This window comes from Monodelphis domestica, chromosome 5 (genome assembly GCF_027887165.1).
Source record: "Monodelphis domestica isolate mMonDom1 chromosome 5, mMonDom1.pri, whole genome shotgun sequence".
Lineage (NCBI taxonomy): Eukaryota > Metazoa > Chordata > Mammalia > Didelphimorphia > Didelphidae > Monodelphis > Monodelphis domestica.
In genome coordinates, this window is record NC_077231.1 from 61,980,194 (window position 1) to 62,268,551 (window position 288,358).

A 288,358-nucleotide genomic window follows, 5' to 3' on the forward strand; every position below is an offset into this window, starting at 1 on the left:
AATACGTGGGCATCCTAATACCACATTTAACCCTTTGAGGCTCAAGTGGAATCACATAACTTCATTTTTCTTATCTATAAATGGGTGTATATATATATATATACCCTGCCTAAATCACATAGTTGTTTTGATATGAGGTACTGTGAAAACTCTAATGAGTTATAAAAGGCTATTATTGAAGAAATTCTACCAATTGTCCTGATTGATAAGGTTTTCAATGTGGAATAAAAAGCATTGTTGTGGTATTGTAACTTTAGAGTACAGAATCCTATTCCCTACCTCCACAACCATATGAAGACCAGGGACAGTGTTGGTCTTTGGTCATTTTCCTTTGAACACATGATCTACTAAAAGGCAAAGCACACTATGCTTACACCTGGCAATGACTGTGTAAAGGTTAGTGGGCTTCCTCAGTCAGGACCAGAAACTAAATGTTTTGCTCACTTTGGCTATTCAGCACCAAACCAAGGGAAAAAGCCCATAGTTTAGTGTCATGGGGGTCTTCTGCTAGGGAGGCAATATGGCGCAACATAAAGGGGATGAATCCTGGAATCAGGAATCAAATTCTACCTTTGACATTTGCCTCTGTATCCTTAGGAAAGTCTCTTCACTTTCTTGTGTTTCGTTTCCCTCAGATGTAAAACAAAGGTCTGAACTAGATGGCCATCATCACATGAGCCCATGACCAGCCATTTTTGTACACATGGAAAACAGTTGGGGTTATGTAGGACCAGACTGTGGTTTTCACAAGGGAAAACAAAGTATATCTCAACATAACATTGTTCCCACCTTTTACATTTTGATCTCTGAGGCAAAGCCCTGGTTGATTTGCCTTAGTCATAGCTCTGATCTAGGTATTTGGATTTCAGTCTCCTCTGACACCTATTAGCTCTATGACTTTAGACAGAACCCATAATTTCATCGAGCCTTGGAATCTTCATCTGGAAAATGGTCATAATGATTCTTGGTATACCCAGTCTCTCAATATACACACATACTTTAAGCCCCATAGGATGACATAAATGTGTGTGTGTGGATGTGTGTCTTTGCAACCCATGTTAGACTCAACGTACATATATGGTACTTTATTTGGATGTTTTCAAGCTGCAACTTCCAAATTTTTGCCTTTCAGTTCAATCCTCTAGACTCTTCCCTTAGACTTCCTAATGACACTTGACATCATTTGTTTATAGGGACATTGGGTACATAATCTTAGGTTCTGCTGGAACTTACTTGTGCATCTACTTTTCCCAAACAATCAGCAAAGTACCTGTGATTTAAAGTGAAATTTCAGAAATGTATATTAAGCATAGCTTATCTGACACTTTCTATTTTTAAACTCCACTCCAATTGACTGCTTTCTTGCTGGTATTCTGAGATCTGCAGTCCAGAAACAGCTCTATACCAGTAGGCACTAGGCATCTCCAAGACATATCCCTCACCTTCTTTCCTCCCTGCCTCCTGCATTCAAGCATTGTTTTCACTTCATTGGTTCCTACATTGGCTCCCCTGAGGGGAAAAAAAGGACACGTTTCCAGGATGATTTGAATTTAATAAATGAACTGAGCAGTGCTGAGAGATAGCTTTGCCTTTGAAGATGGTGTATCGAACATTTGTCTCTGTCTTATCCCATCAGGCTATTTAAAGATATCTCGATTTTGTATCTCTATTTTCCCATTCTGTATACTTTCTCTGTAGCCTTTTGCACATAAAATTTTCAAATCACAGTCAATGAGACTCAATTTAAAATCTGTAACTAACAGCCAAGATAGGGTGGGTGATGGTTTACCCCTCCCTTTAGAGAGGCTTTTATGTTATTGAGAATATATAACAACAGCTTTATTAGTTCCTATGGCAACTTGAAACCCTGCTTTTAAAATATAGTTTTCTATTTTCTTGGAAAATATTTTAATTAAAAAATACCAAGTCTTTCATTGAAATGAATATTTAATTTCACCATCTTGACAAATGTGAGAATCAACAGAAAGTAACTGAAAAAAAAATACCCCTCATCAAATACTGGGTTATTGGTTGCCCTGTGTTTTATAACTCAATGCTTACTGAATTTTGTCACTGGTCCCTAGAGACCTTACTTTAACACTTTCTTGTTTAATACTGTATGGTTGAGCTAAGTATATGCCTAGCCAATAGTATTAACAGCTGATAGTATGGTATGATGGATGGAGGGCTAGTCTCAGAGCCAAGCAGATCTGACTTTTGTTCTGATATATGCTGGGTTTTTGTTATCCTGGACAAGTCACTTAACTTTTTAGTGTTGTAGGTTACTATCTATGACTAAGTTTAAGAAAAGGGATGAGTCTATATTGGGAAAATGGAGCTTCTTCATATGGAAGTTCTCTGTATTAATGAAATCATGGCCCCTATTCTTATTTATAACAGTGCTACAAGGTTTGAAAAGCACTTTATATTCATTATTACATCTATACCCTACAACAACCCCAAGCAGTAAGCACTACAGATATAATCTTTACTTTACAGATTGGAAAACTGAGTCTTGCAGAAGTAGAGGTGTACTGGAGCCAGCTCATACCTGTTGGCCATAGCTAATTGTTAGATTTTCATTGTGAGTATTCACACCTTGCTGCAGTTGCTATTTGGTTGTGTCTGACTATTCCTGACCCTTTCTGGGGCTTTCCAGGCAGAGATACTAGAGTGATTTTTCCATTTCCTTCTCCAGTTCATCTTATGAATGAACTGTAAACTGAGGCAAACTGGGTGAACTGACTTGCTGAGAGTCATACAGCTAGTAAACATCTGAGATCAATTTTGAACTCATGAAGATAAGTCTTCCTGACATCAGGTCCAGCACTCTCTCCACTGCACCAGTCAACTGCTCAGATTTCAGCAAATTCCACAAATTGTAAAAAGTTAACATTGAACTGAAATGTTCTTAAACCTCAGGCTTAGATGGCAAGCCAACTTCTAAGTTAAATTAATTTAATAATAGACTTCAGGGTACCTCAATAGACTGGACTTTGTTGGGGGCAGGATGAAGACTTGCTCCTTGTTTATCGGTAAACAAAAACTCTCTTGGTAGTTGCCTGTTCTTTTTTTTTTTTACTTTTTAAACATTATTTTTATTTGGTTATTTACAAACATTATTCATTGGAAACAATGATCATTATCTTTTCCTCCCCCCGCCCCACTCCCACCACTTCTCCCATAGCCGGCGCACAATTCCACTGGGTTTCACATATATTCTTGGTTCGAACCCATTTCCATGTTATTGGTATTTGCACTAGAGTATTCATTTAGAGTCTCTCCTCAGTCATTTCCTCTCAGCTCCTGTAGTCAAGCAGTTGCTTTTCATCTGTGTTTTTACTCCCACAGTTTATCCTCTGCTTGTGGATAGTGTTTTTTAGATCCCTGCAGATTGTTCAGAGACACTGCATTGTCGATTGTACCACAATGTATCAGTCTCTGTGTACAATGTTTTCCTGGTTCTGCTCTCTCGCTCTGCATCACTTCCTGGAGGTTGTTCCAGTCTCCATGGAATTCTTCCACTTTATTATTCCTTTGAGCACAATAGTATTCCATCACCAACAGATACCACAATTCGTTCAGCCATTCCCCAATTGAAGGGCATCCCCTCATTTTCCAATTTTTGGCCAACACAAAGAATGCAGCTATGAATATTCTTGTACAAGTCTTTTTCCTTATTATCTCTTTGGGGTACAAACCCAGCAGTGCTATGGCTGGATCAAAGGTCAGACAGTCTTTTATCACCCTTTGGGCATAGTTCCAAATTGCCCTCCAGAATGGTTGGATCAATTCTCAACTCCAACAGCAATGAATTAATGTCCCTACTTTACTGCATCCCCTCCAGCATTCATTACTTTCCATAGCTGTCATGTTAGCCAATCTGCTAGGTGTGAGTTGATACCTCAGAGTTGTTTTGATTTGCATCTCTCTGATTATAAGAGATGTAGAGCACTTTTTCATGTGCTTATTAATAGTTTTGATTTCTTTGGCTGTTCATGCCCCTTGCCCATTTATCAATTGGAGAATGGCTTGATTTTTTGAACAATTAATTTAGCTCTTTGTAAATTTGAGTAATTAAACCTTTGTCAGAGGTTTTTATGAAGATTGCTTCCCAATTTGTTGCTTTCCTTCTGATTTTAGTTACATTGGTTTTGTTTGTACAAAAGCTTTTTAATTTGATGTAGTTGAAATTATTTATTTTATATTTTGTGACTCTTTCTATGTCTTGCTTGGTTTTAAAGTCTTTCCCTTCCCAAAGGTCTGCATTTATACTATTCTGTGTTTACCTAATTTACTTATAGTTTCCTTCTGTATGTTCATGTCAGTCACCCATTTTGAATTTATCTTGGTGTAGGGTGTGAGGTGTTGATCTAATCCTAATCTCTTCCACACTGTCTTCCAGTTTTCCCATCAGCTTTTATCAAAGAATGGATTTTTGACCCAAAAGCTGGGATCTTTGGGTTTATCATATATTGTCTTGCTGAGGTCACTTGCCCCAAGTCTATTCCACTGATCCTCCTTTTTGTCTCTTAGCCAGTACCAAATTGTTTTGATGATTGCTGCTTTGTAATATAGTTTGAGATCTGGGACTGCAAGACCCCCTTCCTTTGTATTTTTTTCATTATTTCCCTGGATATCCTTGATCCTTTGTTATTCCAAATGAACTTTGTTATATTTTTTTTCTAAATCAGTAAAGAAATTTTTTGGAAGTTCTATGGGTATGGCACTAAATAGATAGATAAGTTTGGGTAGGATGGTCATTATTACTATATTGGCTCACCCTACCCATGAGCAGTTAATGTTTTTCCAATTGCTCAAGTCTAGTTTTAGTTGTGTGGAGAGTGTTTTGTAGTTGTGTTCATATAGTTCCTGTGTTTGTCTCGGGAGACAGATTCCTAGGTATTTTATTTTGTCTAAGGTGATTTTGAATGGGATTTCTCTTTCTAGTTTTTGCTGCTAAACTATGTTGGAGATGTATAGAAATGCTGATGATTTATGCGGGTTTATTTTGTATCCTGCAACTTTGCTAAAGTTGTTGATTATTTCAATTAGCTTTTTGGTGGATTCTCTAGGATTCTTTAAGTAAACCATCATATCAACCACAAAGAGCGATAGCTTGGTCTCCTCCTTGCCTATTTTGATGCCTTCTGTTTTTCTTCTCTAATTGCCACTGCTAGTGTTTCTAGTACAATGTCAAATAATAGAGGTGAAAATGGGCAGCCTTGTTTCACTCCTGATCTTATTGGAAAGGCTTCGAGTTTATCCCCATTGCAGATGATATTGGCTGATGGTTTTAGATATATACTGTTTATTATTTTTAGGAATGACCCTTCTATTCCTATGCTTTCTAGTGTTTTCAATAGGAATGGGTGCTGTATTTTATCAAAGGCTTTTTCTGCATCTATTGAAATAATCATGTGATTTTTGTTGGTTTGCTTGTTGATATGCTTGATTATGTGGATGGTTTTCCTAATGTTGAACCAGCCCTGCATCCCTGGTATAAATCTTACTTGATCATGGTGGATGACCCTTCTGATCACTTGCTGGAGTCTTTTTAAATTTTTGCATCTATATTCATTAGGGAGATTGGTCTATAATTTTCTTTCTCTGTTTTTGACCTGCCTGGTTTTGGAATCAGTACCATGTTTGTGTCATAAAAGGAGTTTGGTAGAACTCTCGCTTTGCTCATTATATCAAATAGTTTGTATAGTATTGGGATTAGCTGTTCTTTGAATGTTTGATAGAATTCAATTGTGAATCCATCGGGCCCTGGGGATTTTTTTAAGGGAGTTTTTTGATGGCCTGTTGGATTTCATTTTCTGATATGGGATTATTTAAGAATTCTATTTCTTCTTCTGTTAGTCTAGGCAGTTTGTATTGTTGTATATATTCATCCATATCACCTAGATTGCTGTATTTATTGCCATATAATTGGGCTAAGTAATTTCTAATGATTGCCTTGATTTCCTCTTCATTGGAGGTGATGTCCCCCTTTTCATCTTTGATGCTGTTAATTTGCTTTTTTCTTTCCTTTTTTTAATTAGATTGACCAGTACTTTGTAAATTTTGTTTGTTTTTGCAAAGTACCAGCATCTAGTCTTATTTATTAAATCAATAGTTCTATCACTTTTGATTTTATTAATTTCTCCCTTAATTTTTAGAATTTCTAGTTTGGTTTTCTGCTGGGGGTTTTCAATTTGATTGCTTTTGAGTATTTTTATTTGCATTTCCAATGGATTGATTTCTGCTGTCCCTAGTTTGTTAATATATGCACTTAGGGATAAGAATTTACCTCTGATTACTGCTTTGGCTGCATCCCAAAAGGTTTCAAAGAATGTCTCGCCGTTGTCATTTTCCTTGATGAAATTATTAATTGTTTCTGTGATTTCTTCTCTAAATGATTTTGGAGTATCATATTGTTTAATTTCCAATTAATTTTTGATTTGGTATTCCATGTACCATACTGATCATTATTTTTATATCCTTGTGATGTGAAAAGGCTGTATTTATTATTTCTACTTTTCTGCATCTGTATGCCATGTTTCTGTGACCTAATGCATGGTCAATCTTTGTGAATGTGCCATGTGGTGCTGAGAAGAAGGTGTATTCATTTTTGTTCCTATTTATTTTTCTCTATATTTCTATTAAATCTATTTTTTCTAAGATTCCATTCACTTCTTTTACCTCTTTCTTATTTATTTTTTATTTGATTTATCTAAGTTTGATAATGGTTGGTTCAAATTTCCCACTAATATGGTTTTACTGTCTATTTCTTCCTTCAATTCTCCTAGTTTCTCCATTAGAAATTTGGGTGCTATATTATTTGATGCATACATATTGATTAGTTATATTTCCTCATTATCTAATGTCCCTTTTTACAAAATATAATTACCTTCCCTATCCATTTTAATCAGGTCTATTTTTGCTTTGGCTTTATCAGATATCATGATTGCAACTCCTGCCTTCTTTCTATCAGTTGAGGCCCAGAAGGTCTTACTCCATCCTTTAATTCTGACCTTGTGGTTGTCTACCTGCTTCATGTGTGTTTCTTGAAGATAACATATGGTAGGGTTTTGGATTCTAACCCATTCTGTGATTTGTCTACATTTTATGGGTGAGTTCATCCCATTCACGTTCAAAGTTATGATTGTAATGTGTGAATTCTCTGGCATTTTGATATCCTTCCCTAATTCTAACCTTTCTTCTTTAGCTCTAACATTTTAATCCAGTGATTTACTTTAAATCAGTCCCCTTTGTCCCCTCCCTTGATATGTTTCCCTTTCTAGCCCCTCCCTTTTTGTTCCCTCACCCTTTGGATAAGATAGAATTCAGGATCCCACTGGATCTGGATGTTTTTTTCCTCTCAGAGTTGATTTCCCTGAGAGTAAGGTTTAAGTAAAAACTCTCTTCCTCTCCTTCTTATAGGAGTTTCCTTCCCCTCCCCTACCATGTGAATCTTTGTGTGAGAAAGATTATTCTATTTGATTTTTCTTTTCCCCCTATTTACAAATTACATTTTCCAAAAATTAATATATATAGATTGATATAAATGTAGTCCTTATAGAAGAGAGTTTGAATTAATGAAAAGATAACAATTTTCTCCTTTTCCCTTTCCATCATATTTACCTTTTCAGGTATTCCATGCTCTTTGTTTTTCGATATCGAACTTTCCACAGAGCTCTGGTCTTTTCTTTGCAAAAACTTGGAAATCTTCTATTTTGTTGAATGCCCATACTTTCCCTTGGAAGTATATAGTCAGCTTTGCTGGGTAGCTGATTCTTGGTTGAAGACCTAGCTCTCTTGCCTTTCTGAAAATCATGTTCCATGCCTTACGATCATTCAGAGTGGAACTTGCAAGGTCTTGTGTGACCCTGATTGGCATTCTTTATATCTAAATTGTCTTTTTCTGGCTTCTTGTAGGATTTTTTCTTTTGCTTGAAAGGTTTGGAATTTGGCAATTACATTCCTGGGAGTTGTCTTTTGGGGATTTAGTGTAGAGGGTGTTCTGTGAGCTCTGTCAGTGGCTGTATTGCCCCCTTGTTCTAGAATCTCTGGGCAATTTTCTTCGATTATATCTTGTATTACGATGTCGAGTTTGCTGTTTATTTCTGGATTTTCTGATAGTCCAATCATTCTTAATTTTATCTCTTCTTCCTCTATTTTCCAAGTCTGTCACCTTGTCAGTGAGATATTTTATGTTCTCTTCTAATTTCTTGATCTTTTGGCTTTGCTTTATTGATTCTTGCTCTTTTACCTGCTCGTTGTCTTCCGGTTGCCTAATTCTGACCTTTAAAGCCTGGTTTTCCTTTTCAGTTTGGTCAAACCGGTTTTGTAGTTGCATGAAATTATTTTCCATTAATTCCCACTTTTCCTGCCAGAAGGCTTCTATCTTTTTGATCATTTTCAATTCAAATTCTTCAAAAGTTTGTGGAAAGTTTCCATTTCCTTTGGAAGGTTTTGGAGCATTTGCTTTTGTTTCCTCTTCTATCTCCTCTGTATTTTGTATTTTTGCTCCATAAAATGTGTCCAAAGTTGCCCCTTCTTGTTTTTCTTGTTGTTTTGAGGCTTTTTTGCTTCTGTGCTGTTTTCCATCTCTATCTGAGTGAGGGGGGCTGGCTCTTCTGTTATCTATCTGGTGTTCAGTGGCTTTAGCCCCAGACAAATTGTCTGTCTTCCCCAGGAAGCCCGGAATTGCTGGTGTTTTGGTGTTTTGGTGTTACTACCCTCCTCAGTACCCTCCCTATGCTTCTCTGTTACCTTACTTCTATGCTCTGAGCCTGGCTTGACACTCTCAGATGTATTTCAATGTCTTTTTAGGCCAGAGGAGCCTGCACTCTGAGGGGGAGGGGCTGTAGCTTCCTGGAGCTCCAAGGGCTGGTGATAGGATTAACCTCAGACTGAGTATACCCTGAGGCAGGGACCTTCAGTGAGACTCAGATGGAATGATCTGGTCAGGGAGCTATAGGCTCCCCCGTCTCTCTCTGGTTCCCTACTGTCTGGGTGCCCCTGCATCTGGGTCAGGTTGTTTTCAGGATGTGGCCTTCAGAATAGCCGGCTCCCGAGGCCCTTTTGCCTGCTCTGAGGTTCCTGCTGCTGCCTCGGATTTAGCACTCTGGGTTGGGGGGAATGGGTCCTAGGACCTTCCTTTTGCCTACCCTTGAGATCCAAGTGATCTCGGGTTCTGACTTTTGGGGGGCCATACCTTTTGATCCAGGTCCAGGAGGAGTGTTCCCGGGGTCTATTCTGTTGTTTGTTCCCTAGGAGCATTCAGTTTGAGATCGGTAAGGAAGGGTTTCTGGAGCTCTGAACTTTAGCTTTCTCTAAGCTGCCATCTTGACCAGAAGTCCTGTTCTCTTTAAATCCTACTTATTTCTTGTCTCATTACATTCTCAATGAATGTTTACTGTAAATTAATTAATAGCACTTTGGGGAAGAATAAAGAGGAACCTCTGACCCAATAATAACTTGTAGATATAGAGTGTTTTAAGGTTGGCAAAATATTTTACAAATATCTCATTTGATTCTCACTTCCTTGGGAGGTAGGTGCTATTATAATCCTTATTTTACAGTTGAAGAAATTGAGGCAATTGGAGGTTAAGCGACTTGTTTAGGATCACACAGTATCTGAGGTTGGATTTGAGCTCAAGCCTATCTGAATCTAAGTCTATTGTGCCTGCCTTAGAATTTATGATAATTGTATAATGAAACTCTTCCTGCTTCTCTTCTGCCCCTTCCTTCTCCATTTCCATCTATTTGTTACTGTCCCTGTCCCTCTTCCTCCCTCCAAACAGGGACTTTAGGATCATGGACTATGAGACTTTAGATCTAGAGCTGGAAGAGAAATCAGAGAACGTGGAGAATCATGGACTAGGAGACTTTAGATCTAGAGCTGGAAGAGACATTAAAGAACATGGAGAATCATGGACTATGAGACCTTAGATCTAGAGCTGGAAGCGACATCAGAGAATGTGGAGGATCATGGACTAGGAGACCTTAGATCTAGAGCTGGAAGGGATACCAGAGAACATGACATCCAATATATGTATTTTACAGAGGAGAAAATGAAAGTCCAACAAGGTTAAGTGATTTGTCTCACATTATGCAAATAGCAGGAATCAGCTAGTGATAGGAACAAGAAGAAAGTTTCTGTTATTTGCTATATTTAGGACCCCTACTTGATAGATTTTGTCTATGAAACCATCTTCTCAAGGGTCAAACTTTTGGTAATTCCTACAGTGTTTCTTGTTGTCCCTCCAATAGGCTAAAAGTATAATAGGAACTCTCTTTATATGCAAACATGGATACTGTACATCCTTCTCCTTGGTGTTTTAAAGTCTAGTGCTATTCTTAGAAGACTTTACAATCTTATTCGTAGAGATAATAGGGTACTACTATTAACACAGCAGGTGCTCTATCAATGTCTGGAAAGAGAAAGGAGCAAAGAAATTGTTAAATCCAAATTCTTTGTATTTTCTGGACATTTCTTGAATTGTTGAAGGTCATCTCTAAAACCTGTTCTGCCATACTCTCACTGTCAGAGTACCTAAACAACACAGGGTTTTTTATGGTCTCTATCCACCACCTACACCTAGTCCCCAGTAAAAGGAAGAATGCCAAAGGAAGATCTTTATGCAAAACCCTATTTATTCAAAAAGCATTTATTAAGGGTGTACTATGTGGAAGACAACTGTACTAGGTACTGGGAATGCAAAGACAAATTGTTTAACTTCATTTCATTATGGACTACAATTAATACTCAAAATATAAGTAAACCACTATTCATAACAGATTAAATAATGATGAAGAAAATAAAAACTACAATTTATCTCTATCAACTAAGCAAAAAGAAAAAAAAAGAAAGCAAAATATTGTTTTAATGAGATTTAGGTTAAGTTAGTTTCACTGTATGTGGACAGAGGATCAGGATGGGAGTCAGGAAGATTCATCTCTCCAAGTTCAAATCTGGCCTCAGATTCCCTAAATTCAAAATTGGACTCAGACACTTAGTGGCTATGTGACCCTGGGCAAGTCACTTTACCCTGTTTGCCTCAGTTTTGTCATCTGTAAGATGAGCTGGAGAAGGAAATGGCCCATTGCAGCATCATTTCTAAGAAAACCCTAAATGGAGTCACAAAGAATTAGACCTGACTGAAAAATGTCTCAACAAGAAAACTTTCATATAATGGGAAAAAATATTGATTTGAGGTTAGTAGACTTGGCTTTCCATCATAGATTTGATGATCCTTTTGCCCATAATCCTTGGTAAGTCATTTCACTCTTCTGCAGCTAATTTCCTTGTATCTGAAAGCAGAAAAGAGAAACTGTACAAGTTCTAAAGTGTTTTCTAATTCTAACTTCTATGATTCTACTTATACCCATACAGCATTTATCCTCTGTCAAGACTTTATCACCTTTCTCTTATATCAGAGGTATCAAACATATGTTGGCACTCCTAGGGAGATCTCAACAGATTACAATATAATTGGGAAATGCTTAACAAAATAAAATAAACATAAATCATGTTACATCTTCAAATGGTCAAAACATGGCTGGAAGAGATCCATATGGTTCATATTGCCCCCCTCCAAATTCTCCACCCCATTCTAATAACTTCCTAATTAATTCCTCTGTCTCAAGAATCTTTTCTTCTCTAATCAGTCCCTCAATACAACTACCAAAGTGATTTCCCCACAGGGAGTTTCAACCATTCCACTTAACCGGTACATAAATCCACTGGCACCCCATTTCCTCTAGAATCAAATGTAAATTCCTCCATTTGGCATTTAAAGTTCCAACCTACTTTCCCAGGTTCATTACACATTACTTGCTTTTGTATACTCTCTTGGTAGACAGTACTAGCCTTTGTCCCATTCCTTGCACACAGCTCTCCTTTCTTACTTCTCTGACCTTGTACTGTCTCCCAGGATGGAAAGATACTTCTGACCCAACTTAAACTCTCTGAATACTGTTTTCTTCAAAACTTGGTTCATACACCACCTTCTTAACTGGAGCTTCTTCTAATTCTCCTTAGCTCCTAGCATTTTTATTCAAAAATTACCATATATATATATATATATATATAACTTGTATAATTAGATTTTGCTCCCCAGGATTCTAACTCTAAATCCTAGCTTCCCATGTTCCTTCTCATGTTACATGCTAATGCTGGGAGGATATGAATTTTTGTGTAGCTCCACCCTCTCACTCTCTTCTCCCCTGAATGAGGCCCGGAAAGCAGGCTTGATGCCAGGCAGGAGACTCTACACACATGAGTTTACTTTTTCTTAGATAGTTAGGTTTGAACTTCTATTTCTTTTAGTTTATTTTCTTTCTACTTCAAGTGATTATTAATAAACTTTATAAAATATAATACTTGGAGTTATTGGATATTGATTTAAATCTTATATATATTATATAGTATAGATTATATATATTATATTATATTATATTATATATACAATTATTTCAGCTAATACAGAAAATTCTACTACTATTGCAATGCATAAACTGCAAACTTAGACAAAAATTTTGAAAAAATACAATAAACACAATATTGCAAGCCAGCAAACTTGCTTATGTAAAATACATTTAACAATAGATGAAAATTAAACATAACCTGATTCTATGTTAAGAACTTAGCAAATATGATCTATTTACATAAGTTTTACATATATGCACATAATACACACATACAATATATACATGTATGCTATAAATATGCAGACATACACTTCATATATACACATATATGTTACATGTTTACATACACTATAATACAATTACTTTGATGTAAAGATTATAAGATTAGCTTTGCTAAAAAGCAGGAGATCCTACAGGCCAACATTCTGGAACTCTCAGGAGAGGAGACACAGTTCACATTGACAGCTTCTTCTCTGGAGGAGGAAGAAGGAGACTTTGAAGCTGCCAGGAGACTGGGACCTTCCTTCAATCAATTCATCTTAAGGAAGTGGTCGAGATAGTGGTTAGAACTCCACTCAGGTGGACTGAGTGAGTGAAACCATTTTTCTTCTTTCCTGATTCCTGCAAGGCTGCTCTTCCTACTGGGACTTCTGCCAGATGCAAAAAGGACTCCAGTTTGTGAGACTACTTTGGCCCTTGTCCTTGCTCCTACCAGCCCCTCCTTTAATCTTAAATAGTTATTAAGGAATTAATTAGATTACTATACAAAATAGTTAGTGGGTTTATTACACTGAATTTTGTGGGTTAAGATGAGATTTTCCCAATCCCCTTTCCTTGATTCCTTTAGCTTAAATAAATTGTTAGTTTGATATAATTACATGTTCTACTTAGTATTTTAATTATTGTTATTTTAATGTATATTATATATACACACATATATATATAATTATGCCTATGCTGACACACATACATAATTACTTCTCTCTCTTCACAGACATATAGTTATGTATATATATTATACAAAATAATTTAGGATACTAATCACTAATTTTGCACAATAGAGTACTATTTTAAAATTTTCTTTATAATAGATCTTTGAAGCATGAGTAGGATTCTATAGCTAACCAAATCCATTTGGTCCTTAAATTTGAAATTAAAACTGAAATATTCAAGTAAAACTTATTTAGAACTGCAGATTTCTTGGTTGGAGGCCAAAACATCTGTCAGATGGTTCCATTCTAAGCCATCCTTTAAATAAAAACGAAGGGTCGAGGTAGGACTTTGGAGGTCCATTCTTCTCTCTGAAATAATAAAAGTAATCTGGGTGTATTTCTCTATAGTTTCGCCAATGGGCTACAAGTCTAAGCTGACCACTGCATTTCTCCCCAGTCGGGTGAAGGTGAAGAAAGATGCCCAGCATGCTTACTCCAATAAAATGTTAGTGCTTTAAGCTAAGTCTTAGCATGAAGCAAATGTCCAACTTCTTTCTGTTTTGTTTTTCTAACCCTGCTCTAACCTTACCACCATGGAATGTGAAATAGATACTCTAGAATTCAGGTGATATTTCCCTGCTTTGTACTATCCATGTGGTATCTTGTGGATTTTTGGCTTTGGTCTGTCTTAGTTCTCAGTTGATTTTGGGAAATAGACATGGTGTTTTGGCTATGGCCCAACTATATAATTCTTGCTGACTATTTCATTGATCCATTAACCTGGATAATATGAGTCCTTTATTACTATAGTAGGGGCTATAGACAGGACAGTCCCTTTCTTAGTCAGGGCTTATCTGCCATATATAAATAGATAATAATCCATTCTATCAACTTGATTACTTTGACATAAGATACTAATTACTAAGAAAGGCAAAAGTAGCAATCGTTGCCTAGGATATACCTTATAATGTGAAATTAATTGAAGAAACAATTAAGATAAATTCGTTTGAGGAAGAGAAAATGGGTTATTATATATGGTTTAGGGTATGGAATCTCAGAGATGCACAGGACCTTAGGACTTGTTTTGTCTAACTCACTTGACTTCAGGGAAGTAGTAGGTGAAGCTCCCAGGTTGTAGAAGGAAATTTTAGGGAACTAATAAAAAGGACTAGAATTCTTAATGCAATGGATCACATTTTATCTTCACAAATATCACTGAAACATGGCAAGGTAAAGCCCAAACCTGAACCATGGCTCTGGATGGGTATATCTTAAAGGAAATCAAAAAAGTAAAAGGAAGTGGGATATCATAGTATTTGAGGAAAGTGTACATGTGAAAATTTTCAGGAAATAAAAATGATGATGGAAAGTATCTGGCTGAAGATAAAAATAGGTAGAATTAGAAGTGATTTGGTTGTTAGAGTGTACTACTTATCACATGGATCAGAAGAAGAAAGGGATGAAATATTTAGGAAACATGACACATCTTGCAAAGAGACATAATATATCACTTATCAGAGCATGATTACCCAGACATGTGTCTCTACCAAAAACATAAAAGCTAATAACTTCATTAAAAAACCCTTACCTTTCTATATTAAAAATTGGTACTAATTATTTATTTTAAAGCAAAAGAGTGGTAAGAGCTAGGCAATTAGGTTAAATGATTTACCCAAGTTCACACAAGTAGGATGTATTTGAGGTCAGATTTGAACCCAGGATTCCCATATTTCTCTATTGAGCCAACCAGCTGGCTCCTACTAATAATTTCTTGATTTGTTTTAGTTATAAATTCATTCTACAAATAAGGGAGGAAACAATGAGGAATAATACTATTTTGGCTCTGATTTCTTACTGACAGCTAAGAATTGGTTACTGAAGTGAAAAGGATGGAAATTTTGGGAGGTTAGGAAATGATTACCTCATCCTTGAGTTTCTGATGAAGAATAAAACTGCCAATCGTCTAACAACTAACCTACCTTTTGAGAAAATTGATTTCATATAGTACAGAGAAAAGATAAGTAAGATTCCATGAATGAAAATGCTTCAAAGGAAATTGGTCTAAGAAAGATGGAAAGTGATCAAGAATGAAACCTAGGGAAACAATTACAATCAGGAGGAAAGTGTCTGGTGTGGGAAGGAAACCTCATTTGGTCTCACAACAACCTCAGAAATTTATAGGCTGTGTGACCCTGGGGAAGTCATTTAACTTCTCCAAGCCTTGGTTTCCTTATCTTTAAAATGTACATAAAAATAGCATCTATCTCACAGGGTCATTGTGAAGATCAAATCAAGTGCTATATAAATATTAGCTATTATTATTCAGCTCTAAATCTCTGTTCTTACTCCCTGCTTCCTCTATTTAAATCACTTTTAAAAGGGTAATGGAGTTCTATCCTGGAATAGATGTAATAACAAAGAATCAAGACTTGGGTGAAAGATAGGGATTTCTCACCATTTCATGAATGAATGAGCACTGTAGGTTAGAAATTTGGTGGAGAATGGGGTTTTCCCAGTATTCCCAAAATCATGTGTCAAAGAGGCATGCATGCAAGACAGAAAGCTGAGGACAGAAGAGCTGTCAGTCAAGTGACAACTCTGTTGGAATGTTCCTGGGAAAGACAGTTGGAGCCAAGCCAGCAGCTGAACTGGGCTGGACTTCTTCTGAGCTAGGCTGAGAGGCTTTATGAGCTAGGCTGAGAAGCTGGTGAACTAAGTTTTTGGTGTGGCTGATGGTGGTGGCTGAGAAAGAAGAACCTATTTGTATCTCTATGTCTTACCTGGCTGATTAGAAGAAGAAAGAAGACAGACAGTTGTCCTCTTATCTTTCTGACTGACTTTGTGTCACAGTTGTGACAGAACTGCCATTTCCCCAATAGCCTCAAAACCAAATCTCCTTGTATAGACTAGGGAAAACCCCATCCCTCTTACCTCATCCTCTAAACTTGTCCTGTCTTCCCCAATAAACCTCCTTACTTGAGAAAGGAAGAGAAAAGAGTCATCCAGTATTGATCAATAGATACCCTCAAGTATCTCTCTATTATATGGCCATGATATCCAGGCAAAAGGATGTCAGTGAATTAATCAAAAACCATTTATTAAACATCTACTATGTCATTAGAAATACAAAGAGAAGCAAGAACATCGTCCCTTGCCCTCAAGGAACTCCTATTCTAAAGGAGTAGACAAAATGGAAATAACTAGGCACATACAAGGTATATACAGAATTTTGAATGGAACTTCATTTATGTGGTAAGACATAAGCAAATTTGGAAAGATATCAAAGAATAGTAGAGTCTTCTGTTGAATTCAATAATACTTACTAAGTGTCTACTATATACCAGGCACAGAACTGAGCACTGAAGATACAGATAAGAACAAAATAGTACCTGTCCTCTAGGAGCTTACAGTCAAATGTCTTGAAGAAACTAGGGAAATTAGAAGTTGTTCTTCCTAGTTATGTGTCTTACCTGTAAAATATAGGGAGACAAAGACTTGTTCTGAGAAATTAATTCTAAAAATGATTATAGTAGAATGCTGTCAATAAGCCTTTAACATTTTCCCATGTCTACTTTCTTTTTTTTACCCTTATTTTCTAAGTAACAACTCTAAGAAAGAAGGGCAAGGGGTTAAGCAATCAAGGTTAAGTGTCTTGTTTAGGGTTACACACCTCAGAAGTGTTTGAGGCTAGATTTGAACTCAGGTCCTCCCAATTCCAGTTCTGGTGTTCTATCCACTGTGCCATGTAGCTACCCCCATGCCTTCTTTCAAAAGTTAATGTTGGAGTTGAAAGAAAGCATAACAGTCAACATCTTTTCTTTTAACTCTTCCTAATTAATAAGAAAATAAAAGATCAAGAAAAACTATTACTGAAGAAGAAGCTTAAATGCAATTCAACAAAGTACAAGAAATGTGGGTGGCCAAAGATCACCGTTAGGTGGAAAGGCCAGGAAAATCTTGGAGGAAAAGGTAATGATCAAACAGGGTCATAAAGACCAAGTATTTTGACAGATTCTCTGCTGAATGAATTTTCAGAGGGAAGGTAGAAACTGTAGGATTCAAAAGGGCTATGACCTTCTTGTCTAGAATAAGCCAAAGAGAGCATGTGTTTGGATATAGAAATTAAAAAATCAAGGAGGAGAGAAAAATGAAAAACCAACCTGAAAAAGGAAGTAACTCTGGCCTCATCTCTCTTTTTTACATCTGCTTATCTCATCTCTAGAGCTGCTGATGGATGTCCTATCTAAAGTACTTTCATGTGTCTCATGTTCTCTTTTTTTTCAGTGCAAGTAATTATAAGTCATGTCTAACTTCCTCAAATTACTTTGCTCGACTTTAATTGGAAATGAGACTTTTTAATAAGCTTTATGGGAAGCACTAACAAGTTCATGCCAATTTCATCTTCATCTAAACTGTCTGTGAACAGTGACAGTCAGAATCATACCAAGTTTGCATTTTTTTCTTCCTTCTCTCAACATTACATAGAAAAATCTGAACTTTTTCAGTGCTTTGTCAGTATTAGAACAATATTTGAAATACTGTTATAAATAAATAGAACATTATTTATATATAAAATGTTCTTTTTAATGTTACAATAATTTTCTTATTCTTGCACCACTTGGGAGAGAGTAACCAAAATATTTGTGAACAAAAGAGAGGGAGGGAATAAATATATATTAAGCAACTACTATGTAAGCTAAGTGTTTTGCAAACATTATTTCATTTGACCCTTAATAGCCAATGAATGGCCGTAGGCTTGTCTGATTCTGAATTTGGCAATTATTGTTGAGTCATTTTAGTTGTGTTCAACCCTTTGGGACCCCATTTTGGTGTTTTCTTGACAAGAATATCCTTTTCTAGCTCATTTCACAAATGAGGAAACTGAGGCAAAAAGGTTAAAATGACTTCCCCAGGATCATAAAGTTAGTAAATGGCTGAGGTCAGATTTGGATTTGGACTCATGAAGAAGAGTCTTCCTTACTTCAAGTCCAGTAATCTATCCACTGTGCCACCTACTTGCCCCACCTTAAGCAATATGGTAGTGTTGCACAAGTCAAAGTGTTTATGTGATATGTGCCTGTCATCCATATTACTAGGGAGGCTGAGACTAGGGGATTGCTTGAGCTTGGAGTTCTACACTGAAGTGGGATAAGGGGGCAAGTAAGGAAGGGAACAAGCATGTGTTAAAGACTTCATTTGATCCTCACAACAACCCTGGGAGGTAAATGCTATAATTATCCACATCTTACAATTGAATGAACTGAGGTAGACAAAGGATTTTTAAAAAGTATTAAAATCTAACCTATTTCTGGATGTTGCTTAGAGTTAAATTTGAGCAATCCTTAATGAAAGAATTTAACTGTAATAGACTATAATTTTCTTCTGTGTTGGTAATTATTGAATATTAACAGATTTTAAAAATTAATTCTCATGAGCTGAAAGTCATCATCTTGTTTACCTGAATTCTGCAAAGAGGAAGATAAAAAGACTGGTGGCAGGAGCCACTGAATAATTGTTTTTCTTCTTTGGGGCTTGCTCAGGTATGTCATGTTTATGCTACCCGGGAGTACCCCAGAGGCATTCAAATTGAGGAAGGGTTCGGTGGGGACAGCTAACATAGATATTCCCACTGAATGACTTACAGGAACATATCTAAGTACTATGCCAAGAAAACCCCAAATGGGGTCACAAAGAATTGGGCACCCCTGAAATGACAGAGCAACAACAATAAGCTGTAAGCTATAGGTTTCAGAGGCAACATGGGGTGGTACATGAAGAAGCAGCCTCTGAGTTAAGGAAACCAGAGGTTTGATCTTCTCCTGACAAAGTGGGGGGGGGGGGACTGGAGGCATGTCTTTGACACTAATGAGCTAGGAGATCACGAGAAAGTCACATCAACTTTCTGATTCCTCCTCAGGTTCCTTCAGTGTGAAATTTAGGGGTTGGAACTCTGAATAAACCACTTAATTTCGCAAGGCCACCAGGAAACTCTACAAGATTATAAATAAGATACTCAGAAGTAGCTCCCTATCCAAATAAAATCATAGGGCCTGTCCAAACTGTAGAAGGAACCTTAAAGAACAGAGAGAAAAAGAAAGAGATAAAGGGAGGAAGGGAAGGATGGAGAGAGGGAGAGAGGAAGTAAGCAAACTTTTATAAAGCATCTATTATGTGGTAGCCACTGGCACTGAGTGGTTTACAATGATTATTTCAATTGGGACCCTGGGAGGTAGGAGCTATTATTATCTCTGGTTTACATATGAGGAAACTGAGGCAGGCAACAGTTAAGTGACTTGTTGAGAGTTACAGGATCTAAGGTGTGTGTGTGTGTGTGTGTGTGTGTGTGTGTGTGTGTGTATATATATATATATATATATATATATATATATATATATATATATATATATATAAAACCTTCCTGAGACCTAGTCAAGCATTTTACGTTTTTTCTACATATCTGCCTATCGAGGCCATATAACTCAATAGTGTCGATTTAGAGAGGAGAAAACTGAGAGCTAGAGTCTTGGAAGGGATTTATCCACAGTAATACTGGTAGGAAGTCTCAAAGCTAGCACGTGAACTCAAGTCTTCTGACTCTTAATTTGCTATCGCATGAGGAATCCTAAAAAGAAATCATCTAAATCAATTCAAAGCATATCCCTGTCATTGATCTTTTCAAACGAAAGTAGGCATCACATAATACACCCTTCTACCCTCATCCCTCCCCAACCCTTTCCTCCTTGTTTGAAGAATCTTCTAGTGGTGATGCAGAAGAAACACTGATTTGGGAAACTGACTGTGGAAATTGGCTTTATCTGACACATACATACACTCTCTTTGTTCCTGTATTTTACTCGGTATGTTTGTGCTTCTGCCTATATGTGTGTGTGTGTGTAAGTGTGTATATATATATATATATATATATATATATATATATATGTATATATGTATATATTTGTGTGTGTGATAGATAAATGAATAATTTAATGGATGAATGTATAGACACATTGAAGGATGACTAGATGGTACATTAATGGATAGATAAACAGATGGATGGATGGATGGCATGGCATGGCATGGCATGGCATAGATGGAGGAATAGATGGATAGTCAAAGGATTTTATTGAATAAAAGGTTGATATAACCAGATTTGGGTTTTAGGAAAATCCTTTTAGTGAGTGACTAGAGAACAGACTTAAGGCAGAGAGACCCACCAGCAAGATATATAAATATGGGTCGGTCCAGGTTGCTTACTTCATTAGAGGGGGAAAAACAGTAAAAGCTTACTAATTCAGAATAATGGAAAATACTCTAACCTAGTGAAAAGGCTGAATAATATATTTTAAAAGAAACTATTTTATGCATTGTGAATATTTTAAACATGTTAAAATGAGCTTGTAAATCTAATACTGTTTTATTTAATATGACATAAATTATAATCCTCACTAGGGCTACATTTAATAAAAGTACACCATAAACATAAAACTTCTCTTAAAATATAAAAATTCACAAGATATTGAAGGCTCTGTCAAAGTAATCCATAATTTCTCGAGTACTTAATTTGAAAAATATACTTGGTTAAGACAGACGTGCCTGAAAATAAGTCTCTGAAAGTGTTTAAAAGTAAAAAAATTCAGCTTTATATTCAAGAAATAGGATTTCCAGGTAAAATTTTCCTCTAGCCCAAAACTATATACTAGCTATGTGAACATAGGAAAATCCTCACTATATCCAAATTCCCTTATCTATAAAAGGGTGATAAAATAACACCTAGTTTCCAAGATGGTTGTTAGGAAAAAATGAGATAATATTTGAAAAATATTTTTTCAATCCTTAAAATTCTGTATTATTAATAATAATGGTATCAATCTCCTTTATCAGCCAGAAGAGTCAGAAGAGAAATATTTGTATAGGATCATTCACTGATGTGGGGTTTCCTAGTATAGGAACATTCATCCTCTACTAAAACTCAGCAGCTAAGTTGTAGAGTATTCCTTTAGTCAATCAGAAATGAAATGTCTTATCTAGGATCATAAAATTATTGTCAGAGACAGATTTGGAACCTTTGACTTCTTGACTTCAAGCTTGGTAGTGCATTACACCACTCCAAAACAGAGCATTTATCAGTGGAAGAATTTCTTTTAAATGGACTGATTTTAGCAGTGCCCCCCCTCATTCATCAATAACAAAATGAAATCATTTAGAGATTAAATATGCCTTAAACCTATTTTGCCACCTTGGGCAATTCATTAACCCTCTCTCAGTCTCAGATTTCTCATCTGTAAAAGGAGAAGGTTGAATTTGAACTTTAAGGACCCTTTCCCCTCCAAATCATTATCCTGATCTTTGACAAATCTCTTTACGTTTTGGAGTCTTATTTCTTGGATGTAAAATGGGGTTAATATTATTTCCATTGCAGAGATGTTGTTAGAATCAGGTGATAAAATCACATGGATTCATAATAATGCATATATATATACACATATATATATATATGCTTTGTAGGGCTTTGTCAATATCATATAATAAAATATTTTTACTTAGTTAGCTATTAAACACCTTTGTATAAGACATTGTATTAAGCATTGTAAGCACAAAAATGAATAATAACACTGTTTCTACCCTCAAGGATTTTATAGGCTGGGGGAGGGAGGTGGTTGTCAAAAGAGTCTATTTCATTTCTTTTTTTTTTAATGTATTATATCCACTTTTATTTATAGATCTTAAAAAATACCAGAAATCATCAGAATAATTTCTAAAAATTTTCAATCCTTAAAAGTTCTTATTTTATTTTTTTAAAATAATTTCTTCTTATTGGCAAGTTTAGATTTTTTAAAAATTGTATTTAATTGATTAATTTATTTTTCCAAGATTACAAAAATCATGTTCTTTCCCCCCTTCTTCTGTTCCACGCCTGATGCACAATTCCACTGGGTTTTACATATGTCATTGGTCAAGACCTAGTTCCATATCATTGATATTTGCACCAAGGTGATCATTTAGAGTCTACAGCCCCAATCATATCCCCATCGAACCATGTGATCAAGCAGTTGTTTTTTTTTCTGTGTTTCTACTTCCATAGTTCTTCCTCTGGATGGGAATAGTGTTCTTTCTCATAAGTTCCTCAGAATTGTTCTGGATCATTGCATTGCTGCTAGTAGAGAAGTCCATTGCATTTGATTTTACCACAGTGTATCAGTCTCTGTGTACATTGTTCCCCTGGTTCTCCTCCTTTCACTCTGCATCAATTCCTGGAGGCCATTACAGTTCACATGGAATTCCTACTATTCATTACTCCTTTGAGCATAATAGTATTCCATCACCAACAGATACCACAGTTTGTTCAGCCATTCTCCAATTGAAGGGCATCCCCTCATTTTCCAATTTTTGGCCACCACAAACAGTGTGGCTATGAATATTTTTTATACAATTCCTTTTTCCTTATTATCTCTTTTGGGTATAAACCCAGCAGTGCTATGGCTGGATCAAAGGACAGGCAGTCTTGTAAAGCCCTTTGGGCATAGTTCCAAATTGCCTTCCAAAATGGTTGGATCAATCCACAACTCCACCAGCAATGCATTAATGTCCCAACTTCGCCACATCCCCTCCAGCATTCCTTATTTTCCTTTGTTGTCATGTTAACCAATCTGCTAGGTGTGAGGTGATACCTCAGAGTTGTTTTGATTTGTCATCTCTCTGATTATAAGAGATGTAGAGCACTTTTTCATGTGCTTATTAATAGTTTTGATTTCTTTGGCTGAGAACTGCCTGTTCATGTCCCTTTCCCATTTATCAATTGGAGAATGGCTTGATTTTTTGTACAATTGATTTAGCTCTTTATAAATTTGAGTAATTAGACCTTTGTCAAAGGTTTTTGTTATGAAGATTTCCCCCCCAATGTTTCATTCCTGATCTTACTGGAAAGGCTTCTAGCTTATCCCCATTACAGATGATGCTTGCTAATAGTTTTAGAAAAATACTCTTTATTATTATTAGGAAAAGCTCATCTATTCCTATACTTTCTAGTGTTTTCAATAGGAATGACTATTGTATTTTGTCAAAGGCTTTTTCTGCATCTATTGAGATAATCATGTGGTTTTTGTTGGTTTGCTTGTTGATATGGTCAATTATGTGGATGGTTTTTCCTAATATTGAACCACCCTTCCATTCCTGGTATAAATACCACCTGATCATAATGAATAATCCTCATGATCACTTGCTGGAGTCTTCTTGCTAATATTCTTTTTTAAAAGTTTTGCCTCTATGTTCATTAAGGAGATTTGTCTATAGATTTTTTTAATGTTTTTGACCTGCCTGGCTTTGGAATCAGTACCATATTTGTGCCATAAAAGGAATTTGGTATCACTCCTTCTTTGCTTATTCTTTCAAATAGTTTGTATGGCATTGGGATTAGTTGTTCTTTGAATGTTTGATAGAATTCATTTATGAATCCATCAGGCCCTGGGGATTTTTCCTTAGGGAGTTCTTTGATGGCTTGTTCAATTTCTTTTTCTGATATGGGATTATTTAAGCATTCTATTTCTTCTTCTGTTAATATAAGCAATTTATATTTTTGTAAATATTTATCCATATCATCTAGATTATCATATAATTGGGCAAAATAGTTTTTAATGATTGCCTTAATTTCCTCTTCATTAGAGGTGAGGTCTCCCTTTTCATCTTTGATACTGTTAATTTGGTTTTCTTCTGTCCTTTTTTTATAAATTAATTTGACCAGTACTTTGTCTATTTTATTTGTTTTTTCAAAATACCAGCTTCTAGTCTTATTTATTAATTCAATACTTCTTTCAATTTTGATTTTATTAATTTTCCTTTAATTTTTAGGATCTTTAATTTACTTTTCATCTGGGGGGGGTTAATTTGTTCCCTTTCAAGTTTTTTGATTTTCATGCCCAATTCTTTGACCTCTGGCCTTCCTAATTTGTTAATATATGAACTCAAGGATATAAATTTTCTCTTGAGTACTGCTTTTGCTGCCCCCCCATAAATTTTGAAAGGATGTCTCATCATTGTCATTTTCTTCAGTGCAATTATTAATTGTTTCTATGATTTGTTCTTTAATCAGTTTTGGAGAATCATATTATTTAATTTCCAATTAATTGTTTACTTGACTCTCCATGTACCCTTAATAATTATTATTTTTATTGAATTATGATCTGAAAGTGTTCCATTTATAATTTCTGCTTTTATGTACTTGTTTGCCATGTTTTTATGTCCAAGTCAATCTTTGTGAACATACCATGTTCTGCTGAAACTGTGTATTCCTTTTTTCTCCCTATTTATTTTTTCCACATATCTATGAAATCTAATTTTTCTAAGATTTCATTCCCATCTCTTACCTCTTTCTTGTTTATTTTTTTGGTTTGATTTATCTAAATCTGATAGAGGAAGAGTCATATCTCCAACTACTATAGTTTTACTCTCTATTTCCTCCTTTAACTACACTAGTTTCTCCTTTAGAAATTTGAATGCTATACCATTTGGTGCATACATGTTGATTACTAATATTTCCTCATTGTCTATATTGCCTTTTATCAGGATGTAATTACCTTCCCTATTTATTTTGACTAGATCTATTTTTACTTTGGCTTTTTCAGATATCATGATTGAGACTCCTGCCTTCTTTTTCTCAGTTGAGGCCCATAGATTTTGTTCCAGCCTTTGATCCTGATTCTGTGAGTGATTACCTGTGTTATGTGTGTTTCTTGTAGACAACATATGGTAGGATTTTGGTTTCTAATCCACTCTGCTATTTGCTTTTGTTTAATGGATGAGTTCATTCCATTCACATTCAGAATTATGATAACCACCTCTGTATTCTCCAATATTTTGATATACACTGCTAGTTCTGCCCTTTCTTCTTATGCTATATCTTTTTAAACCAGTGGTTTGCTTTTAATCAGTCACCCTAATCCTCAACCTTATTATACTTCCCTTTCTTCCCTTTCCCTTTTTGTTCCCTTCATCTTATATTTTTTAGTGTCTATTAAGTTCCATCCCCCACATCTCTTCCATTCCTTTTTTGAACTCCCCACACTATTCCCCCCACCCCCCTTAGTTTTTCCCTTCTCACTTTTCGGGTAGGTAAGATAGAATTATATACACTAGATGCTCTTTCCTCTCATAATTGATTTCACTGAGAGTAAGGTTTAAGTATTTCCTATTAGCACTCTCTTCCCTTCCTTCTTATAATAGTATTCTTCCTCATACCTTTCCATGTGCCTCTTTGTGTGATATAGATTATCATATTATCTTATCCCTTCAAGTTTCTTTTGGTAGCCATCTTCTATTCCACCCTCCTTTTTTTTCTTTGCATATCATCTAATACCACTTATTACCCCAATCTCTACCTGTGAATGATTCTTATAATTACTATAATAGTGAATATAATTTTTGAGAGTTACAAATAACATTTTTACGTATATTAATATAAACAAATTGATTTTATTGAGGCCCTTAAGAAAAAAAAATTAAGAAAAAAATTCCCCCCATTTCCTCTCTCTCTTTCTTATTTACCTTTTTATGTTTTTCTTGATCTTTGTGTTTGGATATCAAACTTTCCACTTAATTCTGGTCTTTTTTACAAATACATGGAAATAATCTATTTTGTTGAATGCCCATACTTTTCCCTGGAAGTATATAGTCATTTTGGATGGGTAGAGGATTCTTGTTTGAAGACCTAATTCTCTTGCCTTTCTGAATATCATATTCCAAGCCTTGCAGTCCTTTAGTGTGGAAGCTGCCAGATCTTGTGTAATCCTGATTGGTGCTCCTGGATATCTGAATTGTCTTTTTTGGTTTCTTGTAAATTTTTTTCCTTAGCTTAAAAGCTCTTAAATTTGACAATTACATTCTTGAGGGTTGTCTTTTGAGCATTTAGTGTAGAGATTATTCTATGAACTCTTTCAATGTCTATTTTTCCCTCTTGTTGAAGAATATCAGGGCAGTTTTCTTGGATAATTTCTTGTAGTAGGATGTCAAGATTTCTTTTTATTTCTAGGTTTTCAGGTAGACCAATGATTCTCAAATTGTCTCTTTAAGACCTGTTTTCCTGATGTATCATCTTGTCAATGAGATATTTTATGTTTCCTTCTATTTTGACGGTCTTTTGACTCTGCTTTATTAATTCTTGCTATTTCGTGAGATCATTGGCTTCCAATTGGCCAATTCTGGTTTTTAAAGACTGATTTTCCATTATAATCTTTTGATTTTCTGCTATAATCTTTTGATTTTCCTTTTTTTGGTTTGATCTAGTCTGCTTTTCATGGCATACTGCTGTTTAATTTTGGTCTCCAATTGGGAGTACCTGTCTTTTAAACTGTTATTTTCTTTTTGAACTATTTCCCACTTTTCTTGCCAATATTCTTCAATCTTATTCATAAGCTCTGATTTAAATTCTTCAAGAGCTTGTGGTCAATTTCCATTTTTTGGGGAAGGTTTCAATGTATTTATTTGTTCATCTTCTTCTGCTATTTCCTTTGTAGTTTGGATTTTTCCTCCGTAAAAATTATCCAAGGTCAAAGTCACCTTCTTCTTTCTTCCTTCTTCCTTCTTCCTTCTTTCTTCTTTCTTCTTCCTTCTTTCTTTTTTCTTCTTCTGAAGTTGTTTTTCCTGGGCATTGTTTGCCATCACTATGCTGGTTTCTTCTTCACTTTCCAGTCAGAAGTCTGAGTGAGGAGGACAGTTTCTCTGTGTATGGAACTAAGGAGCATTGTTTTTGCCTGAGGCCACCTCTTTAGTCTCTGTAGCTACTACTGTTTACAGCCCTTCTATGCACTATCTCCACACCAAAGGTCTGCACTCTTCTGCCTGTTGTTATCTCAAGTCTAACTGCTCTTAGGGGTAGGTCTTTGATGGTCGTAGTCAGCTTCCAAGGACCTAGAGGTGATTCTAGTGTGCACTGGCTCTGAGTCTAGAATACTGGCTCCATAGATGGGGTGGGGGAGAGTAGATCAGCTCACATTTTGGTGGGAGATATTTCACCCCCTTATAGTGTGGAAATGCCCAAATCCCACATGCTTTCAATGCTGCACCCTACTGTAGAGTCCCTTTGTTCATTTTAATTTTTTTCTTTTTTTTGCCTTTTGAGGTAGTCTATTTTGGTAGGTGAGGAGGAGAGGAGGAGTACTACATCTAAACTACAGCCATGTTTACCCCAAAGTCTCCTATTTCATTTCTTTATCTGTAAATGAGGTGGACATTGCTAAAATCAGTCCATGTAAAAAGTCTTTCAGTGATACAGTTTTCTTTTAGAAACTGGAATAATGGATAGAGGGAATTGTCTTTGTACAAATGTAAATAAACATAAATGTAATGATGGGGGGAAAGGAGAGATCCCAGCAAAGTAATGTGGGATAATTGGAGGAATAGGTTGTGAACTTGGCAGCAGTAGTGTGATAATTAGTGTGGTTTACTAGGTTCCAGAAAATTTTCCAATCCAAAAATATCTTCCTTACATTTCCTGAAATTTTTCACTGAGCCAAAGTGAGAATTTATAAATTATAGAAATTCCCCTGGATTTTTTCATAATAATAGCTAATATTTATATAGTGCTTCAAGACTTGCAAAGAATTTTATTAATAGTATCTCCTTTAATCCTCACAATACCCTGAGAAGTAGGTGCTATTACAAATTCTAGTTTATAGATAAGGAAACTGAGGCAGGCAGAGTTTAAGTAACTTCTGCAGTCACACATATTTAGCAGTCTTTTTTTTTTAATCAAGTATTCATTGAGGGTTAAACTATTAATTTGAGCTATTAGGTTTGAGATATAAGTTATTTATACAAAATTATGAATTAATAATAAAATAATTTCAAGTTGGAAGGATTGCTATTGCCTAATACTCTTGTTTTACATATGAGGAATCCTAGAAAATCAGAGAAATTTAAAGTGATTTTTCTGAAGGTCATTCAGATAACAAGGCTGGGTATAGAACTAAGCTTTTGCCTCCCAACAAATGTGATGTTCTTTATAATATTTAGATAGATACACATATATCATTGTACACGTATGTACATAGGACATCCATAGAATTCAGAATATTGTGTGCCTAATCTTTTTTTTTATTAGTGAACCTCTCTGTTTTTTAACCAGTACTCCATTGTTATGATGACTATTATCATCTTATGTAGATATATGTGAAGGTACCCTACTATAGGAGGCAACTAGGTGGCTCATAAACATCATCATTCAAATGTGGCCTCAGGCACTTACCAGCTGTTTAAGCCTGGGCAGTCACTTAACCTCTGCTTGCCAAAATTCAATGGAAAAGGAAAAGGTAGCCATTCCAGTATCTTTGCCAAGAAAACTCTATGGACAATATGGACCACATATTGTCAGACATGACTGAAAGACTAAACAACAACAAATATATCTATAGCTAGGACTAGCTGGATTCTAAGCCTACAGGGTGTGTGTGTGTGTGTGTGTGTGTGTGTGTGTGTGTGTGTGTGATCTTCTACTGTGAATCTTAAAATTTCTCAGACTCTACCTTGAAACATTTGGTTAAGGTTATTCCCCATTTAAACAATGGAGGTACTTAGTCAGGAATGTATTGGGAACTTTAAAATTGCTCCACCCATACTTAGGCATAGTTTAGGGGAAGATAAAGTTGTAAACTCCTTACTGAACAATGAAAAAGTACTTAACTCATACTTATAGTGAGGCAAAAGCCCTTAAGCTACGTCTATTTTTAGATCTAATACAAAAGGGTGCTAAGTACCTATGAAGGTCAAATTAATCACTAAAAGGGCAAGCTTAGCAAAGAGATGTGAATTACTCAGAAGTTTTAGTCTACCCAGAAAAGGTGATAACAAGATGTGAATTAAGAATGGGCAGTCCTAGGAAAAATATCTACTGGGATTGGTAGATGTGAAAATTTAGGGGAGGTGACATAGGATAAAATTCTCTTTAAAAGGAGCTGTCTGAACCAGTTCAAGGGGGATTTTGGATCAGTTGAGCTCAGGTGCTGAACTGGAGGGTCTCTCTGAACCCTAGAGTTTTGCTTGGGACAATCTTGTGATGAGTGATTAAAGACTGACTTAGTTTTCTCTCTTAAAAGAAAGGCCTAGGCCATTGGCCTAGGCCCTAGCCTTCCTGTTATTTCCTCTTACTCTGTCTCTCTCCCTTTCTTTAATTCCTTCATTTGTATTAATTAAAAACTCCATAAAACCTAGCTGACTTGGGTATTTCATATTTGGGGATTTTTTCCCATGGAGACCACTTATTTTTGATATAAAATCAAGACACTAAAAATTATCTTTATGCTTTTGGCAATTCAAAGTCTTGAACCCATATTTTCGCAGTCACAGTTTATGGCAACCACTCTTTTGTCTGTAACACTATATAGAGGAGATGGCATTTTGATTAAGCTGAAAACAGGTCATTTTGGAAAACAGGAATTTTAAAGAAAGAATCCTACAAAATATGGTCTTGCTATCTAAACCAAAGAGAGATAAATGGAACCCCCCCCAAAATATGCTACTGTCCTTAACACATATTGATGCAAAATCAATTCAATGAAATGCAAGATATTACAAGAAAATTTCTGAAAGAATACATTATAATCACATTGAATATACATTTCTATCAAGAATGGCTGGCTTAATATTGGAGAAACTATAAACATAATAAATCATATCAACGACTAACAACAATAATCACAGGATCATACTGAGATATAGTTAAAACCATAAAAAAGCATACACAAAATTGGATCTTTCTGTTTTAGAACAAAAAATATATATCACAAACCAAGGGCTAGCATTACATAGAATGAAGATAAATTAAATATCTATCCACATCATGGATAAAGCAACAATGTTCATTTTTCACCACTATTATTAGTGGGGATTTCTAGATATCTAGAAATGCTAGCTAGAGCAAAAAGAAAAAAATGAAGAAATGATCCTATGAAAAGAGGAAACAAAATAATTGCTTTCTACATCTATGATATTCTACTTAAAGAACCCTGGAGAGTCAACTAAAAATTAATTGAAACAATTAATCACTTCAGCAAAGTAGCAGGGTATTAAATAAAACCTATGCAAACTACCAAGTTTTCTGTATATTACTAAAAGAAAGAAAATCTAGCAAAAAGAACTAGAAAGAGAAATTTGACTTAAGATAAATACAGAATGACTAAAGGTCTGGGAATTTTCCTAAAGCCTCAATTTGGGATATGAATACCACTACAAGGTACTCTACAGAAATAAAGACCAAAATAATTGAGAACAAATAGCTTGCCATTGGGCCATGTTAATATGATGAAAGCACAATACTTCCTAACAATTTACTTGTCCAGTGCCATTCCAATTAAACTACCCAAATTCACATAGAACAAGAAAACCCAATGATTTAAAAAAGAAAAGCAACTTCATATTCTAGAAGACCAAAGCAACAAGAATTACAAGAAAAATGATGAACAAAAAAAAGGGGGAAATGGCAAGAGAACTAGCACTATCAAATCTCAAAGTATACAGTAAAGCAGTGACCTTCAAAATAATGGAATATTGGTTAAAAAAAAGAGGTTCATTAATAAAACAGATTTGGGTTCATGAGATTCCAAATGATATAGATTTAGTAATTTCAAGTTTAATAAGACCAAAGGACTTCAATTACAGGGGCAAGGACTCAACATTCAATAAAAATTGCTGGAAAAAAACTAGAAAGTAGTCTAGTAGAAATTAGATTTATAAAAGTATCTTATACCATATATCAAGATTAGACCCAATTGGATACATGATTATTAAAATCTTAACCAATTATAATAACAGAGGAAAAACTATTTATTGCAATTCTGAATAGAGGAGGATTCCATGGCCAAACAAAGGATAGGGAGTGTCACTGGTAAGAAAATGGACAATTTTGATTATATAAATTTACAAAAAAAAAGGTTTTTCATAAACAATCAATGCAGCTATAATTAGAAAGAAAATAGTCATCTGAGAGGAAAAAAACTTTATGGTATTTTTCTGAAATAAGAGATATTAAAGATATGTAAGGAATAGTACCAAATGTATAAGAGCAAGTGCTATTCTTTTATGGATAAATGGTCAATATATATTTCTTGAAGGAAGATTTCTAAGCTGTCAATGAATACATGAAAAATGCTCTAGGTCACTAAAAATTAGCGAAATACAAATCTAAACAACAATGAAGTTTTATTTCAACTCCATCAGGTTGAGCCATTCTGAAGAGCAATAACCCCAAAGTCACAAAAATGTGCATATATTTGTCTGTTTGGTACCATGAACTGTTTTATGCCCCAAAGTCATCAAAGAGAAGAAAAAGTTTTCATGTATTTGAAAATATAGCTACTCTTTTTTGTTATGGCAAAATACTGGAAACCAAGTGAATGTCTATTGATTAGGGAATGGCCAAACAAATTATGGTAGATGAATGTAATGGAATATAATTATGCCATTAAGCATAATAAAAGGGATGATTTCAGGCAAACCTGAGAAGACTTATATGAATTGATCCAGAATGAAATGAGCAAAATAAGGATGACAGTGTATTCAATAACACCAACTTTGGAAAGAAAACCAAAAATAAAAGATTGTGAAACTGATCCATTCAAAGAAAAACCACAATGATAGGGTTACCAAAATGGGGGGAAAAGAATTAAAGAAAAGAGAGGCATTCAAACACTTTATATTACTCAGAAGGGACCATAAGGAAGGTCAGTAGGAACATTCACAACAGGACAGTATTGAAAGTAGCATGTGGAATTTGTAATATTTTTGGAGGAGCAACCTCTACTCCATATAAATTTGTGGCTACATATGTAATCCTATTTTACTACTCTGTTTTGTATATGGAAATGTTTATCATATTTGGAGTTTATTATATTACAAATAACAAAAACATGTTTTTGAAGAAGTCAATGAGAAAAAGAAGAGCTAGCCAAAATATGACACTAAAGTAGGAACACAATAAAATAAAAGGTAGAATTAGGACACTGGACATTTTGGGAGCAAAGAAGTATAGGAGATTAGTGAAGATAACTTTTACTCATGTAGACTGTGGCTCAGAACCCTAAGCTGTGTATTCACAAAGATAGGGTTTGAATCAGGGTGCAGAAAAGGACCAAAATTATTTTTGGTTCATTTGGTCAATTTTTTCATAGAACAACATAATATAGTTTATATATAGTTTTACATATATATAGGTAAAAAGTTTCTAGTTCTCGTGCAAATACTCTGGGTAACAATTTTTGATACAGTACAACAAAGAATTCATAGGAACATCTAAATGAGTAACATCATTCCTTTATCAATGACTCCAACATTCAAGTGAATTCTAGAATCATCTCTGGGACCTTGGGGGCTTGAACTTCTCCTAAAAGGGAAATATTTTAGAATTGAATATCACTGATACTGGAATACTAGAAAGGCCAATCCCTTACTATCCAAAGTCCCTTGCTTCCATCATTTACCAGACTGCCTCTCCAAAGCAGTCATCTCCAGGGGCTAAGGGTTCTGGTGTTTAGGGTTCTTGGGGGTCTATGCTGATGTGAAAATTTCTCCCATGGACCAGGACCAAAATTCACCCAAATCTCCCTGTTTCTATTCTGAGCTCATGTCTGGATCTCGAGACAATTCAATGGGTCCAAAGGAACCTCAATCCAGATATATCTAATGAATCACATTATTTATCTCCATTTCTGAGACTTTGATCTCTCTCATCCTCAATAATGTACATATGAATAAATATAGCAAATACCGTGCCCCAGGATACTAACCTTATCCTTAGTCACCTTAACAATGTATTAATGGATGTATTCATGCCTTTCTTGCTCTCAAAGTCCTCAATCATCTCATGAAGATATGAGACGATCACTCAATGGAAAGAAAGGTCCTATAACGAGGCAATACTTTGCACATAATCAAAATCCCTCAAAATTGGCTCATTCCTTAATCTCACCAAATTTATAAAATTCCTGATTGATGTTCTAGACATGAATTTTACCTTGCCCTCATTTTGGGTTCATTATTTCTTCTTTTCCCTCCAAACAATTTCATGGGCAGATATACATAGCATAATGGATAAAAATAAAAGATACCCAAAGATGGGGAGAAATCTAGGAACAAACCTATGAAACAGGTAAAATTATAATATAAATGATTTTATCATTTCTTTCCTTTACCCCATTTTAGAGTCTTATCCACAGATCAACCCCCTCAAAACTTTTTGTGTCAATGGTGCCCTTGTGAGGCCCAATATGACATCCCAGACAAGTTTTACTTTTCCAGGACATACTCCAGATCTGAATATTTTCTCTATAAAATCATCTATATTAGAATGAATTCCTTTACCTTCTACTAGATGATAGCTGGTTAATTTAATCAATGAGAGATGAGTCTCTTTCCCACAGAGAGAGGGGAGGGGGGAACATGTAGACAGAAAGATAAGATTATTAGGTGCAGTTCCTGGCACCAAAGAAATTTCAGTAGCCCATTTATTTGTTCATCTGGAGGAATCCTATACAGGATCAAAGCATTATAAATTTACAACTGCAGGAAAATATGGAGGTCATCTAGTTCAACTTCTCCATTTTATAGATGGAAAAACTGACATCCATAAATGGAGAGTAATTTAGCCAAGGTAATATGGGCAGCTGAGTGGTATAATGGTCAGAGCATTAGGCTTGGAATCAGGGAGGCTCATCTTCCTAAGTTAAAAATCCAAGAGCCCCAAGCAAGTCACTTAACTCTGTTTGCCTTAGTTTTCTCATCTATAAAATGAGCTGGAGAATGATAAAGAAAACCCTCCATTTTTTTTTGTCAAGATAACCCCAAATGGGGTTACAAAGAGTCAAACATGACTGAAAAACAACTAAATGACAAGACACGGTTTAAAAAATGGTGTTGTCTGGATGTGAAACCAGCTTCTCTGACACTAAATCCTGATGATGTAGCCAAAAGTCTCTGGGATCTACTGAGCTAAATATAGTGTATTTAGAAAAGAAAACCCTAGGTCATTTTTTCCTCTTGAACTCTCAAAATCCTCTATCAAATCTCACAAACCACAACTTTTCTGGTCATTCAAAAGGAGCAAGTATAATTTGGCCAAGGTGGTTGCCTGTTATGTATGTTGTTTTCATCCCTGGAACCAGAATGACCCAAAATGTTGTTCAGAAAGGAAATCTCCTGCATACTCAGAATTCTTTGTCACCAGTTCTGGTTGTAAAGCATCAAAAAATTGCTACATCAATCCACTGATTTTGCATCTTTCTGAAACTGCACCTGACTAGCTCAACTAGCATCATGGGTTAAGCACAAGAAGGTGATTTAGAGACTGAGTTTCAGAGGGCACATGAATTAGCCTATATTGCACTGATAGTAATGGAAGCTCCTAGAAGCTGCTAGCATGCGGCAGCGGCCACACCTCGGGCAACGGCTTCGACAGGCCTGTTAAACCTTGTGAGGGTAGCCATTGGGTCGACGTCGACCCCTGGTGAACTAGGGCTTTGTTCACCCAGCATGTGAAGACTGCTTCAGCCGAACAGACAGAAGAACCCAATAAGAAGGTTCAACAGCTGAGATGGCGACGCAGCAAGGCACTGTGGAGTGCTTAGGGCGTGTTGGAGCACAAAAGACAACATGGCCATCCAATGCAGCTGAGGAAGTCTCCAGGTGTAACGACTTTTCGTGCCACTGGACCCAGGCTTCCAATACTGAGAGAGTGGGACTGTCTCTGTGCATCGACTTTTCCACTTAAATCTCCTTCACGCACAAGTGTCTTTGTGCACAAAAATGCACAAAGACAATCGTCATCCTCGGTAACCGAGAGACTACTACTATGACTAGTAATGGAAGTGCTGGAATTCAAAGCCAGATCCTCTAACTCCAAATCTAAACTACAGAGCACCAGTTCTCCAATCCATAAAAGTGAATTAAGAGATTCATGTGTTCCCCTTACCCTTTCCTTCCAGGTAATAGATTTCAAATTTATTAGGAGCCTAGTGGGGAAAATCCCTCTAACCAAAGAAATTATTAATGCTGAGAATTTTGGGGGTGTCAGAACAATAGAAGAGACAATTGAATCATAGATTTAGAGCTCAATGAGGCTTTAGAGATCTAACTTCCTCACTGACAAAGAAGAAAATCTAGTCCCAGAGAGATGGAATGATTTTTTGCACAGTCCCATAGGTAGCAGAATTGGTGTATGAAGCCAAACATTCTGAAACCAAGTATCCAAGTTGTTTACTAACTGGGAAAGTCCATGAAAAGTGCTAGAGGAAGAAAAAGAGGAAGGGAGGAAGAAAGGAAGGAAGGAAGGAAGGAAGGAAGAAAGGAAGGAAGGAAGGAAGGAAGGAAGGAAGGAAGGAAGGAAGGAATCTTTGACCTCAAAGAACATATATTCTTAGAGTTGTAATGTAGACTGCTACCCTGAAATATATATTAAGACAGGATTCAATAGCCAAAGAAAATTTTTAGATTATTTAAAACCATGGATTTGCTTACTTTTTTTACTTTCCTCCTCACCCACTCCCAAGGACTCCTTTTATTAGCCAATTATTCTATCACACCTGGGGGAAAACTTGTGGATAAGTAAGTTCTGTCTACTCCAGAACTGACAATAGCATAATCCATATAAAGTTGCAGCCTAGAGGCCCAAATATGCTAATTCATCCAAAAAATGTGAACAATTTAATGTCCATTCATAGAATCTTTTCTCAGCCTCTAAACCGCTTAGAATTTCTCAATAAGTAGCAATTAATATATACTTTTTGTGTCAAAGGAAAATTTAGAATATAACTCTAATTTTCTCAAAACCCAAATACAAGTCAGATATTTTTAAAAAGCCACGAATTTTTTATGACTGCGAAGTAGCAATTTATCTTAAAAAAAAAACAATAGAATGTATAATTTCTTTTCTTACTCTTGGAAAACTGAAACTAAGGAGGTATATTAGCCTTTTTTTTCCCCCAGAGTGCTCTGGGACTGTTTTATAGAAGAGGAATATCATATGATCTCAGGAATTAGCTATAGAATTGGTCATTAAATGTTTAAAAGCATAAAAACTGTGTCTAAATGACAAAGCACTGATGTATTAACTGGAGAGAGCTGAATCAACAATGGGAAAACCAGTTAAATCATTAGCAACATATTTCTTTCATTTTACATCTCTAGGGGAGATGCCACAAAAAAATACTCCTGGCAATTGTCCATTAATTAGATGTTAAATAAGGTTCTTGTCTCACTAAGTCTTGAGATATTTCATAGAATTGAAAGACTCTTGGATTTGGAGTCAGAGAAATCTGGATTAAATCTTAATTTTGCCATTTGGGAAAATCGCCTTAGTTGCTAGACAACAATCTCCTCTATAAAATTAGAAATTTGGACAAAATGACCCAAAGTCATATTTAAATTCTAAATCCTGTGATACCACAAGGGGAAAAAATAGGATGAGTATAAGAAAAAAATTTAAAAAAAAACTTTTAAAATTGGCAAATACTTAACACATCATTTTCTAGTCCTGAAATTCTAGACTGCCTCAGTAGCTCTTTGTATGAAATGGAAAGAAGGAGGATAAGCTAAGACTTCATATTGAAGACCTGGGGTGTGGGGGTGGAAATTTTGTATCTAGAAATGCAATTTCATAGGATTTAGAACTAGAAGAGACCTTACATTCGTAAAATCCACTGCCTTTGCCATTGGGAAACTGTCCATTTCTGGTTTTGTCAACAGAAAGGTTTAGAAGTCATTCATTAATTAGAAGTCATTAATTATTGTTGTTTGTTTTAATCTCCCCTTGAATTATTTTTAATGTGATAAGACAAATTATTATTATGTAGTCTATAGTTAGGAGGTAATATGGTACAGTAGAAAAGGCAGTTGCTCTGTAAACACAGAAAGAGAGTTCCAATTTCACCACTGGTTCTTATTGCCTATATGTGGGCATATTACTTTAGCATGTCACTCAATATCCCTGGTCCTCAATTTTTTCATTTGGAAAATGAGGGGGTCAAAGTTAGACTAAATGGATTCTGAGGTCCCTTCTAGTTCTAGATTTTATTATCCCATGATTAGTATTGACCTTTGTTTTTCCTTATATCATATTCCAGCTTTTTTCTCCTTTATTTGTTGTATAGTCCTAATACGATTATGACTAGAATTCCTTGGTACATGGAAACTATCTCTTTTCATCTGCTGATGACAATCATCATATATTTTCTGGTTCTGTTGTCACATACATGTATTCCTGTCTCTCTATCCCTTCTATAGCATTAGCTGCTGGATGGGACAGGAATTTTTTTCTTAACCAGCCTCTAAAGAACAAAGTCTAGAGCCTTGCATACAATAGGTGCTCAACAACTGTTTTTTGAAGGAACAAATCAATGAACATGCCACCTTTCAGTGCTAAGCATCTGACAGTTCTTCCTGAAAGTCAAATTTGTGAAGTTTTTTTTTTTTTCTCAAACAGAGCAAGGATGATTTTTAATGTTAAGTGCAGAACATCCAAATTCAGACAAAGGAAGAAAAAAATCAATAGTAAGACTAAACAAGAGTTTTCCAAGTTAGGAGTTGTTTGAGATTGATCTTAAACAAATACCAAGTAATTTCTTAATTTCTTTTTTTCCTTTCTGGAAATTGGGACTGTGTTTCCAGATATAACCTCTTAGAGAATCCCCCAAGAGAGGACATTAATATGATTATATACAATACACAGCTCTGAATCAATTTAGATCTTCTCTTATTTTAATTGAGTTAATATCAGTGACCATTGATTATATGATATTGTCAGCACCAACACCCTACCAGATGTTTATAGCCCAAAACTCAAGTTTTACATGGAAAAATTTCATGCTTTCCCAAAGTACTAGAAAATACAAGAAGCTTCTGAATAGTATTTGGAATAGGGTTGACACATAGGTTCAAATCTCTGTATAATCTAAACATTGAATAGCTTTTCTCAATTAGTACTTTATATATATAGTTATTAGTTATTATAATATAGTTATTTGTTATTAGTAAATCATCAAATGAATGTTAAATTAAAATTGTATACTAATCACCATGAATATTTTGCTTACCTCTGTTTACATAAGGAAGGTAGAAATGGGGAACAGAATGAACTAGATGGACAGAATTTGTGTCCTATCTTTACAAAAATTTTTGACTGTGGGTAAATCACACAACTCTCCCAGAAATCAGTTTCTTCCTCTGAAAAATAGGTATTGTAGTACTTATATTAACTACATCAGTTCAGCCATTACCTTAAGTGCTATGTAAAAGTGAGCTGTTATTTTTATATAAACTGTTCTGCCTTTTCTACTTTTATTTTAACTGTACAATATTATAAATATGATAACTATATGGGCAGAAGATTCAATATTCTGTATAATTTGGGAAAGAGGAAATCTTAGTCATGTAACCTTTTTGTCTCAGTTTCCCCCTCTGTAAACTGAATTCAGGAGGATGAATCTTCTTGACTTGAAGACTGGATACATTTAATAGATCATAGCCATCACTTTAATAGCAATGTAAGGTTTACAAAGCAAAATATAGCTGCCTCTGTAACATAGGAATCCTTGATTACTTCTTTCCAGTTGTTTTCTCTCTGAATTTTTCAATTTCCAATCCACAGTCTTCTTATCTTGGAGATTCCTCTGCCTTTATGGTTCCTTCCTCTGATTGGTGATTTCCTGTCTCAGATCACTATTTTAGGAAGTTCTCAGATTTTTCACACTCACTCCTCTCCTTGCTTCCTTACTTGCAATCTGGACTTTTGCACTAGCATCTCCTTCTCTGTGACCATTCCTCTTTCACATCCAGCTCCCTTTTATATGTGCTCTTTTTCTCATGTAAGTTCCTTAAGGTAGGAAGTATCTTTTTTTTTTTTTGCTTGTATTTGTATCCTGAGGACTTAGCACAGTGCCTGGCATGTATTAGGGTCCTAATAAATTCTCTATCTAATGGCCATTGAACATTGTATATATCTCCTAACAATCCTCCAAAGATCTGTCCTGGGCTCTATTAGCTTCCCACTATACATTCCCAATATGATCATGAGTTTCCACAGATTCATTTATCATTTCTAAACAATAGATTCAAGAACTATATATTGTGCTCCAATTTCTCTCTTGAGGTGTAGTCCTGCATCCTCCAACTTATTTAAAAAAAAAAAAAAGCTCCTCTGACTTCCAACAAAAACTAACTCTGTGTGTGTGTGTGTGTGTGTGTGTTTCTCTCTCTCTCTCTCTCTCTCTCTTTTCAAACTTTCATATTTAATGTTGCTCCTATGCTAAGGGATCCATCTTCCTTTTCAGCTTCAGAGCCTTAGAATTATCATCTTCAACTCTTTGTTCTCCATCACCCTCTTTTGGTTGCCAACACATATAATTCTACCTTTTTAGCACCTTAAACTATTTTCCTTTTTCCCCTTCATTCACATGGCCACCATCCTAATTCAGGCCCAAGTCACCATTCATCTAAACTGACAAAATACATCACTCCTCACTATAGTCTCTTCACTACATGGTTTCAAAAATAACCTATCCAAAGCAGAGATCTAACTCACTCCAAAGCTCTGGAAGTCTCTCCCTCTCTCCCTCTCTCCCTCCCTCTCCCCCCCTCTCTGTGTATATGTATATATATGCATATATGCATATATATACATATATGGTCTCTAAGATAAAATATATTCTTTTCAGTCTTTTTAGACATCTTTATTAGTGTACTCTCCTTCCTCAATTTGGCTTTTGTTTATTTATACATTTACTTATTGTATTGCTAAGTAAAATGTCATCTCCATGATAAAGGGACTATTTCAAAAAAGATCTTGAAATTCTTAATACTGAACATATTGCCATGCAGATAGTATATGCTTAATAAAAATTTGTTGAATTTAAATAATGTCAAAAACTCACCCATTTTTTGAGATAAAGGGTAATAAACATTACTAGAAATGTTTAATAGGATCAACTCAAGATTCTTAAAAATGCCCTGAGCCACTGGGAATAGATCATCACAGAAGAAAAAGTAGAAGCAAAGGACTTTGCCCTTTTAAAACCTTTTTTTTGAAGGAGGATAAATTTGAAGATATACAGAAAGGTCCTAAAATTCAAAACGTATCTTATTATAATCAAATTCCAAGAAATTCAGAGTGGGATTGGGGAAGTAGTTGGACAAAATTGAATTAGGGCAGAGAAGGGGACTTAAATGGAAAACTATTCTATGAACACAGCTATATAAATCATTTATCAGCATACAAATGAATAACAGGAATTGACTACGGGTTCCACATTCCCATCAGAAAATAAAATGTCTATATAGTTGTGTATTAAGACCTTTTAAAAAGAAACTTATCTACTGTTAAACTGAGACCTGAAGAAAAGTCATGCTTCTCTTTCTTAGAACTGGAAGGTCAAGAACAAATTACATTTCAAAACTCGATATCAATTAACATGAATTGTCCAAGGCTGGAAATTGAACTCATAAAGAGTTATACTCATGTTGAGGTGGGGGAATTAATATCAACTAAGGTGAACATAAATTATTAAACTAAATTTGTACATTAATAAGAAGTCATTTTGATTCAGAATATAATCATATAAAGGAAGCTGCAATTCTGTTAAATGCCCAGAGGTCATATAGTGTAGACAAAAGACAAATTTGCATTGCTACAACAAAAAAATAAGACATGTTCTCTTTTAATGGAGTCATTGAAATGATATATAAGTACTCATTTGTTTAAAATTTGGTTAATATATTTTCCTTTTGATATTTAATAAAAGTATGATTATTTTCCTAGCATGATGCATCTCCTGCTATCTCAGTCAAACTTCTTAAGTGTTTCCTTAATATTTTGTTTTTTAATATTCTGGGAACTAAAATTCAGATTTGGCCACTGGGACAGAGCACTAACATTAATATATAGTCACTGATATAATTAGATCATCATTTTAATTAAAAATTTCAAGAGGTCTGGAACTAAGGTCATCTAGGATAAGATGATCATAATGGTAAAAAGGGAAGGACTAAAAAAAGATTTTAAGTGTGTGAAACACTTTAACCTCATGGGATACAATGACCCCACAAAATGGATAAAGTAATTTATATTTGGTATGGTAGGAAATTGTAATATATAAAAATACTCCAATTTTAGTGATTAAACAATTCTTTTAAATCTGTAGAATAAGAATATTATCTATTGTGTGGTTGGCACTGTTGCCTAGTGGATTGGTAAATGTGATTGGCCCTATGAATTTGAGTGGAGTTGAATCTCAAGTAGCTAACTACTAGAAGCTTACTGGAACAAGAGCCAAACAGAAGATGCACTCTGAATCTGGATGGAGTCTACTAGACTGGTAACTAATGAAGAACTCAGAAAGTGGCTATCAGAAAAGTAAAGACCAATTAATTTTTAAAAAATTAATGAAGAAAAGACTTTCTCAATGATTTCCACTCAAAATAAAATAAAATAAACTGGAAATTCAAATTATTTATATATTTTATATTACTATATTATTTATTATTTTTATAGTTATAATTTATGCAAAATAAAATGGAATAAAAAAGAGAAACAAAACCCTAGTAAACAAATATGCGTAGTCTAACAAAACAAATTCCCACATTGGTAATATCTAAAGAAAGTCAGCGGGTAGATAGTCTGCTTCATCTTCAGTGATCTGAAATTGTGGTTGGTTATTGTGTTGATCAGATTTCTTCAGTCTTTCAAACATGTTCTCTCATATAATATTATAGTTTAAATTGTTCTGGTTCTGTTCACTTGCCTTCCAGGTTTTTCTGAGATTACCCATTTTATCCTTTCTGAAGGCACAACAGTATTCTGTTATATCCATATAACATATTTTGTTCAGCTATTTCCCGAGTGATATGTACCTCTTTCGTTTCCAATTCCAATTTGGTTTTCACCAAAAAAAAAATTTAATAAAGTCTCTGTGTGTGTTTGTACATCTGGATCTATTTCCTATATGCTTTTATTTGGGGAAGGGGCTAGTAGATCTAATAGTATTATCAAATAAGCGAAAGAGAACACAAAGTGAGTAGCCTTGGGGACACAATTCCAAATTGTTTTACAGAACTATTCACTGTCAGAACCACCAATGTATATTAATAAGCCTTTTTTCCCTCATAGCACCCCTGCCCAATAGTTTTTATTTATGACAAATTTGTCTCTCTAATGAATGTGAGATAGAACCACAGGGTTTCTTTAATTTCCATTTCACTAATTATTAGTGTCAGAGCATTTTTTACTTATCATTGTTGGTTGCTTGTGTTTCTTCCTTTGAAAATTGCCTGTCCACAGCTTTTAAACATTCATCAATTGAATAATAATTTTTATTCCTACGAGTTTGAATCCATTCCTTAAATACCTTGGACATAAGATCATAAAGACTAATTTTTATCAACTTGGGAGTTTATGCCACTATTTACAGGTAAGAAATACTTTCTGGTCTCATCATAAGTTGTCCTTTTTTCTTGTTCATTGACCCAAAGCCATTCTCCTATGAGATGTAGTCCATGAATTTAGATGAGTTTTCCTTTAAAAGTTCTTGAAACTGGGGCCAACCAAGTGGCTCAATGGATTGAGAGCAGAGCTCAGAGATGGTAAATTCTGGGTTTCAATCTGACCTCAGACACTTCCTAGCTGTGTGATTCTGGGCAAACCAGTCAACCCCTATTGTCTAGCCTGTATTGCTCTTTTGCCTTGGAACCGATATACAGCATTGATTCTTAAAGGGAAGGGAAGGGTTTAAAAAAATAAAAGGAGAATAAGCCTTAGGGAATTGATTTGGCTTCCTGGTTGTTCAAGTTAAAAAAAAAAAACACTTGGTCAAAAAGGTTTCCAGTTCCTCCCTCTGTCTTCTGACTGTAGACCATCAGCATGACCAACACTACCATGTGAGACTGGTGCTCAGCTGATTAAAGGTATATCCTCAATGATTATTCTTTTCCTCTTTGGAAAGTCGTCAGCTTGTTTTAACTCAATAATCTTCCTTTTTTCAACAGTCTACTAGGATCTCATTTCATCCCAATGTTGGACCTGAGGCAAACCAGGATTGGCCGACTCCACTTTTCAGATAGGTTCACCATATTTTGAATTGCATCATTATTTAAGATAGACAGGATGTTTAGTGACTTGCCCAGATTAATAAATGAAATAATGAATGAAAAAATGAAATTAAATGAAAGCCCTTATAATGAAAAGATTTCTGCATTCCTAGTTATATGTGTTTGAAAACTCACATGTTCTCTTGCTTTTTAAATGTCCTATGTAATGCATAGAGTCAAAGAATATCATTTCCATCAATGATCGGGGTTGTGTGGGAACTCACACTAATGGGTCATCACAATCACAAAATAGGACGGGTGCTTTAATGTTGAAGACTCAAAAGTAGGGTCACTACAGGTACATGAGGATCAAGCAAGAGTGGCAAGAAATGGAACAGTGATCAGGAAGAAGAAAAAGAGGATAACTTATTGGAATGGAAGCCATGGGATTCTGAACTCAAATGTTCAATCTGGATTAAGATGTTCAAAGAGCCAAAGCAAAACTTCTACTACTGTCCAGTTTGTCCAGAAAAGATTCAAAGAACCTGACACAATATTGCCCAGTTAAGGGACTATACTTTGGAGTAAGAGTCCAAAGCTGTACTGTTCCTATTGATCTGCTATTAGAGGGGTTATGGAATTATCAAAGCAACACAACTTTATACATGTAAATTAAGATCGTTTATCATATATTTAGAAAGGGAAGTGAATTTCAGAGATAATTGAGTTAAATCTGATAATTTCAGAGTTGTAAGATTAAATGAGGTAAGCATAGTGGTAGTCTAGACAGAAAACACTTCCTCTCCCTAGTACCCACCGATATAGACTACCCCAAAAGAGCATTAAAACCATTTTCATAAGAACGATGGGACCATAGAGTAGGCCGCAGCATTGAAAGTACTTGGGATTTGGGCATTTCCACACTATAAGAGGGTGAGAAAGCTCCCACCCAAAACTGAGTTGATCTACCCTCCCCCACCCCACCTAAGGAGCCAGAGTCAAAGCTAGCTCATGCCAGAATCAGAGAATGAGTGAGGGGCACCTGTAGAGTGACCAAGGGGCACCTCTAGGTCCCTGGGAGCTGACTAAGACCACCAAAGACCTACCCCGGAGAACAAATACACGTGAAACTAAGGCAGGCAAGGGAGAGCAGCTCTTGGATGCTCAGAGCCAACATGCACCAGAATCAGTGATTGAGCAAGGGGCACCTCTAGAGTGAGCAAGGGGCACCTCTAGGTCCTCAGAAGCTGACTAATCTATACTGGAAACCCCAGCAGGCGGGAAGATAGCACAGAGCTGCGAATGGCTACAGTCATTTGAGAGCTTGCCTCAGGCAAAATACTTGCTCCTTAACTTCATACACAGAGACCTTGTCCAGCTCACTCAGATTTCTGATTGAAAAGGGAAGGTAAAACCCCTACAGTGATGGTTAATTGTGCACAGGATCCCCAAATTCCCTCCAAGAAAAGCAAAAAAAAAAAGGGCAGTGACCCTTGAAAATGTTGAGGGAGGAAAAACCCATGCTACAGAAGAAACACAGGGGGAAATTCAAACAAAGATAAAACATTCTTTTAAAAATGGAAATTGTCCACAATCTCTGGAAGAATTTAAATTGGAGCTTATCAAAAAGATGGAAGCCTTCCGGCAAGACAAGTGGGAAATGGTTCAAAAAGAAAATAAAAAAAATTATAGCAGAAAATCAAAAGGTTAAAGCATAAAACCAGGACTTAAGGACCAGGATTGAGCAACTGGAAACCAATGATCTTGCAAAACAGCAAGAATTAATAAAGCAAAGTCAAAAGACTGACAAAATAGAAGAAAAAATAAAATATCTCACTGACAAAGTGACAGATCAGGAAAACAGAGGAAGGAGAGACAATTTGAGAATCATTGGTTAACCTGAAGAGCCAGAAATAAATAAAAATCTTGACATCATACTATGAGAAATTATCCAAGAAAACTTTCCTGATGTTCTTGAACAAGGGGGCAAAATAGATATTGAAAGAGTTCATAGAACACTCTCTACACTAAATCCCCAAAATACAACTCCCAGGAATGTAATTGCCAAATTCCAAAGCTTTCAAGCTAAGGAGAAAATTCTACAAGGAGCCAAAAAGAGACAGTTCAAATACCAAGGAGCATCAATCAGGATCACACAAGAACTGGCAGCTTCCACACTAAAGGACCGCAAGGCCTGGAATATGATATTTAGAAAGGAAAGAGAACTGTGTCTTCAACTAAGAATCACCTATCCATCAAAACTGACTATATACACCCAGGGGAAAGTATGGGCATTCAACACAATAGAATATTTCCAAGTATTTGTAAAGAAAAGACCAGAACTAAGTGGAAAGTTTGACATCCAAACACAAAGATCAAGAGAAACTTGAAAAGGTAAATAAGAAAAAGAAGGAAAATGAGAAAAATGTTGTTGTTTTTTCTATTCAAACTCTCTTCTTTAAGGGCTACAATTAGATAAAATTATATATATGAATATATGGGGGAAATGTTATTTGTAACTCTCAAAAATTGTATTCATTATTATAGCAATTAGAAGAATCACTCATAGGAAATGATTGGGCATTAAGGGCTATAAGATGATATGCAAAAAAGAAAGAAAGAAAAAGGATGGGGGGAATTGAAGATGCTACCAAGAGATATTTGAAGAAATAAAATAGACTAATCTTTTTCACACAAAGATACACATGGGAAGGGAAGGGAAAGAATACTCTTATAAGAAGGAGAGGAACAGAGTGCTAATAGGCAGTGAAATCAACTCTGAGAGGGAAGAACATCTAGATCAATTGGGAAAAGGGAAAACTAAGGGGGAGGGAGCTCAAAAAAGGGAAGGAAAAAGAGGTGGGGGGAACTTAATGGACCCTAAAGAAAAAAACAAGAAGGGAACAAAAAGATAGGGACCAGAAAGGGAAACACATCAAGGGAGGAAATTAGGGGGATTGATTAAAAGTAAACCACTGGTTTAAAAGGATATAGCAAAAGAAGAAAGGACAGAACAAGGAGAGGATATCAAAATGCTAGGGAATTCACAAGTGAGAATCATAATTTTGAACATGAATGGGATAAACTCACCCATAAAATGTAGACAAATAGGATAGTGGATTAGAATCCAAAATCCTACCATATATTGTCTAAAAGAAACACACATGAGGCAGGTATATACTCACAAGGTCAGAATTAAAGGTTGGAGCAAGACTTATTGGGCCTCAACTTATAGAAATAAAGCAGGGGTTGCAATCATAATATCTACAAAGCCAAAGTAAAAATATACCTGATTAAAAGAGATAGAGAAGGTAAATACATCCTGATAAAAGGGAGTATAGACAATGAGGAAATATCGCTAATCAACATGTATGCACCAAATGGTATAGCACCCAAATTTCCAATGGAAAAACTAATAGAATTGGAGGAAATAGATAGTAAAACTATTCTAGTGGGAGACCTGAACCTACCACTAACAAATTTAGATAAGTCAAATTTTAAAAAAATAAATAAGAAAGAGGTAAAAGAGGTGAATGAAATCTTAGACTAAATAAAGCAAACAGATATCTGGAGAAAAATAAATAAATAGGGAACAAAAGGAATACACCTTCTTTTCAGCAGCACATGGTACATTCACAAAGATTGACCATATACTAGGTCATAAAACATGGCATACAAATGCAGAAAAACAGATATAATAAATGCAACCTGTTCAGATCATAAGACAATAAAAATAATGATCAGTAAGGGTACATGGAGAAGCAAATTAAAAATTAATGGGAAATTAAACAATATGATTCTCCAAAATCGATTAAAGAACAAATCATAGAAACAATTAATAATTTCATTTTAATGAAATTTAATTTAATTTCATTCATTCATCAATTAATAAATTCATGAAGAATATGACAATGATGAGACATCCTTTTTAAAATTTTATGGGATGCAGAGAAAGCAGTACTGAGGGAAAAACTTATAACCTTGAGTTCACATATTAACAAATTAGGGAGGGCAGAAATCAATGAATTGGACATGCAAATCAAAAAAAAAAAACTTGAAAGCAAACAAATTAAAAATCCCAAAAAGAAAACCAAATTAAAGATCCTAAAAATAAAGGTAGAAATTAATAAAATTGAAAGTGATAGAACTATTGAACTAATAAATAACACTAGAAGCTGGTATTTTGAAAAAAACAAACAAAATAGACAAAGTACTGGTCAATCTAGTAAAAAAAAGGAAAGAATAAAAGCAAATTAACAGTATCATAGATGAAAAGGGAGACCTCACCTCCAATGAAGAGGAAATTAAGGCAATCATTAAAAATGTTTTGCCCAATTATATAGCAATAAATATGCCAATCTAGGTGATATGGATGAATTTCTACAAAAATATAAATTGCCTAGCCTAACAGAAGAAGAAATAGAATGCTTAAATATTCCCATATCAGAAAAAGAAATTGAACATGCCATCAAAGAACTCCTAAGAAAAAATCCCCAGGGCCCGATGGATTCAAAAGTAAATTCTATCAAACATTCAAAGAACAACCAATCCCAATATTATACAAACTACTTGACATCATAAGCAAAGAGGGAATTCTACCAAATTTCTTTTATGACACTAATATGGTACAGATTCCAAAGCCAGACAGGTCAAAAATGGAGAAAGAAAACTACAAACCAGTCTCCTTAATGAACATAGATGCAAAAATCTTAAATAGGATACTAGCAAAAAGACTCCAGCAAGTGATCAGAAGGGTTATTCACTATGATCAGGTGGGATGTATACCAGAAATGCAAGGATGGTTCAATATCAGGAAGAGCAGACACATAATCGACCACCTCAACAAGCAAACCAACAAAAAAATCACATGATTATCTCAATAGACACAGAAAAAAGCCTTTGACAAAATACAACACTCATTCCTATTGAAAAAACTAGAAAGTATAGGAATAGAAGGATCTTTCCTAAAAATTATAAACAGTGTCTATCTAAAACCATCAGCCTACATCATCTGCAATGGGGATAAACTAGAAGCCTTCCCAATAAGATCAGGAGTGAAACAAGGATACCCATTATCACCTCTATTATTTAACATTGTACTAGAAACACTAGCTATAGCAATTAGAGAAGAAAAAGAAATTGAAGGTATTACAATTGGCAATGAAGAGACTAAGCTATCACTCTTTGCGGATGACATGATGGTCTACTTAAAGAATCCTAGAGAATCAACTAAAAAGCTAGTGGAAATAATCAACAACTTTAGCAAAGTAGTAGGATACAAAATAAACCCACATAAGTCATAAGCATTCCTATATATCTCCAACCCATTTCAGCAGCAGGAATTAGAAAGAGAAATTCCATTCAAAATCACCCTAGACAATATAAAATACTTAGGAATCTATCTGCTGAGACAAACACAGGAACTATATGAACACAACTACAAAACACTTTCCACATAACTAAAACTAGATCTGAGCAATTGGAAAAACATTAACTGCTCATGGGTAGGACTAGCTAACATAATAAAAACGACGTTCCCAAATTAATTTTTTTATTTAGTGTCATATCCATTGAACTACCAAAAACTTTTTTACAGAATTAGAAAAAAACATAACAAAGTTCATTTGGAAGAACAAAAGATCAAGGATATTCAGGGAAATAATGAAAAAAAAATGCAAAGGAAGGTGGCCTTGCAGTCCCAGATCTCAAACTATACTATAAAGCAGTGGTCATCAAAACAATTCGGTACTGGGTAAGAGACAGAAAGGAGCATCAGTGGAATAGACTTGGGGTAAGTGACCTCAGCAAGACAATCTATGACAAGCCCAAAGACCCCAGCTTTTGGGACAAAAATCCACTATTTGATAAAAACTGCTGGGAAAATTGGAAGACAGTGTGGGAGAGATGAGGTTTGGATCAACACCTCACACCCTACACCAAGATAAACTCAGAATGGGTGAATGACTTGAACATAAAGAAGGAAAGTATAAGTAAAATTAGGTGAACACAGAATAGTATACATGTCAGACCTTTGGGAAGGGAAATATTTTAAAACCAAGCAAGACTTAGAAAGAGTCACAAAATGTAAAATAAATAATTTTGACTACATCAAATTAAAAAGTTTTTGTACAAACAAAACCAATGTAACCAAAATTAGATGGGAAATAACAATTTGGGAAACAATCTTCATTACAAAAACCCCTGACAAAGGTCTAATTACTCAAATTTACAAAGAGCTAAATCAATTGTACAAAAAATCAAGCCATTCTCCAATTGATAAATGGGCAAGGGACATGAACAGGCAGTTCTCAGCCAAAGAAATCAAAACTATTAATAAGGACATGAAAAAGTGTTCTAAATCTCTGATAATTAAAGAGATGCAAATCAAAACAACTCTGAGGTATCACCTATCAGATTGGTTAACATGACAACAAAGGAAAGTAATGTATGCTGGAGGGGGTGTGGCAAAGTTGGGACATTAATGCATTGCTGGTGGAGTTGTGAATTAATCTAACCATTTTGGAACTATGCCCAAAGGGCGATAAAAAACTGTCTGCTCTTTGATCCAGTCATAGCACTACTGGGTTTGTACCCCAAAGAGATAAGGAAAAAGACATGTACAGGAATATTCATAGCTGTGTTTTTATGGTGGCAAATTGTTGGAAAATGAGGGGATGCCCTTCAATTGGGGAATGGCTGAACAAATTGTGGTATATGTTGGTGATGGAATACTATTGTGCTCAAAGGAATAATAAAGTGGAGGAATTCCATGTGGACTGGAACATCCTCCAGGAATTGATGCAGAGCGAGAGGAGCAGAACCAGGAGAACATTGTACACAGAGACTGTGTGCACTGAGGGATAGTCGAATGAATTGAACTTCTCCATTAGTGGCAATGCAGTGATCTTGAACAACTTGGAGGAACCATCTATGAGAAAAACCTCTATCCACATCCAGAGGAAACACTGTGGGAATAAAAACACCAAACAAGAACAACTGCTTGATTACATGGGTTGAAGGGATGTGGTTGGGGATGTAGACTCTAAATGAACACCTAAGTGCACATACTAAGAATATGGAAATGGATTCTGATCAAGGACACATGTAATAGCATGTTAGCTATGGGAAAGGAGGGGGGAAGGGAGGGAGAAATAGAAAATGATTTTTATAACCAAGGAATAATGTTTGATATTAACCAAATAAAAAATAAAAGATCTAATAAAAAAAGATTAAATGAAAATTTTTCACAAGGAGAGGCTAAGGCCAAAGTTTGATTAGTTATTACTTATGGGTTTTCCATAAGTAACTATGTTGAATTTAAAACTAGGAATGGTGAATTTGTATGTGTAATGATGTTAGGCTACTCATTCAATTTCTTAAAGCCAGCTAGGTAGGTTCCATCATGCTCTAAACTGATACTTATATGAATCCATGAACCGAATCCCCTTTTGTTTCTTATTCCAAAATCAATTTCTATGGGGTATAAGGAAATATAATGATGAGCATCTGGCTTTTTGGCATGCAGATAATTTAGTATTGAAGTGATAGTGAGGTGAAGAGATTAGTTTATTGGTTCAGAAGAAGGAATAGAATAGTCAAAAAGGTAAAAGAGAACAAATAACTGACTTTCCTGCTTTTTCCATATTCCTTCCTTCAATATTTATTATTTGTTTGTTTAGTAAATAATTGTTAAGTGATTACTCTATTGATTTACTGTTAGATTTATATAGAGATAAAAGTGTAAAGGTGAATTTTTGTTCATGGCTTCTTCCCTAAGGCTGCATACATACATTCTAGTTGGGTAGATAACACACATACAAATTATTACAGTAATATAATTATCACAATACACAAATATAACATAATATAAATTATAATGCAAAATGTGAAAGTAAGAGAAGTATGAAATGCTTCTGAAACTAAGGGAAAGGAGAGGACATTGTAACCTATAGAGGTCAATGAAAGTTTTATGGAAGAAGAGGAATATAAACTGAGGTTTAAAGAATGATTGGGATTCCTATAGGCGGAGATGAGGATAGACATTCTAGCTAGATGGAGCAATAAGAATGAAAACAGAGGTGAAAAGTTAGAATTGAGAATTAATGACAGTCTAACTTGGATGTTGTATAGAATTCTTAAAATAGGAGAGGAATCAGATCCAAAGAGCACTAAGGAAGTCTGATCTGGTCATAATAAAGGGAAGGGAGAGGGAGAGGGAGAGAGAGGGGGGGATAGGGAGAGAGAGGGGGAGAGAGAGAGAGAGAGAGAGAGAGAGAGAGAGAGAGAGAGAGAGAGAGAGAGATGGAGGGAAGGAAGGAGAAAGGATGGGGTAAGGGCAGTGAAGAGAGACAGACAGACAGAGTGCATAATATTGGCATATTTAGAAATAGAATTCAAAACTAAGTCAGAAAGATATGATTTTTTTTAATTCCACTTCAAACACATAATAGCTTTGTGAATCTGTGGAAATCATTTGACCTCTCAGAGCTTCAAATTCCTCTTTTATAACTTAAGAATAATAAAAGCATCTACCCTCATAAGATTTTTGTGCATATCAAATGAGACAATTTGTAGATCTTTAAGTACTATGTATCACTCATTATTACTGTTTTAACTATTGTTTCTTTTAAAGAGACTGATAAATAATCAAAGATATCCCTGCCTATTAACAATAGAAAATTGCCTTAATAATCACATGACTCATGTTTTCCCCTCACTCCGCCCCCCAAAATCTATTAGTCTTTCCAGAGTGGTATAGTCAGGGGAATTGTATTATTAGGCTCTATATCCCCAAACCTAAAATTTACTGATATACCAACTTATAATTATTAGATTAGAAGATGATAAATATCACCTCCTCATCCTATGCATTCTTTTCTGAATCTCCTCCAGTTTGCTTGTTTTCTTCCTAAAATGTGACTTGTAGAACTAAATACAAAGTTCTAAGAAAGCATTCATTGTACTTAAAAATTTCATTATTGATAGTTTCTTCCACTAATGCCATCTAACATAACAAAATGGTTTGACTGTCCCATCCATTCCAATTCTGACTCATAGTAAACTTATGGTCCATTAGAACTCACCAGGTTTTTATCACATGAAGTATGTCCTAAACAAATGTTCCTCCAAACTATAATTGCCTGATTTTTTTTAACGTTTAAGAATATAGCCCATGTTTATAGCCTGAAAGTTATTTTCTGCTTTCAAAATATGGTAGCATCATTTCTAGCATCACCCACAAAAACAGTAAATGTGCCATCTTATTAATCCTTCATTAAAGTCATTAATAAAAATGTTGAATGGGACATATCTATAGAAATATTCCTTGGGCAATTTGCTAGAAATATAATCTTGGATAACTCTTAGATTCACTTTTTGAAGTCACTTCCAAATCTACCTAACATAGTGTTTCCTAGCCTAGTACCCACTTTTTTAATTCAAAAATTTGTTTGTTTACAGGTGAGGATGTGAAGGAAGTACATTATTAGGCTACATCTTTCTAAAGCCTAGAATTTATTGATGTGAACTGGTAATTTTTTATATTAGGAGATGTTAAACATCATATCTTTTGATCTTATTCACGTAGATTTTTTGAGGCTTCATCAAATGCCATGTGTTCATTCAAGTTCATACTTACTTTATTGTCTATAGTCATAATGACAAACCTATGGCACACATGTCAAAAAGGGCATTCAGAACCTTCTCTGTGGGCATACCTGCCATTTCCCTCCAGAGTTTCTTACTAGAAAGCTAGAGGGACTCGAGATGGAGCTGTTCCCCCTCTCCTGCCCATGCACCTGAGAAAATTTATCCACCACTCTGGCCAGCAGCCCTGTGGGGGCATTTCCTCTCTCCCCTGTCTGAGGTTGAGTGGTGAAGGGTGGGGGGGGGGGGAGGGAGAGGCACCCATGCTGCATGTGGGCAGCTGGTAAATCTGTGGCAAAGGTGATTCCCATGGTGAAGTTGGAGAGGAGCTAGATTTGAGGGCATGGCACATAGCTGGAGGGGAGTGGAGCACTCAGGCCACTCTCCACACCACATGCATCTCTCATCACCCACTCCTCTGACCAGCAGCTCAATGGGAGTGCTTCCTTCCTTCCCTGTCTGACTAAGGTGGGGCCAGTGGTTGGGAAGGGGGTATGGCACTCAATCTCTGGGGGTTCACTATCACTGGCCATTTATAGTGTTGCTGTTATCTATTGGTCCACTAATCCTATTCAAAACAAAAAGGAAAATGGATTCAGTATGGCATGTTATTATAATATCACAGGACTTGGAGAAAAAAGGGGCTTTAGACAATATCTTATTTAAAATCTCTCTCTTTACATACAGAGAAAATGAAGTTCAGATGGATTAAGCCACTTGCCCACGGTCCCACAGAAAAAGAAGAGAGATTCACATCCTGAATGTCTGCCCCTAGGGCTTGTTTCCAATACCCTGCTGCCCTCTTACTCTACCAGGCTAATGAAAGAACTCTGGCTTGTGGTGCTCTCTGCTTTCCTTACCAAGTGTTAACAAACCATCTCTTTAATAATGCATGTTAGAATTTGGCCAGGATTCAAAGTCAGACTCTCCATGGCTTTGTGAGCAGGAGTGGAAAAATTAGATGTTTCTGACTCTCCTTCTCCAGAAACAAGAAAATAAGAATGGGGATGTTATAAGAATACTGTAAGTCCTAGCAGAGAGAGGGCATTTCAGTCGAAATGAAAAAGAAGTTATTTTGATGAATAAAGAGAAATAATTAAAAAAAAACTATCAGCCCTCAATTGCATACTCAAATGAAAGGAATCAGTGATTCAGCCAGTAAATAAGAGATAGCAGAAAAAGATACACATCATTATAGAGCCTTGCAAATATTAGGTGCTTAACAAATGCTTGTAGTAAATGGTACATATTAGGAGCTTAATAAATGTTAGTTGACTGACTAGATTCCCAAGATATCATTGCTAAGCAAATGGAATAGAAAAATAAAGCCACACATAAAATTTCTTCTCTAGGTCCATACATGGTTGTTTTCCAATTTTTAGCATTTAATTCAGTGTTTATATTTGAGGCTTTATAAATAATAATGAAAATATATGTTCCTAGCACACAGTGTTTAATATATGCTTGTTGGCTGAATGAATAAAAAATATATGTGTGTGAGTAAATAGATGTAAATGTTTACTTTAATATTTGGGTGGATCTATAATGTCATCATCAGCACTGGTGCCTTCTCATCCTGTTTGACTGTCTCTCATACACCTTCCAACCAAGTGCTGGTAGGGACTTCCTTTAAATCTCAGAGCATTACACATATTCATATTAGAAAATTTCTGAAATAGGATTTAATATTAATTCAAACATATATTTTCTTTGAATCTTTACTTAACTTATAAAAATATCAGCCTAGAGAAATTCCTGACTGTTCGTTGTCCTTTAAAGTCTAGATCTCTGTCATTCTAAAGAGAAATTATTATATCTGAAAGGAATTCATATGGGGAGAGGAATGACAGAAAGTTTGAATAAAAGTACAGGGTATGCGAGAGTCTTAGAGGGTGGGGATGCAGTAGTGGGAATGGCCAGGAGGACAAGAGGAAAATAAATTCATAGTTGGAAGAGAATTGAAAGGCCATCTAGCCTGACGTCCCCATTCTAGAGTTGAGGAAACTGAGACCCAAAGTCATGTTAAGTGATATTCCCAAGGACACCGAAGACAATTGTTATATGATAGTATAGGACTCGGAGTGGTACTGCCCCAGTCAGTTGGGGGGATGGATCAGGATGCAGACTCTAGAATTGGGCTGCCATGATTTTGACATCATAGTGATAGTGATAGGAGTGGTGCCCTGGGAAGTGGAGCTCCATGCAAGATGGAAGGACTGTTGAAAGATTGGAAGAGGATGATAGTCTCCGAGGACGGAAGCCCACTTTGTCCAGAAGGAAACATTTCCCTCACCTCCCAATCCCCAGTGCTGCTAAGCATGCCATTTACTCCCTACTGCTTTCAGCTGTTTGTTTTATGTGGATGAGTATTTGTTACTTACTAGTCAAGTGGTCAGCTCGCATTATATGGGTCATTAAAAGGATCACCTGGATGCAGCTGCATGTCAGAGAAACCACCTTCTCTGAAATATGACCATTTGGCATTGTAAAAACACAGGACCATCTATTATGGCCCCTAATAACAGCATCATCCAAAGGATTCTCCCATAAAGCATTCTGTCCAAACCACCTCCTCTCTCCTGGTCTACATGACTTCGTTTGAGGATTTGGGGGTGGGAAAATCAATATCTTTTTTTTTTTTAAGGTGAGAGTTTAACATGCCTAATTACTGTTCATTTTACAAAGTGCCAAATGTATCCATATGACTCTAGAAGCAGAAATGCATTGAGTCTCCATTAAGTCAATTCTCGTCTCTCTCTGTATTGCAGCACAGCTCCCACACAGCTCAATTCGCAGGGCATACAAACAGAACATAAATCACAGAGTGAAGATTCTAAAAATAACCAGTCATTACCTGAGCAGTGCCTGGATCTCAAGGCTGCCGTGACAAAGTAGCTCTCTTCTAACTACATCCATCCATGACCAGAAAATCCAATGGGGCTAAATGAAAGATGAAAAGTTTCCATGAACTCAAGCCTAATTTTGCTTCACCTTTACTGCATTGTCAGTACATGGGGGTTGGGGGGGGTGTCATTTAGGGGTAGAATTTTCACCAGCTGAACACAGAACTAAAACTCCTGTCTATGTCTGCTTTGCTAGTAAAGAGACTAGGATAGCCACTTTCTTTGGGGTATTCCCTATATGTCAGTATAGGAAAATCACGTGAACCCCAAATGGTCTCTATGACAACTGCCTCAGATCCCAGATGCACCCTAATAAGGTTGTGCTGAGAGGACAGAGTGATGGCTATTCTGGAGTCCATAGGGAGGGAGCCTTTTGGTGCCCCTGGTGCCATGGAAGTGAAACCTCAAAGAAGGCAACATTTATGGGAAGTCCTTCATCAAAACTCTAAAACAAACAGGAAATAGAGCTTCACTTTCTCCCTAATGAAGCACCTTAGCTTCTATAAATCTTTTGATCACTGGAGATATTCTTCACAAGTAATGTTTTGGTACCTGTACAAAGATGTAAAGTCAAATCAGATTTAGTTATTAAAAACAAATGTTCTTCTAGAGCACAGAAAACTAATGTGCAAAATTGCTGCTGCTGTTTTTTTTTTCTAAAAAAAGAATGAAACTTGTCACCTTTCTGGGCTCCTAATTGGTCTCCTTTCATACCCCTTCCTTGATACCATTCACCTGTTTTCAACTGAATTCAACCTTAAATGAGATTCAACATTATCAAATGAAATAATAAAGTGTTGATAAATCTTCATGAGCTATGCAAACATTTTCTATTACTATAACTGTTAATGAATATTAAATTCTATTGTGTATGAAACCATGATTGGGATGAAGAGATGGAAATGATAGGAATGTTGTTCTCAAAGAACTTAAGATCTCATATTCTAATCTACATCTACCCTTTTTATTCAATAGAATATAAGGAAGTAGCAAGCACTGGTCTGAGGTCTGAGAACATGGAATTAAATCTTCCATGTGTCACTAAGAGCACCTGAGTGATCTTAGAGAATCACCTAACTTCTCTGGGCCTCAGTTACTTCAAATGGAAAATAAGGGCACTAGAATATACAACTTCTCAGAGGCCCTTCCAGCTCTAAATATTTGATCCTTAAAAGCAAAGACATTTTTGTAGTTGTATGCCTAGAACCTCGCACAGTGCCTGATCCATAATAGGTGCTTGATACATGCTTGCTGAGTCAATGAGTGTATAAATAACTAGGTGCAATTAATAATTGTCCAATTGTTCCTTTTCAGTGAAAAATATCTGTTTGGAGGATCCCACATTCACACTGGTGGTTTATGGATGTATCTGCTGAGTGAAACTACTAAGGAGGACCTCAGCTATCTGAGGTTCTCAAAGAGTGAATGAATATCTATCTATTAGTTCTATGTTTCTCTTTAGAGTAGGGATCACTCATTGCCAGAGATTGAAGATAGGTAGATTGATCCAACTATAAGCACTCTGAATTCCTATCCAATGGTCAAACTCTACTTCATAACCTTGTGCATTTTCTATATTTCATTGAGTCATAGTTATATAAATTTATCATAATAAAGTTGACTCAGAAGCAAAATAGGCATTGATATACCATGTTGACGCAAAATAACAATAAACATTATATAAAAATAAAGTGACAGTGCCCACCACTCACCTATTCTGAAAACCAGGAATTGTCAGAAAGCATATAGTCTGAGTCCTCATTTAAGAGGGTGATGGAAAATACATAAGAGTTTCCACAACAGGTATGACTCACACAGGACTTGTCATTAGATGGAGATGAAATATGGGAGTCATGATCTGGACTCAGTCATGAAATCTTGGAATCAAGAGTGAAATAGAACATAGAAGGGTAATAATGTTTTTCCAGTCATGGCTGCTAACTTAGAAATAAATACAGAAATTCCAAATAGTCAAAAACCCCATTTTTTAATCAGGAATAGGGATAGGCTCATTAATCTGGGAACCACATCCCTTGGAGAAAACACAGCTCTATACGAACTCCAAAGAGAGACTGGACCTAAGTGTCTCTTTATACCTTTGGGAAGCCTACAAAGACTAACTACAAACAGGTGCATAAACCTCCAAACACTCAGCAGCTATGGCATTAGAAAATGGTCAGCTGGAACAAATTAAGGATAAGGGTCAAACTCAGGAGCTGGGCTTCCCCAGAGGAAACTTTCAACCAATAAAGAAGCCTTCATGACAAAAAGGTGCTTAAAATTTAAATCAAAACTAGGTGTGCTTAGCAGGGGAGTTTCTCAAAAGGAAAGGTAAACTGAGTCATCCAAAAATTCACATTGACACTGTTTACTGATTGACCTCTGTCCATTTCTAACATCAGCTAGATCAGCATGGAGCAAAATAAGTGAACTCAACAGCCCTGATTCCATATCCAGCATACCACCATTCTGCCCATAGGATTGAAGGATTAGAGACTAAAGAGGGAGTTTACAGATGATCTGATCCCAAACTTTTCATAAGTGAAGAAACTGGAGACTAGGTTTGTTAAGTGACTTGCCCAAGATTCCAGAGTTAGGAAGTATCAGAGACAAGATTTAAATTTATTTTCTTTGATTCTAAACTTCCCCCATGAAATACCTCAGGACCAAACTATGTCTACAAATCAAGGTAGTTATTCAAGATAATAAATTGTGAGGCAGTTCCCAGAGTCATTATCATTCCCTTTCCCCTGTTAATTATTTCAAGGAAACACAGGCTTTCCTGTAATAATAATAGCATTCTTAGTAGCTGCCAACAGGTCCTGTCCGCCACTTGCAATTTTTCTAGTGCCTTCTTGAGTCCTGCCAGAGCTTTAAGAAGATTTAAATAGACAGATTTGTCAGTAGCAAAAAAAAAGTAAGAGGAAAGAAAAACAATATTTATCCCCAGATTCAGAAATATATATAAACAGGTACTGTCTATATGTAGGCTGTATCATCTTTCCCCTGAGGCAAGGAAGGGATCATTGGAATTCAGGAAAGCAATATGATAGAATAGACTTGGAGTCAGAAATTATGAGTTTAAATCCTGGCTCTGCCATTTGCCACCTGCCTAATCTTGAGAGAGTCACTTAAATTCCATGGGACTCAGTGTCCTCATTTCTGAATTCAAGGTAATGTGGAAGATGTCCTTCTGCAATCTTTTCTAAGTCTAAAATCTCTGATACTATGAACTCAGAGAAGAATAAGGTCTGTGCATCTACCATTGTTAAGAGTCATTCTGGAAGCCTTGAGGAGTTTAAGCAGTCTGATTGTGTGCCCACTAGATTTTCTGACAATAAAGATGAAAATGCGTTGACCAGCCCCATAGGAGTGTAAGAAAATTTCTGAGGATGGCAGCTATAGAGGCAGAGTATAGAAGTGGGGGATTTTGAGGTCTTGATAGGAGTAGATGAATGTTGGAAAGGTAATAGCAAGATAGTTTCTAGATCAATTCAAGATACTGTAGGAAATAGAGCCAAGAAATAATGAGGTGCAATGAACTCTCTGGAGTCTATTACCACAAAGAGTACAGAAAAAATTCCATTTATGGATGAACCTAAAGGTTAAAATTTCCCTGAGTTTTCCATGTATTTGCTCAGTGTAGGCCCTAGACCCATCTTGGTGAAAGTATGGCACGTGTGCCAGACAGGACTGCTCCCCTCCCCCTCTCCACCATGTTTGAGGACATTTTTCCTATTACCCACCCCTCTACCCAGGAGCCCAATGGGAACGCTTCCTCCTCCCCTGTCTGGGGTAAGAGAGTGGCTCACATGGGGCAGTTTGGACACTCAGTCTCTAAAAGGTTCACAATCACTGCCCTAGACACTGACTCATGTGAGTTTGCAGATGATAATAATGAATATATATGTGTGTATCTCTCTCTCTCTCTCTTTCTCTCTCTCTCTCTCTCTCTCTCTCTCTCTCTCTCTATATATATATATATATATATATATATACATATACATATACATACACTCTTATTTTGTGTCAGGCATTATGTTACACTAAGCACTTTACAAGAATTATCTTATACAATCTTCACAAAAATCCTGGGGCATAGGTGCTATTAGTATCCTCATTTTACAGATGAGGAAACTGAGGCAAATAAGTTTACTGACTTGCCTAGGGTCACATAGATAATAGGTATGCAAGGCCAGATTTGTACTCAGGTCTTCTTGATTCAAAGTCTAGTGCTGTATCCATTTTGGATCTATCTGACAAAAAAGATTATATTTATTTAGTTTTGGTATATTCCAACCATGATTCTATGCTGAATGATTCTTCCCAATTAGTTAAACTTGATATTTTATGTCAATTGAATATTTTTATTGGATTTCTATTTGGTAACTGGTCTGTTATCAGAGTAGGTGCTAAATGGGGGCTCAAGATGTATATTCCCTCTATGCTTTAATTCCATTAATTATTTTAATTTGTTATAATTTATTTATTATTTTATGTAGAGTTTTATTTTGTAAATAATGTTATAAATAATAATAATTATTACTAACAATTAATTCCATTAATCTTGGAAATTCCAAAACAAATTACATATGTATATTCAATTGAAAGATTCAAAAATGTGTGTAACTACCTAAATTGTGAAGGAAAAGTCCTACTCTACAACAAATACTCAGTCTTGTAGTGGCCATTCCTTGAGGCAAGGAAAAATTAAATAGAGCATCATATATGTTGAGTGTGTTTGCTTATGAGAAAGAAACAACTAAAAGTTTCCATTCTTTGTTAGAAATAAGCTAACTGTAGGGGATAATTCTAAGGAAAATTTAAAAAATGAAGTTATTCTAAATTGATTTGTTTAAAACCAAGTTTAAGAAATATAGTCAGTAAAAGTCTCATTTGAAAAATATTGAAAACAATTTTTAGGTAATTTCATTGTTGTTTAAGATCTACATTAAAATTTTTTCCTATGATTAGGCACCTTCCACTGGCTAAATCCCAGAAAGATCCATGGAAGGTAGCTAGCCAGATAGTCTTAAATGGGCTACAACATCTTTATCTTTCTTTCCCATTGTGATGTAAAGTGGGATGATGCAATAGTGCTTTATACAGCAATATGGAAATGAACAGATCATCTTCACAGCCCTTTCTAGCACTAAGCTTTGACTACCTAAGCTTACAATCTAATGTACACATTTAACTTCATTTCTTTCTGAATGGTACTCTCTAGGCATTTATTTGGCATTTATACCCGAATTAACTTCTGCTGTGATTGCTGTCTTCTTCATGCATTGCAGACTTTCCATTGCAAAATGTCTTGCTAGTTGAGTATATTGTATTAGATTTAAGAAAACTTTAAGGCTGCTATATGAAGAATTGTTTGTGTTTAATCTCTAAAGATTGACTTTTTAAACACTACAACCATACAAACATAAGATAAATGAGGAAGATGACAGCACTAGGGCTTAGAGGGTTAAAGTGACTTCTTCAAAGTCACTTAAAAGGAAAGATAATGAATAACAATATTACATTTTCTGATAATTGTAAATAATTTTCTCACTCAATTTGTTTATTTTTGCATAAGTCTACAGGTACCTCCAATTTAAAATAACTTTTTACTATACATATAGAGAAGGGATGGACAATAAGAGCAATGCACTATCTCATTTTGCCACTGATTTATGTATGCTTCTGGATTAGTCATTGTTCAGTAAATGGAAGAAAAAAATCTTAGATAGATTAAGGAATATTGATCATGATGGAAGAGAACCAAGCAATAAATATTCAAATAGTTTCTCTACATTCCAAACCACCACCATACCAATAACAGTTTTACAGAGAAAACATCAAGGTTAAGATGCACTGTATGGTGTAGCAAGGGAAGGTAGAAGTTGCAATTGATTGGCAGGTCTTAAGACTTTAGAATCTCTCATGAACTGGCAGGATCAGAGTTCTAAGCTGTTGGAAAGTTTCCAGGGAGATTCTGGACCTGATGGTGAAGCCTGAAGGCTGTGTGTACCTGGACTCTACCTAAACAAGGTCATCTTGGAAGCTGACTGCCTCTGAAATAAACAAGGCTGAGAGAAAGATTTTCAATATATTTCTGGGGGACAGAGTGTTTGAAGGAGTCTACTCTCTATTCTCTAGGACATCTGAGGGCCCAACAGCTGGATTCCTGTTATCTACTTGTCAAGGACTCTGTGAGATTCTGGTCCTTGTTGAATTTACTCCTTAGTAATTTGTATTTTAGATTTAGGTAAGTTACAGTTATTTATATTTACTACCTGGGTGGGTTATTAGTAGTAGGGCTCTCCTAATCCCCATTCTAATTCCCTTTACCTTTATTTAATTAAATGTACCCTATTATATATTTACTTATGTTATCTTCTGTTACCCTTCCCTAAAACCTTCCCCTAAATTCTTACTTTAACAATGGTCAATGTGGTACCCATTTCAACTCTGCATGCACACCAAACAAAGGAAAAAGGAACAACCAAGGAATTTGTGTACAGTTGTTATCCATCAAGAAATATACATATTTTTTGCCTAAAAATCAAAATTCATTAACTCTACTTGAACAATTCAAGATCAAGAAAACAGGTTGTCAATCATCATGACAAGAGTGAGCACAACAAAATCAGAATAGAAATGAACATTGAAACATTCAGTGCATGTAGACCTGACACACATATGATAATTGCCTCATTTGCATGTTACTTTTCAAGTTTGCATCATAGCACTTAGCAGGGCTCTGTATTATTTAAATATAAAAAATGCCACAAGAAAAATAGAGAAGTAAACTTCATTTGGACATATGAAATTGGTTTCTGCTAACCATGGAACTCTAGGAGAACTGCTATACCTTTCTTATCAATTAATTCAGAGAGTTGAAAGGCATGTTATATAGAATCCCCAATATCCTATCAATCTACTTTTCCAGCTTTATTCCCCATTGAGAAACAAGCAGTACTGTAGAATTTGCCTTGGATTAGCAGCCTGAGGGTCTGGACTGGGATCCAAGCTCTGTTACTGTTATTATCTCTGGGACCTTGAGCAAGTCACTTAACTTCATTGTGTCTTGGTTTCAGGAGGAACCAGTTGAAATCATTGAGGAGATTGGACTCAATGTCTGATAAAACCTTCAATGTCCTTTGATGAATCCTCCACCCCAGCCAAATTGGCATCTTAAGTGAAAATCAATATGGCAAAAAATTATTAAGTATTTACTTTGTAGAACCATTATTGGAAGGCATAAAGAAGACAGGGTAGACTTTTGATTAGAAAGGGCTGGGTTACAATATGACCTCTGAAATAGACTGTGTGGCCACAAGTATAACACTTAATCTCTCAATGCCCACAAGTACTCTTTAGACTTATAAATTATTTGTTTTTACTATTGCTCTTTTAGTCATTTATCTATAATATTTGTCATCCTTCCAAATTTTATCCAGGCTTCGTGATCCAGCTCATTTGATGTAGGACCATCAGCCCTAAAAGCTGGAAGTGACCAGAGAATAACTGGCCCAGAGGCCAAGCTCTTACAGGAGGAAGAACTTGATGGCATATGGAATAAGAGGTTGTTTTCAACACTTCCTCCACCAACTTTGCTACTTAATAAATGTTTCCTATTGGACAAATCGCTTCACTTTTTTAGGGCCATATGTAAAGTGAGGAGTTGAATTAGGTTGTCTCCAAACTGTTTTCACTCTAGATCAATTCTTAAATTGGGGTCAATGACCTTTATTTTTTAATTGTTTTTCATTAAAGTACAAAAAATGTTGATCATTTTATTTCAATAGAATTAGTTTCCCTTTTGATCCTCTGTACTTTATGCTTTTAAAAGCATCATTCTGAGAAAGAGTCCATAGACATTACGAGATTTCAAAAAGGGTCCACCATACTTACACTCACACACACACACACACACACACACGTGCATGTTTAAGACACTCAGACTATATATTGCATTAGGATATTTCTTCTACTGCTAATTTGACACATCCTTAAATTCTTTGTTGTAATTTAATTTCTTGTGTATTTATGCCTGGTTTGTATGTCTTTTAAGGGTAGAGGGCACGTCTATATTTCCTGAGAACCCAGCATAATGTCTTCCATGAAGTAGAATAAATAATAAACCCTTATAAATTTATTTAGAGAATTTGCTTTCAAATAAAGGCACTGCATAATAATTTATGATCATAAACCCTATTACAGAGACCTGGAAAGAAATTGGACCAGCCAGTTACATAATCTGACTGCATCATCCCACCTAGTGTCAGCTCTCTGAATTGCAAGGAGAAGGATAGCCCTTAAAGTAACCATTCTGATTTAAGGGGTTTGAAATAATAGCATTGTGTTTCTGGTACTCCTGTCAGTGGAAGAATACACATTGATGTTTTGAAATTTGAATAATGGAAATAAGGTGCAGAATATATCAATTTAGATTATTTTATCCTATTGGGATTAAAGGAATTCCATAAGATCCTATTATCCCAGGAGGAAAAGCTATAGTCATAATAAAAATAACCAATTAACCAATAAATAATGAACGAATAAGTGAGAAAGTAAATGCATTAAGGGACTACGATTGGCCAAACATTCTGCTGCTAAAACACTGAGGATATTATGAAATTATCACTATGCTCAAAGGGTTTATATTTTCACAATTTGAAGAAACTTCAAATCTCTACATCAACATCCCAACACAAATGGTTAGCCAACATCTGCTTGGAAATGTCTAGTGGAAGGATCCAATTCCACTCCAATAGTTATTCTAGTTTTGCTCTCTTAGAGTCAAGTCTAGCAAATATAATCTTATGTCCCTGTGATATCCTTACAAATACTTTAAGCCGTCCATCATGTCCCTACTGAGTCTTCTCTTTTCCAGGTTGAAAAATGTGAAATGATTTGGCTTGCTTTGACACCTGGACATTGGCATTTATATATTTCCACTTTCAGTTTCTGGGAGAGATATAGAGAGGGTAGGGGACAGGAAGGAGATGAGAACTGGATTGATGCTTCCCTCAGGAAGGAAACTGAAGGAAACATGCCTGGGGACCTGTGTGTATACTCATGTTTAGCCGGCATGGCTTTCTGGGGACATTTAATTTTCAGGATTTAAAAAGACTGTATTTTGTTTACAGAGTACATTTACAGAACTGCCTGAAGTTAGGAGGTAGACTAGGGTGTATCTTGAGGTCTCCACTGTGATTCTGGCATCTCTCTTGGGAGATGAACTCTCCTTGGTTTAACCAGCATTCAAATACATAATCCCAATATTTCAAGGAAGGAGCCTGATGTTAGCTCTCATTTTATACGTGCCAATCAGTCATGATGAATTAGATAAGTTATAAAAGTCTACCAAATTGCTTGGATGTAACACCTCTATCCATTGTCACTCTGGTCCATATGTTTTATTGGGTATTTTGAATCTCCCTTTACAAAACAGGGAACCTGCCTGTGTTTTTCCCAGATCAGAAGTATTAAGATATACATGAGAGAAAGACAGACAAACAGACAGATGGACAGAAACTGAGAGAGAGAGAGAGAGAGAGAGAGAGAGAGAGAGAGAGAGAGAGAGAGAGAGAGAGAGAGACAAAGAGAGAGAGAAAGCATTTACTATAATCTAGGGCTTGGGCTTAAACATTGGGTTTACAAGCAAAGGAGATAGTCCTGCCACTTGAATTTACACTCTAAGGAAGGAATACAATACATGAACCAGACTTGTCAGGGTAGAGACAGGGAAGAAGAAATTCAGAGAATAAGTTAAGCAGGGAATGAAGTAATAATGTCTCATGATCCTTAAGGAAATGGTGGTCCATACTAGAATTTATCAGTCTTAAGAATGGGCTCTTCTGATTCAGAGTCAAGATGGTGGTTTAGAGGCAGCAAAAGTTCAGACCTCTGAAGGCCCTTCCATATCGATTAATAACTAAATGTCCCTAGGGTACTGAAAATCAGACCTAACAACAGGACAGAGCCAAGGAACCATCCTGCTGGGCTCAACTGAAAAGGTACACCCCCAAAAAGCCTGAATTCAAGAGTACTCTGGGTCTAAGGGGAAGGAAAAAGGTAGGTCCCAGGATCCCTCCCCCACCTAGAGTGCTAAGCTTGGAGCAGTAGCTGGAACCTCTGGGTGGGCAAGGGCGATGGTCTGGAGGGGGTACCTAGTGGGCAAAGAAGTGCCAGGCTCAGAGCTTCAAACATAGGCAGTAGAGAAGGAATTGGAGAAGAAGCACAGAATGGGCAGCCTAGCTGCAGCAGCAGAGACACTCCATATTACGCCCCCCTTTCCCGTGGTTTTGGCCTCAGAACACATCCAGCTCTGCAATGTCAAATCAGCTGGACTTAATCTCATCTAGCTCTGAGAGGGCCAGGAAGCTCAAGCTGCAACACCCCTCCCCCCCAGACTGAACTGAGAGATTTGCTGACTAAGCTCCAAGGGTGAAGCCTGACAGAAAAGTTCCAAACCAGAGATCCAACACAAAATGTGAGGAGCAAGAGGGAGTAAAGAGGGGGTAAATATAAATATGAGCAAACAACAGAAAAAGAAAAAAGAAATTACAATTGACAGCAAAGAGCAAATGGAACAGACGAGGATCACAGAACATCAAGCAAAATCACAGAAACTCCAACAAATTGGACATAGGTTTTGGAAGAAATCAAAATACAATTCAAAATACAATTAATAGAGGCTGAAGACAACTGAGAAAAGAACTTAAAAAGCAATTTAAGACATCTGGAAACAGAAGCACTTGGACTAAAACAAGAATATAGTATCTTGAAAGTCAAAATTAATCAGCTTGAAAATGAAGCAAAGGAGATGAAAGATGAGGCAAAGAAAATGAAAGATGAGACAATGAAGATGAAAGATGAAGAAAAGAAGATGAAAGATGGCCTCCAAAGATAATCAGACCAGAAGGAGAAGGATGACCAAAAATCCAAGGATGAAATCCAGGACTCTTTAAAAACCAGAATACAACAATTGGAAGCAAGTGACTTCACAAGGCAGAAGGACAATATAAAACAAAGTCAAAAGAATGAAAAAATTGAGGAAAATATTAAGGACCTCATTCACAAAAAAGAAGATTTAAAAAATCATTCCAGGAGAGACAACTTAAGAATTAGTGGTCTACCAGAAGACCATGACAAAAGAAAAAGGCTGTATATTATCCAAGAAAACTGCCCCAATACTCAAGAACAAGAGGGAAAAGTGGGGATTGAAAGAATCCTAATCTCCAACTGACAACACCCAGGAAGGTTATAGCCAAATTCAAGAACTATCAGACCAAGGGAAAAAAATATTACAAGCTGCTAAGAAGTCATTCAGATACCATGGAACCACAGCAAGGATACCACAGGATCTGGCTGCATCTACACTGAAGGACCAAAAGGTATGGAATACGATATTCTGGAAAGCAAGTAAACTAAATATACAACCAAGAATCAACTACCCAGTAAACTGACTATATTCTTACAGTAGAAAGTACAGTCATTTAACAAAATAGAATTCCAAGCATTTGTAAAGAAAAGACCAGACCTGAACAGAAAATCTGATGCCCAAACACAGAACTCAAGAGAATCATCAAAAGGTAATTTAGAAAGGGAGGAAAAAAGAAAAACAAAACAAAAACACCCTTTTTTAAGAGACCCAATAAATTAAAAGTTATATGTAACCCTATAAGAAAAGAGGCCATTGGTAACTTTAAAAAATTGTTATTATCATCTGGGTAGCTAGAAGAATTATACTTAGAGGGAACAGTGACAAACTGTATAGGATGAAATGCCAAGACATAAGTATACTGATATATATGCATAAATACATATATATTTACACAACTAGAGTTTTAGAAAAGAGGTTAATACTAAGAGAAATGGGAAAAGAAACAAAATGGGGTAAATTTATATGTCACAAATAAGCACATGGTGGGAGGAGGCGAGAACACCAATATACTGGAAGGGTAAAGAGGTTGGAGATAGGAAATACTCAGCTCTTAGTTGCATTGAAATTGACTCAAAGAAGGAAGAACAATCAAATACATTGGGGCAGAGAATTGATTTGCGCCCTATAGGGAAGTAGAAGGGTAACAAATGGACTGGTGGGGAGGGAAGCAGTACAAGGGAGGGAAAAGGTGGGGATGGATAGCTTAAAAAGACTCTAAACAAAATAAGAGGGAAATAAGAAGGGAGGGGGAAGAGAAAGGAAAGGAAAATAAGGGTGGGGACTAAGGGTTCTGTACAAACAAAATACTGGTGTAGAAGGAAATACTGAGGGGGGCGGAGTCAAGATGGCAGCTTAGCAAGCAGCAAAAGTTCAGACCTCCTGGAAGACCCTTCCTTACTGATACAGACTGAATGCTCCTAGGGCGCCGAAATTCAATCTGAACAACAGGACAAAAGCTGGGAACCCTCCTTCTGGACTCAAATTAAAAGGTACGCCCTCCCCCAAAAGCCGGAATCCGAGAATACTCAGGGCTAAGGGGAAGGCAGAGCAAAGGTCCCAGGACCCCTCCCCCACAACCCAGAGGGCTGAGCCCCCTGCAGCAGCGGGAACCTCTGAGCGGGCAAAGGTGCTGGTTTTCAGGGTCTACCTTGGGAGCAGCGGGGCGCCGGGCTCGGAGCATCCAGCTTGCACAGCGGGGAGGAAGCCAGGGAGAAATGGGCTGTGGCTGGGTCTCTCCATTGGGCTCCAGTCTCACCCTTGCCTCGGGCACATCCAGACCAATCCAGTTGAACTAATCCCATCAGAACTCCTCACAGTTTAGGGAGGTGGGCAAAGGCACTTGGGGACAGCAGAGAAGCAGCTGGAGAGAACTGGAGAGAGCCTGGGCGGCCCAGCCTTCCAGGAGTCTTCAGAGCCTCAGAGCTTCATACCACATACAGCCCAACCCAATTGAACTCAATCCAATCAAAAGCCTCCAGAGGACAGGGAAGCTAATATTCCTCCCCTAGAGACTGTACCAAGAGATCTGACAAAGCTCCAAGAGGGGAGACTGACAGCCCCAAAGCCAAAACAAAATGAGAGGAGCATGAGCACAGCCAAATACGGGGAGCAAAGAAGGGGTAAACTCCAGCAAACAACAGAAAAAGAAGAAAGAAATTACAATAGACAGCTTCTGCACAGGTAATGAGCAAAGAGTGAATGAAACAGAGGGGGAGGACCCAGCAAAGAAAAAATCAGAAATCCCAGCGAATTGGATACAGGCTTTGGAAGAACTCAAAATGCAATTCAAAACACAAGAGAGGATGAAGACAATTGGGAAAAGAACTTAAAAACTAAGATAAATCATCTGGAAACAGAAAATAGTGTCTTGAAAGCCAAAATCAACCAGCTGGAAAATGAGGCAAAGAAGATGACAGATGAGACAAAGCAGATGAAAGATGAGGTGAAGAAGATGAAAGATGACCTCCAAAGAAAATCCAACCAAAAGGAAAAGGATGACCAAAAAACTAAGGATGAAATCTAGTCTTTAAGAACCAGAATACAACAACTTGAATCGAGCGACCTCACAAGGCAGCAAGACACTATAAAACAAAACAAAAAGAATGAAAAAATTGAGGAAAATATGAAGCATCTCATTCACAAAACAGAGGATTTAGAAAATCGTTCAAGGAGAGACAATTTAAGAATTATTGGCCTACCAGAAGACCATGACAAAAGAAAAAGTCTGGACATTATATTACAGGAAATTATTAAAGAAAACTGCCCTGAAATCCTTGAACAAGAGGGAAAAGTGGAGATTGATAGAATCCACAGATCACCTCCTGTACTTACTCCCCAACTGACAACACCCAGGAATGTTATAGCCAAATTAAAGAACTATAAGACCAAAGAAAAGATATTACAAGCTGCCAAGAAGAAGTCATTCAGATACCAAGGAACCACAGTGAGGATAACTCAGGATCTGGCTGCATCCACACTGAAAAAAAGAAAGGCATGGAATACGATATTCCGGAAAGCAAAGGAACTAGGTCTACAACCAAGAATCAACTACCCAGCAAAATTGACTATATTCTTACAGGGGAAAGTATGGTCATTCAACAATTCCAAGAATTCGTAAAGACCAGACCTGAACAGAAAATTTGATGTCCAAGCACAGAACTCAAGAGTATCATAAAAAGGTAATTAAAAAAGAGGGAAAAAAGAAAAACAAAAAAAAAATTTTTAAGAGACTCAATAAGTTAAAATGATATGTATCCCTATAAGAAAAGAGGTCATTGGTAACTCTTAAAAACTGCTGTTATTAGCTGGGCAGCAAAAAGAAGTATACTTAGAGGGAACAGCAACAAACTGTATAGGATGAAAGGACAAGACATAAATAGGTATATAGATATATGCATGCAAAAATACATACACATGAGTATGCATATATATATGTATATATATATATGTATATATATATAACTAGAGCTTAAAATAGGTTAATATTTAAAAAAATGGGAAAAGAAACAAATGGGGGTAAATTTATATGCCATAAAGAAGCTCATGGTGGGAGGGGGGAGAACATCAATACACTGGAAGGGTAAAGAGGTCAGAGACAGGAAATACTCAACTTTTATGTGCTTTGAAAGTGATTCAAAGAGGGAAAAACAATCCAATCCATTGGGGGCAGAGAATAGATTTGCACCCTATAGGGGAGTAGAAGGGTAACAAACGGTCTGGTGGGGAGGGAAGCAGTACAAGAGAGGGAGGGAGTGGGGTGTTAATTTTAGAAAGACTACAGGGAAAATAAGGGGGGGATAAACAGGGAGGGGGGTAGAAAGGGAAGTAAAATAAGGGTGGGAACAAGGGGGACTGTTCAAAAGCAAACATTGGTGTAGAAGGAAATAGTGAAAGAAGAAAAGGCAGGTAAAGGAGCAGAAATCAAAATGCTGGGAAATACACAACTCTGAATGTGAATGGAATGAACTCACCCATAAAACGCAAGCGAATAGCAGAGTGGATTAGAGTTCAAAACCCTACCATATGCTGCCTATAAGAAACACATATGAGAAAGGTAGATACACATAGGGTGAAAGTAAGAGGGTGGAGCCAAATCTATTGGGCATCAACTGACAAAAAGAAGGAAAAAATGCAAAGGAAGGAGGACTTGCAGTCCCAGATCTCAAACTATACTATAAAGCAGTGGTTATCAAAACAATTTGGTACTGGCTAAGAGACAGAAAGGAGGATCAGTGGAATAGACTTGGCGTAAATGATCTCAGCAAGACAGTTTATGACAAACCCAAAGACCCCAGCTTTTGGGACAAAAATCCGTTATTTGATAAAAACTGCTGGGAAAATTGGAAGACAGTGTGGGAGAGATGAGGTTTGGATCAACACCTCACACCCTACACAAAGATAAACTCAGAATGGGTGAATGACTTGAACATAAAGAAGGAAAGTTTAAGTAAATTAGGTGAACACATTATGGTATACCTGTTAGACCTTTGGGAAGGGAAAGATTTTAAAACCAAGCAAGACTTAGAAAGAGTCACAAAATGTAAAATAAATAATTTTGACTACATCAAATTAAAAAGTTTTGTACAAACAAAACCAATGTAACTAAAATCAGAAGGGTAGCAACAAATTGGGAAGCAATCTTCATAAAAACCTCTGACAAAGGTTTAATTACTCAAATTTACAAAGAGCTAAATCAATTGTACAAAAAACCAAGCCATTCTCCATTTGATAAATGGGCAAGGGACATGAACAGGCAGTTCTCAGCCAAAGAAATCAAAACTATTAATAAGCACATGAAAAAGTGTTCTACATCTCTTATAATCAGAGAGATGCAAATCAAAACAACTCTGAGGTATCACCTCACACCTAGCAGATTGGCTAACATGACAGTCATGGAAAGTAATGAATGCTGGAGGGGATGTGGCAAAGTAGGGACACTAATTCATTGCTGGTGGAGTTGTGAATTAATCCAACCATTCTGGAGGGCAATTTGGAACTATGCCCAAAGGGCGATAAAAGACTGTCTGCCCTTTGATCCAGCCATAGCACTACTGGGCTTGTACCCCAAAGAGATAATAAGGAAAAAGACTTGTACAAGAATATTCATAGCTGCACTCTTTGTGGTAGCAAAAAATTGGAAAATGAGGGGATGCCCTTCAATTGGAGAATGGCTGAACAAATTGTGGTATATGTTGGTGATGGAATACTATTGTGCTAAAAGGAATAATGAACTGGAGGAATTCCATGGGAACAGGAATGACCTCCAGGAATTCATGCAGAGTGAAAGAAGCAGAGCCAGGGGAACCTTGTATACAGAGACTGATACACTGTGGCACAATCAAATTTAATGGACTTCTTCCTTAGTGGCAATGCAGTGATCCTGAACAACTTGGAGGGATCTATAAGAAAAAACACTATCCACGTTCAGAGTAAAAACTGTGGGAGTAGAAACACAGAAGAAAAACAACTTCTTGATTACATGGGTTGAGGGGGATATGATTGGGGATATAGACTCTAAACGATCACCCTGGTGCAAATACTAATAATATGGAAATAGGTTCTGATCAAGGACACATGTAATGCCCAGTGGAATTGCATGTCAGCTACAGGAAGGGGGGAGGGGAGGAAAGGGAGGGAAAGCTTATGATTTGTGTAACCAAGGAATAATGTTCTAAACTGACTAAAAAAAATTCAAATAAAAAAAAAACGAATGGGCTCTTCTGAAGATAGTACCTTTAGAGTGGGAAGGCTGTAGTTGAGGATTTAGCAAAAAGAATTCATTTAATTAATCATTAAATATTAAGCTGGGTTATGCTTGAAGGATTTTTAAAAGAAAAGAGTGTAGTTAAGATAGGGTTCCTGGCCTCATAAAGGAATGAAATACAGGCATAGCTAAATAAATGAATCATGCCCCATTATTCAGTAGCTAGTCAAAACCTGAGCTTTTTTTAAATGGGGAACAATGTAAAAAAGAGATAATCCTGATAAAGGAACCTTTAATTATGTCTTGAATTTCATTTTTGTATCATATACCAAGTGGTTAAAATTAACTTATATTATAAAACTTATGAAAACTTTCTCAAATGAAAGGAATATAATATATTTTGAAAACAGAGAGTCCTTTCAGATTCAATTTTCCTCAGAAAGGAAACAATCCAGTGTTGTGGCCCACACAGGTAATCCCTGTTTCCTGCAGAGTTGGAGGCTAACTTGTTTGTAGCTTGAGGTTTGACTTCTGAGCCTCAGTGTTCTAGAGCTGATCAAATGTCCATACTCAGTCCAGTAACACTTTGGGATTGAAGTTCCAAGAGTAGGAGCAACCAGATTGCCTAAAGTGAGGTAAATAAGTCCAGGTCATAAACAAAGCAGGTCCAAGCTTCTGTGCCAATCAATAGTGGGACTGGGCTAATGAGTGGTCACTGCATTACCAGTCCTGGAGAGATAGAAAGACCCAGTATCGAAAAGAATGAGAGAAGGAAAAAGAGGGAGGAAGGGAGGGAGGGAGAGACAGAGACAAAGAGAGAGAGAGACAGAGACAGATGGAGGGGGAGAAAGGGGAGGAGAGAAAGAGACTGACAGAGAGACATAGACACAGAGATAGAGACACAGAGACAGAGATCAAGATGGAGGGAGAGAGATGGAAAGAAAGAGAGAAAGAAACATTTGATAAGTTCTAATGATTAGGATCATAAATTTATAGCTTATCAGGATTCATGGAACTCATATTATGAAAACCTCTAATTTTGAAATGAGGAAATTGAAGCCTAGAAATGTTAAGTGAATTGCCAAGAATACATAGACACTAAGTGGCAGAACCAGGATTCAAATCTAGTTCCTTTCAGTCCAAATCCAGTACTTGCAGATAGATGCAAGAATAGCCTATTGAAAAATTATCATGTCAAATGCTAAAAATAGTGAAGATCTAACTGTTATTCTAGAGAATATCAACTTACTTAAATGATAAGCCTTTCCACCAGAATAACAACAAAAAGATTCTAACAGTACTTTGCTATAGCAATGCTTCTGGATGCAGTTCAGTGATAGAATGGTGACAAACTGTGCATGTAAAATTGACAAAATGACTCATCCATATTGAAGAAAGTCAATTGCAACTATTTTTTCATCTATATGGCTTTCAGCTTCAGAAAATATCTCCTTTAAAAATATAGAAATAAAAGTCATGTTTAATGTATTCAAACATTCTAAAATGATTGCCTGATGATCCCTTTTACTGACCTTTCTAGCATCCCAGCTAGTATTTGATACATACAATAGAAAAGGCTTATTATTAATCATTTCTGGGCAACTTTGTGGCTCAGTGTAGCTCAGCTACACTAGAGGTATCACTAGAGAACACTTTTAATAAGGCAGTGATAACACAGTCAACATCTAGCAAGCCATTATGTTTGGAAGAAAGTTAGCTTTTAAAAAATATGACAATAAATTAAAAATGAAAATAACCACAGGAATATATTTCTGAAACTCAAAACATTCTTGACTTTAATCTCTTTTTGGTGCAACCAAAGAGGCAGCTGTTAAAATCAAATTTGTGATTTCCTAAGAAAAGATTTTCTCACTGGATAAAACATGGACCTGGGAAATGGGAGGAGCCGAGTTTAAAACCTTCCTCTGACACATACTGACTGTGTGACCACAGGCAAACCACTTAAGCTTTTAATGCCACCAGCTAACTTCTAAATTAAAAAATCTATATATATAATAAGTTATTCATCATTAGTAGAGAGTTTTTACACTATATATTTTCTATACAAAAATACAATATAAACCTAAGTAGGAAAGAATGATAGGGAAGGAGAAAGGGAAGGAGAGAATAAGGGGAAGGAGAAGAAAAAAGGAGAAGGGAAAGATAAAACAAGAATACAGAAGATTGGAGAAAGACAGGAGAGGAGAGGAACTTTAGAATCAGAGAGAGTATTTATAATAATGCATATACACATAAAATGATATATAGATAGATTGTAAAATAAATTATTTAAGGTCCTAAGATTCTTGCTGAAGGCCGCCAAGTAAATATTTGAAGCAAAAATTAATGAACCAGAACTTCAAAATAAGGATTCTTTATTGGAGCAAGAGAAGAATGAGTTAAAAACTCTGTTTTCTATCAGAGAGCCCAACATTCAGGGAAGTCAAGAGGAGTATTTGAAGTGCAGCCACAAGGTGAAAAGTGGCTAGTTCTCAATAGATAATGGAAATTTATCTTGAGTATTCATGTGCTGTATGCCTGCATCTCATATCTTTTACTTCTGATGAATAACTTTTAGCTGTATCATTCCTATGAGAAGGCATTGATTAGATTGAAGGATTTCCTGGAGTTTACAATGTCTCTAGAAATAAATGACAAGTTAAATGAGATGGCCAGAGGTCACAAGATTCCCTTTCTCACATCATGATCTGGCATATAAGGCTCTTTTTTGGAGCAATTCACCAAAAGGATTAGACAAGAGAGATATTCCAAAGGAGAAAAGGGATCTCACTTTAAGCAAATGTGTAGGGAAAGGAAAACTGACTGCAGAGAGGGATTTAAGATTCTATCAGCAACATGAACCAACTATTTATAGATCAGTCTATGTCTTAGAAAGAAAAGCGGAAGCGATCGTAGGTCATACTTATACTCACCTGGTTAGAAGGAAAAAATGATGTATTCCTTGAAAGAACTGAAAATAATACCAAGGCACTGCTTCCCAGAGAAAGAAAAGACAAATAGTAATTATTTCCTGATGAGGGATATTCAGGTAGCTATTTACTGACTGGGTATAAACAACAGAAGGTCAGCCACCTTCCCAGGGCATAAAGCCAGCATATGATGGAAACTTCCCCAAGAGCTGTCAAATCTGATCATCACTATGTATCTCTGGTGATTCATGTCAGAAAAAATATATATAACCTCAGTAATTCTAGAAAACATTGATAAGGATTATGGAGCCTTGGGTAGAATTTTCAAATTGAGATTTGGGGCAGAGGTAGTGTTTTCATCAACTAACAGTAACAGGATTTAGAAAATCATAAGAATAGCTAATATTTATATACCTACTGTGTGCCAAGCATTATTCTGTTTTACAATAAGCATCTCATTTGATATTGATATGTTAATGAAGACTGATATTATTTTACTTATTTATATTTTATGAATTATTAATATATTGGTTTTATAGTAATTAGTTTGAATTTCATTTGAGTGTTATAATTAATATTTTATGTTTATATGAAATTAAAATATTTTGATGATTTTAATTATAATACTTATATAGTTTTTCAATTAATTAATTTAGAATATTTTTCCATGGTTACATGATTCATGTTCTTTCTTTCCCCTCTTATCTCTCCCCTCCCAGAGCTGATGAACAATTCCACTGGGTTATACATGTATCAATGTTCAAAACCTATTTCCATAGTTTTAATATTTACAATAGAGTGATCTTTTAAAGTCAACATCCTAAATTATATCTCCATCATACCACATGATCCATTGTATGTTTTTCTTCTGTGTTTCTACTCCTACAGTTCTTTCTCTGGGTGTGGATAGCATCTTTCTCATAAGTCCCTCAGAATTGTCCTAGATCATTGCATTGCTCCTAGTAGAGAAGTCTATTACATTCAATTGTGCCAGAGTATATCAGTCTCTGTACAATGTTCTCCTGGTTCTGCTCCTTTCACTCTCTACCAGTTCCTGGAGGTCTTTCTAGTTCACATGGAATTCCTCCACTTTGTTATTCCTTTTAGCGCAATAGTATTCCATCACCATCAGATACCATAATTTGTTCAGCCATTCCCCAATTGAAGGGCATCCCCTCATTTTTCAATTTTTTGCCACTAAAATGAGTGCAGCTATAAATATTTTTGTGCATGTATTTTTCCTTATTTTCTATTTGGGGTACAAACCCAGCAGTGCTATGGCTGGATCAAAGGGTAGACAGTCTTTTAGAGCCCTTTGGGCATAGTTCCAAATTGCCTTCCAGAATGGCTGGATCAATTCACAACTCCACCAGCTATGCATTAATGTCCTGCCACATCCCCTCCAGCATTTCGTATGTTCCTTTGTTGTCATGTTAACCAATCTGCTAGGTCTGAGATGATACCTCAGAGTTATTTTGATGTGCATCTCTCTAATTACAAGAGATTTAGAGCACTTTTTCATTTATTTATTGACAATTTTGATTTCTTTATCTGAAAACTGCCTATTTATGTCCCTTGGCCATTTATCAAATTCACAAGTCTCTTTGATGTTCAGCTTAATAAAAGACATTAATTTTTCTTTCTACTTCATTATCATATCTGCTGGATTACATAGTTTTGGTTGATGTATATGAAGAAAGTCCAGCCTCATACAGATATGTAATGGGGAAAAAGTAAATAGTATTCATAGGCAAATAATAACTTAATGAGATTATAAAAATAGTTTTGATCTTACTGAGTTTTATAAAAAGGTCTTGGAGACCCCCAGAAATATACACACTTTATGTTGTGAACTGTTTGTTGCTTTACATAATGCAGCCTTCCCAATGTGGGACAAAATTTCTTTTCACTTTCTTACCCTAATATTTTTATCAATCTTGTGAGACTTTTTGAAAGAACAAAGAGTCCTAGTTTGTCTGAGCTTTAAGATTCTTCTTCCCCAGAAAATGTTTTCCTTATGTGGCCTGAAAAATGCTCTCCTTAGACATTGTAGAAACTTGTTAACTGTCTACAGTGACCTATACATAGCTCAGAGTCCCCTTGAGATAAAACAGTGAGGTGACTGCATATCACTAAATTTACACAACAATAAAACAAACACTTATATGAGTCTAAAAGTGAACAGTTAGCCCTAAAGAGATGTTAGGTTGCAATTTTAATGGGACTTGTTGTGAGTTCTATGTAATCCTTGGATTTTATGCAATGCTTTTCTTTCAATGATCCTAAAGCCAAAAGTGGCAAGACTCATATTGTCTTTCCTTTGTTTTAAAACAAAAACAATCTGCTATTTTTGTGTCTGATCAGGTTATATAAAAACCAGTCCCACTTTTTATTGTTAAATGCTTAATCTATATGGCCCATGTGGACCATTCCTTTTGGTTTGAATTGAGTAGATGTGGATACAAAAGTAGAAAATTGCATTTTTTTCTCCCCACAGTTTAAGCAAATTAAAAGCAACAATCTTTGTTTTCCTTTCCCTATTCTCTTCCAAGGAAGCTAAAGACTAGTATCTCCATGTGTTGCCTTGAGCATGGTTGTGGAATAAGTCATCTAAGATAACATATGTTTGTGCTTAAAGTGTGGACGCTAAATGCGTCACTTTCCTCATTCCCCTACTTCTTTACCTAAATATGAACACTGAATAACTTTGAGGAGTGTCCACTGAAGGTCATTGAATATCATGAAGTATGTAAAGTACAGATATCTTTTTTTTCATTCAACAGGACCCTGAGCAGTAAGTGATATTATTGTCTTCATTTTACATTGAAAAAACTGAGTCCAGCAAGGTTTAGTGACATGCCATGGGTCACACAGTAAATATCTGAGAATGGAATTCATCTCAGGTCTTCCCGACTCTAGGTTCAGCACACTATCCACTGTGGCACCTAGTCTCTTTAAATCAATAAGCATTTATTAAGAATTTTCTGCATTTCTAAATTCTGGGGATACAAAAAGAAAGATTAAAAGTCTCTTCTGTCAAAGACTCTAGAGCAATGATGATGAACCTTTTATAGACTGAGTGCCCAAACTACTACCCTCATGACACATATGAGTCTCCCTGCTTTACTTACCCTGGACAGAGGAGGGATGAAACACTCCTACTGGCCTGCGGGGGCAGAGGGGAGCATCATGAGAGAAATATCCTGAGGTGCACATGGAAAGGGTAAAGGGAGCAGCCCCCTCCAACACATGTCGTAGATTCACCAACACAGCTCTAGAGCATGGACCTGCCATTTACTGGCCATGGAAACTCTTGAGTGAGAATATTCTCTCTTCCAGAATAGACTGGTACCTTATCTTGGAATCTTGGAGGTGAAGTGACTTACGAACCAAATTCATACAATCAGCCTGTGTCAAAGGACATAAACCTACATTTTCCTTGTTTGGAAGATAGCTTTCTTCTCTATCCACTACACCACATTGCTTCTTTATTAATGAAAAATGAATATGCAAAAATCATTGCACTAGTTTATTTTTTCCCTTAAAATATTCACCAGCTTCTATGAACCAGAAGAGAGTAGGAATGATTATAATTTAAATAATGTATTTTATTTCCAAATGAAAGATACATTATATTAGTAGTAACTCTTGCAAGAAAAAAATGCTGTTGGCCAATCCCATGATAACTTACTTTAATAATGTTATTTGTTCTAAAATAGGAAAAGTATAGCAAACTAATTCCATTAATTCCCATAAAGATAAAATTAAAAGTAAACATACAAAAATCACAGTGATTATAACACATTGCATACTTAGACCATAATTCTTCAAAGAATCTCAAAGAATTTCATGGTTCTATTATTCAATTTGTTATCCTTATAATAACCATGTAAGTTAGGAATCCTATTATTGTTTTCCTTGCTAAAGTATAGGAAGTTAAATGTCTGGACCTAAGTCACATGGCTATTGAGCCATTTTGTTTCTAATTCAAGAAAATGTCATTTTAATAAGGTAAACAACAAATTATTACTGTAATTCTGCATTTTAAAATGGTATGTTATGTTTTCCCAGTACTGTTAAGTTCATAGCCAGTCAGTCAAAAAACACTTATTAGGCACTCACTCTTTGCAGGGCACTGCTAAATGCAAGGCATTAAAAGAAAGGAGAAAGATAAAAAGGCAGTTTCTACTCTCAAGGAGCTCAAAATCTAAAGGGGGGGGGACAACATGCAAATAATGCATCTCCAGAAAAAAATCAGAAATAATTAACAGAGGAAAGACAATAATATTAATACCAGTTGAGAAAGGTTTCCTCTAGGAGGTAGAGTTTTAACTGGGACCTGAAGGAAATCAGGGAAGCTATAAAGTAGAGAGGGAGAGAGCAATCTAGGCATGATAGAGCTAGCAAAGTAAATTACATATAACAAATGTGAAAACATATATTTCAAGTGTTATAAGTCACAAAATCAGTCATATGATAGTGACCTTATTCTGACTGCTAACAAGTAGACTCTTGATCTGTTTGTGGCTAGCTAGTTATAATATCTGTAACTCTTCATTTCATTATTTAGACAATTTGTTTCTCTTTGGTAAACTGAGAGATTGTATTCTTTTCAGCTCTAGTGTTATGTGCACAGATATTCTGTTCCTAAAGATATTCATTAGTTTGGAAAACATGAATCTCTTGGTGAAATAGATTAATAGTGAGCAGATAGTTCCAAAGGGGAAAAAATATTACAGATGATTGGCCAAATGGTAGATAGCATAGTATCATGACCTCAATGTCTGACTCTCAGGACTTCCTTGTGACACTGAGCTCATCCTCAATTCTTGAAGGCTACCATGCTATAATAGCTTTTGGTATAGTTTTAGCAACTGGTTGAGCCTTCTTTTTCCTAGAATGTTCTACCACTCTAGAAAAGGTTTGGGTATAGCTACAACAATTGATTGAGTCTTGTTCTAAGAACCATCCTAGGTAAGAGCAGAGCAGTTCATCATGAGTAGGTCGCCATAAGGAAATAAAGTCTTTTGAACATGGAAATCAATGGAACCAAGAAACTTACAAATGACCTTAATTACTATTCAACCTCTATTTTTTCTTCAGAATTAATTATGCAATGGCACAAAAGGAGGCACAGAGTGGGAAGAACCAGTTTTTATTCTTATAAAATGCCTCATATGTGAGATTCTTATCTAATGACCAACAGGTGGTCCCCGAATCAGAGAAATTAAATTGTATCTGTCTTTATATGGTCTCTGCAAATGGAGACAGAGGAAAGAGGGACAGCATGAAATACTGATTATGAAAACTTGTGTTCAAATTCTACCTCAGATACCTACTAGGTCTATGTTTCTTGACCTATAAAAGTAAGTAGGTGGAGATCAATGGCATCTAAATTCTATCTAACTGTAAATCTATGGGCCTATGAAATAAATAAGTTGCAACTAAATAGAAGGTTGTTTCACAGAGATTTATTGTAGAAGCAAAGAAAAAGAGGTGATGGAGTTGATCTTGTCATATACCCTAAGATAACATGGAAATATATTTCATGATTATTTGATCATCAGATATCTTAATGTTCATGTAAATGTTTGAATTTTATGTAAAAATTGGCTAGTAGGTGGCACAGTGGATAGAGAGCTGGGACTAGAGTTGGAAAGACCTAAGTTCAAATCTGGATTCAAACACTTATAAGGTTTATGATCATTGTAATTCACTTAATTCTGTTTGCCTCACTTTTTCTCATTTATGAAATGTCCTAGAGAAGCAAATGACAAACCACTCAAGTATCTTTGTGGAGAAAACTCCAAATTGAGGTCAGAAAGAATCAGACATGATCAAAAGAACTGAAACACAAAAAAAATCAGCACACATGTATGCATATATACATTCTTCCACATATATAAAGACATAGGCATGTGCATATATATTTATGGTTAAGTACACACATTTCTATATAGCATGCATATCCATGTCCAGGCATATATGCATGTGTACTTGTATATAAGTACATCTATATTTTTAGAACTTCCATGGAGGGTAGGGAAAAGAAGTTGAGTCAAACAAACCAACTAATAAAGTGGAGAAAGAAAAGCATCATTAGGAGGGGTGGGGAGCTGGAGAAAGAAAATGGGCTTGAATGTCACTTAATCCAGACTTCTCAGTTTATATAGGAGGCAATTGAGGTCCAGAAAGTTTAATTAATTTATTTAAAGTCATGTTGGTAGTGTCAGATTCATGCATCCAACCTGGGACCTCAAACTCCATTTTATAAGTAGAAAGAGTATGTTATAATATGCCATTCTTGAGACCTACACAAATCACTTTGAAACAAGAAAAAAAGTAAAATAAATGTAAAGTAACATTGTAGAAAATGTACTATAATATATTGTAAGAGGAAAATAGAACCTCCATGGAGGGTAAGGAAAAGAAGTTGAGTCATAGGTAAAAATAGATTTCATAGAGAAAGTGACACCTGGGATGGGCCACATCATAATCTTTACCATCTTTCTCTAGATATATGCTAGCTGGTACTGGAGAACTCCTTTTAAAATATTCTACTCAATTTCAGAAAGAACTGGAAAGACCTACATAAACTGATGCAGAGTGAAATAAGCAGAACCAGGAGAACATTATGCATAGTAACTAAAATATGATCAAATGTGATAGACTTTGCAACTAACAGCAATACAATGATCCAGTTCAATTTTGAAGGACTTATTAAAAAGAAATGTTGTTGGAATATAAATACAGATGAAAACATAATTTTTCACTTTTTGATTTGGGTATATGATTTAGTATTTTGGTTTTACCAGATGTTTAATTACAAAAATGAATAATATGGAAATGTGTTGCATGATTATACATGTATAACTCAGAATTGTTTGTTGACTTGGAGTGGTGGAAAAAATGAGAGGGACAACATGAATTATATAATTTTGGAAAACTTACATGGAAGTTTATCAAAAGTAAATAAAGATAAAACACTTAAAAAATAAAATGTGCTACTTGAAATTGTATATAATACTTTAAAAAAACAAAAGCAAAGTTAAAGGACAGTGTGGCTGTCAGCTCTTTTAGTCTGAAAACTAATTCTATTAATGAAAAATAATATTAAATTAAGTCTTTAGTCTGGATGAGCACACTACCAAATCTTGAAACACATAACACTGCTCCCCCAACCCCCACCTGTTGTTCTTGTTGTTGTTTTAATTAACTCTTTTCTAGCAACATTTCTCAAATTTTTATTTGTGTTGATTTTTCAACCCAAATATAGAAAAAGACACCTGGTCTTTTAGACAAGTACTCCCTCCACTGCCAAAGATCAAAATCTTTCTATCCCATCTCATTTTGTCTAGATTCTTATATAAATCTTTTATATGATGCTCATGGGTAGGATGAGCTAACATAATAAAAATGACAATCCTACCCAAACTTATTTACTTATTTAGTGCCATACCCATTGAACTACCAAAAAACTTTTTTTTTATTTAATAAGAAAAAACCATAACAAAGTTCATTTGGAAGAACAAAAGATCAAGGATATCCAGGGAAATCATGAAAAAAAATGTGAAGGAAGGTGGCTTTGCAGTCCCAGTTCTCAAACTATACTGCAAAGCAGTGGTCATCTAAACAATATGGTACTGGCTGAGAGACAGAAAGGAGGATCAATGGAATAGACATGGAGTAAATAACTTCAGCAAGACAGTCTATAATAAGCCCAAATATCCAGCTTTTGGGACCAAAATTTCTATTTGATAAAAATTGCTGGGAAAATTGGAAGACAGTATGGGAGAAATTAGGTTTGGATCAACATCTCACACCTTACACCAAGATAAACTCAGAATGGGTGAATGACTTGAATATAAAGAAGGAAACTATTAGTAAATTAGGTGAACACAGAATAGTATACATTTCAGATCTTTGGGAAAGGAAAGAATTTTAAGACCAAACAAGAGTTAGAAAAAAAAATGTAAAAGAAATAATTTTGATTATATCAAATTTAAAAGTTTTTGTACAAACAACACCAATACAAACAAAATTAGAAGAGAAGCAACAAATTGGGAAACAATCTTCATAACAAAAACCTCTGACAAAGGTCTAATTACTCAAATTTACAAAGAGCTAAATCAATTGTACAAAAATCAAGCCATACTCCAATTGATAAATGGGCAAGGGACATGAATAGGTAATCTTCAGATAACAAAATCAAAACTATTAATAAGCACATGAAAAAGTGTACTAAATCTCTTATAATCAGAGATATGCAAATCAAAACAACTCTGAGGTATCACCTCACACCTAGCAGATTGGCTCACATGATGGCAAAGGAAAATAATGAATGCTAGAGGGGATGTAGCAAAGTTGGGACATTAATGTATTGCTGGTGGAGTTGTGAATTGATCCAACCATTCTGGAGGGCAATTTGGAACTATGCCCAAAGGGCACCAAAAGACTGTGTGCCCTATGATCCAGCCATATCACTGCTGGGTTTATATCCCAAAGAGATAATAAAGAAAAAGACTTGTGCAAGAATATTCATAGCTGTGCTCTTTGTGGTGGCAAAAAAAAAATTGGAAAATGAGAGGATTCCCTTCAATTGGGGAATGGCTGAACAAATTGTGGTATCTGTTGGTGATAAAATACTATTGTGCTCAAAGGAATAAAAAAGTGGAGGAATTCCATGGGGACTGGAACAACCTCCAGGAATTGATTCAGAGTGAGAGGAGCAGAACCAGGAGAACCTTGTACACAGAGACTGATTCACTGTAGTACAATCAAATGTAATGGACTTCTCCATTAGTGTCAATGCAGTGATCCTGAACAACCTGAGGGGATCTATGAGAGGGAACACTATCCACTTTCAGAGGAAAAACTGTGGGAGTAAAAACGCCCAAGAAAAACAACTGCTTGAATACATGGGTCGAGGGGATATGATTGGGGATGTAGACTATAAATGAACATCCTAGTGTAAACATCAACAACATGGAAATAGGTTCTGATCAAGGACACATGTAACACCCAGTGGAATTGCATGTCAGCTACAGGAAGGGTGGGGGGAGGGAAGGGAGGGAAAGAACATGATTCTTGTAACCAAGGAATAATGTTCTAAATGGACTAAATACACTTTTCAAAAAAATAAAAATAAAAATCTTTCATATGAGAGCTGCCCAAGCCACTGAAGATCTTCTGATTTTTTTAATGTCTTGAGCATACTAAAGTAGTACTCAAGTTAGCTGTTTTTTCCCTTATTGTGCCAAATGGTTGTGTTATCTTTGTCTCTTTGTCTCTCTCTTTCTCTCTCTATTGCTTGTTTGCTCACTCACTCTGTCTCTCTGGAAGGGTCATTAAAGACCATCTTATCTTAACTCATTGTAGTAATGAGAAAACTGAGCTTCAGAAATGTTATGACTAATACAGGGTCACAGTAGGGCAGGTCTTAGATATGTATTTTATGTCATTTTTCATATACAAACTGGTATTAGTAATATGTTTCACCATATTTACACCCACCACATATCCTTCCATTGTTGTTGGAGTCTCCTAAAACTATGATCCTTATATGATCTTAATGTTCCATGATTCACAAGCACAGTATTATCAAAATAATGGCATTATGTAATCATACTAAGACCTACCCTACCTGTTACTTCTTTAGATTTCATATTACAAAATAAAGTTTGGATAGTATTTAAGCCTATAGTTCTTATACCTATCTGAATGGGAAATCTTTTCCATATTCCTTTAATTATTAATGCTGAAACAGTCTCCCAAACTGAAATTATTTTTGCATCATTTTTATCAAAGATATAACCACTTTCAAAGAGGAAATTAGGTCAAGGTTTGAGAAGGAACTTTATGCTTTCAGAAAATGGATTAAGGTACTAACAAGATTTTCAAGAAGGAACATCTTAATCTAATTAAGGTCATTAACTATCCCACTCTTGACTGAATTGAATAATTATCCAGTATGGACCAATTTAAGTAACTTATTGTTCTACTTAATAAATCAAAACTGTTAAATGGACTTTGTCTTGAACTCTGTAACTAGGTTTTTTCTTATTGTATAATTTTGTATGTGGGAGTACAAAAATGCAGATATTATAACTCAAAAATGTTTTGAAGTAGAAAAAAATTTCAAAAATGGGGAAATTTTGCCTTTTTGGATTTTCCTTTCTTTAAGCAAAGCTGCTTAGAATTAATTTAATTAATAAATTTGTCTGCTGGCATGCTTCTATGCCAAATTCAAAATACCAAATTTGCTTTCTACAGTATTAAAATGATCCTGATAGGTAAAAAGTTTAAAACCACTAAAACATTTATCAACAAGATTATCACCTCATTCATTTTTTATGCTATATCATGATTTCCAATATAGTTATGACTAGCATTCTATGTATTCACCTTCATTTTCAAGTTAGTGAGCTTCAAGTTATTAGTTTGACTTCGTTTGGAAGATTTTTTTCAATTTTTCAATTAAAGATTCTTTTCTTCCAGCTCTGTAGCAAATATTGGAACATAGGCTGCAATTATCTTCCTGGTAGTTTGTTTTCTTATTAGTCATGATAAATATTGAAATGCTGATTGCCATATGTCCCATGAAATGACTTTTATCACTGCCTTTGGGTGAACAATGAAACTACTCCTCCTAAATCCTTTATTCATTTTCCTTAGGACAGTTTTGAGAATCTTTTAGAGATCATGTGTCCAACCTGCACCTTCAGGCCATCTATGAACCCTAGCATTACTCCAGAGAGCAGAGGGAGAAAGTTGCTCTGCTGGACACAGGGCAGGGCATGCAAAAAATGTCCTCAGGCCAGTTGAAGAGGGGGAATGAAGTCACCCCCTCCAACAGCGGGGCACTCTAGCCATGCATTCTCCAACATGACCCTAGGAGAACCTGTAAGCTATCTTCTATTTAGCTAAAAATAGCTATTAAAACTTCTGGTATGCATCTGACTTAGTTCCTCTAATGATGGCAAATCATATTTCTGTTTCCTTTATTTACCAGTCTAATATCCCCATCAATAATAACTTTACTAAAAGTTTTATTTCCTCCAGGTCATGGGCAGAACATTAGATACATATTGCAAAAAGTATTTGTTGGAAGTTAAAATCCATGTATATGCTAATAAATTTTTAAAGGATGCAGCTCCCACTTACAAATAATAACATATAAAAATGGGCATCCTGACCTACACAAGCAGAAAAGATACTAATGCATTTCTGAAGCTTTTTATATCAAAGCCCAAAGCAAAATCATACCCATGAGCTGATACTGAGGGGAATTCTTCATCATCTTTCCTTTGTTTTTCTTGTAACCAGTTAAGTACTTTCTATTTCTATTTTCTATTTAGTTTCTAGTTCTATTTTCAAAATTCTACTTTGTTTGCTAGATATTGTTGAGTATATTAAGGTAAGGAGTTAACTGATGTTTAAGAAAAAAAATGGACTTAATTCTCTTCTGTTTGTTAGAGGAATAATACATTACAGTGTTCTGTTGTTAAGCATCCTGGCTCTGACAATTCCTTGTCCTATTTCCCTGGGCGTTTGACCTAGTCCACTAAAAAGTAACATCCCATGATCACAGATCATAGATTTTTGACATTTTTATAGTTTATTCACTGAACAAGTCCTCTTTATTTTCAAATGGATTCACTCATAATGGAAAATGAAAGGATTGCATAGTAGTTGAGAAGGAAAAAGTGATGGGACCTAATATGGCCAATGAAATGCTTATATTCACTACATATAAAAATACATCTGGCCCAAAGAAAATAAAAGTTACCCCAGGATATATTAAATTTTCTACAAAAGTTTATGAAGGACTGACCTTCTCTCTCATAGGTCTATTGTCACCTTTCAATTAAAAAGCAAATACAGCAGAAGTTATTTATAGTACAGTCTAGTCAGAGTACTTTGAGGGCTTCTCTTCTGCTCTCTAAGTATTAATATGACTGGATTTAATCTTTAGTAAAGAAGTTCAGGCATTTCTTTGCACAAATAATTCAAAGAAAATCTCAGAATATCCAAGTAACATGGAATAATGGGAAAAGCCATAGATTAGGATTAAGTAACCCTAGGATAGAGCATTTTATTCATTACTTGCCATCAGCATGACCTTGAAAAAACTTGTATCACTGGTATAGTTTCTTCATCTATAAAATGGTAAAGCTGAATGAGATGAGCTCTTGGTTCCCCTTTAGTTCTTAGTTACTTAGAATAGGAGATCTTCATTATCTGTGCCCTGGACCCATCAAACATTTCAGCCTTGACTAGGGATCACTGAACCCATCATCCTGATGAAAGCTGAAGAGAACCTGTAATTATACTAAGTCCATTGAACTGGATTTTCTGTATACAATGAGAATTAACAAAATAGTCATATTTCTGGATCTTGCTGCCACCATTATGAGAAGACCATTAGGATTTATTTAGTTAAAATTTCTTGTTTGAACAAGATAAATCAAAGATATTTTAATTCTTTTGAGTATTTGCTGGGCTTGAATGCAAATCTTGGATAAAAGACTTATTACCCAGTTTAATTGTGTGCAGGCAGTAACCATAACTTCAAAGATACTACAGAAGTATGAAGCCAGTTTTCATGAGACACAGAAGGTAAATCTAGATTTGTCCAAGCAACTATTATAAATTATACTGTTGAAGCAACCAAAATCCTAAAGATAACAGAAGATAAGGACAAAATAGTAGACACATCTGGTATAAATAAAGCTGCATTTTATTGGTTCTGTAAACAACTGGAAAAGTTTGATTAGCAAGTTAGGAGAGAACCAATAAATTCAACTTCTCCACCCCCCAAAGACAGTAGGATTATAAATGAATATTTCAAGAAGGAAATAAAGGATGAAGCGGAGTCTCCAAAACAGGATTATGAAGAGTGGGAAAGAAAAAGTATAGAAAATACTGCTAAAGCACAAAATAAGTGATTTCAATTTTCAGATGTCATCTGCCTCCAACCATGACTTTTTTCCTCCCAAATGAGCCTTGATGAGTTATTAGCATTTGTTTTTGAGCATGAATTCTGAGATAACTGCCTTAATAAATGTACAGCTATTTTTTCTAGGTACTACTAAATAATTTATGTTTAGGAAAATCCATTTGACCTCTATTTTGTCTCCATATTTTGGTGAAGTTATTTGAAGAAACCAACATAGAGAAGTTACATATAAAGCAGTAGGAATCATCCTCTGACCCTTGACACAACAAAGAATGCCATTTGGCTTAGCTTCTACTTGCCTACAAGGTATTGTTCTCTACAAAGTGTTCTCTTCCGAAGAAGGCTAAAGAAACTTATTTCTCCAGTTAGAATGTATTTATTTATTTTTTATTTTTATTTTTTATTTTGAATGTATTTACTTATTATTAAACATTAATTACTTATTTTAAAGCCATACAAATGACTCTCTTCATCCTACCTTATGACTATATTAAATTGTGGGGTTTTTGGGTTTTCTTTAGAATACCATGATCTTTTTATTTAAAATTGTTGTGATTTTAAAATAACAAATTGTGTAACAAAATGAAGTCATTTTTAGCATCATTCAAATGAGGTTTGATGAGGCCAGTTCCAGTGGGTTTGAAAACCATAAAGGAAATCATGAATCACAAACAAAAAGAAAAGCAATATTCCTTCCAATTATAGATTTAAAATTGGAGGGGATCATACATATTTTATTTTTCAGTTATATAGATGGGGAAACCAAATCCCAGAAAACTGAGTTCCTTTTTCAAGAACATTGTACAAGTAAATCCTAGCCCCCTCAATCTAGATCCATCCTTCTTTCCACTGAACCATGTTTCCTCCTCCATGTTGACATAAGTTATTAGAAGGGAAGATACATTTAGTTTTGTCCTCATTTTGGGAATATACAAGGAATGCTAGAATGAGAGGACTTTGATATACTCCACCTCAGATTCTTACTACTTTTGTAATATTGAGCAAATCACTTAACTTCATGAAGCCTCAGTTTACTCATTCATAATATAGGCGGGGTGGTGGGGGTGGAGAGGGTGGACTAGATAGTCTCCAAGGGGCCTTTCAGTTCTGGATCTAAGATTTTATGAACCCTAACAAGAAATGCCTCAATATGACTATGGCCCTAAATTTTATCTTATCAAACGAAATGCCAGACTTGTAATATCCTTTCTATCAAGGCTATAAGATTCAGGCTCAGGTATAGCGGAAAGAACATTGGATTTGGGTACCAGAGGACATAGGTTCAAATTCAAACTGCTAGCAAAATGCTTTGATACCAAATCAGCTATAAACAAATATCACTCAAACAATTATTAACTGCAGGTTGGCTCTTTTCAGGCTCCCATTTCCATAGCTCTACTTTTTCTCATTCCTCTTCCTTTTTTATGTCTCTATGGCATTTTGCATTGTTGATCTCCCTCCTTTCCCTCTGATCTCTCCTCTCTTTGCCCAGTGACTCTGTGCTGTGCCCTCTTCTTTTTTCACTCTACATTCATTATCTTACTTGGCAACATGATTAGTTCCTACAGGTTCTATTACCATCTCTGTATATATGATTCTCAGATGTATATATAACCTGCCCTTGTTTCTTCCTTGAGCTACAATCATACATTTTAGATGCCATTCTAGAACTGGATGTCCAGAAAGCATCTTACAAAACAAAGTTCATTATCTTCCCACACATTCCCTTTTCCCTAATTTCCTATTATTTTCAAGTTCACTATCATCCCTCTAGTAACAACCTCAGTGTCATTAAGTGCTAATTCTCATTCATTCTATGAATCTAATCAATTGAAAAATCTTCTTGTTTCTACTTTCACATTATTTCTCACATACAGACTCTTCTCTCTACTCATATAGCCACAGCCCTAGAGCAAGCTCTCATCATTTCCCCTGGGCTATTGCAGTAGCTTTCTAACTAGATCTGCTACCTCAAATTTCTCCCCACTCCAAATCACTATCCACTCCACTGCCCAGGAGATTAATCTAAATCACTGATCTGACTATATCATACCCTTATTCCACTCTCTGCTCAATATGTTCCTGAGCCTTACTTCCTTACTTTAGAATTAAATATTAATTTCTTTATTTGTCATTTAATATTCTTCATAGCCTGATTTCTTTTACTTTTCTGACCTTCTTGTAATTCACTTGCCTTCACACACTCTATGATCTGTTTATAGTGACTTACTTAAAGTTCTTTCAAAATGAGATTCCATCTCCCACTTCCACATTTTTGTAATGACTGTACACCATATCAGGAGTGCTCTGTCTCCTCCAGTCTATCTTTTTGTTTCTATGTTTTTCTTCAAAAAGACATGCATCAAGTCCTATCTCTAATGGGAGATCTTCATGTCTTCCCCTCTTAGATTACCTTCCATCTACACTCAGCGTACTTTGTATATTTATATACATGCTGTATTCTCAATTTGAATATATCTCCCTGGGCTATATGGGTATTCAAGGACTAGCACTTCTGGTATGAGGGCTTGTCCAGGGCTTTTCATGTTGTTCACTTACCTTTTGTGTCCACCTCTTTATTCAACTCTCACTTGTAGTTCCAAGAAGTGGCAACAGCCACACTCTGGTAAAGCATCTTGACAGATAGGTTAATCCAGTTAGAGGATAACTGATGATCAACAAACCCCTCGGCAAGTTGGGGGATGTCTCCCAGGAGGATGTGAAGATGGGAGGAACCAGAGAAATGGCTGGATGATTACACTTCTTTCCAACAGCCATGAAGGTGGCTAAGGCAGGTGCTAGGAAGCATTTGAAGCTTAGTAAGAGATCCAAGATGCCAAGGTCATTGACTGTATCCCAGATGATCAGCAGTCATCCTGACATATCTTCCCACTGGACTTTGGAAGAGGGTGAGGCTAATGACTGTGAGCCACTCCAGCTCACTTAAATGTAATTCATTCACCAGTCAAGACATCCCTCCATGATGTCACTGGTCAAGCAACACTCCCTGAGGACTAGCACTATTTTTGTTGTAATCTCCTCAACACTTAACCCAGTGGAACATAGAAAGTGATTAAAAATGTTCCATGACTGATTTTCATAAAGAATAACACTTTAAGATTTAGAAAACATCTCCTTCCCCAAACACTTGTGAGTTATGCTGTGTAAATGTTAAACACATTGTAATCTTCCATTCCCATCTCCCACTGAGAGTCTAGGAAAATTAAATGAGTTTAAACTCAACTTCACCTTGCCTGAGACTGCATGGGATATGTACCCAAGGACAATTAAAGGATGATGGAGATAAAGATTTAAAAATCAAGTTCCTTTCTCCTTGCCTCACTCTCAGCATTTAAGCAACAGAAAGAAATTGAGGAATCTGACACTTACAAAATGACATTTACCAGGGAAATCTCAGATTCAAAACTATGAGTGACCTTGTGGATTTTCACTTAGCTTTGGAAATATTAGTCATAATAATCCACATTATATGTCTTTAAGGGTCCTGGGGCCACTACATACAAAGTCTCTTTAACCTTTTCTAAAATAGGGCTAGGAAAATCTTGAAAACTTCCAAGAGTATTATTATCAAGATTTATTCTAGAATCTATTATTTTCTTTCCCTTTCAATTCCTCTTCTCCAGTCCCAATCAAATGTTCTTACTTGATGTTCCCAGTATACAATATTTCATCTTCTAACATGATGCCTTTGCACATGGTCCCTATGTTTGGAATACCTTCTTTTCTTACCTCCATCTTTTGAAAACGATTTCTTTTCAATGATCACTTAAGGTGAACAATGCTAGTTAATGCCTTTCCTGATCAATGCATTTTAGTGCCTCAAACTTACTTTGGACTTATTTGGTACATAGAAATGTGTATTTTGTCGTCTCTTGTTTTACTTACCCCTAAATATTAAATAGTTCTAGAGGGGGTAGCTGGGTAGCTCAGTGGATGGAGAGCCAGGCCTAGAGACAGGAGGTCAATAAATGAATAAATAAATGAACAAACAAACAAATAATTAAATAGTTCTAGAAGAGTGAATGTTCCTTGATCATATGGATGAATATTTTTCTGTCTTTTTCTCCACAGTGTTGAGAATATTTGCTGGGACATGGTAAACATTTAAAAATTCTTATTGAATTGAACTGAAATTAAATTAATTCTAGAAGTATATGATTTTTTCCAATGTATATCATGTAAGACTTTTAGTATTTGTGTAATTTGAGCATAATTATCTTAATAAAGATACATACGTATGCTTTTGAAAAGAAGCTTAACTTTGTGTTCTTGTGGTTTCATCCTTCTTTCTTTTTTCTTTCATTTCCTTCCTCTCCTTATTCTTTCCCCTTTTCTTTCCTTTCTTCTTTCTTTCCCTACTCTTCCATTCTGTTTTTTTCTATTCTTACCTTTCCTCTTCTCTCCTGTCATTCCTTTTCTTTTCCTTTTCTTCCCCTTCCTCTCCTATTTTTCTCTTTTTTCTTTCTTTCCCCTTTTCTTTTCTTCTCCTCTATTTCTTCATTTATTCCCTCAACAAACAAGTAGGCATAATATTCAGAATGTTCTCCTAGGCAGTGGAAAAGATCTAAAATGAACATTTTTAAAATTCCTGCCCTCATGCTACTTCTAATAGAAAATATGCCTATAAAGTTATAAATGTATTGCTAGATGAGTTAAGCTTAAGTTTCAGTGAGTGATTCCAGCCTTTTACTGATATTTGGTATCATAGTATAAATATTCAAGATGTAAAAGGGGAGAAAAGTCTTCTTCCATGGAGGAAATTACTTTTCTGTGTACTCTTCTAAATGTTTAAATAGTTTTAAAAAGCTGAGGAGAAACCTGACAAGATTCCTTTAAGAGTCCTTCTCTAAATCCCAAAGTCAAATAGTAAAATGACAGTGATATTTAATAAAACTATGGTTAATAAAAAGGTAATAAATGTAGATCCTTCCAGTCAAGACAAAGAACAGTCAAGATGCATATAGCAATAATCAACAAGATAATATGGAAAATGTTAATGGTCCTGAACCATCTAGGTAAGGACAAAAAAGTCAAGCGGCTGACACTTACCTATGCTTTACCTAATTTCTAATTAGGTAAAGAATATAGTCATATATACTTTAGTGTATATATATGTATGTATACATAGATACAGTAATTAACTATATATGACAGGATTTGTCATTCCATTTATATAAAGTCCCACATAGTCCAGAAAACATCTGGGCAGTCAAAAAGAGGGTATAGTGCTATGGGGGACTTTAAAAGGCCAGTGAAATATGTTATATCTGATAAAGTTGTTTTTAGGAAACTACTTGTGTTTATTGAGTAAAGGAAGATTAACATAATCAGACATGCACTTCTAGGAACTTTGTTGAGGATGGATAGGAAAAGGAGGGACAATATCTATGGAGAAACACTGAAGATGTATGTAATGGTCCAGCTGTTAGGTGATGTGGACCAGGGTCAGGAGAGAGAAGGAGTAGTATGTTAGTGATGATCTAAATATGGAATTGATAAGACATGGTAATAGATTAGACATGGCAGTAAGAAAGAATGAGGATGTTGTGGGTCTAGGAGACTGAGAAGAGGATGTAATTAGGAAGTTAGGAAGATCCAGGTTGGGAGGAGGAATGATTAATTCAGTTTTACACATCTTGAGTTAAAATGTCTACAGGAAGGACATTCAATTTGAAATGTTCAATAAAATTTTGGAGGTATCAGACAGGAGGTCAGGACAAAGGTTAGGGCTGGATAGATAGATCTGGGAATCATCTTCATAGATGTAATAATTAAATTCATGGGATCTGGTGAGATCACCAAGCAGGATGGGAGATGAGAATAGGGCCCAGGACAGAGCCTTCTTGGAGGAACATGTAGTAAGGTTAACTAGTGCAACCTAGATTAACATCACACAAATGAAACAAGGAAGAAGTGATCATGCAAGTAGGAGGAGATCCAGAAGAAAGAATGCTTAACTTTCCTAGCCCTCAGGTCTCTCATGTGTTGCTTTTTTTTAAAGGTCATATTGCAATATTTTCAAGATTTTTACATCTGTAAAATTATCATCTTATGACATATTTCTTGAATCCAGTAAGGAACTAAAGCTTGACTAATTATCTTAACACTAGTTCTTCTTCAGTTTAACTAAGGATTTCTTTTCACAATAATGACCACACTCACTTTCTTTCAATGGCATTTTGCTCCCACCTCCACCCACACACAGACCAAACACACATGCAGACGAAAACTGGCACTAAAAATATTTGTTGATTTTAAGAAATGTTTCAAAACATAGAACAACATATATGATAAAGAGAACATGGTAAGATTAAAGGGAGAAGGAAGGAGAAATGATCAAAGAAATGAAGGTCACCTAATTGGGCTTTAATCCATTGATCACTAACTGTATATTCTCAGGTAAATCAGTTTCAAACTGGGATTCAGTTTTCTCAACTATAAAATTTGGACTAGATGAATTCTCTCTTTCAGGGTCCAAGGGCCATATGTTCAATAAGGAAGAATCATGAAATAAGGGTAAAGTCTTCCTTAACTAGACACATTATTTCAATATTATTCTCTGAAAAAGCAAAAAATCAAATTTTAATATAGATCTTTAGGGAGGTAAAACTCAGACAAGATGATTTTTCTAAAATAATATTTTATTTGATTACTTCCAAACATTATTCATTAAAGACAAAGATCATTTTCTTCCCCCCCCCCGCTCCCCATAGCTGACGCGTGATTCCACTGGGTATCACATGTGTTCTTGATTCAAACCCATTGTCATGTTGTTAGTATTTGCATTAGAATGTTCGTTTAGAGTCTCTCCTCTGTCATGTCCCCTCAACCGCCGAAGTTGGGCAGTTGCTTTTCCTCGGTGTTTCTACTCCCACAGTTTGTCCTCTGCTTATGAATAGTGTTTTTTCTCCTAGATCCCTGCAGATTGTTCAGGGACATTATACCACCATCAATGGAGAAGTCCATTACGTTCGATTATATCACAGTGTATTAGTCTCTGTGTACAATGTTTTCCTGGTTCTGCTCCTTTCACTCTGCATCACTTCCTGGAGGTCGTTCCAGTCTCCATGGAATTCCTCCACTTTATTATTCCTTTTAGCACAATAGTATTCCATCACCAACATATACCACAATTTGTTCAGCCATTCCCCAACTGATGGGCATCCCCTCATTTTCCAATTTTGGCCACCACAAAGAGCGCAGCTATGAATATTTTTGTACGTCTTTTTCCCCATTATCTCTTTGGGGTACAAACCCAGCAGTGCTATGGCTGGATCAAAGGGTAGACATTCTTTTATCTTCCTTTGGGCATAGTTCCAAATTGCCCTCCAGAATGGTTGGACCAGTTCACAACTCCACCAGCAATGCATTAATGTCCCCACTTTGCCACATCCCCTCCAGCATTCATTACTTTCCTTTGCTATCATGTGAGCCAATCTGCTAGGTGTGAGGTGATACCTTAGAGTTGTTTTGATTTTCATCTCTCTGATTATAAGAGATTTAGAGCCCTTTTTCATGTGCTTGTTAATAGTTTTGATTTCGTTATCTGAAAACTGCCTATCCATGTCCCTTGCCCATTTATCAATTGGAGAATGGCTTGGTTTTTTTGTACAATTGATTTAGCTCTTTATAAATTTGAGTAATTAAACCTTTGTCAGAGGTTTCTATAAAGATTTTCCCCCAATTTGTTGTTTCCCTTCTGATTTTAGTTACATTGGTTTTGTTTGTACAAAAGCTTTTTAGTTTGATGTAGTCAAAATTATTTATTTTACATTTTGTGACTCTTTCTATGTCTAGCTTGGTTTTAAAGTCTTTCCCCTCCCAAAGGTCTGACATGTACACTATTCTGTGTTTACCCAATTTACTTATGGTTTCCTTCTTTATGTTTAAGTGATTCACCCATTTTGAATTTATCTTGGTGTAGGGTGTGAGGTGTTGATCAATTCCTAGTCTTTCCCACACTGTCTTCCAATTTTCCCAGCAGTTTTTATCGAATAGTGGATTTTTGTCCCAAAAGCTGGGATCTTTGGGTTTATCGTATACTGTCTTGCTGAGGTCTCTTGCTCCCACTGATCCTCCTTTCTGTCTCTCATCCAGTACCAAATTGTTTTGATGACTGCTGCTTTGTAATATAGTTTAAGGTCTGGGACTGCAAGGCCCCCTCATTTGTGTTTTTTTTTTCATTATTTCCCTGGATATCCTTGATCTTTTGTTCTTCCAAATGAACTTTGTTATGTTTTTTTCTAAATCAGTGAAGAAGTATTTTGGTAGTTCAATGGGTATGGCACTAAATAGATGAATAAGTCTGGATGGGATGGTCATTTTTATTATATTGGCTCGTCCTATCCATGAGAAGTTAATGTTTTTCCAATTGCTCAAGTCTAGTTTTAGTTGTGTGGAGAGTGTTTTGTAGTTGTGTTCATATAGTTCCTGTGTTTGTCTCAGGAGATAGATTGCTAGGTATTTTATTTTGTCTAAGGTGATTTTGAATGGGATTTCTCTTTCTAGTTTTTGTTGCTGAGCTGTGTTGGAGATATATAGAAAAGCTGATGACTTGTGTGGGTTTATTTTGTATCCTGCAACTTTGCTAAAGTTGTTGATTATTTCAATTAGCTTTTTGGTTGAATCTCTAGGATTCTTTAAGTAGACCATCATGTCATCTGCAAAGAGTGATAACTTGGTCTCCTTCTTGCCTATTTTGATGCCTTCAATTTCTTTTTCTTCTCTAATTGCTACTGCTAGTGTTTCTAGTACAATGTCAAATAGTAGAGGTGATAATGGGCATCCTTGTTTCACTCCTGATCTTATTGGGAATGTGTCTAGTTTATTCCCATTGCAGATGATATTAGCTGATGGCTTTAGATATATACTGTTTATTATTTTTAGGAACGACCCTTCTATTCCTAGGAACGACCCTTCTATTCCGACAAGATGATTTTAAACAAAATTAAATATTCAAGAGTGTAGTTAAAGCACAGTTTAAGAGCTTTTTAAAAATAAGTTGTACAGAGTGATCATTAGCACCTCACAAAGAAAGTTATTAGAGAAATAAATGAATTTGATTATTCTCCTTCCTAAGATAGTTTAACCTTCTTTAATCACTTTCTTATCTCTTAGAAAAATTAATAACAAAGTTTGAAGTTCCAAGTATAACTCTTAGACTATCTGACTTTTTCAAATAAGTAACTGAGAACACCTAAAATCAGGTAATGTAATAGTTTTTCTGAGGCTTTCAAAATGTTATGCATATAATTATCTCATTTATTTACATTTTATATCTGTGATGTAAGGAAGGATATTTTGTGGAGAGAAAAATTGAAGGCAAAGGATTTAAATGATTTGTTGAAGGTTACACAGGAGACATGGTTTAAATACAAGAGAAAAAATATCTTTTCCGCTAGAATATACAACAATATAACACAGATTTATTAAGTACCTATCATGTGCAATGCACTATGCTAAGTCCTGTGTATTCTATAGGCTACATAATAGCTAGCACTTATATAAAATATTTAAGCTTTCAAAATGCTTTATATATGTTTTTTCCTTTGATTCTACCAACAACCTTGTGACAAAGGATCAGGTGACATATTATTTGTAAAGAGTTAAGAAAAGAGACTGACACATCATTGGCACTCTGCCCCCAAGGTGATATTATTACTCCAATTTTACTGATGAAGAAACTGAAGCTGTATGAATTTATGTTGCCCAAAAACTCAGTATATATCTGAGGTGGAATCCTTTCTTCTCAGAGAAGACCAGTGATATGAAGTGATGTCTTGACTTGCACATATTTCAGTGAGGCAGAATTGCAAAAAAAAATAATCAACCTCATTTTCTCCTCCAGTCATTGAAGTCCTGTGGCAAGATAAAATTCAAGATGACTCAAGATGATTCCCTGGAATGCAGTGGATGACTTTGACATCCTTGATGTCTTACCAAACTCTATGCTATTCACAATGCTTACTTCAACTGCCTTCATGGGCAATGAAATAAGTTGTTCTTGTCTGCTCATTCCAAAAGAGATTTTCATATGCTTGGGCTAGACATTCCCTTGGATCAACAATAGGTTTAAAGCCTATTGACTACCCTCAAACTAATTTATCCCACCTGCTGAGGTGGTTTTATGAGAGTGTGGCCACTGCATATGCTACAGTTTCTTGGAGACACAAGGGAGAGTTGGTCAACAGATGGACAGCAAAAGTAGGTGAGAAACCCTGAAAAGAGTTTAGCAAGCCTTTTCACCAAAGGTGCTAGTTGTTCCTCAGAACCCTATATTGCCCCATTGTTCATGTAGGCTATGAGTGTCTATGTGAATCTATTTAGATGTGGCTCACAGGGAGGCAGGAAAAATTCTGTGGCTACTCTATTTCATGAGAAATTTTGATTCCTGGCAGGAAGGGAGAAGGATATGGTGCTACCAGGCTGGGCACTCTCCTCTCTTGAAAGAGAGAATACTGTGCTAGAATTATACATGCCCATCTCCCTAAATATTGTTAATCTATAGAAAATAATTTGTGGTCAATAGCTGAGCTCTTGATCTATGTCCTTTAAGGGGCAAAGAGTGCCTTTAGGTAAATATCCAAGTCTTAACTTCCTTTTCCCCAAATGCAAGTAATATAATCAGATTTTGTTGTTGTTATTGTTTAATGAATTCAGTCATATCTTACTCTCTGTCACCCCATTTGGGGTTTTCTTGGCAAAGATACTGGAGTGGTTTGCCATTTCTTTTTCCAATTCATTTTACAAATAAGGAAACTGAAGCAAACAAGGCTATAAGATACCTGCCCAGTATCACACAGCTAGTCTGAGGGCAGATCTGAACTTGATATTTCCGATTCTGAGTAGGGCATTCTATCCACCACTATCTGCAAAGGCATTTATCTCTTAGTTGCCCCAGAGATCACATTTAGTAAGTAGCAAATAAATTCATATGATGACAAATAGAAATCAGGGAAGTTATACAGATGAGAGAATACACTGGATAATAATGTACAGACTGTACAAGTTTGTCCACTGGGAGGGAGATGCCACAATGCAAAAGAAAGAATGCCATACCTCATCCAAGGGGAAACTCTATTATAGTAAGATGAGAGTAGGGACATATCAAACCAATGTTTTCTCTTCGTTTAGTACCTCTCCCTGAAAAGAATGTAGAGCCCAGTATCTCCTTTACTGAACCTTGAAGCCAGAAATCCAAGTTCTTGATAGCTTTGCTTTTCATAAATGCAGAGAACAGTGACTAATCAATCTCCACTAATGAGGAGAATCTTATGCAAATGATTCACTAGTTACATGATGTTGATACAGAAATCATTCTTCTGGTTCTGCTCTTTTCCCTCTGCTTCAGTTTATATGTCTTCCCAGATTACCCTGATGTCATTCCCTTCTTCATTTCTTAGGGATCAATAGTATTCCATTTCATTCATATTTTATATTTGGTATAGCCATTTCCTAGTTGATGGGTACCAGCTTTTGGTTCCAGTTCTTTGTCACCAAAACAAGTCTGTTATATATTTGCATATACATTTCCTTTTTCTTCTTTGTGCTTTTAGCCTTGTAGTGATATTGCTGTATCAAACAGTATGTGCAGTTAAGCAGCTTTTAAGCATAATTTTAATGTGCTTTTCAGAATGACTGAATCAATTCAGAGTTCCACCAACATTTTATTATGTTGTCTCTTTCCCACTCTCTCTCCAACATTATTATTTTTCTTTTTCACCAACTCTTCTGGCATGATGGATATGAAGTAGAATCTTAGAGTATACTTCATTGAAACTTCTATGATGATCAGGGGTTTGAAGCATTTTGTTTCATATGGTAATTGAAAATTAGCTATTAATATCATTGGGCTGATTATTCATTTGAGAATGGATCCCATTCTAACAAATTTGAATGATGTCCTAATGCAACTTAGAAATTAGACACTTAGCTCTAAATCTCTTATAATCAGAGAGATGGAAATCAAAACAACTCTGAGGTATCACCTCACACCTAGTAGATTGGCCAACATGACAGCAGAGGAAAGTAATGAATGCTGGAGGGGATGTGGCAAAGTAGGGACATTAATTCAATGCTGGTGGAGTTGTGAATTGATCCAACCATTTTGGATAGCAATTTGAAACTATGCCCAAAGGGTGCTAAAAGACTGTCTGCCCTTTGATCCAGCCATAGCTCTTTGTACCCCCAAAGAGACAATAAGGAAAAAGATCTGTACAAGAATATTCATAGCTGCGCTCTTTGTGGTGACAAAAAATTGGAAAATGAGGGGATGCCCTTCAATTGGGGAATGGCTGAACAAATTGTGGTATTTGTTGGTAATGGAATACTATTGTGCTCAAAGGAATAATAAAGTGGAGGAATTCCATGGGAACTGGAAAAACCTCCAGGAAGTGATGCAGAGTGAAAGGAGCAGAACCAGGAGAACATTGTACACAGAGACTGATACACTGTGTGGTACAATTGAATGTGATGGACTTCTCCATTATTGTGAATTCAGTGATCCAGAACAACTCAGAGGGATCTAGGAGAAAGAGCCCTATTCATATTCAGAGGAAAAACTGTGGGAGTAAAAACACCAAAGAAAAAACAACTGCTTGATTACATGGGTCAAAGGGGATATGATTGGGAATGTAGACTCTGAATGAACATATGAGTGCTAATACCAACAATATGGAAATGGATTCTGGTCAAGGACAAATGTAATGCCCAGTGGAATTGTGCTTCGGGAGGGGAGAGGAGGGGAAGGAGGAGAGGAGGGAAGAATAGAAAATTATTTTTGTAACCAGGGAATAATCAAAATTGACCAAATTAAAAATAAATAAATAAATGAAAAGTAAATAAGAAAGAGAAATTTAAAAAAAAAAATTAGACACTTATGGAGACTCAAATTTACCAGAGATGTTAGTCTAGGGGGAAAGGTAAACTTTCAGCAATGAAATTTTTAAGGCACAAATGGATCCTTTTTTTTTTCTGATGAGAATTAAAACAATAGAAATTGCTTAAAGGGATTAATGCAGACATATAGAGAACTTACTGACCAGCTCAGATTTTTCAAAAACTTCTATAGAAGATGAAAACAAAGAAGGTCAAAGGGAAATAAATTGTGTGGCATGGACTATAAGCATATATGTATATGTGCATGTGTGTGTCTGTGTCCTTATATATAGTCAGGAGTGTAAAAGTTAAAAACCTACCTTAGGTCAATGAGAAAAGTTATCTATAATAAATTTGCCTTTTTAAAATGTGTTATTTTTTAAAAGCAATATGAGGGGAAATGATTAATAAGAAGGAATGAGACCCTTGTTTTGGGTGATAGCTATAATAATAATAGAGAACAGAAATTATAGCTGGCTTTTAGCTTACTTCTTTCTCTGCTATGTGGATAGACCGTTGAACTGAACAAGGCAGAATTAAAATGCCTAATCTGGAGCTGATAGCCACATAAGGAGATAACAGGAGAACATCTGATTTCCCTTGCTGAAGTCAAATTACATGGACCAGATGAATTACATTTTCAGCAACTGGAAAAAGTGACAAATATGATGACTAGTTTTGTCAGTGACATTCAAAAGATCATGGAGAATAGGAAAAGTACTCCAAAATTAGAAAGTGGAAAATACACTATTTTTAAAGGTAAGAAGAAAATCTCTACATATTCTAGACTAGAAAAGTTTACTTCATTTTCTGGAAAATTTTGGAAATTAATTGTTAAAGAGTCAATGATTAATTATCAGAAAAGGGATATATCAGACCACTAGATAGCAAAGAGCTGGACCTAGAGTCAGGAAAACCAGAGTTCACATCCAACTTCAGATATTTATTAGCTGTGCAACCATATAAAAGTAACTTAACCCTGATTGCTTCAGTTTCCTCAACTGAATAATGTGGATAATAATAGCATCTACTTCCCAGGGTTGTTGTGAGGACCAAATGAGGTAATGTTTATAAAGCACTTAGCAAAACACTTGACACAAGGTAGGTGCTATTTAAGTACTATTATTAATTATCTAGCTTAATTTTAGAGGTTTATTAAATAGACAATTTAGGTTAATACCTTAGTATAATTTAAATAGATTTTTAAAATATTTCATTAAATTTCCTTCTATTTTTTTTAGAAAATATAGAGAAATGTAAATTAAATGAGAGAAACTGATTGCATATGAAAGTAGTTGAATAACTGTACTCACTCATCCACTTATCAATGGTTCAATATCAATTTGGTAGGAGATGTCCAGTGGAATGTCCCAAGAATATCTACTTGGCTATTTGCTCTTTGCCTTTTTCCCCCAGCCAGTTAGATAATGGCCTACATTCATGACAAGCTTATCAAATTTTCTGATGACAAAAAGCTAAATAGCATACCTAACACACTGGAATTCAGATTTGGTATCGAAAAAAAAAATGGTGCCAGGCTTTAGCATTTAATTGAACCTAAAAAGATAGCATTTAACTGTTATAAATATAAAGTTTTACATTTGGGTTCAAGAAGTTGATTACATTTGTAAATGTTGAGGGAAGAAATTATATGAATATAGCAAGATGGAAGAGAGAGACCTGGAACTTTAGTGGATTTTAAATCCAATATGAATCAACCATGTGATATGATGCCCCCCTCCAAAAAAATCCAGTGCAATCAGAGTATATTAAAATGTGTAATCTCCAAGAAAAAGGAGCTAATAACTTCACTAGTTTATTCTGGTCAGACCACAACTGGAGGAAAGTTCCGTTCTGAGAAAACATTTTGAAAGGATATTGATGAGGTGGAGGACATCCAAAACAGGGCAACCAAAATGGCAAAGGATTTTGAGACCATTTTATTTGGTGGATGAGCCAAAGAGCTCGGAGGTCTTAACACAAAGAATAGAAGACTCAGGCAAAACATGATGAATATCATCAGGCATTTGAAGAGCTGTTACATAACAGAGATTTGACTTCTTTTGTTTAGCCTCCAAGAAAAGAACCAGGGAGCAATTGCTGGGAGTTGCAAAATGGCAAATTTATACTTGAGGTTGGGAATGGATATATCCATAACCATTAAAGCTATAAGTGGAATGGACTTACTCGGAATATAAATATCAAAGCAGAATCTGAACAATCCCATGTTGGGTGTGTTTTAGTTGGGATTCCTCTTAAGGTATAGATATCCACTGGATATCCATTGAGATTGCTTCTAACACTGATATTTTGTGCTTATATGATATAAATCATTTAAAAAGTTCATTTTCATACAGTACTCAGGTACTTGGAAATTTTTATATTTTTTTTCTTTTATCATCTATTTCTTTTAGCCAGAAATTTGCATCAGTAGATTGAAAACTTTAAATTCTTGGCTACATGGCATAAATGTTAGAAAAGAATCACTAACACATTCAGTAACAGAAGTTGACACATCAAATAACAGTAAATAAAGTGGAGCCATACAAATGATATATAATTTATCATAAATTCATTTAAAAATAAAATCAAGATATCTGATATACACAGTTGTAAGAGAAAGCAGATTCATCAAGCTGGGAGACCAACTTGAGCTGGGGAAGGGCAGGAAGGAGGGAGAATTCTGGTGAAAGAACTGAGTAGCTGAGAGAATCCAAGTAGTTAACTCATTTCTCTTTGGGGAGCCCTCCAGAAAGGTTTATCTGAGAAAACCAATGACTCTTGATCATCCTTCTGTGAAGCCAGACTCCCTGAATCCAGTGGAAAACAACAGGAGAGGATAGAATTTTGATATAAAGCTATCCATCCCAGGAAGATCTCCTCTCTCCCCCTAAAGTAGTTCTTAAACTTCATATTATAATTAGGACAGTTAGAAGTCAGGACAGCTCTCACAATTGACCCCAGAGGGTCCAGCAGGCAAAGTCTAACCCTGCAGGATTTAGAGAGAAGCGGTTTAATTGTTAGGTTTTAGGGACTTCCTATTTCCCACTTTCCCATTACCTTATCCCACAATCTCACTTACCCTACCCTTTTGTGTGTTCCTTGAGAATAAATAGCTGTGTCTATAGATCAAATGCCTGTTCATAATATTAAAGGAGAGGTGCCTTAAGCTTTGGGGAGGAAAACTATATTCCTCCCCAAGGAAGAAGAAGCAGTTCAGTTCCAGATTTTACTTCAACCCGGTCTCTCAAGAAATTATAGTCTGGGAATCTGAAGACAGTCTTTGTGGTTTTACTAGGAGAAGAGAGGGGAGAAGCAAATCTATCCCCTCTCTCCACCTTTAAGCTCTACCACATCCCTACTACACTCTAGTCCTGAATTAAGTGGTGAGGGACTCCATTTCTCCCCCTCCATTACACATTATATAATATTTCTCCTTTATAGACATCAAATAAAAGCAAAATATCTTAAAGAAGACTAGTGGTAGTGGTAGTCTCTCGGTGATCGAGAAAGACTATTGTCTTTGTGCAGTTTCATCTACGGTGTACCCTCATGTGGCTTTGGAGTCCAAAGGCTGAGGCGCAGAGTCTGTGGCACATGGGGCCTGGGATGCCAGTTGTTACGGGAGGTGCGGTTGTGGCCTGGTGTCGGGGTTCACGCGCAGCGGCAAGACGTCGACGTCGCTCATCTTCAAAGGTGGTGGCGACATGGTGAATGTGGGTTCGCCAGCTGCTTCTGTCAGAGGCAGCGAGTTCTAGTTGCTTTGGTGTCATGCCAGCCCACTGCAAGTTGGACTTTAGCTGATCCTTGAATCTTTTCTTTGGTCGGCCTTGTTTCCCGAGTCCAGCTGACAGTTCACCATTGAATACCTGTCTTGGTATTCACTGTGGGTCCATGCGGATGATGTGTCCAGACCATCGTAGCTGGGTGTTGAGGACCAGGACTTTGATGCTGGTGGAGTTGGCTCTGTCGAGGACTTCCTGGTTGGTGATTCGGTCCTGCCATCAGATCCTCATGATTGCCCGGAGGGAGCGTTGGTGGAATTGCTCCAGCTGTTTCATGTGCTTCCGTACAGTGTCCATGTCTCGCCACCATACAGGAGCGAGCTGAGGACCACTGCGTTGTACACTTTGAGCTTCATCGCAGTGCTTACACCGCTGTGTTGGAGGACTTTGCAGCGCAGCTGCCCGAGTGCCTGGCTGGCCTTTTGGATCCTGGCATTGATCTCGTGGTCTAGGGACCCGTCGTTGGCGATGGTGCTGCCCAGGTACTTGAAGGTGTTGACGTTGGAAAGCTGCGTGCGATCGATTGTAATGCACGGCTGGTTCGTTGGCCTCCCTGGTGCAGGTTGGAACAGCACCTCTGTTTTGCTGAGGCTGATAGTCAGGCCAAACAGTTTTGTTGTGGTGGAGAACCTGTCCACAATGGTTTGAAGATGATTTTCTTGGTGGGCCATGAGAGCACAGTCATCTGCGAAGAGAGCTTCCAGGATGAGTCTCTCTGTTGTCTTTGTTTTTGCAGTCAGGCGGCGAAGGTCAAAGAGTGAGCCATCCAGTCGGTATTTGATGTAGACGCCCAGGTCTAGATCCATCACAGCATGTCGTAATACTTGGGTGAAGGATAGGTTGAATAGTACCGGAGCGAGGACACAGCCCTGTTTCACGCCATTGGAGATGTTGAAGTGGTCGGAAGTCTCTCCACCAAATAGGACTTCCCCTGTCATGTCGACATGAAAGAGCTGGATCAGTTTGACAAATTTTGCTGGGCAATCGAGCTTGCTGAGGATCACCCACAATGCGTCCCTGTTCACTGTGTTGAACGCCTTTGTCAGGTCTATGAAGACAATGTAGAGACTCAGGTTCTGCTCAAGGCATTTTTCCTGCATTTGCCTCACCGTGAAGACCATGTCGATGGTGCTGTGATCTGGTCAGAAGCCACATTGTGATTCAGGCAGGTTCTGCTCTGAAACAGATGACAGGAGTGTGTTGAGTATAACACGGGTGAGGATCTTTCCGGCAGTGGAGAATAGTGAGATGCCTCTGTAGTTGTCACAGGCTGCTCGTGAGCCTTTGTTCTTGTATAGGAAATTCTTTAAAGGAAGCTTCTCAAACCCGAGGAAGACCCTGTACTCAACTTCAGCTTCTGAACCCAGAGCAATTTGCACGCCTTATTAAAGAAGTAATGAATACCTTTGGCCTGGCAGAGAATTGGTAGTTCAGTGGCATCCATTTGCTGAAGACAATGATCATCCATCTGTTGCATGGCTTAAGATGGTCTGGTTAAAGAAGACTAATATAATTAATATAGGCTTACACAGAAAAAATCAAACTGATTTTCATCTCTTCATATATGTATGTGCTTTGTGTATATAATATGGCATATATAATTGTTATATATCATATATTGTTGTATAATATACTAATATGATATAATTGTGTGATTATATCATATTATCATACATTTAAAGGTATACATATGTATAAATGTATGCCAAAGCCTTTAAAGAGAAGCCTATAGCTTTGTAAATGGGCCCGATTATCTGATACTCCTTCACAAAATCATAGAATCTCAGATTAGGAAGGGTCTTAAGAATTCAAATATGCAAATTCATAACTGCATAACTAGTTTACAATATATCTGAAAAAAATAATCATTCAGACTTTGCTTGAAGATTTCTAGTGAGTTGAAATTCACTATTCCCTTCCACTTTTTAATAGTTATGAGTATTTGGAAATTTTCTCATATATCAAACCTAAATCTATTTCTCTGCAACTTCTTTCCCACTGTTCCTAGCTTTTTCTCCTTTTTAGAAAAAGTAGGATGTACTTAATGCTTCTTCTATAGGTCAGTCTTTCAAATACTTAAAGCTAATAGATTTTCCTCTTCCAGTTCTTCTTCTAGTTAAATAGCTATGGTTTCTCAACTGATCCATGCATGGCATGATCTTACAGACCCTCGCCATTCTATTTGTGGACCTATGGATAGTTTATTAATGTCCTTTAAATGAGGTAACCACAATTGAGCACAACAGTTGAGATTTAATTTGGGCAACATGGAATAAAAAGAGAATATAAACTGCTCTTCTTCCCCCAACCCCCAGATTATCTAGTTTTGGTTTTTATTTTTTATTTAGAATATTTCTCCATGGTTTCATGATTCATGATTTCGACCCCCGCCCCCTTTATTTACCCCTCCCGGAGCTGACAAGCAGTTCCACTGGGTTATACTTGTATCATTTTTCAAAACCTATTTTTGTGTTATTCATATTTGCAATAGGGTAATCTTTGAATATCAAAACTGTAAACCTTAAAATTTCTTAGACTTATAAATGTTGGAAATTTCACCATTGGGAAATTTCATACTTAAAAAATTTCCTATTGATAGTGGGAACTCTATTGGAATGTGAACCCCATTGGCATGGGAGGTTCCTCCTCCTCCCTTCTTAAGATTACTTTAGGACAGAAACCTTTTGCTGAACAATGGAAAGGGCTTTGACCTATGCTTAAGCATAGAACAGGAAGTTCTTTGAGTCATGATTGATTTTAGAATTGATACAATAGAGATACTTGGAATGACAGAACCAGGTCTTGGAAATTACAATCTCCACCCTACTCAGTCCTAACAGGATTTAGGAAGGGCTGCAGCATAGATCAAAATTTAATTATTCCAATCTCTACCCTACTCAGGGTAACAGGATTTAGGAAGGGCTGTAGCAAAGGATCAAGATTTAATTATTTGAGAATATGACCTTCAACAGACACGTGCAAAGCCACAGACCTCTGGGCGGTCCTGGGTTAAGGTAGAGCCACCATTGGCACAGGGAAGACATGGACAGTGATTGGTAGATGTGAGAACTGAGGGGAGGGAACTTGGATGGTTTCCTTAAAGATAGCGGGGTCTGAGGACTAGGGTGGTTGGTTGGAGAGGTGGTGCTTTGAGAGTCGGCTCTGAAGGAAGTTGGAGGTGGAGGCTCCTGAGACTGTTTCTCCATTTTGGTCACGTGAGTAATAGGGACTGATCTCCTTTCTTTGCCCCAGCTATCTAAGGGCCTGGGCCTTTTGGCCCAGCCTAAACAGAAGGGGTATTTAAGCCCTATTCCCTTCTCTCCCCTTTTCTCTCTCCCTCTCTCTCTCTATCTTTAATACCTTTCTTCATCCTGTTTGTAATTAAACTCCATAAAAGGTTGACTGCTGACTTGAGTTTTCATTTAGGAATTACATAGCTGAATTCCTTGGCGACCTTAAATTAATATATATCAGCCTTTTAAAGTGATTTACTTGTCACAAAACCCTAATCGCATCCCTAGCAAACTATGTGATTGATCATATGTTTTTCTTCTGCATTTCTACTCCTACAGTTCTTTCTCTGAATGTGGATAGCATCTTTCTCATAAGTCCCTGGAATTGTCCTGGATCATTCATTGCATTGCTGCTAGTAGAGAGGTCCATTACATTCAATTGTGCCACAGTGTGTCCATCTCTGTTTACAGTGTTTTCCTGGTTCTGTTCCTTCATTCTGCATCAGTTTCTGGAGGTCTTTCTAGTTCACATGGAATTCCTCCAGTTCATTATTCCTTTGGGCACAATACTAGTCCAGCACCATCAGGTACCACAATTTATTCAGCCATTCCCTAATTGAAGGGCATCCCCTCATTTTCCAATTTTTTGCCACCACAAAGAGAGTAGCTATAAATACTTTTGTACAAATCTTTTTCCTTATTATCTCTTTGGGGTACAAACTCAAGAGTGGTATGGCTAGGTCAATAATCCAAATTACCCTCCAGAATGGTTGGACTAACTAAAAACTCTACCAACAGTGTATTACTGTCCCAATTTTGTCATATCCCCTCCAACATTTATCACTTTCCATTGCTGCCATATTGGCCAGTCTGCTAGTGAGAGGTAGTACCTCAGAGTTGTTTTAATTTGCATTTCTCTAATTATGAGATATTTAGAACACTTTTTCATGTGTTTATTGATAGTTTTTATTTCTTTATTTGAAAATTGCCTATTCATGTCCCTTGCCCATTTATCAATTGGGGAATGGATTGATTTTTTGTAAATTTGACTTAGTTCCTTATATATTTGGGAAATTAAACTTTTGTCAGAGAGTTTTGTTATAAAATGTTTTTTTTTAATTTATCATTCTTTTAATGCATCCTAATGTCATATTGGTGGCCAAATGGTTTCCTTGATTTATATTATATGTTTCACTAAAAGTCAGATTTTAAAGTTTTTAAAATTTTTATTTTTTAATATTCTATTTTTCACATGTAAAAACAATTTTTACATGTTTTCTAAAATTTTGAATTCAAAATTCTCTCCCTCTTTCTTTCATATGCCTTTTCTGAGGTAAGCTACATTTATGTAATAAATTATATGTGTGATTTCATGCAAAACTTATTTCCATATTGGTCATGTTGTAAAAGAAGAAAGTAAAGTGAAAAATAGTATGCTTCAATCTGCATTAAGCCTCCATAAATTCTTTCTCTAGTAGATAGCATTTTTCATCAGAAGTCCTCAGATTTCCCAGAAGAATTGCTTTCTTATCAGGCCTCCCTCATCTTATATTGGTAAAGTTAATTTTTTAAAAACCATATATGGGATTTTATTCTTATCCTCATTGAATGGCATTTTAATTAGTTTGGCTCAATATTCTAGCCTATCATCTTTGGATCCTGAATCTATAATCTAATGGATTAGCTATGCCTCCCCAAATGATGTAATTTTCAATATTTTGTTTAGTATAATGCTTTGTTCAAAGGCATCAAAATAACTAGATACAAAATTGAAAAAAAAAAGATGAAGGCAATTTAAGAACTCATTCCTTGAATTTGAATTAATAATGAGTATTAGAAAAATAACTATTTTCTATGAATAGATCTAAGGAATAGCAATGAAAAAGATATTAAGGGAATCTAAATAACTTTGTCGAGTTTAAAGCAGAGAATATATTCTTCCTTTTTGAACTCCTAAAAATTCAAGCTAAGCATTTTGTTTCCTGTTTTTTTCTTAACTTCAAAATTAACCTTTTACATTGCACAAGTCAAATACTAGCTATTCATCAATATATAGCCAACTCAGTTTTTGAAGTATTGGAAGAGAAATCAGAGGTCATCTAAATATTGCCTTTGTCACACAATATATTAGCTACTCCCTTTCAGGAATTTGTCCTTTGAAAAACTTACAAACATAAGGCATTTGTGTCTTTATTAAAATAATTGTTTAAAATACCTAGAATCAAACACAGATGCTATACGCAGGGCCTCATTAGTGAAGTCATGGCACCCATACATAGCTGGCACTTGGGATGATGCTGCTTTGGTCCCCCTCTTCCTAGGGACTGAGGGTATTTTTTGCATGCCCTACTCCTTGGTCCAGTCCAAAGCAAGCACTTTCTCCCTCAACTTTCTCTAGTAATCTGGGGGCTCACAGACAGCTTGGATTTGCCCTCTGAGCACTGGAAATGGGAAAAGGTTCCCCATTCCTAAACTAGGGCATTCCCTGGAAATTAGCTTTGAATAACTCAAACCCTCCCACTTTTAGTATATATTTCTCCTTCTTCTTGAATAGAAATAAAATGAGAGGTTTTGTCAAACAATTTGCTAAACCCCAGGAAAGCTATTTCTAAGCTATACACACTTTCTACACAAGAAAGGAAATGAAGTTAGTCTAGTGAGGTTTGTTCTTGTGTAATCTATGTAGGCTTCTTGTGTTCATTGGTATTTCTCTTTCAGATGTATAGTTATCAATCCCTTAATAATATTTTATAGAATTTTGGCAGAAGTTCAAGTCAAATTTAAAGGCATATAATTAGAAGAATCCACCCTTGTTGGTTATCAATATCAAGACAAAATTTGCCCTTATTCATTTCTTCTATATCTATTATCTGGGATATTTTAAAGATGACTGGCAGTGGCACAACAATGAAAAATGTCTATTTTTTAGAATTCTTCATTCTAGCCAAATGCTTTGAACTCATTAGGTGGAATAAGCCTCTCTCTCCTATTATCCCCCCCACAATTCTATCTCTTTAGTGATCTTTGCAGTAAGAATGAGACTGTCACCCATGTATCCAGTTTTCACAAGGCATTCATTGGTAATAGGTGAAATCTTTGATATTTTTACATTTGAATGAGATTAAGACACAGAAATAACAGAAATATTAGTACCACTTTTGTAAGAAAGCTAAGAGGAGTAGAGAAGTATAACTAGAAGGAAATATAACTGTTTTGTTGTTCAGTCATTTTTTTCATGTTCAACTCTTCAAGGCCCATTGTGAATTTTCTTGCAAAGATATTGGAGTGTTTTGCCATTTCCTTCTCCAACTCATTTTACAGTTAAGGAAACTAAGGCAAACAGGGTTAAATAGCATTCCTAGGGTCAGAGGGCTAGTAAGTGTCTGAAGCAGGATTTGAACTCAGAAAGATGAGTCTTCCTGATTCCAAATCCAGTGCTCTATCTACTGCAGCACTTACTTGCCCTTAATGATTACTTGTATGTATTCTTATTAAGCAGTCATTTCAAAAGACTTGAAATTTGTGGGGTGTGCTATTAATAACTGCCTATTTATTGAGGAAGAAATAGATGAATGGATGGATGGATGGGTGGATGGTTAGAACATTTGTTAATTATTGACTTTTTTCTGATATTGTGCTAAGTTTTGGAAATACAAATATAAGCAAACAAAACAGCCCCTATTCTTAGGAATTATCATTATCATGAAAAAAGACAACATAAAAGGGGAATCAGAAAAAGGAGAGGACAAGTCGACTAGTATAAAAATAAAAAATTATAATGGTGAGCTACACAAATTATAGATAGAAAAATTGTTCAATATAGGTTCAAAACTTTTCGGATATTTTTGATATATGTAATTAAAAGTATCCTCAGTGATAAAGTGAAGCTCAAATGTGAACTTCCCTTCAGGCCCAGGTGCAAGGACACTAAAGAGATTCTTATTATAAAAATAAAATATTTATTGAAATATATAAGGATAAATCAGGATTTCTAATTCTAAGGGATTCTAAATCCACTCAAATAAATTCCCAGGTTCCACAAGGAACTGCTTTTCCTGTGTTTCACAGGCTACTCTAATCCTCCCTGATCTGACTAACTCAATTTTATACTATCTAAATTAAAAACTACCACTATTATCCTTATAATCCTTAACTTCATCTTCAAATTATAAAATAGCAAAAGCTAGCTGGTTGAGTCTCAACAAGAATCGAGTTAGGACTCTGAGTTTTAACAGACTCAGGGTCCAAATCAAAGACCAGGTTTTTCTTTGGTATTCTCAGATATAAACCAATCTATAAAAAAATGCAATAGGTAGTCAATAGTGTTTCCCAAAATGCGAAAAGAAAACAGAGTTCCTTCAGATCTTTCTCTCAGACAGAGAGAGAGACAAAGATGTTACCTCTTCCAGCCCTGAGAGAGAGCAACTCTCAACTGACAGAGAGTAATTGACACAGAAAAATGGTTATAACTGTCACATCTGAAATCAGCATGCTCTCTCAGCTCTGCTTCAAACTCTAGTTCTTTCTCAATCCAGCACACTACACAAATAGAGATGCACAATTTTGGGGAAAGGGGGGGGGCATTAGATATGTGGGCCAATGTATTAATTATCAAAAGTAACTTTGATATCCAGCAAAAGTTTTGTCAGAAAATCTTTTCTTTGTTTTAGAAAGATTTTCTACCTCAGTCCCCAAAGATTAGAGGATCCATTTAAAATAAACCATCACTTCCTTTTTCTGAGATTTTTTTCCTTAAGTTTCTACTAAGCCTTTCCTATCTCCTTGTTAGGTTGTTATTGGTGTATCCTGAGAGCCCAAAGTGTGTTTAGCTTGGTTTCAATTTCCATCATATTCTCTAGAGTTCAAAAAGGAAACCTAAGGTTGTCTAAGAGCCTACCAAAGAATATAGTGGAACTGGAAAGCTTTGAGCAGAAGTTTTTATAGTTTTACCATTCCTGCCCTCCTCTGCCATTTATGCTTTTGTTGGTGGAAAGGAGAGGATTGAACTAAAGAAAAATAATTTCACTATATAGAACCATAATTGGTTATATAATTTTTTTACTATGTTCAGAGTACTTTCACTTAAGGGCTGATTTCTTTTTCCCACAACAATTTCGTAAGGTAGTTAAGATGGCTAAGAGTGACTGAATTTAATATATTAGGAAACTGAGGTTCTGAAAGATTAAACAAGTTATCCCATGATAACAAATCTGGAAGCAGAACCCAGATCCAATTTGTCTGGTACTTAGCCATATAAGAACAAAAGGCAGCATGGTATAGTAGATAAAATATGGCTTTGAATGTAAGAAAACTTACCTGGGTTTAAGAACTGCCTCAGACTGGTAATCATTTAACCTCTCAAGTGCACTAGGCAACTTGCTAAGTGGCAGAGAAGGTGATAATCTGTTTTTGTGGTAGGAATTTCTTTACCCGGGAGTTCCCTGTACCACTGAAATAAAAGATTCAGTCTATACTTAGCATGGATTCATGGGGAAAGCCCTGATTTAAGAAAATATCTTCCATTTTCTCCATCTTTTTTTCTTACCAATGCATTCTAGATACAGGTATGGTATATAGTTCAGATGTTATGTCTGGGTTCAAAAGAAGCAATGGTTGCCCACTTCTTACAAGACTGAATGGTAACAGGTAAAAGCATTGGGATTATGTGATAGGTCAATTCCCCTTTATAGTGCTATATTTGTATAAAATGTATATTTCATAAATTGTATAAAGTGACTGGTTCCTGGTTCTGCTCATTTTAGTATTCATCAGTTCATTCTAGTCTGTCTAGGTTTTTCTAAATTCATCTTTTTGTTGTTTCAATATTCTGTTGCATTCTTATACAACAATTTATTCAGCCATTCTTTAAATGCTTAGCAAACTCTTGATTTCTAGTTCTTTGCCTCAAGAAACAATGCTACTATGAACATTTCTCTACATATTGATTTTTCCCTCCTTCAATATCTTTGGGGCATAGGTGAAGTAGTAGTGTTTTGGGGTCAAAGGTATTTACAGTAAGTATAGCCTCAAAATGCTTGCCAGAGCAGCTGGACATCTTCACAGCTCTTCCATCAAACACCAAGGTGTCTGATTTCCCAAAACTCCTTGAAAAAGCTTGCTTCACTTTCCTATTTTGTCATCTTTACCAATTTGATCAGTGTGAAGTAAGAAGGCAAAGTTCCTAAAATGTGCACTTCTCTTATTAGGAAGAGAGGAAGGGAGAAAGGAAGAAAGGAAGGTAACAAGCATTTATTAAGTACCTCATGTGCTAGAAACTGTACAAAGAGCTTTGAAAATATTGAAGAAACTGAGGCATATAAATTTTAAGTAATTTGTCAAGGGCCAGGCTTCTAATGTTGGAGGTCAAATTTAAACTCAAATGTCCCTGATTCTAAGTCCAGCACTTCATCCACTGGGCCACTTACTTCCTTCTATTAGTAATTTCAATTATTTTTCCTATGGTTCTTGATAGCTTGAATTCTTTTTTTCAGGATTGCTTTTTCAGTCATTACTCCATTTTATTGGCAAAGACACAGGAGTAGTTTGCCATTTCCTTCTCCAGTTCATTTTACATATAATGAAAATGAGGCAAACAGTGTTAAGTGACTTGAATAGAGTCACATACCTAGTATGTATCTGAAAACAAATTTGTACTTAGATCTTCTTGACTCCAGATCCAGAATTCTATCTATTGTATCACCTAAAGTAGTCCTTTCACCATTCAACAATTGTGAGATTTCTCTTATTCTAACATGTTTACAAAAATGCTCAAGATAACTGAGATATCATAATTTGTTAGAAAAATTTGCTGTGAAGATTTTTTGCATTATCATTGCCATTCTAACATGCTGGTATTTTTTTTACAAAACCTTTACAATTTCATGTGATTAAAGTGATCCATTTGAACTACTGTGAACCTTTCTATTGCCTCTTAGGTGAAGGTCTCATTTGTTATCCATCATTGTTAAAAAAAAAATCCCCCTCCTAGATTCTCTAATTTATTTATAACATGACCTTTTATATATAGATCATTAATCCATTTGAAGTTTAATATGGTACAAGAAGTGATATATTGGCCTATATCCAATTTTTGTAATATTTCTTTTTCAGTTTTTACAGCAGTTTGAATCAAATATTGAGTCCTCATATCATTTGGAGACCTTGAAATTCTCTAACACCATGCTTCTGCTCTCTGAGTCTTGCAAACTTAATCTATTCCACTGATCAGCTTTCCTGTTTCTTTTTAACCACTGCCAAATATTTTTTTGAAGAATACTTTGCAGTATTCTGGCAGAATATCTGATACTGTCAGGCTTCTTTTTTATACAACAGTTTTTATTACTTCTCTAGAGATTTTTAAGCTTTTTTTTTCCCTTCAGGTGAATTTTGTAATATTTTTTTCTTTATTTTATAAAGTAAGCCTTTGTTAGTTTGGCATGGCATTGAATCTTTGAATGATTTTAGGAAGACCTTGGTGGAATCATCTAATGTTTATAAGCCTCAGTTTCTTCACTGGTAAAATGACAAAGTTGGGCTAGGAGGTCTTGTATGGTTTGGATTCAGTGATCCATGTGCTTTCCACCATATTACCAAGGGTATAGTGGAAAGATAACTAGATTCACAATGAATTAATTGGTTGTGTGACCTTGGGTCAAATAATTCACTTCTCCAGGTTTTGATTTTCTAATATAAAATGAAAAGACTAGACTAGAAAATTTTAAAGATACTTCTAGGATCATATTATTTTTGCCTAAATTATCATCATAACTGAACTAGTATCCCCGATTCCAACTTTTCTTTCTCCTATCCAGTCTTTACACTAATCACAGAATTACTTTCCTAATGATTAGGTCTGATCTCATCACCTCTATCCTCAAAAATTTTCAGTGCTACCTGTTACAGAATAAAGTACCAGCTCCTTAGCCCAGTATTAAAAACCCTCGAAAATCTGTGTCTGACCTGCTTTCCCAACATTGTTTCATATATTTCCCCTTCAAGCACTCTACACTGTAGCCAAACTGGACTACTCTCCATTTCTGGTTTTAATGCTGCCCTCTCTTGCCTCCTTGAATTTGAAGAAGGCATCTCTCATTTTTGAAATGGACTCTGTCTCTACCTCTGACAATTCTTTCCTTCAAGTACCAAATCAAATGCCATCTCTTCCATGAAGTCTTCTTCAGTCCCTCACAGAGCCACAGAAAACCTCTCCCTCCCCAGGATCTCATGCTTCTCTGTATGATTTCACCTTCATTTATTTGTCATTATAATATATTTATTTATGTGCATACATCACCTCGTACTAACCTCTAAGTTCCTTTAAGACAAGTGACTGCCATTTTATAACTCTATTGCCATGATGGTGATTTATACATATGTCAATATGTATAGGATTGGTACTTTTGTGGGAACTCTCTCTCTGTTGATGCATATTCATGATCTATCTATAACTTAGAGTCTTAAAGAGATACTTGAAGATAAAATAGGGTAAATGATTTGCTGATGGAAATAGAACTAGTAAAGTTCAGAATGAGACTTGAACCCTGGCTTACCTCCAATTCTTGCATTCTCTATCTAGAAGCCACTCATTAAATTTGTTTAAACAAAACAATTGTTTAATTTATATTAATTAATGAATTAATGTTCATTAGCATCTAAGACATCATAGGCAGAATAGTTATCCATTGGTGTGAAATGATTTAAAAGGGTACAAAAGGAATAACTGGGCACAAATATCACCTTCATTCTTCCTGAAAACATTGAATTCACTCTGTCACCTTTAATAGAGCCCCACCAGATAGAGATTAATTTCTAGGCAGTTTTTTTCTTCTTGCTAACAGCTAGTTGAGCTCAGCCACAGTGGGGAAAATGGGTGATTTTTGAAGTGGAAGGGAAAGAAAGATGAGTGATGTCATATCTAGCAAGTGGGCTAGTATGCCTCTGTACAGAACTGCACAGCTGAATTTGATAAATTTTTGCTGCTTGATTGATGTGATGGGAATAATATCTAGAGAAAGAGCCCAAACTTCAACAAAAAGAAAAAAAAAAGATAGAATAATCTTGCTCTCCAGGCCTTATTCTCTGCCTCCTCTCCTCACTGGCTACTAAAAAGACAAGATTTTTAAAATTGAAAATAAGTGGCGTCTTGCAATCATGATTATTGTTGTTGTAATATCACTTTTTAAAACCAATAGTACGTATTCAAATAACACATAGAGAATTACAAAACACTTACCGTACTCTACTCAGTGAGATAGCTAGCATACATTTTTATTGGGGCAAGTGGACTATTATTGTGTTGGTGTAGGGAATTCTTAGTTACAAATTCATTGTTAAGACAAAAAAAGGAGCTCAATATATGTCCTATCCAACAGTTCTACATTCATTGTTCCCTACTCCTATGAAAGAAGAAAAAACTATGTTTCATCATCAATTCTCTGGCACTGTTACTGTTTTCCTTCAGGATAACCACTTTTTAATGTTTTTTTTTATATTCAGAATGTATTTCATTAATGAATGGAGCTCCCAGAGAGGAATTATTCATTGCCAATGAAGACTGGAAATGCTCAATTTACTACCCTGGAGAATTGCCTCCAAAAGAACTAACTTGCCTACAGTGCTAAAGCCAATATAGATTTGAATACAGAGCTTTCTGGGTCCACGTTAAACAATTTATCAGGTATGCTAGGTTGTTTACATTGTCATAGACAATACATATATGGTTCCCCTGGTTCTATTTACCACATAAGTTCATATCTTCCAATATTTCTCTGAATTCCTTATATGAATATTTTATTTGGCATAATATTTCATTAATCTTCTCTATAAGTTAAGAGTATGAGAGATACCTAGATCATTAAGAGGCTAAAGGTCTTGCCTAAGATTACAGAGCAATTATGCATCAGAAGTAGGGCTTTAAACCAAATTCTTTTTGGTACTGAGGCTGGCCATCTGTCCACTATATAACACTTCCTTTCTGTTTCCTCTTCTTTTCTTTCTCAAACTCTTATTCTCCCTTTGCCTGCTTCCCCCTTGTTTTCAATCATCTATGATTTTTTTTTATAATATTCTGGTTTCCTTCATGGTATGTGTTTCCCAATTTTCCTCTTCTATCACTGAAAAATATAACAAGGTCTCCACCTATCTCAGGAGGGCAAAACACATTCCCCTGTGTCCTCCTGTCTCATAACCTCTGGCTAAGTCGGATTTATGTGCTTGGTAGTCTATATTGTATTAGACTCTGACAGTTTCTAGAGTTCCTTTTAAAATTGTATTCTAAGGAGATGAAGATGAGATTGCAGAGGTCTCTATTAAGAGCAGCAGGGAGGATTTCAGGAGCCTGCACAGGAGACTCCCACACTAGCCAAAAATCCACCATCTCCCAATGAGGTGGAAGAATGAATAAAGGGGCAGGTTCAAAGGTGGGATCACCATGCCATATAGATTTTAAACTCCTCCAGATCCAGAGCTACTTATGCCTTTACTTCTCTTTGGTGTCCCATTTCTGTACCATGTTCTGCACATACTCAGTGAGTGATGTATTTTGGTTTCATGAGAAAACTCACAGAGCATATTTCACAGCAGTTTTACCATTCCTAGAGTTTGAACTATAATGCTGAGTCAGAGCTATAACTAGGGTTGAATGATTAGGGCTTTATCTCAACATTAGAATTTTCTGGGTCCTGACAACATTTGCCTTTCTTATTCAATTGAAAACAATCTTAATCTTGTAATCATGGGAAAATATTATAAATTAATTAATTAATTAAAACTCCTAAAAAACCAATCAATCAATCAATAAAAGATTTAAAAATTAAAATAAAAAATAATCTTAATATATAGTTAGCAAACATAATTTTAACTATAGCTGCATTCAAGATGAACCTAAAGGATGACCCTCCCTCTCCTGCCCACTCTTCCCAAACTGCCCTGTTCTCATAGTTCCCCACCACAACCACTACTGAACAGTCCCCAGTTACAAATGGCTCTGATCCAATTCCTTCTGCAGGGAAGTGGAGAGATATCTGTATAAAAAGAGGTGGTCTGGTCACAGCTATTAGTATATCCTGGATCTTTCTGCTCTTCCCTCACCCCCACCTTTGGAGGAGAAAGAAGTAATTTGCATGTTAATAAAAAATTTAAAAATAGCTATTCCCTGAGAATGATATGAATAATTAAATAGTAGTATGGTGGGAAATTCAAGAAAAGAACTACTAAAAAAAAGCGTCAGGCAGTTTATGAATCAAGACTCTTAGTAGAGAGAGTCAGTCTGGTACCTAGTCCATGGGAGACCTTTGAGAAATTCCATTCTATTTTTAGGAGAGGCTCCAGAGAGCTCGGCTCCTTCATATTAAATAACAGAATTACAATTGCAGTCCTAGCATTTTGTAGAATCTGTGGCACTTGGCAAGGAAAAAGAATTGATCCTAAGCCAAAGAAACAATGGCGCAGAGGAAAAATGAAAAGAAAATCATAGAGGCATGTGAGTGATGGAGAGAAACACAATCAGTCCTGGGGGCTAATTCCAAGTCACAGACCCTTGGGGGAGAGAGGGCGGAGTCTGAAGAGGATGAAGTGGAAGTGCAGCAGACCTTGGTGAGAGCCCCTGCAAATTGGGACATGCAGCTTCAAAGAAGGACTGCATTGAAAAGGGGAACCAGGACGAAAAAGGACTCATGACGAGAGATGTCAGGATGAGCTCTAACAGAAAGGGGTCGATGGTACTCTGAGATGCTGAATCCCCCCAGGAGGATACCTGAACTCCTTCCCGTCAAGACATGATGTCATCCTCCTTCACAGGCAGGTATTCTAGGGAAGATTTCATGCTTGAAGATTCGGAATGAGGAAGCCCTGAGTTCAAATTGTGTTCAAATCCCTCTCTAGCTCTCTGGCCCTGGGCAAGTCACTTAACTCCTCTCAGCCTTCATTTCCTCATCTGTAAAGCAGAGGATAGAATAATATCTTTTTCACAAAGTTGTTGTGAAAATCAAATGAGATTTTACTTGTCAAGGGCTTAGCTTAGTAAGTCTTTTTTTGAACCCTTACCTCATACTGCCTTAGAATCAATGCAAAGAATCAATTCCAAATCAGAAGAATGGTAAGAATTAGGCAATTATGGTTAAGTGACTTACTCAGGGTCACACAGTTATGAGTTATCTGAGGTCATATTTGAATTCAGGTCTTCCCAACTCCAGGTCTGGTGATCTATTAGTAGGTTTTAAAGCAATATACAAATGCCAGGCATATCTAATTTCCTGGATTTGTTGCTAATAATAATAATAAACTTTATTGGCTAATATTGCAATAAGAGAGGAGACATGGTAAAAGGGAAAGAAGAACAAATTTGAAGCTGGGTTTGAAATCTGTAGTTCCTATTTTCAAGAAATTTTAATATCATTAAAACACAAATTTGCAGTAAGAAGGGTCTCAAAGGTTTTTGAGTCCAACTCCCTAATTTTAGAGATGAGGTTAAATGAATTGCTTAAGGCCATTACGGGAAACATTTTAAATGAAATTAAAATGATGATTTTTACAATCAAAAGCAAGACAGCTAATTTCCAAAATTCTATGATCTTAAAATCATGAGGGCTGCAAAAAACCTTAAGAGATCATATGAAGGTGCACATTGAAGAGCTAGTAGGGGTGCAAATTAAAGAGGAAATGGATAGGAAAAAATAGATGTCTGAGGAGGGATACAGCAAAAATAGAGGAAGAGAAGAACAAACAATGATAAAAGATGGAATGGAGAGAAATATATAACTCATAATTATGACTTCAAATGTAAATGGAATGAATTCACCCATAAAACAAAAATAGATCACAGCATGGATTAAGAGCCCAAATTTGACAATATGCTGTTTACAAGAAACATTGTATAATGAGAGACATACAGAGAATTTTTAAAAAAGAGGTAGAGAAGTATATATATATATATATATACATTAGCTTTAGCTTTGTCAGAGATCATGATTTCTAATTTAGAAATTAATTTTAATATAAAATTGTGTTAAAATAATTTTAATACACACTTAAAGATCAACTAATTCCAATGATAAATAAATTACTTGAAATTACATGTAGGGAAAGAGTTCCACAAAACTCCTTTTAAGTAACAAATATGGTGCTGATAGCTAAACCAAGAGAACAAAAGCAGAAAAAAGGAAATCACTGATCAATCTCAATGGAATTGGATGCAAAAATACTAAATATAATAATAGCTAGGAAACTATAATAATATATCACAAAGATTATATGTTGTGACCAAACAAGATTCATACCAGGAATGCAGGAATGGTTTAATATAAGGGAAACCATCAACATATTTGATGATATTAATTATAAAAGGAACAAAAACTGTATGATTGTGTTTAATAGATACAAAAAAATTCTCTGACACAATACTACACTAATTTCTATTAAAAATATTGGAGAGCATAGATATAAATAGATGTTTTCTTAAAATAATGAAGTGCCTATCTAAAGTCAGCAGTCCTCATAAAAATGACAATACCACCAAAATTGACTTACTTGTTCAGTGTCATACCTATCAAACTACCAAAAAACTACTTTATAGAACTAGAAAAAATTACAAAAAAAAATCCACCTGGAAGAACACAAGACCAATAATATCCAGGGAACTAATGATTAAAAAAAAAGTGAAGGAAGTGGGACTAGCAGGACCAGGTCTTAAATTGTACATTAAAGCAGTGATAATTGAAACAATCTGGTACAGACTAAGAGACAAAAAGGTCGATCAATAGAATAGACTAGGGGCAAAAGACCATAGGAACCTAGTTTTTGATAAATCCAAACATTCCAGCTTTTGGGATTAAAATTAAATAGACAAAAACTGCTGGGAGAATTGTTTCAATATCTCACAAACTATAATACGATAAGCTCAGCATAAAGAGCATTATTATATTGTAAAGATTAAAATTTAAGGGAGACTGAGGCAGGTAGAAATTAGTTTCTCTCTGAAAAGAGTATTATATTTTTTAGAGGTTAAGGATTAAAGAAAATACAGAATAAGAAAAAACACATGCCTAGGCCACAGTGGCCTAGACAAAATAATCTCACATCATGGAAGAGCCGCATCTGCTCCAAAACGGAAGTCCAAAAAAAAACCCTCAAAAGCCTTTGCAATCAAGTTAAATCCCTTCTCTATCTCAGTCCAGGTGAGATTACAAGGCATTCTGGGGAAGTGGAGCAAAGGCTTGTGGGGATTGAAGTCCTAGATTCCAATCCATTTTTACAATATGTAAATTAGGAGAACATAAAATAGTTTACCTGTCAGATCTATGGAGAAGGGAATAATTTAAGACCAGATAGAGAACATTATAAGATTTTAAATGAATAATTTTGATTATATTAAATTGAAACTTCTTAAACAAATAAAACCAATGCAACCAAGATAAGAAGAGAAGCAGCAAACTGAGGGAAAACATTTTATTTTTTATTTTTTTGACATTTTTTAATTTGATCAATTTCATGCATTATTCATTGGTTACAAAAATCATTTTCTATTCCTCTCTCACCTACCCCCAGCCCTCCCATAGCCAATGTGAAATTCCACTTGGTATTGCTTGTGTCCTTAATCAGAACCCATTTCCATATTGTTGGTATTTGCACTAGGATGTTCATTCAGAGTCTATGTCTCCAATCATATTCCCTCGACCCATGTAAACAAGCAGCTGTTTTTCTTTGGGGTTTTTACTCCCACAGTTTTTTCTCTGAATGTGGATAGTGTGTTTTTTTTTTCATACATCACTCTGGGTTGTTCAGGATCATTGCATTGCCACTAATGGAGAAGTCCATTACATTTGATTGTACCACAGTGTATCAATCTCTATGTACAATGTTCTACTGGCTCTGCTTCTTTCACTCTGCATCACTTTCTGGAGGTTGTTCCAGTTCCCACGGAATTCCTCCACTTTATCATTCCTTTGAGCACAATAGTATTCCATCAGAAACATACACCACAATTTGTTCATCCATTCCTCAATTGAAGGACATCCCCTCATTTTCCAATTTTTTGCCACTACAAAGAGCACAGCTATGAATATTTTTGTACAAGTCTTTTTCCTTATTATCTCTTTGGGGTACAAACCCAGCAGTGCTATGGCTGGATCAAAGGACAGACAGTCTTTTATCACCCTTTGGGCATAGTTCCAAATTGCCCTCCAGAATGGTTGGATTAATTCACAACTCCACCAGCAATGCATTAATGTCCCAACTTTGCCACATCCCCTCCAGCATTCATTACTTTCCATAGCTGTCATGTTAGCCAATCTGCTAGGTGTGAGGTGATATCTAAATTGTTTTAATTTGCATCTCTCTGATTATAAGATATTTAGAACATTTTTTTCATGTGCTTATTAACAGTTTTGATTTCATTGACTGAAAATTGCCTATTCATGTCCCTTGCCCATTTATCAATTGGTGAATGGCTTGATTTTTTCTGTAATTGATTTAGCTTTGTAAATTTGAATAATTAGACCTCTGTCAGAGGTTTTTGTTATGAAGATTGTTTCCCAGTTTATTTCCCTTCTAATTTTGGTTACATTGGTTTTGTTTGGACAAAATCTTTTTATTTTGATTTAGTCAAAATTATTTATTTTACATTTTATGACTCTTTCTATGTCTTTCCCTTCCCAAAGGTCTGACATATATACTATTCTGTGTTCTGTATAGTTTCCTTCTTTATGTTCAAGTCATTCACCCATTTTGACTTTATGTTGGTGTAGGGTGTGAGGTGTTGATCTAAGCCATCTCCCATACTGTCTTCCAGTTTTTCCAGCAGTTTTTGTCAAATAGTGGATTTTTGTCCCAGAAGCTGGGGTCTTTGGGTTTGTCATATACTGTCTTGCTGAGGTCACTTACCCCAAGTCTATTCCACTGATCCTCCTTTCTGTCTCTTAGCCAGTGCCAAATTGTTTTGATGACCACTGCTTTATAATATAGTCTGAGATCTGGGACTGCAAGTCCCTCTTCCTTTGTTATTTTTTTTCATTGTTTCCCTGGATATCCTTGATCTTTTCTTCTTCCAAATGAACTCTGTTATGTTTTTTTTTTTCTAATTCAGTAAAAATGTTTTTTGGAAGTTCAATGGGTATGGCACTAAGTAAATAGATAAGTTTGGGTAGGATGGTCATTTTTATTATGTTAGCTCATCCTACCCATCAGCAGTTAATGTTTCTCCAATTGTTTAGATCTAGTTTTAATTGTGTGGAAAGTGTTATGTAGTTATGTTCGTATAGTTCCTGTGCTTGTCTCAGCAAATAGATTCCTAAGTATTTTATATTGTCTAGGGTGATATTAAATGGAATTTCTCTTTCTAATACTTGCTGCTGAAATGGGTTGGAGATATATAGAAATGCTGATGACTTCTTTGGGTTTATTTTGTATCCTGCTACTTTGCTAAAGTTGTTGATTATTTCCACTAGCTTTTTAGTTAATTCTCTAGGATTATTTAAGTAGACCATCATATCATCCTCAAAGAGTGATGCCTTGGTCTCTTCATTGCCAATTTGAATACCTTCATTTTCTTTTTCTTCTCTAATTGCTACTGCTAGTGTTTCTAGTACAATGTTAAATAATAGCAGTGATAATGGGCATCCTTGTTTCATTCCTGATCATATTGGGAATCCATCTAGTTTATCCCCATTGCAGATGATATTGGCTGATGGTTTTAGATAGATACTGTTTATAATTTTTAGGAAAGATCCTTCTATTCCTATACTTACTAGTGTTTTCAATAGGAATGAGTGTTCTATTTTGTCAAAGGTTTTTCCGCATCTATTGAGATAATCATGTGATTTTTGTTGGTTTGCTTGTTGATATAGTCAATTATGTGGATGGTTTTCCTGATATTGAACCATCATTCCTTCCTGGTATAAATCCTACCTGATAATAGTGAATAACCCTCCTGATCATTTGCTGAAATCTTTTTGCTAGTGTCCTATTTAAGATTTTTGCATCTATGTTCATTAAGAATATTGGTCTGTAGATTACTTCTGGTTAAGATGGCGGCTTAGAGAAAGCTAAAGTTCAGATCTCCGGAAAACCCTTCCCGACCTATCTCAAACTATAAGCTCTTAAGGCGCCGAAATTCAAAACGATCAACAGCACAGACTCTGGTAACCCTCCTCCTGGACCTGGACCCAGATCAAAAGGTATGGCCCCACTCAAAAGCCAGAACCTGAGATCACTCGGACCTAAGGGGTAGGAGCCCAGAGTCCAAGGCTCCAGGAAGCCGCAGCCGGGCCCGGCTCAGAGAGCAGTGAAAGTCACTGCCCTCGGAGCTCCCCAGGCAGAGAGCAGGGTCGAAACAACAGCAACCCTCAGGGCCTTCTATCCGAGTCCCAGTGAAAGTCACTGCCCTCGGAGCTTCCCCAGGAAGAGAGCAGGGTCGTCTGAACAACAACCCTCAGGGCCTTCTATCCGAGTCCCAGTGAAAGTCACTGCCCTCGGAGCTCCTCCCGGCAGAAAGCAGGGTCGAAACAACAGCAACCCTCAGGGAGAGCAAGACAGCCTCACGGGCTGGATCTTGCTATCCAAGTCTCAGTGAAAGTCCCTGCCCTCGGAGCTCCAGGAAGCCGCAGCCCATCCCCCCACAGGCCGACGAAACAGCCTCACCGCCAGCTATTCTGAAGGCAACTTCCGGAAAGCAACCCGACCCAGAGAGCCGGGGGAGAGTGTGACCTCCTGGTCCGACCCTTCCATTCCAGTTCCAGTGAGGCATATTCAGTTGAACCCAGGGAAAACTCATAGAACCGACAATCTGCCCAGGACTAAAGCCTCTGAACACCAGACAGAGATAAGAAAAGCTAATCCTCCACATTCAGAGATGGCAAACTCCACAGAAGCACAGAAGCCCCAAAATACCAAGAAAAATAAGAAGAAAGGGGCAACTTTGGACACATTCCATGGAGCCAAAATACAAAATACAGAGCAGATAGAAGATGATATACAAGAAAATTCTCCAAAACCTTCCAAAGGAAATGGAAACTCTCCACAAACCTATGAAGAATTTGAATCAGAAATGACCAAAAAGATGGAAGCCTTCTGGGAGGAAAAGTTGGAAATAATGCAAAAGAAATTCACGCATCTACAAAACCGGTATGATGAAACTGAAAAGGAAAACCAGGCTTTAAAGGCCAGAATCAGGCAGCTGGAAGACAATGATCGTGTAGAAGAGCAAGAATTAATAAAGCAAAGCCAAAATACCAAGAAATTAGAAGAGAACATAAAATATCTCACCGACAAGATGACAGATCTGGAAAATAGAGGGAGAAGAGATAATTTAAGAATAATTGGACTCCCAGAAAAGCCAGAAATAAACACCAAACTGGACATGGTGATACAAGATATAATCAAAGAAAATTGCCCAGAGATTCTAGAACAAGGGGGCAATACAGCCACTGACAGAGCTCATAGAACACCTTGTACACTAAACCCCCAAAAGACAACTCCCAGGAATGTAATTGCCAAATTCCAAAGCTATCAAACAAAAGAAAAAATCCTACAGGAAGCCAGAAAAAGACAATTTAGATATAAAGGAATGCCAATCAGGGTCACACAAGACCTTGCAAGTTCTACTCTGAATGATCGTAAGGCATGGAACATGATCTTCAGAAAGGCAAGAGAGCTGGGTCTTCAACCCAGAATCAGGTACCCAGCAAAACTGACTATATATTTCCAAGGGAAAGTATGGCCATTCAACAAAATAGAAGATTTCCAAGCTTTTGAAAAGAAAAGACCAGAGCTCTGTGGAAAGTTTGATACCGAAAAACAAAGAGCAAGGAATACCTGAAAAGGTAAATATTAAGGAAAGGGGAAAAATGTTATCTTCTTCTTTTACTCAAACTCTCTTCTATAAGGACTACATTTATATCAATCTATGTATACTAATATGTGGGGAAAATGTAATGTATAAATAGGGGGTAAAGAAAGACCAAATAGAATAATCGTTCTCACACAAAGATTCACATGGGAAGGGGAGGGGAAGAAAACTCCTATAAGAAGGAGAGGAAGAGAGGGGGGGGTTACTTAAACCTCAATCTCAGGGAAATCAACTCTGAGAGGGAAAAACATCCAGATCCATTGGGATCTTGAACTCTATCTTACCCAACAAGGGTAGGGAGAAGGGAAAACCAAGGGGGGGAGGGGGAGGGGGAGAACAAAAAGGGAGGGAAAGAGAGGGGGGAGGGGGAGGGAAGAAAAAGGAAGGAACTAAAAAGGGAAACATCAAGGGAGGGGACAAGGGGGACTGATTCAAAGTAAATCACTGGACTAAAAGGTAGAGCCTAAGAAGAAAAGGTTAGAATTAGGGAAGGCTATCAAAATGCCAGGGATTCCACAAATGATAATCATAACTTTGAATGTGAATGGGATGAACTCACCCATAAAACGTAGACAAATAGCAGAATGGATTAGAATCCAAAACCCTACCATATGTTGACTTCAAGAAACACACATGAGGCGGGTTGACACCCACAAGGTCAGAATTAAAGGATGGAGTAAGACCTTCTGGGCCTCAACTGATAGAAAGAAGGCAGGAGTGGCAATCATGATATCTGATAAAGCCAATGCAAAAATAGACCTGATCAAAAGGGATAGGGAAGGTAATTATATTTTGTTAAAAGGGACTCTAGACAATGAGGAAATATCATTAATCAACATGTATGCACCAAATAATATAGCACCCAAATTTCTAATGGAGAAACTAGGAGAATTGAAGGAAGAAATAGACAATAAAACCATACTAGTGGGAGACTTAAACCAACCATTATCAAATTTAGATAAATCAAATCAAAAAATAAATAAGAAAGAGGTAAAAGAAGTGAATGAAATCTTAGAAAAATTAGAATTAATAGACATATGGAGAAAAATAAATAGGGATAAAAAGGAATACACCTTCTTCTCAGCACCACATGGCACATTCACAAAAATTGACCATACATTAGGTCACAGAAACATAGCACACAAATGCAGAAAAGCAGAAATAATGAATGCAGCCTTCTCAGATCACAAGGCAATAAAAATAATGATTAGTAATGGTACATGGAAAACCAAATCTAAAACCAATTGGAAATTAAACAATATGATACTCCAAAACCGTTTAGTTAAAGAAGAAATCATAGAAACAATTAATATTTTCATCTAGGAAAATGACAATGGCGAAACATCCTTTCAAACCTTTTGGGATGCAGCCAAAGCGGTAATCAGAGGTAAATTCATATCCCTGAATGCTTATATTAACAAACAAGGGAGAGCAGAGATCAATCAATTGGAAATACAAATGAAAAAACTTGAAAGCGATCAAATTAAAAACCCCCAGCAGAAAACCAAACTAGAAATCCTAAAAATTAAGGGAGAAATTAATAAAATCGAAAGTGATAGAACTATTGATTTAATAAATAAGACAAGAAGCTGGTACTTTGAAAAAACAAACAAAATAGACAAAATACTGGTCAATCTAATTAAAAAAAGGAAGGAAGAAAAGCAAATTCACAGCATTAAAGATGAAAAGGGGGACAGCACCTCCGATGAAGAGGAAATTAAGGCAATCATTAGAAATTACTTTGCCCAATTATATGGCAATAAATACACCAATTTAGGAGAAATGGATGAATATATACAAAAATACAAACTGCCTAGACTAACAGAAGAGGAAATAGAATTCTTAAATAATCCCATATCATAAATTGAAATCCAACAAGCCATCAAAGAACTTCCTAAGAAAAAATCCCCAGGTCCTGATAGATTCACCTGTGAATTCTATCAAACATTCAGAGAACAGTGAATCCCAATACTATACAAACTATTTGACATAATAAGCAAAGAGGGAGTTCTACCAAACTCCTTTTACGACACAAAAATGGTACTGATTCCAAAACCAGGCAGGTCAAAAACAGAGAAAGAAAACTATAGGCCAATCTCCCTAATGAATATAGATGCAAAAATCTTAAATAGGATACTAGCAAAAAGACTCCAGCAAGTGATCAGAAGGATCATTCACCATGATCAAGTAGGATTCATACCAGGGATGCAGGGCTGGTTCAACATTAGGAAAACCATCTACATAATTGACCACATCAACAAGCAAACAAGCAAGAACCACATGATTATCTCAATAGATGCAGAAAAAGCCTTTGATAAAATACAACACCCATTCATATTAAAAACACTAGAAAGCATAGGAATAGAAGGGTCATTCCTAAAAATAATAAACAGTATATATCTAAAACCAACAGCTAATATCATCTGCAATGGGGATAAACTAGATGCATTCCCAATAAGATCATGAGTGAAACAAGGATGCCCATTATCACCTCTACTATTTGACATTGTACTAGAAACACTAGCAGTAGCAATTAGAGAAGATAAAGGAATTGAAGGCATCAAAATAGGCAAGAAGGAGACCAAGTTATCACTCTTTGCGGATGACATGATGGTCTACTTAAAGAATCCTAGAGATTCAACCAAAAAGCTAATTGAAATAATCAACAACTTTAGCAAAGTTGCAGGATACAAAATAAACCCACATAAATCATCAGCTTTTCTATATATCTCCAACACAGCTCAGCAGCAAGAACTAGAAAGAGAAATCCCATTCAAAATCACCTTAGACAAAATAAAATACCTAGGAATCTACCTCCCAAGACAAACACAGGAACTATATGAACACAACTACAAAACACTGGCCACACAACTAAAACTAGACTTGAGCAAATGGAAAAACATTAACTGCTCATGGATAGGACGAGCCAATATAATAAAAATGACCATCCTACCCAAACTTATTTATCTATTTAGTGCCATACCCATTGAACTACCAAAATACTTCTTCACTGATTTAGAAAAAACCATAACAAAGTTATTTGGAAGAACAAAAGATCAAGGATATCCAGGGAAATAATGAAAAAAAAACACATATGATGGGGGCCTTGCAGTCCCTGACCTAAAACTATATTACAAAGCAGCAGTCATCAAAACAATTTGGTACTGGCTAAGAAACAGAAAGGAAGATCAGTGGAATGGACTGGGGGAAAGTGACCTCAGCAAGACAGTATACGATAAACCCAAAGATCCCAGCTTTTGGGACAAAAATCCACTATTCCATAAAAACTGTTGGGAAAATTGGAAGACAGTGTGGGAGAGACAAGGAATAGATCAACACCTCACACCCTACACCAAGATAAATTCAAAATGGGTGAGTGACTTAAACATAAAGAAGGAAACCATAAGTAAATTGGGTAAACACAGAATAGTATACATGTCAGACCTTTGGGAGGGGAAAGGCTTTAAAACCAAGCAAGATATAGAAAGAATCACAAAATGTAAAATAAATAATTTTGACTACATCAAACTAAAAAGCTTTTGTACAAACAAAACCAATGTAACTAAAATCAGAAGGGAAACAAAAAATTGGGAAGAAATCTTCATAGAAACCTCTGACAAAGGTTTAATTACTCATATTTATAATGAGCTAAATCAATTGTACAAAAAATCAAGCCATTCTCCAATTGATAAATGGGCAAGGGAAATGGATAGGCAGTTCTCAGATAAAGAAATCAAAACTATTAACAAGCACATGAAGAAGTGTTCTAAATCTCTTATAATCAGAGAGATGCAAATCAAAACAACTCTGTGGTATCACCTCACACCTAGCAGATTGGCTAACATAACAGCAAAGGAAAGTAATGAATGCTGGAGGGAATGTGGCGAAGTAGGGACATTAATTCATTGCTGGTGGAGTTGTGAACTGATCCAACCATTCTGGAGGGCAATTTGGAACTATGCCCAAAGGGCGACAAAAGAATATCTACCCTTTGACCCAGCCATAGCACTGCTGGGTCTGTACCCCAAAGAGATAATGGACAAAAAGACTTGTACAAAAATATTCATAGCTGCACTCTTTGTGGTGGCCAAAAACTGGAAAACGAGGGGATGCCCATCAATTTTGGAATGGCTGAGCAAATTGTGGTATATGTTGGTGATGGAATACTATTGTGCTCAAAGGAATAATAAAGTGGAGGAGTTCCATGGAGACTGGAACAACCTCCAGGAAGTGATGCAGAGCGAGAGGAGCAGAACCAGGAGAACATTGTACACAGAGACTAATACACTGTGGTATAATCGAACGTAATGGACTTCTCCATTAGTGGCGGTGTAATGTCCCTGAACAACTTGCAGGGATCCAGGAGAAAAAAACACCATTCATAAGCAAAGGATAAACTATGGGGGTGGAAACACAGAGGAAAAGCAACTGCCTGAATACAGAGGTTGAGGGGACATGACAGAGGAGAGACTCTAAATGAACACTCTAATGCAAATACTATCAACAAAGCAATGGGTTCAAATCAAGAAAACATCTAATGCCCAGTGGACTTACGCGTCGGCTATGGGGGGTGGGGGGGTTGGGGGGGAGGAAAAGAAAATGATCTATGTCTTTAACGAATAATGCTTGGAAATGATCAAATAAAATATATTTTTTTAAAAAAAGAATATTGGTCTGTAGTTTTCTTTCTCCATTTTTGATCTACCTGCCTTTGGAATCAGTACTATATTTCTGTTATAACAGGAATTTGGTAGAACTCCATTTTTGCCTATTATATCAAATAGTTTGTATAGTATTGGAATTAGCTGTTCTTTGAATGTTTGATAAAATTCACTTTTGAATCCATCAGGCCCTGGGGATTTTTTCTTTGGGAGGTCTTTGATGGCCTGTTCAATTTTTTTTTTTTCTGATATGGGGTTATTTAAGAATTCTATTACTTCTTCTGTGTTAATCTAGGCAATTTATATTTTTGTAAATATTCATCCATATTACCTAGATTGGCATATTTATTGCCATATAATTGGGCAAAATACTTTTTAATGATTGCCTTAATTTCCTCTTCATTGGAGGTGAGTTCTCCCTTTTCATCTCTGATACTGTTAATTTGGTTTTCTTCTTTCCTTTTTTTAAATTAGATTGACCAGTACTTTGTCTATTTTGTTTGCTTTTTCAAAATACCAGCATCTAGACTTATTTATTAGTTCATTAGTTCTATCACTTTCAATTTTATTAATGTCTCCCTTAATTTTTAGGATCTCTAATTTGGTTTTCTTCTGGGGGGGTTTTAATTTGTTCACTTTCAAGTTTTTTTTATTTGAATGTCCAATTCATTGATCTCTGCCCTTACTAATTTGTTAGTATATGAACTCAAGGATATGAATTTTCCCCCTGAGTACTGCTTTGGCTGCATCCCATAATGTTTAAAAGGATGTCTCATCATTGTCATTTTCTTCAATGAAATTATTAATTGTTTCTATGATTTGTTCTCTAACTAGCTGATTTTGGAGACTCATATTATTTAATTTCCAAATAATTTTTAATTTGGCTTTCCACGTACCCTTACCGATCACTATTTTTATTTCCTTATGATCTTTTTTTTAAACATTATTTTATTTGGTCATTTTCATACATTATTCACTGGAAACAAAGATCATTTTCTTTTCCTCCCCTCCCCCCCCCGCCTTTCCCTCTCCCATAGCCGACGCATGATTCCACTGGTTATCACATGTGTTCTTGACTCGAACCCATTTCCCTGTTGTTGGAATTTGCATTAGAATGTTCATTTAGAGTCTCTCCTCAGTCTTATCCCCTCCAACCCTATAGTCAAGCAGTTGCTTTTCATCGGTGTTTTTACTCCCACAGTTTATCCTCTGCTTGTGGGTAGTACTTTTTTTAGATCCCTGCAGATTGTTCAGTGAAATTGCATTGATACTAATGGAGAAGTCCATCACCTTCGATTGTACCACAATGTATCAGTTTCTGTGTATAATGTTTTCCTGGTTCTGCTCCTTTAGCTCTGCATCACTTCCTGGAGGTTGTTCCAGTCTCCATGGAATTCCTCCACTTTATTATTCCTTTTAGCACAATAGTATTCCATCACCAACATATACCATAATTTGTTCAGCCATTCCCCAATTGAAGGGCATCCCCTCATTTTCCAATTTTTGGCCACCATAAAGAGCGCAGCTATGAATATTTTTGTACAAGTCTTTTTGTCCATTATCTCTTTGGGGTACAAGCCCAGCAGTGCTATGGCTGGATCAAATTTCCTTATGATCTTAAAAGGTTGCATTTATTATTTCTGCTTTTCTGCATTTGTGTGCCATGTTTTTATGACCTAGTGTATGGTCAATCTTTGTGAATGTACCATGTGCTGCTGAAAAGAATGTGTATTACTTTTGGTACCTACTTATTTTTCTCCATATATCTATTAACTCTAAATTTTCTAAGACTTCATTCACCTCTTTCTTATTTATTTTTTATTTATCTAAATTTGATAGTGATAGGTTCAGGTCTCCTACCAGTATAGTTTTGCTATCTATTTCCTCCTTCAATTCTACTAGTTTCTCCATTAGAAATTTGGGTGCTATATCATTTGGTGAATACATGTTGATTAGTGATATTTTCTCATTATCTATACTCCCTTTTATCAGGATATATTTACCTTCCCTATCTCTTTTAATCAGGTCTATTTTTACTTTGGCTTTGTCAGATATCATTATTGCAACTCCTGTCTTCTTTCTATCAGTTGAGACCCAATAAGTCTTGCTTTAACCTTTAATTCTGACCTTATGAATATCTACAAATATCCTTCTGAGGTACCAAGGTCATTACTAATCTTTTATTGGCCATTCCATGTATCGGTAGCACATTAGTAGAATGAATTTGAGGGGGGGAGGTTCAGTAGATAAAGCTACATTAACCCAATTCTTCTCATTCCACTTTATTCTACCTTTTATTATCCTTGCTCTAGTCATTGTTCACCTCTTATTTTTTCATGAAACAGGATCAAACAATCCAACAGGAATTAATCCTGGTTCAGATTAAAATCCCATTCCATCCTTACTATACTATTAAAGACATCTTAGGTTTAATGCTAATAATAATTATTTTAATATCATTAGCAATATTTTCACCAGATATATTAGGCGACCCAGACAATTTCAGACCAGCTAACCCATTAAACACCCTTCCACATATTGAACCAGAATGATACTTTCTATTTGCCTACGCAATTCTATGATCAATCCCAAATTAGGAGTACTAGCCCTATTAGCTTCAATTCTAGTCCTATTAATCATTCCACTTCTCCATACATCAAAACAACGAAGTCTTATGTTCCGACCAATTTCACAAATCTTATTCTGACTACTGACAGCCAACCTTTTAACCCTAACATGAACTGGGGATCGACCAGTATAACAACACTTCATTATTATTTGCCAACTAGCCTCAATTCTATACTTTTCATTAATCAGAATTTTTATACCACTAGCAGGAATCTTCGAAGATTATATACTCAAACCAAAATTTCCATAAATATGTCCAAGTAATTTAATAAAAATACTGGTCTTGTAAGCTATCAACAAAGGAAAATACCTTCCTTAGACATTTCAAGAAGAAAGTCTAGAACCCTATCATCAGCTCCCAAAGCTGACATTCTGTTTACTGTCTATTTCTTCCTTCAATTCTCCTAGTTTCTCAATTAGAAATTTGGGTGCTATATTATTTGGTGCATACATGTTGACTAGTGATATTTCCTCATTATCTAAAGTCCCTTTTAACAAAATATAATTACCTTCCCTATCCCTTTTGATCAGGTCTGTTTTTGCTTTGGCTTTATCAGATATCATGATTGCCACTCCTGCCTTCTTTCTGTCAGTTGAGACCCACCTTGTGGGTGTCTACCCGCCTCATGTGTGTTTCTTGAAGTCAACATATGGTAGGGTTTTGGATTCTAATCCATTCTGCTATTTGTCTACATTTTATGGGTGGATTCATCCCATTCATGTTTAAAGTTATGATTGTCATTTGTGGACTCCCTGGCATTTTGATATCCTTCCCTAATTCTAACCTTTCTTCTTCAGCTCTACCTTTTAGTCCAGTGATTTACTTTAAATCATTCCCCCTTGTCCCCTCCCTTGATATGTTTCCCTTTATAGCCCCTCCTTTTTTTGTTCCCTCCCCCTCCCCCTCTTCTTCCCTCCCTTTTTTGTGTTCCCTCCCCCCTCCCCCCTTGGTTTTCCCTTCTCCCTACCCTTGTTGGGTAAGACAGAATTCAAGATCCCAATGGATCTGGATGTTCTTCCCTCTCAGAGTTGATTTTCCTGAGAGTAAGGTTTAAGTAAAAACTCTTCCTCTCCTTCTTATAGGAGTTTTCTTCCCCTCCCCTTCCCATGTGAATCTTTGTGTGAGAAAGATTATTCTATTTGGTTTTTCTTTCCCCCCTATTTACACATTACATTTTCCCCACATGTTAATATACATAGATTGATATAAATGTAGTCCTTATAGAAGAGACTTTGAGTAAAAGAAAAATATAACATTTTTCTCCTTTTCCCTTTTCAGGTATTCCGTGCTGTTTGTTTTTCAATATCGAACTTTCCACAGAGCTCTAATCTTTTCTTTGCAAAAACTTGGAAATCTTCTATTTTGTTGAATGCCTATACTTTCCCTTGGAAGTATATAATCAGTTTTGATGGAGAGCTAATTCTTGGTTGAAGGCCCAGCTCTCTTGCCTTTCTGAAAATCATGTTCCATGCCTTGCGATCAGTCAGAGTGGCACTTGAAAGGTCTTGTGTGACCCTGATTGGCATTCCTTTATATCTAAATTGTCTTTTTCTGGCTTCTTGTAAGATTTTTTCTTTTGCTTGAAAGCTTTGGAACTTGGCAATTACATTCCTGGGAGTTGTCTTTTGGGGATTTAGTGTAGAGGGTGAACTCTTTCAGTGACTGTATTGCCCCCTTGTTCTAGGATCTCTGGGCAATTTTCTTTGATTATATCTTTTTTTCCAATGTCGAGTTTGCTGTTTATTTCTGGCTTTTCTGGTAGTCCAATTATTCTTAAATGCTCTCTTCTAATTTCTTGGTGTTTTGGCTTTGCTTTATTAATTCTTGCTCTTTTACATGCTCTTTGTCTTCCAGTTGCCTAATTCCGACCTTTAAAACCTGGTTTTCCTTTTGTGTTTGGTCAAACCGGTTTGGTAGATGAGTGAATTTCTTTTGCATTATTTCCCACTTTTCCTCCCAGAAGGCTTCCATCTTTTTGATCATTTCAGATTCAAATTCTTCATGGGTTTGTGGAGAGTTTCCATTTCCTTTGGAAGGTTTCAGAGCATTTGCTTGTGTTTCTTCTTCTATCTCCTCTGTATTTTGTATTTTTGCTCCATAAAATGTGTCCAAAGTCGCCCCCTTTGTCTTGTTTTTCTTGGCGTTTTGAGGCTTTTCTGTGCTGTTTGCCATCTCTATCTGAATGGGGAGGACTAGCTTTTCTTATCTCTGTTTCATGTTCAGAGGCTTTAGCCTTAGGCAAATTGTCCATTCTATGCAATTGTTGTTCTGTCTTCCTGGGGAAACCAGGAATTGCTGGTGTTTCCATGTTACTGCCCTCCTCAGTTCCCTCCTGATGCTTCTCTGTTGCCTTACTTCCACGCTCTGGGCCTGGCTTGGCACTCTCCTCAAGGTATCTCAGTGCCTTTGCGGGCCAGAGGAGCCTGCACTCTGAGGGGGGAGGGGCCGTGGCTTCCTGGAGCTCCGAGGGCTCCTGATAGGATAAACTTCAGCTGGGTTGGACTGAGTATGCCATGTTGCAAGGACCTTCCATGAGACTCGGATGGAAGGATCCAGCCAGGGGGCTTCAGGTTCCCCCCACCCCCAACTCTCTCTGTTTCCCTGCTGTCTGTGTTGGGTGTCCCCATGACTGAGTCAAGTTGTTTTCAGGATGCAGCCTTCAGAATAGCCAGCCCTGAGGTACTTTTGCAGGCTCTGAGGTTCCCGCTGCTGCCTGCACCTCAGTGCTCTGGGTTGGGGGGGATGGGTCTTGGGACCTTCCTTCTGCCTACCCCTTAGGTCCGAGTGATCTTGGGTTCTGGCTTTTGGGGGGCCGTACCGTTTGATCCAGGTCCAGGAGGAGGGTTCCTGGGGTCTATGCTGTTGTTCGTTTTGAATTTCAGTGCCCTAGGAACATATAGTTTGAGATCGGTAAGGAAGGGTTTCCGGAGATCTGAACTTTAGCTTTCTCTAAGCCACCTTCTTGACCTGAAGTCCCGTGACATTCTGTTTAAACTACTTCCTGATGATCCACAATTTGAATACTATGTCGGTATTGAATTATTTCATTTAAAAATTTTTTTAGTCTATGTATATAGTACATGGATTTATTTACCCCTAGCATATATATATGTATATATATATAATTCTATTATATTACTATATACATTAAATTTATAACTATAGTAATAACAAATTTATTAATAGTACTATAAATTATCTAATACATGAATATCCTTAACCTCCTTAATGAATATAACCACCTCAGTTATGTTTCTTGTAGACAACATATGGTAGGGCTTTGGATTCTAATCCACTCTGCTATTCATCTACGTTTTATGGGTGAGTTTATTCCATTCATGTTCAAAGTTATGATTGTCACTTTTGAATTCCCTAGCATTTTGATATCCTCTCCTAGTTCTGTCCTTTCTTCTTTTGCTATATCCTTTTAAACCAGTGGTTTACTGTTAATCAGTCCCCCTAATCCCCTCCCATGATATGCTTCCCTTTCTGGTCCCTCCCTTTTTGTTCCCCTCTTGTTTTTTAGAGTCAATTAAGATGGGGATCCCCCCTCTTTCCCAACCTTTTTGTACTCCCTCACCCCTACCCCCCCTTAGTTTCCCCTTCTCCCTTTCCCTGTAAGATAAGGTAGAATTCAAGATCCCAATGGATCTAGATGCTCTATAAGTAAGGTTTAAGTATTACCTATTAGCACAATCTTCCTCTCCTTCTTATAAGAGTATTCCTCCCCTCCCCTTTCCATGTGTTTCTTTGTGTGAAAAAGATTATTCTATTTATTTCATTTCTTTAAGTATCTCCTGGTGCCATCATTGATTCTTCCCCCACTTTTTCTTTTTCTTTTTTTTTTTGCATATCATCTTATAGCCCTTAATGCACAGTCTTTTCCTATGAGTGATTCTTCTAATTACGATAATAATGAATATAATTTTTGAGAGTTACAAATAACATTTCCCCATATATATATATATATATATATATATATATATATATATATATATATATATATATATATATATATATATATATATATATATATATATATATATATATATATATATATATATAATTTGATCTAATTGTAGCCCTTAATGATGAGAGTTTGAAAAAAAAAATTTATCCTTTTCCCTTTCTTTCATATTTACCTTTTCATGTTTCTCTTGATCTTTGTGTTTGGATATCAAACTTTCCACTTAGTTCTGGTCTTTTCTTTACAACTTGGAAATCTTCTATTTTGTTGAATGCCCATACTTTTCCCTGGAAACATATAGTCAGTTTTGATGGATAGGTGATTCTTGGTTGAAGACCCATTTCACTTGCCTTTCTGAATATAGTGTTCCAGGCCTTGTAGTCGTTTAGTGTGGAAGCTGCCTGGTCTTGTGCGATCCTGACTGGTGCTCCTTGGTATCTGAATTGTCTCTTTTTGGCTTCTTGTAGAATTTTCTCCTTAGCTTGAAAGCTCTGGAATTTGGCAATTGCATTCCTTGGAGTTATCTTTTGGGGATTTAGTGTAGAGAGTCTTTTATGAACTCTTTCAATGTCTATTTTTTCCCCTTGTTCAAGAACATCAGGACAGTTTTTTTGGGCGATTTCTTGTAGTATGATGTCAATATTTCTGTTTATTTCTGACTTTTCAGGTAAACCAATGATTCTCAAATTGCCTCTCCTTCCTCTGTTTTCCTGATCTGTCACCTTGTCAGTGAAATATTTTATATTTTCTTATATTTTGTCAATCTTTACTTTGATTTATTAATTCTTGCTGTTTGGCAAGATCATTGTCTTTCAGTTGCCTAATTCTGATCTTTAAAGACTGGTTTTCCTTTTCAGTTTGTTCTATCCTGCTTTTTGTGGCTTCCAGCCATTTCTCCAATTAGGATTTCTTGTCCCTTAGACTGTTATTTTCTCTTTGAATTATTTCCCACTTTTCTTGCCAGAAGGCTTCCATCTTTTTGATAAGCTCCAATTTGAATTCTTCCAGAGATTGTGGACAATTTCCATTTGGGGGGGGGGGGGGGAGTTTTGATTTTGTTTGAATTTCTTCCTCTTTTTCCCCTGTACCCTGGGTTTTACCTCCATAAAACTTTCCAGGGTCAATGTCTTCTTCCTGTTTTTTGTGGAGGGTGTTTGTTGGTCCTGGGCACAATTAACCATACCTTCCCTTTTTAGTCAGAAATCTGAGTTAGATGGCCAGGTTCTCTGTTTACGGAGTTAAGGAACAAGATTTTTTCCTGAGGCAAGCTCTCGAATCTCCACAGCCTCTGCTGTTTGGAGAGTGCCCACAGTCTGCACTCCCCAGCATGCCAGGTTTTCTGATGTAACTGCTCTCAGGAGTAGGTAGCCAGTGGTCCTAGTCAGCTTCCAAGGACCTAGACGTGCCCCTTGTTCACTCTAGAGGTGCCCTTTGCTCACTTGTTGATTCCAGTGCATGTTGGCTCTGACTCTGGCTCTGTAGGTGGGGTGGGGGAGGGTAGATCAGATCACGTTTGAGTGGGAGTTTTTTCACCCTCTTATAGTGTGGAAATGCCCAAACCCCATGTACCTTCAATGCTGCATCCTACTGTAGAGTTCCTCCTTTCTTCTGAAAATGGTTTTTATGTTCTTTTGAGGTAGTCAATTTCGGTGGGTGCTAGGGAGAGGAAGCGTCCCACATCTAGATTTCTGCCATGCTTATCCAGAAGTCCTTTTTTTTGAGAGAAAACATTTTAAAACCAATTTTCTGATAAAGGTCTAATTTATCAAATATATGAAGAACTACTGACCAAAAAAATGAAATTCTGGAACAGAAAGGATAAATGACTTGTTTAAATATGAGAGTCTGAATTTTAACCAAGCTCTCCTTGGTTCATGGTATGTGGTTGCTCTCTTAACCCTGAACAGAATATCATGCTCAGGATTGTTTTTCACATGCAAAAATTCTTTTTATCAAGAATAAAAATCATTTGGTGACTTTTTGAAAAGAGCCATTGTAGCTTAGAATACCATTTGAAATAGATGACCAGGCTGTTGCCAAGGTAACGATGAAAAAAATGAATGCAAAAACATGTCTAAATTATGAACATCTGAGGTTTGTGGTAATGTACTTGATTTTCCAAAAAAATTCAGGAAGAATTTATATTCAAAATAGCATGTGGAATATTCAATTCAGAATGTATATTACATGTAGAAATAGAGAAAAGGAAGTTTTTTAAAAATACATAAAAAGCTAAACCAGAGATTACTTTAATGCTTTAATACCCAATACCTAAGTCATGCTGTGTGATAAAGCTACAAACCTCTTAGTCAGCCAAGAATAGCTCTTTTTCCCCCTCCTACAACTGTCTCCTTTTATATGCTAACTTTGAAATCCTGCCAAAGTGCCAATGCATCTTGGAGCTTCTGGGGATGTGACCTTTGTCAGGGAATGAGAGTTTTCCACAGGTGGTGCTTTTGGGAAATACCAATACACCTCAGAAAGGTAATATCTAGTTTGAGAATGTATGCTTCATTGGGGGGATATGACTCTCAGGAAGACTTAATTTAGCCATCCAAGTCTAGCATTTCTAAAATCGTAGCTAATGCCCTTAAAAAAATCCTAATTGCCATTTATTCTAAGGTCAGGAAACTTCACTATTCTTTCAGATCATTAATTTTTTTTTCAAATTACAGGCAAAAAATTTAATGTTTGTTTTTAAATTTTTTGAGCCCTCAATTTACTTTCTCCCTTTCTCTTCTCCATTCTCAGTGAGAAGGTATGCAATGTCATATAGATTATATATGTATTGTCCCTGCAAAGCATACTTCCATATTAGTCATGTTATAAAAAAAAAAACACAGACCAAAGAGGAAAAACAAACCAAGAAGAACCTGAAAAGTATTCTTTGATCTGTATTCAATTCTTTCTCTGGAAGTAGATAGCATTTTTTTCAACATAAGTCCCTTGGAATTGCCTAGGTTCATTGTATTGCTGAGAATAGTCAAGTCATTCACAATTGATCATTATTGCTATTACTGTGAACAATGTTATGGTTCTACTCACTTCACATTGCTTTAGTTTGTGTAAGTCTGTCCAAGTTTTCTAAACATATCCTGCTCACTTCTTATAGTAAAATAATATTTTATCACAATTATATGCTATAATTTGTTCAGTCATTCTCCAATTGATAGGCATCACCTCAATTTCCACTGCTTTGCCACCACAAAAAAGAGCTGCTATAAGTATTTTTTATATATAGGTCCTTTCCTTTTTCCTTTGATCTGAGATACATAATTAGTAGTGTGATTGCTGGATCAGAAGTTATGTACAGTTTGATAGTCCTTTGGGCATAGTTCCAAATTGCTCTCCAAAATGATTAGATCAGTTCACAACTCCACCAACAATGCTTTTAATGTCCCAATTTTCCTGCATCCCATTTTCCTTTTCTCCCTACATTTTAATAAGAGCTACATCAGTTTAGTTAGCTATCATCTTTAAGGTTTACCAATGAGCAAAGTGAGATATGAAGTAATTTTTCAAGGCAAACCAGATTCAGAGATATAGTAAATAGAGAATTGTGGCAAAGCAGTGATGTAGGATAGAAAGAACTCACTTCAAAGTCAAGACAATTTAGATTAAAAATACAATGGTAACATAACGTCTCAGAGCCCAGGGAAACTTTTTTTTTAGTTTTCTAGAAGGTACCAATACATATTAGTAGTCCTTTCTTAATGATTTCCCTTTAACAATGAAATCAAAGATATAGTAGGATCTTGCTGCACACAAGAAATAAATGGCAGCTATGACCTAAACTCTGATGTCAAATCTAATGACTGTTCCATTGAGTGGTGGTTATGTTCTTTTAGTTCTCTGGAAATGGATATGGTTTAGATTTAGAGAGAAGTAGTGCTGAACTTGGATTCAAGTGTGTTTGGGTTTGAATTCTGTTTCTGACATTACTGACCTGAGGCAAGTCAATTAAGAATCCTAGTCTTCTCTTTCCTCATCTGCAGTACTGTGGCTATCTAGGTACCCCTTGGTTGAGGTCACAGAGGTTGTTGGGCCTAAATTAATCTCTGCCCTTTAGTTGTCACTGTGGTAAAAACTAGATTAATTGCTTTGGGATAGTCTAACTTTTTGATAGGGGAAGTAATTTCCCTAATTCTCTCATTCAGATAGGGGTTCAAAGTCTAAACACCTTACTTATCAAGGAAGGAAGATGAAGGAGATGACCAATATACAAATATGAATCATTTACGGACCAAGTAATTTATTTCCACTCAGAAAAACAAATACCAAACCAAAAAGAATCACAGAATGATTAGGAAAAAAATCCATTACCTTATCACTACTAGAACACTACTACAATCACTACTAGTACAACTGCTATTCATGCCCAATTGAAAGATAAATAGCATTTTTGCTACTTCATATTTCAAATCTATTGAGTAGTCAGATAAAATATCACACTCCGTTCAAGAATTATCTCTCTCTAATGCTGATGCTTTTCTAGGTGTTACACTTATCCTGGTGCTGCTACAATTGCAATCAACCTCTCTGGTCACTCCTGAATCTATTGATCTGATGGCCTCCCAAGACTTTCTGAAATGCAAAAGGTCTACTGAGTTGATGTTGCTTCTCCATCATCTAATTGTAGATGGAAATAAAACAGACACAGCCCTTTTCTAGTCATAGACTGACCTATTTAGAACATATGCTCACTGATAGGTTGGTCCAGTTGGGGAAGTTAAATACCTGCTATTTTTCCATTCATCTCCAGAATACAATTTTGAGTTGTTCACTCTTTGAAGCCAGAAATGGAAATAAGTGCTGAGGGGGCAGGTTGCCCCTTTAATAATACATCAAGAATTTTGCCTTACCATTTAAGTCTTCATCAATATGGCCATCAGGAAATGAAATGGAGGGTATGTGAGCAGGCTCTGGCAGGTGTGATGGGGCAGGGAATCCATAGGCTTGATTTGAATGCTGACTGAAAAATACCCTAGAAGGACAGAGTGCTATTAGGTCAATATGTGTAAATTAAGGGCAATAAGTCAGCAAGCAGCCAACAAACACCTACAATGTGCTATGCACTGAGGATATAAAGAAAAATAAGCAGTCAATACTCTTGAAGAGCTCAAAGAATAATGGGGGACATATACCCCCCAAAATGTGTACAAACAAGGTATATATGAGTAAATTGGGAATCATCTCAAAGGTTAAAGATTAAAGAGGGCTGGGAAAGGCTCCTGAAGAAGATGGGACTTTAACTAGGATGTGAAGGAATCCAGAAGGCAAAGATACCTAAGGGAAAGCAGTACAGACTTGGAAGGCAAGGTTTGGTAACCAGAGAAAATAACTGAGCAATGGAATCTTGTGTCCAAAGAACACAATGCTTATAGTCCCGCCCCTATGGTACTCCTGGGAGGTTTAAATGAAATGGTGACTTTAAGGGACTATACAACTATCTGTTGTTCTTCTGTTCTTTCCTACAGTGCCCTACTTATATTGTGACTAATAGAAGTGTGTTACAGTAAAGCCTTGAACGAACTAAAAAAAAAAAAAAAATATATATATATATTGCTTCCTTTTTATTACTACAATTATTTTCACCTTTTTTCACTCTGGAACAACAAAGAATCATGATCTTCAACCACACCCTTCTAGGGCAGGGAACCACCTTGAAAACTTGAGGTAAAAACATGAAAAGGAAGAATTCATTGAGATGGTTTGGGAGAATACCAAGGGGGTAGTCATATCTTCATAAATTACACCTCATTAGCTCATGTAGTCTAGCAACCAAATCATGTGCTGAAAGATGGGACCATTTTTAGCATTTTCACAAATATGACTAATTATGAGGTTGGATTTTTTTTCACATACAAGCCAACTGACTAGCACACCACCACGCCTCTGAGGGTGTTTTTCAAAAGGAGTTCCTTCAAAATGATATTTATAAAGCAAACACTTTATTTTTCTGTACTCCCAGTAGGTCCTTAGAAGGATTTCCATAGACAGTGTGTTCCCAGGCAAGTGGAACAAAAGAGATATGTGTTCCTAATTGTGTATGGCAGGGGCAAATGGCCCTCCTGATACTGTCCTTGTATTGGATAATGTGAGGGATGATGCATTCAATTGCTTCATCTTATTTGTACGATGTAGCTGCAGGTCTGGGGAACTAATGTTGAGCCCTATAAGTCATTCAGCAACCCTGGTGTGAATGTATTAAATCAATGTAGGGAAAGAAAAGGCAGACTCAAGAGGATTTGTAACTTTAGACATGTCAGTAGCCCAGCATTAACAATCACATTTACAGATTATAAACCAATGGATTTGACAATTTAGAGCTAGGGGCTTCAGAGATATGGCGAGTTGGAAGAAGAATTACGGGAAGGAGGAAAAGCAGAAGAAAGTGGGAACACAAATTACAAGAAAAATCTTTATATCTGTATTCTTCCCTCCTTCTTGATGGATAGGGGCAGAGATATGAAGAGAGAAAGAGGAAAGAGAAGAGAGGAGAAAGAAAAAGGTGTGTAAGAGAAGAGAGAGAGACAAATAGACAAGAGAGGAATAGATATGGTATGTGTACCAGTATGAGAGGTAGAAGAGGAAAGGGAAAATTAGAATTATAGAAGAAAGGAGATGAGGAAAAAGCATCACAAACACAAACAACTGAATCTGCTAGAAAATCTTTTGCTAAAAAAATTTCTAAGTTTGTAATTGAGCAAATTAAAAACTGAGTTCAATGAAAGTCATTTTCCTGACCTTGTAATAGAAATTAGAGCCAAAAATTCTATAAAAGGAAACTAAGTCCCTTTATTTCCAAGTTAAGTGGCTTTCCCACAAATCTCAAAATACATAATGAGCAGAACCAAGATTCAAGTCCAAGTCTTCTAACTGCAAAAAATCAAATGAACTTTCTACTACTCAAGGCAGAACCACACTGGTTTTCCCCACAGCTGAGGTAGGAGACTCATTGACCTAGGGCATGGCCTTGTTAAGCCGTGAAATATGTTTCTTTACTCATCTGCTCTTTTGTTCCAGGCTCACAAGGTAAGGTTGTCAGCTTTTTTGCCAAGGCAATCCCCTCCACCTGTGTCTCTGATGACCTTGTCCCCTCTCTCTTCCCAGGGCTTACACTACTCATCATTCCCTCCAGAACTTATCTACTATATTTCCCCTCTTCTTGGCTTTTTTCATGCTGAAATGAATAACCCCTTCCTCTCTCCCTTTTGAAATCCTCTTCATTAAAGAGTCAACTTAGCTGATACATCTTTTGGGGAGTGTTCTCTGATGCTCCATCTTCACATTCCTCCTCCCCTCTCAAATTTTCTTAAAGTACTATGTTCCTTTCATTTTTCCATTTTATCTATTTTGGATCATTATACTTACTTCTGCAAGTCTAATTCACCTAATAGAATGAAAATTCCTGAAGGGCAGAGACTGCATAGTTTTTTTTTTTCCTTTTCATTCCAAGATGTGTATGACTGCACAATCACATAAAAGGCACTTGATAAAAAATGCTGAATTGAAATGTTTGTCCTGGTCAGCAGTTTAGGTTTTTGTGTGCTTCCAAGTTGTCCAAATTCTAATGCCCAGTTGTTTCTGCCATATTCCAATATTGGTGACCCAATTTGGGGTTTTCTTCACAAAGACACTGGGGTGCTTGTCCATTTCTTTCTCCAGCCCATTTAACATCTGAGGAAACTGAAGCAAACCAAGTTAAGTGACTTTCCCAAGGTCACAAAGAAGTAAGTCTATAAGGCTGGATTTGAACTCAAGAAGATGAGTCTTCCTGATTCCAGGACAAGAACTCTATCCACTGGGCCTCCTAACTGCCCCCAAATACTGTTATTCTCCCATATTTCACACCTATTGAAAAAAAAATTTTAGTTTAGAGCACTGTTCCAGGTCCTGAAGATACAAAAAACAAAAAGTCAAGAGGCTACTTACATTCTACAAAAGGGATACAACATTCACATAAATAAGTAAATGCAAAATAAAGAGAAGTAAGGGAGACCTAGGCAGCTAGGGAGTTAAAGAAAGGATATGGAACCTGCAATGAGCCTTGAAGGAGTTGAAGAGTTTTAGGAAACAGAATTTAAAAGGTATACATTCCAGGTTGTTTAAATGTACAGAAGCCAAAGAAGAGAGCACAGACTTCAAGGAAACAGAACACAAGCCACTATGTTTGCATTTTAGAGTGTGTGAAGGGAATGCTACATTAATAAAGTCAGGAAGATTTGGAGTTAGGAAGACCTATATTCAAATCCCTCCTCCAGCACTTACTAGCTATGTGTCACTGGACAACACAATTATTTGGGCTCTATTTTTCTCATATTAAAATAAGGGAGTTGTATTTAATGGCCTCTAAAGTCTCTTAGCTTTGTACCAATGAGAGGCAGTATGGTGAAATGGTTGGAGAGCCACCAACAAAGAAAGAAAGAATTAAGGTCAGGTTCTACTGCTGACACATATTGGCTTTGTGACTCTGGGCTACTTAATTCAGATGTAAGTGCTCTAGACAACTCTCTAAGCTTTCAAGTTTCAGAAAAAAATGTGGACCAGAATTGACAGAGGGAATTTCCTTATCCAGGAAGTTCTCAATATCTGAGTATTCATAAGTCCAGTCTCTGTCCCTATGACACCAAAAATACATCTGGAAATATAGTCTAAAACTGGGCCTTTTTTAAAATGCCAGGTTTAGGAGTTTGTATCTTATCCCAGAGGGAGTTGCTGAAGGTTTTTACCATGGGAATAACAAAGTTCTTCATCGCAGGTTTTATAAAGCTTAGTACACCTATAGATAGATTGTCCAGTTTTTTTCTCATTTTTTTTGTTCTTAAATGCTCATTTTCTAGAATCGAGTAATTAATTTTATAAATCTTCTAGATTGGGGATGGTCTTTTATGTTCATTGTTACTTTAAAGGTAACTACTGTTAATATCAACATCATAATAAATTAAAGGTTTATTTGATTCATTGAGATTAAAGACCATAAGAAAGAATTAATTTAATTATTGACATGGCACGATTGGAGGACTCCTTTAAAAGTCAATTTGGCAGCAATTTGGACACATGTATTAGAATAGAGAAGGGAATGAAACAGGGAAAGCAAATACAAATCTATTTCAAAAGTCCAAGTCCAAAGTGATAAGATCTTGAACTAAGATGGTGACTAAGAGTAGAGAGAAAAGAAAATATTCAGGAATGTTGTAAAGAAACTGACTGTTTTGGTTACTAATGTTTGAGGTGGAGAGTGAAGATTTGAGGAAGACAAATATTTCCAAACTGGGCAACTAAAATTTTTTACATAATAGAATAAAATACTTAGTATTTATTCTTCATTGCTCCAAGAAATGAAAAAAATAGCATTCAAAGGTCAGATTGTTTAAAATAGATATTGAGTAAGTATATGTCATGACATGATTAGTTTACCAATCCCATTGAGCCAAGTTTTTCTGAGAACATTTATAGAGAAAACCAAAAGACATTAAACAAAGAGCCAAGAATGGAATATTCTATATTTATTTCTTAATGGCAACAATAATTGAACTACAACTTTTTAATATGGCTTCCTCTATATCAGTGGTATCAAACTCATATTGAAATGGGAGTCACTGAACTGTAGAATAGGATTTATGAAGGCTGCATATTGACTTGGAAAAACATATATTGATGCTATCTATATCTTATTTTATTTTTTAATTATTTTGTTAAGTGTTTCCCAATTGCATATTAATCTGGAGTCATACTCTGGAGTCTCATGAGCTTCACATTTTGGACCCACTAACCATGTTTGGCATCTATCTTCTGTATTTGTTGCTAAAGTGGACTGACAGCTAGGTCTATATTCAGAAAACCCCGAGTTTAAATCTAGCCTCAGACTCTAGCTGTGACACCCTTGACAAGTCACTTAATCTCTCTTTTTAAAAAATTTTGTCTCAAATTTCCTCACCTTTAAATGAGGAGTAATAATGATGCTTGTTGTTGTGAAGATAAAATTAATTGATATTTGTGAAGCAATTTGCAAACCTGAAAGCATTATATAAATGTTATCTATTATAACCAATGTCCTATTGAAAAAGAGACAATAGTACTTAAGAAATGGAAATCAGTTATTACATCTGACCTATAGAATAAATATCTACTAAAGACAAGACAATTTTAAAGATACTTAAGGATTGATTATTATTATTATGTCATAAAGAATGGAAGAGTCTCAAAGAATGAAAAAAACCTTTAGTGATGGAACATTTGCTAAAACAAAAACTGAAAAGATATCAGGAATGACTGACACATTTGACTGCTTTCTCATTCCCATAAGTATTCATGAAAATAATCCACACACAAATTTAAGTTTAAAAATTTTATTAAGTTCCTACAATGTGCCAGGCACAGTGCTTAGTGGTAGGGATATAAATGAGTAAAAGAAATACAGTCTCTGCTTATGAGGAGCTTGTGATCTATTTGTTGTTGTTCAGTCATTTTTAGTCATATATGACTCTGGGTGACCCCATTGGTATTTTCTTTGCAAAAATACCAGAGTGGTTTGCTATTTCTTCCTTCAACTCATTTAATGATGAGAAAAAAAAAAGTTGCAAACAAGGTTAAGTGTCTTGACCAGGGTCACACAGCTAGTAAGTATCTGAGACTAGATTTGAAATCAGGAAAATGAGTTTCCTGACTTCAGACCCATCTCTCTATCCACTATGTCTCAGTTGACTAGGGAAAATGAATAAAAAAGAAAGCTAAAAGATGGAGGGTGAAGGACCCCAGGGGATATAGAATATTCTATGGAACTCAAACCAAGAAGAATTGCAGATGGAAAGTGAAATGTGATCTGCACAGAACAAATCCCTGCTCTCAGTAAAAAAAGCTTTGGGAGAGGTTTGAAGCTCTACCTTGCAGTTCTCCATTTAGAGAAGGGATGAGGCTGAAAGAGTTTGGAAGGTGTTAAGGATCCAGCCCCAGTTAAAGCAGCATGATGAGGAGATTTCAGGTGATGAGCTTATCCTAGGAAGGGGATTTCTTCCTTTCTTCCTTCCTTCCTTTCTTTCTTCCTTCCTTCCTTCTTTCCTGCCTGCCTTCCTGCCTTTCTTTCTTTCTTTCTTTCTGTTTGTTTGTTTGTTTGTTTGTTTGTTTGTTTGTTTGTTTGTTTGTTTCTTTCTTTCTTTCTTTCTTTCTTTCTTTCTTTCTTTCTTTCTTTCTTTCTTTCTTTCCTTTTTTTTTTAAAATCCTTACCTTCTGTCTTTGAATAAATACTAAGTATGAATTCCAAGGCAGAAGAGTGGTTAGGGCTAGGTAATGGAGTTAAGTGACTTGCCTAGAGTCACACAGCAAGGAAGTGTCTGAGGCCAGATTTGAACCTTGGACTTACCATCTCTAGGCCTAGCTCTCAATCCATTGAGCCACCCAGCTACCCCCAAGAGTAGTATTTCAATCCAGCAAGGATATTCTTGACAAAAACAGAATGGAAGCCATATGTAGGTTTTTGCAAATAGCTTTCTACAATGAACCAGATCCTTATAGTCTCATGAATGTATAAGAAAACAATAGAATTTCTGATAATACTGTTTTTTTAATTTACTAATTTTAAGAAATAATTTCATAAAATAGAGTAATCCAGACTCTCCAGATAATATATCTTGTCTACATGTATAGCAAAGGATAGGAACTGGATCTTTGATTTCCATGTCAACTCTCAGGTGAGGAAAATCTCTACCTTTAGCACCTTCCCTCTCCGCAACTTATAATTTTAGAGTGTTACCTAGAAGACTGAAAGGCTAAATAATTTTCCCAAAGTCATAAAAGTAGTATGTGTCAAAGATGAAATGTGAATATGCCTTCCTGTGTTTCAAAGCTACCTTGCTGACCTCTCTGCCACACAGTATATACACTAAAAACATTTTAAAAGCTATGATAAAAATTACAGGAGAGACAGTTTTGTTCAAAAACCCATTGAGTCTTGATTGCATCATCTGTAAGATAAGGAAGTTGGACCTGTTTACCTCTAATGTCCATTGCAACTTTAAAGCTATGATGCAATGACCAAAATGTGATCAAGTGTACATTCCAGCAATTTAAAGGGAATGCATGGATTTGGGGTATTGTTATATTGCTTCCATAGACTGGAATGAAAATAAAAGAAATAACCATACATAATGTCACACGTAAGGCAAACATACTAATACATTATTGGTGAAGCTGTAATTAGAGCAAGCATCTTGGATAGCAATTTCACTTTATATTAAAAAAATTGACTAAAATATCTATGCTCTTTGACTTCTCTAGTACGCAGTTTCTGCATCCATAAAATGAGGGAGTTCCACTACTAAGCATATACCCCAAGAAGGTCATTGATAAAAGGAAAAAATCTCCATAAACACCAAAAAAATAGAACTTTTTTGAGGTAACAAAGAACTGGAAATAAAGTATATTATGACTCTGGAATGTGGCATGGTTAAATACATTGTGGCACATAAATGTAATGAAATATTACTGGGCTAGATGTAAAATTTTTTTTAAATGGTAGATGTAAAATTGGGGGAAGACACAGGAAGTGACACAAGAGAAAATGTCTTTAAAAGGGAGTGACAACTTCCTGAAGGAATTCAATTCTTCATGCTTTTGAGTTGAGAGTGGTGAAGAGGGGCATAAGGATCTGGTGACTATACCTGAAACCCGGTTCCTTAGACTGAAATGTGGTGAGTGAAAAGCTGACTCTTAACTGCTCTATTTTTCTGAAGAGATTTCCCCAGGTCCAGGACTACAGGGGCTGAGGACTATCTGATTGAGGACTAATCTCCCCTGCCTGGTTTAAGCCCAGGGGGTGGGAGGTGGAGAGAAATTACTTAGTGCTTAGGCTAGATATCTTACCTTATCCTCTCTATGATTTCTTATTTCATTCTTTCTATATTTTGTAAACAAATTTTAAATAAATCTTTATGGAATTCATTAAATTCCTGGCAACCACTCTTAAACAATCAAGTCCAACCCTTTTTAAAATAACCCCTTTTTGACCCCAGCAAGACAGTCTATGATAAGCCCAAAGATCCCAGCTTTGGGGATCAAAATCCACTATTTGATAAAAACTGCTGGGAAAATTGGAAGACAGTATGGGAGAGATGAGGTTTGGATCAACATTTCACACCCTACACCAAGATAAACTCAGAATGGGTGAATGACTTGAATATAAATAAGGAAACTATAAGCAAATTAGGTGAATATAGAATAGTATATATGTCAGAACTTTGGTTAAGGCAAGGTTTTAAAACCAAGCAAGAGCTAGAAAAAAAATCATAAAATGTAAAATAAATAATTTTGATTACACTAAATTAAAAAGGTTTTGTACAAACAAAACCAATGAAACCAAAATTAGAAGGGATGCAAAAAAATTGGGTAACAATCTTCATAACAAAAAACCTCCGACAAAGGTCTAATTACTCAAATTTATAAAGAGCTAAATCAATCATGAAAAAATCAAGCCATTCTGCAATTGATAAATGGGCAAGGGACATGAACAGGCAGTTTTCAGACAAAGAAATCCAAACTATTAATAAGCACATGAAAAAGTGTTTTAAATATCTTATTTTATAATTATAATTATAATAATCAGAGAAATGCAAATCAAAACAACTCTGAGGTATCACCTCACACCTAGCAGATTGGCTAACATGATAGCAAAGCAAAGTAATGAATTCTTGAGGGGATGTGGCAAAGTCAGGACATTAATGCATAGCTGGTGGAGTTGTGAATTGATCCAACCATTCTGGAGGGCAATTTGGAACTATGCCCAAAGGGCGCTAAAAGACTGTCTGAGCCAGCCATAGCACTGCTGGATTTATACCCCAAAGAGATAATAAGGAAAAAGACTTGTACAAGAATATTCATAACTGCACACTTTGTGGTGGCAAAAAATTGGAAAATGAGGGGATGTCTTTTGATTGGGGAATGGCTGAACAAATTGTGGTATCTGTTGGTGATGGAATACTATTGTGCTGAAAAGAATAATAAAGTGAAGGAATTCCATGGGAATTGGAATGACCTTCAGGAATTGATGCAGAGTGAAAGGAGCAGAACCAGAAGAACATTGTACATAGAGAACAATATCCTGTGGTACAAACAAATGTAATGTACTTATCCATTGGTAGCATTGCAGTGATCCTGAACAAATAGGAGGGATCTATGAGAAAGAACACTGTCCCCATTCAGAGAGAAAAACTGTGGGAGTAGAAACACAGAAGAAAAACAACTGCTTGGTTACATGGGTCACGGGGGATATGATTGGGGATGTAGACTCTAAATGAACATCCTAATGCAAACACCAACAACATGGAAATAGGTTTTGATCAAGGACACATGTGGTACCCAGTGGAATTACGAGTCAGCTATGGGAAGGGTCGGGGGAGGGAAGGGAGGGAAAGAATATGATTCTTGTAACCAAGGATTAATGTTCTAAATTGACTAATTAAATAAATAAATTTAAAAATAAAAAACTAAAAATAACCCCTTTTACCCCTTACAGTACAAACCTAGTAGTGATATTGCTGGAACCAAGGGAATGCATTCTTTTAAAGACCTTTTGGCATAATTCCAAATTGGCTTCCAGAATGGTTGGATCAATTCGCGATTCCACCATCAATGCATTAATGTGCTAATTTTGCCACATCCCCGCTAACATTTATTGTTTTCTTTTACTGTCATATTGGCCAATCTGCTAAGTGTGAGGTAGTACTTCAGAGCTGCACAAAAGAATTTTAAATAATTTTTGCAAAATTACAAAGAACAAGCATGGCCCAAAAGAAAAGATATGAGAAGACATTTTACCCAACAAAGCACCTATCTTGTGAATACTTCCTTAGAGAGATTGTTCAAGACCACCTATAGGGGAAAAATGACTTCCCAGAAACAGATTTATTGGCACCTATACCTGCCCAGAAAATGGTATGTGAGCCCATCTGGAATGATGGATGTCTTGATCTACAATGGTTTTCTTTTTTAAAAACAGAAACCAAAATCAAAACAATATCAAATTTCATATATATATTCATATATATATATATATATATATATATATATACATATAGCTGCTCATAACAAAAGAAGACAGGAATCAAATTTTGTTGAAATTACATGTGCCAGACACAGGAATAATCTAGAGTCATACTGGAAGTATTCAGCTTTCCTAGGGCTTATTGGAGACTGACCAATCACCACAGCAATAAATGAATTAAAATAGTTCATGCTGTGCTCATGGCCAATTCTTGCTTCCATGAGCCTATGACTAGGTGACACCAACAAATGAAGGTGAGCTGGTATTACTAAATGTCATTATGTGTGTATAATGCCCCCAAATTATAATAACAATTTTCAATTTTCCATAGTTATACTATATATGTATGTATTATATATAATTATGATATAGAATATATGCCTTTCAGTCTCTCCGCATCTGATGGGCATCCTTTGGTTTCAGTTTTTTGCCACCACAAAAAGAGGTATTATAAATATTTTATGTCAATGAAGACCACAATAAACCTCAGTGTACAGAAAATTGAAACCTTGTTAACTTAGCTAAATGAGGCACACACTTCAGGGCTAGAAGGACTAGACCACAAGGATGCTGACTTCCACTGAATCCAGTCTAGCTTTCAATGAATAACTCTATTCTTAAAACCATAAGTCCTCATGTCCCTGCAGCATATCATAATTCAACCCTTGACCTTAATTGACTGGTACATGAGGCTATAATATTGCCACACCATGCAGTTTTACCCAAACTTGATATAAGAGTCCCAATGATAGAGTACAGTTTTAAATACATGTTAAATGAAAGCCAATAATAAACAAAATTGTTTTGTAATTTACATTTTATGTTTATCCAATGCCAAATTTGTGATGTGTGGAAAAATAATGTTTTTAGTGATTTTTTTCCTCAAAGGGATCAATACTAGGAATATGCTACAAAAAGGCTGTAGAAGGAAATGTTCCATATATATAAACTATTTGTAGTGGTACTTTTTGTGGTTGAAAAAAGAAAGTAGATGCCTATCAATTTATGAATGGCTAAAAATATTATACTGTTTACATCATAAAAATGGTGAATTCAAATGATTCAGATAAAGTTAAGAATTTTATATGTGAATACAAAGTAAGCAGAACTAGAAGACCAATTTATATGACGATCATAATAAGGCAAAGGAAAAAATTTTGCAAACCTGAATTTTGACCAAATAACAGATTGTGAAGTCAGAGAACTAATGGGAAAGTATTCCTCCCAACGCTCAGGAGAAATGAAATAGAAAAATGTAAACTGATGGGAACTATTACTTGTTGAAATAAAAAAGTAAACTGAGGGGAACTGTTTCTTCTGCAATGACTGTTGTCCTCTGGCTTGTGACTAGAGAGAGCTGCTACAGGAACCTGAAACAGCTTAGTTGTAATGGAGGTAGGAATGAGAAATGCTGAGGGATGCTGGTATACAGGGATGCTTCCACACAGGGGAACTGGTACACAAGAGAACTGCTCTGGGGTTTGCCTACTAATCCCTACTGATGGCTGATGGATCAGTATATCTTTCTAATCTCCTCCTCCCTTTCACCATCTCCCTTCTCCAACCCTCTTCTCCCAGTTCTTCTTGAAACCTTTGGCTTCTTCCCTCCCCCCCCCCAACCCCGAGCAAACTATAAAGATACTCTCTTTTCCTTTTCAAGTCAGGGGATTTACTGGGATAACATGATGAGAAACTGAGGTAAGGGGAATGAGGATTTCCCTAAACTACAAGGATAATTTTAGGAGGGTTTGAGGAAGTAGTCCAGTCACAAACTGTGACTCTGAGACAGTTAGGGAGAATCAGCTTTTCAAAATCTTCTTCTTCTTCACAAAATCAGCAAGGTCTCTCAGCTTTACCCCAGAAAGAAACAAAGTTCAAAATCTGTCCTTCAGCCTGGCTTGTCTCTTTTCTCAGCTTCAACCCCAGAGAAAAACAAAGTTCAAAGTTTCTCAGTTTCTCCTGGCCAGCTCAACTCTTAAATAGACCACCAACTCAAAAGCCAAGTTTCTCCTTCTTGTCAACTTCAACTGTTCACAGCCAGAGAATCCCCAAACCAAGTCAGCCCCACCAGGGTCTTTCAGTCAGGTTCAACCTTCAGAGAGTGACTCCAAGTCAAGTCCCCTTTCCCTGGTCAGCTCAACTGCCAACTCCTGGGAACATTCTGCTTTGGAAACTCCTTCATGATTGACAGGCAGTTTAGGTCCCCAGTTTCTTGCATCTTGGTTTAACAAGTTTTCTCTCTCCCCAGCCCTCTACCACAGAAAGATGTGTTTTGGACTACAAACATAGAGTAATTAAAATTAATGATGAGCTGATTTGTTTTGATCAATTAAACTAATTTGTTACAAGGAAGGATTCAATGAAAAAGGAAAATTTATTGGGAAGTTATGGTGATGCAAAAAAAAGAAAAGAAAATAGCAATAAAACACAATAAAAACAATAAAATTGTATATAATAAAACATTGAAAAATTTCCTAATAAGAACTGTCATATTTGGGTCACCAAGAGATAGAAATAGGGCTCAAGCTCTGTTATAATCTCATGCAGCTCCTGAGTGGTGAGAGAGGATAAAAAGGAGGAAGAAGAGGGGAGACATTATGGTAATGGCAATATGCATATATATGTGGATATTTATAGATACTTGTATATGTAATATGGATGAGCAGCAAGGTAACACTGTAGATAGAATGTTGGGCCTGGAATCAGGAAAATTCATCTTCCTGAATTCAAATCCTGCCTCAGATAGTTACTAACTCTGTGCCCTTGGGCTGTAATGTGGGCATGTCACTTAACCCTATTTGTCTCAGTTTCCACATTTGTTAAATAATCTGGAGAAAGAAATGGAAAACCTCTCATAATATCTTTGCCAAAAAATTGGGGTTGGGAAAAGTCAGATATTAGTGGAAATGACTGAAAAACCACAGAGTATGTATCTGTATATATGCATATGTATATGTGTGTATAGTAGTATTTGTACTTCAAATGTATATTATAAAATATATATACATATATATATTTATAACCTTCAAGATGTTGCACTCAGGTTTTAAAATATATACAAGAAGACATGAAGGTACTATGAATGGAGTGCTGGACTCAGAGCCAGAAAGACATGAGTTCATATCTGACCTAAAACACTGCTTGCTGTGTGATTCTTAGTCAGTAGCAACCCCTTTTAGCCTTGGTTTGCTCATCTGTAAAAAGAAATTATTTTACTTCATCACCCCCAGAATCTCTTCCAGCTCCTAACGAACAGTTTTATGATGTTAACTTAATGGCTGGACAACTCTATGTCCATCATTTCCCTTTTCTGTACTTCAATTTCTTCATTTATAGAGAAGCTGAACTAGACATCCTTTCCAACTCTACAGTTCCATAATCTTGCTTTAGTAGATACAGTTCTCATTGTATTAAAATAAGAGATTTTATTTGAGAGCAAGTTGTGATGAGTCAATAGTATAATGTAACTACCATAAAAAATCAATGATAAATTGATATATTTTGTCTACAAAGGGACAACTAACATTCCCTCCAACTCTGCCCTGTCAAATTACAGTGTTTAACTCTTATATTTTAGGGGAGATTTTGAAGAGCAAGTCCAGGAAAGAGCAAAAATGTAGAAATTTGGACTTAAAATTATTTTGTATAATGAAGACTTAAAAGAAAGAGGGACCTCTGACCTGAAGTACAGGTTAAATGAAGTGAAAATAGAAGGAATAGAAAAAACTCACACATAGGTATCCAACAATTTTTGAAGGCTGCCATTTTGAAGAGGAGTTACTGGTTTTTGTTTGTTTGTTTGTTTCCTAGGAATTCAGTATAGAAATATGGATTGAGAGATGGAAATGATTTTAGTGTTTATCTCAAAGATGAAGAAACTTAAGCTCAAGTAGGTTAAACGAGTCTAAGGTCACATAGGTGTCAGGGATAGGACTGGAACTGAGATCCTCTGACTTGAAATGCAGCATATTTTCTATTCTATTGTATAGCTCTTTAAGAATAGTAGAATATATGCTAATCGAAGGGAACATGTTATTTTAATAGGTGTTTGAAAATCTAATGCCTGGGGTCCAATCACTGAGAATCACATGTACACCCTGATTTAGCCTTTGATTACCTTTCTTCTGAACTGTAGCAGGACTCCTACCCCAAGTCTATCTCTGTGCCAACCATCCTCACAGCTGCCAGAGTGGTTTTTTATAAAATAATAATAATAAGGTCTAATCATGTAATCCCTTTATACTACTTAATAAACTTCCAATGGCTCCATATTACCTCCAAAATAAAACAATCTCTTTTTGACATTAAAAAAATCAAAATATAGACCTGGCATGCCCTTCAATTTTGTTATACTTTACTGCCCTCAGTGAATTCTGCAAACTAGTCATACTTGCCATCACACAAAATAAGCCTTCTTCCCTTGGAGTGTTTTCACTGACTGTCCCTTAAGCCCAGGATGCACATTCTACTTACCTTTACCTACTGAAATCTCTAGGTTCCTTCAAGACTTTGCTCAAACTGAGAAGTAAGCAGGGCATTGTCCATTTGTTACTGGACATGGACATGGACAGGAACTGGGAAAAGATCAGACCTTTCTCCTTGCCTTCATTGCCCCCTTCTGTACTGTATCTCAGTTCTCTTATCAGCTTCTTTTGACTCTTTGCCTCTCTGCCACTGATTCATTTTGCTTGGCTCATTAAGGCATGGGTGACTTGGAGACATGATTTCAGCTCCTCTGCTCCTGCTCAATGCACACAGCTTCTCTTCATTCGTCGTAGTATGCCCTCTTGAAAACTCTGTGTTTCCCTATCTACTACCAAGAAAACCTGTCTGTTTTCAGGCTCCAAAGGTTGTAATAGCCAACAATGGACACTTGTCCTTCTGAACAGTCCCATCATATTAGTCTATTTTCAGATCCCTTTCATCTGATTCATTGCACATGGCTAGTTCAATTGGATTTCTAGAGGAAAAAATTAAAACTAATGGGTAGAGTTAGGCTGAATCAGATTTGGGCTCAGAAAGAAGATGTGGTTGCCAGCAATTAGTTGCATGACAATAAAAGGAAGGAGATGAACATTTAATAAGTGTCTACTATGTGCCAGTCACTGTAATGAACATTTTTACAATTATAGTCTCATTTAATCTGCACAATAATATGTAAGGTGAATGCTATTAATATCCACACTTAACAGAAGCATACAATGGTTATGTGAATAACGGCACGGTCACACAGATATGAGGATCTAAGACCAGACAGGAAGGCAAGTCTTCCAAACAACATACCAATGTGCTGTCTACTGAAGCACCCATCTGCTTCTGCCTTACATAGAAGGGAACAAGTGTTGATTCTAGGAGCAAGGGACCTGAGTTTGAATCTTATTTTAGATACTTATTATTTTGTGACTTTGGGTATTTATTATAATCTCTTTGAGTCTCATCCTCCTCTGTAAAATGATGGGGTGGGGGAGTCATACTAAATAGTCTCTGAGGTCTCTCCCATTTCTAATTTGCTTTTCTTAGGTCTAAAGGATACGGGGTCCCCAGCAATCAATAATCTGAACAGAATCTATATGACCACCTATTGGGATTATACAGAGGGAGTTTCTGCCCTAATATAATTTAGACTGGATGACTTCTGTTCTCTACTGATATTAAAAGAAATGATGAAAAGAAGGATTCATTCATGCATTTGGTAAGTATTATACTTGATGACCTCTAGAGTCCCATTCAATTTAAGATTTGGAGATTTGATAAAGGTATTGAAATAATTTAGTACTTACAATAAATATCTTGGGTTGCTGGGGTTCAGGGTTTTTATAAATGTTTTAAGGTTCTGCAAGCAAGGATAACTGTATTGTTTTCATCTAGCAAGTTGAAATAGAAAGTGTGAAATAGTTTAAAGCTTTTTCATTTGTACTTGACAGCCTGAAAAGTATATCTTCTACAATGCCCTATAGGACAATATAATTGGGCTTTGTAAGATCAGTGGAGACAGCAGGAAGATGCCAGAAGTCTATGACAAACATCCAGCATCTGAGTGCAGAAAACGTTAGCAGGAAACCCAACTCATCACAACTGCCAGGAGGGTGCAGCAGAGACATAAGTCATCCCAATAGTTCATAAAATGCTAGCCATCTGGAGCTCTATACTGCAAGACATCTCCACTGGGATGTCCCACCCGCATCTCAAACTTAGCATCTTGAAAACTGATCTTATTATCTCACTTCCTCAAACTACTGTGTCTTCTGACTTCATTCTTCCCATCTGTGACTTCTCCATGTACCGTGTGCTTCCTATTTGTGACCCAGGGTTTCTCTCTGACAAATTCTTTTCCCTTACCTTTTACATTCAGTCAGCCATCAAATAGTATCAATAATACCTTGGGAACATGTTTATCTTTGTACAATCTCCTTCTTTCTGTTTCTACTGCCATTATTCTAGTTTAGACATTTATTACTCCCTACTTGGACTACTGCAATAGCCTCCTTATGTGAAGTGTCTTCTCCATTCTCTCCTAGCATGTAACTTCTCTGGGCTTCAGTTTCCTCAGTACAATGAAGAGATTTAGTATATAGCCTGTGAGATCTTTTCTGGTTCTTGAGCTTTGATTCTATGGTTTTTTAAAGCCACTTTTCATTCTGCTCTCAGAATAATTTTTCTTAAATGCAGATCTGGTTGTGTAATTCCTTCAAGCCCCTGATAACCTTGTGCCTTAAAAAAATGAAGGAAGGAAGTTAGAAAGGAAAACACCGCAGAAAGGAGCAAACAAAAAAGAAACAAAGAAAAAGAAAGATTATTTCTGCAAAACTTAAAAAAAAAAGTCGACCATGTCTCATAGTACACATATTATTCTATGTCCTTTGTCCCCTATCTCTAGGGAGTAAGGGACATTTTCTCAACTTCTTTCCAAGGCCACCCTTGGATTATCATAATTATTTACCAGAATTAATTTGCAGGATATTGTTACCTTTCAAGACATAGTTCATATTATTATCCTATATTTATTTGCCAAACTGGACAACTCTGAATCCCAAACATGGAGTGTAAATCCATGCCTCTAAACCTTTCTTCAGGCAAATTCCTTTGTATAGAATACCTCCATTCTCCTTCTGAATAACTTGTTAAATCATTGCCATGCTGAACTCCTACCCCTCCATTATTTCTCATCTCGAATACTACTTTGTCCAGGAAGCCTTCCATGATGCTTCCATTTGCAAATTATCTTTCCTTGTACCTCACGTAAGGACATTGATATGTAATTCCTTAAATATGTATTATATGTATATTAGAGCTATATATATATTGGAGTCTTAATCTACAAGAATATATAAGGTACATGAAGATAGAAACAATGCTTTATCTAAATTTGTATCTCCCTGTATGCCCAGGACAATATTAAGTTAACACTTGATAGTTTAATTATTTTTAAATTGTATTTAATATTTTCATTTTATTAAATTATTAAATATTAATGACTGCCTAAGCTATTAAATGTGTGCCCCATACACTGTGGTGGGCACTGGAATAGATCATAAACTTAGAAGAGACATGGTCTGTCCCTGTCTTCAGGTAGTTTAACAAAAATTCACTTAGCAAAGACTGCGAAATACAATTACTCATAGAAATTCAAATTGGATCCAGAGCCTTGCACTATGGAAAATCTAAGAATTTTCTTTTAGGAAAATCTCGTGCAGAACAGAAAATACCAGACTAATCTAGAGTGATAAAAGTCATATTCTCTCAATTATTTAAATCTAGGAAAGGTTACATGTAAAAATGGAAAGTAAAAACAGTCAATGTTGGTGTTGTAGAAGAGAGTACTAGATGTGAGAGAGCCCTCAGACCACAAAAATCTGAGATTAGAGGAAGACAAATTTCTTTAAGGTCCTTTCATCCTTCTGTACTTCCAAGACTAAGCATTGCTTGAGAACCTTTGAAACTTATGCTTTGGGATAAGAAGGAGGTCAATGGATATTTTGGACATGCTACATAACACTATCTTGGATACTAATCCATAAATTTGAGGACATGCTGATCTTTGCAATGACACTTCCCCAGTCTACTTTCTAATCCCTCCTGGCAACTGATTGTAGCTAAAGTTCACTTTATAGATTTGTTCTACAATATACTCTCAATAAATGTCACTGTGTACTCAGGATACCAAACTAAAATTAAATCAGCCTCTGTAAAATGTTTCCTGCATCTGACAAACTACTGTTTCCCATGATATCCAACTCTATCTTGTGTCTAAAATTATAGCTATTTTCAATAGAAAAGGTACTAGTCCTTCAATAGTCAGAAAAGCATTTCAAAAAATGTTAATTTCTAACAATAAAAGACATTAAGAAGGGGGAAAATAATAAAAAATTTCAAGACATGATTATAAAAAGATATAAAATATCAGATTATGCTATAACTTTAATGATCTCCTTAGATCATTAGATTTTTTTAGAAATCATAATAGGTTAGAGTTGGGAGAGACCACATAGATCATAGTACATCCACATGTAAACTCTTGAACCAATTTTCTTTTCTCTCTCTCTCTCTCTCTCTCTCTCTCTCTCTCTCTCTCTCTCTCTCTCTCTCTATTTCTCTCTCTTCCATATATATATATATATATGGAAGACATCCAGGTGACAAAGGGATAGATAAATGGTTGTATTTTGAGTTAGAAAGATATGAATTCATATATGGTTTCAGACACTTAGCTGTACAAGCCTGGCCAAGAAACTTAGCCTTCCTTACTCAGTTTCTTCACATGTAAAATGGGGATAGGAACAGCATGTATCTTTCAGTGTTATTGTGAGGCTAAAAGGAAATACTATTTATAAAACATCTTTGGAAATTGTAAAGCACTATAGAAATACTAGTTATTATTCAATTATAACTATAACTATAAAATTATGTAATGAGAGAGATCATTATATATTGACTCTAGTATTACTTTAGTGTGCATGTACTAAGTGAAGAAATGAAAAGAAGTTCCAAGAATTTGATGGAAGGGGATAAGATCTAAGTAGAGATAGAAGAAATCCATACTACAAGTGACCATTTTAAAAGCATTTAGAGATTAATTCTTCACATTTCTCAAAAAAGAGTAAGACCTCATAAAAATGGACACAAATGTGAATAGACTTTGCCCAATAACAATAGTCTTGAAAGAATGGAGAGGCTGAGGGGAGAGGGCTCAGGTGTGTGATTTCACTGATAAAGGGAACTCTCAGTAAGGTATTTCCCTTTATCAATGGAATTTGGCTAATGTTTTTCAACCTCCAGTCTCCAACTCTCCATGCCTAGAACATGGAGAAATTAAGAGATCTGTTAAGGGTCTCCTAGAAAATACGCATCAGAGAGAGAATATGAATAACTCTGAGGCTCACTATTCACTATTTTTAGACACTTACCTTCCATATTAAAATTAATATGGTGTATTGGTTCCAAGACAGAAGAGTGCTCAGGGCTGGGCAATGGGGGTTAAGTGACTTGCCCAGGCTCACACAGCTGGGAAGTGTCTGAGACCAGACTTGAACCTATGGCCTTCCTTTTCTAGATTTAGCTCTCAATCCACTGAGCCACTAGCTGTCAATTATCCACTATTCCACACTCTGACTGTCTTGTGGTAATTTGGACCTGTTAATTAAATTTAAAAAAAAACAGGTTCTCTACTAGGCAGCACACACCAGGAACCATCAGTAAGAGAAAATGAAGAAATTTGAATGCTATGGATAAATTCATCTACTTTGGCAACATACTTTCTAAGGATGTCCCTATAGATGATGAAGTTGACGCATACATTTCCAGAGCTAGTTCAGCATCTGAGAGGCTCCAAAGGAAAGTGTGGGAGAAGAGAGGTATTAGTCCACCTACCCAGTGGAAGGTCTGAAGAGCTGTTGTGCTAACCTTATTGTTGTATGCCTCTGGAACCTGGACAATATAGCAGTACTATGCCAGGAAATAATTGTCTTGGGAAAATTTTGAAGATCACCTGGCAAATAAAGATAGCAGAACCCAAGGTCCTTCCTCAGGCTGAATTGCCATGTATTCAGATTCTGCTGAGAATGCAGCTTTCATGGTGTGGCTGTTGCTAAAAGATTATTGTGCAGTGAATTCACACAAGACCAGTGCTCACCCAGAGGTCAGAAGAAATATAAGCATACCATTTCCCACTTTTTTCCTCCATGCATTTTTCTTTAGTGTAAGCTGTAGATGTCTTCCTTTATAACATGATGAACATGGAAATATGCATTATATGATAACACAGGCACAGCATTTGTCATATTATCTTCTGTCCTGGGGAGGACAGAAGAATATGGGAGTGGGGAGAGAACACAGATTTTAAAAAGTAAGAGAATGACTATTAAAATTATATCAACATGTAAAAAACTAAAGTAATATAAAAAAAGAAGCAATACAAGGACATTATCAAAGTATCTCTGAAAAACTTTAATATTGGTTGTGAGACATGGGAGACGCAGGCATAGGAGCATCCCACATGGCATGCCTGCATCAAAGAAGACAACCATGCTCTAGGAGCGAAGCAAAATTTCAGTAGCTCAAGAGAAATGTGAGATGTGCAGATTTAAAGACAGCGACATCCCAAATGATTATAGAGCTCTGACACTAGAGCCTTTCAGGCTCCTTTGGGCTAATCCACCCCAATTGGAAATACTTTACATTGACCTTGACACAGTGTGTCCTTTTGATTCTCTTAATTATGAAAGTCAACAACTGTTCACTATGCAATGCCACCAGCATGACTGTCATATCGTGCTTTAAGATTTTCAGAGTTTGATGGTTATTATTCTTGCACCAATACTTTGAAGTCAGTGATCCATATATCCATGTTACCATTTTAAATATGAAGAAGATAAATCTGAGAAAGAAGTAGTAACTTGGCCACGGTCACAAAGTTTGTATGTATTTGAATCAGAATTCGAACACATTTTGCTCTGATAATAAATCTAGTGCTCTAGGTATCATGGCATACTACCTGCTATCTTCCACCCCAATGGCAAACAAGAAGACATCAGAAGCTACTCTGATTTATTATCTCTCAAAAATCTTCTTTAGGATACTCTATGTAGACGCAGAAGATTTCAACATAAGTAGGAAAGAATCAGACCTTTATTGACAATTTTCCACAATGGACTGCATGTCACAAGTGACAAAAGTATGCAAAGCAAAAGATACTGTGCATTGACTTTTAAGAAAAGGATTTGACTTAGTAAAGTAGAAAAAACAATCTTTTCATGAACATGGTCACTCTCAAATCTATATCTGAACTATTGAGGACTTCACAACAGATGTGACCATAGAGAAGAATTTATTTATGAAAGGAGTATCAATTGACCTTTTTCCTGTGTCCTATCATTTATCATAATCATTTTTTAATTTTTCAGATTATATATCAATAAACATTTTAATATTCATTTTCTGACATTTTGCAATCCCATGTTCTCTCCCTCCCACCCTTTCCCCCTTCCCAGTAAGGCAAGTAATATAATATAGGTTGTACATATATTGTCATATAATATATATTTCCAAGTTTGAGTTATAAAACAAGACAGATACTGCTTACACTAGATAAAAATTCATGGGAGAAATAATGTAAAGAATGGTATATTTCAGTTTGCACCTAGACTCCATCTGCTCCTTCTACGCAGTGGATAGTCTTTTTTTTTTTTTGTCATGAGTCCCTTGGACTTGTCCTGGATCCTCACTCACCTCATTGATAATAGTTGTCATTCATAGTTGATCATCATACATTATTGTTATTACTGTGTACAATGTTCTGCTCATTTCACTTTGCATTACTTAATATAAGTCTTTTCATGTTTGGGGGAAAGAGGAATCATCTTGTCTGTTATTTCTTATCACACATTAGTATTCCATTAAAATCATATACTTGTTCAGCCATTTTCCAACTGATAAATAGCCTTCCAATTTCCTTTTTTTGCCACCATGAAAAAGAGATGCTATAAATGTTTTTGTACCAGTAGGTTCTTTTCTCCTAACTTTAATTTCTTTGTGATACAGACTTAATAGTGGAACAGTGAAATTGACTTTGAATGAGAAGTTAAACAGTGAGATGTAGTTCTCCCCAAGGTTCTGGCTAATGTTATTGACTATGTGTTGAGTGTGATCCAAACAAAAGAACATTCTGAAGATCCTGAGGCTCTCTATATGCTCCTGTTCAAAGAAGACATTTCTCTGATTGAAATGAGCCCCATAGGAAATCTATTCAGGAAAATTCAGAATTGGGAAAGGAATCAATAAAAAGAAAAGAAAGTAGATAAAAACCACATATTGTCCAATTCACTTCAGAACAATGAAGAACCATTTATTAGTTACTGACTCTATGTAAAGTGCTGTGCTACATGCAAGGTATGCAAGGAGGAAAAATTGTATGATCCTGTCTCCCAGGGGTTTATTACAGGAGATGAGAAATGCATACAAATAGACTTGATTCAAAATAGATTGTAAAAAGAATGGAGTGGAAATACAAAGTCCTATAATGAATAGAAGATTTAGATAGACCTTTTTTTTTTTTTACAATGGACCTAATATAGTAGCAGAGTTGATAGTGAATGATCTCAAACTGCTCCCTGATGCTAAAGATTGCCTTTTAATAACATAGCCTTCTGGTGACACTATATGACTTGAAATCCCAGAATAGCACTATCTTGAAATAATTATAAAACTCAAAAGGTGATGGAAAGATACACTGTGACTGTTCTGAGTATGTAGCACAATATCTACATAGACTTGCAGACAGGTCCTTCAGAAGGAAAAAAAAAACGGATTCAAAAACAACAATAAAGAGATTCATGGTGGGGAAACAGGTCGCTAATAAAGGATCAAAATAAGAGTACAGTAAGACCACACAGGAATATTTTTAAGATCCAGATTATACAAGAAGAAAGCTTCTAAGGTGCTGAAGACATTTTAGATGGATGATTTATCAAAACAAGTACATATATGCACATACACATGAACACAGAAGAGTTGCACAAGATGGGAAGCAAAAAAGAGGAGAAGGCAACTGGCAGAAATGTGAGATGAGTGATGGTATCCAACATCAGTGAAATCAAAGATTGGTCAAAGATCAATGATTCATCAATGATCATGAATTTATTAATTTTGTACTGATTAACAATGTGCAGGGCATGATATTTTAATTTATCAAAAAATTGTGATACTATGGATAATAACTGTGATATTAAGAATAACATAAATTTATAATTAATGTAACTCCTGAATGTTTGAAAAGTATTTTCCAACCCATCTTCCCATTTTCAGCTTATGTAACTCTCATCTTTGGCCTCCTATAATTTTCTTCAAAGTAGAGGAGAAGATCTATCCAATGTGACAAAGACTTTTCTTTACATATTTTGATATCATATTAGTATGAATAGGGCATACAGACTTTCCACCTTCTCATGCTACATGATAACTTCTTACATCAGGTAGGAGATACTGTGAGCAGTGTTCAACTCTATATGATATAATGGAGGCACATCAAACAAGCATTTAATTTATACAAGACAGCTATACATGCTCCAAAACAATAAAGGGGAGAAAAATTAACAGCTCAGGGAAAAAAGAAGAAATCGACCATCCAAATACTTCATGCAATTCTACTCACCATTTGACAGAATGAGTCTATGCCCCATAGTATTCATTAGATATGAGATAAGAATCCGTTTCCACCTTCAATTGGTTGATTTTAGTTTCTGTATGACTATGGGATCATCTCATCCCCATCAAGATTTATTCTCAAGTCTCCATTTTATCAAATTTACAGACAGTCTATTAATTCTACACATTATTAACTGCTTAATATGTTTATTGATTGACTATTGTGACTGGTAGAGGTTATGAGAGGGACAGATTTTCCTAGCCTACCTGGTTATTTACAAGACTTTTGCTCTCATTTGGACTTCCTCAAGTCTCTTCCTGCCTCGGGGTGAAGGAAAAATAGAGAAATAGTTGTGATTATATTGTCACATACATATATAGACCTTTCAAAAGTATTTCCCCCTAATCATTAGGCTCACCACCACCCCGCACATGCTAGCATATTCTTTACCATGTTTACTTTGTTATCTTTGAGTAGAAGTTCTGGTTCCTTCCTATGTCCTGGCTGAAACTTTAGTTGGATGCAATAAAAACAAAATGTACATTAGAGTTTTTCATTCAAAGCAAAATTTCCATCTTAGTCAATGACTAGTCTACTAGATTAACTCAGGAATTCAGAACATTGCTTAGAATCTGCCTTTTCTCTAATGTGACCAGATTTGGTGTATTCATGCATCACACTAAGGATACATGGCTCTACTGAGGTTCATCATATCCTTCCTTTCATCCTTCAAGTATAGATAAAAGACTATAAGTTATGTCAAATATAACTGATGTTTCTAAATCCAGAATTAACAAGGGAGAATGGATGCACTTTATCCCTTGTTTGGTTGAGAAGTCCCATCCCTATTTTTCTTTTCAATTTTTTTCCAGATTACATGTTGATACAATTTTTACAAACCATTTCCTGACATTATATAATCCAGGTTTTCTCTCTCAATCCTGCCCATCCCCCACTCCCAAGAGAGCAGGTATTATGATATAGGTTTACATGTGTTATACAATAAATTTTTCCATGTTCATCATGTTATGAAAGAAGATATATATCATTTACACTAGAGAAAAATTCATGGAGGAATAAAAGGGAAGAATGTCAGTTCCTTTTCTGGAAGTGGATAACCTTTTTTGTCATAAGTCCCTTGGAGATGTCCTGGATCCTTGCATTGTCTCATCACTATTTATTGTTGTAAAAGTTGTTCTATTCCTTGCTCAGTATTAGATGGTCTATGAGAAGTTAGACCTCAGAGTTGAATTAGAGACTGGAAAAACAAAAATTTGGATGTCAAAGGGTCAAACTGGGCAACTAGATAATACAGAAATGGTTATAGCATAAGTATCCTAAGTCCACATAGTTAAACAAAATCCAGAATGGGGACAGGAATGGGCAGGAAATGAATATCAGCACAGGTGAAGATGAACGGGCTAATAGTTCTAAGGAACTAGTTTAAATCTTTAGAATTTGGAACCAGGAAGACCTATGCTCACATATCTCATTTCATTTTTTTTAGTAATCATGGACAAGTTTTTTAACCTCTCTAAACTTGAGTTCCTTCATCTGTAAGGTGGGAATAATAATACCAATAGTACCTACCTGCAAGAGTAGTCATAAGGTGGCATCATCATCATCATAACTAGTATTTACACCGTGCTTTAAGGTTTGCAAGGTATTTATAAACATCTCATGTAATTCTCATAGCAATCCTCTGAGCTAGATGCTAGTAGTATCCTTATTTAAGATAACAGGAAACTGAGGTGGAAAGGTTTTCATTCATAGTTGCCTAGCTAGTGAGTATCTGAGGTAGGAATCAAACACAGAAATTCCAGAGTCCAAGATAAGTGCTTATCCCTGTCATAAAACTAACTACCCATCATGAAATAATGGCTATAAAGTTATTTGCAAACTATGAAATACTATATATACACTAGTAGTTATTAATATTTAAAGACAGACTATCCAAAGTAATACTATCTGAGATTACTTCCAGTTTACCCTGTATATATTTTATTTATGGTGTTTTTCTTATTGTCTCCATCATTAGAATGTGAACTTTGTTTTTCCAGATTATATGTTGATATAATTTTAATAATTCTGACATTTTGTAATCCATGTTTTCTCCCTCCTTCCCTCTTACCCACCCCAAATGTGAAGCTTTTGAAAGTATGTACTAATTTCACTTTTCTTTGTATCCCTAGCATTAACTTCAGCATCTGGCTAATAATGTTTAACAAATGTTTATTAAATTACTAACTGATATAAAGTAATTTCAAGAGGAAGGAAATTTTAATTACTGTGGCTGGAGTGAGAAATAATAGGAAAGGACTAATGGAGGGGGTGGTACCCACATTGTATTTTGAAAGAAGCTAGAAATTTTATAAGGTGAGAATTAGGAAGAAATGTATTCTAGACATGGTCAATGATTTGTGCAAAGACATCAAGATGAGATATATAATGCACATGAAGAACATCTTACAGGCCATTTTGACTAGAAAATCAATGTGTGAAGGGAAGAAATAAGAGATAAATCTAGAAAAGTGGTTTTGATTCAAATTGTGACCAATTTCTAGAAAGTTCTACTAGCATGGTATGGAGAGAAGAGATAGAACAAAAGAGAGAGAGAAATGGGCTCAGAATCAAGCAATTGTGAAAATAAGAGAGTCCAGGAATAGAAGTTCTTTGAATCATCATCCTTTAGACCAAGTCAGTCCCCAGATGGCACTAGCCTAAAAGACTCAAGGATGGGGATAGAATGAGCATAGAGAGGGACATCTGGATAGAATTAAGCTGACAGAAAGTAATGAGAATAGATAGATCTTAAAAAGGAATGACACTGGACAGAACTATTTCAGTCAACTGATAGAGGTGGAAACCGGGATGCAAGAATGTTAAGGATTTAGTGGGCTTTGGGGTAAGGGGGAGAGAATCCTACAAGTGTGACCCACTCCTTTAAATCATTTAACTAAAAAAAGGGGAAATAAATAGGATGGGAATATTGTGTCATCATATAGGTTAGCTGTACACTGACCTTCAAAAGGAGGGAAAATGTGATTTAGAGTATATCAGAGAGTTTAGACCAAGTCAGTCAAACAGAAACCAGGAAAGTCACCTGCAGCCTGATGGATATGCCTAAATCATTGCCTTTAGATTCTTTAGACAAAGGAGTGCATAGTCGCTGCTTCCCATCACTGTAGTAGCTTAGAAATCAATTTTAATGGAAGCCTAATTAAGAGAACATCACAGTAATAAAGCACAGTGGTCACAAGGGCACGAAGAAGCAATATTCTGGGCTGAGTTAAGCGAAATGAACAGATTTTCCAGAGACATCAGAGATAATAACAGCAGTTCTGAAATAGCCTGGCTCCCAACCTTTAATTCTCAACTCATCTTAGCAGGCACAGCTGACATTGGTATTGACTACAGTGTATTAAAAAACACAGCCAAACAATGAAGGGCAGCCTACTGTGCATTTTCCTATTTTTCTTTTGAGGTCTGATTCACAACCAAATGGAGAATGCTACAGCAAGTCTATTCTCAAAAGCAAACAACTAAATACTCATGTCTCCCTCAGAAACATTCAGCTACCAAGGACAGTTACTTTGCTGCCTAGGTGGAGAATAAATGATGGCTTTATATTGAAAAACTGCAAAGCTTGAAAAAATTCATCTGACTGATGTGGTCTGCTTAGAGAAGCCCTTTGGATAGGAATTCTAGGAATAAAGGTAAAAATGTAAGAAAACAGGCTACTTCCTGTTTACTGAAAACAATCTGTTTTGCAGTAGATATCTCCATTTGCCATTTTTCTTTTGTGTTCAAACTTGCTTTTCTTTTTTGTGACAAATGGTAAGATACATTATTATTACTGTTTGCTATTATTGTTAATTTTATAGTTATTATTCATTTTATCAGCATTCTTTGATAGTATAGGCACTTAATAAATGCTCATTGACTGACTAGCACTAAGTTAAAAAAAAGTCACCCTAAATCACTATCATACTATTTTCTTCATGTTTACTGTTAATGAACATTTCATAGTTGAACCAACATATTATGATGCTGGCTCATTGTATATAGATTAACTGAAAATATTTGATGATGATGATGCTTATTAGTCTGAACCTATAATTTCATCAGTGTTGAAAACCTTCCTTCTTCTCCAAAACAATACAAACTCCCTGAGATAGGAAATTCCCTTTGTATCTCCAGCACCTAGCACAGTGCCTGGTAAAATAGTATTTAATGAATATTTTCACTGATGCAAATCAATAATTCCTATGTCTTTGACGATTGACTGGGATATTGAGAAGGTACCTAACTTGCCCAGGGTCACTTCATTGTGTGCCAGAGGAAAGACCTGAACTCAAGATTTCTCACATGATTTAGTGGCTTCCACATTAAAGGATCAGAAGGCATGGAATATGATATTCAGAAAAGCAAAAGATCTAGGTTTAGAACCCTGAGTCACCTATCCAGCAAAACTGAGTATATTATTCAGAGGGGAAAAAATGAACATTCAATAAGATAGAAGATTTCCAAGCATTCCTGAAGAATAAGCCAGACCTAAACAAAAAGTTTGCAGATCCAAGAGAAGCCTAAAAAGATAAATAAGAAAGATGAAATTTAAGGGACTCATTAAAGTCAAAATGTTTGTATTTCTACATGGAAGGAGGATATAATTAATTCTCAAACATTATTCTTAGTAGTAGGTCAGATAAAAGAATATACTTAGAAAAGGATGTGTAATTCAACTGATTATGATGATATGATATATTAAAAAATCAAGGGGTTAAAAATAGGATTGCACTGGGAAAAAAGGAAAGGGAGAGATAGGATAAGGTAAATTATATATCATAAAGAGGCATAAAAATTATTAGAGGTAGGAGAGGATAAGGGTGGTGATGGGCAATGCTTAAACTTTACTCTCATAATAACTGAGGAGTTCAGTTCCTTTTGAGGTTTCTAGGAGAGTAACTCTCTGAGTTATTATTATTATTTACATTTTTGTTGGACCTTTTGTTGGTGTTGGGAGTTCCCAATGATGGATGCTCTCTACCAATTCAAAATAGGTGACTTATCATCTTAAAGATATGCACTGTGTTTTGAGGGACTTAGTGACTTACCCAGGGACATACAGCTAGTATTTGAAAGATGTGAGACTTGGATAATTTTTTTATTCCAAGGAAGGCTCTCTCTCTCTACTATACCACAAGGCTTCTTAATAGCAACAATACTTAGACTTTTATAAACAGAATGTTTTATCTGCCACTAGAATGGTAGAGGTAATATAAATCATTCTCATTTTATAGTTTGGAAAAGATTATATGCAAAGATTGGAAAAGATTATATATACAGGGTGCTTTATCACCACAAATCTATGACAGGTAATTCATTTTAAAGATTAAAAAACTGGAACCAAGGAAGGTTGTGATTTGCCCAGTTTCATCCAGTTCTAAATATTGTCACATCCAGGACTGAGAATCTCAGAGGCACAGGATTGGAAGGGGCCCCACTGACCATCCAGTCTGACTTATTCCTGAAGAAGAATCCCCTCAGTTGCATGCCTAATAAATTATCATTTGACCTTTGCTTGTGGACTTCTAATAAGCAATAATCTATTTCTTTCCAAGGAAGCCCATTCTACTTTAAGACAGCTTGAAGTTTTAGAAAGTTAGGTTTTTGTTTTCTTTTGTTTTGTTTTTTACAAGACCAAACTTATCTATGAACTTAGTCATTATTCTCAGTTCTGCCCTCTGAGACCAAATAAAACAAGCCCAATCCCTCTTACATATGATAACCTTTGGAATACTTGGACAGCTATCATGTCCTTTCTAGGTGTTCTTTTCTTTTGGATAACCAGTTCCTCAAACAGTCCTTAGATGGCATTAAGTCCTTTAACCACTCAGTATTCTGTTCTCTAGTGACTATACAGCTTCTCAATGTCTTGCCTAAAATGTGGCACCTAAAACTGAGCACTCTGTAGTTCTAAGACCAGACTATAGTACAGTGATGGTGAAACTTTTTAGAGATAGAGTGCAAGGCCTTACCACCACACCACATCCTAGATCAAGTACCATGCCTGCCCCCTACCCTGAGACTGTATGCCATGTCCCCCTAGACCGAGTGTCCTGCCCCGCCCCATCCCTTACCCAAGACAGAGGAGGGAGGAAGCTATCCCATTGGACTGTTGGGCAGAGGGGAAGGTGATGAGAGGGACATTTGGAGAGGGGGAGGGGAGTAGCCAAAGTGTTCTGCTCCCCTCCATCTCTGCCACCTACAAGCCACCCACTTTATTCCCTGTGTGCTTCCATTGGACTGCTGGGCAGAGGAATGAGTGATGTGAAAAAATGACAGCAGGCACAGTGGAGAACAAGGCATATAACTAGTAATGTGCTTGATTCATAGTATGAAATTAATAAATAGATCTGGAATTATAGAGTTGAGTTCCTTATCCATTATGTTTTTTTTAATTCTTATTCACCTATAATTTAAAGAGAAATTTGTCCTATTACCCAAAACATTTCTCAATGTCCTATTACTCAAAACACTTCCATATTTCCAAAACGAGGTTTTCTTTTTTGACTCATATATAAGACTTTACTTCTATACCTATTGAATTTAAATTTACAAAATTAAGACTGATATTTTAGCCTATCACCCTTCTAGGTACTGATTCTGTTATACAGTATACTGATCACCTCCAAGTTTTGTATCATTTTTAATGTAATAAGGATATTATATATCCCTGTATCCAAGTCATTGATTAAAATATAACAATTGTTCTATAAGAAGTGATGAGCAGGAATAGTTCTAGAAAAACCTTGGAAGATTTATATGAATTGATGCAAAGCAAAGAGAGCAAAACCAGAACACTATAGATAGTGACAGTAATATTGTAAGGATGATCATCTTAGCTACTCTGAATCCATAGTCTATACTTTTATGTGACCCATATCTTTCTACTTTTCCCACAAGAATAGTATTTCATGTCAAATTCAGATCTTCTGATTCCAAATATATTACTTCAAGTAGTCTGTCAACTATTATTTCTGACTAAACTAATTCAGATTTCTAAGACTGATTTAGAAAGTATCTGATTTCCTAAGTTTATTTTAATATTGTTGTTGTTCCCAGAAATTGAAATGCAATATAATATGATAGAAATATTACTAGACCTGAGGTCATATGGGGACCAGGTTCAAATTCTACTTTATATACATTCTTTATACCCATAGAAAGTCACTTAAATTCTTTCAGTCTCCGTTTGCTCAGTGATAAAATGGAAATAATAATGTCTATGGTACTTACCTGAGAGGGTAATTTTGAGGATCAAATGAGAGGTAAAATGCTATGCAAACTTTAAAACACCCTATCAATGTTGAATGGCATTTTTAACTTTAATTAATAAGAAATTTTTACATTTTCAGCATTCTGGAAATGTGGAAATGTTTTGAGTAACAGGACATTGAGAAATGTTTTGGGTAATAGGACAAATTTCTCTTTACATTCTAGGTGAATAAGAATTAAAAAACATAATGGATAAGGAACTCTATAATTCCAGATCTATTTCTTAATTTCATATTATGTATCAAGCACATTACCAGTTATATGCCTATAAAGGCAAAAATGGAACAGTAGAGTTGACTTATGGTTGTCACAATGGTAGAGTAAGAAACTCTTGGAACCCTCCAACCACCCTTTAAATGACCACAGAGGAACAAAAATGTCTCAAAACAAGTCATGGAGAACCAACAGAAAAAGAGATGAAGCAGCATTCTGGTCCAGAAAGCATGATGGGGCAGCAAGGAGAGCCTAAACTACTGGAGCGAAAGAGAGGGTGCTGAAGCAAGCCTCAGCAGAACTCAGACAGGATACAGAGCAAGTTCAGGGGAAAGAGCCAAAGTGGCTCTTTCCAGTCTAAGAAGGGAAAGAGTAGAAATCAATGCAATAAAGAAGAGGTGGTAGTAGGTGAAACATGGCCCAGCAGAGTCCAGCCACAGGGAGAAGCAGGGTGTGACTTAATGTGGGTAGCAATAGGGAGAACTCAGCCCAAAAGGTTCAGGGAGAAAGGACAGAATCCAACTCGGCCCAAAACAAATTGTATTGGAACGGAACAGCTGCAAACCTCTCCACGACGGGCCAAACAAGCTACCTCTGCAGAGTGCTAAATCTGGACCCAAGACAGCTGAACTGACCTGGGGCACTGAAATAGTCAATTCTAATACAAGCTCAGGATAGCACTCCCTTTGCCCCAAGAATGGAGCTAAACTTCTGCAAACAGTGAAAGTCAAGGGGGAAAAAAAATAACCTCAAAATGAACAGAAGGCAGAGAAAAAACCTGACATTGGAAAGTGATTTTAGCAACAAAGATGATCAAAATACAAATTCAGAAGAGGACAACAATACAAATATATATATATATATATATGTATATATATATATATATATATAATAGTAGTTGTGCTCAGGATGCTTACATTCTATGGGGTTTGGGAAAGTCTATGTACAGATAAGTCACTTTAAAACATGGATTATACAGTGTTTGGGGGAGTTAGAGAAAAGAATGAATGACTGGAGGATCAAGAAAGGCCTCAGTTAGGGAAAAGTTGTCAATGGAGCTGAGCGTTGAAAAGCAGCAGCTCTGGATTCCAAGGGTCAGAAGTAGGGAGGAAGGGAATACCAGGTGTGGGAGAAAACTGGGCAATGAATGGCACAGGGAGAGCAAGTTTGCAGGGAATGGCAAATACATCTATTTTGCATCAAATGAAGGAGGTGGATGGGGAATGATGTTTAAAGGGGAATCATGGGAAATAAATCTGAAAAGTTAGGTTGAAAACTATTGTGGAAAGTTAATATTTTATCTGAGAGACAATAAGGAGATATTTAAGTTCTTTGATATGGGGTATAATTTGGCCATACCTGTGCTTTAGGAACATTACTTTTGCCACTATGTGGAGAATGTATGGGAGAGAGGAGGGACTGAAGAAAGACCATGTATGATGCTATTGTGACAGTGGTGCAGGCAAGAAGAGGTGAGATCCTGAGCTGGATTGAAAGGTAGATTAATGCAGATATGTTTTGAATGCAGCATCCACAAGACTTGTCAATTGACTAGATATAAGGAGAGGAACCAGGGGAATGAAGAACTATGAGGAGTGGAAGATTATTCTGCAGATAATGATCTGGATGATTTGGCAATATGGCATTACCTTCAATAGAAACCCTGATGTTAAGAACAGGAAGGGAATTCAAGGGAAAAGATGAATTCCATTTAGGACATATTAAGATTATAAGAGCACCTTAATGACAGCAATGTTTCATTCACTTGATACTCACTAAAATCCTGAGAGATACATGCTATTATTACCTCTATTTTATAGATGGCAAAACTGAGGGTGAGAGTGGTTAAGTTGCTTGCCTAGAGTCAGTTTCTTGAGATAGAATTTGAACTTAGGTCTTCCTGTCACCAAGTCCAACACTCTATCCACTGTCCAATCTAGCTGACCCAATAGGACATGAGGAGGTGAGGCAAGATATCCAACAGAAATTTGACAATGATTGTATGTCAAAAGAAAGATGAGCTCTCTTCCCTGTACATTTGAGAGGCATCCATACAAAAAGAATAAATGAAATTAAATGAGGGAAGGACATCAAGAGAGTGTATAAAGAGAATAAAGCAAAGGATATTCATGAGCTCTATCCAATCAGAGAGTTAAGAACTACTTTAATGGAAACAACTATTCACTGTGTTCAGCATATATATAGATATGAAAAATTTGCATTATTTTCCTTAGATCTTTTGTTATTATTTGCACTATTTTCCTTAGACCTTTGAATTTATTGTCAAAGAAATTTGTAGTCAACAGATTTTTGAACTTTCAGTCTGTAAGTCACCTCCCTATTCCAGTATATCAACAGTGGCAACATAGTGACCTATGTCATAACCAATGATCCAATTTTAGGGCTGGCACTGAATCTCAACTATGAGAAAACTGCTTGTCACTTTCTGTAAATAGTGGAAAGACTGATAAAAGTTCATTTAGCATTGCATAATATAGAGTAACTCCTTTAGGCATCACAGTGAGAAATAGTTGACTACTCACAGTCATCATTAAACTCAGAAAAGGCTGTTCATCATTTACATACATTTTTTTCTTTAAGAAGAATTGATTTGAAAAGTTTCACAATGCACTCTGAAGCGAAATTGCTCCTAAATAGCTTATTCCATCAACATAAGACTTTACTATAATTCCATGTGTGATCTTTAAATTGATAAAACAATTATGTGGGTTATTTTTCTGTTGAGAGATTTTCTATAATATCAAGAAGAGCCTGGGAGACACTTTGTCTTATCTTTAGGAAGGACAAATCGGTCACTCTATTTCTTTTATGAATATTAATATTTTTATTAATGGTCACTAGTCCCCATTGCAAAGCAATTAATTAAGGAAATTAAGATATGTCAAGAGAAGCATAATCAAAGAGATATAATTGATAGAGAAGTGAGCAAATATGGAATCAGGAAGACCTGAATTCATGTCTTCCCTCTGCCACATAGTAGGTGTGTGACCCTGAACAAATTCCTTAACTTTTAGTACCAACAGGGTACTCTCTAAAACTATAAATTGCAAACCAGGTGACAAACTGCATTAGTAGAGTAGTAGAATAAGTTACCTCATGAGCATTTCTTCATGCCAACTAAGTCACAGATCTGTATCTCTCTTATCTATAAATAAAATGACTTATACATGTCTACCATACACAAATATATATATATATATATAAATATGTGTATATCTGTGTAACACACAATATATATATATATATTTTTTTCCAGTCCCCCCAAAAGTACCTCAGTTTTCTAGATAGTTTAGGTAAAGGTATTATTTTAGTGTCTTTTGAATAAGAATATATTTCTCTCTTTAGGATCTCTAAGAAGAGTTCACAAGAAACTAGATAGTCACATGTAAATTGACTAATTAAAGCTTCAGTTAACTAGTCACATCAGAAAAAAAGTGGAAGATTTGGTCCTGGATTATAGAGTCCTTTTTAGAGGGTCTCTAGAATATTAAAAAATAAATCTAGAGATTGCCTTATCACTATTTTGGACAGCATTAAAATTATCAACTGCAACTTGTCACTTTCTTGTCCTGATGAGAGAATAGGAAATGGTAATTTACCCTTTCTTTTCTTGGTGCTGGCTAGGACTCAGGAAGGTGGGTCCCAACTAATCAGGTGACTGGAATAAGGGGACGACTTGTGGTTAACAGGACAAATCTCCTTGATTCAGGCTAATTTATCTTGAGGGGTGAAGCGTCTCACCTCAAATAGAGCTTTTAGTGCTAAAAGTATGAACCTCTAATCCTTGGAAGAGTAGAGAATCAGGCTGGAAAAAGGAAGATGATTGTAAGTGGTCTAACTAAACTAGTAATAACCTCTTTTTCCCCAAGTCTTATCTTACCACATCCCCCTACACACAGTGGGATTGTTGATATTCTTCACACTTGACAACCCATTTCTGGTTCCTGCCTTGGGCTCTGCTGCTTATTCCTTGTGCCTGGAATGCACTCTCTCCTTACATCCATTCTTTAGAATCCCTAGTTCCTTAAATGATTAGTTCTAGAATCACTTTCAACAGCAGATATTTTCTCATCTTCCCCAGCCACTGATGCCTCCTCTCTCAAAAAACAAATTGTTTTTATTTTGTATATATCATCCCCATACCAATATATTTTCATGCTATTTCCCCTAAGCAAATGTGAGCTCCTGGGCAACAAGGATTACTTCATTTTTATTTTTGTATCTCCACCATTTAGCACAGTGCTTGGCACATATAAGAGCCTTTAATGAATGCTTAATGATTAGAAGATTGATTGCCATAAATGGATCTAGCATAGGTATTGGTTGCTATTTAGTTCCATCTTCTTTATAGAAATATATGTGTATCTGTTTTTTCCATGCTTGTTGTCAATAATTATACTCTCATTTTTTACTTTGTCCCTGATAGATCTGCCTTATTGAATTAGGCTATAAATTTCCCTGAAAATCAATGTCCTCCCTAGTCTTCATTAAATATCTTTTTCTATCTCCCTTGAGCAATAATGTTTGCTTATTCATGGGAGTTCAGCCCATTAAATATTCTACTGTTATTCACTTCGAATAATTCAAGTTCCTGGATGGAAGAGGGGAAAGGCAAGTCATTTATACTCCTTGGTTCTTTCTCAGAGGAGTTTGGTACTTAAAAGAATAGTGAATCAAGATGAATAAAAGAATGTTCCTTGTTAATTCCTGCCTTGGAAATTCCAGCAGTTGAATAGACCCACAATTACATTATTGCTAGCATTCTTTCTACTTATGTGGATCCCAAATATTTCCTGCCTTAGTAGATACATGACTTATTGAGTTGCTCTGCTAACACAGCCCTAGAACTTAGTAAGCCTGGTCCCCAGATGACACTTGCACAATTCTTCCTAGGGCCAAACAGAAAGGCATTCATATTTAGTGGGATTTATAAAAGATTCTTCTTATTAGGAATAACTCTGAATACCCTGGGCCAATTCCATGCTTGGTTGAGATATTGGAATAGGACTTTCTCACATTACTAAATAACTTGAAATGGAAATAACTAAACTGAACTTGAAGGCAAAAGAAATTAAAGCTTAGCATAGTTCTTGGTACATAGTAGATGATTAATAAATGCTTATTGACTAGCTGATTGATTGTGTAACTCAGTGCAACTTCCTGGAATCACATTGTAATATAGTGGATCCTGTTATGTCATGAGTATCAAGAGGAAATTAAAATTATCATCATATAGCCTCATGTTCTATCTCTTATAGAATTGGTGGAATGGGAGGGAAGGGAGGCAGGGAGTTGGATTAACATACAATATATTGTATAAATAGAGATTTTGAACCTTTGACTTCATTCCCCAGAAGTCCTTAGTATTTCCCCAAATTCCCTATAATCTCTCCTGCATCTCCATGTTGGCGAGATCATGTTATTGGTATTAGTATTTAACTGGCTTACCCAAGCCCTCTTTTGGCATGATGCAGCAATCAACTGTGATGGTGGTAAAGTGGGAATTTTGAAAATTGCTAACCATGGGCTAGCCATGGGCATGTGGTTTTTATTTTGTATCCTTTTTATTCCTTGATTTCTAATGATCATTTAATAAACCTCTTTAAATATAATATTTTTATTATTTGAGATTAAATTTTAAATATTACAGTATGAAATCTTTCATATGAATCTATGCTGCTCTAAGGGATTAATGTGATTTTACTTCGTTTCACTCCTTTATATTTACATAACAAATGTAAACCTTAAAATTTCTTAGACTTATGAATGTTGGAAATTTCCCCATTGGGAAATTTCATACTTGAAAAAATTTCCTACTGATAGTAAGAACTCTATTGGAATATGAAACTCCTTGGCATGGGAGGATCCTTCTCCTCCCTACTTAAGACTACTTTAGGACAGAAACCTTTTGCTAAGCAATGGAAAGGGTTTTGACCTATGCTTAAGCATAGAACAGGAAGTTCTTTGAGTCATGATTGATTTTAGAATTGATACACTAGAGATACTTGGAATGACAGAACCAGGTCTTGGAAACTACAATCTCCACCCTACTCAGAGTAACAGGATTTAGGAAGGGCTGCAGCAAAGATCAAGATTTAATTATTTGAGAATATGACCTTCAACAGACATGTGCAAAGGAGACAGACCTCTGGGTGGTCCTGGGTTAAGCTAGAGCCACCATTGGCACAGGGGAGACATCGAGAGTGATTGGTAGATGTGAGAACTGAGAGGAGGGGGTTTTGCTCTGAAGGAGGTCTGAGAGGAGAGAGCTCCTGGAGGGAGAGCTCCTGGAGAGGTCTTGAAGGAGGCTGTGGAAGGAGAACTCAGGAGAAGTCAGGAGGAGAATTCTCTGGAAACATTTCTTGAAAGGAGGCTCTCTTGAAGGTGGAGCCTGAGGTTGGCATGAGAAGCCTTACCTAGAGAGATCTTGGGTGAGTGATAAAACCAACTGACTGATTTATCTCTTAGGACTGAGGTCTAGGCCTTATTGGCTTGAGGCCCTTCATTCTTATTCCTTTCTTACTTTCTCTCTTTTTCTATTGATTAATCAGTGTATTATAAATTAAATTTCTCTATAAAATCCAGTTGGCTTGGGCATATTCATAAATTGGGAATATATTCCCTGGCGACCATCTTATATTTATATAAAACCAAGACACAGTAGAAAACATATTTCAGCGGTCATAATTGTTATATATTTCCCTTGCTCCCAAACATTTTAATTATCACAGTTTATGTCTCCCACTCTCTTATCTACAACTATTTAATGCTCAAAACTATTTTAAATCTAACACAAAGATATGTAAAGATATGAGTAATTCAACAGTGGATTATCAATAAAATCAATGCACATTATTCAGCCTCCTAATCATACTTCTCTCTTAACTGATAAATATACTGCTCTATGGTATTGCTCTCAATTCACTGTTCAATAGATAATTCAGCTCCTCCCTCTGCTCTTTGAAAATATGTTATTAAAGTCATAAATTTAAAGAGGTGAAAAAAGGAACTCTAAAATCTTTAAGACCAAAACCATTATCTTGATGATAAGAAAATAACAAGATTATATACTATTGTGATAAGAATTTTACTTAGTTTACTCTGTCTCATTAGGAGCAGGGGTTTAGGCCAGAGAAAAGGTTTTTTTTTTTACTTTTACATGGTCCCCTTTAAGAGGGAGGAACAGAGAGAGCTTAAGGGAAAAATCATGAAACCCAGTGAAGAAAGAATTCTGGGTTCCATGTTCTCTGGCAGTAGGAGAGAACAGGGGTAGCTGTTTGAGCTCTCACCCTCTGACAGTTGGTGGCTGTTGGAGTTAAAAGAAAAGACTTGAGAAAGTTAAAAAGAAAAGACTTACTAGCTTTAGTTAAGAGTCTAATTATTGAATATTCTCAGTACTTTGAGGGATATAGGTCTAATTCCAAGGTCCATTCCCCACAGGATGTTGAGTCAAGAGTTATGGAATTGTCTGTATGGAAAAGTGTGTGTGAGGCTGTTTTCAACTGACAGCTTGAGTTTCATAAAGTACTTTAAGAAGATAACAATTCAATTTTAGTTTAGGATTAGGTTAGTTAAGGAAATATTTATGCTAGCTGAGAGTAGTTTAAGGGGTCCTGCTTGGAGGCAAAGAGGAGACTGCAAAGAAAGCAGCTAGTTTGGTGGGGGGAGTTATTTAGACATTTTTAGTATTAGGGTATAAGGGATTTCCTACCTTGTTCCCAAGTCCTAGTTTCTACATGCTATTTCTTCTCCCTACCTCTTCCCATAGAACGGTTGTATCTAACTGTTTTTGGCCTTCCATTGTGACAGAGGCTGGCACTAGAGAAAAAGTACCAAGACTGAAGAGTATGTAAAATTGATCACCTCAATGCGGAAGGGACCCCATTTGTGCCAGCAAAATGATTTCATACTGAGATAGCTTTGCAGACGTAAATGCATGCCTACTCTGGGATTTTAGCAATTTTTCTAGCTGGTGTGCAGAGTAAACATGGAGCTTGCATCCTAGGACTAATTCATTGGATTTTTTAATCATGAGGGCAGCAGCAGCAACGTTGCGCAGACAATGCACCAAGCCTTTTGCCACCGGGTCCAAAATTGCATGGTAATATGCAATAGGTCTTAAAGTCAATCTATACCATTAGCCTCATGAACAAAGAGATGAGAATCTTTGTTATAATTTGGAATGCCAAGGGCTAGAGCTATTAGAATAGCTTGTTTTAAAGTGGACAGAGGATGTAAATGGTCTTTTTGTGAGCTTTAATGGCTCCTCAACCTCATCTTTTGTTAAATCTGTGAGACACTTGGAAATATGTGAATATCCTGAGATATAATGACATGAGAACCCAGTAGTGCCCAGGAATGCCCTAAGTTGTCTTTTTGTACATGGAATACCTACGTTCTGTATATTTTCGATTCTCTTACTGGATATTTTCCTGGTGCCCTTTTCCAGGATAAAACCTAGGTACTCAACTATTGGGAGAACCCATTACAATTTTGTTTTTGAAACCTTATGTCCTCTTTTGTACAATTTGATTAACAGCCTCTTTGAGTCTTCTAGGCATATTTTTGCATGCCAGAAGCAGATCATCTACATAATGCACTAGCTTTCTGTGTTTGAATTTTATAATTTCTAGATCTCTTTTCAGTAGCTGGCATAAAATCGATGCATTCTCTCAACAGCCCTGCACTAAACAAGTCCAGCAGAGCTCATTTTTCTTCCACGAGAATGCAAATATATTTTGACTATCAGGATGGAGAGGAACTGTAAAATATGCATTGCTTAAGTCAATTACGGTATACCATAATGCACTGCTAGGAATTTCAGAAATAATGTCATTGGGAGACGGTGTGATGGTATGGGTTTTCTTGATTATATTATTGATTGCTCTGATATCCTGCACAAATTGCCAATTTACTGTACCATCAGAATTTGGCTTGCTCTTTTTTAATAGCTAGTATTGGGCTATTATATTCTCACACTGTGTGTCTCAATATGCCTTGCTCCAGCAAGCTGTTGATAATAGGTGTTAAGCCTTCTTCAACTTCTTTGCTGATATACTGAGGGATGTTGGGAGGTATACAGTCCTTGACTTCTATCTTTACTGTTTGTACCAATTTAATCATTCCCACATCATTCTTATGTGCTGTCCGTACACCCCATGAAATGTCTGCAGGAATGTCATAAAGAGAGATAATAGCCTGCTGCTGATCAGTGGTCTCATCAATCTGGTCCAAAAATAATAGAGGATAATGTTTCAGGGATTGTTTTGGTAAATGGAGATGAATGTTTCCTGATTGCTCACATTTTAAAGTTGCCCCAATTTTACAAAGAAAATCACATCCCAAAAGGTTGTCTGGACACCCTGGTATTAGAATGAATGTATGATCAATGGACAGTGGACCTAATGTTACCATATTAGAATTCAATTGCGGGACTCGTACTATCTGTCCCGTAGCACCTGCCACTGAAACCATACCCTCTATCATGGTGTCCCCTGGGAATGACTTTAATACAATATCAATGAGAGTCTTGTAATTTGGATCTCCCACTTTGAACAGAAGAAACCAATAAGGCAAACTAGCAAGAACCACATGATTATCTCAATAGATGCAGAAAAAGCCTTTGATAAAATACAACACCCATTCCTATTAAAAACACTAGAAAGCATAGGAATAGAAGGGTCATTCCTAAAAATAATAAACAGTATATATCTAAAACCAACAGCTAATATCATCTGCAATGGGGATAAACTAGATGCATTCCCAATAAGATCAGGAGTGAAACAAGGATGCCCATTATCACCTCTACTATTTGACATTGTACTAGAAACACTAGCAGTAGCAATTAGAGAAGAAAAAGAAATTGAAGGCATCAAAATAGGCAAGGAGGAGACCAAGTTATCACTCTTTGCGGATGACATGATGGTCTACTTAAAGAATCCTAGAGATTCAACCAAAAAGCTAATTGAAATAATCAACAACTTTAGCAAAGTTGCAGGATACAAAATAAACCCACATAAATCATCAACTTTTCTATATATCTCCAACACAGCTCAGCAGCAAGAACTAGAAAGAGAAATCCCATTCAAAATCACCTTAGACAAAATAAAATACCTAGGAATCTACCTCCCAAGACAAACACAGGATCTATATGAACACAACTACAAAACACTGGCCACACAACTAAAACTAGACTTGAACAAATGGAAAAACATTAACTGCTCATGGATAGGACGAGCCAATATAATAAAAATGACCATCCTACCCAAACTTATTTATCTATTTAGTGCCATACCCATTGAACTCCCAAAATACTTCTTCACTGATTTAGAAAAAACCATAACAAAGTTCATTTGGAAGAACAAAAGATCAAGGATATCCAGGGAAATAATGAAAAAAAAACACATATGATGGGGGCCTTGCAGTCCCTGACCTAAAACTATATTACAAAGCAGCAGTCATCAAAACAATTTGGTACTGGCTAAGAAACAGAAAGGAAGATCAGTGGAATAGACTGGGGGAAAGCGACCTCAGCAAGACAGTATACGATAAACCCAAAGATCCCAGCTTTTGGGACAAAAATCCACTATTCGATAAAAACTGCTGGGAAAATTGGAAGACAGTGTGGGAGAGACTAGGAATAGATCAACACCTCACACCCTACACCAAGATAAATTCAAAATGGGTGAGTGACTTAAACATAAAGAAGGAAACCATAAGAAAATTGGGTAAACAGAATAGTATACATGTCAGACCTTTGGGAGGGGAAAGGCTTTAAAACCAAGCAAGATATAGAAAGAATCACAAAATGTAAAATAAATAATTTTGACTACATCAAACTAAAAAGCTTTAGTACAAACAAAACTAATGTAACTAAAATCAGAAGGGAAACAACAAATTGGGAAAAAATCTTCATAGAAACCTCTGACAAAGGTTTAATTACTCATATTTATAATGAGCTAAATCAATTGTACAAAAAATCAAGCCATTCCCCAATTGATAAATGGGCAAGGGGCATGGATAGGCAGTTCTCAGATAAAGAAATCAAAACTATTAACAAGCACATGAAGAAGTGTTCTACATCTCTTATAAAAAGAGAGATGCAAATCAAAACAACTCTGAGGTATCACCTCACACCTAGCAGATTGGCTAACATAACAGCAAAGGAAAGTAATGAATGCTGGAGGGGATGTGGCAAAGTAGGGACATTAATTCATTGCTGGTGGAGTTGTGAACTGATCCAACCATTCTGGAGGGCAATTTGGAACTATGCCCAAAGGGCGACAAAAGAATATCTACCCTTTGACCCAGCCATAGCACTGCTGAGTCTGTACCCCAAAGAGATAATGGACAAAAAGACTTGTACAAAAATATTCATAGCTGCGCTCTTTGTGGTGGCCCAAAACTGGAAAACGAGGGGATGCCCATCAATTGGGGAATGGCTGAACAAACTGTGGTATATGTTGGTGATGGAATACTATTGTGCTCAAAGGAATAATAAAGTGGAGGAGTTCCATGGAGACTGGAACAACCTCCAGGAAGTGATGCAGAGCGAGAGGAGCAGAACCAGGAGAACATTGTACACAGAGACTAATACACTCTGGTATAATCGAACGTAATGGACTTCTCCATTAGTGGCGGTGTAATGTCCCTGAACAACTTGCAGGGATCCAGGAGAAAAAAACACCATTCATAATCAAAGGATAAACTATGGGAGTGGAAACACCGAGAAAAAGCAACTGCCTGAATACAGAGGTTGAGGGGACATGACAGAGGATAGACTCCAAATGAACACTCTAATGCAAATACTATCAACAAAGCAATGGGTTCAAATCAAGAAAACATCTAATGCCCAGTGGACTTACGCGTCGGCTATGGGGGGTGGGGGGGAGGAAAAGAAAATGATCTATGTCTTTAACGAATAATGCTTGGAAATGATCAAATAAAATATATTTTAAAAAAAAGAAGAAGAAACCAATAAGAAGGTTCAACAGCTGAGAGGGCGACGCAGCAAAGCACTGTGGAGTGCTCTGGGCATGTTGGAGCACAAAAGACAACACGACCATCCAATGCAGCTGAGGAAGTCTCCAGGTGTAACGATTTTTCATGCCACTGGACCCAGGCTTCCAACGCCGAGAGAGTGGGACTGTCTCTGTGCATCGACTTTTCCACTTAAATCTCCTTCACCCACAAGTGTTTTTGTGCACACTCATCTACATCACAGATGAAAGCCTACAAAGACAAACGTCATCCTCGTTTACCGAGAGACTACTACTACTTTGATCCATACATAGGGTTCCTATATCTCTGCCTCATGTTGAAAACTAGCTATTGTGTTGTTTGCATGTACAGGTTTCCTATTATCATCTTTACTATCTTACCCCAGGGTTTGTAATGCACTTATATAACAAGTAGATGTTTCAGGTTTTGTAGATGTTATAGTGCAATATATCATCCCCTCTTTAGTTATTCCACCCTTATTCAAAGCATTATTATTAACTAGCTCTGTATCACTTTGGACCTCTGCTGTCTATGAACTAACAGCTTGCTCAGAGGAAAGGTTTGTGTTTGTGTTAATTTCAGTTTGAGAAATGCTTGGATGATGTTTCTCTATCAAAGACTCTTCTGTTCTAACTCCCTTAGATTGTTTTGCAGTATCTTTGCAGAATCTTTGCAGGTTCAGGGAATATAAAATCATTGGAAGTTTTATATTGATCTGTGCTAAACCCATCCCCAGGACTGGTATCTTTGAGTGTTATAGGATTTTGGATTTAAGTTAGTTCTCCCTTCATTTTCCTTTCTTTCCCCCTTAGATGTATAAATGTATCAGCTCCAAATTCTCTTGCAACAATGTCTCATTTGGCTATCTTGTCAGAATGGTCTGGATACTTCAGTTGCTCTTTGAATGATTTACTAGCCCCAATTGATTTTCTACTGTCTAGATCCATTCTACAAGCTAAAAATTTTTCCAAAAAAGATTTAATCTGTTCCTTGCTTTTCTCCATGCAGTTTTGTGTGCCTATGTATTGTGAACCATAAATGTCATGTTTCATGTCTGCTATTATCTGTGCAATTTCATTTTCCACCTCAATTCTAGAGTTTTGTTTTGTACTTAAGTTGCTTCCCTTGGCATCTTGCCCAACTATCTCTTTCTCCACCACTAAAATTTTAAAGTTTTCTTTTTCCTTTTTACCATCTCCCTTTGTGCATTTTATGCTTATTCCCTCACTTTTCCTCCCTGGGGTACCTCCTAAATTCATCTCTTTTTCTCTAGATAATGCTAGAGCCTGGCATCATGTGGTATAATGATTATTTTTCACTACAACTTCTGAATAACTGGGTTTTGCTCCAGAAGCTATTGCTGCTTCCATGAATTTGAGGACTGGGGTCTCCTGTTCTCTAAGTCTGCAGTGAGAGCAACACTGCTTGCTATTAGAGTCCTGTCTCCCATAGTTTTTATTATTATATACTTTTCCCTGATAACATGCAATTCAGCCTTTCCCATCTCTCTTATTTTGGCCCTGTTCATAGCGATGTTTCATTGGGCAGTGTCTTACTATGTGTCCTTGATGAAAACACAAAAAGCAAGTCCTGGTATCACTTTTCACCCTCTGTTGACTTTGGGGTGTCTGTCTATACTGTGTGGATTGTCTGTTAAATGTCTTAATTGTAGCCAGGTTTTTTTAACCTCCTCTAATTCTTTCTGCCTTAACATTTCAGGAATCTCTTGGAGCTTTTTCTTTAGATTATTCTTTTCTCTTTCTTGATCTACTTCGTTATCATGAAGATAGGTGGCAATGTCTCTAAGTTCATTAAGTGAGATGGTGTGAAACTTAGGGTAATAATTCCTGAAGAAATCCCTCAAGTGCTTATCACAGCCCTTGAGAAACTGTCTTCTCACACATACTTCTGATTCTTTTGAATCAGGGCTAAAGTCTAACAGTTCCTCAGTTTTTTCAATTAGGCGATCAATAAATGGGCTTGGGCATTCATTTTTTTCTTGGGATAATCTTTCAAATTTTCCCCATGCATTGGGTCTTTCTGACAATTGCTTCATTCTCTGCAATAGATCCTCACAGCATTTTCTTAGATAAGCCATTGATCTTGGATTAGAAAAATCCATATCCGACACTTCCGGTCAAGATGGTGGCTTAGAGAAACCTAAAGTTCAGATCTCCGTAAAACCCTTCCCGACCGATCTCAAACTATAAGCTCCTAAGGTGCCGAAATTCAAAACGATCAACAGCATAGACCCTGGGAATCCTCCTCCTGGACCTGGGCCTGGATCAAAAGGTACAGCCCCCCTCAAAAGCCAGAACCCGAGATCACTCGGATCTAAGGGGTAGGAACACAGAGTCCAAGGCAGCCGCAGCCTGCCCCCCTCAGAGAGAAGGGTCGTCTGAAACAACAGCAACCCTCAGGGCGGGCAAGACAGCCTCACCAGCTGGATCCTGCTATCCAAGTCTCAGTGAAAGTCACTGCCCTCGAAGCTCCGGGAAGCTGCGGACCATCCCCCTGCAGAGAGCAGGGTCCTCTGAAACAACAGCTACCCTCAGGGCCAATGAAACAGCCTCACAGCCAGCTATTCTGAAGGTAACTTCCGGAAAGCAACCCGACCCAGTCGAGGGGGCACCTTAGCACCTTAGCAGCAGGGAAACAGAGAGAACCGGGGGAGAGTGTGGCCCCCTTGTCCGACCTTCCATTCCAGTTCCAGTGAAAGTCATTGCCTGAAGGCATACTCAATTTAACCCAGGGAAAGCTCATAGAACCGACAATCTGCCCAGGACTAAAGCCTCTGAACACCAGACAGAGATAAGAAAAGCTAATCCTCCCCATTCAGAGATGGCAAACTCCACAAAAGCACAGAAGCCACAAAATACCAAGAAAAATAAGAAGAAAGGGGCGACTTTGGACACATTCTATGGAGCCAAAATGCAAAATACAGAGGAGATAGAATACAATACACAAGAAAATGCTCCAAAACCTTCCAAAGGAAATGGAAACTCTCCACAAACCCATGAAGAATTTGAAGAAGGTGTATTCCTTTTTATCCCTATTTATTTTTCTCCATATGTCTATTAATTCTAATTTTTCTAAGATTTCATTCACTTCTTTTACCTCTTTCTTATTTATTTTTTGATTTGATTTATCTAAATTTGATAATGGTTGGTTTAAGTCTCCCACTAGTATGGTTTTATTGTCTATTTCTTCCTTCAATTCTCCTAGTTTCTCCATTAGAAATTTGGGTGCTATATTATTTGGTGCATACATGTTGATTAATGATATTTCCTCATTGTCTAGAGTCCCTTTTAACAAAATATAATTACCTTCCCTATCCCTTTTGATCAGGTCTATTTTTGCATTGGCTTTATCAGATATCATGATTACCACTCCTGCCTTCTTTCTATCAGTTGAGGCCCAGAAGGTCTTACTCCATCCTTTAATTCTGACCTTGTGGGTGTCAACCCACCTCATGTGTGTTTCTTGAAGACAACATATGGTAGGGTTTTGGATTCTAATCCATTCAGCTATTCGTCTACGTTTTATGGGTGAGTTCATCCCATTCACGTTCAAAGTTATGATTGTCATTTGTGGACTCCCTGGCATTTTGATTGCCTTCCCTAATTCTAACCTTTTCTTCTTCGGCTCTACCTTTTAGTCCAGTGATTTACTTTGAATCAGTCCCCCTTGTCCCCTCCCTTGATGTTTCCCTTTTTAGTCCCTCCCTTTTTATTCCCTCCCCCTCCCCCCTCTCTTTCCCTCCCTTTTTGTTCTCCCTCTCCCCCTACCCCCCTTGGTTTTCCCTTCTCCTTACCCTTGTTGGGTAAGATAGAATTCAAGATCCCAATGGATCTGGATGTTTTTCCCTCTCAGAGTTGATTTCCCTGAGATTGAGGTTTAAGTAAACCCCCCCCCCTCTCTTCCTCTCCTTCTTATAGGAGTTTTCTTCCCCTCCCCTTCCCCTGTGAATCTTTGTGTGAGAACCATTATTCTATTTGGTCTTTCTTTACCCCCTATTTATACATTACATTTTCCCCACATATTAGTATACATAGGTTGATATAAATGTAGTCCTTATAGAAGAGAGTTTGAGTAAAAGAAGATAACATTTTTCCCCTTTCCTTAATATTTACCTTTTCAGGTATTCCTTGCTCTTTGATTTTCGGTATCAAACTTTCCACAGAGCTCTGGTCTTTTCTTTGCAAAAAGTTGGAAGTCTTCTATTTTGTTGAATGCCCATACTTTCCCTTGGAAGTATATAGTCAGTTTTGCTGGGTAGCTGATTCTTGGTTGGAGACCCAGCTCTCTTGCCTTTCTGAAGATCATGTTCCATGCCTTACGATCATTCAGCGTAGAACTTGCAAGGTCTTGTGTGACCCTGATTGGCATTCCTTTATATCTAAATTGTCTTTTTCTGGCTTCCTGTAGGATTTTTTCTTTTGTTTGATAGCTTTGGAATTTGGCAATTACATTCCTGGGAGTTGTCTTTTGGGGGTTTAGTGTAGAAGGTGTTCTGTGAGCTCTGTCAGTGGATGTATTGCCCCCTTGTTCTAGAATCTCTGGGCAATTTTCTTTGATTATATCTTGTATCACCATGTCCAGTTTGGTGTTTATTTCTGGCTTTTCTGGGAGTCCAATTATTCTTAAATTTTCTCTTCTCCCCCTGTTTTCCAGATCTATCACCTTGTCGGTGAGATATTTTATGTTCTCTTCTAATTTCTTGGTGTTTTGGCTTTGCTTTATTAGTTCTTGCTTTAAAGCCTGGTTTTCTTTTACAGTTTGGTCAAACTGGTTTTGTAGATGCGTGAATTTCTTTTGCATCATTTCCCACTTTTCCTCCCAGAGGGCTTCCATCTTTTTGGTCCTTTCTGATTCAAATTCTTCATGGGTTTGTGGAGAGTTTCTATTTCCTTTGGGAGATTTTGGAGAATTTTCTTGTATATCTTCTTCTATCTGCTCTGTATTTTGTATTTTGGCTCCATAGAATGTGTCCAGAGTCGCCCCTTTCTTCTTATTTTTCTTGGTATTTTGGGGCTTCTGTGCTTCTGTGGAGTTTGTCATCTCTGAACGTGAAGGATTGGCTTTTCTTGTCTTTGTCTGGTGATCAGAGGCTTTAGTCCTGGGCAGATGTTGGTTCTATGAGCGTTCCCTGGGTTAAACTGAATATGCCTCACTGGAACTGGAATGGAAGGGTCGGACCACGAGGCCACACTCTCCCCCTGGCTCGATTTCCGGAAGTTGCCTTCAGAATCCCTGGCCGTGAGGCTGTTTCGTCGGCCTGCGGGGGGATGGGCTGCCGCTTCCCCAAGCTCCGAGAGCACAGACTTTCACTGAGACTTGGATAGCAGGATCCAGCCCGTGAGGCTGTCTTGCCCGCCCTGAGGGTTGCTGTTGTTTTGACCAGCTCTCTGCAGCGGAGGCCCCAGGCAGTAACTTTCACCCGGACCAAGCGGCTCTTTGCAGCGGAAGCCCCAGGCAGTAACTTTCACCCGGACCAAGCGGCTCTTTGCAGCGGAGGCCCCAGGCAGTAACTTTCACCCTGACCGACAGGCTCTCTGCAGCGGAAGCCCCAGGCAGTAACTTTCACCCGGACTGGGACTTGGGTAGAAGACCCTGAGGGTTGTTGTTCCTCAGACCCTGCTCTCTGAGCCCAGCGCGGCTGCCGCTTCCGGGAGCCTTGGACTCTGCGCTCCTACCCCTGAGGTCCGAGGGATCTCGGGTTCTGGCTTTTAAGGGGAGCCGTACCTTTTGAACCGGGTCCAGGTCCAGGAGGAGGGTTCCCAGGGTCTGTGCTGTTGATCGTTTTGAATTTCGGCGCCTTAGGAGCTTCTAATTTGAGATCGGTCGGGAAGGGTTTTCCGGAGATCTGAACTTCAGCTTTCTCTAAGCCGCCATCTTAACCGGAAGTCCCATGAAGAATTTGAATCAGAAATGACCAAAAAGATGGAAGCCTTCTGGGAGGAAAAGTGGGAAATAATGTAAAAGAAATTCACACATCTACAAAACCAGTTTGACCAAAGTGAAAAGGAAAACCAGGCTTTAAAGGCCAGAATCAGGCAGCTGGAAGACAACGATCATGTAAAAGAGCAAGAATTAATAAAGCAAAGCCAAAATACCAAGAAATTAGAAGAGAACATAAAATATCTCACCGACAAGGTGACAGATCTGGAAAATAGAGGGAGAAGAGATAATTTAAGAATAATTGGACTTCCAGAAAAGCCAGAAATAAACACCAAACTCCACATCGTGATACAAGATATAATCAAAGAAAATTGCCCAGAGATTCTAGAACAAGGGGGCAATATAGCCACTGACAGAGCTCACAGAACACCTTCTACACTAAACCCCCAAAAGACAACTCCCAGGAATGTAATTGCCAAATTCTAAAGCTATCAAACAAAAGAAAAAATCCTACAGGAAGCCAGAAAAAGACAATTTAGATATAAAGGAATGCCAATCAGGGTCACACAAGACCTTGCAAGTTCTACTCTGAATGATCGTAAGGCACGGAACATGATCTTCAGAAAGGCAAGAGAGCTGGGTCTTCAACCCAGAATCAGGTACCCAGCAAAACTGACTATATATTTCCAAGGGAAAGTATGGCCATTCAGCAAAATAGAAGATTTCCAAGCTTTTGCAAAGAAAAGACCAGAGCTCTGTGGAAAGTTTGATACTGAAAAACAAAGAGCAAGGAATACCTGAAAAGGTAAATATTAAGGAAAAGGAGAAAATGTTATCTTCTTCTTTTACTCAAACACTCTTCTATAAGGACTACATCTCTATCAATCTATGTATACTAACATGTGGGGAAAATGTAATGTATAAATAGGGAGTAAAGAAAGACCAAATAGAATAATCTTTCTCACACAAAGATTCACATGGGAAGGGGAGGGGAAGAAAACTCCTATAAGAAGGAGAGGAAGAGAGGGTTTTTTACTTAAACCTTAATCTCAGGGATATCAACTCTGAGAGGGAAAAACATCCAGATCCATTGGGATCTTGAATTCTATCTTACCCAACAAGGGTAGGGAGAAGGGAAAACCAAGGGGGGGGGGGGAGAGGGAAAACAAAAAGGGAGAGAAAGAGAGGGGGGAGGGGGAGGGAACAAAAAGGGAGGGACTAAAAAGGGAAACATCAAGGGAGGGGACAAGGGGGACTGATTCAAAGTAAATCACTGGTCTAAAAGGTAGAGCCGAAGAAGAAAAGGTTAGAATTAGGGAAGGATATCAAAATGCCAGGGAGTCCACAAATGACAATCATAACTTTGAACGTGAATGGGATGAACTCACCCATAAAACGTAGACGAATAGCAGAATGGATTAGAATCCAAAACCCTACCATATGTTGTCTTCAAGAAACACACATGAGGCGGGTTGACACCCACAAGGTCAGAATTAAAGGATGGAGTAAGACCTTCTGGGCCTCAACTGATAGAAAGAAGGCAGGAGTGGTAATCATGATATCTGATAAAGCCAAAACAAAAATAGACCTGATCAAAAGGGATAGGGAAGGTAATTATATTTTGTTAAAAGGGACTTTAGACAATGAGGAAATATCATTAATCAACATGTATGCACCAAATAATATAGCACCCAAATTTCTAATGGAGAAACTAGGAGAATTGAAGGAAGAAATAGACAATAAAACCATATTAGTGGGAGACTTAAACCAACCATTATCAAATTTAGATAAATCAAATAAAAAAATAAATAAGAAAGAGGTAAAAGAAGTGAATGAAATCTTAGAAAAATTAGAATAGACATATGGAGAAAAATAAATAGGGATAAAAAGGAATACACCTTCTTTATGAATGGCACATTCATAAAAATTGACCATACATTAGGTCACAGAAACATAGCACACAAATGCAGAAAAGCAGACATAATGAATGCAGCCTTCTCAGATCACAAGGCAATAAAAACAATGATTAGTAATGGTACATGGAAAACCAAATCTAAAACCAATTGGAAATTAAACAATATGATACTCCAAAACCATTTAGTTAAAGAAGAAATCATAGAAACAATTAATAATTTCATAGAGGAAAATGACAATGGTGAGACATCCATTCAAACCTTTTGGGATGCAGCCAAAGCGGTAATCAGAGGTAAATTCATATCCCTGAATGCTTATATTAACAAACTAGGGAGAGCAGAGATCAATCAATTGGAAATGCAAATGAAAAAACTCGAAAGCGATCAAATTAAAACCCCCCAGCAGAAAACCAAACTAGAAATCCTAAAAATTAAGGAGAAATTAATAAAATCGAAAGTGATAGAACTATTGATTTAATCACTAAGACAAGAAGCTGGTACTTTGAAAAAAACAAACAAAATAGACAAAGTACTGGTCAATCTAATTAAAAAAAGGAAGGAAGAAAAGCAAATTCACAGCATTAAAGATGAAAAGGGGGACAGCACCTCCGATGAAGAGGAAATTAAGGCAATCATTAGAAATTACTTTGCCCAATTATATGGCAATAAATACACCAATTTAGGAGAAATGGATGAATATATACAAAAATACAAACTGCCTAGACTAACAGAAGAGGAAATAGAATTCTTCAATAATCCCATATCAGAAAATGAAATCCAACAAGCCATCAAAGAACTTCCTAAGAAAAAATCCCCAGGTCCTGATGGATTCACCAGTGAATTCTATCAAACATTCAGAGAACAGTTAATCCCAATACTATACAAACTATTTGACATAATAAGCAAAGAGGGAGTTCTACCAAACTCCTTTTATGACACAAACATGGTATTGATTCCAAAACCAGGCAGATCAAAAACAGAGAAGGAAAACCATAGACCAATCTCCCTAATGAATATAGATGCAAAAATGTTAAATAGGATACTAGCAAAAAGACTCCAGCAAGTGATCAGAAGGATCATTCACCATGATCAAGTAGGATTTATACCAGGGATGCAGGGCTGGTTCAACATTAGGAAAACCATCCACATAATTGACCACATCAACAAGCAAACAAGCAAGAACCACATGATTATCTCAATAGACACAGAAAAAGCATTTGATAAAATACAATACCCATTCCTATTAAAAACATTAGAAAGCATAGGAATAGAAGGGTCGTTCCTAAAAATAATAAACAGTATATATCTAAAACCAACAGCTAATATCATCTGCAATGGGGATAAACTAGATGCATTCCCAATAAGATCAGGAGTTAAACAAGGATGCCCATTATCACCTCTACTATTTGACATTGTACTAGAAACACTAGCAGTAGCAATTAGAGAAGATAAAGGAATTGAAGGCATCAAAATAGGCAAGGAGGAGACCAAGTTATCACTCTTTGCGGATGACATGATGGTCTACTTAAAGAATCCTAGAGATTCAACCAAAAAGCTAATTGAAATAATCAACAACTTTAGCAAAGTTGCAGGATACAAAATAAACCCACATAAATCATCAACTTTTCTATATATCTCCAACACAGCTCAGCAGCAAAAACTAGAAAGAGAAATCCCATTCAAAATCACCTTAGACAAAATAAAATACCTAGGAATCTACCTCCCGAGACAAACACAGGAACTATATGAACACAACTACAAAACACTCTCCACACAACTAAAACTAGACTTGAGCAATTGGAAAAACATTAACTGCTCATGGATAGGACGAGCCAATATAATAAAAATGACCATCCTACCCAAACTTATTTATCTATTTAGTGCCATACCCATGGAACTCCCAAAATATTTCTTTACTGATTTAGAAAAAACCATAACAAAGTTCATTTGGAAGAACAAAAGATCAAGGATATCCAGGGAAATATTGAAAAAAAAAACACAAATGAGGGGGGCCTTGCAGTCCCAGACCTTAAACTATATTACAAAGCAGCAGTCATCAAAACAATTTGGTACTGGCTAAGAAACAGAAAGGAAGATCAGTGGAATAGACTGGGGGAAAGCGATCTCAGCAAGACAGTATACGATAAACCCAAAGATCCCAGCTTTTGGGACAAAAATCCACTATTCGATAAAAACTGCTGGGAAAATTGGAAGACAGTGTGGGAGAGACTAGGAATAGATCAACACCTCACACCCTACACCAAGATAAATTCAAAATGGGTGAGTGACTTAAACATAAAGAAGGAAACCATAAGTAAATTGGGTAAACACAGAATAGTATACATGTCAGACCTTTGGGAGGGGAAAGGCTTTAAAACCAAGCAAGACATAGAAAGAATCACAAAATGTAAAATAAATAATTTTGACTACATCAAACTAAAAAGCTTTTGTACAAACAAAACCAATGTAACTAAAATCAGAAGGGAAACAACAAACTGGGAAAAAATCTTCATAGAAACCTCTGACAAAGGTTTAATTACTCATATTTATAATGAGCTAAATCAATTGTACAAAAAATCAAGCCATTCTCCAATTGATAAATGGGCAAGGGGCATGGATAGGCAGTTCTCAGATAAAGAAATCAAAACTATTAATAAGCACATGAAGAAGTGTTCTACATCTCTTATAATCAGAGAGATGCAAATCAAAACAACTCTGAGGTATCACCTCACACCTAGCAGATTGGCTAACATAACAGCAAAGGAAAGTAATGAATGCTGGAGGGGATGTGGCAAAGTAGGGACATTAATTCATTGCTGGTGGAGTTGTGAACTGATCCAACCATTCTGGAGGGCAATTTGGAACTATGCCCAAAGGGCGACAAAAGAATATCTACCCTTTGACCCAGCCATAGCACTGCTGGGTCTGTACCCCAAGGAGATAATGGACAAAAAGACTTGTACAAAAATATTCATAGCTGCGCTCTTTGTGGTGGCCAAAAACTGGAAAACAAGGGGATGCCCATCAATTGGGGAATGGCTGAACAAATTGTGGTATATGTTGGTGATGGAATACTATTGTGCTAAAAGGAATAATAAAGTGGAGGAGTTCCATGGAGACTGGAACAACCTCCAGGAAGTGATGCAGAGTGAGAGGAGCAGAACCAGGAGAACATTGTACACAGAGACTAATACACTGTGGTATAATCGAACGTAATGGACTTCTCCATTAGTGGCGGTGTAATGTCCCTGAACAATTTGCAGGGATCTAGGAGAAAAAAACACTATTCATAAGCAAAGGATAAACTATGGGAGTGGAAGCACCAAGGAAAATCAACTGCCTGAATACAGCGGTTGAGGGGACATGACAGAGGAGAGACTCTAAATGAACACTCTAATGCAAATATTATCAACATAGCAATGGGTTCAAATCAAGAAAACATGTAATGCCTAGTGGATTTACGCGTCGGCTATGGGGGGTGGGGGGGAGGAAAAGAAAATGATCTATGTCTTTAATGAATAATGCTTGGAAATGATCAAATAAAATATAATAATAAAAAAAAGAAAAATCCATATCCTCAAAAACTTCTGGCCAGCTGGTGAGTGAGGAATCTTTTCTAGTTTTCTCAATAAAATTTTTATGTTCCTGGAGTGTAAAAGTTCAGATAAAAGAATTTCTACATCCTCAAAATCTGGTTCATGCTCTCTTTAGTTCTTTAATTGTAAGATGAGGCTCTAATAAAAATTTATGCATATGTTTACATAAAGACTCTAAGTCATGGGTGGTAAATGACTCATGAACCTTTGCATGTAAAATGCCAGAGTTATCAGTGACCTTAGCTATATCACGCAAAGGCATAATCTTTTGAGCTTTTGATGCATTTGCAAGATTGTTAGCAGATGCATTAGTTGGTGCCTGTATGTTATTGGCAAGGTCATTTCCCCCTACTGCACCTAATGGTGTCCCAGTATTAGTGTTAGTAACTACATTGTCCTTATTAGTTTGTCTCATCACATCACCAGTCTCCTCGTTGTTCCCTTCCCCATTCATGTTTTCTCTGCATGTAATCCTGGTACATCTCATTTATAAGAGGGATCTGACCCAAACAATATCTCTAATCTATTATCAATGACTAGGGCATGTACAGTTTTCTTTGGGGAGACCAGGGTGGCAGCAGCTTTGATATTCTTTAAGATGTTAGTTACTACCAAGAACACAACATAGACTTGGGGTATGATTTGCCAGAGGCAATTTACATCTAGATAAATTCATTGGCAACTGTGTCCATCCCATAGTCATATTGGTTAATGTCACCATAACATTGTCTATTATCCTTGCCACTGTATTATAAATGATACAGTAGCCCCAACAAATGGCAATTATTCCTAGCACAGAAGACCAAAGTATTAGTTGTAACATGTTTCCCAATAGATCTTTTCTAGGCTCTAACTGCCAGGAGTTAAATTAGAAAATGGTTGTTTCCTCACAAGGTTTGCTTCTAGCTAGATAGGATCCAAGATGGCTAGATCCTATCACTGATAGCCCTACTACAGCCTCCCTTTTACAATAGACTCTCTCTCAGTTTTGTAACTGACCAGAGTGGTAGTTGGTAACTGACTTGTTCTCACCCCCCCCCCAACCAGGAATCAAGATGTTTTTAATCCTGTGTGGAAACTGCTAGGCAAGAGTCAGTGACAAAAGTTGCTCGCCTCAGGTGTTGTAATTGACAAACTTCACAACTGACAATTGATAAACATTGGTGACAGTCACTAAAGGATTTTTTAAATAAATGGGGTCATTTAAATCTGGGGTGCCATATATTTAAAAAAATAAGAAAGAAGTTTTTGTACCCCAAAGGGAAACTTGGACTTTTGGTAATGGAGAGAGGGAAAGAGAGGAGAACCCCCTTCCACAAAGCTGGGGTCCAGGAGAGACAGCAGATGTAACAGGTTGGCTCAGAGAGAGGAGAGGAGGTTTGAAGATTTTCTCCCTTCTGCTAAAGCTGCTCTCCCTTGATCCGTTCACTCACACTCACCTTGGGTATTAGATAACTTTTAATGTTAACTCAATCAGGTAATACAAAAGGAATAACAGGGAGGGAAGAATGGGAAAAGGAAAGTGGAGAAAGGGGTCCCTGTCTCTAAACCCTTTTCCTCCCTCCTTGAGTTTGGGGGGAACTCAGGCTTTGGCAGCCTGAGCCCCCTGAGAGAAAATCAGGTTGACTCACCCCTGGGCAACAGGAGCTGAGGTAAAGTCTGTTCAGGTTTCTCTTCAGAAAGTCCCTTCAATTGGGAAGTGCTGGGGAGAAGGATTTCCAGTCACTAGCAGGAAAAGTGGGTTACCCTCAGGAGAAAGTCTTAATCCACGTCTCTTGACTGAGATTCTCACTGCTCTCTCCTCCAGCCAGAGTCCTCTCACTCCTGGGCCCCCTCCCCCATCAAGGTGATCAATTTCACATACTCTTCAGTCTTGGTACTTTTTCTCTAGCGCCAGCCTCTGTCACAAATCAGAGTTGAATGATTTTTCTAAAAATGTTGTTAAATAAGGAGAGGAGAGGTAGAGGACAACAGATTTAGGGGATGGCAGAGTCTAGTGAAAGGTTTTCTTTCTTTTTTTTAAATGGTAATAGTGACTTGATCATGTTTCAAGACAGTAGACAAGGACCCAGTAGGTAAGGAGTAAGAAGTACTACACAAGGCGGCAATAACCGAACAGACAACTTACTGGAGAAGATCAGAGGGGATGAGATCAAGGGCATTTGTAGGAAAATTGGCTGTAGTAAGAGGGAGGGGGCTCTTCATTGGTTTATTTTAATGGGTTTTTTTAATTACTTTTGGCCATTTTATTGTCAAAGACAAAGTGGAAGGAGAGAGTATGGAGGCAATATCAAGTGACTTTAAGGTAGAGAGAAGGGAAAAAGAGGAAGCTCATGGTTAGTAGACTCAATTTTCTAAGTAAAATTTGATATCCTCAGCTGAGATAGTGATAAACATGTAAGAGGGGAAATGATGAGACTGGCCATAAATTAATAATTTTATTAAATCAAAAGTAGTAGGGGAAAAAGATGGAAAAATAGGAGAGATATATAGGTTACTTTCCTTGCTGCTCTATTTAGCTTGCTATTCTGTGGCCACCATTAGGGCCCCGAGTCCCCTAACCATGCTCTCAGGAAAGTCCCATCAGTAATAAGAAGTGGCCAAAATCAGCTCATGCCTCAATTTATCAATCTTTTTCTCCATTCTAACTCTCATACATCAAGGCCCAGGAGCCAGTTGTGGCTTTCTATTTTGTCTGGGCCACCCAAGGGGGCAGTCCAGGGGGCAGTGCAGGGGATATCCACCCTGCCTCATTATCTCTTGACTATTGCTGCCTTGTTCTGACTGCCATCTTATCCTTGTGACCCAATCCACTCAAAGATTTCCTTCACACCATCAGGATTGGGGGGAAAGGAGTGGAGAGGAAAGGATGAAAAGTGCTCTGAGGAAAAGAGAAGGAAGAAAATGAAAAGTAAAGTTTTATCTCGCCACTATGGCAGCTAATCTTCCGTTGATCCAGTTCCTATCATAGCCCTGGGATTACCAGCCCTTAGTCTCAGTTCCCTAGCCCCAGTACCAGAGTCTGTCCTCTACTTCTTCTTTACCTGAGGTCTCTGAGTGGTCTTAGTTCTTGCTATTACTCCTCCTTACTCTTGAGGCAGTGATACTGTGAATGCTGCTGCATTCAAGCAGCTCATAAATGTAATTCAAGAGATAACCTGTCTCTCTCTCTCTCTCTCTCTCTCTCTCTCTCTCTCTCTCTCTCTCTCTCTCTCTCTCTCTCTCTCTCTCTCCTCTCTGTCTCTCTCTGTTTCTGTCTCTCTCTCATCTCTGTCTCCCTCTTTGTCTCTCTCCCTCTCTCTCTTCCTCTCTCTCTCTCCCCCCTCTCTCTCTTACTCTTTCTGTCTCTTCCTCTCTGTCTCTCTGTTTGTCTTTTTCTCTATCTCTGTCTCTGTCTCTCTTCCTCTCTCTCAGTCTCTGTGCCTCTCTGTCTCTCTGTCTCTCTGTCTCTCTCTGTCTCTGTCTCTGGCTCTGGCTCTCTGTCTCTGTCTCTGTGTCTCTCTGTCTCTGTCTCTCTGTCTCTGTCTCTCTCTGTCTCTCTCTGTCTCTCTCTGTCTCTCTCTCTCTCTCTCTCTCTCTCTGTCTCTCTCTCTCTCTCTCTCTCTCTCTCTCTCTCTCTCTCTCTCTCTCTCTCTCTCTCTCTCTCTCTCTCTCTCTCTCTCTCTCTCTTCCTCTCTCTCTCTCCAGTCTGCCAACTGGACAAAATCCTTCAAAGAGCAAAAGAAAACAGAAGCCTTGGGATTTTTGGAAGTCTACCTTACTCTGGTCCCTAGGTTCTATGTCCCCTTCATTCCTATCTCCAGACAGATAATAATTAACTACTCCTCAGATGGCATGCTTGTCTTCCTTTTGAAGGACTCCTAACCTCCCTAAATGTGGTGCCTGGCACTAGAACATGATGTGGAAGATTACTCAAAGCAGGAAAAAATTGGCCTTAGACTGCAGGTTTCCTTTGTTCCTTCTATACCACAAAGGAGCAGAGCTTCCCTTTTCCCACTCAGTCTGGGGCCTGTTTTGTGAATCCCTTTCATCCAGTAGCTCCTTCTACAGGCAGGGTCTACCACCTCTAAAAGAAGGACCAGGCACTGATAAGAACTCTGATGAAATGCTTGCCTTTTAGCAACCCTAGAGTCAAGGGGTTAGAACCCAGATTTGATTCTCCCCTGAGTTTCCACTGTCCTCCCTGAGAACTGCATTATTTTTCATCACACATGGTCTGAATCAAGATCTAAGGATTCAATACTCTGCAATTGGGGCACTTTTCCTGCCCTTTCCACCAGTCTCTGACCTTGTCTCCTCCAGCAGACATGGTTGCATTAAACATTGGCAAAGGAGGAACATTATTTTCTATCACATGCATGCATGTCATCTTGTGTTTTACTCCACAACAGTGGTGGTTCTGAGATAGCCCTAAGTTGGTGCTCTGTTTAGAGAATTATGAGCCCTTTCCAAGGCCACCTATAGAAAGCCATGAGGAACAGAGGACAACATTTTCTCTATTCTATTGTAACAATTAAAATTCTCTGGAGAGCAGATCTTAATTTTATAATTATTATTTATTCAATAGCAAAAAGGAGTCCAGAGAAAAAGAGGCATGAGCAGCTGAGCAAGCTCAAAACCAGACCACACTGGCTCCTGAACCTGTGGTTCCAAGAAAAAAGGACATGTTCTGTCTCCTTTAACTTATGTTCCTTTGTGATGCCCCATTCCAGAGCCTCTCTGATTGGAGGATTCAAACCTCAATGAGGACAATAAGTAGGTCTTCAAGACACCAAGAATTTCTCTACTCCCTTGCCAGGAGACCCAACATGGCTCTAGCTGATTGACCTAAGAAAAACTTTGTTTGAACAAAATTCTGGTCTCCACCTGGACTGTCCTTAACAAAGACAAAGGTTCTACACAAAAGAAAGGAGGGTCCCACCCATGGCCTCAGAGAGAGACAGTCTGGCTTCAGCCCCAAAATCCAACGGAGCTTGAAACACAAAATGCTATTTGGGGGGCCAAAAAGGGGTACAAATTTTTATTGCTTCCATAACACCATATTAGCCTCAAAAAAGAGGTACCCGCCAAAATAATTCAGTGCCATAAGAAAAGAGCATTGCTCTTATTTTAAAATGGTGTTATTGATGAAACAATGTGTATATTACTGAAAAAGTGTTCAAATAAAGATAGCTGTACATCAGTCCCTACTTTTTCACTAATTAAAATTATTACTAATTACTTAAGTTTTTGTTCATGCCTCTGCCTCTTCTTAATCATGATAATTTCATTCCCAAAAGGTCACTCCATCCCTTATTATGTTCTTTCTCCCAATGCTGGTTCCTCAATTGATAAAGGTTATTATTTTGTAATCACTAACTAATCCATTCTGCTCTCCAGGGACCTCAAATTCTTTTCCTTAATGAGATGAAGGCCAAAGCCTTGGAATAATGCTTTAGCCCTGGAAGAATATATAACTGAATAGGAAGGGTAAAGCTTCACAGGAAAAAGAAATGGGAAGGAGAGTTATTTAGACCATTTAAACATAGGGGTAGGTCCCCCATTTTGCATATATTTGTCCAGTAAAATAAAGCATATGTTATATTTGTTGTATTGATTAGCTGAGCACTTGCACAGGACTGTGGGTCATTGAATTTTGGATTTCATTTCAAAAACTCAAGATTTTTGAGCAAAGCATTAACAGAATGAATGAATTCATGACCAATATAATAGGAATAATCAAAAGTATTTTTCTAGAATAAAGAATATCAGTTAGTCCTAAATGACTAGATTGGGGAACTCTCATGCTTCTTAGAGCTTAGCAAACCAGAAGAATTTGCTAAAGGATGTGTGTTCTAATACCAGCTTCCAGGTCTCTACAGTTAAAGTAATCTGTCATTAACTACTTAGGCAAGTAATTTAGATTCCCCAGGCCTTAGTTTCAACTATAAAATAAGGGGCCTGAACTAGATGACCTCTGAGTTTCCTTTGGACTTATTTTTGATCCAATAATCAAATTACATATTACTTGATGCAGAAACGTGTTAGACAGAATATAATTCAACTCTGCCAAACCTAGTAGATTTCTCTTTATAACCAAAACCACTCAGAAGTTACCAGAATGTAAGTTTTCTGATGATATAAAAATCTTCTCTCGTATGTATAAAACCCAGGATAGTTTTTTTCTATTACTGACATGCTGAAAATGTCATCCCCAATATGCTAACAAGTCGTTTCTGAAAGGCATTAGAATAAGCTTGTCAGCTATTGACCCAAATTCCATGATTAGTATATGATATTCATTGCCCAAGCAAAATTACCCCAATTTTAACTTGTGGCATGACAGAACCACTTTAAATTGACCAAAGATGCCCTTGAGCAAGTGCAAGGCATGAGTAGACATTTCTTAAGAAAATGGGGTCATTTATATAGTTTTACCGAGAATCATTGTTTTGCATCCATCTTTCAACAAAATTCTTGAAAAGGCTCAAATATAAATAATTCTCCAGAATCTGTTCTTCCAGAAAACATCCTTATAGAACAGAAACACATAAATAGAATGTATGAGTAAAAAATACAATAAAGAAAGTTGAAAGCTTCTGATATATAGATGCTGTGGTGGGTATGTTTTTTCATTAGCATATACAGCATCATGTTGTCAAGACAGTTTGTTGATGACTATTAGTCTTTCAATATGAAAACAAGGTTATAAAACAGCTTTGCAGAAATATATTTGTTTAAATAAATTTACATAAAAATAATTAGCTGGAAGCAGAAAAGATATTAAACATATGTCTAAACTTGGTCAATAGCCCATAATATGGAAACAAAAACCAATGGGACATGAGTGAATCAGAGATGGTAATAAGAAAAGAAATTATTAATTTTAAAAAATTGTACCTAAAGAAATCAATGTCACTTTAATGTGTTTGTGTGTGTGTGTGTGTGTGTGTGTGCATGCCTTTGTAAGGAAAATCAGTCTGTGAAGAGGAGGCAGCATGTTAGGAGACCCCAACTTTGGAGTCAGAAGACCTAAATTCAAACCCAGCCTCTCATGTTTCCTTGACTAAGTCAAAATCTCCCTAAGTCTCAGTTTTCTCATTCATAAAACGATGAGTTGGATTTGATGCTCTCTGAGGTCCCTTCCAGCCCTTTATCTTTTATTCTGCGAGCATGTATCTAGTAATCCTATGTGATGCTGGAGAAAACATTTGAAAGTCCCTTGGAAAACAAGGAGATCAAATTAGCCAATATTTAAAGAAATTAATTCACACTCTTCACTGGAAAGGCAAATACTGAAGCAGAAGCTTAAATGTTTTGGCCACATAATGAAAAAACAAGACTCAGAAAAAGGCCCTGATATTGGGAAAGATTGAAAGTGAAAGAAGATGGCAGAAGTTGAGATGGATAGATAATGTCATGGAAACAAATGTACTCAAAAGTTCTGAAAGACTTCAGGACATAGTGGAGGATAGGAATGCTGGAATGCTATGACCCACGGAGTCACAAAGAGTCAGACATGATTAAAAAAATAAATGACAAAAAGCCAATAACAGAAGAGGAGGAAAATATGTCTCCTCATCAAGTTAGAGATAAGAAATTAAACACATGCCTGCTGATTTCCTGTCAGAGGAACAGTATTTCAGATCTAACAGCAAAGGACACCGTCCATACCAATCTGAGAATCTTAACCATATGCTCAAAAAGAAACTCCTTATGAAAAATTGAGGGGACCTGACCAGGGTGCTGAAGGAAGTGTAAATAGTGAAGCAGACAGTAGGGGACATAATCTGAAACACAGTCTGGATATTTGGGGGAGAAAATTCAAATGGTTTAGGGAAGGAACAGGTAGTATCCCATGAAATCAAATTCTATAATGGAAGTTAATATAAGAGGATCCTAGAACTTTGGATTTTGAACTAGAAGGGAAACCAGGGCCCATTTAGTCCATTCCTCTAATTTTACCAATGAAGAAACAAAGACCCAGTGAAGATAAAGGTTTGCTCCAACAGGTAGTAAGTATCCTAGAAAGAGTTTGAACTCAAATACTCTGATTCCTGAAGCAGATTAGGTTCTATGATCACAAGAAGAGAAGTTCTCTGAAAAAAAAAAAAAAGCATGGAAACTAATTTACTGCATTCTAATAAGCAAGTAACTGACAGGGAGTAGTCGTAGTAGTAGTCTCTAGGTTAACCGAGGATGTTTGTCTTTGTGTGCTTTCATCTGTGATGTAGATGAGTGTGCACAAAAAACACTTGTGCGTGAAGGAGATTTACGTGGAAAAGTCGATGCACAGAGACAGTCCCACTCTCTCGGCTTTGGAAGCCTGGGTCCAGTGGCACGAAAAGTCGTTACACCTGGAGTCTTCCTCAGCTACATTGGATGGTCGTGTTGTCTTTTGTGCTCCAACACGCCTTAAGCACTCCACAGTGCTTTGCTGCGTCGCCCTCTCAGCTGTTGAACCTTCTTATTGGTTTCTTCCGTTTGGCTGAAGCAGTCTTCACATGCTGGGTGAGCAAAGGCTTAGTTCACCAGGGGTCTACGATCCAATGGCTACCCTCACAAGGTTTAGCCCGCCTGTCAAAGCCGTTGCCCAGAGTGTGGCCACTGCCGCATGCTAGCAGCTACTAGGAGCCACAAGTGAGAGCTGGGTGTCAGGTGAGGGTCAGAGGTTGGAGAGCTGCCCTAGGAGGGCATGACAAGCCCTCCATACCAGAGATACTACTCCTCCCTGAGCACCCCATACACCCCAACCGACAGGGAGGGGCTCTCTAAAAGACCAAAATTAATAGATTAGTGGATATATGCAGGTAGGTGTCACAGGCAGCTAAGTAGCACATTGGACGCAACCCTAAGCTTGGAATCAGGAAGACTCATCTTCATGATTTCAGATCCAGTCTCAAACATTTACTAGATTTATTACTCTGGGCAAGTCACTTTACCCTGTTTGCCTTGGTTTCCTGAGCTGGAGGAGGAAATGGAAAACCACTCTTGTCTCTTTGCCATGAATATCCCAAATGCTCATGAAGAGTCAGACATAACTGAAACAGCAATAAATGTATATGTGTAAAAACAGTTTATAGAAACAATTTGTAAGGATATATACAAATATATATATATATATATACATATATATATATATATATATATGTACAATTAGGTAGCAATATTCTGGGCTCACTCCCCAGAGGGTAGCTGGCTCCCTTTGGTATCCTTTAGCTTGCTTGAAAGCTTGTTGTTCCTAATATTATAGCCCAGAAGCTCTCCATACTTTGCTCCCTGATATCATTCAACCAGATACTCTCAATTAGGTTTTACAAAGAATGTTTCCTAGAAAGTATAGGAAGAGCCAAAGTACAATGGGATCCCTAAAAGTTGGGAGGTACATGGTACCCTCTATACACCTCCTCCTAGGGAGAGGACTCAAATTTAGAGTGGTTGCTCTAAAATATCCTCCCCAAAACATAAGCACACACATCCATGGGCACTCATAGACCATAGGTAACAGAAAGTTACTTCCTAGTCCTAGAAATTCTTTTTTCTTTTCATAGATTGAATATGTTACTTCTTTGCTCCATCTGGCTCCTTTCTGTGTTGGGTCAAAACAGGATGTTACTCAAGTCCAGTTCTTTAAAGGACGGTCTTGCTTTGGCGATTGGCAGACACCATTACTGACTCCATTGGCTTGACTTCTAATGACCCTTCGTACCTCCCAGATCTAAAACTTTTCTGTCTGTGGATGCTTATTTGCTTATTTCTGAAGCAAATTAAAATTCTTTTTGTTACCAAATAGCAAGGTAACAGGAAGAGTTTATGATTTCATGGTTGTAAGAACTCCCTTCTGTGGTAGAGAATGCATTTCATCTATGCCTTCTCATGGGTCTGAGACAACGGACCACTTGAATAGATCTACTCAACCTACTAACTAAGCTTATGCTTTTATCATAAAAGAATTAATAGACTGAGCTAGCCAGATCTCTTAGAACCATAAAGAGCTTTCATAAAGCACCATTTGGTTTGGGGTAGAACTACCAGGGTAAACATTAGATTTTTCTTCATTTCCTCTTTTCTAGTTTTCAACAGTCTATTTGTTAAATATACAAGGTGGAAGTGTATGCAACAGTAGCTAATATATTTTTCATTCTTCCTCAAATTTGATGTTGAATTTCTATTTTGCCTTATCAAATCAATAAACTGCCTATATTCAAATAGCTGATTTGTGGTTTCCATTCACTTTCTGAAATAAAATCAATGTCAATTTTTTGTGATGTTATTTGGTGCTTACCATGCACAGCACCTCTTCACTGCCTTCTGGAACAAAATATTTATACAGATGCAAAATTCTTAGATGCTCAAAATTCAGAACTGCCTTGCCCAATACTTCTATCCCATAAAAACATTTTCATTTTTTCTTTAAAACTTTAATGGATTTCTCATAGGTAAAGTTTTTTTTCCTAAACAACAGATGGCAATTCCTCTCTCTCTCTCTCTCTCTCTCTCTCTCTCTCTATATATATATATATATATATATATATATATATATATATATATATATATGTCCAAACTAAAAATACTGGAAATCTTCTTTGGTTCTTTAAACATTTTACTCTTAACAGTGCAACCCATCAGGTGTCAGTATATTATCCTCACTCTTGCAAAATAGTTTTCACAATACCTTCTCTGGTTCCATACCACTTTTAATGTGCATATCATTACTGATAATATACTAGAGTTTACTTAAAAACACTATTCATCTTTCTATTATGTTATCAATCAATTATAATTTTTTATTCTTTGGACATTACATTGATTTCCAATTAAATAGTATCACTGGGTATACAAGTAGTTTTAAAAATGGGGTTTTATAGGATCTAGCATTTAGGTATCATTTGTTCTCTTTTTATCTAAGTATTTTCCATGGTCATGTGATCCATGTTCTTTCCCTTCCCTTTCCCCTTTCCCCTCCCAGAGTCAACAAGCAATTCTACTGAACTATACATGTATTATCACTCAATACCTATTTTCATATTATTAATTTTTGTAATGGAATAATCTTTTAAAAACCAAAAACCTACATCCAAAACCAAAAACAAGTAAAAAAATCACATTTTCCTTCTACGTGTCTACTCCCACAGTTCTGTCTCTCAATCTCACTGTAGATAGCATTCTTTCTCATAAATCCCTCAGGATTATCCTGGAATATTACATTTTCTATTAGTAGCAAAGTCAATTACATATGATCATCCTATAATGTTTCAGTTTCTGTGTAAATATTCTCCTTGTTCTCATTTCACTCCACATCAGTTTGTGGCAGTCTTCCCAGCTTGTACAGAAATCGAGCAGTTTATCATTTCTTGTTGCACAATAGTATTCCATCACCATCATGTACCACAATTTATTCAGCCATTCCCCAATTGAGGGACACCCCCTCATTTTCCAAATTTTTTCCACCACAAAGAGAACAGCTATAAACATTTTTGTACAAATATGTTTCAATATTATCTCTTTGGGGTACAAACTGAGTAGTGATGGGTATCACATATTCCTAAAAGGTACTGAACACAATTGTTCCTCTCCTTTCAATTTTAACTTGAATTTTCTGTACATCTGGACCAATTGTCCAAGATGTATTCTGTGGGAGGGACTGGCCGGCAGCCCTCACACAAGAGGAAAGATAGAAGTTTATCTTTTTTGGGGAACAGGATCTGAAACCGGAGGGATGGCAAGAGAGAGAACCAGACACCGAATACATGAATTTCGAGCTCACAGACTTTAGCTCCGGACTTCCACTTCATAGATACATGAGACAGTGAGAAGACCATAACACAACATCATGGGCATCAGAAATAGGCTTAGAGATCAATAGAGACAAGCCACAGTCCTTAAACCCGTGCTTTTAGCACTGACTGTTACAGCTCAATGATAGGGGTTAGAGAAACAAAGGTGCTGAGCAAGGCCAGAGGCCAGCTCCAAAAGAGAGAGAGAAAGATAGTAGTAAGGAAAAGAGATAAGTGGGTAAAAACTGTGCTGGCCTGTGAGCTCGTCTTTTATTAATTTTCATATGCAAATATACATAATGCATATTAATTAAAGACATAGGGGATTATCATTGGTAGAAAAGTAAATTGTCATAAGATAAGGGCATAGCCTTTTCACAGCCTGGTGAGAACAAAGAAATCTGATTTTGCACCTAAACTAGTTGGGATCAAAGTTCAGTGCCTTACTGGCCATGCGCAGGACAGAGAATGCGCTCTCCTAAGACCAACTTTACAGCTTACTTATCTCTTTTGAGTAAACACAACTGTGGACTGCTACATATTCTAAATCAAAGGTGTCAAACTGTTTGGCACTACCATTGTCTATATCTATTTCTGAGTCATAGTTCAAATGCAAAGAGAAGTACTTTTGGTTAAAAGGGAGTAGGAGCCCTAGCAGGTAGCATCACTTCTGATCCCAAAGGATCAGAAACCTTGAGGTGTAACAATTGGAATCTCAAAGGATCAAGAGTCCTAGCTTGGGCTCTTGGGCCAGAGTGAAAACAAGGAGAACAATAACATACCTCTCTCTAGATCACACCACCTCAGAAGCATTGAAAACTTCCAAAAACATAGAACTAGTTCTGTAAATAGGAGTGTGAAAAAAAAAAAACTTGAAACTTTACACAGTGTTTCTCCTTTCCCCAAACCTTGAACAGAGTCTAACACTAGCATCAACTTCCAAATCAAAAAATAGGGTGGAAAATGAGAAAACAACGGAAAAAAAGAACCTGACCATAAAAAAAACTACTATAGTGAGAGGGGAAATCAAGATACAAATCCAAAAGACAATGCAGTTTAAATAACTATTATCAAAACCTCAAAGAAAAATGTGAATCAGACATGAGTCAAATAAGAATTCATGGAAGCATTTAAAATTGTTTTTCAAAATTTAAAGGGTAATAAAGGACAAATTTGGCAAAGAAATGAAAGCAAAAGACAAAAACTATGAAATCTATTAATAGTTTCATAAGAAGCATAAAAATACTGAAGAAAATAAAACCTTAATTAAAGGAATTGGGGTGGGGGGCAGCTGGGTGGCTCAGTGGATCTAAAATCAGGCCTAGATATTGGAGGCACTAAGTTTAAATCTGATCTCAGATATTTCCTAGCTGTGTGGCCTTGAGCAAGTCACTTAACCTCCATTGCCTAGCCCTTACTGTTCTTCTGCCTCACAACTAATACATAGCATTGATTATAAGATGAAAGATGAGAATAAAAAAAAAGAATTGGCCAAACAGAAAAAGAGGTTTAAAAGTTCACTGAAAAAAAAAATAATTACTTAAAAATTATAATGGGACAAGTGGAAGCTAATGACTCCATGAGACATTAAGAAACAAGAAAGCAAAGTCAAAATAATTTTATAGGGAAGAAAAGGTAAAAAATCTCACAGGAAAAACAATTGACCTAGAAAATAAGGAGAGACAATTAAGAATTTCTTGCATTACCTAAAAGCCATAATCAAAGAAAGAGTCTAGATCTTATATTTCAAAAATTGTCAAGAAACTGTCCAGATATCCTCAAACCAGAGGGTGAAATAGAAATTGAAAGAACCCAAGAAAGGTAACTAGAAATTGATAAACATTAGAGAATCAACTTTCCTCTACATCTACCTTCAAAAGCCTGCTCTCTTTCTCTCTGAATTTATCTTTGAAGAGGATCAAGAACCACATATCCTCTCTCAAAGCAGAAAGGAAAAATGTCTCATCTCCCAAGTCTTTGAGGCAATAGCATCCCTCTAGGGGTAAGGCTAGAAGTATTGATTCAGTATCTACTATGTGCCATGAATCTTTCTAAGTGATATATACAAATATATATATACATATATATATGCATATATGTATAATTCATTCTTTAAAACAACTGTGAGATGGAGGTCATAATTATTAAAGTTGAGGAAATTAAAGCAAATGATAAGTGTTTTTTCCAGGGTCACACAGTTTATCTAAGGTCAAATTTTAACTGAAGTCTTTCTAAATCCAGGCCTATTGATCTACCTACCATATCACCTAGCATCTTCAAGAGCAGGTTCATAGCCTTGAGTCATTATTCACTCCACCAATGTGGAGAACCTTATATAAATAGACTTGAATTATAATAAATGATTCTTATATTACTATATCCAGGATTATAATGAATAATTTTGTGTGATAAAATTTTGTGTGATAAAAAATATTAATTATGAGTGGCTAAATTTTGGGCAAATGTAAACATATAATGGGGCAGCTAAGTGCTAGCCTGGGCATTCAAATTTAGCCTCAGACACAAGCTGTGTAACCCTGGACAAGTCATTGAACCTTGTTTGCTTCATTTTCTCATCTGTAAAATGAGCTGGAGAAGGAAATGACAAACTACTCCAATATCTTTGCCAAGGAAATCCCAGATGAGGTCATGAAGCATCAGACACAATTATTCAACCCCCCCAAAAATAGTGTGTGCGCGCATGTGTACATATATATATAATATATATATATACACACACATGAGCACAAGTAATAAAATGGTAAATGACATAGTCCTAGGGAGGTGTTTTTTTTTTTTAATGTAACCATGTGGTAATAGTCTTTTTCTGGAAACCAGACCTGCCTGCATTAGAGAATACTGAAGGGAGAGAGCCTGCTCATAGGGGATAGGTACACTCATGCCCTTTGGAGAGATGTGAATGCAACAGTTTGCGTGGCCAGTCTATGCATGTCATACATATATATACACATACATACATACATATATATATACACATATATGCATATACATATATTAAATATATATTTATAAATATAACTATAAGATCATATACTTAAAAATTGGAAAATACCTCCATAGTCAACTAGTTCAAACTCCTCATTTTACAGATGAGGAAACTGAGGCATATAGACAAAAAACATCTCGATTGATGCCACATAGTTGATTGGTATAGAGGTATAGAAAGAAGATTCAAACAGAAGTCCTCTCAGTATTTGGGGCATTGGTGATAGCTATCATCTATTTCTCTATATAATCCATCCACCTAGCTATCTATCTCTATATAGAAAAAGACAGATAGACACATCTCCCCAGGAATAAGTCACTTTGACCAACCAGCATCCTTTTCACATCAAACATCAGTTCATCAAAACAGGTCTTACATATATATATATATATATATGTATATATATATATATATATATATATACATATATATATATACAGAAATCAAAATTTCACCACATATATAAAATAGAAGATATGATTAAAGATATCAGGAGATCCCTAAAAGAGATCCACAGTCTTATTTATAACTTAAGAGAAAAACAAAACAAAATAAAACCATAAACCTCTTTCCACAGCAATTTCCACAAAAACTGAGAACTATCTTTAAAAAACTGTCAACATTGTCGTTTGTTTTTTAAGGGTGTACTCTCTTGAATTACTGATTTCTATCATATTTACATCAACTAGGTCCTAATTTTATCACTGTCATACAGAGTGAGTTGTAACTCAAGTATGGAGCTATTTCTACTTTTCAATGAGTCTTCATAAAATAAGCCAAGGCATAAAGGAAGATATTTTGCTAAATTAATTAGATGAAATCTAGTGTTAAAAATGATGTGCTGAGCTAATTGTTGCACCTCTCCTTGAACATTCAAAGCAGAAATATTCTATTTGAGACAAAATGAAGTTATTTTAGTCATATAATAATTATACAGCTGCTGGAGAAGAGACATTGTCTTTTCTTTGTACAATAAATGTAATACTTAAATATATATTCCCTTGTTTTTGTAAAGAAATGAAATTTATTTCAAAATAAACCATTCTATAGTAGGTAGAATATAATGACAAATTTTACCTCTTCAGGAAGAGTTTTTCATAAAAAACACAGCTAAGCAACATTGTTTTATAAAAAACTCAAAGCTAGTATTCAACAAATTAACATAATACAAAATGAAGTACAATAGTTGGAAAACAAAATATAACAGAATAAACATGAACAATTAGGGAAGGGGTGAGAGGAAAGGAAAACAAAGAGAGAAAGCTATTGACTTTAAAAATTGTTCATACTTACTACACTCTTGAATGAACTTTTTTGAAAAAAACCAAAAAAATGCTAAAATCAGGCCTTGTATATAATTTACTAAATTCTAGTTATGGTTTTCTTATATTCTCCACAACTTTCAACAAATTACATGAATTTTTCCAATATAGCTATTTACTCATGCTAGTGCATGAGTATATCTCCAGGTAGAATGGACGCTCCTTGAGGACAGGAACTGCTTTGACCTTTTTCTGTAGCCCTAGCACTTATGTTTGTTTGTTGTGTTAAAGGAAAATGTAATTCATGAAACACAACCAGTCTATTCCCCTCCCATGCATTTATTGAGGATGTCCTCATTGTCCATACATTATTCTTATCAATATTTTATGAAGAAGTAAACATTAGAGTAGGTAGCCATTGATATTCTCACTGGTTAATTCATTTAACAATACCTGTGAATTTTTTCTCTAAGCATCTTGTAGACTTTTCTTTACAGATATCTTGAGAAATTGTTCCTTTGGCTTCCATGAAAAGCTCAATAGGCATCTTATTATTTAGATACAATAAAGAAGAATTTAGAGAGTAAACACTGAGTGTACACAGCTGGACTGGATTTTGGAAGAATGGAGGCTTGGTTTTGAGTATGGCACCAAAACGTTGAAAGTTGTGCCCCCAAGCTCTAGGATTACATCCAGTATGGTAACTTGAATATGGTTGAGATATTTTTAACAAAAAAATAAAGATTGAAAATAGATTAAACTATTCCATTAAAGTGACATAACCAGACCTTATCCCTAAGTCAAAGATAATTTTCCTTAGAAGGAACTAATGAAAAAACAAGTGAAGCCTTCTGAAATTCATGTTCTTGTCACTTTTTCCCCTCTAATATGCTTGTTCATTTTCATTATGGAGACTGCACTTTCTTTATTCTAGATGATTTGGAGCAAAGCTGATGTAACCAAATGTGATTTTCATAGAGGAGAAGAATAATCAATAGAAATGGTATCCTTCTTGTCTACAGCAAAGAAAGAGAAAATTAAATCTATATTGAAAATTCACTCACACATTCAGTAAGTAACAAAATAATTTAATTTTTATATCAAACCATTAAAAATAACAGAGGTGTCCTGTAGATCTGAGGGAAAATAAAGATGGTGCTTAAAATGAGCTTACTATCTGCCTTTTAAGTAAATCAATATTTTACCACTGAAGAACCTTTTGCAAATCCTCACATGTCAAGAGTTTAATTCAATTCAACTAGGATTTATTCAGTGCCTTCCATGTGTCAGGGGCTGTGCACATAGTGACAAAAAAATCAAATGTTTCTTACCCTGAGGGAGCTGACATTCTACTGGAAAAAAACAGGGTAGATGTGGGTAGGCAAATATTGAAACATATATAAGATAAATGCACTCATTTGGAGAATGTATCTTAACCGTGTCCCTAGACAGTTTTGATTTGTAGTCATATCTGCTTTCAAAATTGAGGCCAAATTCAAAACACCAAGGAAAGAAATATTCAATAATTTGTTTTATTATATTTTTACATGTTGATACAATTTTTAATAATATTTTCAGAAATTTTGTGATCCATGTTCTCTGACTACCCCCCCCAAAGATGGCAGATAATATGACGTTGATTGTACATGTATTGTCACATAATACATATTTCTGTGTTTATTGTGTTGTAAAGGAAGACATATTGCTTTCAATAGAGAAAAATTCCTGGAGTAAATAAAAGAAGAATGGTAGGCTTCATTCTGTATTCAGATTCATTCAGTTCCTTCTTTGGTGGTAGTCTTTTTCTTCATGAATTCTTTGGAGTTACCTCTGTAGTAAACAAAAGAAGATGGCAAAATGATTCTGCAAAATAAATTGCATTTGATTGACAGGGACATTTGACAGAGAATCACATGGGAGCCTGGATCAAGATTCTAAGATCCCAACCAAAAAATACAGACTTCTGGGGGAAGTTTGGGGGCAGCTGTCATTTCCATCTTTCTACAAGTTTTCCGGCCCTTTTTGGAGATATCAGCTTGAGAGGAGAAAAACTGTTTTGAACTAGCTGCTAGCAGCTAGAAGGAAGACCAAAGAAGAACCTCTGAAACTCAAACCTGAACAACTGCAAGCCTTAAGAAAGCTTAAGGAAGCAATTTTATCTGCATCAGCTCTTCAAATCCCAGACTATACTAAACCTTTTCAATTGTTTGTGAATGAGACTAAAGGAATTGCTTCTGGTGTACTGACACAGACTTTAGGACAAAGTTATTGTCCAATTAGATACTATAATTTTCAGCTAGATCCAATTGCTACTGGTATAGTTCCTTGTTTAAGGGGTGCAGCAGCTGCAACTGTGTTAATTCAGAAGTCATCAGATTTAGTTTTGGGATGTCCATTGACTGTATATTGTTCACATCAAATAGAAGCACTAATGAGGAAATTTTGTAGTCAAGCATATTCTGACCAACAAATATCTAAGTATGAAATTATACATACAGGTAGTGAAAACATCGAGTTAAGGAGATGTAGTATATTAAATCCAGTTACACTTCTTCCTGATTTGCCAAAGAATGGTGAACCATTACATGAATGTGTAGAAGTAGTAGATCTAGTGGATATGCCTAGGATGGATTTAAAAAACACTCCAATTGAAAATCCAGACTTGGTTTTATTCACAGATGGTTCTTCATATTTGTGTAATGGAATTCAATGTACAAGTGCTGCAGTTATCACAGAATTTGAGACACTGTGGTATGGATCATTACCTAGTAACCTTAGTGCTCAAGGTGTAGAGTTGGTCTCTTTAAAGCAAACATGTCTTCTGGCTGATGGTAAAAGTGCAAATATTTATACATATTCCTGTTATGCTTTTTCCATTTGTCATGCTACAAGAAAGATCTAGAAACAATGAGATTTTATTACTGCATTGGGAAAACCAATTGCTCATGCAGAAGTAATATCTGAGTTGTTGGATGCCATCCAGAAACCTAAACAGCTAGTGGTGATTCATTGTAGAAGTCACACTTACGGCAGGGATTCAGTTGGAAAGGAAATCATAGAGCTGATGTAACTGTGAAATTTGCTGCCAGGAATTCTCCAGTGTATGTCATGAACTTATCAACTATAGAATCTGATGATCTGTAAAAAGTTTATGTAGACTGAGAAATACAAAAATGGAAGGAGATATTTGGAGCAAGAAAAGAACATGGTATATGGGTAGCAGATATTGGAAAGCCGCTGTTACCAAAAGACCTGTATACCTATTTGTGTCTAGCCATCCACTTAAAAGATCGTTTTTGGCACTCGAGCTGTAATTGACACCATAAAGAGACAATGGATTGTTCCTGGAATAAGTACTGTGCCAAAAATTCAATCAAGTGGCATTCAGACAGAAGGGTTTAGGTGGTAGACATTTAGCACACTGTACATTTGCAAGTCTGCAAATTTATTACTTCAGCATGCCAAAAACTGGAAGATACAAGTTTTGTTTGATGATTGTTGACAGATTGACCAAATGACTTGAAGCTTTTTGATCAAATACAGCTAGCTTTGTGGTGAAAGTGTTGATCAAGGAAATTATACCTAGATGTGGAGTACCACTAACCATAGACTCTGATAAGGGATCTCATTTCACCCAAGATATCCTGAAAAGAGTCTACGAGAATCTAGGAATAACACCAAAATATCATTTTCCTTATCACCCACAAAATTCAGGGCAGATAGAGTGTGTAAATAGGGAACTCAAGACTATGGTGGGAAAGATCTGTACTAAAACTCATCCGAAATGGCCAGAGATTCTTCCCATAGCTTTGTTTTACTTACATACGAGACCAAGAGCAGATATACACATATCTATGAGATGTTCTTTGGACATGCTCCACTACAGGCAAAAACTTGTAAGACAGTCTATACATCTCTCTTAGAAGGAGATTGTCAACTTGGCTTCTTACTTAAGCGCTTTACAACAAAGACTCAAAGAATTACATGATATAGGAGTATTAATTCAAACTAGTCCTTTGGATTATTCTCTTCATAATTACAAACCAGGAGATATAGTATATGTCAAAAATTTTGCTAAAACATCAGCAACACAAGAAAGTTGGTTAGGTTCTTACACTATTGTGTTAGTCTCTCCAAATTCAGTAAAAGTTTTGGGTAGAGATTCATGGTATCATTGTTCACATATAAAACTAGCAAATGGTATTAATGATGAAAATTTATTTTTATTTTTTTGTTTATATTTTTTTAATTGTATAATATTTTATTTGATCATTTCCAAGCATTATTCATTAAAGACATAGATCATTTTCTTTTCCTCCCCCCCCACCCACCATAGCCAACACGTGTTCCACTGGGTATCACATGGGTTCTTGATTCAAACCCATTGCCATGTTGTTAGCATTTGCATTAGAGTATTCGTTTAGAGTCTCTCCTCTGTCATGTCCCCTCAACCTCCATAGTCAGGCAGTTGCTTTTCCTCGGTGTTTCTACTCCCACAGTCTGTCCTCTGCTTATGAATGGTGTTTTTTCTCCTAGATCCCTGCAGATTGTTCAGGGACATTACGCCGCCACTAATGGAGAAGTCCATTACATTCGATTATACCACAGTGTACTAGTCTCTGTGTATAATGTTCTCTTGGTTCTGCTCCTCTCACTCTGCATCACTTCCTGGAGGTCGTTCCAGTCTCCATGGAATTTCTCCACTTTGATTATTCCTTTTTGCACAATAGTATTCCATCACCAACATATACCACAATTTGTTCAGCCATTCCCCAATTGATGGGCATCCCCTCGTTTTCCAATTTTTAGCCACCACAAAGAGCACAGCTATGAATATTCTTGTACAAGTCTTTTTCTCCAATATCTCTTTGGGGTACAGACCCAGCAGTGCCATGGCTGGATCAAAGGGGAGACATTCTTTTATCACCCTTTGGGCATAGTTCCAAATTGCTCTCCAGAATGGTTGGATTAATTCACAACTCCACCAGCAATGAATTAATGTCCCCACTTTGCCGCATCCCCTCCAGCATTTATTACTTTCCTTTGCTGTCATGTTAGTCAATCTGCTAGGTGTGAGGTGATACCTCAGAGTTGTTTTGATTTGCATCTCTCTCATTATAAGGGATTAAGAACACTTCACGTGCTTATTAATAGCTTTGATTTCTTTATCTGAAAACTGCCTATCCATGTCCCTTGCCCATTTATCAATTGGAGAATGGCTTGATTTTTTGTACAATTGATTTAGCTCATTATAAATATGAGTAATTAAACCTTTGTCAGAGGTTTCTATGAAGTTTTTTCCCAATTTGTTGTTTCCCTTCTGATTTTAGTTACATTGGTTTTGTTTGTACAAAAGCTTTTTAATTTGATGTAGTCGAAATTATTTATTTTACATTTTGTGATTATTTCTATGTCTTGCTTGGTTTTAAAGTCTTTCCCCTCCCAAAGGTCTGACATGTATACTATTCTGTGTTCAACTAATTTACTTATAGTTTCCTTCTTTATGTTCAAGTCATTCACCCATTCTGAATTTATCTTGGTGTAGGGATAACATGCGCATCATAATGAGACTTGGGGATAGGGGGAGAGTGGGATGATTATGGAAGGATAGTCATATTCCCCTGAGGAACTCTTCTGGCTCCTAAAGGTCAGAGGAGATAAGGAGGTAGGATAGACTAATGGTTTTCTTCCTTGAGATAAGAGGCAGTTTTTATTTTTGTATATATTCATCCATATCATCTAAATTGGTGTATTTATTGCCATATAATTAGGCAAAGTAATTTTTAATGATTGCCTTAATTTCCTCTTCAACCGAGGTGCTGTCCCCCTTTTCACCTTTAATGCTGTTAATTTGCTTTTCTTCCTTCCTTTTTTTAATTAGATTGACCAGTACTTTGTCTATTTTGTTTGTTTTTTCAAAGTACCAGTTTCTTGTCTTAGTGATTAAATCAATAGTTCTATCACTTTCGATTTTATTAATTTCTCCTTAATTTTTAGGATTTCTAGTTTGGTTTTCTGCTGGGCATTTTTAATTTGATCGCTTTTGAGTTTTTTTATTTGCATTTCCAATTGATTAATTTCTGCTCTCCCTAGTTTGTTAATATATGCACTCAGGGATATGAATTTACCTCTGATTACCGCTTTAGCTGCATCCCAAAAGGTTTGAAAGGATGTCTCGACATTGTCATTTTCCTCGATGAAATTATTAATTGTTTCTATGATTTCTTCTCTGACTAAATGATTTTGGAGTATCATATTGTTTAATTTCCAATTAGTTTTTTATTTGGTTTTCCATGTACCATTACTGATCATTATTTTTATTGCCTTGTGATCTGAAAAGGCTGCATTTATTATTTCTGCTTTTCTGCATTTGTGTGCCATGTTTCTGTGACCTAATGTATGGTCAATCTTTGTGAATGTGCCATGTGGTGCTGAGAAGAAGGTGTATTCCTTTTTATCCCTATTTATTTTTCTCCATATGTCTATTAATTCTAATTTTTCTAAGATTTCATTCACTTCTTTTACCTCTTTCTTATTTATTTTTTGATTTGATTTATCTAAATTTGATAATGGTTGGTTTAAGTCTCCCACTAATATGGTTTTACTCTCTATTTCTTCCTTCAATTCTCCTAGTTTCTCTATTAGAAATTTGGGTGCTGTATTATTTGGTGCATACATGTTGACTAGTGATATTTCCTCATTATCTAAAGCCCCTTTTAACAAAATATAATTACCTTCCCTATCCCTTTTGATCAGGTCTATTTTTGCTTTGGCTTTATCAGATATTTGATTGCCACTCCTGCCTTCTTTCTGTCAGTTGAGGCCCAGAAGGTCTTACTCCATCCTTTAATTCTGACCTTGTGGGTGTCTATCCGCCTCATGTGTGTTTCTTGAAGACAACATATGGTAGGGTTTTGGATTCTAATCCATTCTGCTATTCGTCTACATTTTATGGTTGAATTCATCCCATTCACATTCAAAGTTATGACTGTCACTGGTGGACTCCCTGGCATTTTGATATCCTTCCCTAATTCTAACCTTTCTTCTTCAGCTCTACCTTTTAGTCCAGTGATTTACTTTAAATCAGTCCCCCTTGTCCCCTTCCTTGACATGTTTCCCTTTCTAGTCCCTCCCTTTTTTCCCTCCCCCTCCCCCCTCTTCATCCCTCCCTTTTTTGTGTTCCCTCCCCCCTACCCCCCTTGGTTTACCCTTCTCCCTTCCCTTGTTGGGTAAGATAGAATTCAAGATCCCAATGGATCTGGATGTTCTTCATTCTCAGAGTTGATTTCCCTGAGAGTAAGGTTTAAGTAAAAACTCTCTTCCTCTCCTTCTTATAGCAGTTTTCTTCCCCTCCCCTTCCTGTGTGAATGTTTGTGTGAGAAAGATTATTATATTTGGTCTTTCTTTTCCCCCTATTTACACATTACATTTTCCCCACATGTTAGTATACATAGATTGATATAAATGTAGTCCTTATAGAAGAGAGTTTGAGTAAAAGAAAAAGATAACAATTTTCTCCTTTTCCCTTTCCATCATATTTACCTTTGCAGGTATTCCATGCTCTTTGTTTTTCGATATCGAACTTTCCACAGAGCTCTGGTCTTTTCTTTGTAAAAGCTTGGAAATCTTCTATTTTGTTGAATTCCCATACTTTCCCTTGGAAGTATATAGTCAGTTTTGCTGGATAGCTGATTCTTAGTTGAAGGCCCAGCTCTCTTGCCTTTCTGAAAATCATGTTCCATGCCTTACGGTCATTCAGAGTAGAACTTGCAAGGTCTTGTGTGACCCTGATTGGCATTCCTTTATATCTAAATTATCTTTTTCTGGCCTCTTGTAAGATTTTTTCTTTTGCTTGAAAGCTTTGGAATTTGGCAATTACATTCCTGGTAGTTGTCTTTTGGGGATTTAGTGTAGAGTGTGTTCTGTGAACTCTGTCAGTGGCTGTATTGCCCTCTTGTTCTGGGATCTCTGGGCAATTTTCTTTGATTATATCTTGTATTACGATGTCGAGTTTGCTGTTTATTTTTGGCTTTTCTGGTTGTCCAATCATTCTTAAATTGTCTCTTCTCCCTCTATTTTCTAAGTCTATGACCTTGTCAGTGAGATATTTTATGTTCTCTTCTAATTTCTTGATCTTTTGGCTTTGCTTTATTAATTCTTGCTCGTTGTCTTCGAGTTGCCTAATTTTGACCTTTAGAGCCTGGTTTTCCTTTTCACTTTGGTCAAACTGGTTTTGTAGATGCATGAATTTCTTTTGCATTATTTCCCACTTTTCCTCCCAGAAGGCTTCCATCTTTTTGATCCTTTCCGATTCCAATTCTTCATGGATTTGTGGAGAGTTTCCTTTTCCTTTGGAAGGTTTCGGAGCACTTGCTTGTGTTTCCTCTTCTCTCTTCTCTGTATTTTGTATTTTTGCTCCATAAAATGTGTTCAAAGTCACCCCCTTCTCCTTGTTTTTCTTGGAATTTTGAGGCTTTTGTGCTTCTGTGGAGTTTGCCATCTCTATCTGAGTGGGGAGGACTAGCTTTTCTTATCTCTGTCTGGTTTTCAGAAGTTTTAGCCATAGGCAAATTGTCCGGTTCTCCTCAGCTGTTCTGTCTTCCAGGGGAGGCCAGGAATTGCTGGTGTTTCCGTGTTACTGCCCTCCTCAGTTCCCTCCCGATGCTTCTCCATTGCCTTACTTCTACGCTCTGAACCTGGCTCGGCACTCTCCACGAGGTTTTTCAGTGCCTTAGCCCGCCAGAAGAGCCTACACTCTGAGGGGGGAGGGGCCACGGCTTCCTGGAGCTCTAAAGGCTCCTGATAAGATTAGCTTTCGCTGTGTTAAACTGAGTATGCCCTGAGGCAGGTACCTTCCGTGAGACTCGGATGGAAGGATCCAGCCAGGGGGTTAAAGGCTCCCCCAGTCTCTCTCTGTTTCCCTGCTGTTTGAGTGCCTCTGCGACTGAGTCAGGTTGTTTTCAGGAAGAGGCCTTCAGAATAGCCGGCCCTGAGGCTCTGAGGTTCCCTCTGCTGCCTCGGACTCAGTGCTCTGGGTTGCGGGGGATGGGTCCTGGGACCTTCCTTCTGCCTACCCCTTAGGTCCAAGTGATCTCAGGTTCTGGCTTTTGGGGGGCCATACCTTTTGGTCCAGTTCCAGGAGGAGGATTCCCAGGGTCTATGCTGTTGTTCGTTTTGAATTTCGGAGCCCTAGGAGCATATAGTTTGAGTTCGGTAGGGAAGGGTTTCCGGAGATCTGAACTTTAGCTTTCTTTAAGCCGCCATCTTGACCGGAAGTGTAATAATAATGAAAATTTACAAATCATCAAAGAAGAAAATGAAGAAGAGATTGTTAGAAGAGAATAGAGGAGAAACTTAGAATCATCAGTCAAATTGAGTTTACAGTCAAAAAAAGGAGAGGACAATGAAGATGAAGAGGAGAATTCGGGAATTAATAGACATTTTTAAAAGACTGATAACTTATAAATTTAAAAACTTTGGGAAATTTGCAATGAAGAGGATTACAGGATAAATGGACTAATAAATTAATCCTTTGGGGGTAATGTATTATAGCACAAAATAACATAGCACTTATTCACACACAAACACAAATGTATTTACTACTATGGAATTGCAGAAGAAGTATTCTTCAAGGAAGAGGAGATGAGAAGGAAAGATCTGAAGAAGTAAGTATATATTGCATGCAACAATAACATACCATAACTAACATAAAATACTGACATTACACTAGCAAAACAACATTACATAGCAAAAGTAACAACATAACAAAACATAAACATGGTTAGGTTACATTGAATCACTATTTAAATCAATGAATTAATGTATAGTTAGGGTACTAACATTGTTATAATTAGCTATAGATAAGTTAGTTACTATCAAAATGTAGTTAGATATTTAGATTTAGTTTAAGTATAGAAATCTAGTTAGAAGAATTTTGAAGAAAGGGAATAGTTAGGTAGGATTAAGTAGATAAGATAAGAAAATTAGGTACTGACTTTCACTACATCATATATTACACAACACAAATAACATGACATCACATATCAAACAAAATTATAAATAAATATGTAAAATATGTAAATAGTGTATATAATAGAATTGTAATTAATTGTATTATACTATATGTAATGTATATATGTAACACATGTGTAAATATGTGTGTACATGTATAGCATACATGTATATATTGTATGTATGTACTATAGATATATGTGTGTAAATTATGTACATAGATCACTTATATCTATTGTTACCTGTATTTGCATAAGTGAGTTTAATGTTTGGTTTGATTTTCAGTATAAAATTTATGCAATGTTGTGTTTATTGTAATTTTCAAAAAATTTTTCTCTAAGTTAGATGTTAATGTACTGTAATTGTAGTACAAATGTTCTATATTAGCTGATAATAGTAGTATTTTCAGTTTGATGTTTTCATGGAAGTTATGTTCATCTTTTATTTTATGTTATTGCTTGTCTTTTTTTGCTTCTGTTTCATATTTGTACTTGTTCATTATTTAATTCCTTTTCCTTTTTCCTTATTAAATTCCCTAGAATAGATTATTATTAGTTAGATTAAGATAATTGAGTTTGGTTTGTATTAAAAAAAGATAAAAGAGGTAAGTTTGTACCCTGAGGGAAATTTGGACTTTTGGTATGGAGGGGGAAAGAGAGGAGAACCCCCTTCTCAAAGTGGAGTTCAGGGGAGACAGCAGATGTTTAGGGTTAGTTCAGAGAGAGGAGAGGGGGTTTGAAGATTTTTTCCCTTCTGCCTTCCCTCCTTAGCTAAAGCAATTTGCTCTTGTCCCTCTTGTCCCCCCTCTACTACTTAAGACCAAAGGGTCTCCCCTTGATCTGTTCACTCACACTAAGCTTGGGGAAAAGATATCTTTTAATGTCAATTCAATCAGGTAATACAGGAATAATGGGCAGGGAAGAATGGGAAAAGGAATGTGGGAAAAGGAGGTCCCTGTCTCTATCTAAACCCTTTCCCCTCCCTCCTTGAGTTTGGGGGGAACTCAGGCCTTGGCAGCTTGATCCCCCTGAGAGAAAGTCAGATTGACTCACCCCTGGGCAACAGGAGCTGAGGTAAATTCTGCTCAGGTTTCTCTATAGAAGTTCCTTCAATTGGGAAGTGTTGGGGGGAAAGATTTCCAGTCACCAGCAAGAAAAATGGGTAACCCTCAGGAAAAAGTATTTTTTCCCAAATTCTCTCTTTGGCTTCTCAAGACCGAGAGACCTTTAGTGCTCTCCCAATAATAGTCTTCTCCTCCTCCAGATTCTACTCCTGGGGCCCCTCCCCCATTGAGGTGATCAATTTCACATACTCTTCAGCCTGGCACTTTTTCATGATTGGTAGATGTGAAAATTTAGAGGAAGTGACATAAGAGAATGTTCTTTTTAAAAGGAGCTGGCTCTCTGAACTTAGTTGGAGTTTGGAGTTAGTTGAGGAGCTGGGTCTCTGAACTCAGTTCAGGAGTTGAGGATTTCAGTGAAGGACTGGAGTTTTGCTTTAGAATGATTTTGTGGTGAGTGATTAAAGACTGACTAGTCTCTCTTAAGGCTCAGGCCTAGGCCATTTGGCCTAGGCCCTTCATACTATTTACTCTCTACTCCCTCTCTCCCTTTCCTTAATTCCTTCATTTGTATTAATTAAAATCTCCATAAAACCCAGCTGACTTGGATATTTTCATATTTGGGAATTTTTCCCAAGGCAACCACTTATTTTTTATTAAATCAAGACACTAAAAATTATCTTTACAGTTTGGCTGAAACCTTTACAGTTTTGGCAATTCAGTCTTAAAACCCACATTTTCGCAGTTACAGTTTATGGCTGACCACGAAGGTTGTAACAAAAACCCTCAAAAATTTCTGTGAAATCTCTTTCCTTTCTCTCTTTATTACTTGCTCTGTCAGTCAGTCTCTGTCATGGGTTCTTTAGGTAGATATTTAAGTTTAAGTAATTGGTAAGTATTTTAGATTGTGCACAAATGCCAAAATAGTGTTTTCAACACGATTTGGGCTTTGGACAAAGGGGGGAATGTAGTAAAGCAAAGGAAGATTGCAAAATGATCCTGCAAAATGAACTGCATTTGATTGACAGGGACATGTGACAGAGAATCACATTGGGAGCCTGGGTCCCAATTCTAAGGTCCCAACTGAAAAAAAAAAGATTTCTGGGGGAAGTTTGGAGGTCGTTATGATTTCCATCTTTCTACAAGTTTTCTGGCCCTTTTTGGAGATACTAACTTGAGAGGAGAAAAACTGTTTTGAACTGGCTGTTGGAACCTAGAAGGAAGACCAAAGAAGAACTTCTTTGCTGGACCTACTTTGGACATTACCTCTGGGATCTTGCCCCATTTACTGGACTCTGTTTTGTGAGGTTCTGTTTGGGGGAACTTAACTTATTTATCCTAGATAAGTTAACCATTAGGATATTATTAAAGGAATTTAGGTTTGGAGATCAGATTAAGAACTTTTCCTTCTCCCTTGCCACCTTCCTTCCTTTCCCTTTCCCCATCAATAAATTTAAAATACTTAGATGTTACCTCTTGTCTTTTTCCCTTAAACAATCCCATAATAACACCGCTGAGTAACTTATTCTTGCTTGCAAGACTACATATCCTTTGTTTTCTAGAATACTTTATTCCAAGTCTACTGGGAATGGCTAAATGGTGTAAATTCTAAATGTAACTTTTTAGTTCTTAAAAAAGTCTTTCTTTCTGGGTCCTTTGAGTATCATTTCTTTAATCTGGAAGTTCTGGATTTTGGCTCCTGTGCTCCTGGGATCCTTGCATTACCGATAATAGTCAATTCATTCATATTTGATTATTGCTGACACTGTGTACAATATTGTCTTAGTTCTGTTCACTTCACTTTGTATCACATCACATAAGTCTTTCCAGGCTTTGTTTTTGTATGATGAAACCTTCAAGACTACATAAAGTCTTGCAGAAAGATAATCCCTACCTAAGGAGAGCTCCTTTAAGAGGCCTTCCAGAGGATTCCAGAATCTAAAAGTTTTCTTCTTCTGCCTTTTATGCTCAAACTTGGTGAATACAATACCTTGTTTGCTACATGCACTTGTCAGGGTCTAGTCCATCAAGCTTATGTACCATGGCAAGCCCCAAATGATGGACATTCCCTCAATCTTCAATGTTTTGCTACCATAAAAAGAACTTTTATAAATATTTTAGTTCATCCTTAGTTTCTTTTGCTTAGAATTAATCACTCCATTAATGTGCTCTCTAATTGCTTCCTTCCCACTTTCTCCCACTTTCCTATTGAAATGTATTTTGTATCCAGTGGGGTGTGTGTGTGTGTGTGTGTGTGTCTGTGTGTGTGTGTTTGTGTGTACTCTCATACTTTGACTAGTTCAGATAAAAGTGAGGTTTTCATGTCCCTTGCTCTATACACCTCTTCTTCCTTGATGCCCTCATGTGTGCAAGATAATTTCCCCTATCTTTCTTCTCCATTCCTGCACCTCCATTTCTTCCTTTAAGGTCCAGACATAACAAATCCACTTTCCAGCCTAATGTCTATTTAGAATGTCTCTATGACCCCTGATGATGATAGGGTTATGCGAGAACATGTTTATCATCTTCTCATACGAGAAATTAAACAGTCTAGCCTTACTCCTTTATATTTATTTACTCATTATCTTTTTATATTTTTCTTGGCTGCTTATATTTTCAATTCAAAATTTCTACGCAATTCTGGGCTTTTCATCTAGAATCCTTGGAAGCCTTCTATTTCATTGAAGATTTTTTCCCCCTATAGGAGCAATATATGCTCAGATTATTCTTGGTTGCAAGACTTCAAACTTTGTTTTCTTGAATATTTTATTCCAAATCTACTGGAGGTTGCTAAATTGTATATGATTCTAACTGAGACTCCTTAGTACTTAAATTATTTCTTTCTGGGTACTTTTAGCATCATTTCTTTAACCTGAAAGCTCTATATTTTTCCTTCTGTGCTCCTGGGAATTTTCATTTTGGTGTTTCTTTCATGAAGATGGTGGATTCCTGGTTCCACTGGTGGATTCCATCGATTTCTGTTTTGCCCTTCAGTTCCAAGTGATGTGGGATGTTTTCTTTTATGATTTCTTGAAATATAATATTTAGGCCCTTTTTAGGGGGTCGTGGCTTTTGTGTAACTAAATGATTCTTAAATTACCTATCCTTAATCTGTTTTCCAGGTCACTTATTTTTGACATGAGACACTTTGCATTTTCTTCTATTACATTCAGGCCTTTAACTTTGCTTTACTAGGGTGGAATGAGTATTTATATAGTACTTATATGCCAGGCATTGTGCTAAGAACTTTTACAAATATCTCACTGATTCTCATGACAACACTGTAAGTAGGAGCTATTATCCCCACTTTATAATCAAGTAAACTGAGACTAACAGAGGTTAAAAGATTTGTCCAGGATTATACATCTAATGTCTGGAGCTAGATTTGAACTCCTCTTCCTAACTCCAGACCCACCACTCTATCTATTGTACCATCAGCTACCTCTATTTCTTATTCTCTCATGAAGTCATTCTTATGATATGATACATTATGAATTTTAGGAAGTTTGTCACTAAGGTCTTGTTTCTCTTGTGCCAAACTTGATTCCTTTTCAAATTTTTATTCCATAGTTCTCATTTCATTGAGGTTTTTCTCTATATATACTCATATCACTTTAAAAACATTTTACATTCTCTTCTTAATTCTTTCTCCATCACTTCCAGGGGTACTAGTTGAACCTGTGCTCACATTGTTTTGTTTTGTTTTGTTTCTCAATAAAAAAAACCCTTACCTTCTGTCTTGGAACCAATTTCCAAGACAGAAGAGTGGTAAAGTCTAGGCAATGGGGGTTAAGTGACTTGCCCAGGGTCACACAGCTGGGAAGTGTCTGAGGTCAGATTTAAACCCAGGACCCCCCATCTCTAGGCCTGGCTCTCAATCCATTGAGCTAACCATTTGCCCCCACTCTCATTGTTTTAAATGTCTGGGAATTAATATGGGGGGGGGGGGCTGTCTCTTGAGCATCCTCATTATGAAAACAGCTGGGTGTTGTAAATCTTGAAATCTCTCAGACTTGTGAATGTTAAAAATTTCCCCATCGGGGAATTCTTAATTGGAACAAATTCCCTACTGAGAAATATTCCCCATTTTGATGTGAGAACTCGCTAGGATCAGAAATGGGAGGACCTCTACTCCAACCGTACTTAAGACTGCTTTAGGGGAGAAAGCTCCTTGCTATGGGAGAAACCCTACTCTACCCATACTTAAGACTGCTTTAGGAGAGAAAACTCCTTGCTAAACAATGAAAGTACTTGGACCCATGCCTATAATAAGGCAGGAGTTCTTTGAGCCAGGCCTGTTTTTAGAATTGATACAATGGGATGCTAGGTACCTAAAAGGATCAGGCAAGTTTTCTCTTGATGAGATTAGTTGACTCAGCTGTGTTTTCTCTAGTTCAGACTTACTGAGGAGATTGGCGACTTAGCAGGAATTTAGATGGGCAGTCCTTTGGAAAACGTCTACAGTGATTGGTAGATGTAAGGACTTAGGGGAGGTGACATAGGAGAAAAACCCCTATATAAGAAAAAGCAGAATCTCTTGAGGAGATATCCTTTTGGAGGAATTCCTTTTGGAGGATCTCTGATGAGGACCAGTTGGGAAGAATCTCTTGAGAGAGGTTCTGGAGAAGGGAAGCTCTTGGAGGACAATCTCTAAGGAGGTCTCGCCGGAGCTCTCTCTGGTGAAGTCAGCTGAGATGGAGCTGGCCTGGTGTCAGTAGAATCCTTGTTTAGGCAGACCTTGTGGTGAGTGTTAAAAGACTGACTGACTGATTCTCTCTCTTAAGACTCAGGTCTAGGGGGCAGCTGGGTAGCTCAGTGGATTGAGAGCCATGCCTAGAGATGGGAGGTCCTAGGTTCAAATCTGACCTCAGACACTTCCTGGATGTGTGACCCTGGGCAAGTCACTTGACCCCCATTGCCTAGCCCTTACCACTCTTCTGTCTTGGAGCCAATACACAGTATTGACTTCAAGATGGAAGGTAAGGGTTTAAAAAAAAAAAAGACTCTGGTCTAGGCCATATTGGCTTGAAGCCCTTCATAATTATTCCTTTCCTACTCTTTCTCTCTTTCTCTAATTCCTCATTATATTATTAATTTAAAATCTCTATAAAACCCAGTTGACTTGGGTATTTAAATAATTGGGAATATTTCCCTGGCGACCACCTTATATTTGATTTAAAAACCAAGACACTGTAGTGAAACATATTTTCTGCGGTCAAATTTACTCACCCTCTCTTATATCTATCACAATTTATATCTTCCACCATTTTAACTCACTACAGTTTATGGGCTTCACTGTCTTAAATCTCACAGTGTTGGGGGGTACTATTTTTGTTTTTGTTTTTCCTATTCTCTTCCTGATTTTAGACTTTATGATAGGACTTGGCTCTACCCACTTCTGGAGGGAATGCCTTTCTAGGACCTGTGACTATTCCTCACCCTGGATGGCCATTACTCAGTGCATTTTGCCTCCTCACTCAGCCCTGGACATTTCATCCAAAATTAGGTAGTGAGTTACAGAGATATTTATTAGCATCTCGTTATATACCTTGCAAAGCAACCAGGTGATGCAATAGGTAGAGTATCAGGTCTAGAAAAAGAAGACTCATCTTCCTGAGTTCAAATTTGGCCTCAAACACTAGCTATCTGGTCCTGGGCAAGTTGACTTGATCCTGTTTGTCTCAGTCTTCTCATTGATCAAAGGACCTGAAGAAGGAAAATGGCAAAACACTCGGGCATCTTTGTCACAAAACCCCAAAGAGGGACACGAGGAGTCATACGTGACTGAAAAATGATTAAATGATACACCTTTGCTTAACCCGAGAGCTCTGCCTCTAAGCTGGAATGCTTCAGCTGTACCTACCTGGTTAGTGCCCCATCCCCAAAGACTGCAGAAGTCTCTATGCAAACCTCGGCTGGAAAAGTGATTCAGTGTGATTTTTTCCCCCTAACAATTGGCCATTAGGTTTCATTCTAATGTGTTTTCTAGATCTCCATGGAAGCATCATCACCTGTTTGTAGCTCTTCCTGTTACTCCGGCTCAGGGGTTCTGCCCTCCACAGTTTCCTTTCAGCTCCAGAATTCTTGGCAAAGAGGGGGTGCCATGACCCACACTTTGTCCAATTCTCCAAATCCTGTTCTTGCAGAATTCCAGCTCCTACTCAGTAATAGGAACGCAGACGCCCAAAGTTTCAATCCCTCTTCCCAGCTTCCACCTTCAAATATATGTCGCTTGCAGCCAGAGGCCATATCATCCTGTAGATGATCATTTCCATTTTATTAACATTCTCCCACTTCCGCAAAGCAATTGCTTTTAGGGCATTCCCAATTTATTTTTGACCTTTCTCTTGTAAGTAATTCTACTTGCCGGTTACTTTCCATGAATTTCTAAAAGGCAAAAGCACCCGTCACCCACTATAGTCCTTATCCAGACCCCTCGCAGGGACTTGAAGGTGACCCTGACTGCAGCGATGAAAACCAAGTAGTTGCTTTAGGGGAGGCTCTGAGAAAGGCCTGCCCGGGGTAGCCCGGCTCTGTGTGGCAAGGACGAGTCCAGAGTGTGACCATCAGGTGGGTCTTTGGTAAGGAATAAAGGCCATGGTGGTATTAATTCACCTAGATTCACTACTACAACTGCCATGCCTTTGCATTTGTGATAACTCCCATCTGGAAGAAGAATTATTTAACTGGAAGAGATGGCAAGGAGGTTGTCCAGCAAGAGTGTTGACTCTTTAACGCCTCCATCAGGAAAGCTTCTAGGAAATAGTTAATGAAAAGAATATGAAAAGAGGAATGATCGCAAAGGGTAATCAAAATGCCACTTGAGAGTCAAGCTAAAAATTCCCCACATTTAACTCATCCAAGAATCATGAAATGGAGCTGGAAGCAACAGTCCAAAGAAGTAGTAGTAGGTCAAAATGGAATAGGTAAAGGGGCAGCTGGGTGGCTCAGTGGATGGAGAGCCAGGTCTAGAGATGAGAAGTCCTGGGTTCAGATTTGACTTCAGACACCTTCTAGCCCAGCGACCCTGGGCATATCACTTCACCACTGTGAATCTTGAAATTTCTCAGACTTGTGAATGTTAAAAAATTCCCCATTGGGGAATTCTCCATTGGGACAATTTCCTATTGGGACCACTCCCCATTTGGACAGTGAGAACTCTACTTAGATCAGAAATGTAAAGACCTCTACCCCACCCATACTTAAGACTGCTTTAGGGGAGAAAACTCCTTGCTGAACAATGAAAAATACTTACACCCATACTTAAGCCATGCCTATTTTTAGAATTAATTACAAAGGGGTGCTAAGTACCTATAAAGGTCAGGCAACTTGTGAACTTAAAAGGAGCAAAGAGGAAAAAACTTACTCAGATATTCCAGCCTACTCAGGTATGGATTACTAAAAGGATTAGTCTACTCAGGTGTGAATTCAGAATGGGCTGTCCTTTGGAAAACATCTACTGTGATTGGTAGATGGAAGAATTTAGGGGAGGTGACATAGGAGAAAACCCCCTATATAAGGACAGGCTGTTAGAAAAGATCTCTGGAACTCTCAAAAGACAGTCTCTAAGGAGGTTGTTGAGAGAAGGACAATCTCTAAGGAGGTCTCTCAAGGAAGGCTGACTCTGGCTGGAACTCCCTCTGGGGAGACTCTGACCCCCTAAAGCCTCGCTTGAACAGATCTTATGGTGAGTAAGGACTGACTGATCATTTCTTTTAGGGCTTAGGCCTGCATTGGCCAGGGTTGCCTGGGCCAGCCTATTCTTTTCTCATTTATTTCCTTTCTCTCTCTTTTTTTTTCTTTAATTCCTTGTTGTATTATTAATTAAATTCTCTATAAAACCCAGTTGACTTGGGTATATTTTCATAATTGGGAATATTTCCCTGGCAACCACCTTATACTTGATTTAAAACAAGACACTGTAGTGAAAACATATTTTCCACAGTCACAATTTACTCACCCACTCTTATATCTACTACAATTTATACCTTCCACTATTTTACTCACTACAGTTTACAACCTCAACCATTTTAACTATTACAGTTTATGGCATCCACTCTTTTAAATGTTACACCACCACCACCACCCCCCCTTGCTTAGTCCTTACCACTCTTCTGCCTTGGAACTAATGCATAATATTGAATGTAAGGGAAGGGAAGGGTTTTTTGGGAAATGGAATATGTAAAGATTATGGAGGCAATAAAATAAATGTCAGAGGATAATCATTTGCTTCAAGTAATGTCGATAAGTTAGTCCATAAGCATTTATTAAGTGTCAACTGTATACTGTATTGAGGGGTCAGAATACAAAGAAAGCAAAAGAGAGTACCTACACTCAGGAAGTTTGCTGTCTAATGTGAGAGACCTTGTGAAAAACTATTACTAATCTAATACCAATTTTATGGAAACAATTAATAATTTCATTGAAGAAAATGACAATGATGAGACATCCTTTCAAAACCTATGGAAAGCAGCCAAAGCAGTACTCAGGGGGAAATTTATATCCTTGAGTTCATATATATTAACAAACTAGAGAGGGCAGAGGTCAAAGAATTGGGCATGCAAATCAAAAACCTTGAGAGTGAACAAATTAAAAATCCTCAGATGAAGACTAAATTAGAGATCCTAAAAATCAAATGAGAAATTAATAAAATTGAAAGTCAATGAACAATTGATTTAATAAATAAGACTAGGAGCTGGTAATTGAAAAAAAAGCAAATAAAATAGACAAAGTACTGGTCAATCTAATTTAAAAAAGGAAAGAAGAAAACCAAATTGACAGTATCCAAGATGGAAAGGGAGACCTCACCTCTAATGAAGAGGAAATTAAGGCAATCATTAAAAACTATTTTGCCCAATTATATGGCAACAAATATGCCAATCTAGGTGATATGGATGAATATTTACAAAACTATAAATTGCCTAGACTAACAGAGGAAGAAATAGACTACCTAAACAACTCCATATCAGAAAAAGAAATTGAACAAGCCATCAAAGAACTCCCTGAGAAAAAATTCCCAGGTCCAGATGGATTCACAAATGAATTCTATCAAACATTCAAAGAACAACTAATCCCAATATTATACAAACTATTTGACAGAACAAGCCAAGAAGGAGTTCTACCAAATTCATTTTATGACACAAATATGGTACTGATTCCAAAGCCAAGGTAGGTCAAAAACAGAAAAAGAAAACTATAGATCAATCGCCCTAATGAACATAGATGCAAAAATCTTAAACAGAATACTATCAAAAAGGCTTCATCAAGTGATCAGGCGGGTCATTCACTATGACCAGGTAGGATTCATACCAGGAATGCAAGGATGGTTCAATATTAGGAAAACCATCCACATAATTGACCATATTAACAAGCAAACTGACAAAAATCACATGATTATCTCAGTAGATGCAGAAAAAGCCTTTGACAAAATACAACACCCATTCCTATTGAAAACACTAAAAAGTATAGGAATAGAAGGGTCTTTCCTAAAAATAATAAACGGTATATATCTAAAACCATAAGCAAACATTATCTGCAATGGGAATAAACTAGAAGACTTCCCAATAAGATCAGGAGTGAAACAAGGATGCTCATTATCACCTCTATTATTTAACATTGTACTAGAAACACTAGCTGTAGCAATTAGAGAAGAAAAAGAAATTTGTGAATGTTAAAAACTGTAAGTGCCAAAACTGTAAAGGTTTTGGCCAAACAAGAAAGATAATTTTAGTGTTTTGACTTAAAATCTAGAATAAGTGGTCGACATGGGAAATTCCCAAATATGAAAATACCCAAGTCAGCTGGAAATTTATGGAAATTTTAATTAATATAAATGAAGGAATTAAGGGAAGGAGAGAGAGAGAGAGAGAGAGAGAGAGAGAGAGAGAGAGAGAGAATAGGCAAGCAGTAGAAAAGGGTCTAGGTCAAAATGGCCTAGGCCTGAGCCTAAGGGAGAGCAAGTGAGTCTTTATCACTCACCACAAGATCATCTCCAGGCAAGCTCCAGTCCTCCACTGAATCTCCTGAACTGAGTTCAGAGTCTAACTCCACACTGAATTCAATTGCAAACTCCATTCAAAATGTCCTCACTTCAACTCCAAACTCCAACTACTCAATTACCTTTTTACCCCTTCCTTTTAAAGAAATTTTCTCTTATGTCACCTCCCCTAAATTTTCACATCTACCAATCACAGTAGACACTTTTTTCCAGGACTGCCCATTCTTAGTTCTCATCTTCTTTTTTTCTCACCTTCTCTGGCTAGATAAAATCTACTGAGTACTTCACACCTCTTTTTTCAGCTTACCTTTTGTAAGTTACTTGACCTTTTTGTGATTAATTTAATCTTTATAGGTACTTAGAACCTTTTTGTATTAGATCTAAAAATAGATAACCTAGTTTAAGGTTCTAGCTTTACTATAAGGTATGAGTTGGGGACTTTTCATTGTTCAATCAGTAGTTTGCAACTTTATCTTCCCCTAATGCACTGTATGAGTAGGGTGGAGTAATTTTAAAAGTTCTCAATACATTCCTGATCAAATATCTTCATTGTTAAAAATGGGGAATAGCTTAATCAAATCTTCTAAAATAGAGTCTGAGTAGTTTTTAAGATTCACAAATTGTAGGTATTAAAATTGGCAATGAGGAGACCAAGTTATCACTCTTTGTGGATGATATGATGGTCTACTTAAAGAATGCTAGAGAATCAACCAAAAAGCTAGTTGAAAAAATCAACAACTTTAGCAAAGTTGCAGGATACAAAATGAACCCACATAAGTCATCAGCATTTCTATATATCTCCAAAACATCTCAGCAGCAAGAATCAGAAAGAGAAATTCCATTTAAAATCACTCTAGACAATAAAAAATAATTTGGAATCTATCTGATGAGACAAAGACAAGAACTATATGAACACAACTACCAAACACTCTCCACACAATTAAAACTAGATCTAAACAATTGGAAAAACAATTATTACTCATGGGTAGGAAGAGCTAACATAATAAAACTGACAATCCAATCCAAATTAATTTACGTATTTAGTGCCAAACCCATTGAACTCCCAAAAAACTTTTTTACTGAATTTGAAAAAAAAAACATAACAGAGTTCATTTGGAAGAACAAAAAGATCAAGAATATCCAGGGAAATCATGAAAAAAAAATGCAAATTAAGGAGGACTTGAAGTTCCAGATCTCAAACTATACTATAAAGCAGTGGTCATCAAAACAATTTGGCACTGCCTAAGAGACACAAAGGAGGATCAGTGGAATAGACTTGGGGTGAGTGACCTCAGCAAGACCGTCTATGACAAGCCCAAAGATCCCAGGTTTTGGGACAAAAATCCACTATTTGATAAAAAAAAACTGCTGGGAAAATTGGAAGACAATGTGGGAGAGATTGGTTTGGATCAGCATCTCACACCCTATACCAAGATAAACTCAGAATGGGTGAATGACCTGATTATAAAGAAGGAAACTATAAGCAAATTAGGTGAACATATATTAGTATACTTGTCAGGTCTTCGGGAAAGGAAAGACTTTAAAATCAAACAAGAGCTAGAAAAAAACATAGAATGTAAAATCAATAATTTTGATTACATTAAATTAAGAAAGGTTTTGTACAAACAAAACCAATGTAACAAAAATTAGAAGGGAAGCAACAAATTGGGAAACAATCTTCATAACAAAAACTTCTGACAAAGGTCTAATTACCCAAATTTATAAAGAACTAAACCAATTGTACAAAAAATCAAGCCATTCTCAATTGATAAATGGGCAAGGGACACAGATAGGCAATTTTCAGTCAAAGAAATCAAAACTATTAATAAGCACATGAAAAATGTTCTAAATATCTTATAATCAGAGAGATACAAATCAAAACAACTCTGAGGTATCACCTCACATCTAGAAGATTGCCTAACATGACAGCAATGGGAAGTAATGAATGCTGGAGGGGATGTGGTAAAGTCTTGACATTAATTCATTGCTGGTAGAGTTGTGAATTCCTCCAATAATTCTGGAGGGCAATTTGGAACTATGCCCAAAGAGCACTAAAAGACTGTCTGCCCTTTGATCCAGCCATAGCACTGCTGGGTTTGTACCCCAAAAAGATAAGAAGAAAAAAGACTTGTACAAGAATATTCATAGCTGCGCTCTTTGTAGTGGCCAAAATTTGGAAAATGAGGGGATGGCCTTCAATTGAGGAATGGATGAACCAATTGTGGTATATGTAGGTGATGGAATACTATTGTGCTCAAAGGAATAATAAAGTGGAGGAATTCCATGGGAACTGGAACAACCTCCAGGAAGTGATGCAGAGTGATAGGAGCGGAACCAGGAGAACATTGTACACAGAGACTGATACACTGTAGTACAAGAGAACATAATGGACTTCTCCATTAGTGGCAATGCAGTGATCCTGAACAACCTGGAGGGATCTAAGAGAAAGAGCACCATCCACATTCAGAGGAAAAACTGTGGGAGTAGAAACACCGAAGAAAAACAACTGCTTGATTACATGGGTCGAGGGGATATGGCTGGAGATGTAGACTCTAAAGGAATACCCTAGTGCAAAAATCAACAGCATGGAAATAGGTTCTGATCAAGGATACAAATAATACCCAGTGGAATTGCACGTCGGCTGTGGGAAGGGTGGGTGGAGGGAAGGGAGGGAAATAATGTTATTATTGTAACCAAGGAATAATGTTCTAAATTGACTAAATAAATTAATTTTAAAAATTAATTTAAAAAATTAATCTTGGAGACTTTATACTAAATGTATAAGTATTTGTTAGTAAAGAGAAAAAAGAGAGAAAGAAGCATGACCAGTGTAACTACTAATCTCACCTGCCAGGCTGATAAATGAAGACACATGACTCTGACATGGTAAGGTAGGGGGCCCCCTGAATACTTAATTCACACAATCACAAACAGGTTACATATGGGATAAAGTGGAGATGAGAGAGAAAAGGTGCCAGGAATAAGGGCATCTCCACGGTGCAATGAATAGAGTGCTGGCCCTAGAGTTGGGTAGGTTCAAGTTGACATCGAGCCTCGCCTACTTTCTAGCTGTATGACCCTGGACAAGTCCCTTAACCTTGTGTGCCTGTTTCCTCTTCTGCAAAATGAGATGGAGAAGGAAATGGACAGCCACTTCAGTATTTTTGCCAAGAAAACCCTAAATGCGACGGAGAAGAGCTCGACACAGCTGAAAAAAGACTAAACCTATTAGATATAAGCTTAAAAGGGGATCAGAAAGTGGGAGCTGAACTGACCCTTGAAGGGTAACCAGGGAACCCAGGAGACAGAGAAATCCAGGCTCAGTGCACAACCAAGGAAAATTAGATAAGAGCATCTTGTTCAGGGAGCAGGAAGGAAGCCAATTCGTTTTTAAGTTGGTAAAGGTCATGTCCAACTCTTCAGGACCTCTTGTGGGGGTGGGGGGAAGGTTCTTAACAAAGATGCTGGAGGGATGCAGTCCATTTTACTGTTGAGGAAACTAAGACAGATGGGATTAAGTGACTTGCCCAGGGTCTCACAACTAGTAACTGCTTTGATACCAGATTTGAATTCCAGTCTTCCTGACTCTAAGCCTAGCATTCTATCCCCCATGCCATCTAGCTACCTATGAAAGCCAACAGAGTCCTTTCAGGGTAGGTGAATGCTATCCTTGCTCAGCTGTAATTGCACTAGGATAGACCCACATCAAACTGTACTTTTTACCTCTGTGCCTCGATTATCTGCATTTGGAAGGATGAACAAGAGCCAATCCATGAGACTGTCTGAAGCAATGGTAGTCTGGTCTAGAACACAGCACCTCCTTATAAGTATTAATTACACCTTTGCCCCCTGTAATCCCATGCAGATGAATTTACACCCCCTTACAATGGGGTAGGTTAAAAAGTTCATTATATCTTATTATTTATGCTGCTTATTTTCAGGAGGCTATAAAGCTAATTTCCCTTTGTGTGCTAAAACTCACTATAACTATCCACTAATTGTTCATTAGCAAGAATAGAATTTATGAAACATCAGAGAAGGCCTGGGTTTTTTTTCTTCCAGTTAATAATCTCCTTACTGCAGTATCACAGCACATGGGCCTCATTAGTCCAGTGCCTCCTCCCTCTCCTCCACCACACACTGGATGAGATCGGGCTGTCTTCTGTAATTGAAAGAGGTGCTAACCCCAGTGACATCTTGGGGCTGGCTCACGGCAGTCAATTGGCCCAGAGCTTGACCTTTTCCATTTTTCACTTGGGTGAGTGTCTCTTTTCTAATGAGATCTGAATAATTCTTTAAGGAGCGGAAGGATTCTGTTGTCTTCCTGAAAGCATATTGCAGCATCAACAAAAATGTATGGGGAAAACAGCTCCTGTTTCCTTCCTGTCTTCTTTCCCATCACCAGCCTTCAACAGATACTTGCCACCATTCTCTTCTTCCCCCTCCCCAATGTCCTGCTCTTGTATTTCACTGAGGCATAACAACTATTCCATATTAACAACGGCTTGGATTAAATATCCCTGAGAATTCTGGTGTACTATCACATCATTAAAATGTATGACAATTGAATCACTCAGATGGAGGCAGAGATCAATCATTTATCCCCTCACTACAATTAGCTCATTCATTTTTTGCTTCCTTTGGGTAAATTATTTTCCTGTAACATTTCCTTTCATTCTTAGCTTATTAGTTGTAGCTGAGCAAAGGCTTTTCCACCCATTAGTCAAAAATGCCATCCTGGGATATGAAATTATGTTTTAAGCAGGTTGAATTTCATTTCAATCCCCAACTTTTTGTTGTCTTCCTTGGAAGTGACATCAAAATAAAAGAAGAAAAGAGAAAAAAAGAAGGGAAGGAAAAGAAAGGAATATGAAGGGAAGGGAAGGGAAAGGAAAGATGAAGGGAAGAAAGAGAAAGAAAGGGAAGGGAAGGGAAAGGGAAAGGAAGAAAAAGGAAGGGAAGGGAAGAGAAAGGAAAGGAAGATAAGGAAAGGGAAAGAAGGGAAGGAAAGAGAATGTAAGGGAAGGGAAAGAAAAGGAAGGTAAGAGAAAGGAAGGTAAGGAAAGGGAAAGAAAGAGAAGGGAAGGAAAGAGAAAAGAAAGGAAGAGAAGAGAGATGAGAAAAGAAAAGAAAAGAAAAGAAAAGAAAAGAAAAGAAAAGAAAAGAAAAGAAAAGAAAAGAAAAGAAAAGAAAAGAAAAGAAAAGAGGATGTGAGTATAATGGTTTGAAATGTCTCATTCTAAGGGAGAAAAGAGTTTTGATTACTAATAGTGACAATTTGATAAGTGGATTACTGGTTGGCTCTAGCCTATTGTAGAAGGAAGGAAATGGGTCTCTGCTCAGGCTAGCAACAAAACACCCCTTTCCAAAGGGTACCAAATGTCATTTTGCAAAACCATAAACCCAAAAGGCCAGGTGGATGCTGATATAAATAGGTGGGGGTGGGATAGCAGTGGCATTTCCAACTGAGGAAAACAGCTGGATGAGGACCACAACACCATTACCTCAGCCCCCAGAGAAGGCTGGATGGAGTGTAACTGAGACCTTAAACAGAAGGGAGAACAAAGGCCATCTAAGCAGTTCCCATGAATCTCGGTCTTTGGATGCCTCCCCAACTCTGAGTCAGAGTAGATTTGGCCAGCATCCCCAGGGATAAGTTTATAAGAATTGTCTATCTTTTAGCTTTTAAAGCTTAATCTAGCAGTTACCTTTAAATAATGCTTACAGAATTTTCACCTTCCTATTTGACACTGTAAATTGCATTCATAACTCCAGTAAGCACATCCATCTTTGCCTGCAATACATTTCAAAGGTATCCTCGGGAAAACCAGGTGCTCAGATTACAAAGAGTGAATATTAGGTAACCCATTCACATCAGTTGCAGAAACCAGAATAAGAATAAATCACTTCACTGAAGTGATTCATCTTCAGGATGACTGAGATAATAATCAACTTAGTGCCAGATCTCCATGGCTAAAGTAAAGGAGGAGGTTCTGTGAAGTCATTTAGGCAAAGGAACATTTTCAGATGCATACAGCGAAGGTTCTCAACCCTGCAGTCTATGGATCGATTTCAAGGATGGAATGGGAGGATTTGTGAATTTGTGTGTGTGCATATACACATATGTATAAACATACAAAGAGATGGGCAGTGATGTGATGCAGTGGCTAAAGCACCAAGCCTGGAGTCAGGAAGACTCATCTTCCTTCATTTAAATCTGGCCTCAGATGCTTACTGACTTTGTGACCTTGGCTATATCACTTAACCCTGCTTACCTTAGTTTTCTCATCTGTAAATAGGAAATGGCAAATCATTCCGTATCTTTGTCATGAAAACCCCAGCTGGGTCACCAAGAGTCAGAAACAACTGAAACAATGGAGCAACACACACACACAAACACACATATATGTATTTTATGGTAATCGTTTTTAAAATATTATTCTCAGAAAGGGTCCATAGAATGGTTCAGATTACCAAAGTAGTTCAAAAGAGCAAGAAGCCCTGTCCTAAAGGATCATTAAAGGGGCAGAGAGGTGGCTCTGTGGATAGAAAGCCAGGTCTGGGGCTGGGAGGCCCTGAGTGCAAATTTGGCCTCAGATACTTCCTGGACAAGTCACTTGGCTCCAATTGCCTCACTTTTTTCTGTTCTTTGGCCTTAGAATTGAGACTAATATCAATTCTAAGACAGAAAGTAAGAGTTTTTTTTTTCAAAAAAGATAATTGATTTAGAAATATAATGGACATTGGGAGTCAGCTAGCACAATACCCTCATTTATCAGAGGAGGAAACTGAAGTAGAGTGAAATAAACAGAACCAGGAGAACATTATACACAATCAACAAGAATGCTGTACAATGAACAATTATGAATATCAGCTATTCTCAGCACTACAATGACCCAAAATTATCCCAAAGGACTCATGATAAAAAAAAATGTAATCTGATTCCAGAGAAAAAGAAATAGATAGACTCTGAATTGAGACCAAAGCAAACATTTTTTTTTACTTTCTTAATATTTTTTCTATTTCAGTTTCCTTCCACAAAAGGATTAATATGGGAAATGGTTTACATAATTGCACATGTAAAATCTATATGAGATTCCTTACCATATCAGTTGGGATTGGGAAAGGGAGGGACAGAGAGAATTCAAGATAATATTCTTGGGAAAATGTTAGAAATTTTTTATATGTAATTGGGGGAAAATAAAATAAAATTTAATTTAAAAAAAAGGTGAGATGACAAAGGAATCAAAGACCCTAGTGGGAGGCAAAGCCCACAATTCAGGAAACAAAGATATTGTGGGATTCTATAGGCCATCGAGCCCAACTCCCTCATTTTACATGCAACAGGGAATTTCTACGTACTTAGTTATGTTCATGTTTGTACCTCTGATTAAAACGAAGGCTTCTTAAGACCAGGAGCCATTTTTGCCTTACTTTGTATTCCCAGCTAACACAGTGACAGATACATAATTAATAATTAATAAATGTTTACTGGCTGATTAAATTTCATTCTATCATACATATCATTCTGATGGTGCTCATAAGTTTTATGGGATAGCCTTCTAAAGCCACACATTGAGCTCCAGTTTTTGATGAATATCTTGCAGCTAGACGACTTCCACTGGAGCTGTCCACCTTCTTATCTTCCCATTAAAACTATGCTATGGCAAATAGGTAGGTCCATGGGGGATACCTAGGACAATATTCTATAAGGAATGGTAGAAGGACTAGGGATGGAGAAAAAGATATTTGGTGGGCATTTGATTGCTGCCTGCAAGGATCTTAGAGGCTGTCACATACAAAATAGATTAGATTTATTATTGGATATAAAGAAATAACTTCCTAACAAAACTGTCCAAAAGCAGAATTGACTGACTCCAGAGTTATTGAATTCCCTGTCACTGAAGGTTTTCAAGTGCTCAAAGAGTCCTTGTCAAAGATATTGTAAAGTGAATGTCTGTTGAGATACATGTTGATGGCATCTGAGACCTCTCTGATTCATGATTCTGTGCAGTATTCTATAGGGAACTATTATTAGAGTATGAAACAATTTGGCATTGACAAGAGAATAAGGAGTTTACAGAAACTTGCTCCATTTCTTTTATTTATGATCTCTTTATTTATCACAAAAACTTGATGGAGGAAGAGAGAATTGAGTTGGACCATTAGAAATGAGTAGAATTTTATATAAAAAACGGAAAAGCATTTTAATTGGAAAGTGACCAAGAGCTAGTCAGGGGCATGGATTCAGGAATTAGTACAGACCCTAAACGGGGACATGGAAGGAAGCGCAAGTAATGGAGTATAGTTGCAAGCAAAATGAGGAAAGCAGGGTAGGACTCTTTCATGAAGGGCAAGGCAGAGGAATTTAGATTTTATGTGATAGGCAAAAGGGAGCCAGGCAGAGGAGTGGCATTGAAAAGTAAAATGAAAGAGATGAGAGTGATGTAAATTGGGGTGTTGGATTAGGGGTCTGTCATCTTTCCAAAAACTGTAATCCAAAACTAAATATCTTGGGTCCTCCTAGCTACTTAAAGGAGGAATCTCCAAAGTTATGTGATTGTACAATACTATCAGTTATTTTTAATGAAGATATATATATATATATATATATATAGACAGTATATTGTAACAATTTAGGGTTGATCCTCAGGTATGGCTTGAAGGGGAGGAAGGAAGGGATAATCTTTCTACTTGTTACATTCTCTTTTTCCTTCTTTATTCTCATCTCAGGTTTCTAAGGAGACAAAGAGGAGGGAGACAGTATTTCTAATATTTCTATGTTCTTTTCTAAAACTACAGCATCTCTATCAGTAGCCAATTAGCTCTGAGCTAATAGTAAAGTATATAAAATAGTATTTACTTAATAAACTAAAGTCTAGAATAACTCAGTTTTCCAGAAACGTCTACTTATTTCTCTCTTTATTAAAATCTTCCTTCAATCAACCAGGGTTGCTTGCAATACTGTCTACCCTTCAACAGTATAACAAAACAACATAGAAAAGACATAGTTATTTACACTGAATACACTATAAGATCACAATATAACCTTTAACCACAATGACAACTGCTGAGTTGTTTTTAGTTCTGGAAATAGAATTCTACTAGTCAGTTCTCTTGAATTAGCAATTAAAGCCTCGTTTTAAGAATTCATTTCCTGTTTTCTCGCAAAATAATCTTTAAAATCAGTTTTATCAGAAAACACGATCTCTTAGTTGTTTTCCTCTGTCCTCTTCAGTCATCAATGTTCTTTCCAGAACTATACTTAAAGCCTTCATTATAAGATGATGCCTCAAAAACCTAGAATAAAATGGTTTCCCCAATATTCCATTTCATCTTAAAGATACAGTAGTGGTATCTAAATGATGGTAGGAGAAGTCATTGAAGCTGCTGTTATATTTGCATGTATATTTATTGATAATTGATATTGACTACTGTACTAATACGTAAAACATTCACAAAGAAAATATTTAAGGATTTAATTGATTAAACAATATTTTAAAGTAATGGCAAATGGCTAAAATGCTAAATAGTAAAAATAATGGCATATCTTTAAAAGTACAAAAATATTAATGATACAAATCACCTTTTTCTTCTCATCAAAACATATTAATGATATTTTAACAAAATCCAGTAGTGACAATCCATACCTTAAATAATGATAGCTTGATTTCATTGTTATTTTTAGAGAAATGGAATTACTAATTGAAGAATCTTCATTTTGCAAATTCTTGGCTTGGCATTTTATGATACAATGATTGAAAAAGCATTATTCTAAATTGTTTATTTTAATACTTTGTTTTAATGGCTGTCTTAGTTGAAAATTTTTTATGTTCACTTTGTAATTCTATCCACTCAGTATTTAAATGGTTTTGTTCAATTATAGCTAGCAAATGCCCATCTTCCCTAATGGCAATCCATTGTTCTTGCAGATTAATCACAAAATGTTCTTTTTATGATTTCAACAAATTGATTCAAAGTCCAATGAAATTTCATGTGGAAGACTTTAAACAAGATAAGAAAATTCCATTTCAAAGGTATTTTTTAACATTCAGATGAGTTTCTAAGGATAATATATTTTCAGTAACAAAAGCATAGATTTTTTTAATGTTTTCTTAAGACCTCGTGGCTCCATACAATTGTTACTCAATATTTCAAAGCATGATAAAAATAGAGGATACATTTTATATATTTTATAAATGGTAACATATGTATAAATAGATTTTATAGATAGATTTCATATGGTGTCATTGGAATTTAAATTTCTTGACTGATAAATTGTCAGATATGAATAGATCACCATTTATTTTACTTTTAATATAACTGATACAGAGACTATATTGGGTATAGAAGTTTCAGCTCTGGCTTTTTTATTTTATTCACTGACACTAATATTATTATTATTATCTTCAATTGGCATTTTCTTTATACTAGTTTCTTTGAGCCACTTCTTCATTTTGTGAGCATTTATCATAGCTAAAAAGTAAATAATGAAACCCATAATTCATTCAACCAAGCAAACATAAAACTTCAGCATGTGACAATATGCTGAAAGCGAGCATGTTGTGGATTAGAATACTTAAAAAATAATATGTCAGATTTGACTGTCTGACAATCCATATCTTAAATAATAGGAGATTTTGATTTCATTCTTATTTTTAGATGAATGGAAACAGAATTTCTCATCTTTTCTTCTTGCGCCCACATCAGATTTGTATGTGAACCTTCATGGGTGTACTTTGTCTCACTTTGAAGACATAGAGAACTATTGTTTCACTTTATTTTTAAAAGGGATGCAGTGGTTGTACTTCTAGCCCTGTATGTCAGGAAATGAATTTAAAACAAATAAATAATCTAACCTTTAACAAACATTCAAAAGGAAAGTTTTCATCATTGTGTAAATAGAAACATATGGAATATTAATTACAAATATTTTTAAAACATTCAACAAAATTTAACTCAGTCTTTAACAAGGGTTTTCTATGGGTACAGCATTCTAGAAGGTTGAACTTTAAGTCAGGAAGATGTAGGCTTAAACCTTCCATCTAACACATTTTTACCATGAGATCACAGGCAAATTGCTTGACCTTTAAGCCTGTTGTGGCAACATTCTAAGACTGTTCTTAAATTATAATTTATCAGTCACCATTAATATGAACAGTTTCATCACTAATATTTCTTTAAACCAATGAAATCATAGGTTTGTACCCTGCCCTACTTTATAAAAAATATTAAAGAGAAAAATAAAAGTCTTTGCTCTTATGGACTTTGCCTTCTCTTTGAATTTCTTACTTTCCTTTTCAATGAGGCTCAGTTAAAAGCTGGAGTCTTTAAGCTTTATTCTATCTAATGAAATATTCCTTTTTTGTAGTTATGCTTATGTATAGATATAATTTTAAATTATGAAATGGTATTCATTCATTTGTCAGTCATGTCAGATTCTTCACAACACCATTTGGAGTTTTCTTGGCAAAAATAATGAATTGGTTTGCCATTTCCTTCTCTGACATATTTGAAGGATAAAGAAACTGAAGCAAACAAGGTTAAGCGACTTGCCCACAGTCACATATCTAATGTCTGAGGCCAGTTAAACTGAGGAAGATGAATTTTCCTGACTCCAGACCTGGTGCTATGCCTGCTACCCTACATTATAAAATGACCCATTAGCAAATATTTTCAAGAGAATATGCTATTTACTTAAGGGATGTGACAAAATGTTTGAGTGATTGTCATCCATTTTATGTGTCATATTTGCAACTTAAATATACAAATTACCTTAGTAATTACTTATGGGGTAACATTTAAAGACCCACTCTGTCTATTCAATTCTATCAAAATAAAAACAGAGACTAGAACTGCCAACTACAGAGGACTTCCTATCATAGTGAGGGCTTCTCAGGATTATGTCCATTGTGCAACGACTGTCAAAGAACTGAAATGAGCTGGACCTTTCTGGAGCATCATATTTCAACAGCTTTGTGCAGCTGATATGACCAGGATACTCTGCTGCCTTGATTCAAAATAGCTGTAAATAGAAAAATATATCTTTCTGGGAGAGTGACAAGATTGAAATGCAGGTCACTGTTGAAGCATCCCCTGCTATCCTTATTATTGAAAAATCTTATTTTTCAAGTCTTTTCTTCTGTAGTTATTTTTTTCTTTGGTGTAACAAACGTTCACCAGTCTGGAAAAATAGAGCTGTTTCTTTGGTATGGATTGGATTACCAGGTGTGTACGTGTGTGTGTGTGTGTGTGTGTGTATGTGTGTGTATGCATGAGCACACACCTTTTAATCACAAGTATATAAATTAAACTGCTGCCATTTTACTTTTTCTAGTTATTTTCAATTCCATTTAATGTACATGCTTTCTAAATAAAAATCAACTGCATTTACATGAGTAGATCACTCTGTTTATAAATGGACAAGGTGCAGATTCCAGGGGCCCTGGGTTCTCCTTCTGTAAGATATGTAGTTTGAACTAGTTAGCCTCCAAGCTCCCTTTCAGCTCTAAATCTATGACATCAGATACTATGATCGATGCAGATTATCATGTCACATGCTGACCTCAAGCCTAAAATGGATGTCTATTCTTTGTATGTCAGATATCTGTGTGTGTGTGTGTGTGTGTGTCTGTGTCTGTGTGTCTGCAAGGCTCAGAATCAGTAGGTCAGGGCACTTTAATTTGCCTTTTTATTTTAGAAGTGATGATGGATCTGTTTTATTCAGTCATATTCTTCTGTAATACTCTTCTAGAACATGGAATGCCATGTATCTGGGAGACAGCTAATTCAAGTTTATCATGGGAACATAGCAACGTTAACTAGCCCACATGGGAATTAAGCCCATGATGTTAACTTTATTAGTTTATATATAACATAACATAGCATAATATAACATAATATGATATAATATAATATGATATGATATGATATAATATAATATAATATAATATAATATAATATAAAATAAAATAATATAAAATAATATAATTAATATAATTAATATAATATAATATATAACATAATAGAATTAATATAATAGAATTAATATAATATAAAATATATCATTTCATATTAATGTCATATCATGTTATGTTATGTTATGTTATGTTATGTTATGTTATGTTATGTTATGTTATGTTATGTTATGTTTGTGGTGTGGTGTGATGTGATATGATATATGATATGATATGATATGATATGATATGATATGATATATGATATATGATATATGATATATGATATGATATTAACCAAAAAAACTAAAAGGACTGGAAGTTAACATTCTCCTCCAGATATCTGAAATTCCATTTCCCTGTTCTTTTGCCTAGAGGACATCAAGGACTTTTGATTTCATTGAAATTAAGTTGTCAAAATTTTTTTTTAATGTTCACCAACTACAGATCCTGGACTACAATAATATAGAGGAAAACTATTTTGAAAAACTTCAGAACTATATTCAATGCAAAAACTATTCACAATACTAGAAGACTGGAATGTATGGGGTGTTCAGGGAGGGGTAGTATCTCTGGTATGGAGGGCTTGTCGTGCCCTCCTAGGGCAGCTCTCCAGCCTCAGAACCCCACCTGACACCCAGCTCTCACTTGTGGCTCAGTCTCAGCCTCAGCAAAACAGAGGTGCTGTTCCAACCTGCACCAGGGAGGCCAACGAACCAGCCGTGCATTACAATCGACAGCACGCAGCTTTCTAACGTCAACACTTTCAAGTACCTGGGCAGCACCATCGCCAACGACAGGTCCCTAGACCACGAGATCAATGCCAGGATCCGAAAGGCCAGCCAGGCACTCGGGCGGCTGTGCTGCAAAGTCCTCCAACACAGAGGTGTAAGCACTGCGACGAAGCTCAAAGTGTACAACGCAGAGGTCCTCAGCTCGCTCCTGTACGGTTGGGAGACATGGACACTGTACCGGAAGCACATGAAACAGCTGGAGCAATTCCACCAACGCTCCCTCCGGTCAATCATGAGGATCCGATGGCAGGACCGAATCACCAACCAGGAAGTCCTCGACAGAGCCAACTCCACCAGCATCGAAGTCCTGGTCCTCCAAACCCAGCTACGATGGTCTGGACACGTCATCCGCATGGACCCACAGCGAATACCAAGACAGGCATTCTACAGTGAACTGTCAGCTGGACTCAGGAAACAAGGCCGACCAAAGAAAAGATTCAAGGATCAGCTAAAGTCCAACTTGAAGTGGGCCGGCATCACACCAAAGCATCTAGAACTCGCTGCCTCTGACAGAAGCAGCTGGCGAGCCCACATTCACCATGCCGCCACCACCTTTGAAGATGAGCGACGTCGACATCTTGTCGCTGCGTGTGAACGCTGACACCAGGCCACAGCTGCACCTCCCGTAACAACTGGCATCCCAGGCCCCATGTGCCACAAACTCTGCGCCTCAGCCTTTGGACTCCAAAGCCACATGAGGGCACACCGTAGGTGAAACTGCACAAAGACAATTGTCATTCTTGGTCACCAAGAGACTACCAAGACTAGAAGATTGATTCTCAATCCTATTCCCACCATCTTATCAGAAAGGTCATGGACCAAAGGTTTAGAATAAGGCATGCTTTTTTAGTTAGAGTAAGTATTGTAAACCTCAAATTTCCTTAGACTTATAAGTGTTGGAAATTTCACCATTGGGATATTTCATACTTGGAAAATTTCTTACTGATAGTCTATTGGAATGGGAACCCCATTGGCATGGGAGGTTCTTTCTCTTCCCTTCTTAAGATTACTTTAGGACAGAAACCCTTTGCTGAACAATGGAAAGGACTTTGACCTATGCTTAAGCATAGAACAGGAAGTTCTTTGAGTCTTGGAATGAAAAGAGGGGCTAAAGGGGTCTTGTAGAAGATGAGAATTTATTTGGGCCTTGAAAGAAGCTATGAAAAGCACAAGATGGAGGTAAGAGTGGACATTCCAAGCACCTGGGATAGCCAGAGAAAATGGAGCAAGATATAAAGTAAATAGTAGCCTGAAATGTTTTATTAAAAGACTTAACTATAGCCATTCTCCAATTGATAAATGGGCAAGGGACACAGATAGGCAATTTTCAGTCAAAGAAATCAAAACTATTAATAAGCACATGAAAAAGTGCTCTAAATCTCTTATAATCAGAGAGATGCAAATCAGAACAACTCTGAGGTATCACCTCACACCTAGCAGATTGGCTAACATGACAGCTATGGAAAGTAATAAATGCTGGAGGGGATGTGGCAAAATAGGGACATTAATTCATTGCTGGTGGAGTTGTGAATTAATCCAACCATTCTGGAGGGCAATTTGGAACTATGCCCAAAGGGCGATAAAAGAAAGTCTGTCCTTTGATCCAGCCATAGCACTGCTGGGTTTGTACCCCAAAGAGATAATAAGGAAAAAGACTTGTACAAGAATATTCATAGCTGCATTCTTTGTGGTGGCCAAAAATTGGAAAATGAGGGGATGCCCTTCAATTGGGGAATGGCTGAACAAATTGTGGTATATGTAGGTGATGGAATACTATTGTGCTAAAAGTAATAATAAAGTGGAGGAATTCCATGGAGACTGGAACAACCTCCAGGAATTGATGCAGAGTGAAAGGAGCAGAACCAGGAAAACATTGTACACAGAAACTGACACACTGTGGTACAATCGAATGTAATGGACTTCTCCATTAGTGGCAATGCAGTGATCTTGAACAACCTGGAGGGATCTAAGAGAAAGAGCACCATCCACATTCAGAGGAAAAACTGTGAGAGTAGAAACACCGAAGAAAAACAACTGCTTGATTACATGGGTCGAGGGGATATGGCTGGGGATGTAGACTCTAAAGGATCACCCTAGTGCAAAAATCAACAGCATGGAAATAGATCTTATTCAATGAAACATGTAAAACCCAGTGGAATTGCACGTTGGCTATGGGAGGAGGTGGGAAGAGGGGAGGGAAAGAACATAAATCTTGTAACCATGGAAAAATATTCTAAATTAATTAATTTGAAAAATACTAAGTAAATAAATAAACAAACAAATAAAATAAAATTTGAACTCAGGGGAAAAAAATATTAACTGCCAAGGTCTGCCATGACTTTCAGAATTTCTGAGACCTTGCCTAACAGTTTGGGGTAAAAAGCCAGAATTTATAATTTGATCAATATAAGGGATTTTAGGTGTGAACTTTAACCATGAAGACAGGCAACTTTGCTCTGAATTTTAAGAAGAGTAAAATGATGCAACAGAAATGGTGTCAGCATTAATTTTCAAAATTAACTGGGGACTTAGAGGAAAGCAAAGAACAAAATAAAAAGATCTTCAGCATATGTTATAGAAAAAGAGACCCAAGAAGGGGATAGAACTACCTCTTCAGGTACATGAGACAGAAAGAAGCCAAAACCAATCAATTCTCCCAGAACCTTAAAATTATATCAATGAGCTTTAAATCCATCCTTAAGAAAATCCTGGAATATATTATTTGAGAGAACATCTAGAAAAGAAGGAAGTGATGAAAAGGCATGACTTCACCCAGTTCTCTTGAATCTAAAAATTTTTCACTATTTCATGTTTGTCTCTGCCTTGCACGTGGCAAATTAATATATATATATTTGTTAAAATTAATTAAATTATATAAATTGAATTATGTTGTATAAAATCCACCTAGTCATTCAAAGAAAAGAGGAGCTTTTTCATTGTGCCCTTATTGCCTTTATTAATCATTCCAGTTGGTAAAAATCAATTTTCAGGTATTCTTTCGAACCCCTTAAAATATATTTCATTTGAGTCCTGGTTCATAGGGCTGTGAAACAGAGAAAATGTCTCTTGTTTTCCATTTCAGTTTAGCCAAAGAGAGCAATGGAAACTAAGATGTATTGGACATTTTGTGTTCATATCACAAAGGTCAATTGAGCTTTTAAGAAAACTAAAAGACATATGCAGATGAATTTTAAAATAAATAACAGGCAAACAATATGTGGCTGGTAGGATGAAAACTCATACCATCAAATAAATATAGTCAGAAAATTAAATTACAGCATTTAACATCTTTTTTTAAAGGTCAATGAATTTTTATGACTAAAAGGGAAATTTCTCTTACCTTTATGTCATTTCTAAGAAAAATTTTCTGTCCAAATTTGGAATCTGAAATCAGGATGATTTTAAAGTGTTTGAACATTGACAGGGATAGCCTGATTATGTTGTTGTTTTGTTTTGTTTTGCTTTACAGTACTCACATATGCATAATCTATAATTCATGATTCTGGGGGGGAATGAAAAAGCTACTTGGAGAAAAAGTTTTCTGAGAAAATTGAACTGACATTTTGGTGAAGGATATGATTGAGGAATTAAAATAGCCACATTTCTTTGCTGAATTTCACCATGTTTTTTCTTTAACCAGCTGAATTTAAATACATAATAATTTAATAGTTCACAGGCTCACTTGCACTTTTAATGGGGTAGGTGCAATGATGGAAAATATTTGGTTAATAGATTCTCCCTGTAAAGGAGTATGTTTGTAATGTGAAATAGACAAAGTTGGGGTGGGGAAAGGGGAAACTTACTTGAAAGATCTTTTTTCTTATGTTTCTAGAAATGTATAAGATATCAGAATCAAATACTGTATTGTTTATGATGGTTTTTTTAAATTTTTAGAAAATAAGTTGACTAAGACAGACAAATATCTGCCAGAGTTTTCACAGTAACTCTTTTTTAATAGTAGGAAAAGTTACATTAAAAAATAAAAATTCACTCAACATAGAATGACTGAACAAATCATGTATACAAATATCACAGAATCTTATTGTTTTGTAAGAAATGAAAATGATGAGGAATTAAGACAAACTTTTAAAAATTCAATGAACCAAAATAGAGTAAATATAACCAAAAAAAGAATAAAACACATAATTACCCCAAAAAGATAAGTAAAAACAACAATGAAAGTAGGGTGAATGAACTCTGATCAACCATAATGGTCAATTGTAGTTGGAAGAACTGATGATAAATCACGACTCCCTCTGCTCATTAGAGAAGAGCTTTACATATGGTGTTTATTGGTTTCCTTGAAAGTTCTTCTTCATTACTAGGGATGGGACATTGGAGGAATAGGGAAAGATTTAGGTGGAATGTCTTCAGTAGAAAAACAAAATTTATAAATAAATAAAAATTTAATTAAACCACTCAAAGGAGGAGCATTTTCAAAATGAGGAAACCTGAATTTTTTTAAATTTTTTGTGTATTTCATGGATCCCTTTGACAGTCCATTGAAGCCTTCTCTGAATAATGTTTCTAAATGCATAAGATTACAAAGGAAAACAATTACACTGTAGTATGCTTGCCAAAAAATAAATAAATAAATTCATAGTTCTTGGATTAAGAACCCTGGCAATATATGATGTGTAGAGTCCCATCCAGTTCTAACATTCTCTGGTTTTGCTGTTGAATTCATGCTATGTCAGGAGTGTTTCTATAGTTCGGGTTTTTAGGGTATGTGATATTCTTGATGTAGTTTGTAGACATGATTTCTTTTTAGAAACATGATTCCAACCTTCCCAATAATGAATCGGCCTCCTGTTACCCCTCTAACAAACTCTAAAACTTTTCTCCAAACTATAAAGTTTCCATAAATATGCTCAAAAATCAAAACAAATAATAACTAGTCAGCTCACTTCCTTCTGTTATCACATCCATCTTTCCACTGAAAGTGTTCTCTCACCCTTTCCCTAACACTTTCTTTATCCCTTTAATCCTAAGCCATACATGGAAAGCAATTTAATATAGAATCAAGAGAAGTGATTCCGGAGTCAAAGGGTCTGAGTTCAAATCCCAACTGACAGCCTATGTGTATTTATTTGACTTTAAACAAGTCACTTAACTTTCACAGACCACAGATTCATCATCTGTGAAATGAAGTAGTTGAATTCAAGCCTTCTCAAAGCCTTTTAAGATCTAGAACTATGACCCTTTTAGGTTATATCTTTGAGTTGATTTTTTAATATGACAATGAGGTATAGAAAGATGGTGTCTCACAGCCACATCATAGATGGAGGGTAGTACCTTGAGTAGGAACATCTTATGTGATTCCAGCCTCTGATGATTCTTACTAGCTATGTGACAATAAATCACTAAATCATAGATGAACTCTAATGTTTTACCATTAATTGACAATTAAGATGGGATCATTTCAAAATGTTGTAGAAGGTTAGTTTGTTAATATCCACCTTCATTCCAAAGTGTTTAGCAATAAAATCATGATCATATAATATTTCTCCATTCAACAAATATTTGTCAAGTGTCTATGTGAATGGCATCGTACTATGTACCATGGAAGAGGACAAACAGAAGATACTGCCTTCTTTTAATGGTCTTATGATGTATCTGAGAAAAGTTAATATACTTATACATATTCAATCACAATAGAAGGCATTTCTGAGCAATAGGCAGCATAGTTTAGGAAAAAGAATGGAGCCCCAGGATCCAGGACTCTCGGATTCATGACTCATTTCCCTCATTTGAAAAAATACAGGAATGTTAACACATAAACTGTTAAGAGTCCTTCCAGCTCTGTGATACTATGAAAAAGAGCTAAATTGATGGCATAGACAAATATTTGCTTGTAAGAGGCAAAGGATGGAAAAACCACTGTAAACACAAGTAAATGCAAGTAATAGGATTTATATAGAACTACAGAAATACTTTTTTACCCTTCATCCTTATCTCCCCAACATTGCAAACACCTGTGTACCCCCTGGATCTCACAGATGCATTCTTCTCTTCTTTTTCTGGGTTCCAAACTGTGCACATCATTTCTTAGCCATCTCTATACAATATAGACATGTGTGTATGTACACACACACACACACACAACTTCCATTCCATGTGTTATATGCCACATTAGAAGGTAAATTCATTGAGGGCAAAAATTATCTTGCTTTGTATTTGTATTGTCTGTCTATATCGTCTGTAGTTTGAAATATACTTAAATATCTTATCTCATCTGATCTTCACAAAAGCCCTCAGATGGGGACACTGTTAATGTCCCATTTTACCAATGAAGAAACTGAGGCTAAGAGAAGTTATATGTTTTGCCCAGGATTACACTGCTAGAAATTCTGGGTTCTAGGACACAGAATTTGGGATTCATTCTGTTACGTAATGGGAAACCATTAAAGGTTTTGGGGTAAGGTAGTAAATATTTTTCCTTCTCTGAGTTTCAAATGTCTAGTCTGCAAAATGAGAGAATTAGACTAGATAGTATTTACAATTCTTTCTAAATCTAAATGTAATAATTCCAAATGTAATAAACATTTATAATGTTGTTAGTATTAAGGGTAGTAGTAGTAGTAGTAGCAGCAGCAGCAGCAGCAGCAACAAGAGCAGCTAGGCAGTGCAGTATAGTAAAAAGAGCCCTTCAATGGGAGTCAGAAAGTAGGAGTTAAAATACAATACAATATAATACAGTACCACACAATACAATACAAAAAAAAATAAAGACAAAACATCTTCCAGAGTTCTAATCCAGCCTCAGACTCTTAAGCGTCTTTACCTCAGTTTTTTCCTCTAGAAAAGAATCTAGAGAAGGAAACTGCAAACCACTCCAGTTTCTTTGTCAGGAAAATCCTAAAAGGGGTAACAAATAGTAAGAAACAACTGAAATGACTGAACATCAATAATCATCTCTAGCCAACCCAATACATAGCCAGAGGCTTCACATAGTCTACACTGCTGGCTAAACCAAAGCATTCATGACTGCTGTTTAAAAACTTCTGTGATCTCATCCAAGCTAATCTTATTTCATAAAACTTTTTATTTTCTATGTTCCAACCAAACCAGATAATGGTTCCCACTTTTACCTGATTTCTATCTCTTTACATTTTGTTTTGTTTTGTTTTGTTCCCTTCATGCTCTTCCTTAATTGTAAAAGACTCTCTCCCTCTATGATTTCAAGTCTTAAATACTTCTTCTTCCTAAAACACCTCCTTTCACAAAGTGTTCTCCTACCATCACTGAAAGGTGAAAGTGGCTTTTCCCTCTTCACTCCTTTTTTTTACCCTCCTCTCATCTTAACTCCCAACCCCACTGTCCCTTCCAGCATGCTATAAGTTCATTTCCCTGCATCTGGAACAGTGCCCAGGACACAGTAATTACTTAAATGTTAGTTGACTTGAATTGAAGGGGTCAATTTTTAAATATAGTATATTGTTAACCAAGATCAACGACCATGACAAGTACTTAGTGGCACAGAGAAGGCCCTAAATAAGTGTTTACTAATTGATTGATCATAGTCCCTATTTCATTGACTATTACTTTGAATGTTTGCCTATATCCATCTCAATAATTTTATTGATAGCAAGATGTTGAAGGAGAAATTAACAAATAACTAGTGAAAATGCTAAGCTTTTACTCCTACCCTTTGTTCCACCCATCTTTGTTTTGCTTTCTGACATCCTGCTGTTCTTTTCCTTTTCATGGCTAAATTCCTTAAGAAAACTATCTGCAATCAATGCCTCCACTTCATCTCGTTTTTCATTTGCTTCTTAGCTCTCTGCAGTCTGGTTTTCACCTTTATCACTCAACTGCAATTGATATCTCTAGAGTTACTAATGATCTCTTCACTGCCAAATATTCTCAGTCTTCATTGTTTTGGACCTCTCTGCAGCCTTTGGTGCTAATGATCGCCATCTTCTTGTGCTCTCTAGGTTTTTGTCACATTGCTCTCTTCTAGTTCTCATCCTACCTGCTCAACCATTCCTCTTCCATCCTTTTTTGCTTGACCTTCATCCAGGTTGTACCCATTAACCTCATTTAAGGCTCTGACCTGGACCCTGTTCTCTTTTCCCACTATTTTATTGTACTTGGTGATCTCACAAGCTCCCATGGTTTCCACGATCACATTTATATAAATGGATCTCAAATGTATTTGCACAATCCTAACTTCTTTCCTGACCTCCAGTCTCATATCTCCACCTGCCTGTTGAATGAAGATTATTGAAATATATATATAATGAAGTATTAACTAGATGTCCTATAAACATCTAAAACTCAACATGTCCAAAATTTAACTCATTATCTTTCCCCCAAAATCCTTCCCTCTTCCTAACCTCTCTATTACTATCAAGAATACCCCCATACTTCCAGGCACCCAGGCTCACAACCCAGCTATCATCCTCAACCTCACTTCCTCTTTCTCACTCCCCATTCCAATCTGTTGCCATGACCTATTGATTTCATCTTTGCATTATCTCTCCAAAACCCCCTACCCTTTCTGTCTTTTGATGTTGCCACTGCCCTAACTCTCATCACCTCATCACTGCCTAGATCATTTCAAAAGCCTGCTTGTGGTTCTCCTCACCACTCTTCCCTGTCTGATCCATACTTCATTCAGCTATGAAACTGATCATCCTAAAGTATGTCTCATCGTGTCTCTCCTTACTCAATAAATTCCTGTGATACTCTATTGTCTCCAGGATCAAAATCAAAATCCTCTTTTTACTTTAAAACCCCTTTTTTACTTTAAAGTTAGTCCCTTTCTACCTCAATAATCTTATACGTTACTCCTTTACACATATTCTCTGATCCAGTGGCTTTCGTCTCCTTGATGATCCTTTTATAAAATATTCCTATAATTTTTCCCTGTCCTTGCCCCAATGGAATGGAGTGGGTTTTTTCCTCCTCATCTTTGTCTTCCACTATGGATGGACGGATGGATGGAGTGGATGGAGCCATTCTGGCTTGATTCAGGTCTCAGATAAAACATTACTTTTTTAAGAAGATTTCTTAGCCCTTTCTTCTCCCTTAATGCTAGGGCTTTTCCCTCTAAGATCACCTCCAATTTTCCTTCTGTATATTTCGTAAATATATGTGTCTACATGTTGTCTCTTCCATTAAAATGTGAACTCCTTGAGGGCAGGGACTATTTTTATTTTCTTTAGTATCCACATCACTTAGCACACTGCTCAATATTGAGCTCAGTGCTCAATAAATTCTTGCTGATTTATAGTTGACTGGGTAAAGCTCCTTTATATGTCTTCAATAATTCTAGTTTCCTACTATCTACCACCTAAAAGGAGTAATGTGTGTATGCAGATAATTATATTTCTAAATATGGGTAACAATGGATGACTAATCTAAACCACAACCTAGGTCAATATATCTATAAAAGCTGTACTGGGCTTCCATTTCTTCCAAAAATCCATCTTTAAGATACACTTAAGAGCCCACACAAGGTCATGGTAACTGCATATAGTCTACAATATTATTTGTTCTCCAAGGATGAATGACTCAATAAAAGGGCTCATTTTCCTAAGGATAATGTGTTCCAGAAATGTAGGAGTTATGAACAAAATTGATATGTTTATGATTTCCTGAGTCATCAACCTATGAATTTTATGTTCATATAGCTAGGATTTATATAATCCTTCAAGTTTGCAAAGTGCTTTACAAATATTATCTCATTTTGTCCTCACAGCAATCTTGTGAGGAAAGTGCTATTATTGTTGCCATTTTGAGGCCAACTGCAGTTAAGTGACTTAAAAGGGTCACACAGCTAGTAAATGTCAGGCTCAGGAGTTGAACCCAGGTCTTTCTGGTTCCAGGTCCAGCACTCTGTCAAGTATCCCACCTACCTGCCAATACCCATTATCAATCCTCAATATTCTGGAACATTCTCAGCTTATATAGCTAATTCAATAAATTACTGGGACCTATAAATGGAGCCATTCCAGAAAGGAATTGTGTTACACAATGTGTTTTTTCTTTCTCCTTTTTCTTTCTTGGACTTCCTTTGTATTTTTCTTCAATAATTCACCTGATTTCATCATTCTTGGGGGGTCCTCCATCAATATCTGATAACTCCACCACATTAGAGTCAATAGTCTTCATTAGCTTCGATGGCCAAAGCATCTGGTAAAGCCATGTTCTTTATCTATTTTTTTAAAACCCATACCTTCCATCTTAGAATCAATATTGCATATCTAAGTCAGAAGAGCGGGAAGGGCTAGGCAATAGGGGTTAAGTGACTTGCCCAGGGTCATACAGCAAGGAAGTGTCTGAGGGGCCACATTTGAACCCAGGACCTTCTGTCTCTGAGCTTGACTCTCAATCCAGTGAGCCACCAGAATGTCCCCTAAAGCCATCCTCTGATGATAAAACTTTAGCTAAGCTCTCTGGTTATAGATACAAAGCCCATTGTCAAGTCTTTGTTAGAAGCCTTTACAACTTAATTTGACCTTCCAGAAAGCTAGCTTCATCTCTTCTTCCTTTTCTTTCTCTGACTCCTTTCCCACCTTTTCCTCTTCCTCTTCCTTTTACTTCTCCTTTCCTATTTTTTCTTCTCTTTCCCTCCCTCCCTCTCCTTTTCCTCATCCTTTCCTTCCTCTTTTCACATTCTCCTACATCATGACCACTACAACCATCATCATCATCATCATCATCATCATCATCATCATCATCATCATCATCATCATCATCATTATCATCATCATCATCATCATCGTCATTCCACTGATACAGCTTTCAAAAACTTGAGATCACCTCCATGCCAAATAGCATCATGTGTTAGAATAGAACTTTAATGGTTCAGCTAAAACAAAGATTTTATTCATGATAAGTCATTGCAAAAGATAGCCAAAGGCAGAGAAGATAATGCCTGCCTTCCAACTCCGCCAATTTTAAAGCTATTTTGTACCTCCCTGTTTTCAATTGTTATAATGATTGGGATTCAGTTATAATATTAAAAAGAGGAAGGAATAGAAAACCAAACTGTTTCTGAACCTTATTTGCCTCTTCATTGTCCATAGACAATTCAGCACAAAGCAAAAGTGATACTTTTCACAAATCTGAATATTAACCTCACTCAAATGCTTACAGGTGTCACCAGATAAAAGAGGCTCCCCAGGCAGACATAATAAAATCTAAACGTGATTTGCATGTAGTAATGAGAATGTAACAGGCATGGGTGCTATTTATTGGTCAGAAGTCTAGATTTCAAGATGATTTATATATCGATGTATAAAATTGTGGTTTTAGGTTACTAAACTCGGGACCATGGTATACCTTTCAGATGTATGTGATGAGGCTAAGATAATCAATTTTTAGAACTATGCCTTCCATCTTTCCAGCACAACAGCTCTCATTTTCCTATTATATATATTTTCCCTATATTTCTGTTGTTTCTTTTTTTCTTCTTTGTTATGTTTTTTTCCATGAAAACATGAAATCATCACTGAGGACTTCTTCTATCCACTGGAATCTGTGCTAATAAATACTGTGTTGATTCCTGTTTTAGTTCTATGCCTTGTTATATCAAAAAGAGATATGTCATCCTAGTCCTGGTGAAGAAATTTAGTGAAATTTAGTGAAAAATTATTTAGTGAAAAGGGCTCCATATCAAGCATCAGATGATCTGATTTTTCATCCCAGTTCAGCTCTTACTCCAGAGATCAGAAATAGGAGTAACTGAAGTAAGTCATAGGGAGGAAAATTTTGATATGGCATTTTAAAAAACCTTGTTAATAACAGTTTTCAGAAAATGAAATGGGTTGCATTGAGAGGAAGAGGCAACCATTAATTGGAGGGGATAGAGCAGAAGCTGGATGGCATCTTGCCAGAGAAGATGTGCAGAGATAAAATTTTAGGTATGAACAGGAATAGATGACCCCTCTGGTCTCTAACAATTGGAAACTTTATAATCTTAAAATTCTATGAAATGACATGTGAACAACAGAATTTCTGAAAGAAGTTCTGACTGAAATTCAGTGCAATTCAATAATCATTTATTAAGGGCCTACTCTGTCCTAGGCACTTTGTAACACATGAAGTTATATAAAGGCAAAAAAAAAAGCAATTCCACTTTTCAAGGAGATTATATGCTACTTGGAGAATATATCAGGTACAAAGAAAATGAAATTAAACATATTAATTTTAATGTCTAGTGGGAGGGTACTAAAAGCTGAGGGAATAGAGTAGAGGCTTGAGCACTTAGGGAACTTAAGAGGGAAAAGTAAGAAAGTATTCCAGGCACAGAAAGTCCTGTGAGATGGGTGAGGCTGGGGGGGGGGGGTAGGGGTTGACTGAAATATCATGTACCGAGGCCAGCAAATGGGCCAGACCAACTGGAAAATAGAGTGAAGAAAAAAGGTAATGTGAAATCATTCTGGGTAGGTGGGTTGAAACCCAATTTTGAAGACTTTTACCCAATGACTTTAAATGCTATCTCCTCTATTTATCACAAAACTAGATTTGTACTATTATTTATGAGCCACCAAATGCTACAAAGTTTGAATAAAATATATCCAAAGAGATTTATCTGCAGAGATTTATTTAGATATTTGGACCTCTAAAAATGGGGCCAATATTGAATTATGGTATTATGATTACTACTTATTTCCCATGTCAGTTAATGAAATTTAAAGTATATAAATCTGGAAAGATGTAGTATTTGGAAGATATTAGAGTCATTTTAAAACTCCAAGGCCACTAACAGGAACATCTTAAAAACTGTCCTCTAGAGTCTGTCAAATTATCTTTAGAAGTATTCCCTACTTTCAGATACCAAGAATTGTTCGTATTTTTCCCAATACACTAGTTATCATTTTAAGGACTTATGAAATGAAAGCTTAATGTTTGGAGATGGTAGACTATATCTGAAGAAGTGAGAAGCATAATTCAGCTGGAATCTTACGGAATTAGAAAGGAAATAACAGATATATAGATATATAGATATAGATATAAATATAGGTATAGATATAGATATAGATATAGGTAAAGGTATAGGTATAGGTATAGGTATAGGTATAGATATAGATATAGATATAGGTAAAGGTATAGGTATAGGTATAGGTATAGGTATAGGTATAGGTATAGGTATAGGTATAGGTATAGGTATAGGTATAGAAAAAATACAAAGAAACTCCTACTAGGAGCATGGAACATCAGGACATTACTTGATAGAGAGAATACCCCAAGACCTGAGAGAAGAACAGCTCTAATCGGTAAAGAACTGGCGCGATATAACATCGACATCGCAGCCTTAAGCGAAACACGCTTACCAGAAGAGGGATCACTCAGCGAACCCACCACTGGATACACCTTCTTCTGGAAAGGTAGAACCTCAAATGAAGACAGAATCCATGGTGTTGGCCTGGCCATGAAGACCAGTTTGCTCAAACAGCTGCAGACTTGCCTGTGGGCATCAGCGAGAGGCTCATGAAGATCTGTTTGCCTCTCAGCAAAGACCATTATGCCACAATCATCAGCGCATATGCCCCAACACTGACCAGCACAGAGGAAACCATCGAGCAGTTCTACTCTGACCTGAGTGCCATCCTGCACTCAGTGCCCACAAATGACAAGCTGATACTACTGGGAGACTTCAACGCCCGCGTTGGCCAGGACCATGAAAGATGGAAAGGTGTGTTCGGCAAACACGGTGTGGGCAAAATGAACAACAACGGCCTACTGCTACTCAGCAAATGCTCAGAGTTTGAACTCACCATTACGAACACTGTGTTCAGAATGGCAAACAAATATAAAACAATGTGGATGCACCCAAGATCAAAACAGTGGCATCTCATTGACTACATCATTGTACGCCGGCAAGACATCCAGGATGTAAAGATCACCAGAGCCATGAGAGGAGATGAATGCTGGACAGACCACTGATTGGTTAGAGTGACTCTTCAAATGCGCACTTCCCCTTGCCATCCAAAACACGCCCCCAGACAGTTCACGCATTTTACAACGTGAGTCGTCTTAGAGATCCATCTTATTTGCAAACATTCCAGTCCTGCCTGGACAACAAGCTGTCTGCCAAGGAACCACTCACTGGAAGCTCAACCGAGAAATGGAACCAGTTCAGAGATGCAGTGAAGGAAACATCAAAGGCGGTCCTAGGCCCAAAACAACACAACCACCAGGACTGGTTCGACAAGAACAACACTGCTATTGAAGACCTATTGAGCAAGAAGAACAAAGCCTTTATGGAGTGGCAAAATAACCCAAACTCTGCTCCTAAAAAGGACAGATTCAAGTCTCTCCAAGCCATGGCGCAGCGTGAGATCAGGAAGATGCAAGACCGATGGTGGGAAAAAAAGGCAGAAGAAATCCAGCGGTTTGCTGATATGAAAAACTACAAACAATTTTTCAGTGCCCTCAAGACTGTCTATGGGCCATCAAAACCCACCACCACTCCCTTGCTATCTTCTTACGGTGACACTCTCATAAAAGATAAAAAAGGCATCAGCAACAGGTGGAAAGAACACTTCAGTCAGCTTCTCAACCAACCCTCTTCAGTCAACCAAAGCGCCCTTGACCAGATCCCCCAAAACCACTCCATTGAACAACTTGACGTCCCTCCTTCAATAGAGGAAGACCAAAAAGCCATTAAACAAATGAGTGCAGGCAAGGCACCCGGTAAAGACAGGATCCCAACCGAGGTGTACAAGGCCTTAAATGGAAAGGCGCTCCAGGCATTCCACATAGTGCTGACCAACATATGGGAAGCGGAAGACATGCCCCCAGAACTCAGAGATGCCTCCATCGTAGCCCTATACAAGAACAAAGGCTCACGAGCAGCCTGTGACAACTACAGAGGCATCTCACTACTCTCCACTGCTGGAAAGATCCTCACCCATGTTATACTCAACAGACTCCTGTCATCTGTTTCAGAGCAGAACCTGCCTGAATCACAATGTGGCTTCTGACCAGATCGCAACACCATCAACATGGTCTTCACAATGAGGCAAATGCAGGAAAAATGCCTTGAGCAGAACCTGAGTCTCTACATTGTCTTCATAGACCTGACAAAGGTGTTTGACACAGTGAACAGGGACGCATTGTGGGTGATCCTCAGCAAGCTCGGTTGCCCAGCAAAATTCATCAAACTGATCCGGCTCTTTCATGTCGACATGACAGGGGAAGTCCTATCTGGTGGAGAGACTTCTGATCGCTTCAACATCTCCAATGGCGTGAAACAAGGCTGTGTCCTCGCGCCGGTACTATTCAACCTATTTTTCACCCAAGTATTACGACATGCTGTGATGGATCTAGACCTGGACGTCTACATCAAATACCGACTGGATGGCTCACTATTTGACCTTCGGCGCCTGACTGCAAAAACAATGACAACAGAGAGACTCATCCTGGAAGCTCTCTTCGCAGATGACTGTGCTCTCATGGCCCACCAAGAAAATCATCTCCAAACCATTGTGGACCGGTTCTCCACCGCAACAAAACTGTTTGGCCTGACTATCAGCCTCAGCAAAACAGAGGTGCTGTTCCAACCTGCACCAGGGAGGCCAACGAACCAGCCGTGCATTACAATCAATGGCACACAACTTTCTAACATCAACCCTTTCAAGTACCTGGGCAGCACCATCGCCAACGACGGGTCCCTAGACCACGAGATTAATGCCAGGATCCAACAGGCCAGCCAGACACTCGGGCAGCTGCGCTCCAAAGTCCTCCAACACAGCGGTGTAAGCACTGCGACGAAGCTCAAAGTGTATAACGCAGTGGTCCTCAGCTCGCTCCTGTACGGTTGTGAGACATGGACACTGTACCGGAAGCACATGAAACAGCTGGAGCAATTCCACCAACGCTCCCTCCGGTCAATCATGAGGATCCAATGGCAGGACCGAATCACCAACCAGGAAGTCCTCGACAGAGCCAACTCCACCATCATCGAAGTCATGGTCCTCCAAACCCAGCTACGATGGTCTGGACACGTCATCCGCATGGACCCACAGCAAATACCAAGACAAATATTCTATGGTGAACTGTCAGCTGGACTCAGGAAACAAGGTCGACCAAAGAAAAGATTCAAGGATCAGCTAAAATCCAACTTGAAGTGGGCTGGCATCACTCCTAAGCAACTAGAACTCACTGCCTCTGACAGAAGCAGCTGGCGAACCCACATTAACCATGCTGCCACCACCTTTGAAGATGAGCGACGTTGATGTCTTGCCGCTGCGCATGAACGCTGACACCGGGCCACAGCCGCACCTCCCGTCACAACTGGCGTCCTAGCCCCACATGCCACAGATTCTGCACCTCAGCCTTTGGACTGCAAAGCCACATGAGGGTACATCAATAGATGATAATGAACAAAGACAATTGTCATTCTCGGTCACCAAGAGACTTATATATATATATATATATATATATATATATATATGTATATATATATACCTTCATTAGACTTTGTTTCGGGATGATGAGAACAGCTAGTGATTTAATGCTTTCAAAGTGTTTCACACATCATCTTCATTTTCACAGCATCCCCGAGATGTCATTTTATTACACCCATTTTGCAGATTGTCTAGAGATATTTAGTGACTTTCTGAATATCACACAACTAGTAAGTGTCAAGCAGGATTTGAAGTCGGGTCTTTCATGATTCCAGGTCCAATACTCTATCTGCTGCATCTATTAGTGGGCTGATAAGCTAGAACAACACCAGTTATTGGGAAGTTAAGCCTTCACCCAGAAATGTTATGGTTTTTTTCCTGAAACAGTTATATTTTTTTATTTTTATTTCAATTCAGTAAAAATATATGAAATGCATGTAAGTTTCTGCAAACAACCCCAGAAAAGACTGCCATCCAACAAGGTGCTACTTGACATTTTTGCAAATAATTTTATTTTATAGTATCATCCTCAAAAATAACTTGCTTTATCTATAGTGTTACTACACTTGGGTAATTTAACCCATCTACAACATTAAAAACAAAAGTATTTTTACAAACATGATCTCATCTGAGCTTCTGATAACCCTGAGAGGTAGGTGCCATTATTATCCTCATTTTAGAGACAAGGAAACTGAGGCAATAGAGGTTAAGTGATTGGCACAGGGTCGCACACCTATTAAGGGTCTGAGACAGGTTTTGAATTCAAATCTTCTCAACTCTAGTCTCTGAACGCTAACCACCTAGCTGATGCTTATATCTCAATGTCTTGTGCAAGACACAAACTACTACAGAAAAGGCTAACAATGGAAAGAGGAAAATCAATCATTCCCCAACCTCAAGAAGCTTACATTCTAAGGACCATTACCAGAGATATTCATGTATGTGTGTATATATATATGTATGTATATAAATTAATATACATATATGATATATTTACACATATTTAAAAACAACTTACATTTGTGGAAAAGGGAAATTGGGAAAGCATGCAAAAAGACAGTAAAAGCTGAAACTGATGACCTGTCATTCAAATGAGAGTATTCTTTTTAGAATGTGAATGGGAGAAGCAGTTGGAGGAAGGAACAGACCAAATGAAGGGTTACATCTTTAACCTTGAAGACAGAAAGGAGAGGTTGTCTTTGACTGTGAAGACAGAAGAAAGGACAAAGTCCAGCTCTCTCTCTGATTTGCTCTGTTGTGATAGTGACTGAACTTCCAGACCTATCAACCCATTTCTCCAAAATGAAAATATCCCATCACCCTCTAACCTGAGACTCATTGTAGTATTAGGGAAATCCCCAACCCTCTTACCTCCATTTCTTTTCCTTCCCTGTCTTCCCCAATAAACCCCTACTTAAGATAAAGAAGAGAAAGAGTATTTCATTTGAGACATCATAAGACTCACCTTGAGTTGATTTAGAAGAGAGAAGAAGGAAGGGGGAGGGGAGAAAAAGAGAGGCTGAAGGGGAGGGAGGAAAAGGAAGGAAGGGAGGAAGAAAGTAGGTAACAGCCTGATCTCTTAGTTATCAATTACCAATCAAAATAGTCCCTTATTACACATTTTTAATTTTCTCCATAATTAAATAAAAGCAGTACTATCATAATCAAAACAGTAACCACTGATAGGGAAGACAGACATGCTTTCCACCCCTCCCCATAGATTCTAAACCAAAATCTTTCAAAAAAAAGTTGAGACAGAGGCTAACTGACTTTGCCCAAAACATCTGCCATCTTTAGCTGCTGAAGCTCAGATATCACCATGAATGGTGTCTATTACTTTTGCAGAAATGCTTCCTTTGTCTTTTTTTAATGTCATGGGTAGACTAAGTTATTTAGATGCAATAATGCCGTGGATAAAGCAAAATATTTTTGAAGATGATGGGACAAAACTAAATTATCTACAGTAATGTCAAGTGGGGTCTTGTTGAATGGCTCTTTTTTTTCTTTCTCTAATTGTTCTCCTTTGCAGTCCTGATCTTGATTAGTCCAAAGCTTCCCCTCTCTCTGCAGGCCCCCTAGAACCACACTTTGCCCATCGCTAAAAGCAAAAGACTTCGCTGAGAAAATAGAGTCTATGCCTTCTGAGTTTCTACTTCTCTATTCTGTGCCTAGAAATCCTGCATTTTTTCTAGGTAGCCCTGTGGATACAGCACCATAGCTGAATTTGAATCAGTTCTAATATGGCCCAAGGGAGGAAGGTACTAACCTCCCATTGCCCGTTTCCTCTCCTACAAAATGGGGATAATATGGCACCTACTTCCCAGGGTGTTGTGAGCATCCAGTGAGACAAGATTCATATAATACATCCCATCAGCCACATGTAAAGTTTTATCATTGTTTTTATTTTCTTCTGGATGACTCATAAGCCTGGCACATAGTAGGTGCTCCGTAAGGGTTAACAATTATTATTATTCATTCCTGTGTTCCATTAGGGCAGCCCAGCCAAACTCACTGAAGCAGCAAGGAGTTCTGAGAGGAGAGGCAGCATATGCCACCTCTCCAACTCTCGAGGAAACCAGCAGCTCTCAGAGTCGCACAGACTGGGGAACAGCCGTGCCTTACTTTAGCGTCTCCGTGCTCTCAGACCAGGATTCTTAGCCCTCATGGAGAGAGGCAATCCTGGTGGAGCACAGGTTCACCTTCCTTGCTCTCAGCCACCATGGAGTGATGACCAGTCATGGCAAAGAGAGTTCCAGAGCCATCCTCCTCCCAGGTCTGCCCTGGAAGTCATCATTATAAGACGCCATCCATGGGGAGTTGTGGCCTGGCCACTGCTTCTGGTGATGCTGCTATGTGAGGGACTGTAGACCTGGAAAATACATTTCTTGCTTCCAAAGTCCATGACTTTTTGTCAGATGCACTGGCGAAAGGGCAGAAATGGATATGATTATCAGCAGAAATGACACTAGGCAATACACCTAACTAGCTGCTTTGTCCCAGATCCCTAAAGATCATGGATTTTTGTATCTGACTTGTAAATGAAAGCCTGTGTCCTCTGCAATTTGAATGCTCTCTTCTGAGAATGGAGATTTTTTGCCTTTTCTATTTGTATTCTCAGTGACTCACACAATGTTTGGCAAGTAAAAAGTGCCAAATAAATGTTTTGTTATTTATTCATTCACTTACTCATTCATCCATCCATTCTTTCATTCAGGAAGGCAGGAACTGTAGGGACCTTCAGTAATCTCCTTACCCCACTAAATGAAGCGGGGAAGAAGAAGCCTTGGTGAGAGCCCAATTTCGGGTCCAAAACCCCCTTTTCCACTAATAAAGTTTGTGATTATCAACTAGCTACCAATTCCACAGCTGTCCCCCTATTCACTGCAGGAATCAGCACTAGTCCCTGAACCTTGATCTGCAAACTAGGTTTGGTTCCTGCCTTCTTCACTCCCATCCCCTGGCTCATTTCTGGTTCTGTTTGATCCAGAAAAAGATTCTGATAAAAACTATCTGACTTTACCAATTTGGGCATCTTTTCTTACTCCAGGGGGACCTCTGTTCATCCTCATGGAGAGCCCTTCTAAATGTATTTCCCCTCCATAAAAACTGGCTTGTCTTACTTCCTCATTGCTGACTCATCAAAGATTGTGTTCTGTCTTGGGCTACCCTGTTTTTCTTTGTACTGTACCTTGAAATCCTGAACCTCATTCAAAACATATTGACCATGACCCTTCTTGCTAATCATCCTATCCTTGATCCCATTTACTTCTGTCTTTTCTGAACCTTATCCCTTCAATCATTTTCTCTGTCTCTGTCACTCTGTCTATATGGTTCTCTCTCTCTGTCTCTCTTTGAGCCTCTGTCTCTGTCTCTCTCATTCTCATTATCTCTTTATCTACTCTTTTATTCCCTATTCAAGATTCTCCCTTTGCTTTTAGGATAAAATAGAAAATGCCTCCATTTAGTATCTACACCCCTTCTAGGTCAGGCTTTAGCCCACACCTTCATTCCTCTTTCATATTGCTGCCTTTTCCCTCCACAGAATCTAGAGTTTAGTTCAAAGGATTTACTTGCTGCTCGTTGAATTGGGAATCTTCCCTTCCTGATTCTCTAGAATAAATTCTTTTCACTTCTTTAGAATCCTTACTTTTCTAAGGTTCAAATTAGATGTCATCTCTTATAGGATGCCATGAGATGAGCTGAACAGAATTAAGCATGTTGGGATTTTAAATTTTCATATTTTCTTACATGCTATACTCTTCACTAGAGCGTAAGCTTCTTGAGAACAAGATTTATTGCATTTTAATTTTGTTTTCAAGTCTAAAGTATTTCTATTTTCCCTTAGAACCAATAATGAAATGCTGAAGCCTTATGAGTAAAGGAATGACATGGGTAGAGCGATGCTTCACAAATATCAGTTAGGTGGCAATGAGGACTGGAAAAAAGGGGGAGGCTGGAAGCTGTGAAATAAATTAAGAGGCTATTGTTAACAATGCAGGTAAGATTGGGGGAGTAGTTTATTACTATACACATTATAGGTACTTAATAAATTCTTGACACATTTTTTCACTTCTCCTTCCCTCCTCCCTAGAAAATAAAGTCTTTAACAGCAGGGAATATTCCCTTTTGATTTTTTGTTTTCTCCATATCTAATACTGTACCTTATGTACAATATTCTTATTGTTCAGTCGTTTCAGTCATGTTCAACTCTTTGTGACCCCATTTTGGGGGTTTCTTGGCAAAGATACTAGAGTGGTTTGCCACTTCCTTCTCCAGTTCATTTTGAAGATGGAAAAATTAAGGCAAACAAAATTAAATTACTTTCCTAAGGTCCCACAACTAGTAAGTGTCTAAGGATTTGAACTCATGAAAATGAATCTTCCTGATTCCTAGCTCAATGCTCTCTCCACTGTGCTACCTAATTGTCCCCTTACATGCAAAAGATGATAAATAAATGCTTCCTAACTGTCTTCATTTCTCTTTATCTCTCCCCAAAATTTTAGGTTCTGATATCAGGGACTTTTTCCTTTTTGTTTTTGTATCCTCCCTGCCTTATACAGTACCTTAAATATAAAAGGTATTTAATAACCCTTGTTGATTAATTGATAAACTTTCTTCTGAAAACACACAGAATTTTAGATCTGGAATTTTGTTTCATGCTCGTCCTACATCCATTTCCAATCATATATTTCCTTGAACCCATCCCCAATTGGATGATCTACTCTAGTATGTCAGTATGAGTCATATAGAATTTACCATATGCTACCTATAGACAGTGTGGTGTAGGGGAAAGAAAGCCTGACTTCAAGCCAGGAGCCCTTGGCTCAGACACTCAATGTATGACCACTTCCTCTATCTAAGGGTCAATTTTCCTCATTTGCAAATGGAAATATTTGCTTCATGTAAAGTTAGTTAGAGAGAATCCCAGTGAAAAGGAGAACCTGAATTTCTAATGTCATCCTAAATTGTATTGCCCTAATATTCTACCAAACCTTGGAGCAGAGTTATTGAATCAGTGACTATTCCTTAGAAATGCACAATCTATCCCATTGAAAGATCTGACTATAGAAGGTCATCACCTTGAACAGGACCACTATTTCATTATTTGCTAATAAGATTCTAACATACTCAATCCGAACCATCTCATCATCATTTGAAAAACAAATGGCTTTTCTTTGAAGCAGATTAAAAATCTGAAGTTTATTAGGTACTTTGAATGTCACCTTCTCCATTTGCTGCTGCACTAATAATAACTTCTGTAGGATTTGCCGATAAATTCTGGTCAATGCAAGGATTTCTTCTCTGAACGTGTTATTAGATAACACCCTCACTGCCTTTGGGCCTGTGATCTCCAAGTATGTCAAAGACTTTTAATCACAGCTCTGAAACCTTCTAAGAGATTCCAAACTTGGTGTTCATTAATCTTTGTAAACAGTAAGCTGATGTTTATGGAAAAATCCAATTTTTTTACTTCATTGATTGATTCTTCTTTAAATGAGCAGCTACAAAATGACTGAAATTCAATTAATGACCTAAGACATCAAAATGTATGTTTTCAAAGGAGAGGATTCATTGAATAAAGAGTTTCTTGCTTAGCGTGTTCCCTTGTAGTCAGCAGAAAGAGGCTTAACAAGGAAGATAATTTCTGTAATGTAAGCTAGGCCAGAGGAAATCTAGTGGGAGGAATCTTGTTTCTTCCCTAGTAGCCCCTTCTAATAATAGAGATGAATGAGGTCTTAGAATTGGCTTCTGTACATTTGATTTGGGAAAGAATCTGAAGTATACCTTCTGGGGTGCTTCCTGCCTCCCCTATAGAGAAAAATACAGAAACAGAGTCCTCAAAGAGATGTTTTGCCATCCTGAGAATACATAAACTATGTAGACCTTTACAAGGGTGAAAACACACACACACACACACACACACACACACACACACACACACACACACACATACACATTCATGATGAAGGTAGGAGAGTTCAAGTCATCAGATGAGATGAGACAGAAAAGGTTCCATGGAACCCTGTCTAGAAGGAAATGTAGTTATGCCTATTCTCAAAGAAAATCTCCAAGAAACCTAATTAGAAAATTCCCATTAAGTACATGAATGGGGTTCTAGTTCAATCCTTCACACAGATTGATAGATGCCATCTTGTCTATGTTTCTTCATTTTATTGATGAGAATACGGAGGCTCAAGTAGAATAAGTGGCTTGTTCATGGTTACTCACATCACAGATGGAATTTGAGCCCAGATCAGCAATGACTTCCCACATCATTCCAGGTTGCAGCCCCTCATTTCATGAGAGGTACAATACAGCACAACACAATAATCATCCCCTTCTATGTATAAGATACCATTCCAGGAGTTACAAAGTTAGACCTTGCCCTCGAGGAGCTCATACTCTGCTAGATAGTGATATAAATGCACAAAGATAAGGAAATATAAAGAGTCTTTGGAGGCAGGACGAGTGACAGAAGATACTCAATCAGGCATATCTTTTCTGAGTTCTACCAATTTGATGGGCATGCCATCTATCCTGCCATTTCACTTGTTGGTAGAATCCTAGTACCACCAAATTTTGTGGTAGGAATTAATCAATATTTATTAAATGTTTGCTATGTGCCAGGCACTGGGCAAAGATCTAGGATTACAAATGAAAGCAAAACCATCCCTACCCTAAAGGAGCTAACAATCTATAGGGGAGACATCATGTAAACAAATATTTACGAAGAATATTATATACAGGATAAATAGTACATAATTAACAGAGGGAAATCACTAGGATGAAGAGTGGTTGGGGGAGGCTGATGAAATTTTAGTTGTGATTTAAAGGAAGCCAGGGAAGTTAGTAGGCATGGTTGAGGAAGGAGAGCATTCCAGCCAGAGAAAATGCCCAGTTAAAAATTGGAGTGTCTTGTACATAAAATGGCCAGGAGATCAGTGGCAGGGGGTAAGGTATAAGAATACTAGAAAGGTAGGAAGGGGTATATTGCCAAACAGAGCATTTAGTTATTGACCCTGGAAGTCTAGGCAGCCACAGGATTTTATTGAGTGGAGAGGGAGGGGCTGATACACTCAGACCTGTGCTTTAGGAAGATCACCTTAATAGCTTTATGAAGGATAGAATGGAGTATAGGAGAGGCTTCAGGCAGGCAGACCAACCCACAAGTTGTTGCAACAGTCTAAGTGTGAGATGCGGAGAGCCTGTACCAGAAAGGTGGCAGTGTCAGAGGAAAGAAAAGGATATATATTCAAGAGATGTTGCAAAAGGGGAGTCAACAAGCTTTAGCAAACACATTGGAAATGGGGAAGGGATCAGGGGAGATAATAAGGAATTGAGGATGACTCCCAGGTTATAAAACTTGGGGACTGGGAAGTTGGCAAGTTCAACTTTGGACATGTTGAGTACAAAATGTATATATCACATGTAGTTCAAGATGTTTGAAAGGCAGTTGGAGTTGTAAGATTGGAGACCAATAGAGAATTTGGGACAAGATTTCTGGATTTGAGAATCATCAACATGGAGACAGTAATTAAAGTAATTAAACCCATGGAAGTTGATGAAGTCACCAATTAAAGTGAAGTAGTATAGAGGAAGAAAAGAAAATGATCTAGGACAGAACCCTAAAGAACACCGATAGTTAAGAGAACCTGATTTGGATGAGGACACAGCAAAGAAGACAGAGAAAGAGCAATCACATAGGTAAGAAAAAAAATATTAAGGAAGAGTCATCAATAGTGACAGGAACTCCAGAGATCAAGGAGAATGAAGACTGAATAAGAGCTATTGGATTTGGCAATTATGAGATCATAGTGATAGTGGAGAAAGCAATTTCAGTGGCAAAAGTTGGAAGCAAGATTATAAAGGGTGAAGAAGGATAATAAGAAAGAAATTGGGGGGGGGGCAGCTGGATAGCTCAGTGGATTGAGAACCAGATGTAGAGATGGGAGGTCCTAAGTTCAAATCTGGTCTCCGATACTTCCCAGTTGTGTGACCCTGAGTCAATACACAGTATTAACTCCAAGACAGAAGGTAAGGGTTTAAAAAAAAGAAGAAGAAATTGGAGGCACTTATTTATAGATGGCCCTTTAAGGAATTTAGATATGAAGGTTGGAAGAGGAATAGGACAATAGTTATTGGTAGAGATGGAAGGATCAAGTGAACTTTTTTGGGTTTTGTTTTTCAAGATGGGAGAGACATGGACATATTTTAGGCAGTAGACAATGAGCCAAAAGTCACTATTAAATATCATGAACAGCTGACTAGGAAAAAACAAATCATGAAGAAATAATTTGTGAATCCCTGGACTCCCTGAAAAATATTAGAAAATAGAAAGTCAGGATACAGACATATGTGAAAACTGTTCATTAGAAAACTAGGGCAAATTGAAGACAGAAAGAATCCATGAATCATGTCCTCAAAAAAATTCCAAAACTAAAATCTCCAGAGAAGTCATTGCTAAAAACCAGATCCATCACATTAAAAAGAAGAAAAAAAAATTCCAGGTAAACATGGCAGCAATCTAGACATGAATCTCTTCCTCTCCCCAGCACCCAATGAAATAGACTACCTTAAAAAAAAAACATAAAAACCATCTTCGGAAAAACGGAGGGACTCTACAGGAGGGCGCAGCATTGAAGGTATGTGGGGGTTGAGCATTTACACACTATAAGAAGGAGAAAAAGCTCGCACCAAACTGTGAACTGAGCTGCCCTCCCCCACCTCATCTACAGAACCAGAGTCAGGACCAGCACACCCACCAGAGACGAGTGAGCAAAGGATGTCCCTGGAGTGAGTGGGGGGGGGGGCACACCAGGGTGCTTGGGAACTGACTAGGACTGACTAGGAGTGCCAGGCATCTACCCCTGAGAGCAGTTGCAAAGGAGACGCCTGCACACTGGAGAGCGCAGACCATGGGTGCTCTAGCAAACTGCGGAGACTGCAGAGACTCCAGAGCTTGCCTGAGGCAAAATCCCCACTCTGTAACTCCACAGAAAACCTGCCCATCTCACTCAGATTTCTGACTAAAAAGGAAAAGGAAAACCACCAAAGGGATGGCTCATTGTGCCCAAGACCAACCCTCCAAAAGAAATAGGAAGAAAGTGACTTTTGAAAACTTTAACTCAGAGGAAACCCAGGCTACAGAGGAAATAGAGGATGAAATTCAAACAAAATCAAAACCTTCCCCTCAAAAATGGAAATTGTCCACAAGCTCAGGAAGAACTCAAATTGGAGCTTATCCAAAAGATCGAAACCTTCTGGCAAGAAAAATGGGAAAACTTTCAGAGAGAGGTCAACAGTCTGATAGACAACAACTCCCAATTGGAGAAACAGCTGGAAGCCTCAAAAAGAAGGGCAGACCAAACTGAAAAGGAAAACCAGTCTTTAAAGACCAGAATTAAGCAACTGGAAGACAATGATCTTGCAAAACATCAAGAATTAATAAAGCAAAGTAAAAAAATTAACGAATTAGAAGAAAACATAAAATATCTCACTGACAAGGGGACAGACCAGGAAAACAGACGAAAAAGAGACAATTTGAGAATCATTGGTCTACCTGAAAAACCATAGATAAACAAAAATCTTAACATCATACTGCAAAAAATCATCCCAGAAAACTGTCCTGAAGCCCTTGAACAAGGGGGAAAAATAAATTGAAAGGGTTCATAGAGCACCCTCTATACTAAATGCCCAAAAGACAACTCCCAGGAATGTAACTGCCAAATTCCAGAGCTTCCAAGCTAAGGAGAAAGTCTTACAAGAAACCAAAAAGAAACAATTCAAATACCAAGGAGCACCAATCAGGGTGACACAAGACCTGTCAGCTTCCACACTAGAGGACAGAAAGGCCTGGAACACGATATTCAGAAAGGCAAGAGAACTGGGTCTTCAACCAAGAATCACCTATCCATCAAAACTGACAATATACTTCCAGGGAAAAGTATGGACAGTAAACAAAATAGAAGATTTCCAAGTATTTGTAAAGAAAAGACTAGAACTCAGTGGAAAGTCTGACATCCAAACACAAAGGGCAAGAGAAACATGAAAAGGTAAATATGAAGGAAAGGGAAAAAGAGAAAAATGGTTTTTTTTTGTTTTATTCAAACTCTCTTCTATAAGGACTACATTTAAATCAAATTATATATATATGTATATATATATGCATATATATATTAATATATGGGGAAAATGTTATGTGTAACTCTCAAAAATTGTATGCATTATTAGAGTAATTAGAAGAATCACTCATAGGGAAAGATTGGGGCATTAAGATGATATGGAGGAAAAAAAAGAAAGAAAATGGGAGGGGAGGATCAATGATGGTACCAAGATATACTTGAAGAAATAGAAATAAATAGAATAATATACAAAGATACACATGGGAAGGGGAGGGGAAGAATTCTCTTATAGGAAGGAGAGGAAGAGAGTGCTAATAGGTAAAACTTAAACCTTACTCTCAGTGAAATCAATTCTGAGAGGGAAGAGCATCTAGATCCATTGGGATCTTGAATTCGATCTTATCCAAAAGGGTAAGGAAGAAGGGGAAATTAAGGGGGGTTAGGGGGAGGGAGTACAAAAAGGGAGAGAAGGAGAGGTGGGAGGGAAATTAACAGACACTAAAAATAAACAAGAAGGGAAAAAAGGGAGGGGCCAGAAAGGGAAGCATATCAAGGAAGGGCACTAGGGGTAATGATTTAAAGTAAACCACTGGGTTAAAAGGTTATAGCAAAAGAAGAAAGGTCAGAATTAGGGGAGGATATCAAAATACCAGGGAATCCACAAGTGACAATCAAAACTTTGAATGTGAATGGGATAAACTCACCCATAAAACATAGACGAATAGCAGAGTGGATTAGAATCCAAAACCCTACCATATGTTGTCTACAAGAAACACACATGAGGTGGGTAGATACTCACAAGGTCAGAATTAAAGGTTGGAGCAAGACCTATTGGGCCTCAACTGACAGAAAGAAGACAGGAGTTGCAATCATGATATTTGACAACACCAAAGGAAAAAGAGACCTGATTAAAAGGATAGGGAAGGTAAATACTTCCTGATAAAAGGGAGTATAGACAATGAGAAAATATCACTAATCAAAATGTATGCACCAAATGGTATAGCACACAAATTTCTAAAGGAGAAACTAAGAGAATTGAAGGAGCAAATAGATAGTAAAACTATATTAGTGGGGGACCTGAACCAAACACTATCAAATTTAGATAAATCAAATCAAAAAATAAATAAGAAAAGGGGGACTTCCAGGTTAACATGGATGCAATCTAGACGCAAATGGCTTCCTCTCCCCAGCACCAAGTGAAATAGACCTCAAAAGAGCATAAAAATCACCTTTGGAGGAACAGAGGGACTCTCCAGTACCTCACAGAAACGAAGGTACATGGGGTTTGAATATTTCCACACTATAAGAAGGAGGAAAAGCTTGGACAAAAACATGAACTGAGCTGCCCTTCCCCCCCTCCACCTCCCCCACCAAACCAGAGTATGGTATCAGAGCTCTCACTGGGACAGCGAGTGAGTGAGGAATGTCTCTGTCTGGGGGGGCACACCAGGGTCCTTGGGATCTAAAGACTGCTAGGAAATGACCTCTCAGGGCAGTTCCACGGGAGAATCCAGAGTTGATCACAGGGGTGGCCATGCAGAACAAGGGAGATATTGCACTGAGCACAGGGGCAGCCGCGCAGAGCAAAGGGGTGGCGGCATTGAACACAAAGGTGGTTGCACAGAGCACAGGGGCCTGCATGCTAAGAAACCTCAGAGGCTGGGAAGAACTAGTCTGAGGCAAGCAAAATTCACAGAAAATCCACCCATATCACCCAGACCCCAGACAAAAAAGGAAGGGGGCATAAAACCACCTAAGGGATGGCTCACACCACCCAAAATCAAGCCTTCAGGAAGAAAGGGGAAAAGGTGACTATTGAAAACTTTTATGGCTGGAGTAGCCAAGGAAAAGAAGAGAAAGAGGATGAAACCCAAACAAAATCAAAACATGCTTCCCAAAATGGAAATTATCCACAAGCTCTGGAAGAATTCAAATTGGAGCTTACCCAAAAGATGGAAAATTTCTGGAAAGAAAAATGGGAGAAAGAGATGAGCAGTTTGATAGACAAGACTTCACAATTGGAGAAAGAGTTGGAAGCATCTAATAGAAGGGCAGACAAAGCTGAAAAGCAAAACCAGTCCCTAACGACCAGAATTAAGCAAATGGAAGACAGTGAGCATGTAAAACAACAAGAATTAATAAAGCAAAGCCAAAAAATTAATGAATTAGAAGCAAACATAAAATATCTCACTGAAAAGGTCACAGACCAGGAAAACAGAGGAAGAAGAGACAACATGAGAATTATTGGTCGGCCCGAAAAACCAGAGATAAACAAAAACCTCGATGCTATACTACAGGAGATTATAGAAGAAAATTGCCCAAATGTTCTGGAGCAAGGGGGCAAAATAGAAATAGACAGGGTTCATAGAACACCCTCTATACTAAATCCCCAAAAGACAACCCCCAGGAATGTAATCACCAAATTCAAGAGCTTCCAAGAAAAGGAGAAAATCCTACAAGAAACCAAGAAGAAGAGCTTCAGATATGGGGGGGGGGGGGGAGCTCCCATGAGGATCACACATGACTTAGCGGCTAACACACTAAGAGACCTCAAAGCATGAAACACTATATTTAGAAAGGCAAGAGAGCTGGGTCTCCAACCAAGAATCAACTACCCAGCAAAACTGACTATATACTTCCAGGGGAAAGTATGGGCATTCAACAAAATAGAAGATTTCCAAGCAATTGCTAAGAAAAGACCAGAACTTAGTGGAAAATTTGATATTCAATCACAGAAAGCAAGAGAAACATGAAAAGGTAAATATGAAAGAAAGGGAAAAGGAGATAAATCTTGTCTTTTTCTTTAAGTCAAACTCTCTTCTATAAGGACTACATTTACATCAAATTATATATATTAATATGTGGGGAAAATGTATTGTGTAACTCTCAAAAATTGTCTGCACCATAAGAGTAGTTAGAAGAATCATGCATAGGGAAAGATTGGGGCATCAAGAAGATTTGGTGAAAGGGGGACGGGGAAGAAAGGAAATGGGAGGGGGGGGAAGTGTCAACAATACTAAGATTCACTTCAAGAAATAGGGGTGGGGGACTAAATAGAATAATCTTTCACATACAAAGATACACATGGGAAGGGAAGGGGAAGAACTCTCATATGAGAAGGAGAGGAAGAGAGCGTGAAGTGGTATTACTTAAACCTTACTCTCAGTGAAATCATATCTGAGAGGGAAGAACATCTAGATCCAGTGAGATCCTGAATTCTATCTTATCCAACAGGGTAAGAAAGAAAGGAAAATCAAGGAGGGGGAGAGGGAGGGAGTATAAAAAGGGAGGGAAGGAGAGGGGGGAGGGGAAGGGAGCATAAAAATGGAGGGGCTAGAAAGGGAAGCATATCAAGGGAGGGGACTAGGGGGACTAACCTAAAGTAAATCACTGGTTCAAAAGGATATAGCTAAAGAAGAAAGGTCAGAACTAGGGGAAGTTATCAAAATGCCAGGGAATCCACAAGTGACAATCATAACTTTGAACGTGAATGGGATGAACTCACCCATAAAACGTAGACAAATAGCAGATTGGATTAGAACCAAAAACCCTACCATTTGTTGTCTTCAAGAAACACATATGAGGCGGGTTGATACTCACAAGGTTAGAATTAAAGGATGGAGTAAGACCTTTGGGGCCTCAACTGATAGAAAGAAGGCAGGAGTTGCAATCATGATATCTGACAGAGCCCAAGCACAAATAGACCTGATTAAAAGGGATAGGAAAGGTAAATATATTCTGTTAAAAGGGAGTATAGACAATGAGGAAATATCACTAATCAACATGTATGCACCAAATGGTATAGCATCCAAATTTCTAATGGAGAAACTAGGAGAATTGAAGGAGGAAATAGACAGTAAAACCATATTAGTGGGAGACTTGAAACAACCACTATCAAATTTAGATAAATCAAACCAAAAAATAAATAAGAAAGAGGTAAAAGAGGTGAATGAAATCTTAGAAAAATGAGAGTTAATAGACATATGGAGAAAAATAAATAGGGACAAAAAGGAATAAAACTTCTTCTCAGTACCACACGGCACATTCAAAAATAGATCATACACTGGGTCACAGAAACATGGCACTAAAATGCAGAAAAGCAGAAATAATAAATGCAACCTTTTCAGATGATAAAGCAATAAAAATATTGATCAGTAAGGGTACATGGAGAGCCAAATCAAAAATTGGAAATTAAATAATGTGATACTCCAAAACCTGTTAGTTAGAGAACAAATCATAGAAACAATTAATAATTTCATTGAGGAAAATGACAATGGTGAGACATCCTTTCAAGCCTTATGGGATGCAGCCAAAGCAGTACTTACAGAAAAATTCATATCCATGAGTGCATATATTAACAAATTAGGGAGGGCAGAGATCAATGAATTGGAAATGCAAATCAAAAAACTTGAGAACTAACAAATTAAAAACCCCCAGAAGAAAACCAAACTAGAGATCCAAAAAATTAAGGGAGAAATTAATAAAATCGAAAGTGATAGAACTATTACACTTACTAAACAAGACTAGAAGTTGGTACTTTGAAAAAACAGACAAAATAGCCAAAATACTGGTCAATCTAATTTTAAAAAGGAAAGAAGAAAGGCAAATTAACAGTATCATAGATGAAAAGGGGGACCTCACCTCCAATGAAGAGGAAATTAAGGCAATCATTAAAAACTACTTTGCCCAATTACATGGCAATAAATATGCCAACCTAGGTGATATGTATGAATATTTACAAAAATATAAATTGCCTAGACTAACAGAAGAAGAAATAGAATTTTTAAATAATCCCATATCAGAAAAAGAAATCCAACAGGCCATCAAAGAACTTCCTAAGAAAAAATCCCCAGGGCCTGATGGATTCACAAGTGAATTCTATCAAACATTCAAAGAACAGCTAACCCCAATACTATACAAACTAAGTAATGAATGCTGGAGGGCAAAGTAGGGACACTAATTCATTGCTGGTGGAGTTGTGAATTGATCCAACCATTCTGGAGGGCAATTTGGAACTATGCCCAAAGGGTGATAAAAGAATTTCTGCCCTTTGATACAGCCATAGCACTGCTGGGTCTATACCCCAAAGAGATAATAAGGAAAAAGACCTGTACAAGAATATTCATAGCTGCATTCTTTGTGGTGGCCAAAAATTGGAAAATGAGGGGATGCCCTTCAATTGGGGAATGGCTGAACAAATTGTGGCATATGTAGGTGATGGAATACTATTGTGCTAAAAGGAATAATAAAGTGGAGGAATTCCATGGAGTCTGGAACAACCTCCATGAAGTGATGCAGAGCAAAAGGAGCAGAACCAGGAAATCATTATACACTGTGGTACAATCGAAGATAATGGACTTCTCCATTAGGATCAATGCAATGTCCCTGAACAATCTGAAGGGATCTAAAAAACACTATCCACATGCAGAGGATAAACTGTGGGAGTAAAAACACCAATGAAAAGCAACTGCTTGACTACAGGGGTGGAGGGGATATGACTGAGGAAAGACTCTAAATGAACACTTTAAGGCAAATACCAACAACACATAAATTAGTTCGAATCAAGAACACATGTGATACCCAGTGGAATCATGCGTCAGCTATGGGAGAGGTGGGGGAGGGGGTTAAGAAAATGATCTTTGTTTCCAATGAAAATTGTTTGGAAATGACCAAATAAAATAATGTTAAAAAAATTTTTTTAATAAATAAAAATTTAAAAAAAAACAAAGAAAAGGAAAAATATGTGAATGAAATCTTGGGAGAATTAGAGTTATTAGACATATGGAGAAAAATAAATAGGGACAAAAAGGAATAAAACTTCTTTTCAGCAGCACATGGCACATTCACAAGGATTGACCATATACTAGGTCATAAAAACATGGTATACAAATGCAGAAAAGCAGAAATAATAAATGCAACCTTTTCAGATCATAAGGCAATAAAAATAATGATCAGTAAGGGTACATGGAGAGCCAAATTAAAAATAAATTGGAAATTAAATAATTTGATACTCCAAAATCAGTTACTTAGAGAACAAATCATAGAAACAATTAATAATTTCATTGAGGAAAATGACAATGGTGAGACATCCTTTCAAGCCTTATAGGATGCAGCCAAAGCAGTACTCAGGGGAAATTTTATATCCTTGAGTTCATATATTACCAAATTAGGGAGGGTAGATATCAATGAATTGGACATGCAAATCAAAAAATTTGAAAGTGAACAAATTAAAAACCCCCAGAAGAAAACCAAATTAGAGATCCTAAAAATTAAGGGAGAAATTATTAAAATTGAAAGTGATAGAACTATTAAACTAATAAATAAGACTAGAAGTTGGTACTTTGAAAAAACAGACAAAATAGACAAAGTGCTGGTCAATCAAATTAAAAAAAAGGAAAGAAGAAAAGCAAATTAACAGTATCATAGATGAAAAGGGGGACCTCACCTCCAATGAAGAGGAAATTAAGGCAATAATTAAAAATTACTTTGCCCAATTATATGGCAATAAATATGCCAATCTAGGCAATATGGACGAATATATACAAAAATATAAATTGCCTAAACAAAGAAGAAATAGAATTTTTAAATAATCCCATATCAGAAAAAGAAATCCAACAGGCCATCAAAGAACTCCCTAAGAAAAAATCCCCAGGGCCTGATGGATTCACAAGTGAATTCTATCAAACATTCTAAGAACAGCTAATCCCAATACTATACAAACTATTTGACATAATAAGGAAAGAGGGAGTTCTACCAAATTCCTTTTATGACACAAATATGGTACTGAAGCCAGGCAGGTCAAAAATGGAGAAAGAAAACTATAGACCAATCTCCCTAATGAACATAGATGCAAAAATCTTATACAGGACACTAGCAAAAAGACTCCAGCAAGTGATCAGGAGGGTCATTCACTATGATCAAGTAGGATTTATACCAGGAATGCAACGATGGTTCATTATTAGGAAAACCATCCACACAACTGACCATATCAACATGTAAACCAACAAAAAATCACATGATTATCTCAATAGATGTAGAAAAGGCATTTGATAAAATACAACACTTATTCCTATTGAAAACACTAGAATGTATATAAAGAGTCTATATCTAAAACCATCAGCAAACATCATCTGCAATGGAGATAAACTAGATGCATTCCCAAAAAGATCAGGAGTGAAACAAGGATGTCCATTATCACCTCTATTATTTAACATTGTACTAGAAACATTAGCAGTAGCAATTAGAGAAGCAAAAGAAATTGAAGGTCTTAAAATTGGCAATGAGGAGACCAAACTATCACTCTTTGCAGATGATATAATGGTCTACTTAAATAATCCTAGAGAATCAACTAAATAGCTAGTGGAAATAATCAACAACTTTAGCAAAGTTTCAGGATACAAAATAAACCCACATAAGTCATCAGCTTTTCTATATATCTCCAACACAGCTCAGCAGCAGGAATTAGAAAGAGAAATTCCATTCAAAATCACCCTAGACAATATAAAATACTTAGGAATCTATCTCCTGATACAAACACAGGAACTATATGAACACAACTACAAAACACTTTCCACACAATTAAAACTAGATATGAGCAATTGGAAAAACATTAACTCCTTATGGGTAGGATGAGCTAACTTAATAAAAATGACCATCCTACCCAAACTTATCTATTTATTTAGTGCCATACCCATTGAACTTCCAAAAAAAATTTTTTAAGGAATTAGAAAAAAACATCACAAAGTTCATTTGGAAGAACAAAAGATCAAGGATATCCAGGGAAATAATGAAAAAAAAATGTGAAGGAAGGTGGCCTTGCAATCTCAGATCTCAAACTATACTATAAAGCAGTGGTCATCAAAGCGATTTGGTACTGGCTAAGAGACAGAAAGGAGGATCAGTGGAATAGACTTGGGGTAAGGGACCTCAGCAAAACAGTCTATGACAAATCTAAAGACCCTAGCTTTGGGGAAAAACATCCACTATTTGATAAAAATTGCTGGGAAAATTGAAAAACAGTGTGGGAGAGATTAGGCTTGGACCAATACCTCACACCCTACACCAAGATAAACTCAGAATGGGTGAATGACCTGAACATAAAGAAGGAAACTATAAGTAAATTAGGTGAACACAGAATAGTACATATGTCAGATCTTTGGGAAGGGAAAGATTTCAAAACCAAGACTTAGAAAGCAAGACTTAGAAAGAGTCACAAAATGTAAAATAAATAATTTGGACTACATCAAATTAAAAAGTTTCTGTACAAGCAAAACCAATGTAACCAAAATCAGAAGGGAAATAACAAACTGGGAAACAATCTTCATAACAAAAACTCTGACAAAGGTCTAATTACTCAAATTTGTAAAGAGCTAAACCAATTGTACAAAAATTCAAGCCATTCTTCAATTGATAAATGGGCAAGTGACATGAATAGGCAAATTTTCAGTCAGAAATCAAAACCATTAGTAAGCACATGAAAAAGTGCTCTAAATCTCTTATAATCAGAGAGATGCAAATCAAAACAACTCTGAGGTATCACCTCACACCTAGCAGACTGGCTAGCATGACAGCAAAGGAAAGTAATGAATGCTGGAGGGGATGTGGCAAAGTTGGGACATTAATGCATTGCTGATGGAGTTGTGAATTGATTCAACAATTCTGGAGGGCAATCTGGAAGTATGCCCAAAGGGCTATAAAAGAAAGTCTGCCCTTTGATCCAGCCATAGCATTGCTGGGTCTGAATCCCAAAGAGATAATAAGGAAAAAGACATGTTCAAGAATATTCATAGCTGAGCTTTCTGTGGTGGCAAAAAATTGGAAAATGAGGGAATGCCCTTTGATTGGGGAATGGCTGAACAAATTGTGGTGTATGTTGTTGATGGAATACTATTGTGCTCAAAGGAATAATAAGGTGGAGGAATTCCATGGGGACTGGAACAATCTCTAGGAAGTGATGCAGAGTGAGAGGAGCAGAACCAGGAGAACATTGTCCACAGAGACTGATCAATTGAATGTAATGGACTCCTCCATTGGTGGTAATGCATCAATCCTGAACAACCCAGAGAGTTACAGGAGAAAAAACACTACCCACATCCAGAGGAAAATCTGTGGGAGTAAAAACACTAAAGAAAAAGTACTGCTTAATGACATGGGTCAAAGGGGATATGAATGGGGAAATAGACTCTAAATGAACATCCTATTGCAAATACCAGCAACATGGAAAGAGGTTCTGATCAAGAACACATGTGATACCCAGTCAAGCTGTGCATAGGCTATGGGAGTGGTTGAGGAAGAGGAGGGAGGAAAAGAAAATTATTTTTGTAACCAAGGAACAATGTTTGAAATTAAAAATAAAAAAAAGAAAATGAAAAATAATACAGCATTAGGAAAGAAGCAGTTCAAGTCAAAAGAACTATAAAAAGATCACAAAAGAATTCATATATGTTACCATAAATGCGTAGGGATCTTGGAATGCAATATTTCAAAAAAGTAAAAGTTCAAAATTTAAAGTCGAAAATAATGAACTCTGAAAGGCTAAATAAAGTCCTATGAGGAAAATAAATGAACCTTTAATGGAATAGAAGAATTTGTACCATTTCTTACAAAGAAGAACAAAACAAGGTGTTGAAATAAAACTACAAAAATATAGAAAAACAAAGAAAAGCAAATTTATTGAGTAATGAGAAGTAGTTGTAGGGTGATGTACTGCTAATATTCAAATGGAGGGGGGGTATCCCTTAAGAACCTTAATGCCTTCAAAGACTTTTGAGAGAAAGTTAAGTTAGAAAAATAAAGGCTGTGAAAGTAGAATGATCCTGTTTTGAAAGTCTTAAAAGAAGAGAAGGAAATATAAAGGAAACATAAAGAAAGAAAAAAGGAGAATTTGCTATTCTCATGAATTTGATGTGTGAGTAGGAAAATATACATACTTGGAGGTGCAGTAGGGAGAGTGGTCATCAAATGAACATCTTATAGACAAAACATCTTATAGACAAAAGGGAGTGAAGAGAGAGATGGAGAAATCATTTTGTGTGGAAGTACATCTAACTCAAAAAGGAAAAGAAATGGCTATGGGAGGGGTTGAGAGGAGGGGAGGAAAAGAACATGAACCATGTAACCGTGGAAAAAATTCTAAATTAATTAATTACATAAAATTTTTCAAATTAAAAAAGGGAAGTGAGAGAACATTAGGAGCTAGTGGTTAGGGAGAGACTGAAAATAAGTGAAAGAAGAGGAATAACCAAAAGGATACTATCTTGATAGTGACAGGATGGAATGGGATCACTTGAACAAGTAGATGGGTTAGCCTTACAAAATCAAGTTCATATAACTAATGTTTAGTTCAGAGAAGCATTAAATACACTTTATCCAGATGAATTGTGTGTGGAGGAAATGATTACTACGGAATAATTCAAGCAAGAAGTGAATAAGAAGACCCACAAGAAATGGGCAGATTTCTTTATGAATTCTTGGAATTCTTCTGTTTTATTAAATGACCATACTTTCCCCTGTAAGAATAAAGTCAGTTTTGCTGGGTAGTTGATTCTTGGTTGTAGACCTAGTTCCCTTGATTTCCAGAATATCATATTCCATGCCCTTTGGTCCTTCAGTGTAGATGCAGCCAGATCCTGTGTTATCCTCACTGTAGTTCCATGGTATCTGAATAACTTCTTCTTAGCAGCTTATATTTTTTTCCTTGGTCTGGTAGTTCTTAAATTTGGCTATAACATTCCTGGGTGTTGTCAGTTGGGGATTAAGTACAGGAGGTGATCTATGGATTCTTTCAATCTCCACTTTTCCCTCTTGTTCTAGAACATTGGGGCAGTTTTCTTAGATAATTTCCTGTAGTATGATGTCCAGGCTTTTTCTTTTGTCATGGTCTTCTGATTCTTAAACTCTTGGAATGCTTCTCTAAATCTTCTGTTTTGTGAATGAGATGTTTCATATTTTCCTCAATTTTTTCATTTCTTAAATTTTTTTTATAGTTTCTTGCTGCCTTGTGAAGTCACTTGCTTCTAATTGTACTCTGGTTTTTAAAGACTGAATTTCATCCCAGGCTTTTTGGTCATCCTTGTCCTCCTGGTCTGATTTTCTTTGGAGGTCATCTTTCATCTCTTTTGCCTCATTTTCAAGCTGATTAATTTTGGCTTTCAAGACACTAATTTCTGTTTCCAGATGATTTATCTTGCTTTTTAAGTTCTTTTCCCAGTTGTCTTCAGCCTCTCTTAATTGGGTTTTGAATTGTATTTTGAGTTCTTCCAAAGACTGTGTCCAATTCACTGGAGTTTCTGTGTTTTTGCTTGGTGTTCCTTGATCCTCCACTGTTCCATTTGCTTTGTTCATTGCCTAGATAGAAACTGCTGATTGTAATTTCTTTTTTCTTTTTTGTTGTTTGCTCATATTTTCCCCTTCTTTATCCCCTGTAATTGCCTGCACTGTTGCTCCTCAAATTGTGCACTGGATCTGTGAGTTTGGGCTTTTCTGTCACCCTTCACCCTTGGAGCTTAGTCAGCAAATCTCCTAGACCAGTCTATGGTGAGGGGTGTTGGAGCTTGAGTTTCCCTGCCCTCTGAAGGTTTGATGAGATTAAGCCCAGTCTGGGTTGAACTTGCAGAGCTGGAAGTGCCCTGAAGCCAAAACCTCAGAAAGGGGGGGGGGGGGAATATGGAGTATCTCCACTGTTGCAACTATGCTGCCTCCTCTGTGCTTCAACTTGAGCTGTCTCCCAGCCACCCGTGTTCAGAGCCCTGAGCCTGGCACAGCTTTGCCCCTCAAGACTAGCACCCTTGCCCACCCAGAGATTCCAGTCACTGCTGGAGGCTCAGTTCTGTAAGTGGGGGAAGGGTCCTGGGACCTTCCTTCTTCCTTCCCCTTAAACCTGAGTGTTCTTGAATTCAGGCTTTTGGGGGGTGTACCTTTGAGGTTGAGTCCAGCAGGACGGTTCCTTAGCTCTGTCCTGTTGTTAGATTTGGTTTTCAGTCCCCTGGGAGCATTTGGTTTTTAATTGGTAAGGAAGGGTTTTCAGAGGACTGAACTTTTTCTGCCTCTAGGCTGCCATCCTGAGTCTGCCCCCTGCAGATTTCTAATACTCTGGATCCATAACAATATAAAAGTTTGTACAGTTTATGTTTAAATACTTCAGTTACTAAATGCATTTCTCTAAAGATTAAAGTGTTTTCCCTAATGTAGCAGTCCACCCCTAGCTATGGGCAAGGGAAACAGTTAGTATGTACAGAGTGGCTTAGAAGAGAGCATGCTCAGTCTTGAGCATGCTCAGTCTTGCGCATGGCTGGGAAAGCCTCTGACCCTTGACCCCAGCTTCCCCCAGGTTAGGAGGGAAAACAGGTTTCTTTGTGTTCACCTGGCTAAGAGAAACTAC